The sequence below is a fragment of the Anolis carolinensis genome, chromosome 5 (assembly GCF_035594765.1).
Source record: "Anolis carolinensis isolate JA03-04 chromosome 5, rAnoCar3.1.pri, whole genome shotgun sequence".
NCBI lineage: Eukaryota > Metazoa > Chordata > Lepidosauria > Squamata > Dactyloidae > Anolis > Anolis carolinensis.
Window position 1 is genome coordinate 120,036,780 of NC_085845.1, and position 288,358 is coordinate 120,325,137.

The 288,358-nt window shown below is 40.0% G+C and overlaps 1 long non-coding RNA gene across 1 annotated transcript; it reads left to right on the forward strand.

Moving 5' to 3' along the window:
• Positions 1-7,626: 7,626 nt before the first annotated feature.
• Positions 7,627-109,660, forward strand: LOC134299418 (uncharacterized). The gene is made up of 2 exons (XR_010006627.1): positions 7,627-8,161; positions 105,607-109,660. It is a non-coding gene; the product is annotated as an uncharacterized LOC134299418 (long non-coding RNA).
• The last annotated feature ends 178,698 nt before the right edge of the window (positions 109,661-288,358 follow it).

The following is a 288,358-nucleotide window of genomic DNA, read 5'->3' on the forward strand; positions in this document are numbered from 1 at the left end:
TCAGATAAAATGAAATATGGGGTTTTTGTTTTGTTTTTGCATGTCAGAATAAAACTGTCATAGTTTCCTATCAAATAGCCATTGATAATCCCATGGAATGCCCTGTAGCTAAAATCTCACATTGCTCTCGCATCAGTTTGATGGCCTAGGATTGGATTTGAAGCTATTGGATTCAAAGATCTATCCATCTCTGTCCCACTCCCTACCCCTCCACTGCATTTGACCCCATAACTGCACTAGCTACCATGTTTCCCCGAAAACAAGACAGTGTCTTATATTAATTTTTGCTCCCAAAAATGTGCTAGGTCTTATTTTCAGGGGATGTCTTATTTTTCTATGAAGAATTCACATTTATTGTTAAACAAAAAATGAACATTTTTAATATACTGTACAGTAGTTGTCATCACAAACCAGCATAACCAGACAAACTGTGAATCCTATTAAGAATTTCTTGTTACTACCATTATTTCCATGTACAACTGATATGTACATTTACTGATTCTGCAAGCTCTGGTGTTTTGTTTGGCAGGCGCTGGGCATGCTTCCAAACAAAAACTTTGCTAGGTCTTACTTTCGGGGGAGGCCTTATATTTAGCAATTCAGCAAAACTTCTACTAGGTCTTATTTTTTGAGGATGTCTTATTTTTGGGGAAACAGGGTAGAAGCTGGTAGAACTAATCCTTTTGTTTGGTTTTAGTATGTGGGAATGAATGGCTGGTATTCCAAAAACATAAAGGTCTGTCATGTTTTAAAAGCAGTAAGATGGAGTACTTGCCCCTGCCCTAGCTGCTTATGCACTGGAAGTGGGTGTGTGTGTTTTCTCCATCTCAAATTAGGATTTTTCTGTCCACTGTTACATTGTCCTTCCTTCCTTCCTTCCTTCCTTCCTTCCTTCCTTCCTTCCTTCCTTCCTTCCATCCATCCATCCATCCATAAATGCACACATAATTGTTCTGTTATGGGTTTTAGCATCGTTGCTTGGATTTCAATTTGCATGAAAAGCCCAACATGAGTGGAAAGGAAAGTTTTTCCCTACTAAAATGCAAACAAAATATAAATTTTCTGAATATTTTGCCTCACTTTTTCATAACTCCAGAGATGGAGTGATTCCAGTTTGGATTAATTTATTTAGTGTAACCCCCTTGCATTTTAATACAATAAGTATATATGTGCATGTATGCATATATATACACCCTTGGCATATATTGGTTGCCTGACCCTGAAAAACAGCCTAAAATTAGAAATGGATGCAATAAAGTGAACATATTATTTCATTTCTTATTTGTTCTTATTTGAAAGCACTGTGACATTGATACAAATCTTGGGCTTCTCTACCTGAAAAAGCACATGGAGCTTTCGTTTATCATCTCAAGCTGCATTATTTTGATGGGTTTTCACTTCCAGGACTACCAGAGCTGATGGGGAGATAATGAAATACTGAAAGCATCAAACAACAGGGATGTCTGTAACTGGTAATGGGTATCTTTCCTCAGTTTATTAACTCCAGCTGTGCTGTTTGACAGTATTTTTTTAGATGTACCACAATGTTAGAATACTGAACAGAGAATAAAGAAGTCAAGAAGTTAGCTGCTCCACATATAACCTCTCCCACCAGACCTAATATATCACCACAAACTTCATATCTCGCCCACTTGAAATTGCAGAGTCCTTGTGTATTTTTGCCCTAAGCAGGCAGGATTGTAGCTTTTGTGTGGGACTGAATCTTTCCTCCAATTTCCCCCCAAAAAGTTTTGATTTCCGAGAGGGGCTTCCTTGCCTCACTCTCAAATACTTCTAAATTGGTTTTGGTGATGTTTTCAAACTTCTCATTGCTCAGAGGCAGTGTGTGCTGGGTGTATTTCTTTCTGTGTTATCCTTCTGTACTTCTCACCAGCCTACCTAGCTGACTGCACTTTCACTCTCAAGGATTTACCTCATAGTCTCTTTCTCAGGTTTTAATCAAAGTGCAGAAAGTCAGAAAAACTGTAGCCAGGTGGGAATATGATTTGCTAGTGAAAGACAGGTTAAACTCATAAACCCCTCAGCTACTTCACAACTATTGAGTACAAGGGGCCCATTGTATCTGCAGGTGCAGAAACGAAAAGACATATGTGATCACACCCCATAATGATGTAAACATGCACTCTTCAGAATGTCATTGTTCATGTCGGCAGCATTTAAAAATATATTATGTGATCATTTATGGAAATCACAGATCTAGAGCCACAGATCTGGAGGACCTACAGTGTTCAAAAAAAGTCCACACTATCCATGCAAATTTAAGGAAACTTCCTTCTCCTTTAATTCCCTTTCCTACGTCTTTACAGAGTTTGAGGGTGATAGAACACTGTGAATTAAATTGTCATCACTAATAACAGATGTGATTCCATATGAACACCATATTTCTTATGATGCATATCTGTAGAGTTGTCACGAAAAGGTAGATTTTGGTTTATATCTGATGGGCCTCCAAAGGGAAAGTATTCCATAGCCAAATTGCCAGTTTATTAGCTGAGACCATTCTTGAATTTCACCTAATGCACCTATTGGTAGGATGAAGAGGAGGCTTGTCTTGTAGATCCCATGGGTTTGTAAAAAAGAGTGTATGTGTAGAAGTCTCTCTCTATATATACAGTGTCTAGGTGTGTGTCTGTGTGTGTGTGTGTGTGTGTGTGTGTGTGTGTGTGTGTGTGTGTATATATATATATATATATATATATATATATATATATATGGACATCTATGGGGTCTCTGGTGGAGAAGTGTGTTAAAGTGCTGAGCTGCTGAACTTGTGGACCAAAAGGTCATGGGTTCAAATCCAGGGAGCGGAATGAGCGCCCGCTGTCAGCTCCGGCTTCTGCCAACCTTGCAGTTCGAAAACATGCAAATGTGAGTAGATCAATAGGTACCGCTCCAGCGGGAAGGTAACAGTGCTCCATGCAGTCATGCCAGCCACATGACCTTGGAGATGTCTATGGACAACGCCGGCTCTTCGGCTTAGAAATGGAGATGAGCACCAACCCCCAGAGTCGAATACGACTGGACTTAACGTCAGGAGAAACCTTTACCTTTTTATGGACATCTATAAATGCATACTCTTTCTTACATATGATTACAGAGACTTACAGAGAAAGAGAAAGAAATCCCTCCCATGCTGTCCTTGTGGACCACACTCTCATGTTTTTGTACTCTCATGTTTATCTTGTGCCATTACTGGCCATCATCATCATCATCATCATTTCATTTCCTATCTGCCTCTCCTCATGGCTCAATGCAAGTTATAACATTGCTAAAAAGACAAAAGCATCTAAGACATTCTATAATATTAAACAATATTAAAATACACAGAACCAAGATTAAACTGAAGACACAAATTTAAAATTCATGATTAAAATTGGCTGGGTAGGCCTGCCAGAAGAGATGGGTCTTCAAACGTGTTTTAAATTCTGACAGCTGATCTAGCTGTCGGAGCTCTTCCGGCAGGTCATTAGGATCTTGATGGCAAGCACCTGGATGTTTGTTTGGATTCAGTTTCAATTTGTTTTCATCATCCAGCCCATTACCTCCTTCAGGCATTCATTCAGAGGAGACACTTAGCTGAGGCTGTTTTTGAAGGCATGGGAAAATGTATTTGGGTGTCATCAGTATCCTGATAACAGCCTGCCCCATGCCTATGAATGATCTCTTCCTGTGCTTTCATGTGAATATTAAAAAGCATTGGGGATAGAATGGCATCTTGTGGGATGCCACACAACAGCTCCTTTTTTGAAGAGCTGCTATCCCCATGCACCACCATTTGGAACCTGCCTGAGAGGTACGAGTGGAATCACTGCAGCATAGTGCCTCCAATTCCCAACCTCCAGGCATTCTAGAAGGATACCATAGTCAATGGTATCAAAAGCCACTGAGAGGTCTAGAAGCACCAACAGATATCCTTTGACAGTGTTAAGATGGAGATCATCCACTAAGGCAACCATAGCAGTGTCAAATCTGTATCCTGCTCTGAAGCTTGTGTGAAATGGGTCAAGAAAGTGTGTATCATCCAAGACTGTTTGATGTTTTGCAATTATGGCTTATTAGGTAGACACTCATTTGGTTGGGGGGAGGCTTTGTAGCAAGCTTTATATTGACTTACATATGAAAAACCAAGACTCTAGAAACTTTGCAGGATTTTGGGGCATGCTTCTTTGGGGTCTAAAGGGCTCCATGCAGCTTTTGGGCTTCACTCTGCCCACTCCAAAATAGAGGGCACTTCTAGGAATGACTGGTGGCTTTCATGTCAATGGGTGAGCAATCCACCTCACATTTTAGTTTGAATTTTAAAAAAATATATCCAGGGTGCCGAATCTATTTTGACAATGGGGTTCATCATACTGAGTGACCCCTTTAAAATACAGAGTAACTTCTGGACTGGATTCATGGACAATATCACATTAGCATTTTAAAGCGGGGGCACTCACTTTACTATTGGTACTAAAATTAGCTATTTGCTACAAGAGGGCAGTGTAGATCCATTGTCCAGCATGCAAACATTGAAAGCATGCATACATTAAAAGCTGGGGAAAATGTGACTGAGTTTGAAGGCAGTAACAGAAGTTTTATTCATCTGGCCAGATGGATGCCACTCCAAAGAACTAGCATAACATATAATACAGTGCAAATCATTTTATCCCCTTTGGAAGCCATTCAGAAGACCTGCTCTCTCCCCTGATTTGCTCAGGAATGGTTGAGCTATGATCCAAGCTGTCATTGGCTGGGGACTTGTGATATCAGAGGTGGGTACAAAAATGAAGAGCTGCTGTTGTCCATTTGAAGCTGGAGTCATTTGGAAGATCCCCCCAGGAGAAAAAGTGCAAGACCTGGGAAATGGTCTAAAATAGTCCAAAATGGGATTATGGGGCTTACAATATGAGCCAGAGACAAAAGGCAAAGCTTATGCAAATACCTTGATTACATCTCTAAACAGGCATTGCTTCCCTGTGGGGATTTCCTCTCAGCTGAATATCAGGCTGAATTCTTGAATGTTCAACCCTTCAAAAATTTCCCAAAAAAACATTTTATATAGTTCGGGTTTCCTTTAGTGCTCAGTTCTTGTGCATCTATATGTGAGTCCTCTATCCTGGTTGTTCATTAATAAATACAAGATATGTGCAAGGGTTCTCCTCCAATGATAAATTGGAAATAATAGTTATTTCAATACAGTTGTGCATAGTGTTCTTAATAGGGAAGAGGGGAAAAGAGGGAGATTAGTCCGAAGAAACAGATAATGGAACCCCTGGGGTCTAAGTCTTAATTGCATATTAAGGAAAGGCATTTTTTCTATTTGCTCTGTCTGGCCTGAAGGGAAATTTCTGGCCAAACCAGTTTTTCAGTTTGTCTCTTAGGCTTTGGTAAATAATTAGATTAATCCTCCCAGGAATGTTTGGGGCTGGATTGGGGCTAGAGACCCAGCCAATTTCTGAAAATATATTATAGGTTTATAGTTATTATTGTTGTTAGTAGAGGAGGGAGGTCAATTTTTCCATAACACTATCACCCATTTTGCTCCTGTATAATTCTAGTTTAGGGTGAGGCCTTTGGAATTTTCATCCAGAGAGCTCCCCAATTTCCCTAAACTACATTTCACATAATTTTGCAGAAGGCCACACAATAGCAAAGCAGTGAATCCACTTGAGAATGCTAATATGATATTGTCCATTTATCTTGCTAACATGAAAGCTTTCAGCTATCTTCAGCTCCCTCTAGTATTGAGATCCAATGACTCACTATAACAAAAAAAAGTATTCAAGAATCAGGATATTTGCAGGGATACTAAGATGCTTTTTAATAAAACTATTGTCCTCCCAACATTGTTGTATGCCTCTGAAACAAGGACCATCTTCAAACATTACTCTTGACTTTTGGAAAGATTCCATCAGCATTGCCTCCAAAAAATCGTCCAAATCTCTTGGGAAAACAGGTGGGCAAACACCAGCATTTCAGAAGCAAAAACTATGAGCATCGTACCAGCATTCAAGTGATGATCTTCCACCATCAACTTTGCTATAGTGGCCACATTGTCTGAAATGGAATGTCGGTGGACAACAAAAGGAGTCTAAAGATGGGCTTAATGCTAACCTTAAAAATGTGGTATAAGCACCAAGAACTGGGATGCTTTGTCATTCAAATGTTGTATTTGAAGGTCAGCTGTTACCAATGGTGCTATGGATTTTGAAGAGACAAAAATAGAGGGGGAAGGGAAGAAACATGCCAAGAGGAAGACATGTCAAGTGTGACCACCTTCCATCTGGAAATCTATGTCCCTCAAAGTGAATCCAGAAAAGGTCTTCATATTCATTTATGGATGCACGGCTAAGACTCTACCTGTCCAGTTCTATGCCAGAAACAGCCTTAGACACAACTGTAAGTAAATAAAAAGAGCTTTATTTCAGCCAAAATAAAGATAATGCAATTTAGAAAACAAAGTAATATCTCGATGTTAATCTTCAAGCAAACTCAAAACAAAAGTCTTTGATGAACAGGCTTACAAATTGTCAAAAACAGGAGGTTTCAGAGATTCCATGCTATACAAGATACTGGGTTCAGGCTCTTTCTCAAAAGTAAGACAGTTGCAGCCAGCACTGGGATTTAGCCTTACTGCTAATTTATAGCCCTGAACTTTCCAGCACAGCTGACCCTAGGGTGAGGTCTGATTGCTCAGCACTTTCTCTGCTAGCCTAGCTGACCTTCTTCTGCTCTCTTTCTCCGTTCATTGCTCCAAAAACATAGGGATCTCTGCCATATCTGTTATCACTCCTCCCTCATCTTCTTTCTCACCAGTAAACCCTAAATCCCCAAGTGCTGCTGCCTCTTCAACCACCTGTCCTCCTTTCCCTTTAGAATCAGAAGAGCAATCCACAACACTACCTTTGGAAAATAATCATACTAAGTGACAAGTGATTGCCCACAGCATTTGAGAACTGGGGCTGTGGCGCAGACGAGAGAGCAATGAGTCACTGACCAGGAGGTCATAAGTTCGAGGCCCGCTCGGAGCTATGTTGTTCGTCTTTGTCCTGTGTTAAAAAGGCATTGAATGTTTGCCTAATATGTGTAATGTGATCTGCCCTGAGTCCCCTTCGGGGTGAGAAGGGCGGAATATAAATGATGTAAATAAATAAATAAACAAACTGGGTCTGGAAGCAACATGTCATAATTCTAGCACAAAAACTGAGAACGAATGATCCAGCATTCCCAGAAAATAATATTCAAGGATATTCTATATTGAAGGAGGCTGTCATCAAAATATTTTCTATTGTTCATTTTATCAGGATTTCTTTCTTCCTCTTGTAAATAGGAAAAAATAGCGACAGACTCTGCTTTAGCAAGTAAGAAATGGTATAGTGTTAAGGGTGTCATCTTTGAACAATACATTTTCCCCTTACCTGAATTGTAGATTTGATAATCTTTAAATCATTGTCTGACATTGCCTGTACTGTAAGTATGTGTGTGTAGGGATGTCCTCTATCATATGGCGAGAATATCTACTATTGTGTTGGCACAAAACACCCCAACAATAGACCAACCCTATCACCAGTGGGCAGGCATTGGAACTATGGAATCCCAGAGGGGCTGTGTGTGTGTGCCAGTGTGTGTAATGCAGTTTCCAAATTACAATTTTCCATTAGTCCCTGCAAGTCCATTGTAAATGTTCATAACATAAGGCCATCATGCAAAATTTCATTATACTATAGGTTAATTGCAAAGGCCAAGGCTAAATTAACTGAGCAGTAAGGACTAATTAAATATATGAAAGCTTTATTTGGGGTCCTGCAATATCGAATCTTTGGCCACCATTTCTTTTTTAAAAAGAAATCTCGTCACTCAAATGATTGCACTTTTCCTAATCGGTAATAAATCCCTGTCCTCTTCATGTTGCTATAGCAATATGCAGTGGAAGCGGGAAGATGATAATTTTCCTGAAGCAAGCTCTGTTACACAAAGGTCCTGGTAGAGTCAGTGTAATTGATGGGATGGCATCAGTTGGCGCTGTGGTACAAGTTTGCTTTTGTTCGTATCCCATTGGTTTTATGTTTCTGATTGCCACTGTCTGCTAATTCATGAGCTGACCTCTGTCATAGAAGAAGACAAAAACAGACTGAGATCCATAGGACCATCTGCTTAGGTATGTAAAGAAGCTTTCTGTTTGTTTCCTTCTAATATCAGTCTCTTGTGCCTATCCACACCAAAATTCTTCTCCTGCAAATGATATCTGAGATAGTACACGAGCCTGCCTCTGGAATGAAATATTACTTCTTATCGCTGTCTGCTTGTCCACAGGGGTTGGATTTCAACTATGATTCAGCAGCCTCAGCTGTTCACTGAGGATGTATCTACACCAGAATGAACACAACTTAACACCACTTTAACTTCCATGGCTTAATGCTGTGGAATCATGTGAGTTGTAGTTTTACATGCTCTTCATTCTACAATGTAGAGACAGCCTTTGTGGTGTTGTTTGCCTCCGTATTACAGGCAGAGTGCTGGGTCAATTCTCATTCAGATTCAGAAAAAGCTACTTGTATGTTCAAATTACTATATCTTTCCAGGGAAAAGTCTATGCCAGAGTTTTTTTTAGAGCTATCCCTTTTGTATATTGTATATTGAACCTGGGACCTTTCGGTATGCAAGTATATTAAGGTAAAGGTAAAGGTTTTCCCCTGACATTAAGTCCAGTCGTGACCGACACTGGGGGTTGGTGCTCATCTCCATTTCTAAGCCAAAGAGCCAGCGTTGTCCGTAGACACTTCCAAGGTCATGTGGCCGGCATGACTGCATGGAGCGCCGTTACCTTCCCACCGGAGCGGTACCTATTGATCTACTCACATTGGCATGTTTTCGAACTGCTAGGTTGGCAGGAGCTGGAGCTGACAGCGGGAGCTCATTCCACTCCCGGGATTTGAACCTGGGACCTTTTGGTCCACAAGTTCAGCAGCTCAGCGCTTTAACACACTGCACCACCACCAGTGTGTGTATATTATATTCAGCAAATCCCCAATGGCCATGCTGGCTGGGCAGTCCAGGAACTGTTGGCCCAAAAGCTCTGGGGTAGGCTATAGCAAATTGTTTTTTTTTTATCATTTAGTCATCTTTGGGTGTCCAAGATGAAGGGAATAAAGGGGAAAAGAAGGAAGGCATATCTTTGCACTGATACCTTTGTTGCTATATTGTACTAGAGATGTCTTACAGATGTTTCACATATATATTAAGAATAATGACAGTGTACTGAAAGCCTTCCACATAATGAAGGAATATGCTAAGATGTATTAACTCCTCTTGTCATTGTCGATTGTCACTATGTCCATGATGGCAGAGCTCTTCTTTGCTGTCTGTGTCTTCAGAATATCATAGAAAAGTTCTTTGTGAATGCCAATACACCTTTGTGGTACTCCTCCACGCAAGGTGGATCCCGACTGGGCCAGAATTCTTTCTCACTGGGAGGACCTCTATGCCCATAGATCAATATCCAGAGAAATTCCATTTCTCTCTTTTCTGAATGAAGAGACTATGGACCTCATCAGGCGGGCAGGGGGAAGAGAGGGAAAGCAGAGGGAACCATCCTCCTTCGTTCTCTACCATCTTTCCTTGTCTTCCGAGAGGGCTTCCCAACCCATGTGGTTTCCCATCCCCCATCCTTTCTCACTTCCTCTTCACTTTTTTCAATGAGGAGTTGCCCTACATCATGTGATGGTCTTCGTGCGACTCTGTTCCAGCAACATGCAGAAATGAGGAGAAGACACAGAGAAGACTGCATCTGATAAGGTCCTACGTGCTCTCTCTCTCTGATAATATAATAAAGGGACGACCATTATATTGCCCTTCAAATAGGGTTAGACAGACTCTCTTAGCAGCACTAGTTGACATAATACATTATAAAACATAAGCTGCTATCCTGCGATGTTCCTACAATGTGGGATAGTGGTTACTCCCCATGATGGTGACAGACGACATCACACTGCCACTGGCATTGCATGACTGCAATACTTCAACAGTACAAAGTCACACTTCTGGGGTGGTATTGTTCTTCTTCTTCTTAGGCGATCCCTCGTAGCTCGAGGAGGATTGTCTTCCATCTCTGGTGTCTTGGGGTGGGTTCTTAGGTGGCTGAAGAGACCTATTCTCGATTTGCATGTTCTCCCACATTAAGGACATCGGTTTCCAGGTGGAAGGCGGTCCCGGTCAGAGTTGGCTTGACGGGCCTTCCTCTTGGCACGTTTCTCCCTTAAGCCCTCCATTCGTGCCTCTTCGAACTCCACAGCACTGCTGGTCACAGCTGACCTCCAATTAGAGCACTCAAGGGCCAGGGCTTCCCAGTTCTCAGTGTCTATGCCACAGTTTTTAAGGTTGGCTTTAAGCCTATCTTTAAATCTCTTTTCCTGCCCACCAACATTACATTTCCTGTTCTTGAGTTCGGAGTAGTGTAGCTGCTTTAGGAGACAGTGATCGGACATTCGGACAACGTGGCCAGTCCAGCGGAGTTGATGGCGTAGGAGCATCGCTTCAATGCTGGTGGTCTTTGCGTCCTCAATCACGCTGACATTTGTCCGCCTGTCTTCCCAAGAGATTTGCAGGATTTTTCTGAGGCAACGCTGATGGAAATGCTCCAGGAGTTGAGTGTTACGTCTGTAGACCGTTCACGTTTCACAGGCATAGAGCAGGGTTGGGAGGACAATGGCTTTGTAAACAAGCACCTTGCTATCTCTACGGATGTTCCGATCATCAAACACTCTCTGCTTCATTCTGAAAAATGCTGCACTCACAGAGCTCAGGCGGTGTTGTATTTCAGTGTCAATGTTGACTTTTGTGGAGAGGTGGCTGCCAAGGTAGCGGAAATGGTCAATGTTTTCTAGTAGGTCTTCTTCTGAGTGCGCAGAGACTACGTTGTCATTGGCATACTGGAGTTCTACAACAGATGTTGTAGTGACCTTGGTTTTGGCTCTGTCTGCTGAGGTTAAATAGCTTGCCATCTGTCCGATAGATGATTTCCACACCGGTGGGAAGCTTCCCATCAACAAGGTGAAGTATCATAGTGATGAAGATGGAAAATAAGGTAGGGGCAATAACACATCCCTGCTTGACACCTGATTCCACCTTAAATGGGTCACTTTGGCAGCCATTGCTGTCCAAGACTGTTACCATCATGTCATCATGGAGGAGCCGCAGGATGTTCACAAATTTGTCAGGGCAGCCAATTTTTTGGAGTTGTATTGTAACAGCCCTCTCACTGAGCTGTTTCCTTTCTCTATAATTTTTTTCTTGTTATTTAAGGCTGTAGAGAGGGACAAAAATCCCCCCCCCCCCCCGTAGAGAAGAGCATGCTGCCAAAGAAACCACGGGGACATTGGAATTTGTCACACAGAGGTAAGTGTCAGGACTACCATCTGACAGCTTCATTATGGGAAAGTAGCAGACTGGCAATGAGTATCATATGACATCATGCAATAGGATTGAGCTTGTTCATCCCATCTGTGGTTAATGGTGGGGAATGTTGGCGGGTGCAACCTAACAACATCTGGAATGCATACATGAGGTATGAAGTTTAATGCTTATTTTTGAGGATGAAGTTCCTCTCTTATAATTCCCTGGGAATGCAAGACTTTGTTTACACAAAAACTCAACCTCAATGGAACAACAGAGAAAGCTGTCATATCATCATGATTAGATAAGATTACTCTTCAAGAGCATGCTAGTGATGCTGTGCAACTACTTTTAGTTCTCAATTGAGTTAAAATGGTTGTGGAGGAACTAGCTCCTTAGTCAGTCTGGATCACTGCTGCTTATGGGTGGAAGTTTGAACAGTTCTCCTGTTAAATTAGGACTGGGCAACATGTTACATTTTTTAAAGAATTCTTAGCAGAAACACACACACAACCTCTATCTTTGCAATGTCCCAGAGAGGGAAAGGAATCTCTTACAGATGCCATAAAAGGTAAAGGTTTCCCTTGACGTTAAGTCCAGTCATGTCTGACTCTGGGGGCTGGTGCTCATCTCCATTTCTAAGCCAAAGAGCCGGTGTTGTCCGTAGACACCTCCAAGGTCATGTGGCCGGCATGACTGCATGGAATGCCGTTACCTTCCCGCCGGAGCGGTACCTATTGATCTACTCACATTGGCATGTTTTCAAACTGCTGGGTTGGCAGAAGCTGGGGCTGACAGTGGGCATTCATTCCGCTCCTGGGATTTGAACCTGGGACCTTTCGGTCTGCAAGGTCAGCAGCTCAGTGCTTTAACACACTTCGCCACCGGGGCTCAGATGCCATACAAACTAAAAAAAACCTCACTCCACATTTTCCTGACAGCCCAATATCTGTGCTGCAATGCAACCTCTGTTCCTGAACATGTTTGCTTTCTTACCTACCAGGATGAAATATTCTTTCACATCTGGTGAGTGGGATAGTGAAAGACAGAACCACATAAATGTTTGTAAGAAATAAATGAAATAAGATTGAACCCAATAAAAAGATACTCACCGAATAAAAGGCTGCTTGTTCAGATGGTCTGGTCACGTACAATAAATGTGGTGTTTCAGTCAGAGGGCTTTAACATTAAAGAACCTCTGTGGATGTGCCTACAAAGCAGCTGACTTTGTAGTTCACATAGATTCACAGCAATCAATGAGAGTTTCAGCAAGAGTAATGGGTTTAACATTAAAGAACATATGTCTATGAAGCATGTGCTTTAGACTGCTTGGTCCGTTGAATATAGAGTGAGTATGCATAGAATCTAATTTTACATTTCTAGGTGCATTATAAACTGGGCGAACATAGCCTAAACTAAATGATTCTGAATTTCTCTACATTTCACACACAGAGCATACCCTTGCACACAAACAACAGTTTATCATTATTCTGGTAGTATTTTGTTGCATTCTTTCATTTAACAAAACACAGCCATTTCTTTCTTTCTCTCTGCTTAAGGTAAAGGTAAAGGTTTCCCCTGACATTAAGTGCACTCGTGTCCAACTCTGGGGGTTGCTGCTCATCTCCATTTCTAAGCCGAAGAGCCGGCATTGTCCGTAGACACCTCCAAGGTCATGTGGCCGGCATGACTGCATGGAACGCTGTTACCTTCCCACCGGAGTGGTACCTATTGATCTACTCACATTTGCATGTTTTCAAACTGCTAGGTTGGCAGAAGCTGGAGCTAGCAGCGGGCGCTCACTCTGCTCCCCGAATTTGAACCTGGGACCTTTTGGTCTGCAAGTTCAGCAGCTCAGTGCTTTAACACACTGAGCCACCGGAGGCTCTCTCTGCTTTTTTGCATCAATTCCCAAATATTTGGGAAGTCGCACTATTGGTTAACAATCCACACCTATGTTGTTGAAGGCTTTCATGGCTGGAATCACAAGGTTGCTGTGTGTTTTCCAGGCTGTATGGCCATGTTCCAGAAGTATTCTCTCGTGATGTTTCACCCACATCTATAGCAGGCATCCAAGTATTCTCTCGTGATGTTTCACCCACATCTATAGCAGGCATAAACAAGGAAAGTTTATATATCTGTGGAAGGTTCAGGGTGGGGGAAAGAACTCTTGCCTGTTGGAGGCCAGTGTGAATGTTGTAATTAATCACCTTGATTAGCATTAAATGGCCTTCCAAACTTCATGTTCTGGCCTGGGGAAATCCTTTGTTCAGAGTTGTTAGCTGCCCCTGATTGATTGATGTCTGGAATTCCTCTGTTTTCAGAGTGTTGTTCCTTATTTACTGTTCTGATTTTGGAGTTTTTAAATACTGGTAGCCAGATTTTGTTCATTTTCATGGTTTCCTCCTTTCTGTTGAAATTGTCCACATGGTTGTAGATTTTAATGGCTTCTCTGTGTAGTCTGACATGAGAATTGTTGGAGTGGTCCAGCATTTCTGTGTTCTCAAATAATATACTGTTTCCTGGTTGGTTCATCAAGTGCTCTGCTATGGCTGACTTCTTTAGTTGAGTTAGTCTGCAGTGGCTTTCATGTTCCTTCCTTCATGTTTGGGCAATGCTGTGTTTGGTGGTCCCTATGTAGACTTGTCCATAGCTGCATGGTATACAGTAGACTCCTGCAGAGGTGAGAGGATCCCTCTTGTCTTTCACTGAATGTAGTATTTAATGCTAATCAAGGTGATTAATTACAACATTCACACTGGCCTCCAACTGACACGAATTCTTTCTTGCACCCTGGACCTTCCACAGATATATAAACCTTCCTTGCTTAGTTTCTCCATATACCTCACAACCTCTGAGGATGCCTGCCATAGATGTGGGCAAAACGTCAGGAAAGAATACTTCTTGAACATAGAATCACAGAATAATAGACTAATAGAGTTGGAAGAGATCTCATGGGCCATCCAGTCCAACCCCCTGCTAAGAAGCAGGAAATCGCATTCAAAGCACCCCCGACAGATGGCCATCCAGCCTCTGCTTAAAAGCCTCCAAAGAAGGAGCCTCCACCACAGTCTGGGAGAGAGAGTTCCACTGCCGAACAGCTCTCACCATGAGGAAGTTCTTCCTGATGTTCAAGTAAAATCTCCTTTCCTGTAGTTTGAAGCCTTTGTTCCGTGTCCTAGTCTCCAGGGAAGCAGAAAATAAGCTTGCTCCCACCTCCCTATGACTTCCCCTCACATATTTATACATGGCTATCATGTCGCCTCTCAGCCTTCTCTTCTGCAGGCTAAACATGCCTAGTTCTTTAAGCCGCTCCTCATAGGGCTTGTTCTCCGGACCCTCGATCATTTTAGTTGCCCTCCTCTGGACACATTCCAGTTTGTGAACATCTCCCTTCAATTGCAGTGCCCAGAATTGGACACAGTATTCCAGGTGTGGTCTGACCAAGGCAGAATAGAGGAATAGCATGACTTCCCTCGCCATACAGCCAGGAAAACGCACAACAGCCCAATCATACCTTATCCAATGACTTATAGAGTTTGTTTTTGTATCTCAAAGCAAGAGATTTTACAGCTAAAGGGGGAAAAGAATTAAAAAGGGCAGCCTGCATTTAACCTGAATGCATTTAATCTGCATTTTGTCTGATGCTAAGAGTAAAAGTAGCAAAATTGCAATTGGTTTGTCTCTGTTTTTCTAACTTGATATCTAATTTGTCTCTCTTTAGAGCCAATATATTTTCTACTAGGTTACCAAATTTGGCTTAGACCTTCAAGTTATTGATTATTTATAGAGAAGCATCTAAAAGTGTGTAAATGCCAAAATTAATTATCCTTGAGGATCTCAAGACAAAGTTGATTTGAATTTTTTTTCCCTGGAATATATCACATCTCACTTACAGTCCTATGATGATTTCTATCAACTTTGTCCAATAGATGGAGCCCCAGAATTTAGGAGAAAGGGGGAAGAAAATCAGTTGCAAAGATTATAGAAGTCTGGATGATTGGAAAGTCTGTCGCAGCTGAAATGAATATTTTATAATAGACCAGAGTAAGTCATGCTTGTGCTTGTGTCATTTTGAAAAGCTGGGTGGTTTGTGAGTTTTTCCCTATTCTTTTTTTTTTGAAGACTAGTGGATTCAAAGTGTAACATACTTTTAAAAACACAAACTCTTTTTCATATTGGGTTGCTGTGAGTTTTCCAGGCTGTATGGCTATGTTCTAGAAGCATCCTCTCCTGACATTTCACCCACATCTATGGCAGGCATCCTGAGAGGTAGTGAGGTATATTGGACTAAGCAAGGGCGGTCCATGGTGGGAGAAATAACTTGTCTGTTGGAGGCAAGTATGAATGTTGTCATTAATCATCTTGATTAGCATCAAGGTGTCAAACTGCACATTAAGAGAAATCTCATGGAGCAGCAGCACCCAGAGGACTAGGATCCCACGGAAAGGCAGTTACTACGAACTCTAAGGGTTTTGTTTCCCATGGCTTCTTTGCCACAGACGTGAACTACTAAAGGCTTAATGTATAAACATCACCCCTGTCACTGCTGTGGATGTTGTCAGGTTTGTTTGGGGATAACTGAAGAATGGTAACTTGCAAACAGGTAATGGTTCTGAAAGCAAAACTGAATCATCCAGTGAATCTGAACTTTATAATGGGATTACAAAAACATGTTTTTAGTTTGAAAAGAAATGGTTGTACTCAGCTTTGCTTCACATTGGGTCAGGTCTATATGGCTTGCCTGCCACTAGCCAGGACAGAAAAACTGAGGAAGATAGGCAGGCCTAGAAAGAAGTTCAGGAGAAAATTTGAAAGTAAGAGGAAAAACAAAAACTTCTAATAACGGAAATCCAGTAAAAAAAAAATTAAATTAGTGATTATAGGATGGAATCTTTTTGATATTAGAGGTCAGGACTAATTTGTTGTCGAAGGCTTTCATGGCCAGGATCACAGGGTGGCCATGTTCCAGAAGTATTCTCTCCTGACATTTCGCCCACATCTATGGTAGGCATCCTCAGAGGTTGTGAGGTATGGATAAACTAGGCAAGGAAAGGAAAAAAAATATATATCTGTGGAGAGTCCAGGGTGTGGCAAGAGTCCTTTGTCACTGGGAAACAGCATTAATGTTTCAGTTAATCACCCTAATTAGCATTGGAAAGGTTTTTGTCTCTTGCCTGGGGAGCATCCTTTGTTCAGTCATTAGCCGTCCTTGGGTCTCCTCTGCCCTCAGAGTGTTGGTTCCCAGCTACTGTTTCTCCTCTGCCGGATATTTTGGTTAGTGGGTTGGGATTTTTTAGGACTTTGGGACTCTCTGTTTTACCTCCTGGTCTGTGTTTGTTTTTGAATACTGTTTTGCTGCTGTTAAGCATTTTTGATTCGTTTGAGCTCTATCTTTATTAAACTGTTGTTACTTTGTACTTGGGACTGACTTCGTGGTATCTGTACCTTGACACCATGTTCTTAGGAGAAATGGCATAATAAGTGTGTTGTGACTCAGCCTTTGCCTTTGTGTGATTCTGATGAGGATTCTGGGTTATATGTGCATAATGATGGGATTCAACAGATTCAGGATGAATTTGAAGATGACTCTGATGCTGGGAATTATAGGGTCCAGGTGCAGAGTGTTCTTGCTGTCGGAAATGAAGAGCAGGGAGTTGTTCCCATGAGAAGAAGAAATGATGTTGTTTCTGATGATGGATTTCAGGTGCAAGAAGCAGAAAGGGAGAGTAGCTCTTTGCCTCCGCTTGATAACACTAATGAGCTCAGTGGGCTTGACTCTCTCGATTGAGTTTCGAAACTGGAATTTAGAGGGTTGTGTAGAAGTCTTCTCATAGAGAAATTAAAGGAGGTACAAACATCTGACCTAGCCATTATAATTATAATTACTACTACTACTACTACTACTACTACTACTATTTAATTATTCCTATCCCACTTTTCTCCCAATCGGGACTCAAAGCGGCAAACAAACATGTAACAAAAAACATTACAGAACATAAAGTAAGCATAATTATCACATCACAAACCTATCTAATTAAAATTATAAAATTTGTTTGACATAATACAGAGATAATATGACACATTCAATAAAGTTAAAATATTTCATTGGTAATGTGATAAACCTTTGGGGCTCCATGTACCTTGAGAACTACCTCTTCTATATTATTGGGAAACAGTTTCTCTGGGTTCCTCCTTTAGATATACCACCATCACATCTTATTACCTTAAGTATTTTCTTTATAGGGTCAAGTTGGGGACACATTGCCTACATTTTACATGTATTTTTAATGCCTATATTTCTGTGTCAGTTTGAAATGTGCCAGCATGTACTGTTCCATTTTTGAGCCACATTAGTCCAACCTGGTTTTATACAGAGATGGTACAAATTATCTTGAATCAGCCCAATTGAATATGCTATTTGGGATTTAACTAAATTGGTTTACTCTAATTATCTTTTCTTTCCCATTTTTGATGGGAACTCATCTTTGTAAATAATTGACATAGATATTGGTTTCAATAACATGTTGTTTCTTCAAATGCAATAGTGTAATGGAACAGATTCATGCTGTTTCTTGATGAGATCAATTTCCCTCCTTCTTTTCTTCCCTCCATTTTTCTTTTGTGGGTGGTTCCAGATAGAACTTTAACCTGGGAGCAAACACATTTCTTAAATGCAATTGTGTGTGGGTTGAAGTCTGGACAGCTCCTCCCAACACCCGCACTTTCCTGCCCTAAAGTCCGGGACACCCCCTCCCCCCAAAAAAGGCTTAAAAAAGAAAGGAACTTACCTAGATGCCATTCCATCTTCTCTGGAGCTCTCCTGGCATGTAGAAATGATGTACCAGAAGAAAAGGAGGGATCAGGATCGATTTTCTTCCCCCCCCCCCCTTTTCCTGGTGCACCATTTCTATGTGCCAGGAGAGCTCCGGAGAAGGGGGAATTGTGGCCGGATAAGTTATTTTATTTTTTAATGCTTTTTTCGGGTTTGGAAAGGTGTTAGAGCCCTCCCAGATATTCCAGGCTTATGGAACCCAGAAAATGTAAGAGGACTGTATGGATGGCCCCTTCAGAAGTCCCAGGGACTTCTGAGGGGGCAGTCCAAACACTGCCCACAGCTGGAAAGGTGTGGGTCTTTCAGGAAGACCTGGGTCTTTCCAGCTGACAAATTATTTCAGAACAAAGCAGGGTTTTCCTGCTTTGTCCTGAAAGCATTCATTTTTATGTGGTGTGCTGGCACGGTAGTGCCAGGAGATTTAAGCTTTTTCTTGCACTACTAGTTTGTAAGGTAGCTTCTCTCAGATTGCAATTATAGGGCTAACAACTTGGCAATCATCTTCAGGAATCTTTAGACCCGCCCCTTTTCCCAGGGTTTTGGAGGAAAAGAGGGGATTTTTGCCCAGTCTCACTGTTGGAAGCCAAATAGCAGGACGTGTGGGATTTTCTTTCCCACCTGCACAAAAGCTTCACTTCTCACAGCTTTGCTGGGAGAATAAAAGAATAGTTCCACAGCACAGTTCCTAAAACCTTTGTGGAGCAAATCAAAGGGACACCTTCCAGTTTGACAGAATCCACAGCAACCTTGCCTGGTAAGGGACCACTCGGGCTATCCATAACACAGCTTGGAGCCGGAAGTAGGGGCCTCATGCCAGCAAGGTAGAGAATGATTGCCCAGGGAGGGGACGGAAGATTTCCCAAAGGAAAAAAGGAAATAGTTTACCAACAGTTGCCTGCCCTTGATAGCAGATTGAGAAAGCTACCGGTTTTCCAAAGTTTTAAAGCATCTGTTTGAAGATTTAAGCCCAAATAAAGAACTTTGTTGAACTTATTTTGAGCCTCATTAGAACTTTGTGTTGAGAAATCTAAGGGACCCTTCAGCTGAGGCACCCTGGTGTCCCGTTGGGTTTACAGAAGGCTCATCCTGTAAACAGTCATTCCTACAGGCCCAGCGTGCGACAGCACATGTGGGCATCATTTGAATGCCCCACATGAAAATGTAGGAGGGAGCTCAGTGATGCCAACCTATGACACGTGTGTCAGCACTGACACGCCTAGCCATTTTTGTTGACACGCTGCTGCATGCAGATTGATTGGATGACTATGTCTTTTGTGGCCAAATGTGGTGTGACTTGGTCCAGTGGTTTTGTTGTTTACTCCATGGGAGTTATGAGATATATATATATATATATATATATATATATATATATATATATAATCATTCTATTATTGTAGTATATTATCATTTTATTAGTATTATATTATTATATTATTCGTTATTCATGACTATATTGAAACTAGAATAGAGAGAAATAAGCATGGAAACTGCAAGAGGTACCATAGATTGTTGTACATGGAACTAATGGTAGTAAATAGTTTTTGATTTATTAAATACAGTTATATATTACAATTATATATTTTTGTTATTTAAATTATATACATTGCGAAATTATGTGTTTTTTTCTCGAAGTGACACACCACCCAAGTCATGCTAGGTTTTTTGGTGAATTTTGACACACCAAGCACAAAAGTTTGCCCATCATTGCTTTAGGTGCTGTCTGGATGTGGCCTGTGTCTCAACCTATCTGAGCCCCCAAGACAATGAGCAAAAATGTTACAAACACTACATAAACAATTAAAACGTTTTAAACAGATTAAAATGCCCTTTTGAAATACTTAAAAGCACACCAAAATATTTAAAAGTAGCTGAAGGAGCCACCCTTAGTTTTAAAAACCAAATAAGAAATGAAAGAGCACATTCTTGGCTTTATACTCAAAATCCGTAAGAGTCAGAGTTTGCTTGACTTCTCTTGAGTGTGAGGTTACTAATTAAGAGAAAGCCTCTGCACAGTCTCATAGGGTTTGGGGGCATACAACAAGGCCTCTGTTGAACCATCTTTGATTTCAAGGAGGCTCATGTGTTCTTTCAAATAGTAATTGGGAAGAAGGTTCAGTTCCTTGAGTTACAGTATCCTTCAAGTTAGAAATATTCTTTACTTTACAAATAGAGCAGTTGAACTGTATTTCACCTCCAATCACTTCTTCCTCTTGACATCTCATCAACCCCTGTTTTGATCTGTTTAGCATCTGTATTGTAAGAAAAGCACTTTTCTTTCTAATGTGGAGATTTCCTGATCTGATCAGAGGCACGTTCGTTCTCTGTGTTTATGCCAACACTATCAATACCTTTCTTTTGTTATTGATATGAGTATACATAAAGGTTAGTTTTGTTTTGCAGACTAAATTATAACATTCTATCATGGCTCAAAAAGGAAGAAACCTTTCAATGAACTGTTCTATCAAAATGTTGGTCATTGCTATTTTGCATTCATTCAGGTCTGTGTTAATGGCTTACTTTATTCAAATTGGTTCGTTTTCCTTCGGAAAGTAATGATTAAAAAAAAATCTTAGGACTCTCTCTCTGAAGAGTTTTTATCCAAAAGTGTGCATAAGAATGAATTGTCCTCATCACTCAGGATACAAAAACACTGTCTTTTCTTTCTCCTGTGTCAATATACACAGAAGTCCCATAGAGTCTTAGAGTTGGAAGAAATTCAGTGTCTGCATCCTGTGTTAAACTAGTGCCCCTTTCTTAGGCAGATAACATTGAATTCGTCAAGGAGTCTCTGTACTCTTCCATCTGAAAAAAAAAACATTCAGATGTTGTATAGATAAAACATGCCAATTACAGTCCAGTGAAAGAGTTTTACTTTTGTTGGAGGTAGAAAACTCAAAAAGTTAAATCCCAGGGTTTTATCACACGAGGCTAGAAAATAGCAATTACAGCAAGAGAATACTGTCTTTGGCTGGTACTTTTCCTGTCTCTCCTATTGCAGCTTTGCATTTCAATCATTTGTGGAACATGATGTTTTTACTGACAGAAAAACTGATCAATGATTTCCAATGTTTTCGCTGTTTCAGTATTGCCTCTGGTGCATTACTTAGACTCTTCCACTGCAGTTCTGATATTCCAGCAGTCACATAGTGTGACTGGGCATAATTCTCTGCCTACTTCCATAACTATTCCAAATGGTGAGGTAGTTTTTCTTTTTTGTTTCTTTTCTTTTGAGTATTTGAATTGTTTTGCTAATATTGTGCAATCTTTACGGAAGTTAATACCAGGCAAAATTCTGGAAAAGATCATCAAGGAAGTGGTCTGCAAACACTTAGAAACAAATGCAATCATCGCTAATAGTCAACATGGATTTATCAAAAACAAGACATGCCAGACTAATGTGATCTCTTTTTTCTACAGAGTTTCAAGCTGGATAGATGGGTCCCCCTGGGGGAGAAGAGCGGTTTATAAATTAAATAAAAATAAATAAATAAATAAATAGATGCAGGGAACGCAGTGGATGTAGCATATCTTCAACAAGGTCCCATAACCACCTGGCAAACAAACTAGTAAAATATGGGCTAGGCAAAACTACGGTTAGGTGGATCTGTAATTGGCTAAGTGAACGAACCCAAAGGGTGCTCACCAATGCGACTTCTTCATCTTGGAAAGAAGTCACAAGTGGAGTGCCACAGGGCTCCGTCCTGGGCCCGGTTCTGTTCAATATCTTTCATAATGATTTAGATGAAGTATTAGAAGGCATGATCATAAAGTTTGCAGATGACATCAAATTGGGAGGAATAGCCAATACTCCAGAAGACAAAAACAATCTTAACAGATTAGAGAGATGGGCCAAAAGTAACAAAATGAAGTTCAACAGGGACAAATGCAAGATACTCCACTTAGGCAGAAAAAATGAAATGCAAAGATACAGAATGGAGGATGCCTGGCTTGATAGCAGTACAAGTAAAAAGATCTTTGAGTTCTCGGGACAACAAGTTAAACATGAGTCAACAATGTCATGTGGCAGTTTAAAAAGCCAATGAGATTTTGGCTTCATAAATAGGTGTATAGCATCCAGATCCAGGGAAGTCATATTACACCTCTATTCCACCTTGGTCAGACCACACCTGGAATACTGTGTCCAATTCTGGGCACCTCAATTGAAGGGAGATGTTGACAAGCTAGAATGTGTCCAGAGAAGGGCAACTAAAATGATTACGGGTCTGGAGAACAAGCCCTATGAGAAACAACTTTAAGAGCTGGGCATGTTTAGAGAGAAGGCTGAGAGGAGACATGATATCCATATATAAATATGTGAGGGGAAGTCATAGGGAGGAGGGAGCAAGGTTGTTTTCTGTTGCCCTGGAGACTAGGATGTGGAACAATGTCTTCAAACTACAGGAAAGCAGATTCCACCTGGACAATAGGAAGAACTTCCTAATGGTGAGAGCTGTTCAGCAGTGGAACTCTCTGCCCCGGGGTATGGTGGAGGCTCCTTCTTTGGAGGCTTTTAAACAGAGGCTGAATGGCCATCTATCAGGGGTGCTTTGAATGAGATTTTCCTGCTTCTTGGCAGGGGGTTGGAACTGATGACCCATGAGGTCTCTTCCAACTCTATGATTCTATGAAGTAGATTAAAATATTATGCTGTGTGAAGTAGGGTAGGAAATACATGGGTAGTAAGGTGGGGTTAGTAAGGTGTGGAAGAGTGATTGTTGGATCATTCATTGCCAAAACAGTATCATAATGTGATTGCAGAGAAGTTTATTTCATGATTCTTTTCATATTGGTATGTTTCAGCAACAGGATTGCTATGAGAAAAAAAAGGTGTGATAGAGACACCAGTCATTTGGATCCTACTTGCTTTAAAATTCCCCCAGGTATCTTCAAATCCAGGAAGTATATTCAGAGGTAGCCTTATTGGCCATGCAGCAAAATACAACAAAAGCCAAAATCCACAAAGCATTATACTTTGTCTGTCTTGTACAGCTAACACCAGAAAAAGAATACAAGAACAGTTCAATCAAGTTTCAGATTCTCTAACCCAATCTTCAGTGGACTGTTCCCATGGCAAGAAACATGTATTATAAATAGTTAATTCTAAATTACCTTAAACAAAGGTAGCGGCTATGTTGTGTTCAGGTTTTCTGTACTGAAATACATTGATTGTGTGCATGCATACATACATAAATACAGTATCACAAAACCTAAAACAAATCAAATCCAGAAAAAGAGTGTTATCAGGTTCTAGTTTTTAAAAGAATCATATTTTGAACTGTTTTAATGGTGCAAGACACCTATATGTTTCTAAAGTCTTATGTCCTTGTTGGCCAGAAAAAAGTGGCCTAGGTAAAGAGAATTATCCCAAACTGGGCAATAGACAGCATTAAGATATTGGAAGACATGGAGGTTTGTGGGGGTGGCACAACTTGCTTGGCTAAGCTAGCCTGAACTATTCAGATATGGTTGCAAACATTGTAGGTTTACTGATATTATAGGGTGAGGATGACCATTGGGTGACATGAAAGAGCTGGCACAAGTACAGTTCTATCCAACCAGCAATTCTTAATATGTTCATTGATGGTTTTGTTGAAGAACAGAATTGTTTTTCTGAGCTGAGCCTGGTAAAAGATGTGTTTCCACTGTTACTATTGAATAACTTCAGTAGATTGCATACCACCTGCACAACAAACCACTGTATGCTCTGGACATATATCCTGCCTTGAGTGTTAGTGTGATACTTAAATTGGAATGAACCCTGAGGTTGGACTTTTTCTCTCTATTTTATGTTAAACGGAACAATCCTCTTTTAGATGATGAACATCTTTAGCTCCTACTTAATAGATACTGTGAGAGAACTGCTTTTGTTGAGACTGAGGTGATGGTCAGAGGACGATTCTTCTCTCATTTGAATGTGTGGAGTAAAACTAAATTGGAAGGCTTTGACTTTATTCTGACAATTGATTGGCGCTTTTGAGACTAATTGAAATGACTGTCATTGCAGCATATATTTTTCCTTTATCAAGGGAATGAGCCTGTAACATGCCAAGGAAAATGCTTTTGTTATACAAAGCAATTTTTAAAGTGCTTTTAATTAGCATCATTTTCTAGGTTGCATCTGAGTGTTTAAACAGAGACAGCATTTTCCCCTTAGAGTTCTTGAGAACCTTCCGTGATCAGGAAAGAAATGAATACCCCCTTTTTAAAAAAGACACATTTGCCTGAAGATTCAGGAAGATTCAGGAATTGCTCTACATAATTTTAGATCTCATGGAATATATGTGGAATATATGGAATATAAAAGGAGCCCCGGTGGAGCATTAAAGCACTGAGCTGGAGCGTTAAAGCATTGAGCTGGAGACCGAAAGGTCCCAGGTTCAAACCCCGGGAGCGGCGTGAGCGGCTGCTGTTAGCTCCAGCTCCTGCCAACCTAGAAGTTCGAAAACATGCCAATGTGAGTAGATCAATAGGTAACGCTCCGGCGGGAAGGTAATGGCGCTCCATGCAGTCATACCGGCCACATGACCTTGGAAGTGTCTACGGACAACGCCGGCTCTTCGGCTTAGAAATGGAGATGAGCACCAACCCCCCAGAGTCAGACATGACTGGACGTAACGTCAGAGGAAACCTTTCCCTTTTTTATATGGAATATATGTGTGAAAACTAGATCACTAGATCTACTTTTCAAATAGCCAGGGAGAGAGAGGACAAATTTCAAGGTATCCAAAATACCAAAGTTTTTTCTCTCTCTCTCTCTCTCTCTCTCTCTCTCTCTCTCTCTCTCTCTCTCTCTCTCTTTTTTTTTTTTTTACAATAAATGCATACCTTAACATATGGAAGCCATGCATAACAAAGGGCCCATCTACACTGCCAGATGGTGCAGAGTAGAGGGCACATTAGTCTGGAGTGTCCAAACATGCATCAGCTAATGTGATTAAACCTGGAATAAACCTGTTAATTCAGGTGCATTCCAGGTTAGATAAAAAACACCAGCAAAGGTCTGGATCTGCTTGAGTAGGTGGGATAGCAATGTCTCCCTTCTTTCTCCAGACCACCCCCCCCCTCCCCAAAATATGGAAAAGCCTCCTTCCCTTCTCTGGAGGCTCTGTTCCTCTCAGCTCTGCATCAGCAACATGCAGTGGGAGCTTTACAGAAAGGGAGGAGGCATCGTGCTTCAAACATCCCATTGCATTTTGCTGATGCAGATCCAGGAGCGATAGAGCCCCAAGAGAAGGGAAAGAAGCATTTCCTTAAGTCTTTTTTGGGGGGAAGAGGAGAAATGGCGCACTGGGAGGGAAGGGTGGCACTGGTCATGCCATGAGTGCATAGGCACCAATGGGTGTATTCCCCCCCCCCCAAAAAAAAAACCAATGATGTGGGATTTTGTATTCACATGTGGCTAAAAGATGTGGCACAAATTGGCATTGTTAATGTTAGTTCTTGTCACATTTTGGCCAGTGTAGAAGGGCCCTGAGCTGTAGTAAAATGATGAACTGGGATCCTATTAGTGCTCATCTTAGAGGTTGTTGCACCCCAGGGCAGCGTGAGCACTGAAAACCAGACAGAGACCAATAAACATAATGTCTTTATTAAAACAATTATAAATCCAGGAATGAATAGATGGAAAGGTTGAGCAGATAATAGTCCTTTATGAAAACGTATGAATTAGTCCAAAGAATTGAAGGGAAATGTCCAATATTATTGTCCAAATTCCGGAAACCGAAACACGCTCAAAACTGTTGGAAAGTTCTTGAGCGGGAAAAAACAAGGAAGCAAGACTGAATAACAAGGTCCAAAGTCACTAGGAAATCTTTGATATCAAGGCAGGAACGTGATGAAGCTGAGGCAAAACTTGGTTCAGGAACAAGGCAAGGAAGTAGACTTAAGCTGGGTCTACTCGGGAGTCGAGGCTCGGCTTGGCTGCCAGGATCTGGAAACTTGGCTTGGAAGAAACGGGAGCTAGAGTCGGTGACCCTTTCTCAGCAAATAGCAACATTGACACCGCGAAGTGTCCACGGTGCAAAGTACTTTTATGGAACTTAGATTTCATCACAAACAAGGAAAGCCAAACTCCCTAAAGGTTCTCAAGGGAAAACCTTCTATCCATTATCCCCTCGAGATGCCAAGTGGTTACTCCTGCGAAGTTCTTGTTTCTCAGATCACTGGTGATGCAGAAACTCCCTTCTGTTGAAGGACACATTCTCTGGGGAACTAAGAACATCTGGTTCCGCCATGAAATATTTTCACTTTCTCTCCCAATTAAGGAATCATCCAAGCATTCAACAGCCGGCAGCTGTAATTGGAAAGAGCTCTGTGGACTATGTAAAAAGTCAGAATAAACTTCATCCAGGTCATAGTTCATTTCTGGATCAGGTTCAGAAGCCAAAGGTGGCTGGGGTATGACAGAGGTCACTTTCGAGGACCTTTTCTAAGGTCACTTATATCCGTGGGCCCATTGCTGCCTTCCATAAGCTGCTTCTACACAACCATTTAATCTGAGTCAGGATGTGGATTAAAGAGAACTGGTTCACTGAGGAATGCCCACACAGACACCCATGAACCAGTTGCAAACTGAGATAGTGGCCACAAAGATCTGCTGATTGCAAATTCATCTGATCCAAGGAATCCCTCTCCCCAACACACACAACTTGTCTGACACAAAGTCCTGACAAGAAGCAGCATGTCCAATGAGAATCAGCATTGAACAAAAGCAGGACAAAGCAAGAAAGAGAATGCAACTGATCCTATGGGAACACTATGGGAACATTTTAATGGTTTCAACCTATATTTGAAGTCTCTGTGGATTTTGTATTGGAAGAGAAGCAGATAAATAAATACAGTAGAGTCTCACTTATCCAACACTCGCTTATCCAATGTTCTGGATTATCCGACGCATTTTTGTAATCAATGTTTTCAATATATCATGATATCATGCTAAATTCATAAATACAGTAATTACTACATAGCATTACTGTGTATTGAACTACTTTTTCTGTCAAATTTGTTGTATAACATGATCTTTTGGTGCTTAATTTGTAAAATCATAACTTAATTTAATGTTATGCCGGCCCATTTATGTTGGATAAGCGAGACTCTACTGTAACTGAATGTGAATTTGAGCTCCCATATTGTATGGTGATAAATCTTATACTGAAAGAAGAAAAGTTTGATCCGTATCACAACATGGGGCTTGAACTACACATATCTCTCTGAAATAAACACTGTTATACTGAAAAGAAGGAAGAACTTCAGTTTTATTAGTTTTTCTAAGCACTCAAGTAAATTATAGCAGCTGTCAGCATTTACAGAAATGGATGTGATGAGCACTCAGTTAGCCATGTAGCTTTTCACATTTCCATTTGTCTTTAAAACGGGGTGCTGCTATTTCATGTTTTCCACATTTCTTTTGGAAGAGGATTTATGCATATCACCTAGAGGAAAAGCAGAATATATGCTAGTGCTAGGACTAGAGGTTGTATGACTTGGTGTATTTCAATTGGTATCATCCATGTTTTCACTATGTTGGTACGGTTGATGAGAGTTGAAGTCCAGAACACTTGGCCATTTGTTTTCCATCCAGGAACAGTATCAAAAGGAAGGACCAATCTTGAATAAATCCCTGGCCTGACTTACTGGGCAGAGTAGTTGTGGTGGCGGGCACTCCCTCTACCTTCCATCTTTGCCTAGGTTTCTTCTTTTCAGGAGGCTTTGGGATCCCCACACCTCATGGCGAGCACAGGGGTTGCCCGCCAATCAGAGCAGGCCACATGGCATGCTCCAATTGGCCAGAAGGGGCTGGCCGAAGGGAAGTAGGTATTTATTACCTGGAGTGGCTGCTCTGTCCTCAGTTGCCTTCTATGTATTAAAATGAAGGTCCATCTTGAATAACTTTACCAGCTGCAACTGTATTATATCATATCCTCTTCTTTGAGGTGTACTGATTTACGCCTAGACACACACAATCACAGGCCAGAAAGCTTAGAGAAGTGTTGTTGAAGGCTTTCATGGCCGGGATCTTGGAAAGAAGTCACAAGTGGAGTGCCGCAGGGTTCCGTCCTGGGCCCGGTTCTGTTCAACATCTTTATTAATGACTTAGACGAAGGGTTAGAAGGCACGATCATCACGTTTGCAGACAGGGACAAATGCAAAGATACAGAATGGGGGACACCTGGCTAGACAGCAGTACATGTGAAAAAGATCTTGGAGTCCTTGTGGACAACAAGTTAAACATGAGCCAGCAATGTGATGCGGCTGCTAAGAAAGCCAACGGAATTCTGGCCTGCATAAATAGGGGTATAGCATCTAGATCCAGGGAAGTCCTGCTCCCCCTCTATTCTGCCTTGGTCAGACCACACCTGGAATACTGCGTCCAATTCTGGGCACCACAGTTGAAGGGAGATGTTGACAAGCTGGAAAGCGTCCAGAGGAGGGCAGCTAAAATGATAAAAGGTCTGGAAAACAAGCCCTATGAGGAGAGGCTTAAAGAACTGGGCATGTTTAGCCTGCAGAAGAGAAGGCTGAGAGGAGACATGATAGCCATGTACAAATATGTGAGGGGAAGTCATAGGGAGGAGGGAGCAAGCTTGTTTTCTGCTGCCCTGCAGACTAGGACACGGAACAATGGCTTCAAACTACAGGAAAGGAGATTCCACCTGAACATCAGGAAGAACTTCCTCACTGTGAGAGCTGTTCGGCAGTGGAACTCTCTGCCCCAGACTGTGGTGGAGGCTCCTTCTTTGGAGGCTTTTAAACAGAGGCTGGATGGCCATCTGTCAGGGGTGCTTTGAATGCGATTTCCTGCTTCTTAGCAGGGGGTTGGACTGGATGGCCCGTGAGGTCTCTTCCAACTCTACTATTCTATTATTCTATGATTCTATGGTCACAGGGTTGTTGTATGTATTCTGGGCTGTATGGCCATGTTCCAGAAGTATTCTCTCCTGACGTTTCGCCCACATCTATGGCAGGCATCCTCAGAGGTTGTGAGGCATGGAGAAACCTCACAACCTCCATGCCTCACAACCTCTGAGGATGCCTGCCATAGATGTGGGTGAAACGTCAAGAGAGAATACTTCTGGAACATGGCCATACAGCCCAGAATACATACAACAACCCCGCTTAGAGAAGTGTTCCTAGTGAGTTTCTATATGGAATTACCTGGAGTCTGACCTGTGATGATTAATATATGGATTGAGCCCTACCAAACTTTACTCTTCTCTATGTGCCTTAGTATAATGTTTAGTTTCATTTTTATCAACCTTGAAAGAAAATATGGATCTAAATACTTGTTTAAAGATTATTCTTAAAAATGCAGATGAATGCAGAAACAGGCCAAGTGTAAAACCTACAGTAGAGATATGGATTGGAAGTAGATTTCCATCATTAATGTGCTAAGGATGTTGAGTTAATGCACTAAACTAGGTCTCCGTGAAAAACTATCTGATACATTTTCTTTCTCTCTTCCCCAAGAAATTTCTTTTTATCACAAAATGTGTGATCCTGTGCTTCTTCACCAGGGCAAATCTTCTATAGCAGTCACTGAGAGGTTTTTTTTTTCAGAACATAGTCTAAATTATCACTTCAGGACCAGGGCCAATTTAATTAAGCATATGCTCAAGAGAAAGCAGGAGACCTTTCAGAATCTGTTACTTGAAGATACTGTGAGAGGTAATCAGTCTTAACAGCTCTGCTGAATTTATCATGGAAAAGGAGAGTAGCATCTTTGAAGAACTACATCATTTTTTTTCCCTCTGCAAGCACTGCAGAGTAAGCCATGGGGGGCAAGTATAGGGAATGGTAAAGGGATATCCCGTAAATGATCCTTAACACATATAGAAATTGATTATACTGCTATAGTTACTGTGCATTTGCTTTCTGTGAGGAAAATGAGCAATAAGAAATTATCAATGGTCACTAATTTTATCAATGCATATTAGAGGGTGCTAATGGAGCCTCCGGTGGCTCAGTGTGTTGAAGCGCTGAGCTGCTGAACTTGCAGACCAAAAGGTCCCAGGTTCAAACCCGGGGAGTGGAGTGAGCACCCGCTGTTAGCTCCAGCTCCTGCCAACCTAGCAGTTCAAAAACATGCAAATGTGAGTAAATCAATGGGTACCGCTCTGGCAGGAAGGTAACGGCACTCCATGCAGTCATGCCGGCCACATGACCTTGGAGGTGTCTACGGACAACGCCGGCTCTTCGGCTTAGAAATGGAGATGAGCACCAACCCCCAGAGTCGGACACAACTGGACTTAACGTCAGGGGAAACCTTTACCTTAATGAAGGTTGTAGCCCCATACAGCTATTCTGGAAATGCAAGTTGTGTATCCCTTACCTGAAATGACTAAAGTGTTTTGGATTTTGGATTTTTCAATACATGTGTTTGCATAAATGTACATAATAAAATGTCTTAGAGATAGGACCCAAGTCTAAACAAAAGATTCATTAATGTGTCACATACAAATACTTTATATGCATAGCCTGATGATAATACTATTTAATATTTTTTAATATTTTGAAGCCATGTTTGTTTGCACTTCACCATCAGAAAGTAGGGTGTCAATATCTCAGCTTTGCATGTAGATAGTTCTGGATTTTGGAATATTTTGGATTTTGGAATTCTGGATAAGGAATGTTTAACCTGCTCTTCACTATATGAGTGGGCAGACACCTTGGGGGATTTCACCGAATTTCTCCATAGTAAGGAAAACTTCTCCAACAGTTCTATTAGGGCAGGCACAGACTTTCTAATTTGGGGTCGCATGGAGGAACGGAGCAGGGTGGTATGCCGGAAGGGATTAGGTTCTCCCCAAGCTCCCTCCCTGCCATTTCCTCCCCTTCCTCTTCTCTTTTGGAGACAGGAAGTGAAGGAAAGACAGGAAATGTTTGGATCCCAAAAAGATTGGTCTTGGTCAAGATGAGGTGGATGGGAGAGAAAAAGTGTATCCATTAGACCCCGTATTGCCTACTCTGGAAGAGACCTCTAAGGGCCACCCAGTCCAACCCCCTGTAATACAGGAAGGCACAATTAAAGCACTCCTAATATATAGCCTCTGCTGAAAACCCTCCATCACACTCCAAGGCAGCTATGCCACTCTCAAACAGCTTTTACTCTCAGGAAGTTCTTCCTAATCTTTTCAGTAAAATCTCTTTCCCTGCCATTTGAAACCATTGCTCCCTTGTGCCCTAGTCTCTAGAGCACCAGAGTGCTCCACCCCCTTAATGGGACACCCTTTTAAATCTTGAAACATGGTTCTCATGTTCCCTTTCTACAGTCTCTTCTTCCAGCTAAACATCCCTCAGGAGAAAAGGAGGAAGGAATAAGAGAAAGAAGGAATGGAGGAAGAGAAGGATGAAAGGGTGGAAGGGAAGGAAGGAGAAAGAAGGAGGTAAGGAAGGAAGGGAAGGAGGAAGGGAAGAGAGAAGGAATGATCGGATGGCGAGAGAGAGGAGGGCCTGAGAACAGAGCCCAAGGGGCCGCATCTAGCCACCGGCCTGGGTTTGCCCATACCTGCACTAGGGTATCATTTGACTTTGTATTGGCAGTAGAAAAGCTCCTCCCCCTTTTATGTTATCTTTAGACCTGTAGTTCTCAACCTGGGTGTCCCCAGTTGGCCTACAACTCCCAGAAATCCCAGCCAGTTTACCAGCTGCTAGAATTTCTGGGAGTTGAAGGCCAAAACATCTGGGGACCCACAGGTTGAGAACCACTGCTTTAGATGAATCAACAGAATCTGGAAGAATCCAGAACACAAAGGCATCTGGGAGTGGGACAAACTGACTTGTAAGTAGAGAGCCAGGCACACTGGTTTGTTTTCATCATGAAGGGATGGAGAATGCTATAATTTTTGTCTTTTTAACTCTTTCTCATTGTCTATGTATTTATGTAGGTGTGAATTTATTTATTTATTAAATCCATTCAAGGAATGAAGCACTTTGCTCTCCATTCTTCCTTTAACAATACACTCTGCTCTTTAATCCATCCAGCTATCTTCCCTCTGTATCCATGGAGGTTAATCTGCAGCCCATGGGCCTAATAAAGACTGTTAACCCCTCCACAGTGGCTCCTCCATGGATAATTATTTTTACTAGTATCCCTGGGACTCCTTATAATAATAATAATAATAATAATAATAATAATAATAATAATAATAATAATAACTTTATTTTTATACCCCGCCTCTATCTCCCCAAAGGGGACTCAGGGTGGCTTACATTGAGCCAAGCCCGAATAAAAACAATAGCAATATAAAACACAACAATAGACAAAAGACATGCACAATTATACAAATTTAAACATTAGCCAATAAAAAACAAATGACAAGAACTAATAAAAACATGGATTAAAACGGAGAGGTTGTAAAAGTAGACTGGGTAAGGTTCACCATATAAATATTTTAAACACAAGGTGACTGATAAAGTGCTGCAAATTCTTGGAAGTGCAAATTGGGATGGGAATAGACCCTGTGTCTATATCAAGTTGACAAAGGTAAAAAAAGTGCAAACCGGTACAAGTACTCCTTCTCACTTCCTTCTCCTTTTTTGGTGAGCATCAAAATTTGTACACACATTCTTTTATGTTTTTAGTTTGCCTAAATGTTTTTTTTACAAAACAATAAATCATGATGAAATAATAAAATTAATGTGATTGCCTTGAAGACAATGCCATAAATATGTATACATAGACATATCTTTCTTTAAAGCATAGGAAAAGTGGGGGGGGGGGGGGAGAGACTCATTAAGCAAATGCAAACATGGGGAAAAACTGACACTTCTATTACTGTATATGCATGTATTTGACTAAGTTTCTGTAGAATCACTTGTGTATGTGTGTGTTAAGGGAAAAACACTTGGTCAATTACAACTCATAGTTGAGTAATTGGAGCAATCAAGGAGAACAAGCTTGAACCACTCCCTGAATGGGGTATAACTTGGGGAAATGTTTGTAATGTTTTTGGGACTTGCTGAATACTTGCTGAGAGCCTACTATGAAGAAATCTCCAAAGAAGATGCATGAGTTTAATGCAAGGAACCTTATGTGAGTTTTGTTATTTCAAAGAGACTGAGTTATTTTGAAACTAGAGGTTTTGTGTTTTTTTACTCTGCTACTTAAGAGTAAATTTTGATTTTTCCATTTTCCTGGCTTGTTTCTTTTGCTCATTGTGGATGCACAAAAGGGCTGGATAAGTCTGGACAGGACTGCACGCAGTTTGTTTTTCACAAACCCGTAACAACTTCTGATTAGTATATTAGTAAGGGCCTCACCTATTCAAGAGCACGGGGTCAGTTCCTTGGTGTTTGATCACTTAGTCCTCATTTCTTAGCCTTGGGATTACTGCATATTTCCTAAAAACAGATGGGGATTCTCTCCCCCCGCCCTTCTCTTTCTGTCAGCATGGACTCAAGGTAGCTCCCTTTTTCTTTGTGAACAAAATTACTGAATAATTACAAACGTATTGCTCGAATTTATTACAGTCCTTCTATGATATACATTTAAAATATGTCTCCCTCTCTCCTTCAGTAATTAATTAGCATTCCCAATAATTAATGCTTTTGCCATGGCACATATGTTAAATTTCACTTTTACATCATCAATCAAAGATAGTTCTAACAATAAAACCTGCATCTGTTAAGTCAATGATAATCCACATTGTCCTTCTATGACTTTTTCATGTATTCTTTAATGAGATTTTCCCCGTAGAACTGTACACAAATGCTTTCCCCCAACCTGACATTCTCTTTTCTCAAATACAAAAAACTCTGGTAATGTAATTTTAATGAAAATATCCCTGAGGATTTTATGCATGACCCTTCAGAATAATTCTCTGATCTTGAAAAACAAAAATACAAATAGGTATTTAAAAATGTTGTTTTCTCAAAAGATACATTTTATCTAAGGGACTCTTGTACCTTTATGTTCCCATTTCAAAGACTACATGAAGCATGAATATTCCGCCAAAAGCTTCTTTGGAAAGAGCACTCCTGGGATCAATACAAGTTTGAGCATGTGTTAAGACTCCAGTACATCATCCAGAGAAGGAGTTCCCCAGCAAAAATATGGCTGATTTGCACTGATTTCTTACAACATCAAGAGACAAATTGTATGTGTGAATGGGTCATTGTCATAAGTTTAATTAGTACAACAGACACACCTGTATTACCATATTGGAAGCTGTGCTTTTTCAATTAAGCTTGTTTACACCTTTGGATGACTTCACTGAATGTGTAGTAGTCTTGATATGAGAAAACAGTCAATATGTATGTGTACTAAAATTAGCTTATTTCAGCTTGGTATCACTTTTATGTGTGTTCACAATAAGCTGGAGAAATTCTGTATCATCTTCCTAGGATGTCTGGCCTCTACTGGACTTGGAGTTACTGTATACTCTTTATACTCAGAAGATATGTGTTGGGTGATTATTTCCGAACCTCTCAAACTTTGAGTATCTGGATTTTTCTATGCACCTTAATATTTACAGTAAGTCAGTGGGGAGATTTCCTTCAGAGGTTGGGAATACTCCGTTCTGTGTAGTTATGAACAAATCTGTGGAAGTCCTAAACTTGGGTACTTTGAGGGTTTATGGGTGAACACAATAGAAGCTCAATCCAAACAAAAGAGGGGTACTAACTATCAACCATTAGACAACCTGGTATTGTAGTAAAAACAAAACCTACTCTGGGTCAGCTAACACTAAAAGAAAAACAAAGTACACCACTCTGAAAGACTTTTGGCTCTAACATTCAGGGAGGTCAGAAGGCAATAGTGCCAGGATATGTGTGCTAGCAGAAAGGACTGGCAAAATTATCTGCGTTGGGATTTTTTCCTATTCCCCCCTACTACTTCTATATTACCTGGCTCCGAAAACCCACAGAATCAGGCACTGAGGAAGCTGTTTGATATGTATGTATACAGAGCTTCCAATTGTGGTTGCTTTGTGCTTGGTCTGGAAAGTGTGGATAAGATCAATCTGCTCTATTAAAAAACTTGACAGGATTTTTCTCTCTTCCCATACAATAAAATGTATCAATGCTAACACTATTTATCTCTAGTTTGGCGGCCCTGGTCCAGTTATGGCATGATGATGTCAAATATAACTATTGTCTATATATGTGTATTAAGGCCTTTTTCAAAAATTGGTATGATTCAAACCTGAAGTCCTTTTTGCAAACAGTAGATTAAAACAAGGGATGGAATTAGTGTCATCTAATCATCCTTCAATCTGCTGCCAGAGCATCTAGAGTGTGAAAAGCTAATCAACACCTCACAAAAGCTTCTTGCATGAATAATCTTTGCTATATTATTTGCTCTAACCATTACACACTCCAGTGGTCTTTCTCTAAGTAGAAACAGGCAGTGTATCCTTCTTACTAATTATATTTATTGCTCTTTCCAAAGACAATAGCAGCCATGAATTGCAGGTGGCCTTATGTGCAATAAGGGAATGTGATTACTTGGAGAGAACTCCCTGGGATGAAAATAAGTGGCATCCACTGGAACTGAAATTCTGCTAATCAAAATCCCCCATTCCCCCCAAAAAAGGTTAAGATGGGGAGGGGAGAGAAAAGAGGAAAAATAATTCATTTCATACTGGACTTCTTTCCTACATCCAGTCAGTTCTAAATTCTATCTCTGATCACACAAAATGATGGGTGAACAGTTTCATATATTCAACAGATGGTGATGTCCGTATTTATGCTAGCATGTTTTTAATTGCTATGATTTTAAATAATCACTATTTGCGATACTAATGTATCACTACGTCCATCATTTGGGTTTTTAATGCAACTGTGAATTCAAGAACACTTACACTAATAGATTCAAGTAGACACTAGAGAAGGCTTAACTGTCTCTTGTTTTCTAATCTCATTGGTCAAGCAGAGTTTCCCATTCTATTCCCACCCCACCATGATCAGACTTATCTACAAAGTGAGCGAACGTATGGTTCAGAAATTATTTTAGATGTTTACTTTCTACCACCAATGACCCATCTCTAATTATCATCAATTACATATTAAAAGATTGAGTGGAGTTAGATATTTCATCTGGCAGGATTGCGAAAGGAGAAACTGATTTAAAAAAAAACTTGATGAAAATGATAATGCCTCTTGCCATAAGAAACACATGGGTAAAAGGGAGAAACCTCTCATACCATTAATACTGGACAGGGCGATCCTCCAGATGCTTTAGCTATAAACCATTCTAATTTCAATTAAAAGGATATGGAGTTCTAGCTGAAAATAAATTAGGGATGCATAATATCTGTACCTTGTGGCTACAACACTGATATAATAGAGAAATGGAGTTTCCAAATATCCCATTTAATTAACTTGGAAATTAGGTATGCTCTTCTGAAATTCTGGAAAGGGCATAGGTAATATTTCTCAATTAAATTGAGAGCTTGGAAAAATTAATCCCACTTTGGGAACCTTTTTCCTGCCTTTAAAGCAGGAATTGGAATCATTTAGCCTTCAATTGGACTATAAGTTGCATTGGACTATAAATTCAACATCTGGAGGGTCATGTGATTCCTAACCACTTCATAGCAATGAGTTTTACCATTTATTTCTAAAAGAAAAGTATGGTACCTGTCAAATCTGTGGGTAATGGGAGAATGTGGAAACCCTTTCCTCTCATCCCCCCATAGAACCTCATCAGACACAATCCTCTCCCCATTTCTACACACTTCTAATCCATGGAGCCCATCACATAAAATTTCTTGACTTTTTGTCCACGAAATGTGATTGAAGTGTTGTGAAATGCAGGAGAAGAGGAGACTGGAAGAAATTGTCTTTTGAGCCCTTGAAGCACTCAAAAATGAGAGAAAGCATTCAAAAACATGTGGGATGGGATCTGTCAGAATCACCAGTGTCATTTTTTTTTTGTGGTGTGGAGCAATGGCCATTCCTATGGGTCTGTTCGGTGGGCACTTGGACCCAGGGAAGCGCGAAACGTGCCACTTCCCTGGGTCCAAGCACCCGCCAAAGGGAGAGGAAACCTCTCTGTTCGGCGGTCGCTTGGACCCAGGGAAACACGCTTCGAGGTTCTCTCAAGGCCCAAACACCCACCAAAGGGAGGAAATTTTTCCCTTCAGCGGGCACCTGGGCCTGGTAATCCGAGTGATCCGGGTTGACCGAGCTGAGATCCGCCCATTTAACTCGGACTACAGAGGTTCTACTGTATCTTGCTGTCTGCACCACTGTGAAACAGTGTAGAAGTCTGAACTTCTGGCTACTTTGGTACTGCAATACCTGTTGGTGGGATATGCACACTTATAAATTCTATATCTGTTAAACACCTCATTTTCTACTCGATATTTTATTTATTTATTTTATTTTATTTTCTACATTTATATCCCACCCTTCTCACCCCGAAGGGGACTCAGGGCGGCTTACAAGTTATATCTACATACAATATATTATATTATTAGCATAGTACACTATAAGCATTATATATTACTATATTCTACTATACCACTATATTGAAATAATAATACTCCATATCGTTTCTACTTGCATTACCCACTTTTTTCTTGTTTGTTTACACAGTGAAATATGTTCCACACCCCCTTTTAAAGAAGCACACATTACTGAGATGGTGTGTTTTCTTTGTACACGTTCCCTACCATGAGCATAAAAATACATATTTGTCATGTGTTTTAGTATACATGTTGAAAAATGAGCATCCTTCTATTCTGATTTTTCCAATGCATATATTTTAGGCAGCATTCAATATACTTCCAGTAGAGTTTAAATATATGTAAGCATTGTCTGGTGGGATATAACATTTGCACACCAAATTGTGCACATCCTTGAGTTTACCTTTTGGATGACAGTATCTACCAACTTAAAAATAGTGCTGTATGTCTGCTCATAGGATAGCTGGTTGTACTTGGGATTGCATCAATACCATCTCTGCTTGTACATCTGTTTTGACATTAGCATGAAATTCCAGATATATTGGAAATATCCACAGGCATTCAGTTATGAGCAGATGCCAGAACCAGGTCTGTGTCCAGTTAAGACAGTGAGGAGAAACCGAACTCCAAATAAAAATTCCACCTGTGTCAATCCTTAGCCTGAAAAATGCAGTTATAGTATTTGGAAAACACCAATTTATGCAATTCTTGCTGAGCTGGCTGATTAATTCTCTGTAATTTCCCACCCTCCCACTCAGCCACCAGCCCTGACAGTTGCAGGAAAAGTTACCTTGAACTGGATGAACACCAGGCACTGAGGTGTAACACAGAGACTGCTTATCATTGGATAATCATGTCACACAACACAGCTTAATGCTTTTCATCCTTCTGGAGTGTGTTATATTGTGATTAGCAAATAACCTTCTTAGAAGTGCCTTCTTGCTTCCCCCCTCCAAAGTCTCTCCCCTCTTGACTCTAAATAAAGCATAAACCTCTGTATTTCAAATAAGATGAATTAGCAGTTTGCAATTGTGTACTTCACCGGAATTAATCTAAGCCTGGACAGGAATCTAGCAGTCAATCAGAAAGCTTCCTTAAATATGAAGCAGTTTTATAATGCAACTTAAATCACCTCAAGTCCAGGTGCCTTGTGCAACTTAAATGAAAAGCTATGAAGAAATTTAATCGTAACTTTATTAAGTATTTATAGCAGGGGCTGATGGGAAGGGACGGGAAAAGAGCAACAACATGGCCCACAGAGAAAAATCGAATAAGCTCACAGCTCATACTCTCTGTCATCAGTGATCAAATAATCAAGACTAGCAAAAGCACAAGCCACGATGACACATGGAGAAAATCAAATGATAAGATACAGAGCCATTTTTGGAGACAGGTTTAGATAACAGAATATGGTTTGTGCAATTATTAGAATAAGGTGAGGTTGGAGATCAGGCAGAGAGGCGGAACAGAGCCAAAAGCTTTAACAGGGAGACGGACAAGGGAAGGTAAACTGGAGGAAGCGATTAAGCACAGCAGAGCTGAGACTGCTTGGGAAAAAGTTGATAAAATTAGATGCTGTCAAAGCACCTTTCCTGGGCAGATGTATAAAAAGGAGGGCAAGGAAGATTAAACATTTATCAGGTACAGATTACAGCAGTTATTTCTTATGTCACTGGGTTATTTCTTATACCAGTGACATATGCTGAAAGGTGTATGGAGAAGCACTGCAATGAAGTGACGATGTTCACATTTGTGGAAAGGGTAAAAGGTTACAGGGAAAAGCAAGTTCTTGTCACTAATGTCAGGATTATGCTTGCAATTTACATACGCAAATGTTAGTTGAAGTCAACGGCAGAGGACTTCATTGTATAAAGCTGTTCTCCTTTTGCATAGCCACTAACCCTGGGGAATTTACTCAGATAGTGGCAAACTAATCAAACCATAATCAAGGTGTTTATCCCCCTTGTTTCAGTGCAAGGTCTTACCCCAATTGGCCCAGAAGGATGCTGTTGTGCTGGACATCTACTGTTGTGATTTGAGTATCTGCTCAGAATGTGCCTGGGGAAATCTCAGGATACCCATCAGTAGGCTACGTGTTAGATCTGGCATTATTTCCATGCCAAGTCTTAGGATTCCAAATCCCACAATGCTTCATTATACCATTTTGCAACCAAGGTCTAGCATAACCCAGCCACCTGCTCTTGCAACAGCATGATCTTCTGCAAACCCCCAGGTTATATCTGGTTGCCTTTGGTGATGGGTTAGTATGAATTTTCCCATATTATTGAAGTTTGGGTTTTTCATCTGCCCTGGAGTTGATCCTCACTGTTTGCGGGCTACATTTTCTATTACTTCTCTGATTCATATTTGGAGTTATTGTTCTTTCCACTCTTTATTTGTGATCATTGCTAGATCCACAGTGGTGGATATGGAAGGAAAGAGATGACATCAGGCATGAGCTGATTTGTTTGGGGTGGGGTGGGGTGGGGTGGGGAGCAGCCTCCCTGAAATGGCTTGAGAACACGGCACAGAACGGTTTACATGAAAAGCCCTCCATGCCTAGCTTTCAGCTCAACTTCTGCATTTTCCAGTCTTGAAAATATCAGGCTGCATGTCCCTTAAAACTGATTTAATATAAGCATTGTCTGACCACAAAGATATTAGTTATGGTTGAATATGATTGATGATTAAAGCATTTGTCTTAAGGTTGGCCATATTCAAGCCATAATTACAGTGTTCAGCTCCTTGTCTTGGCACAAAAGAGAAATATTACCCCAGCCCCACCCCCACCCCCCAAAAAGGAAAAGGAAAATCAGTGTTTAATATCTTAGCATCAAAACACAGGCTGTTGAACTGGTATTTTAGAAGAGCATCTTGGTTTCTTACTCTCTCCACCATTGCGGAACTTATGAACTTCTGGCTCCTGGTATTGCAATACCTGGAGTAAGGATATGAACACCCATCAATTCTATATGAGACTGCCAGGAAAAACATGATAAATTGAATGCTGTCAAAGCACCTTTCTTAGGCAGATGTATAAAAAAAGGGGCAAGGAAGATTGAACATTTATCAGGTACAGATTACAGCAGTTATTTCTTATGTCATTGGGTTATTTCTTATAACAGTGGCATATGCTGAAAGCTGAGTAGAGAACTACAGCAATGACGTGATGATGTTTACATTTGTATGAAGGTAAAGGGTTAAAGTTGAGAACAAGTCAAAATGTTGCTTGTAATTTATGGATGCAATTGTTTTTTGAAGTAAATGACAGAGGACTTTATTGCACGAAGCTGTACTCTTGCAGTTTGCACGCAACCATTTATCTGGGGAAGTTACTTGGATAGTCAGCCTTCTTTCACAATGTCTAGTTCCACAACTGCAATATTTTCATGCTGTGTGGGGCCCCATCTACACTGCTATATAATCCAGTTTCTGGGGCCAGATTATTTGCTTTGAATTGGCAGTCACAATGCTAACCCCTCAATTTGGAAAATAGCTTAGAAAGAAGAAGTAGGATTGATCTACTCTGCCATACAATAACTGAATCAAATAAGCATTACTGCAATTAAAGTCACAAGCAAACATCAGAGACTTCTATTGAGAAGTGCAAAAGGCTAGGATATACCTATGGGATGCCCCCTATATATTAATTCTGTTTATCTGATGAGAAATCACTTTAGTCCCCAAATTTCCATTAGTCTAGTAATTTAAAACTGTACTTGAAGCACACAAAGAAAAGGGGGCAGGAAAAGAGAATGTAAATCTAGAAAATATAGAAGTTCTAGGTGTAAATGACTTTCAGCATCTCAGTTTCTGCAATGTTAAAATTTTGAAAAGTGAAGGAAAATTTTACTGGGGGGTGGAATTATATTTAAAGTAGCAATGCTCTCATTCCCTCTATAAAGGCATCCCTCTTCGGAGGTACCTTACCCTGCTGCAAACTGACAGAGCTCTCTGTGTTGGGATACAATCCTGAACTAAGTTTGGCACCAAATTTCATAACAGCAACATGGAGAAAAACAGCAGTGTTTTCACTGGCAGTATGGCACATGATGGGTTCTTGGAACCCAATGTATCTTCCCTTCATCCAGGGATGTTGCCCACATTGTCCTACAAAAAAATGAGCAGTAGCAGTATAAGAGGGTGATGACTTAAATTGTCTCCTACCATTTGAATGGGACTTAGGCATGACATTCATCAGACTATGACCTTGGTTATTTGACTGAGTGCCACCCAACCTGTTAGACAATGAAACAGTGTTAGTCACCAAGCCATGCTGGTTCCCTGAGACATTTCATAGAAGAACAAAACAATTGTAGCCAATGGGCATAAATGTTGTAGCCCAGCCTGCCTGCACCTGACTGTCAGGTGAGCCTGAGGTTGGGCCTGTTCAGCCTGTGATTGTCCCTGGGAACAGGGAACACAATGGTTTCAAGCTGGCAGCTTGAACCGCATACCTTGAGAGAGTCAAGGTCGAACATTCCTTTGCCAGATGGGCATTCTAGTTGTGATAAGGCGAATGAGCTTGACAGAAGAAAAAAAAGATATGTCAGCAAAGACAAGAAAAGGAGGTTTCTAGATGCAGCAAAAGGTTGTTATTGAGAAAGAATAATGAACAAACTTCCCACAGAAAGAGGCCTTGAGTTTAGCCTTAAGAAGGGCTGCTTCTGTGAGAGATTTTCAAAGGTGGTAACTTTGCTCATCGAGAGAGAGAGAGAGTTCCCTGTTTCATGCTTCAAGAATCCTGTTTCATGTTCCTGTGGACTTCCATGTCAAGTTATGTAGCCTTGTGTCCTGAGTTTTGTTCCAGTCTCTGTTCTTGCTCTTGGGGATTTTTGGATTATCCAGTTATTGTTCCTGTAAGTTGCAGTTTGGATTTCCTGCACCAGTTAAGATCCTGTCTTGTGTTCCAGCATTGATCCTGTTCCTTGGACTAATCTTGGTGTTTGATTCTCACATTCCAGTTTGATCCTGTGCCTTGGGCTCATTTTGATACCTTGTTTCGAATAATTTTGATATCTTGATTGGACTCTGTTCTTTTGTGTGACTTTCATGGACTCTTGCTTCAAGATTTCCAAGAATTTTGTACCTTGTGGACTTAAGCCTTATTTGATTGACTTTGAACTCTGATTTGCTATTGCTTGCATATAATCTTCAATAAACAGCTTGCTTTGCTTATATTCTGGGACTCCAGTGTGCTTTGAGGTGCCTCTGCAGCCTAGGGGTGCAACAATAAATATGGTATTTATTCTCTCTGTATTTATACAGTCTCTGGTATATTGGGGAAATTACTAGTCCTACATTTCAAATGGTTTAAGAAATACTGGTTGACAGGGAGAAATTTTGGTAGTATGGTTTCCTGAACTAAAAGTTGTAGACATGTCTGCTTATTTCCTTGAAACTACTGGTTTGTTGCTATAGAAGATAGTGAAAAATAAAACATGAAATATGGCATAGTCTCCCAAACATGAGTTTATTGCAAGTTCTTCAGTATATGAAAAAAGACATGAGCTTTGGTAATGTGAAAATCTATTTAAATGAAATTGATAAATCAACCACATCATTATTGATCTGATTGTGCAGCTGTGAAAAACAAATGTTGCTTCTTTTCTGCTTACCGAATAACTTTACAATGAATCTGACTCTTTGGATTTGAAAGCAACCAAGCGATTCTGATCCAGGGTTACAAATGACTTCTGTGTAGCTTGATAACAGGGATGCTGGGACAAAAGTGAAAGGATCCCCCTTTACAGTCAGTCAACCAGTCTTTTACCATGCCTTTTTGGGGACATGAGAAATTGGAGGATATAGATGTATCAGTAACCATGAGGTTTACACAGCTTACTTGCCCAAGCATATCTCCCTCTATGATCCACCTTGGAGGTTAAGATTGTCAGGGAGGCCCTGCTCTCGATCCCACCACCCTCACAAGCGCGATTGGTGGGGATGAAAGGGCCTTCTTAGTGGTGGCTCCCAGTTGTGAAACTCCCTCCCTTATGAAATCAGGTTGGCCTCCTCCCTCCTGTCCTTTAGGGGAAAAAAACTTAAAACATGGATCTGGGACCAAGCATTCAAGCAGCGGGCACAGTGATAATAGTAAGAATGATTTATGTGACTGACAATGGACAGACTTTGGATTATGACTTTGAACTTGTGTAATTTTAAATGGATGTTTTTATAATTGATGTTTTATCTATTTGTTTTAACTGTAATTGTTATTATAATTGTTGTGTTTAGCATCTAATGGTTGCTGGTTGTGAGACCACCCTGAGTCTGCCTCTCCCCCAGGGGGGTGCGAAGGATGGGATATAAATGTATGAAATACAATAAATAGTAAATGTTAGTCATTATCTGTATACAATATAATAACAAGCTATTATGCTCCAGAGACCAGGCCCAAATCAATGCATTCAAATTACACAAAAGGAGATTCTGACTAGACATTGGGAGGAACTTCTCCTGAAGTTAAGCATTGTTCAACAATGGGATAAACAATTTCAGAAAGTGATGGACTCTCCTTTATTGGAAGTTTTTCAAAAGAAAATAGATGGTCATTATTTGATGGTATTTAGTTGTACTTCTTGAAGTACACAGAATCTTCTTAAACTTGTGTACTGGTAGTGGCAAATCTGGTCCAAATAATTCTGAAATCTGATCTATAGGACAAGAGGGTATTCCCAATTCCATAGATAATGCTCAACTGGCAAGTGAAGCTTACTTCTACACTGATGATGGAGTAGCATCTTGCCTTGCACCTGAAGTCCAGCAGTCCCATTTAGTAAGTATGAAAGAAGCTATCTGGTAGATAATACATTTGTCTCTGAAAATCTCATTGCCATTTCCTTGCTATTTGATATTCACTAACTGCATCAACTATTTATTTCTGATGAATGTTACTGTCAGCCCATTTAGGTAATTCCAGGCTGAATTCATACTGCAGAATCATAGCAGTTTGATACTGAATTAACTGCTATGACTGAATGCTATGGAATTCTGGAATTTGAAGCTTTGTGAGAAATTTATCATTCTCTGCCACAACAAACTACACATTCAATATTTCCACAGAATGTAGCCTGGGAAGTTAGCATGGTGTCAAACAGCAGTATGAATGGTCTCTCAGATAGCCAAGCTCATCTTTTTGTTTGGTAAAAACAAAATCCAGATTCTGTGACATTCTCCTATCTTTACTTCTTGCAGAATGATAATAAACATGTGCCAAGAGGCTGTTTGACTTCAGTTTGCAAGTAGGAACTTTCATGATTTATTTTAGTTTAGCTTGAGACACCCTGGACACAGTTATACCAGCTCCGTGAGAACAAGTCCCTAGCAGCTATAGATTTTTGCCCTACCCTTCCTACCCCTTAAAGATAAATGAACTACTAAACAGTGATGCAGATAAGAAAGGTTTAAGAAACAACTTGTTTATGTCAGAATCACATCTCCCTTATTTTTTTCCCCCAGCACACCTCCCCATATCCTTCACTATTAACAAGCAGACCAATTCATCACTGTCAGTGTCAGTGTCTCATTTGGGGCAGATGAAGGTCACCAGAAAAACACAAGCCACTTCTCTCCCCTTAGAAACCATTTCTAGTTTAGGAAAGAAAATGGGAGAAAGGCATCCCAGAACTGTCGGGAAGAAACTCTTACAGGGCAGAGCAATCAAGCCTTAAGTGTCCTCTCACCCTTGATGACAATATTGCTAACATGACAGGGTAATTATTTTAAATAATGTGATTTGATTTATATCATATCCATCAGATACCGTAAGTGCCAGTTTTGACACCAGGCAGTTTGCATACATTACTTAGGGTAAAGACCTTTACATTTTTAATATAAATTATGAAACTAGAAAGCAGTTTCCATAAAACTGTTCTTTGCTGAATAGCAACAAAGCAGAAAATGAAACCCAAGCTGGCTAACAGTTCTGAAGGTTGCAGCTCTAAATTGTAATCTTTTTCGAGCTCTAAACTGAACATGCAATTTAGTACTATTGAATTTCAGTTTTATGAAATTGCCATTTCTATTTACAGTGTTCCCTCATTTATTGCTGGGGTTAGGTTCCAGGACCACCCGCAATAAGTGAAAATCCGCAAAGTAGTGACACTATATTTATTTTAATATTTATACCTTATTTTAGTAGTTATACACTATTTTAAGTCTTTATCAACCAATCGTGTGTTGATAAATCACCTCCTTCTTCCCCCGTTGCCGCTTGGGCTTCTTTCCTCTCCCTTTGGCTTCTCATCCCTCTCTTCCTTAGGCTGTAAATTGTATTTTTTATGATTTATAATACTCTTTTAGTGTCTATTGAAAAACCGCGAAATAGCGAATCCACGAAAAGTTAACCACGAAGTAGTGAGGGAACACTGTATAGCATGCTTATTATTTAACCCAAAATCCCAAGGTGGCATGCCAATTAAAACAGCTTAAGATAGTTACGCAATGATAGAATATCAATATTGAAATATAATTAAACTAACAATAGTCTCCAGTGGCACAGCGGTTAAATCGCTGAGCTGTTGAACTTGCTGACTGAAAGGTTGGCAGTTCGAATCCGGGGAGCGGTGTAGGGTCTGCTACTAGCCTCAACTTCTGCCAACCTAGCAGTTTGAAAGCATGCAAATGTGAATAGATCAATAGGTACCACTCTGGCAGGAAGGTAACAGTGCTCCATGAAGTCATGCCAGCCACATGACCTTGGAGGTGTATATGGACAATGCCAGCACTTCGACTTAGAAATGGAGATGAGCACCAACCCCCAGAGTCAGACATGACTAGACTTAATGTCAGATGAAAACGTTACCTTTACTTAATAATAATTACCTCTATAACCACTGACAACGAGACCGAGCAAATAATCAAATACTCTCCAAAACCCAAATACTCCTTGAGATATATACAGATACCATTTTTTCTTGGAAGCTAAGCCTTGTTAATACATGGATGAGAAATCACAAATGGGTACCAGATGTTGAGGGCTATATTTCAGAGGTGGAAACCTGGAAAACCACATCTGAGTATTCCTTACCTGAGATAATCCTATGAAAATAATTAAATCAACAGACAACTTGATGGCATATACACAAATATAGTGGTATATCATCACCATATATAATTCTTCCTGACATTTCTATTTATTTATTTATTTGCAGCATTTATATTCCGCCCTTCTCAACCCGAAGGGGACTCAGGGCGGATCACATTACACATATAGGCAAACATTCAATGCCTTTTAACATTTCTAGATACGTAGCTTTTTAAAAAATGTCCCCTATCCATGAATGCTACTTCCAAAGAGCCTTAGCTGGTGTCACCATTTCCATCTTTTAACTATCAGACAATCACTATTTCATTCGCTCAGGTTTTAAAGTATTCAAAACTTTAAATTTTATATCCACTTATGAAGGATTAAGTCCCATGGACCTTCTGAGTAGACACATGGAGGGCTATGCTGTACAGATGCTACAGAGGTAATTGGTCTTTTTTATATGCTAGGGATTTTTTTTACTTTTTTAAAATATGATTTATTAAACCTAGTTATCAATCTATCAGTCAGTCAGTCAAATAAATGTCCTTTCTGAAGGTATCTGTAAATTATTTTATTCCCATTTTAGTATTACGATCCTTTTTAAAAGATTCTGTTGGGGACATCACATTTAAATTAGATCAGAAATGAGCCCACAGATGTCAACTACTTATGAAAATAATTCCATACACAATGGAAAACCTATTACCATTTTTTTTAAAATAAAATAAAACAACAGCACTCAGTGGCATTGATTTCTTTTTTCTTCTATTAGCCTCCCTCCCCTGATAATTTCATTTAAACTCAAGTTCCGTTCATAGAACCTTCTCAAGCTAAGCCAATTTTTTAAACACGGTCCAAGTATGAAAAGCATTTGAAAGTATAACAGATTGTGGAGAAGTGTTCCAACGTATTGGCAATAATGACAAACAGTAAATCCAAGCAGGCAGATTGATATGCCAAAATAAAATCCTGACAGCAACACATTTAGTTTCCAAGTGCACCAGTGTGCAAGTCTTGACCATCTCTAATGATCTCAGCATGGAAAAAGTAATCCATCAGCCTCTTAAAAGAAACGTAGGATTCATTTCAAGTCAAAATGGGTTTCCCATAGGGAGGGCAATGGATACATTCAGCATTTCTATGCAGGTTTATGTCTCAGAATTTTTAAGGTGTCAGTAAAAGGAAGAGGTGTGTGGCAACATTGATTCTGCATGTGCCAGTCAGAACTAAACCAGAGGATTGCATTGTACTGGTTAAATACTAGGATGTTGGCTTGCCTTCTCCTGTTTAACAGAGCAGAATTGTTTGCCTGTTGCGCTTATACTTCAGACTTTTTCAGCTCCAGCAACTGGGGTACTAACAGTCCAGTAAACATCCTGAAACTGCTTTAGGAAAATAGCTCTCAGCACTGGCATATTGAAAACAGATACCTTTGCCAGATCAGAAGGAGAGAAAGATGCAAATTCCACGTCTTCCTGTGCACAAATGTTCCAGGCCTTAAGTTTTGCCCTTCCACATATAGAACAATGTCCAAATGTTTTGGTAACGTATTCAAGTATGGGCATGTAACAAACAAATCTTTTCCATTCCTTTTAAAAATGTATACTTAAGAAGAGCTGAAGAGAAAGAGAGGACCTCGCTACATGATGGATTGCAATGTGGAGAGGAAGTAAATTGTAATGCTGAATTTAAAACGTCAAATGATGATATCACATTAGATATCACATAAAGAACAGGTTCCTCTTTCCTAATTGCCTGGTTTGCTCCTGCAGTTTGGGAAATGTAGTTTAGGGTAGAGCTTCTGGAATTCTTAGCCAAAGAGGTCCTAAGGTAAAGGTTTCCCCTGATATTAAGTCCAGTCGTGTCTGACTCTGGGGGTTGGTGCTCATCTCCATGTCTAAGCCGAAGAGCCGGCATTGTCTGTAGACACCTCCAAGGTCATGTGGCTGGCATGACTGCATGGAACGCCGTTACCTTCCCGCCAGAGCAGTACCTATTGATCTATTCACATGTGCATGTTTTCGAACTGCTAGGTTGGCAGAAGCTGGAGCTAACAGTGGGTGCTCACTCCGCTCCCCGGATTTGAACCTGGGACCTTTTGGTCTGCAAGTTCAGCAGCTCAGCGCTTTAACACACTGAGCCACCGGAAGCTCCATAGCCACTGGAGGCTCCATAAAGAGGTCCTAGGCTTGCCTAAACTACATTTCCTGAATTCTTCCCAGTGGTGCAGTGGGTTAAACCACTGAGCTGCTGAACTTGTTAACCGAAAGGTTGGCAGTTTGAATCCGAGGAGTGGGGTGAGCTCCTGCTATTAGCCTGAGCTTCTGCCAAGCTAGCAGTTTGAAAACATGCAAATGTGAGTAGATCAATAGGTACCATTCTGGTGGGAAGGTAACAGCTCTCCATGCAGTCATGCTGACCACATAATCTTGGAGGTATCTTCGGACAGCTCTGGCTCTTCGGCTTAGAAATGGAGATGAACACCAACCCCCAGAGTCGGACTCGACAAGACATAATATCAGGGGAAAACCTTTACCTTTATCTTACTATAACAGACTGTCATTTCCATATATGCATGAAGATAAATTATCTGAAAAGGATAACCTCCTTGGCAGGCAGAGGTTCTCCAAATGCTATTGGTCCTGGGCTGCTTGGGGATCCTCCATCATTCATTAAAAAGTTATACCTCTTTGGACCATCACCCTCAATTTGAGGACAATGGTGGCAGGGTGTACTTCTCTTTTCACATGTTAACTTAAAATAGATAGCATGACTTTAACAGACCTTAAAGGAGGTTATATCTCGAAAGTTCATATAAAGTCATGAAACCTGCCCACTTTCACTAACATTATATAACACATTTTTTTGATTTGTTGATTTATTTCTCTTAACTGAGAATGTTCACAGTCTTTGATTAACAGAACTATAGCCATTTAAGATTTCAATTTTTTATGGCTGTTGTACATATACACTATTTGGAATGCTTTAAATGAACTCCTTTTTGGAGGAAAAACAGAAGAAAACTGTGGTCCACAGATTTCAAGACAACAGCAAAAGACTGCTGCTCAGTGTTTCTCTGCAAAGCTCTGTTGATCCTTATACTGTTTGTGATATATTTGATCCCATGGCTGTGTAATCCTTGCTATTACTTTTAAAATTAAAGTGACAGTTGCCTGCTTACCATGTCACAGAAGACTTTATATCTGTGTTTGGATGTAGGTTGTATTTGATCAAATCTGATGCCATAAGCCTGGGGTGTCTTAAGCAAGGGTAAAAAGAAAGAGCTGCTCTTGTTTTAGCAAGGTAACTTACCAAGAAGTGCTTTCTTCTACAAATGGAAGCCACACTTTATCTTCCAATAAATGAACCATATTATTTTAGATTTTGTTCTCTTTTAATGAGGGGCACTTGTGTGCATAATTTTTAAATGAATCTGGAAAGGGGGTACATTTGCATTGCATAACTTTACTACGTATGACCCCTTGTTGTAGTTTCAGATGATAATTACTTTGAATGGCTATGTCAAATTTAAGACTGTTTTGACTAACCTACCTACGGTATATATTTGTATATAAGTCAACTTCATGTGTAAATTGAGGGCAGGTTTGGGGGCCAAAATTAAGGAATTTGATATGATTCGTGGATCAGTTGGGGGTAATTCCATGGAGAAGAAAAGTGCCACTCCTGCCTCAAGGGATCAATCCTCACTAATATCTCCACCATGGCACACTTTTGGCTTTTATCATTGTCTATGCCGGGAGGAAAGGCAGCTCTTCAATGCTACCCCTAAAAAGAGTGCTGAGAGAGCAGAAAGTGTTCCTTTTTAGGTTCTCTTGGAATAGGCTATGATCCTGTCTATTGCCACTGTATTCAGAGAAGTAGTTGGTTCCTTTTTTATTGCTAAGAGTCAAGGTATAGTACTTACATTGACTTGCAGATAAGTCAACCCAAGTTTTTTTTGGGAGGAGGGATCATAATAATAATAACTTTATTTTTATATCCTGTCTCCATCTCCCCGAAGGGACTCGAGGCGGCTTACATGGGGACAAGGCTAATCCATCAAAGATTAAAACCAAACATAGATTAAAACATATTTCAATAAAATCAACAACAATGGTATTTCCAGACTTAAACATGAGTATATAAAAGTACTACCCTGTTTCCCTGAAAATAAGACATCCTCAGAAAATAAGACCTAGTAGAGGTTTTGCTGAATTGCTAAATATAAGGCCTCCCCTGAAAGTAAGACCTAGTAAAGTTTTTGTTTGGAAGCATCCAGGATCGGTAAATGTACATACCATAGATTGTTGTACATGGAAATAAAGGTAGTAACAAGAAATAATAATAATATGATAATAACTTTATTCTTGTATCCCACCTCCATCTCCCAGAAGGGACTCAGGGCAGCTTGCACAGGGACAAGCCCAACAACAACATAAATTTACATACGAATGGAAATTTAAAACAGTAATTTAAAAACAGTATAGCAATAAAATATAATATAGAAATTCTTGAAAGGATTCACAGTTTGGTTATGCTGGTTTGTGATGACAACTACTGTACAGTAGATAATCAATTTTCATTTTTTTAAAATTCAACCATAAATGTGAATTCTTATTTGTGGAAAAACAAGACATCCCCTGAAAATAAGACCTAGCACATCTTAGGGAGCAAAAATTAATATAAAACACTGTCTTATTTTTGGGGGAACAGGGTATCTATTATTGAGTTGGTTTTGAGAGTAAGTTTGAAATATTTTTATTAATGTATCTTTAATCTGGCCCTGTAATGCTTGTTCCCCCATTCCATATCAAACCAAAGTAAACTAGTAGGTGAATATTTTAATTTCCTAGGTATTCAGAACATAGAACACTGCAACGTCTCAAATGATATGTCACAAAATCACTCAGTCGGTACACATGACATGATAGCAGTGGTGTTCTTGGATTTATAGTCCAAAAATAGTATTTGCAAGTTCTGTAGGTTTTGATGACCTATCACCTGCTTTTTTTTTCTTATGGAAAACAACTGGAAGTTTACTAAGCCCATAATGGGTATACTAGAAACCCATACTACCTTCATAATTGCTAGATAGTTGAAGCCTGTTTCAGTGTCTTCATTTTTGGTGAAGTCCATAAAAGAAAGAGAGAAGTATTGTAGATATCAGTTACATAAACTTAGCTCAGTCTAGCCCACCATTGGATGTTTTAAAAAGCTGTGATCACACCTCCCGCACCTCTGACCTAAATCTTGATCTGTCCCACTCCTAGAACAGTAGCAATAAAATAAAATAATATCTAGGAAATGTTACCATCCCTGTTCTGGTCCTTTTGGTCACATCTAGCTGTAACAAAGGCTCCATCTACACTGCCATATAATACAATTTGAAACTGCATTACATGGTCAGTGTATACCCATGGAATGCAGTTAAACTGCATTTTATGAGTCTTCACTGACCATATAATCTAGTTTCAATGTAGATGGGGCCAAAGAATGTATGTATAAGACCGCTTTTCCCAACAAACATGTTCAAAGTACAACTGGTAAGAATATTCCCATTGTAATGGTCAAAAATGAGTTTCTAAACCACCAGGACTCTGATGGAAAGAAAAATAGGTAGAGTAGTTTGGACCCTTTCCAGCTCATGAGTTTGTTTTCTCCTAAAATGCATGGCATTTTTGTGCAGGAAAAAACCTATTGTCTACTCATAAATAAGGGTATTATCTACACAGAAAATAATCTTACTCTGCAGCGAATAGGTTTCTTGAATAAAAGCAGCAGATAACACTGCTACATGGCTACTGTTGTTTTCTATGGAGGGAACTTGTCTTTGCACAGAAGTGTTGGTTGCTAGACAAAAAAAACACATGTAATTTTGTGGCACAAAGTAAGTCCCAGACTGATGACTTTTTTCCAACATGAAAAAAATGGTAAAATTATTCATTCTATTTGAAAAAAACAAAACTTACAAAAATTTGCATTCATACTTCAAGAAGAAACCACCACAAAATACTCTGGGCAGATCTGAATATGTAAAATCTATAACAAGGAACTTTTACTGGGCTGCAATATTTTCAACTGCTGTGCTAAAGTTCTGAGACAAAGTTTTAAGCTTGGGTCAAAGAGGTGAGAAAATGCTTAAGTCTGCTCTTATTCATCCTGAATGTGTTTCCTAGTCCTAAAGAGAGCAAGAAATATTCATGGACTATACAAAAGGGCAAAGGTTTGAAATGTAACCTTTTACCTGCAACCCTTCAAGTTTGGGTTTTAATAAGGACTCTGTGCGGTATTCTGCCTGCCAAGGGCATGGTATTTTGGAACATGCAGAATGGGCTGAGAGTAATGCTTTTATTAAAACTAACCTTTAAAAGACATGTCCTTGCTGTGAGGCCAGTACTGTTAATTTTATTTATTACTCTTCATATCTATATCTATTCACCATATGGTAGGGAATGTTAAGAACTTTGGCTTATTTTTCTGATAAACCCAACATCTTCAGCAGTAACTTATGAGGCTGGTATACCATGCTCAGTGTACCTTTTTATTTCCATGCTATAGTTGAGTGAGAATTCTGTTCAGTTCATTTTTTATAAGAAATTACCAGACCAGACATTTCTTCATCAATGGGTTGGAAAAACCCTGCGGTTAGACAAAGAAGCAATGTGTTGGAAAGGAAGGCTTTATCCAACTTTACCTAATAATCCTTATCCTGATATGAGAGAAGAGTTGCACTGCAGTGAGCAATATATACCGTATATACTTGAGTATAAGCCGACCCGAATATAAGCCGAGGCACCTAATTTTACCACAAAAAAACTGAGAAAACATTGACTCCAGTATAAGCCGAGAGTGGTAAATTTCAGAAATAAAATACCAATAAAATTACATTAATTGAGGCATCAGTAGGTTAAATGTTTTTGAATATTTACATAAAGCTCAAATTGAAGATAAGACTGTCCAATTCTGATCAAATCATTATTCTCATATTCTTCAATGTAAACGTGCTTATGTATCCTTTTAATAATAATAGAGTAAAATAATACATGTAATAATAATAATAATAATAATAATAATAATAATAATAATAATAATAATAATAAAATACAGGAAAATAATACATGTAATAATAAAGTAAAACAATAAATGTAATAATAATAAGATCAGAGTGAAATAATAAATGTATCAATAATAATAAACATAGAGTAAAATAAATGTAATAGTAGCAACAATAATAGAGAAAAATAATAAATGTAATAATACCAATAATAATAGAGAAAAATAATAAATGTACCATATATTCTTGAGTATAAGCTGACCCAAATATAAGCCAACCAGGACCCTCACCCGAGTATAAGCAGAGGGGGGCTTTTTCAATCTTAAAAAAAGGGCTGAAAAACTAGACTTATACTTGAGTATTAGGCTTGCTCAAATAATTCGTTTTCCCCGTTAACCGTTATTAATTCGTTATTTTCGTTTGTTTTGAAGCAATTTTGAAGCATTGGTTGTCACACATCTGGATATCGCGGTTTCGAATCGCGAGAGGCCGTTTTTCGTTATGTCGTCGTTTTTTTCGTTAGGAAAAAAAAGCTTTTGCAAAGCACCCAAACTCCCACCATTCAGGCCCTTCCCTTTTGCCCCTCAGCAAAAGGGGCGTCACGGGCTCAGCCAATGGGAGGGGGCGAGGGGGAAGGAGGCCGAGGAGGAGGAGGAAGACGGAGAGGGGAAATGGCCGCCGCCGCCGCCTCGCCTCAGCAGCTGATAATAATTTATTATTATTACCTCCCAAGGGTGATCTCCCAATAGCCTACCGAGGAAGGACTGGGCCAGGTTTCTGTCTTCGGGAGGGAGGCTCTCGCGTGTCAGCGCCCAGGAAGGCGAGGCCCGCACGTCGGAAAGGAGGCGCGTCCACGTGTCTTTCCTTTCTTCTTCCAGGAGGGAAGGAGGGGGAGAGGGAGGTCCCCCCTTGGTTGCCCTCTTTCCCTCCCGAAGTGGCTCTTGAAAATGGGGCGCTTTTCCCCTTCCCCTCCCGCCCTTCCCGCGACCTTCCCCAAGGTCTTCCCCGAAGAGCCCACCGACCTTTCCTTTCCTTCGGGCGGCGTCCTCTCCTCCTCCTCCTCGGAAGCCTTGCGGGGAGGATGGGGCTGGGAGGGAGGGAGGGAGGGTCGCTTAGGAGGCGGAAGGCGAAGGCGGGCGAGGGGCGCGGGCAGCGCTGCTCATGCCTCCCTCACTGCCTGCCTCTGCTTATCCCTCTGCCGCCCCCTCCTCCGCTTCCTCCGCCTCCTCCTCGCAAGGCGCATCCAGGCGGGCGGAGGCGGCGGATCGAGACCCCTTCCCCTCTGCTTCGTCCTCCTCCGGCGGCTGTCCTCCCTTCGCTCGCTCGCCCTTCCCTGCCTGCCAGGCCTGATACTCAGAGGTTTTGACGTCTGTGCGAAGCTAGGCAAGTGGGGTTTATATATCTGTGGAAGGTCCAGGGTGGGAGAAAGAACTCTTGTCTGTGGGAGGCAAGTGTGAATGTTGCAATTGGTCACCTTGATTAGCATTGAATAGCCTTGCAGCTTCAAAGCCTGGCTGCTTCCTACCTGGGGGAATCCTTTGTTGGGAGGTATTAGCTGGCCCTGATTGTTTCCTGTCTGGAATTCCCATTTTCTGGGTGTTTCTGGGAAGGTAATGGCACTCCATGTAGTCATGCCGGCCACATGACCTTGGAGGTGTCTATGGACAACACTGGCTCTTGGGCTTAGAAATGGAGATGAGCACCAACCCCCAGAGTCAGACATGACTGAACTTAACGTCAAGGGATACCTTTACCTTTACCTATACACACACACACATTATGCAGGGACTATATATTATATATATACACAGACAGTATATATCACACACACACCAATTTAACAAAGTTTCAGCCACAAAAACAAAGTTTCTGAAGTAGAACAATGACTTTCACAGTAAAGACAACCCAATTTAACAGGAAATAAGACTTTCAAACCAGGAACAGATTTCTGCAATTATTAAAAAATGGTTTATTATAAAAGCTATGAAAATTCGCCAAAAATCAGAGGATAAGGGAAACGTTCCAAATTTTGGTGAGCTATCAGTTTTAAATGTGTTCTACCACTGTACCAAGTTGGAAGAAGATCACTCAAAAAATGAGGGTGGGAGAGTCCTGTAAATTCCTCTCCCTCTGTGCTGTTTTTGGGAATTGCGCATGCGCGTCCGCCATTAACGAATTAATTTAGAAAATAACGAATTTTCGTTAATTTCGAAAATTTTTGGGGGCCAAATTCGTAAATAGCAACAAAAACGAAAAACTGCCCCCTCTAGTTTTGAAACGAGTTTAGAATCAAATTTTTCATGGATCGATCAAGCCTATTGAGTATATATACAGTATATCCCTTCCTTCCCTGCAAACATTGTTTCTTTTAAAAAGACTTATTTTCATCTAGGAAGTTTTTGGAAATATCTGTTATTGTATTGAAGAAAATAGTTAAAGACCTATGAGGGAAGTGCCATTAACATTCACTAAAAGAGTATCAAATTCCAAACCATGTACTTTTTAATGTTAAATTTTTGTTCCACCGTTTGCTTCATAATTAGCTCAAATATTAATTTAAAATATCAATAATAATGTCTAAGATTCACCAAAAAAGCCATTTGCCAACATTAATCAATATCATATATGGGGTTGAGGTAGATGCTACACCACTTATGTGATAAATGAGCCAATTCATTTAATGGCAGATTCAATGGTTCTATCCTCCAGACACCAGTGGACACTAGACATTTCCATCAGACACCATTAATTATGAAGTCTAGAATATTGCAGTCCAAGAACATATGGATGTCACAAGCTGGAATGGTTAAAGAGATTGAAGTGGACAAAAACGTCTAAGAAAACTGCATTATTTATTTATTTATTTATTTGTATCCCACTTTTCTCCCATGGGTGGGACTCAAAGTGACATTATGAGAAATTATCTGAAATCTGCTTTCCCATAGGAGTATTTGGTAATTCCATTGCCAGTTTCTCAACACATGGAGAATCAATGACACAACAGTAGAGCCACTTTTTAATATTATGTTATATGATGAAGGAAACATTGCACTATTGCCTCTAGCTTCTCTTTATTGATCCACCTCTAGAAGATCTATTGAAATGTGCACACACACATGCACACACATATTTTTTCCTGATGTTAAGTCCAGTCGTGTCCGACTCTGGGGGTTGGTGCTCATCTCCATTTCTAAGCCCAAGAGCCGGCGTTGTCCGTAGACAGCTCCAAGGTCATGTGGCTGGCATGATTGCATGGAGCGCCGTTACCTTCCCGCTGGAGCGGTACCTATTGATCTACTCACATTGCCATGTTTTCGAAATGCTAGGTTGGCAGAAGCTGGGGCTAACAACGGGCGCTCATTCCGCTCCCAGGATTTGAACCTGGCACCGTTTGGTCCACAAGTTCAGCAGCTCAGGTCTTTAATGCACTGTGCCACCAGGGGCCCCCATGTGTGTGTGTGTGTGTGTGTGTGTGTATTCTTCTTTTTTTATTACCTTATTTCTTTTCTTTTTTCATGTTAAGTACTTCAGTTGAGAATTAGAGTATCTATACTAAAATTTATCTGTTGTACAACTGAGAGGGGATCCGATATCTCTTTTTCCTTGGAGGATTGAAGGTGCATCTACACTGTAGAATTAATGTGATTTGACACCATTTTAACTGTCACAGCTCAATGCCATGGAATTTTGGGAGTTGTAGTTTTAAAATACCTGTAGCCTTTTCTGCCAAATAATAAGGGTGGCTCCCATGATTCCGTCACAGTGAGTTATGCAATTAAAGTGGTGTCAAACTGCATTCATTTTACAGTCTAAAGGTAAAAGGTTTCCCCTGACGCTAAGTCCAGTCATGTCTGACTCTGGGGGTTGGTGCTCATCTCCATTTCTAAGCTGAAGAACCGGCGTTGTCCGTAGACACCTCCAAGGTCATGTGGCCGGCATGACTGCATGGACCGCCGTTACCTTCCCGCTGGAGCGATACCTATGGATCTACTCACATTGGCATACTTTTGAACTGCTAGGTTGGCAGAAGCTGGAGCAACAGCGGGCGCTCACTCCACTCCCGGGATTTGAATCTGGGACCTTTCAGTCTGCAAGTTCAGCAGCTCAGTGCTTTAACACACTTCGCCATGGGGGCTCCTAATTTTACAGTGTAGGTGCATCCAAAGTTAAAACGAAATTGCAACAGAAAGGAAGAAATCATGGAAATGAACAAAATATGGCTACCATTATTTAAAAAAAACCTCTAAAATCAGGACAGGATTCCCCCAGGCAGGAAGAAGCTAGACTGTGAAGCTGCAAGGCCATTCAATTCTAATCAGGATGGCCAATAGCACCATTTACACTTGCCTCAAGCAGTTATTTCTCCTACTCTGGATCTTCCACAGATATATAAATACCACTTTGCATAGTTTTCCAACAGACCTCACCACCTCTGAGGATGCCTGCCATAGATGTGGATGAAACGTCAGGAGAGAATGCTTCTGGAACATGGCCATACAGTCTGGAAAACTCACAGCAATCCAGTATTTTTTTTACTGAGTTATGTTTTTAATCCATGTCTGATCAGGCTTGTCCCCATGTAAGCCACTCCAAGTCCCTTCGGGGAGATTGAGGCGGAATACAAAAATAAAATTATTATTATATTATTATGATTCTGGCAATGAAAGCCTTCGAAAACACATCAAAATGAATGATGCAGAATGTCAAGTCCATCATTATCCATTCATTGTCTACTGACAGTTTGCAGTGGAAGCCTTGTGCTACCTTCCAGCAAACTATTGTCTTTTTATGTGCTCTAATGTGCAAAATGGACCGTTCAGTTGAGTATGGAACACCCAATTTCCAACACCCAGTAGCAATGAGATCAGTCAATCACTAATACCCAGCAGGAAACGTTAAGCCATTGTCCATAAAATATCAATGTATTATACATAGTAAGATGCCTTAAAAGGAGATTCCATAAGAAAAAGCTAACACAGACGTTTTATGTCCATTTTATAACAATAGAAAAGTAATATAGAAGAGAGCCTCTCTTCATGATTATGGGGAAATGGTTTATCATGGAGAAGAGGATCCCAGAGACCTCCTGAGATGAGAAAGAGAGAACAAAACATGCTTATGGATCATTGCTTTTAGTACAGAGTACATATTTTATAAAGATTGTGAAAAATTGCTTGAATAGAACTTTTCCTTATCTGTCATTGGAAATATTTTGAAAAAACTCAAGAGATAATTATAAACGTAACATGTGTGCTCAGTATGCATGCATTCATAAGAATGTTGGCACTGAGACCTACACACGTAGAGTTAACATATAAAGAAACCTGAATTGCATAATCTTTGTGTTACTCCGGCCTAAATCCAATTGTTAGTCCCAATTCAAGTAGAATAATTGACCCAACAAAGCCACCACTATGTTGGTTTACTAACTTTTCATTGATTTAGTGGCTGTAATGTAGATGGGATTAACTGCTAAATTTAAGCCATAGTATATTATGTATGTATTATCTGTATATTCCAATTCATATAAAATGTATTTGTAAATAATTGTGCTGGCAATACAGAAAAAGTACTGACAATTGCATTATATACTTCAAAAGATAGGATCTGAAGAATGGCAGAGTCAAATCTGCAAACCGAAAGAATTCTAGACTACTTTTTGATCAATACCTCTCAAGGCCACATGAGTAAAATGCTGATGAAAGTGGGGCGAGAATGAAAGCAAGTCATTTACAATTCCAATTTATTAGGGCTAATTCAGTAACAGAGTAAAGTTAATTTTCCACCGGTAGTGTTTACTATCATTTTCTATTTCTCACTTCTCTCTTTTCTCCAAGGGAAGAGAGCTGTTAAGCTGCAATGTTGTAATGTGCTCTGGAATCCCAAATTCAAGATAAATCTTTTTAGCACATTATACGGAATATCTAATTCTTATGGTACCCTATGCAATGCTTTCTTTTTATTATCTGCATAATCCATTATTGGTAAGGAGACGCTAGCATTAATATACTCTTAAAGCTTTGCCTGATCTATATAGGCAGTGAACCTTGCATATCATGAAATGCCGTACATTACGAAAGGAGATTATTTTCCCCTCTATTATATATATTTTTTCCAGGACTGTAAATGAAGGCTATGCATTTTTTTTCTTTTCCAAAAAGAATGGCTGCTATTACGTTGTACCACCCAGAGCCAATGGGAAAAATTACACAGCAGAAATTATATATGCTGTTTTTTTAAGGCTCTCCTTCATGCCCTGGCAAAAGCCAGCTTGAAGGGATAAGAAAACATTTTCAAACTGGGCTGCTGTGGCTGTCAACAATGCTTCAATTTCATGCATAGGTGTGCATGAAATAGATTTTTAAAATCATAGAAGAAGCAAGGAATTCTTCATTAGGAAGAGAGAAGGCAACGGATGTGTTGGCCCATTGGCAGGAAAGAATGCCGTTGTTATTTCCTGCTAATGGCATGCAGTTCTTCTGATCACCCCAGGAATGGCACCTTGGAGAATTTTTTTCATACAGAAACATTCAACCATTTAATTCCCCATCTGCAGTCTGAGTGATCACAGCCCAGCTTTAGACTGAACCAATTCATCTGCTGTTTGTTCAAATGTACCCAAAAGGCAGATTCCTAAACAATGTACAATAACCTTGTAACTTGCATTCAACACTTTTTGAATTCTTATTTTTCCCCTTACCATCCAATATCCATTTTTAATGGATTCTGGTTTCTTGAATAACAGAAGCTTCCTAACTTACAAGCATTTAAGAATGCTAGTGGCTCCTGGCTCTTATGTCTGTAGGATCATGTACTCCTCTGAACTTTAAAGGTGCATTTCACCTGTTTGAAGAATAAAAGTGCAAAAGCTGGGTTGTAGTTAAACATCAAGAAAACAAAGATTATGGCAACCAAATTGATTGTTAACTGGTGAATAGAGGGAGAAAATGTGGAGGCAGTGACAGACTTCATATTTGTAGGTGCGAAAATTACTGCAGACACAGAATGCAGCCAGGAAATGAGAAGACTTTTTGGGACGAGAGCAATGACCTATCTCAATAAAATAGTGAAGAGTAGAGGCATCACACTGGCAACAAAGAAGGTTCACATAGTTAAAGCAAAGGTATTCCCCATAGTAACCTATGGATGCAAGAACTGGACCATAAGGAAGGCTGAGTGAAGGAAAATAGACGCTTTTGAACTGTGGTGTTGGAGGAAAATTCTGAGAGTGCCTTGGACTGCAAGACGATCCAACCAGTCCATATTCCAGGAAATAATGCCTGACTGCTCACTGGAGGGAAGGATATTAGAGGCAAAGATGAAGTACTTTGGCCACATAATGAGAAGACATGAAAGCTTGGAGAAGAGAATGATGCCAGGGAAAATGGAAGGAAAAAGACAGAGGGGCCAACTGTGATCGAGGTGATCCCCCCCCCCCCAGGACTTTGTAAAAGATAGTTCAAAAATCAAGACTTTATGTTCTATATTCCATATATTTATAGTTGAAGGTGATTGAGACTTTTTACTGGAGTTTACTGTGGATTATCCCTGCACTCTGAGGCAAGAGATAACAACTTCATGAATTGTAAAATCATGCTGCTAAAACTCCACTTTTATGAATTTGCATATTGGGTTCCACAGATGTTATGAACTTCGTTCTTATCAAATATTTTCAATTGTTTATATCATTCATGATTCCCCCTTATGCAATGTAACTCACTTTTATGGATTCTCCCTTATTTCCATGAAATCTATCTATCTGCCTATATGTATTTGTACTCTTTGGGATCCCCGGAAAATATGTATTTTTCCCAGCAGGGTTTATATTCCAACTTTATTTTATTTTTCATTTTATTTCATATAATTGCCAAGTCATGAAATCAAATAGGAAATATTTTGAACTCAACCTGAACCCCAGAACCTGTCCCATTTTCTATGACCCAGGCTTCCCTTCCCAAAAACAAAAGGATAATCTGCCACCGCTTAACCCAATCAAATTCAGATTGCATGGACAATATAGGGCTTGAGTCGCCGAATTCGGAGTATTGACCTAAAGGTGATTCGCCCCCAAGGCAAACATTGTCATATCTTCTCCAAAAGAAAATCCAGGACACCTCAGGAAGGCGCCCTGCAGAGCCTGTCAATTATGGCCCATCACCACCCCAAGGCATATCTGAAATCTGTATACGTGACAGGAACCCTTGATTGCTGTCATTAATCCCTTTAGAAATCGGCCGGGCAGGAATTAATCCGATCTTTCCTGCTCAGTCACTTCATTGTTTCAATAACTCCCGCCTTCTCCTCCCTGATTGGCTCGAGTGGGGACAAAAAGCAGCTCCCTATTGGGCCAACAGAGCAAGGCGGGAAACGAAAGCCCGCCTCGTTCAACCTTCTAGCCTACCAGCGATCAGATGGGCGGGGGAGTGGGGCGGGAAATTCAAAGGGCTGTCAGACTGAAATTTTGTATAAATATGGCTTTATTTTGATTATATGGTACCCTAGTAGACTGAATGATCACTACTAGAGTCCTTTTCAGCTGAATCGCTCAATAAAGACTCCTTGGCGGATTTTCCTTCAACTTTGGCGGACCTTCTTCATTTCAGCTTCAGGTTGTATTGCGGCTCATATTTTCCTATTGGCTCCGCCAAGGTCCGTTCTCTCAGGACCGGATCGGGACTCTCCTTAAGGGCCCGATCCCCTAAAGCGCGGTCGACAACACAACCAAGGGCAAGATGGATGGATGGGATCCCTGAAGTGACTGGCTTGACCTTGAAGGAGCTGGGGGTGGTAACGGCTGACAGGAAGCTCTGGTGTGGGCTGGTCCATGAGGTCATGAAGAGGCAGAAGTGACCGAACGAATAAACAACAACAATCTACATAGCATCTTTAAAGTATAAACTTAAGGGCTTTATCACATGAGGCAGGCAAACCAGTATTTGTAGTGTCTCAGAGACCCTCGAGTCATGACCCTGTCGCCATTATGGATCAGACCGAAGAAGATATGGGGTTGGTGCCGATTCCGCAAGATTATGCCCCCTTCCAGATGTCCCCTGTTGACAGTTTTAGCCCACAGTTAATTACAAAGGCCCTTGAGCCAGAGCCCGGTTCTCCAGAGAGCGCTCTTTTTGACCGAAGATTGTTTTGGGAAACATCTCACTCAGAGAAGCAGAATCAGAGAAAAAGTGCTAGATTAGCGGAGAGAGCAAGCGCTAATTAAGCCAGTTCCCTTGAGAGTTTTCCGGGAGGGTTGCATCTGGCAAGTTGTTGACTTTAGTCCACTTTCCCTTGGGAAAGAGTGTTCAGACACCTGGCTTGAGGGGAGATTGTAGTCCCATAAAAGTTCTGGGCGCAGACTGACCTTTGCGGTGTGAACGTGTCAGTTGAGGTATTCACATCGACTCTAGTTTCTGCAGCGCGCTACTCTCGAGTAGACTGGGCATTGCATCTCGTCTCCCTGCCAAGGCTGGACAGCGATTCAGCTCTACCACGACTAACTTTGCCTTGCCTTGTATCCTAGCCTCGGAATTGAAACCTGGAACTCTTTGACAGACCTTGCTATAATCCCCACTCAAACAGCCTAGAAGTTTGAGTGTGTTTCGGTTATCGGATTTAAAACTTTGAACTCTAATACTGGACATCTACTTTCACATTACTGGACTATATTTGACCTTTTCTGAAAGGACTATTGCTGGACTATATACTCTGCTTATTTTTGTTAGTCTCCTTTATTTCTTTAATAAAGATATTAGATTGTTTATTGGCCTCCGTGTCTGGTTCCCAGTGCTCACGCTGCCCTGAGGTGTCACAGTATTGCAGCTGGTGATAGTCCCTATCATATTTTTTTTTTTCATGTTAGGAGTGACTTAAGAAACTGCAAGTCACATCTGGTGTTGCCCAGGGGAATGCCTGGATGTTTTGATGTTTTATCATCCTTGTGGGAGGCTTCTTTCATGTCCCTGCATGGAGCTGGAGCTGAGAGAGGGAGCTCATCTCCACGTTCCCCGGGTTGGATTCGAACTGGCAACCTTCAGGTCAGCAACTCAACCTTCAAGTCATCAGTGCTGCCGGCACAAGGGTTTAGCCTACTACGCTATCGGGGGCTCTCCCTAACATATGACACCATTTACCACATGACACCGCTTCTGATTAGCCCCCACCTGTGATTATTCTATCCTTAGATATGTATGGATTTTATCCATTAATAGCTCCCCCATTCCACTATGTTCCCACTGTCTACAATATTGTGTGGAGTCCTTTCTGCTTCTATGCCGGCATACTAGCTGTCATATGATACTAATGAGAAGGATTCTCTTCCCCTTCCCCTCTCTCCCTACTCCTTGCTGTTGCCAATATAGTCGTTTTGCTTCTATCTGAGATATATCTTTTTCAGTCTTTTAAATGTTAAAATTGTGCAACTACATGAACAGCTAAGATTTAAAAAATTACCACAAGGTACAGTGTGTAGAGAATTCTGCAGGAAGGTGTGTTATGAGTTTGTGCAGAAGGGATTGTGAATTGGCAAACCAGTGCAGTAGTAGTAAAGAAGGAAGGTGAAATATTGAAGGTGCTCAACTTGGTACATTGTCTACACTAACGGCACAATGAGTTGGGGTGATCAAGTCCTAAAATTTAGAGCAGATTCACTTTTCCATGATCACAGAAGTGACTAGAAAGCGGTCCTAGAGAAAACTGCACTGCTTCAATCCATTTCCCCTTCTCTTTTTTCTAAGGCAACTTTCCTGGAACTGAGAGGCTAGAACCATTTGAGACCACAGAATGTCCTGCCTGCCATGAAAATTTAGTGGCTGCTGATGGTTTTGCTGCCATTGTCACCTAATTTCAGTAGCAACCGCTGCACTTTCTATAGTAACAGGAGATAACATTCCTTGTAGATAAAACTATAACAAGAAGAAAGCATTGTTCTGGAAACAAGCAGTGTATGTTCTGGGGACAAGGTTAGATTGGTGGAATTTGGCTGGGTTTGTTTGTTTGTTTGCTTTTCAGAAGTAGCACTGCCAATTTTCACAAGTAACACTAGCACTATTTTATCTGGGAGTGCAATAATGCCATGATATTGTTTGGAGAAAATGAGTGCTAAAGAAGTTACAAAAATGGTATTTTTAAAATAAATAAATAAATAAATGCATGGATGGCCTGCTGCTCGATCTTGAAAGCACGAGGTAATTTTCAACCAAGGAAAATACCTTCTTATTTCCAAACATTGTTTCTGTTTTTTGAAACATGGGCCAGAGTTTTGACAAATGGCTTTGGAAAGTACAATTCCCAGAATCCACCAGTCAGCAGAGCCATGTTGATTGGAGAAGATTGTGGGAATAAGAGTTCCAAAAGAATAACATTTTCCAAGGTTTGCAAAGAACAACCTGGGATGCAATCCTAGATTTCACATGGCATTTTGTTTTTCTCTGACCAGGAGGGGAGGAATAGGGCTTATGTTTTGGTAAATACCTTTCCCTTTGGGTTGTTGTATGTCTTTCGGGCTGTGTGGCCATGTTCCAGAAGTATTCTCTCCTGACGTTTCACCCACATCTATGGCATCCTCAGAGGTTGTGAGGCATGGATAAACCAGGCAAGGAAAGGAATATATATCTATGGGGAGTCCAGGGTGTGACAAGAGTCCTTTGTCAGTTGGAAGCCAGCATTAATGTTTCAGTTAATCACCCTAATCAGCATTGGAAAGGTTTGTCTCTTGCCTGGGGGGCATCCTTTGTTCAGTCATTAGCCGTCCTTGGGGCTCCTCTGCCCTCAGAGTGTTGCTTCCCATCTACTGTTCTGATTTTAGAGTTTTTTAATACTGGTAGCCAGATTTTGTTCATTTTCATGGTTTTCTCCTTTCTGTTGAAGTTGTCCACATCAGGAGAGAATACTTCTGGAACATGGCCACACAGCCTGAAAGACATACAACAAACCTGTGATCCCAGCCATGAAAGCCTTCGACAACACACCTTTCCCTTTTATAATGTATCTGTGGAACAATATCAGCAGGCATAGTCCATGATGAATCAAGGCATTTCAGAACAACTGATCTATTTTGCAGTTTAAAAAACCCAACTCCATTCCCTAAGTGTTTGGAGCTCCCTGGAGCTAATGCACTACTAATAGACTGTTCATTTTTCCAGCAATCATGCTAGCATCACAGTATCCTTCCTGATACAGCGTAGGTGATTTAATGATAATGAAACCAATGACAGGTGCGTTGTTCAAGAAATTTCATTTCAAAAAAAGGCATTAACATCTTTTTGAAATGGTTCTCCCTTTTCTCCCCTCCTTTTCTCTCTCTCACACACATACAACTCATACTCTTTCCCTCAAGAGTGCTGTGCATGACACCTACTTACTGTCAGGAGAGTAAACATGGAAAATTGTAGCAAGAAAAGAATGTTTACAAGACTATTGTAATGGGGAAGGGTAGTTCAAAACCAGACTTCAGAACTGAAAGTCTCAAAACCTTTATGGTAATGCTACCACTATTAATTAGTGAATTTAAGAATATTTGGCACAGGGCCTTTTTTGGCTGTAATTGCACACCTACCTATAACTCCTTGTTTGTTACAATGGCTTTTAATAGTTATTTAACATCACATCTCCCCATAAAGTTATAGCACTGTATTTCCTCCCTGAACATGCATTTACTGCCCCTAATAAAATCTAATAAAATTGGAATGAAAAAGTCCATACACATTTCTCTCCATCTAATTATTCCCAGCATTTTATAAGCCAGTCACAGAAATAAAACAGACTAATCTAGGCATTTATAATGCAGATGATATTTAGGTAAGAGCTCTGAAAATAGGAATTAACCCCATCTTTGTCTATTAAAAAGCTCATTATTGCATGGGTCAGAAATGAACAGAAATGACAGACTGTTTGGTTCAGTTTTGAATATTTTGAACTTTTAAAAGTCTTGTATTTTAGGCTTGATTTCCAAACATTCATATCTGGGAGTACATTAGTAGTACTGAATGTCTCAGGAGATAGTGAATGCTCTCCATCTTTGGAGGTCTTTAAACAGGTAGACATCTTTAAGAAGTAACTAGCTGTGCCCAGCCACGCGTTGCTGTGGCAAAGTATGGGAACTAAAGTATTGAGGAACACAACTGAGGGGGTTGCTGGGACACGAAGTGAGTGAGGCCTAAAGGGGGCGGGGCCTACCCTTCTGACTGGCAGCCAGGGGGAGAATGGCTCTTCCTTGCCCTCTATAATTTGGACTTTATTTTTCTACTTTTTTGGATTGACAGACATAGATTGAATGACTATATCTTTTGTGGCCAAATTTGGTGTGATTTGGTTCAGTCGTTTTGTTGTTTACCCCATGGGAAAAATGCACATTATATTTTTATATATATAGACTAGCTGTGCCCGGCCACGTGTTGCTGTGGCGAAGTATGGTGGTATGGGAAATAAAGTATTGAGGAATTGGTGGTAGTTAAGGTCAAGGGTAAAGGTTTTCCCCAGACATTAAGTCCAGTCGTGTCTTACTCTGGAGGTTGGTGCTCATCTCCATTTCTAAGCCGAAGAGCCGGTGTTGTCCGTAGACTCCTCCAACGTCATGTGGGATGACTACATGGAGCGGCGTTACCTTCCCGCCGGAGCAGTACCTATTGATGCACTCACATTTGCATGTTTTTGAACTTCTGGGTTGGCAGAAGCTGGGGCTAACAGTGGGGGCTCTCTCCGCTCCCCCAATTCAAACCTATGGCCTTTTGGTCCAGAAGTTCAGCAGCTCAGCGCTTTAACACGCTGCGCCATCAGGGGATATTATTTCCTAAAGGTTGTGAATATACAATATTTCTGATTGGTTTTTTTTTGTTTGTTGGAGGCAAGTATGAATGCTGCAATTAGGAAAAATGATTAGGATGTAATGGCCTTGCAGCTTTAAAGCCTGGCTGTTTCCTCCCTGAGTGAATTTTTTGTTGGGAGGTGTTAGCTGGCCCTGATTGTTTCCTGTCTGGAATTCCCTTGTTTTCAGAGTGATGTTGTTTGCGATATTTTATGTGCTTCTACTGTCTGTGGCCCTGAGAAAACAGGATTTGCCAGACTTTGATGATGGGAATACTTTGTTGGGAGGTGTTAGCTGCCCCCGATTGTTTCCTGTGTGGAATTCCCCTGTTTATTTACTGTCCTGGTTTTAGAGATTATATTGTTCTGCATTATTCTATCCCAGTAATTATTTCATATTAAAGAAGAATCTCACTTATCCAACATTCGCTTATACAATGTTCTGGATTATCCAACGCAGTCTGCCTTTTCATAATCAATGTTTTTGTAGTCAGTGTTTTAAATTCATTGTGATATTTTAGTGGTAAATTTGTAAATACAGTACAGTAGAGTCTCACTTATCCAACATAAACGGGCCGGCAGAACGTTGGATAAGCGAATATGTTGGATAATGAGGAATTAAGGATAACCCTATTAAACATCAAATTAAGTTATGATTTTACAAATTAAGCACCAAAACATCATGTTAGACAACAAATTTGTCAGAAAAAGTAGTTCAGTACACAGTAATGCTATATAGTAATTACTGTATTTATGAATTTAGCACCAAAATATCACGATATATTGAAAGCATTGACTACAAAAATGCGTTGGATAATCCAGAACATTGGATAAGCGAGTGTTGGATAAGTGTAAATACTACATAGCATTACTGCGCATGGAACTATTTTTTCTGTCAAATTTGTTGTATAACATGATGTTTTGGTGCTTAATTTGTATAACGATTACCTAATTTGATGTTTAATTGGCTTTTCCTGGATCCCTTCTTATCATCCAACATATTCACTTATCCTGCCGGCCTGTTTACGTTGGATAAGTGAGACTCTACTGTATATTGATAATCTTAAATTATCTGCTTAGAACTGGATTATATGAGGCCCCTTCTTCACAGCTGTATAATATGCCCACTGAAGTGGATTATATGGCAGTGTGGAGTCAAGATAATCCAGTGCAAAGCAGATAATATAAGATTATAAATGGGTTATATAGCTGTGTGGAAGGGCCTTGAGTCTACACTGCCATATAATCCAGTGCAAATTAGATAATCTGTGGAAGAAGTGTAAGTGAGGCCTAAATCTGCCTGTCCCCTAACTGAAACCTGGCTGTCCCTTGGTTGCTAGGCAACCAAGTGGGCAGAGATTAGCCCTCTAAACTGGCAGCAATTGGATAAAAAAAATTATTGCTCTCCCTCTAATTAGGACTTTATTTTTCTTTTCTTTTTGTTGTATCAACCTTGAGGCGTGGATGATGGGTTGTGTTGTCAAATTTTGAGGTTGGGGGGCCTGTACTTTTGTTGTTTTGTGAATTGCCATGATGCCATCACTCTTTTATATATATAGATGTAGTTGTGTATTCCTGCATGGCAGGGGTTGACTATATTGCCCCTTTCAAACAAAAGCTTCTAAAATTCTGTGATTCAATCAAAGTCATGTAAATTATCTTTGAGGATATATACAGAGGATCATGCCATTACCTCTGTACTCTGAGTCTAACCCTCATGTATGTTTAACATGCAGGTTAAACAGATAGTTCTAACTAAAATCTGTTAATGAACAGAAATGCAGCCTTTTCAGTGTGTTCCATTATTCAAAAATCATCTTTAGCATCTCTTTTCCTGATCCCAACTTGCACATCTGGCATTTATCTTTGTGGGAGAATTTTGAGTGTAACTATGCTTGCATGGGAAATTAAAACAACAATCCTCTGGTTATTGGAATCCTTGGAATTCCTTTTCTTGGGAATTGAACATTTTAACCAGTGGACCATTCTTTTGCTTTCCATATTTCTTAACAGATTTTAGTTAGAACCAGGATATATTCTATCTTTGTAGCTTGAAGCATCTATATTGGTATGCCATCTGTTCCTAGTAATGTATTTCTCCCAAGTTTTCAGAGTGTGGCTTCCGCTTCACTTTCTAAAATTGTACATTCTTCTTTGACTGGATCTGTTATCTTTCCATCACTTTTATCCAGTTCTTTGGTGTATTGTTTTTATCATCTTTTCATTTCATTTTGGTCGTGTAATGTGTTCCTTTCAGGTCATAGAGCATCCCCACTTTTGACCTAAATTTCCCTGTGGTTTTTCAGATCTTTTGAAAGAAGTTCTCTTCTTCCTTTTTGGTCATTTTCTATTTCTCTGCATTGATTATTATAGTCACTCTTCTTGTCCCTGCTGAACAACTGCATTCAGGGTTCTGACTCTATTACTGTTATCTTTTTGATTTGCTTCTCATTTGTCCTTAAAATAAATAATAATAAAATAAACTTAATTCTTATACCCCGCCCCATCTCCCCGAAGGGACTCGGAGCGGCTTACACAGGGACAAACCCGAACAACAACATAACAGCATTTCATGTATAAAATTTAACAGCAGATTAAACATTCCAGCAATAAACAGAACAACATACAAGACAGTTACTTAAAAGCCTGAGCATCAATTATTGCACACAGCAAAAAATGACAAGTGCAGTGCTCAAGAGTCCATGGATAAAATCAAAATTAATAAAGGAGAAATACAGGGACAGGTTCCATAAAGTGCTATAACATATGGGATAAGGAACAGTGATAAGGTGCCAGACAATTTTGTAAACATAACCAATAACAGTATGAAGACAAATCTGAAGGGCCTATTCATTCAAACGAGCACCGGAACATCCACATTTTCAGTTCCCGGCGAAAGATGGGCAAAGAGGGAGCCAACCTGATCTCCCTAGGGAGAGAGTTCCTTAACTCCTGGAAGAGTTTCACCTGTCATCCATTGAGGGCTTTGTTTTCTTTTTTGCTACAGATAGTGTCTTTTTGCATTCCTCCCTGATAGTATCTCTAGTTTCAGTCTTATTGATTTAATAGCTCATATCTTTTAATTCTATAATTATTCAAATTTTTGCATGATGGTTGATTTAGTGGTACTCTTTAGCTTTACTTGAATTTTTGATATTAACAGTTCATGGTCTGTGTCACAATCTGCTCCTAGTCTTATTTTTGCAGAAGGAATGGGGCTTTTCTTTCCCTACATTTAGTCATTTCAATATTGACCACCAGGTAATGTCTACATATCCAATTATGAATTTGGTTACTTGTTATATATATTTATGATGAACTAATTGTTGACTTTGAAAAATTCAATTTATTTTTTTTTCTGCTTCATTTCTTAATCCTAGGCCAAATTTTCCTAAAATCTATTGGTTCTTTTTTATTTCTGACTTTTGCATTCTAACCAGCTATGTGCCGTCCGCCGGACAATAAAAAACTATAAAACTGAAACGTGCTGTCCTTTATCCGGGCGAACTGCAAATCCCTATAAGCTGTCCTATAGATATTGAACGACTGAGTCTGGATAACTTCAAAAAGGATGTTTATTCATACAAGGTTGTAAACCTGGCACAGATCTTAAAGTTGCAGAAAATGAAACAAATTTCTATAGGTTTTAGGTACAGAATTATCCCTGGTTCCAGAAAGCAAAGGTGATTATAAAACCACTATACCCTAATCACGCTGCCTATATTAGAAGGAGAAACTCTTTCCTTCCCTATCTTTACAGCAAAGATTAGTTCTAGAAGCGACAGAATAACCCTGCTCCTCCAACTAGATTTCCTATTCCAGATCAATATAATTCAATACTTATCTAATTTGGATAGGCTTAGATTGGCCTGGTTTTGAGGATGATTTGTCCCAGTTAGCCTTGCACAGCTCCAGCACGTTGTAAGACTATAGCCAGAATGAAGCTCCAAAATGGAGACTAGACCCTGGTAAAAAGGGCGGTCCTAAGATGTTGCATTCTTTGACCAATCACTGCAAAGAAAACTGCAGCCAGCTCTTGCAGATTCCAAGCCATTTTTCCTAGGCTTTGCAGCCAGAGGCTGAAACAAAATGCAAAGGAGGGAAAACAAACAAACGACCAATAGGTAAGGCAAACCATCGTCCTGGGGGACGGAACACTCCCCGCTAAATTCCCAGGATGTGGGAATTTACCAATCAAAAACATACAAACACCTTTGTATACACAACAATACAACAGTATAAAACTTTAAACATCTCCAATAAGCAACACGAGGTCACTAATTGGTCTGTCCAGGACAGACATTTTGTCCTTACTATGAGTCTTTACTTGAACTTTTCTAACCTTACCGTCAGGGCAAGGAAAGGTCTTTAGTGTAATGCCCATAGGCCAGGCATAGCGGGGCAAGTCTTTGTCCTTTAGCAACACAAGGTTTCCCACCTTGAAATTGTCCTCTGGGGTTTGCCAGAGTCTTCTGGTTGAAAGCTGGCTTAAGTATTCGGCCTTCCACCTCTTCCAGAAGTGGTTGGCTAAGGTCTGCACATGCAAAATTGGTGCCACAGTCCGATCGAATTGACTTAATTGGCCCTCTGAGGGCTATGAACCTTTTCAATGCATTTAAAAATGATGAAGTGTCCATTCCCTCTACATCCTCAATATAGACAGTTCGTTTTGACAAACAAGTAAACAAAACCGCCCATCTTTTATTATTTACAACACCACCCCTGGTTTTTCTGGTAACAATTTCCCAAGGACCAAACACATTAATTCCCACGTGGGAAAAGGGTGGGTCTGTCAAAGTCCTATCCTGAGGTAGTTCTGCTATTAACCGATTTTGACAGTTTCGCCTAAGGCACCTGCATTTAACACATTTGAAAATACAACTGTTGACCAACCCTTTGGCATTAACTACCCACAGACCTTCGTTTCTAAGGGCTGCCTCAGTTAGAGTTCTACCCTGATGATGGATTCTTTTCTTTAGGGACCAGAGTCTTTTCCCTGCCATGTGTCTATTGTTTGGCGAAGTGGGCTTATCTGACTTAAAGGGCAAAGGAGCTACCCAATTTCCCTCTGTACTTCGTGAGACTTGAGCATTCATACTGTCCAAGAACCTTTGCTCATCTTTCAAGAGCGCTATGGCTTCGTCTCTCTCAGAGACTTTGAAGGTGGAGGAATACTCTGGAGTTATTCCTTGGCAGTAGACTGAGATGTGACTTAGGCAACTGCGCACAAGTGTAGGACGTCCACCTTTAAGCACCTGTGCTTGATTGGAGTCCAACGACGATGGTGGGTGCATCTTGTTTATGCACACTGGGCCTATGACTGTCCAGCCTAATGGCAATTGTTGTGCGATAGGTGCACCTGGAGGTCCTTTAACTTGGTCGTTCACACAGAACAAGCTCGGGCAGTCCGAGCCAAGCAAAAGGGCAATGTCCACATCTGGCCGAAAGGCTGGTATAGCATTCTTTAACCGTCGCAAATGTGGATGAGCCTCCACAACTTCTCTAGTGACAATCTGCCTTTTGTTCCGGGGAATAGAGGAACACTCAATCAGGTCTGGCAACTTGAACTGTCTCTTCTGGTCGCAAGAGGAGACAACGAAGCCAGATGCTATGCGACCCTGCAACTTCTTTTTTCCTGCACACGTAGTCATAGTGTAGTCGACCATCTTGGTTTTAAGGTCAAACATGCGGAAGAACTCTGGAGTAGCCAGGGAGGCGTCGCTCTGTGAATCCAGGGCCACATAGAGTCTCTTTCTAAGCCAAGGGCTCTTGGCTGGATATACATCCGCTAGGCAGATAGGATGACAAACTCTGTACTGGTGCGAGTCAGAACACAGCTCTGTACAGGCGACTGCTGAAACTTCCACCTGCATCTCTGGTGCGGCTGGCTTGTCGGTGTCTTCGACTGCTGACTTTTCTTTTGGTGAAGCGTTCTCTTTGGGGTGGGAGATGATATTGGAGTTGTGCATTGCGGTGCAATGCTTGAGGCTGTTGCATTTCTCACACTTGATGTTTTCTTTGCAGTTGGATGCAAAGTGTGGAGTTGCTCCACAGCATCTAAAGCAGATTCCCTGCTTTTGAACTAGCTGTTGCCTTTCTTTGTATGTCTTTCTACTAAACTCCCTGCAGTTGGCCAAGCTGTGAGGCTTTTGGTGAATAGGGCAAAGCAACTCTTTTACCTCCGACCTGGGTTCGTCAGTCTTGAGTTGAGTTTCGACTGCCTTTACGCTGACAGGTCTATTGGCCTCTCTAGATGGTTTCTTGTCCACTTTAGGTGCCTTCTCTGGCTGGGTCCCTTGGTATAAGGTGGGGAGGCCCGTCTGCGGATCATTCCTTTCTCTGGCCGCCCTGGTGATGAACTGGACCAAATGAGAAAATGGAGGGTATGCCTGGGAGTGGGCCTCCTTGTAGTTGAAGACCTCCTGTCCCCAGCGTTCTTGCAAAGTGAAGGGCAGCTTGGTCAAGATCTGCCTCTGGGACAGGTGCTGATCGAGGCACTTCAAACCGGGCAGTTCTGGATTCTCCTTGGCCGACTCTAATTCCGTAAGGAGATCGCTGAGGTCCCACAAGAGTTTGAAGTCTTTGAGTTTCAAAGCTGGGAACCTTTGGAGCTTGTCCATAAGAGATGCTTCAATCTCTGTGCTGGCCCCATACCTCTGCTGCAACCTGGCCCAGGCCTTTTCCAGGGCTTTGTCGGGATCGGCTACGTGGGCTGCGTAGATCTTCTTAACTTGTGAGGATGAGGCTGGGCCCAACCATGCAGCCAGAAGAGTCAGTTCTTCCTCAGGCAATAACTTTAAGTCTCTGATTGCTCTCTGGAAGGTGGCCTTCCAGAGAAGAAATTCCTCAGGCTTGTCCGAAAACTTTTCGACACCCTTGTCCTTAAGATCTCTTCTGGGGCTTCTGATGATGGAGACAAGCTGGGACTCTGGCGTCGAAGGGAACAATTGAGGAGTTTGCTGTTGTGGAGTGGACTCCCACCGTGCACCTTGCGTCAACCTTTGGCCTCTTGGAGGGATGACATCGACCACTGACGAATCGGTGGCTCCCTGTGCAGCTGTCTGTAAGGGCCAACTAGCACTTGGCCTTGAGGCCCTGATTGACTGACCTAGGGATTTAGCAGGAGGCACAGGTAGCTCGGGCAAGGGTGAGCTCCCCGCTATGACGCTCTGCTCTGCAGGAAACTCAAAAGTGACTTTGGGGCCCTGCTCTGGGTAAGGAGAGAAGTCTTCCTGTTCCTCATCCGAAAACTGGCTGTTTAAGCTATTAAGATGCACAAGCACCTTGGAAGAAGGGTCCTGCTTCGGCAACTGACTTACATTTTCTTCTGTGAGTGGCTCAATTAGGGCCTTGGCCAAAGTCTCAGCCCTTACCTTTTTGGCAGTAGCGTCCATCCTTATTCTAAGCATTTCTATTTCACCTTGCCTTTGGGCCTGTTCCATTTGCATTTCGCTTTGTCTACGGGCCTGTTCTATTTGCATTCGTTGCTCTTCTTCTTTAAAGGGAAGGGTGAGATCAGCTGCCTTAGCATCAGCTTCCGCCCCTGCTACCTTGCTCTTTAGCTCCAGACGTGCAGCCTCCCTAATGTGCAAGGCAGCTAGGGAAGAGATGGCACTCCCAGCAGCAGAAGACTTGCTAGAGTGGCTATGTTTAGATGATGCACACTCCCTTAGCTTAGATACCTGGCTAGAGCGGTTGGACTTAAGACTAAGTGCCACAGCAGGTGATTTTAAAAGATTGGTCTCATGGCTGCATAAGGAAGACTGATTTCCTTTTGGCTCAGACCTTAGATTAACAGGTGGAGAACTAAATTCCAAGGCATCTAGAATTGCCCTCACCTTATTTTCTTTCTCATTAGTGTCAGCTAAGACACTCACTATTTCTAACTCTGAATCCTTGGCGTTAATGCGCTCGAGGACCTGGACTATCTTAGACACCAAACCCCTCCAGAGACCGAAGGTCTCTTCAAGGTCGGTCTGTAATATGGATGGCACCCTTGTAATACCCAAGCTCTCAATTCTGTCCATCAATGTTACAATTCGCTCCCATGCCGAACCTAACCTCACATGGAGGAGCTCCTTTTCACCTATTAGATGGGCTAGCATCTTGGCTGAAGGGTGCTTTATCCTTTGGGGCCTTTCATTCCTACTTTCAGCCTCAGAAGGAGGTATACCATCTGTATCATCTTGAAATTGCATAGACATTATGTATTCTTAATAGCAAGTAAATTTACAACAAAAGCAAATACAACATACCAGCAAGTAAATTTACAATAAAAGCAAATGCAATATATAATACAATGCACAACACTTAACCATAGCAATATATATCACTAAGTAACTATACTTTACAAAGATTGTGACCTTTGGCGCCAGACTTTGGTAGGCAAGCTGCAAAATGTCAACTGACAGCAACTTGCCACTTGATACCTCCCTTGCCCGAGTGACGTAAACTGCCAAAATGGCGACTTCGCCAAATTTTCAAGCACCTCGTGCTCTGCGGTTCGAGGCCTGCCGCCGAAGGAGCACCGAGGCTGGCTTTGGAAAGGAGGAGAGAAAAGACGCCTCCTCCCCGCTGTGAAGGGAGGTCACCACCGCAGGACGATGAAGCAGGTCACCACCGCAGGACGATGAGGCAGGTCACCACCGCAGGACGATGAGGCAGGTCACCACCGCAGGACGATGAGGCAGGTCACCACCGCCAGGCGATGAGGCAGGTCACCACCGCAGGACGATGAGGCAGGTCACCACCGCAGGACGATGAGGCAGGTCGAAGCCGGCCGAGTGCTCCGGCCGAACTCGCAGCAGCGTTGCCAGGCCTGTCCAGGTTCTAGCCTGGTTCTGGTGGGCTTCACGCCTCAGAGCCAGCCAAAGAACTGTCGCTGGTGCTCCGCGGCTCGAGGTCTACCGCCGAGGGAGCCCTGGACGTTGCTGGGAACTGCACAGCCTGTGCAAACCCAGAAAGCCACTGGGCCACGTGCGCACACGCGAGCCAAATAGCAAGGAAATAGAGCCCCACTATTTGACTCCTTCAGGTCTGAGAGCGGGCTCCACTGCCTCAGACGCTGGTAGAGTCTTTAGGTATGCAGACTGAGCTCAGGCGGAAAAGCCGCGGCCTAAACTAAACTTCCTAAACTATAAAAAACTATAAGCCGTGCAAGCTAGCTCAAGCGGAAAAACCGCTGATCTACCTCAAAACTGTGCCGTCCGCCGGACAATAAAAAACTATAAAACTGAAACGTGCTGTCCTTTATCCGGGCGAACTGCAAATCCCTATAAGCTGTCCTATAGATATTGAACGACTGAGTCTGGATAACTTCAAAAAAGGATGTTTATTCATACAAGGTTGTAAACCTGGCACAGATCTTAAAGTTGCAGAAAATGAAACAAATTTCTATAGGTTTTAGGTACAGAATTATCCCTGGTTCCAGAAAGCAAAGGTGATTATAAAACCACTATACCCTAATCACGCTGCCTATATTAGAAGGAGAAACTCTTTCCTTCCCTATCTTTACAGCAAAGATTAGTTCTAGAAGCGACAGAATAACCCTGCTCCTCCAACTAGATTTCCTATTCCAGATCAATATAATTCAATACTTATCTAATTTGGATAGGCTTAGATTGGCCTGGTTTTGAGGATGATTTGTCCCAGTTAGCCTTGCACAGCTCCAGCACGTTGTAAGACTATAGCCAGAATGAAGCTCCAAAATGGAGACTAGACCCTGGTAAAAAGGGCGGTCCTAAGATGTTGCATTCTTTGACCAATCACTGCAAAGAAAACTGCAGCCAGCTCTTGCAGATTCCAAGCCATTTTTCCTAGGCTTTGCAGCCAGAGGCTGAAACAAAATGCAAAGGAGGGAAAACAAACAAACGACCAATAGGTAAGGCAAACCATCGTCCTGGGGGACGGAACAAGCTATGATGAATAAAAAGCCCTGTTTTGATATGTGATCAGCTTTTTCCAGAAAAGCATAGAATCTTCTGATTTCCTCATATTCTGCCTCTGTAGTTAGAACAAAAACTCAGATTTTTGAGTTTACCCTGACAATCCAGCCTTGTTGTTATTTTGCTTTGCTTTCCTGGACTCCACCTGTGGAACTGCAGAGGAAAATCCAGCATTCCTGTCTCTTTGCAGATTTAGGCCTACCAGCAACTGTGTCTGTTACTTAGCAGATTCTGCCAGTGCATTTCACCTTCCCCAGCTGTGGAGCTGGCACATATAGCTAGAGTCCACAAGGACTTGAGAGAGTTGGCACCTTCTGTGAGAAGAGAAAACCCAGAATTCAGGCATACTAGCTATTCTCATTCTGCTACTGCTGCTATTCTAGTTCTCATTCTACTACTGCTTCTATTCTATTGTCTGGGCCTTATCTCTCTGGTTTGGTTATCAGTTGTTGAGTTTATGCTTTTATACTTTTTATGATTATATATGTTTTTTATATATTAATTCATTGTAATTGAATGTATCTTATGTTGTTGTATTTTATTGTTACATTGGAGCCCCCAGATGGCGTAGTGGACTAAGTGACTTGAAGGTTGGGTTGCTGACCTGAAGTTGCCAGGTTCGAATCCCACCTGGGGAGAGTGCGGATGAGCTCCCTCTATCAGCTCCAGCTCCATGCGGGGACATGAGAGAAGCCTCCCACAAGGATGGTAAAACATCAAAACATCCGGGCATCCCCTGGGCAACGTCCTTGCAGACGGCCAATTCTCTCACTCCAGAAGCAACTTCGGTTGCTCCTGACACACACACACACAAAAAAAAATTGTTACATTACTGGGCTTGGTCCCCATGTAAGACGGCCTGAGTCCTTTCGGGGAGATGGAGTAGGGTATATGAATAAAGTTGTTATTATTATTTGGAGGAGAATTCATTTTCATTCTATTTTAATTGTGTGTATTGTTATGTGTAACCCTTAGATCCATCATTTTGCTTCAGGTTTGATGCACTTGCATGAAGTCATTAATTAGTTATATGCAACAACAACATCTGACTCATGTAGCTTGTGTTTGCTGTTGGTCTAAGATGAGAAAACAAAAAGGCAACAAGGATTCAGCAGGATGCTGCACCATTTGTGGCTGGTGGGCTGTTTGGTTTGGTGGGTCAAACATTGTGCAAAGCTGAATTATCCCCTGCAATTTTATCATGTAATGCCAGTCACATTTCTAGTAGGGATGAGTGCTAAATTCCCTGAAACAAACTGTTAATAACACTGTGGAAAGAAAGTTACAAAAACAACTTGCAGGCAGCCATATGTTTTCCTTGTTTCTGCACAGCTCTTCAGCCAAAGGCGTTAGAAGATCACAGCAGGTTGCCAAACTAGAAGTTTACACATTGCACACATCTGGGAAACTGGCAGAATAAAAGTCTTCAGTGCCGAGGAAGGCTTTCTGCTGAAGAGTGGATAATTTAATGATTCAAATCGCAGTCTGGACAATGCTAAGCAGCTCTCAGCGCCTCTAATTAAAGATAATGCTGCCCTCAATCACAAGGTGAACTTATGGAAGATCAATTTTAAAAAGGGGGAAAAAGAGGAAGCCACTTGCAGTGTGCAAGAGTTGGATGCAGGGTGTTTTCTGTTGCTAGGATATAGAGTCGATAAGGGCAGTGACTTGATACTGGGTTTGATCTTTTTTTTTTTTCAAAATGAAAAGGAGCTTTTTACATTTACTTTCTTTCTGCACATTAAACTGCAATTAATCATTGGCAGGTCTGAAGGTGCTCCTCCACATATTTCTTTCTGAAGTGGAAGGCTGACCTCCAATATTTACATACATTATTTACCAATGTAATATGTGGTAACATCATAAAAGAAAAGAAACAAGATGATGAAATATAGATCAGGACAGAGTGGTTATGGTTACATCATAGAGCAATTCACTGCCCAAGAGAAAAAATCACAGGGTGGCAAATATTGAGAAGTTGACACTCTTGAGAAAATAGACTGAGTGTAAACTATTTGTACTGAAGTCATGGTGGGAGCAGATAGAAAGAATCGGAAACATTTGCATAGGAGCCCTCTTTCTTTCTTTCTTTCTTTCTTTCTTTCTTTCTTTCTTTCTTTCTTTCTTTCTTTCTTTCTTTCCATCCTCCCTCCCTCCCTTTTAACTACCATGTATTTTTTTACTAGTGCATCATTCTTAGAAATGCACATTGCAGAAGACAGGAGAAGGGGGAATGCACAAAACTGACATTTTTCATAAGGTGTTATATGTTTCATTAATTTATATTTCTTCTTTGCTGCCACTAATTAATATTCAGGTTTCTTTAGCTGCCACCATTTTATTACACCTCAGCCACCTCCTCTGTCAGGATTTTAAACTGACAGGTCACCTTTTTGTTGGGATGTTCAGGAAGACACACAAACTCTTTAGATAAAGTAAAACAAGAAAATGATGTTTATTTATATTGGAATGGTAAAAATGCATAGTGGTTTCAATGAAAGATTTCATTACAAAGAATGGTTTTATAACTTGAATTCTGTGGAGATATGTTCCTTCATTCAGGAGTACGGTTCAGGTCTATGAAAACCTTTTTTAAAACCTTTTCTCCTGTTGCTTGACACCAGCACTCTAAACTATAGAGTGTCAATATAGTTCTTAGCTTTTCTTCCCTAAAGGCTCTTAACTATATTCCTCAAAGAGGTATCTCTCTAATAACAGTTCCCAAAACTATATTTTCAAACTCCAAACACCATTCAACTAACTCCCTAACTGAAAAATCAATTCTGTGGCTGCATAACTTCGACTGTCACTTTGGCTCCACCCATATCCAGTTGCTAAGCAACTCCCTTGATTTGCATCTGCCAATCTTCTTCTTCTTAGGCGATCCCTCGTAGTTCGAGGATGATGGTCTTCCACTTCGGAAGACGCCTGTGCGTGATTTTTTTTTTTAATGTGTGGAGGTTGGTGCATGGCCGGTCAACACACAGTCTTCACAGAGTGAGGTCCCAGCAGTGGTGTGATTAACACAACAAGAATGGCTTCTCAGTCTGTTGCAGCCTTCTTCTGCCTTCACAGCCGTTGTAACATGTACCATGTTATCTTCCGCCTGTTCCGCTGTTGAGGTCTTTGGGTCTTCGGATTGTACTTGGTCTGGATCCTCCCCTGTGGATCCTCCCAGGAGTGCAAAACTCCAGTGGTTGTGCCCACAGGTTCATTGGAACACGCAAGCCCCCTCACTACGACAAGGTGACAATCCATCGAGGAGGGGTCTGCCAATCGGACTGCACTTCCAGTAATGGCTGCCTGATTGCTCCTCCCCCTTGCTCTGCTTAGTTTTTTCAAGCAAGGCCTGAAGTTATCTGTACACCAACCTTGTAAGGTAGGCTAATCCGTTTCACACACCAACTGAAATGCAACAAAGAAATGTCTGATTCATTTTTCTCCCTGGGGCATCTGCATTGTAAGATTAATGCAGTTTGACACCTTTAACTGCCATGGCTCAATGCTATGTAGCCATGGGATTTGTAATTAGAAAATATATTTAACCCTCTCTGCCAAAGAGGACTGGTGCCTCACCAAATTAAAATTCCCATGATTCCACAGAATTGATGCATGGCAGTTTTAGGCCCCATCAACTGCCATATAAAATTCAGATTATCTGCTCTGAACTGGATTATATAGCAGTATATATTCATATAATCCAGTTCACAGTAGATAATATGGATTATTTGCTTTGAAAATTGGGATTGCATGGCGGTGTAGATCCAGCCTGCGTCTGTGTCCAAGCCTCTTACTAAAGACAAAACTTATAGGTTTCCAAATAAAGTGAGGCTGGATCTACACTACCATATAATCCAATTTCTGAATCCAGATTCTCTGTTTTGAATTGATTTACCAAAGCAAAGAATCTGGATTCAGAAACTAGATTTTATGGTAGTGTAGATGGGGCATGAGAAGCAACTAAGTATCTGGCAACTATAGTAATATTGTATTTTCAATCTAAATATTTATTATATATTCACAAAGCTTTTCATACCACTGAAAAGACTTAAGAAAAAATGCCTAGTTAGAAATTCACAGAATACAATGGTTCTCACTTCTTTTCTTTTTTAGCTTAATTCAATGGCTTCTATTTAATTTTAAGGACTTATAACTGTTGTCCCAACTGAGAATTTTAAAAACAGCTGCCATTGTGCCAAAATCTGGAAAGGCATAAGGCATATTTCAGTTTATCAGGAAAGCTGTACATGTAGTCTTTTTAAGTACACCGACCAACAGTCCTTCCGGAACTAATCATTTATAATGTTTCTTTGCTGTATTTGAAATTAAACAAATTGGCAAATTAGAATTGGACTGAGATGTACCCATGAGATTCACACTACAGCTCCCTAGCTCCCTGTTCTTCAACTGTATGTCCTATGAGTGGCTTAACTTCATTCTTTTGGGCAGATGTGTTTATCTGGCTTTTTTCAGACAAGTGCCTGGAAAAGAGAATTTTGTTTGCCATGGTCACAGCTAACACTATTCTCAAGAAAGCCTCTTTCTGCTGAAATTCTGCTTCAAAAATCAAGTTGTCTGCAAAGTCTTCCACTTGATGTCTTAATCCTCATGTTACAGTTGAAATATGCAGATAAAGTGCAATTCACCACTACATCAGCAATCCCTTTCTATCTCCCTCCTTTCCCACTATCCAGATTTAGACTTCTCTGGGCTGGGACCTGCCTTTATTTATGTTCCTAATGTGTTGCTTCTACTTGCAAGATGAAATTGAAATATATTGTAATTGGAGAATTCTTTTGAAAGACCCTCATGAGCAGGTTTCTTGTTATGAAGGTCATTTCTTAGAAGTCATAAACTTATTTTTGGCTGTCTTTGAGATGCAGTTGCCTACATGGCTATTGCATTGAAAGCATTATCCTTGGATTATCGTTATCATTGGATTAGCAAGTTATATATCAATGAGATATCATTATCATTGGGTTATTGAGCAGAAATATAAATCTTCATAAATTTCCTTTTCAAGGAAAGGATGAATAATTTTACCATGTTTTGCCTCGCTGCAAGAAACTAATAAAAAACAGCACGGTTTTCAAATACTTTTTTTGTACAGAAAAATTGCTTTTCCTGTACAGAGAAGTTTGCACAGGAAATAACATTGCATAGAAAAGGCCATTTTCTGGGCAAACCCTTTCCCTACAGACCAATGCATGGTTGTTTTTTTTTTTTGGGGGGGGTACATATTAAGTTCTGGATTTTAATCATTCTCACCCATCTAGTATTCTCACACTTTCTCGATACTCCAGAAATCAATTTTTCAATAATTTAGGATACCTAACATATCTGTGGTAAGATATCAAAACTCTAAAAGGTTGAGTTTGTCATTATGTTCAGGCTCCTTACTTCTTGAGCACTACAATTGGCCCTCTACATTAATAGATTTAGTATTTATGGATTTGCTTATTTGCAGGTTTGTCACCCTGCTAAAGCTGCCCTATGCATAGGCTTTGTGAGGCAGTTGACAAGCCATTTGCTCTTTATCTCCTCTGATGATGATGACGATGACGGTGACGATGATGAAAATGGTGATGATAATGATAGCACTAATACTAACAACCTGAGGGGGAAAAATGTAGTGCCTTGGTTTTTAAGCCTATTCCTAGGGTTCTTTGGAACACTGATTCCAAAAATGGTATTGGATGGACCATATGAGCTCTAGCTTTTCAGATATGGTTAACATCATTTTCTATGGGCGAATAGATGGCAAGTGGTAGTAGATAATACAAATAAAGGATTCCCTGAAATGCACAGGCAAGAGGCCTCTATAGCTAGAAATGTAATCCAATATATGAACTATAAAACGACAATTAAACCAAAATATAATCCATGTGTTACCAACACACATACATTCATAGAAAGTAAAACTCTATATTCAGAGTTTGTGAGTCCAATGCCCAACAGAGTTCATGTTCCACATGGAGGACTGTATAAGTCACTAATTGTGAGTCCAAATTTAAACGTCCAAGTAAGTGAATCCTTTTATGAAATCCAATGTTTTAAACAAGTCCAAGGTTAGTTACCATCCACGACCAGTTTCGACTGTGTAGTCTTCCTCAGGTGGTGGTTATGCAGGTATGGAGAACCTAAAGTAGTCAATTCTGTTCTTCAAGTATTTAATTTCAAAGTGTCATTATCAATGACGGAGTGGACCTACAGGGAATATATACGAGTGGCTAGAACCACTTGTACAGGATAGAAATTACAAATTACAAAGTATAGTAAAAGCATTGAAAACAGGAGCATGTATACTCACATAAACTCTCCTACATAAACTCTCCTACAGAGGTGCTCTGCTACTGGTTTGATTCCTTAGGCAAGCACAAGAGAAACACGTAGAACTCACTGTATTATAGGGAGAATTTTAAAGGGGCCCAGTATGGATATAGGTGTGGCTATGTATCAGCCATTTGAAAGAAGTTTTACATAAAAAGAACCTATTTGAACTTCACCAAAGGTATACACCAAGCTCACAGAAAACATTGAAATGAAATAGAATCATTGAGACCCTTAGGGTGAACTGTTTTAAGAGTGAATATCTAGAAGGCTTCCCGTTGTTGTAGTCTGGTGCATAAATCTGTGTTTGAGGAAGAAGTAACTACCTCTAGGACTAGAACCCTGAATGATTCAGGACTATGGTAGTAGATGCCATATTTTCTGTACCTAAAAAACTAAAGCTTATAGGAGAATACTGGTGCCATTTTTGGAATCAGCATGTGATTCCAAATGTTAGCCTAGAAACTAGGCTCATTTTGGGCACCAAAATGTGTGTAATAATAGCAATACAGAACTTTACTACACAAAAAAAATAATTATGCGGAAGCATTGGTTTTTGTGTGAATTCAATAAGGGGTTTTTTTGGACAAAATGTGGGAAGTTATACAAAATGGGGAATGAGGGTTGAACAAAATGCTATAAAAAGCCCTTCAAGCACTGATCTTTTCATTTTCACTCAGGGATGAAAAATCATAAGAAGTTGACAGCTGTTTCAATGGTTATCCGCTCAATAATATTTTTTTCAAAAATGATAAAATACTAATGTCTTCGTATACCTTTTTGGGCTACTAATGGGATGCAGTTCCAAAGTCTCAAAGATACAATCCATAAGAGATTTTCCCTGTGCAAGCCTTTCTACGTTTTCTGTGCTGCTTCTATTTGTTTGCTTGTCATCTAGTTGTCATCTGCATTTCACCCGTCAATGTGAAATTGGTCTTGACTAGGGATGTAAATTCTGATCTTTATCCTCTTCTGTAAATGGGACAACTTTAAAAAAATGTCTTCTCAAACACCTTGAGGGGACAACTTTAATATTTTCTTTGCTCTCAGAGAAAATGTATGTGAGAGTGTTTTATGTGCATATCTGTAAAATGGACAGTACTGGGAAATGCATGACGGTTGCCTTGCAGTAAAAGAAGTAGCATTGCCTGGATTTCCACTGTGCTTTCTTTGTGTTTTTAAATAATATATTTTGCTTGAAGTGGCACAACTGCAATGGGTAAAAGAGTGACATTTGGCCTCTCAGTCTTGCACTGGAGATGAGATTTCTTGATGGAGCTGGGGAATGAGAGAATCCTTGAATTGCTCTTTTAATGTGCCAAAAAAGACCAATCTCAAGTAGACTCTCTTTGAAATTTCTTTGTGTCTGTAGGCTTGATAAACAAAAAACAAGGATAAAAAGCCCTCACTGCTCAATCATATTCTGAAACATGACTCCTAGTAGTGTTTGAATGCTCCCTCTTTTTCAAAAATAATCTTCTCTTCAATCCTATTACCCGCCCACATTTCTAGAAATGGTGGCAGGAAGACATCACTGGAAACCTCTCTGGGACATATCAATTCCTCCTCTCATTCCTTTCTGGCACAATAATAGCTGCAATACTAGCATATTAGGAATCCAGAAAAAGTAGTTTTCTAATACATTTGCACCCACAAGATAAAGGGTAGATATAATGGAAACTACATGTTCCAGTTCTCCATGCAATAGTGAAGCATCTACACAATCTGCTAGTCACTTTTCTAAGCACATGGTCAGTTTTCTTGGAGGGGTGTATTACATTTATGGGGATCTCTAGCCTTGAGATACAGACATTGCAGCATTCCTGGTCCTAGACAAAGAAAGATAAATAGAAAACTACAATTATATTATGATGTTGGCATATACTTTTATTATGAGTTTGGTGACTATGGTGGTATCATATTAAGCATTCCAGTCCAGACTAAAAGAAGTTCAGCAATGATAAAGAAAAGTCCTACACTGTGAAGAAAATGAATAAGTCTTAGGTCTGGGTTTAGTACTAAGTTTCATGAACTATGGGACTTAGAGGGGAGGACAGAGGTTCCTGCTTGGAAGAAACATCAAAATAATTTTAAGGGAAGCAAGAGAGCTCCAATAAAAAGGTGGCTAAAGTTCCTCACAGGGTTGTATATATAAGTACTGGCAGTTCTTACAGAGAGCCCTTCCAGACAATGTCAAAATGCAGGACAAATAAGTGGGGCAAAAAAATCTCAGTATCTTAAAGACAGTTCAGACACAGAGCTGACAATCTTGGTAAATGCTCCCCCTGGTTGCAGTGGATTTTAGAAATCTGAAAGAAGGACAAGGGACATCTGCTGGAAGTTAACTTTTAATTTTTTATTGACTCTCTGAGATGTGCTGGACCTCATAAGTGATAAATAAATGTGCACACAAGCAGATTTCTTGTAATTATCTCTCCTCACCTTCCTGCTGCCTTTACTTTTTTTCCCTCTTGAACCCCATTTCCCTTTGGGGTCATTTCCCTGCCATGCTGGTGCTCACTGTGTAAATTCAAGTTGTGTTTAATTTCATAAACATGAAAACAAAGGAATGATTGCAGAGAGTTCACATGGGAATTGCTTTCCATTTGTGCTTCCATTTAGCCACCTGTGTGTCCATGGCTCCATTTGTTTACAGTCCTCATCAACTATTTTGGGCTTTTAAAATGTGCGCATGCACTGGAGCAGTCCACAACAGCATATAGCTATGAAGTCACATGTGATTTTTTTTGTCTGCAGGGATACACAGTGATGAGAATATGGGCATTTTTGGCCAAAAACAGATTTTAAGTGTGTCAAGACCCAGACTGCAGAGCACCAATAACCATTCGCAGAGACCAGAATCTATCTAATATCTTTATTAAAGGAATATAAAAAGTCAATAAAAACAAGTGAAGAATAAAGTTCAGAAGTAGACCTTTCAGGAAAGGTCAATTATAGTCCAGGAAGTTAATGTCCAATATGAGATATTAGAGTCCAAAGTTATAATCCAATAACCGAAACACACACTTTGCCGAGCAAAGTGTGGGGAAATGACAGGGTCCTTTAGTCTAATGGAGCTTGACAACAAGGCTGGAGAGCAAAATAGATTCTTGGCAAACAAGGCTTGATTCAAGGCAACAAGAAGCAAGAAACGAGAACAGGGTCCGTGGCGAGGTCCGTGGCAAGGTCCGGGGAAACAAGGCAGGGTTGGAACAAGAACAGGAGTAGCGTAGTCCACACACGATCTCACTCCCGAAGCTGACGAATTGACTCCGCAAGGATTCCCTTGCGGTTAAACACCTATATAGGATCTTGTTTTCCCGCCAAGGAACACTTTCCCTGGGGAACAAGAAGTGAAATCCATACTGTGTCCAGATGCATGACTCCTTAAGATTTCCCAAGGGAAACAGGCTTAATCAGCTAATTGTCTGGCAGCAATTCTGGCGCTTCTGCGATTCGCCTCCCTAGCGCCTCTATCTCGATTATAATTATCCCGGCGAGAAAACGGGGGAGATTTCTGCTCAAGGCTTGTTTGGCTGACTTCTTGTGGGCAAACATCTTGCAGGTGCAAGGGCTCCAATTCTGGCTGAAACGGTGGGAAACCCAAGTTGTCCTCTTCATCTGCCACAATAGTACTAGGAACGGGACTACATGGCCCATGAGTCATCACAAAGTGCAACTTTTAAGCATGTGTTTTTCAGCCGATAATATGATCTAGTGTGCATTTTGGCAAACATAATTTAGCTATGCCCCCTTTATCCTGGTTTCTTCCTCATTTTAGGGCTTGTACAGAAAGGCCCAGAAACAGTGTGCCTTGGCCACAAATAGCATCATATTGTCATTAGGTAAAGGTAAAGGTTTTCCCCTGACGATAAGTCCAGTTGTGACCGACTCTGGGGGTTGGTGCTCATCTCCATTTCTAAGCCGAAGAGCCGGCATTGTCCGTAGACACCTCCAAGGTCATGTGGCCAGCATGACTGCATGGAGTGCCGTTACCTTCCTGCCAGAGTGGTACCTATTGATCTACTCACATTTGCATGTTTTCAAACTGCTAGGTTGGCAGGAGCTGGGGCTAACAGCGGGCGCTCATTCCACTCCTGGGATTTGAACCTGGCACCTTTTGGTCCGCAAGTTCATCAGCTCAGCGCTTTAACACACTTTACCATCAGGGGCCCCTTGTCATTAAGCTGAACATTATAAAGTTGATTTGGAAAATTGTAAGCATGCTGAGCAAAAGAGAATAGTGTGATGTTAAAAGGCAGATTGGAGGAGTTGATATGCTCTCAAACCCATTTGTTTATCTGTGAGATTTTTTGTAGACCATTGTCTGTGGGTTTTGAAGTGATTTTAAAAACCCTTGGTACAAAACAATTTTTAAAAATCACAAAAAGCAATGAATGTTTTCCTAGTCTTTGCTTCCACTTTAACATATTACAAACCTTTCAAAGTTTTGTATTTCTGCAATAAGCAGTAATTATTTGATAAAACATGTGCTAATGTCATCTGGGAACTGAGTTGCATATTCCATTAACAATGCTGAAGCTTGCTAATTGTGCATAGTTTAAATTTAGTATTAAGTGACTGAAACACAACACAGAGTGTTAGCATGTTAATGATTTCTGTTGCAGGAAGTATTGGCTGTTAATAAGAAGTGAAAAGTCATGGAGTCTGTCCCAGAGACATTTGTGTTCCACAATCTGTCACTTTTGCAAATAATTTCTGTGCAACAAAGAAGCCTGGCAACTGATTGTGACATGTGTTCCAATCCCAACTGTACCGGTGTCAAAAGTGATCGCCTTGGCGAGATCTGTCAAGAAGATTCAAAGCTGGTGGATAGTCCTTCCTGACCTGGATTGTTTTAGTTCAGTAATGAGCCTCTTTCTTAGTACTTTTAGCCAAATAGTTTATTGGAAGAAATGCACACATGGGTACATATACACCTTTGGTGTAAATGTACCCATGTGTATGCTCAGGTGTATATTTGGACTGGAAGCCATTGGCTATTATAGCCAATGGTGAGGAGCTACAGTTCAATAGTAGTGGGAAGTCTCTCCCAGTTTGACTTTTCCATGCCCTCTGAGATTAGGACTGAACAGAGCTCCACGTCTCTCTTTCATCACTGCTATTAGTAATGAGGAACACTGATCTATACAAAGAAGTCTGGCAACTGATTGTGACATGTGTTCCAATCCCAACTGTTCCACTTAGCAGAAGGATATGTCTTCCAACAACCTTTCTGCTGCTGATGCCACTTTTTCTGAACACCCACTCATAATAGAATCTATAAAATGAAGTAATTAGTAGAATCCGGAAGAGGAAGAGGTGGGTGCCAGGGAAAGGCTTTAACCTTACTTAACACATTTCTAGCTTTTCTGATGTCATGATCTTTCAGTTACTTTAATGTCTACCCTGTTTCTAGCTATTCTGATGCTATCTATTAGAAAGGAAAGGTAATCTCTTCCCTGATCCTCAACCGATAATTGAGTGGTATGAGGAATTGAGCAATCCAAATACCACTTGTGTTTCATGGGCTGTGGATTGTCCTTATTTCTTATCAACCTTTTATTTATTTATTTACAGTATTTATATTCTGCCCTTCTCACCCCGAAGGGGACTCAGGGCAGATCACATTATGTACATATAGGGCAAACATTCAATGCCCATAAACACATCGAGACAGAGACAACAGACAGACAGACGCAGAGGCAATTTAACCTTCTCCTGAGGGGATGTTCTGGCCACAGGGGGGAACAGCTGCTTCATCATCCACTGTGACTGCACTTCCTCACTTCCTCATTCCAGCACTGTAAATTAGTTAAACTTGCCTCCCCACTTTTTATAAGTGGTACCTTATTTCCTACTTGATAGATGCAACTATCTTTCGGGTTGCTAGGTCAGCAACGAGCAGGGGCTATATTTTATTTTTAATTGACGGGTGCTCACCCCGCCACAGGCTGGCCTCGAACTCATGACCTCATGGTCAGAGTGATTTATTGCAGCAGCTGTTTACCAGCCTGCGCCATAGCCCGGCCTTTTGCAGTCATGTGGACTATACAGACTATTTGCTTCATGGGAATACTCCATGACTTTTCTATGTAGTGTTCGTGTCCTTCAGGAGATAGCTTCTGGAGTTGACACTACAAGTATTATTTTTATGTCTCCCTATTCCTGCTTGACTCTGCTTTCTTTTTAGGCTAGCCTTGTTCATTACTTCTTGTAGGACTCTATTGAAAGACATAAACTGTTGGCCCGTTTTGAGCAGCTGGATACGATGGTCAAACACAGAAGGTTTAATCAAGTTCCATACAACGAACAATTTTGTATTTGTGGAGCATCAGAGGTGGAGGATATCGCACATGTTTTGTTCAGCTGTGAATCGTATAAGAAAGAGAGACACCAATGCCTCGGGCCATACATTATTCACAAAACACACTGGGACCCACATATTAAAATTTCATTTTTGTTGGCCGGCCAGAATCCTAAAATAACACACAAAACAGCCCTTTTCCTATTCAAAGCCACACAACTGAGAATTGCATATCTCGAATCAATTGGGGTAAACTGTGCAGGTGATGCAGATATTTGACCTGAACGGGGTCTTGTTAACAGCTTGTTTATTTTAACTTCTTTTTTTACCGCGGGTTGTATGTTGTATGTTGTATGTATGTCTATGTGTTAAATGTTTTGATACGGCCGATGGGCTAATCAATAAAACGTGATTTGATTTGATTTGACATAAACTGTTGCTTGAAATTCTGATTTCCAGGATATTACTTACAGCATGAATTCTTTGCTTCGAGTAAGTGGTTGGCTTGCTTCTACATTGGTCAGCCTATGCAAAAGCAGCTACATTCATTGCAGTTTCATACATATAAATTCAGGATCCTAGTTCTCTTTCTTTTTCACACATTATAGACATTATTCCCATCAATACTCTTTGTCCATTGTTCATTGATATCCAGCTGCTTCTGCTGTTTATGTTATTGGTAAGGCAGTTTGGAGCCTTAGAGTCATGCATTTGGTGAGCTTCATCATTTAGAAGAAGTGGTGAAAATGTCTAGGGACGCAAAAACTGTGTGTGCTCAGCAGAACTTTGGACCAAGTGGATTGGCCTGGCTCCAGAAGTATACAATCAAGAATGAACCACAAAATAATTTGGAAGATATAAGAGAAATCTTTTTAGCTGGAAACATTAAATATAAAAAGTATTTAAGGAATACGGAAATCTGATTTCAGAAATATTACTGTGGCAAATACATTTGCAGTCAGAACAAAGGAAGATTTGACTTTTTGGAAGCTAGTCAACAATGATCTTGCTATTTCAGCTCTTAGGTCTTTTCACTTAGATTTTTCAGTCACAGCTTGGGAAAATCATTTTTTCTCAGAATTCAATATGGTTCTTAGCTCAGTCAAAAATGTCCATTGATACCAATTTCTCTTCAATAGATCCTTGGCATCCGATCTCAAAATGTGTGATTAAGAAATATTTCTGATATAAGACAAAGTTAGAATTCCTGTAGGAATTTCAAAGTATAATTCCTAATTTTGGGGAACTAATTAATTTCACAAGCTGGTACATTAACATGGTTATTCTTGTAATGATTCATAATAAAAAGCTTTAATAATTATCAACATAACAATTATGAGATTGTTAAATTAATATGACTTCTAAAGTATATGGGAAGTTCTTGGACAGCATGTTGATGAAATGAATAACACTTTTTTTGGAGCAAGCAGGTCGGTTTCTCACCAATGAATAACAATACTGCCTAAGAATTTGACTGATAAATATTCCCATCTTAAATATCTTGTTGAACTGAAAACTTCATTTGATTCAATAATTCAATAAATTGATTATGAATTCTGTGCATCAATACAAAAAAAAAAAAAAACCAAGCAAACCAACAACTCACTGTTGAATGTACTGCAGTAATGCCAACCTGAACTGCTGTAATTGCTTGAACTACTCCAGTTGGCTTATCTATAAACATTAGGAAAATGTTGTGTGTCTTCAAGTAATTTGCTGACCTATGGGGATACTAAAGCAAAGAGATCACAAGGTTTTCTTGGCAAAAGTTGCTCAGAGAAAGTTTGTCTTTTTCTCCTTCTGAAGGTAAGAGAGGCAGATTCAGTAACTCAGTGGGCTACCATGGTCAAGTGGGATTCAACCATGGTCCCTAGAGGCTCAACAAGGCTCAAACCATTATGCAAAGCTGGCTGTATTATGTACATATGATACCATTATTCCACCAGTATTGTCAACTCTATTAGTAGTAACTTTTTTGTGATTTCAGATCCAGGTAGTCTTACATCCAGGTTAGATAATGATCTCTGATCCAGGTTCAATAATGATATTTAACCCTGACCAAGGGATATCAGGCACTACTGGTATACTCACGTGATAAGAGTTAAAAATATATATTGATATATTTTCCTTGTCTCTATGTCTCTACCAAATGTTTCCATGGTTCTTTGGGGTGCTCAAGTGACTTAAGATGTTTGTTGTAAGCATTGTCAAACTATTTTAAATAGACCATCTACTATAAACTGCTTAATATCATTTAGATGGTTCTGGAGAAAGATCTATGAAACTAGCAGTGATTTGATGTTTATCACATTTGGATTCTCCTCTCTATATGTTTAGTGGCACATATGCTTCTACTTTTGCATTTGTTGTAGCAGTGTTGAGTGTTAAAAAATAGTCAAGCAATCATATTTATGAATATGAACAATGATGGAGTAGGGTTTTTTAACAGATTCATGTTGTACTTACCCGTGATTTCTGTTTTTGGGACATCAATACATTGATAAAGGAAGCACATAGTGTTGATTTTGAACCTGGGAGCTATATGGCTAACTGGGTCTAGTCAGTCTTGCAAAACACAAAGCAGTACACATTCCAGAAAGGTAAATGTTGCTTCTATATCTCACTAGGCAATGTAATATAGAAATTGTGGGAAATGGCTCTGTACATTCCTGGGAGTTATGTGAGAACAACTGTGAAGATGGCAGAAACTACAACATCTCAGCCTATATGTAAAGTAAGAACTGAGTGACACACTGACGTTTTACCAGTGTTAGCTATAGCAAACATACTAAGTTTGAAAGAGATGAGTGTTCCTAAACACTTGGGGACGCATTTAGGAGAGCCATGACTGACAGCCACCTGCTGATTCCATCTGCTTCTGAGACATCACTGTCTTGTAGAAACAAGAGCTTGATGTCTGCCTAAGATTGAAGTGTGTCTAGGAAGGAGCCAGTAAAATCACAGTCCTAAAGAACTATGTCAATAGCAATTAAAGGGGCAAAATGCATCTTATACAACTTCGCAGTATTGGACAGTATTATTATAATTTTGGGCAATCAAATATGTGTATTTCCTCCTCCTTGTGCTCATTAAAAGGGTAATGTCTAAACACCAATATGGCATCCTATCAAGAGTGGATTAAGAGTGGAAATGTAGTGGATTAAATTTGGAATTATACATTTGGTTGGCATCTTAAATGGGCAAGAAGTTCAGAGACTTCATGGAAGTATTTAAAGTTAAAATCTATCAATTATAGAGGGAAATAGATAAAACATATTCCATCACATTTGACTTTTCTTTATTTTCCTAAGCAAAGGAATACCATACTGTCGCAGCAAGGTCAAGAGGAAAATGTTCAGAAAAGGTTAAAATCAATTGGTTCTGTATTATATAGGCAATCCCCAAGTTACAAAAAAGACAGATTCTATAAGTTTGTTCTTAAGTAGTCTTGTGCTTTTGGTGTAAACCTTGCTCCGTTTTGTGTCCAGGCTTTTATTGGGACCCTGATCCATTTTTGAGAGCCTCCCAAAATCAGGGAGGGTTTTTTCAGAGCGGGGCCCTGAAATTTGGACCATTATGGGGGCAGGGGGCTTTCTACCCACTGGCTCCCCTTCTTGGCCTTCTTACCTGGCACCTGCTTCTCCTCGGGAGCTGCTCTCCTCCAGGCCGCTTTCCGGAGCTTGCTCAGCAGCCAGGATCGGCTAGGTTTGCAATCGGCCAGGGTTTGCAAGCAACCAGGATTGGCTGGCAGGAAGGGAAGGGAAGCCTCAATGTTTTGATCTCTTTTCAGATCCCTTTGCTAAAGAAGCGAGAGCTGAGTTTTTCCTTGCTTCCTTTTGCATTCCTTGTTCAGACTGGCTGAGTTTCAGCGTTGCAATAACGCGGGTCGCAGAGGCGGGAAAGTGTTGAGGGTATGAACTTTCCAAAGTCATTCCTCACTGTGATGAGTGCCTAAATCTGAATGAGGACTATGCTGAAATGTACTATTTCAGTGTGGCTTTCAACTGCATATGGTAAGTGGTTTATCCTATCCTTTTAATTCCAAAACGTAATGCACTTTCTGGATAGCCCTCGTATATATCCCAGAATTCTTCTCAGCATCAGAAAGTTCTAATTAGAATAGGGAAGAGATTATTTCCTCCTAGCAGCAGCCAGAGTTGCAATACATTGTTGAATCTGCAAGGAGGAGAACTGACTGATACTTGAAGTAAATCAGAACTGGGCTGGGAAGAAATCCCTAAACTGAAATTCTATTGGTTAACTAGCTTGGGGTCCCGGTGGTGCCCAGGTGATTTGAAAAGGGCATTTCCATCCTCCCCGAAACCACACCAGGATGAAAAGTGGGTTGTGGGGGTTATGTGTGCCAAGGAAGATCCAGGTCCATAGTTTTTGGGGTTCAGAGTGCTCTTTGAGTGCAGGTGAACTATAAATGCCAGTACCTACAACTCCCAAATATCAAGGTCAATTACCCACAAACCCCACCAGTATTCAAATTTTGGTATATCGGATATACGTGTCAAGTTTTGTCCAGATCTATCTTCACTTGGGTTCAGGTTCACAGTGCTCTCTGGATGTAGATGAACTACAACTTCTATAACTCAAGGTCAAGTCCTGTCCAAATTTTGTAGTATGTTCAGTTGGTCATAGGATTTCTGGGTGCCAAATGTAGTCCAGGTCCATTATTGGTGGGGGTCATAGTGCTGTGTCTTGATGCAGGGTGAACTACAATTTCCATCATGTTGAGTCAGTCCTCCAAACCCCTCCAGTAAGTTCAGTTGCTGATCAATTCCTGTTTGCTGTGTGCCATAGAGAAGAGTAGGAAAGTGTTAAGGGAGAGGCAGTGGACAGGGTCATGCAAATTCCACACCTATGGAGAGAGAAAGGAACACTGGGAGATGTCTTTGGTGGAGGAAAAACAGAAAATCTAGGATGAATTTATCCCCATATGAAAGCCTTCACTTGGGTGGTGGGCAGTATGGTGTTTGTGGAGGACATTGGCAGGGCTCTTGCACATGTTCATGGTGCTTGCTATAGCCTGCAATGTCATTGGAGGAAGGGCCACTGGTGGATCCTTGTAGGTGAGAGCTGTAGCTGTTTGTGGAGGTGGGAGCTTGTCTGTGTAAGTTGACATCCCTGCCACATAAACACATACACATTTTTATTTTTATTATGTGCAATAGATAGATGTGAGAGAAATTCAATGAGATAGCTGTTGTGGCTTTGAAAATGCATTTTTGTCAAAACTTTAAAAAATTCCCAAAAATCAGTAGATGTATGAATATTTCCTAAACTTGCGTGGAATGGTCCCCTGTTATCTTGTGTCATTGTATAAAAAATTCAGGGAGATAGCTCTTGTAGATTTTTTTAATGTTGTTTGTAAATACTTTGAAAATTCCCCAAAAACCTGTAGATGAGTGATATGTTCTGAAACTTGATGGGCTAACAGTACCAAATGTGTTTTTTAAATATAGCAAGTGTCATGTCAATAGCTCTAACAATGAAGAACAAAGGTGCCCTAGGATTTCCCCCATTGGCACAACTAATTACTTAACAAAAAGTAATGAAAAAGTAGTTAACTCATTTTAGTTATGATACAGACCCCGTTCAATTCTGGAAACATTTTAAAAATGACCCCCTGCCCCCAATTTCATAATGAGCATTGAAACATTTTTTTCATTGATCGCACAGTCCTAGAATGCAAGCCTGAAGTGCCCAAGTCACACTGATGAGATATCCATTGTATTTATGTAAATCACAACTCCCTAACATTGACAGACCTCTTCCCATTGGTAAATTCACTTACATGCGCTCGGAAACTTCCTGGCTCTCGCTGATGGGATTGGAGCCATCAATTGATATGCACCAGTGGACTTGCTGCAGGTGAGACCAGCCTTTGCTTCATAAAGTAATTTCAACCACCCTTCGGTTTTCTGGTCAATCTCTTTGAATTTACCTGGACTGGAGATTAAGTCAATCAAGCATTTGATGTCAACACATTTCTGGTCTCACACTTTTCATGAACTTTGAGGACTTGGACTTTGAATTTATCAACCACAGCTGTTCCTTTTTGCTGCCATGAGGGGAACTCCTCCAGCTAGTGATATGAGGAGGAATCCCCAGCCAACAGGATTGTGGCTAAATGATGTTTCATGAAAATGTGTGCTGATTTGGATTAATCTCTGAAAAGCATGTGTTATAAAAGAACACTTAGAACCCAATTATGGACAAAAATGTGCATGTTCACATCACTGTATATTCCTGCAGTCAAGGAAAACACGTGATTTTGTTTGTATACCCTAGTGTGGACTGCTCCAGCATATGTGCACATTTTTTTAAATCCTGAAACATCTGATCCGGACTGTAAATAAATGGAGCCATGGACACACAGGTAGCTAAATGGAAGCACAAATGGAACACAATTACAATGAGAGCTCTTTGCAAGAATTCCTTTATTCCCATAGTTATGAAATTAAACAGAGCTTGAATTTACAGCAGGGTGAGGAGAGATAGAAATCTCCTCATGTATACATTTAGATATTTGCATGAGCACATATGAGGTGCAGTGCGTCTTAGAGCATCAATTAAAAAAAGAAAAATAAACTTCCGCCAGATGTCCCCTGTCCATCTTGCAGATTTCTAAAATCCACTACAAATGAACATGTAAGGATGGTGGGGGATCATTTACTGGGACTGACAGGTCTGTGATTGGACCTGATGTCAGGTCCTGAGATTTTTTGCCTCACTTATTTGATCCCGGTGGCGAAGTGCGTTAAAGCACTGAAAGGTCCCAGGTTCAAACCCCGGGAGCAGCGGGAGTGGCCGCTGTTAGCTCCAGCTCCTGCCAACCTAGCAGTTCGAAAACATGCCAGTGTGAGTAGATCAATAGGTACCGCTCTGGCGGGAAGGTAGCGGCACTCCATGCAGTCATGCCGGCCACATGACCTTGGAGGTGTCTATGGACAACGCCGGCTCTTCGGCTTAGAAATGGAGATGAGTACCAACCCCCAGAGTCAGACATGACTGGACTTAACGTCAGGGGAAACCTTTACCTTTTACCTTATTTGATCCACATTTTGACCTTGTCTAGAAGTGCTCTGAGACAAGGAACTTTCTGGAGGAACATAGAGCCTGGGCAGGATTATATGGGAAAATATAGTCTTTTAAGATAGCTTGGAGCAAAGCTTAACACATAAACTAAGGCCATAACCAGATCTTCTAACCGTTTCAAGAAAAAGACCACCAGCCAGTAGTTCTGTTTTAACAAGGGAAGTAGCATGCTACCTCTTTCAATTGGAAGTACTTTTTCCATTCAATAATTACAGCCTTCATGTGAAATCCTCTTGCATTTTCAAAGGGTGCAAAAAGAGAACGAGAGATTTATAAAAAGAGAGGTAAAAAGCATATTCATATACAACAATAATATTCTTGAGCATTCAGGGGGGAAATAGCAACTCTGTTTTTCTTTCCTTTCCTATGGGCAAGTCTGTTATACATCTAAATAAGTACAGACCAATTTACTTGTCACCCATCTTAGAAATGAATGATTGTATAAAAAGATTTTGAAGTACATTGATAGCATATTTTTAATGAGCCGTGTAGTTAAAATTCAAATATTGTATTGAAGTAACAAGGCCAGCAGGACAATCTTTCAAATTCTTCCATGTGCCCCCATGATATTTCTATCTTAGTCCCTTTTTTAGTACAAGGACAAAACAGCCACTTGAAGAACTATAACTTTGCCTACCAGTGTAGTAGTCCCTGAAATGTATTTTAAAAGATGGAAAGTCTCCTAAAAGAATATTGCAGACAGAATGTGATACATCCATCCAGTAACATTTCATTAACTAGACAGATTCATACTCAAGAACTTTTAGCAGCAGAGCAATAAGCTTAGTGTGTGTGTGTTTAGCATGGACGCAAAATGATGTATTTTTCTTGACATCACACAAACTGCTCCTGGCAGCCATGTCATATCTCTGCTGTTGTCTGCTGAATTTAAAAGAGCAATGTGCCCTAGCTCTCAATTCTTGCCCCGAAATAGAGTTAGTGATTAACAAAATTACTTCTGAGTAGAAGTTTACAGCTAAATGTCATCGATCCTCTTCATGCTCCTCTAACCCTGCAGTGTTTTATGGGGCACTTCTTTGTCCCTCCTCCTCCATATCCCTTTTATGCCAGTGAAGCTTTGACTCAGTTTATGATAGTAAAACTCCTAATACTTAACAGCAAGTGAAGTGTCTTACTAGCATGCTTTACACTTGGAAGTAAACTTGTGTGGTAATATCAGTGACAACCACTATTAGCACTCAATTACTTTGTTCTGGACATTTTTGTCTTCTGTTCCCAGTGAAGACATGTCCAGTACATTGTTTGGTAAAATGAACGATGCAGTTTTAATAATAATTGATTTTTAAAAGACATTCACACCCCTGTTTTGCAACATTTTGAAGTATTTAGAGATTGAATCATGAACCAATGACAGGGGACTCTACCTAAGCATCTGAAATACCTTTACTGTAGGAAATGTTTGACAATTGAACAAATTGCCTCATAGGGGCTTTCCTTTTTTGTGTTTTTTAAACAAAGGTTAGAAAGGCATCTTTCAGGACTTCATGCAAGGAGGCTGGACTAGATATTCCTTGTAGTGCCTTCCTAGGTTAGGTAAAGGTTTCCCCTGATGTTAAGTCCAGTTGTGTCCAACTCTGGGAGTTGGTGCTCATCTCCATTTCTAAGCCGAAGAGCCAGCATTGTCCGTAGACACCTCCAAGGTCATGTGGCCGGCATAACTGCATGGAATGGTGTTATCTTCCCGCCGTAGCGGTACCTATTGATCTACTCACATTTGCATGTTTTCGAACTGCTAGGTTGGCAGAAGCTGGAGCTAACAGAGGGTGCTCACTCCGCTCCCTGGATTTGAACCTGAGACCTTTTGGTCTACAAGTTCAGCAGCTTAGTGCTTTAACACACTGAGCCACTGGAGGCTCCTTCCAAGGTTAAGATCCTATTATAATATCACTGTTGCCTCACTAACTTAATTGTTAGTTAAGTTAATCATAATTATAATCTTTTCTAAGGAGTGGGATGCAGCTTCAATTAGTTTTCCTCTACTGTCCTGCTGGGGGTGGGAAGAAATTTGCCACCCCCATTGACAGTGACCATTACTGAAAATAGTTCCAGCTGGAACTATTTCAGTGGGCAGGGCTGCATAGGAGAGTAGTTAAAGCTTAATGTAACTTTTTATGTTTTATGTTGTAGGCACTATGTAGTGCCATTTGTAAGCCACCTTGAGTCCCCCCAGGGGTTGAGAAAGGCAGGATATAAATATGGTAAAAATAAATAAAGCCAGTTAAATTCCCTGTTTTAGAATGTGATCCAGCATGCAGGTGCATACAATGTGCTTTGTATTTTTCATGTGATGTGGTTTACATTTAAGGCTCTCTGCAGTGCATTAAGAAACTTATTTTGGACTTTTCTTCAACTATGCTTGATGTACTTTATTCCCCTTAAAACGTACTGGAGTATGCTCTGACAGCATGCATTATCTAGCTGCTGCAGTTTGAAGCTAATTTTAATATATAATATACAGCTGGTGTGGATGACCCCAAGTCTAAAGTGCCATGTTTCAAATTCAGAATCCAAAAATTGAAGAGTCACTTGAAGCTAAGTGAGAAGACTACCATAATTTACCAGGAAATAAGAGTAGGTGTCTTAGAATGTGAAAGTATTGTTTTGGTTGTCATTCTGGTTGCAATGCTAAAAAAGTTAACATTCCAAATTACAGTAGAGTCTCACTTATCCAACATAAAGGGGCTGGCAGAACATTGGATAAGTGAAAATGTTGAACAATAAGGAGGGATAAAGGAAAAGCTTATTAAATGTCAAATTATCTTATGATTTTACAAATTAAGCACCAAAATATCATGTTATACAACAAATCGACAGAAAGCAGTTCAATACGTGGTAATGTTATGTAGTAATTATTGTATTTATGAATTTAGCACCAAAACATCGCAATGTATTAAAAATATTGACTACAAAAACACTGACTACTAAAAAATTGACTACAAATAAAGATGGAGTTGCATAAAATGAATGTGCAGTAACAACATTGTCGGAAGTTAAATCCATAAAAGGTTCAGTCCTTGCTGCCTAGAGAAACAGTTGTGGATCCAGGCAAGAAGAAGACTGTGTTGGATAATCCAGAACATTGGATAAGTGAAGGTTGGATAAGTGAGACTGTACTGTACATGGGGGGGGGTGTAGTAATTTTCTAGGAAATTGTGGTAGGCAACTCAAAAAGTAAGAGTATGTTTTAGTTGTTTTCCAAGTTTTAATGGCCAACTAAAATGAAAATTTCAGAGGACTTGGTGCCATAGTTTACCTGAAAATTATTCTGTTTAAGAAAGAGTGGGAACAAAAATTATATAGAGATGGGATTGCTGCTATAGTGGCAAAGAAAGTGGAAGACAGATGAGTGCAGCTAAGATGTTGAAAATGTCTTCTGGGGTATTAGGTAAAAGTAAAGGTTTTCCCCTGACATTAAGTCTAGTCGTGTCTGACTCTGGGAGTTGTTGCTCATCTCCATTTCTAAGCTGAAGAGCCGGCGTTGTCAGTAAATGCCTCCAAGGTCATGAGGCTGGAAAGACTGTTTGCTGTGTATTGCATCTGGGGTATTACTTTAAGTTAAAAAAATTGAACAGAAAAATAGGAGGTCAATTCCATCTAGTGCTAAATGAAAAATGTGGTGTGTTTGAACAACAGACACCACTGAATCCTGCAACCTCAACATAACAATATGATATGATAAATAAATCTACCACCTCACCAGTATACACAATTCATGGCTTGAAAATACCTCTCCTCCCCACAAGGAAATCCCAATAGAAACTGACTTTGTATTAGGGACTCACTTTTACTACTCCACTGTGTAAAATGGGACTTAAACATTAATTGATTTTGGCATTTGGTGGGTCCTGGAACTAAACCGCAGTTTTGCACACTGGGAAATAGGAAGTACACACAGTTTTTTACTGGTCTTGTTTGGGATCCATTCCATGCATATTTCTTCATCTGCTGCAGTTTCAGAAGTGGACATTATGGCCTCTGGATTAGAAAACAACTATTTGCGGTTTATGTCTTGCTCCCCACAGCCTTAGCATGTGTTTATTACTGTTCAAAAATTTCAGCATTAAGCTTAGACCTGAACTTAATCTCCCACATTGCAGCCAATAAATGTTACCATGTTACCAACAAACTCTACTGTTTAAACGTAAATGCCAACACAATCTGACTGGTAATCTCATTTAACTTCATAAAAAGCTTTCTGACAATGTTTGGGACTCAATGCTGATTCATTTTATTTGTTTTGGCTGCTTCGTTAATGAAACATCTACCTGCTCAAACCTTTCCTGTTAGGAAGAGATACTCACAGCCATGAGAAAAGTCATTTAGACTCATAAGCTTTTGAGCATCTGCCTCATTTTGCTGGGGGAACAACAGCACGCAAGCATGCGTGTGTGTTTACAAAATTCTTTTTTCTGAAAAGGTCACTGATATTTATATGCTGTGAGAAGCCATGAAGCAGCGTTCAAGTGTTCTAAGCTTCAGTATTCTATGAATGATGCTTGAATGTTCCTCCCTCTCAAGACAAATATGTTGACAGTGAACCCTCAGGCCACCTGATAGGCACTGTGGCTTTTAACCACATGGTGCATTCACAACTGAATGGTAAATGTGACACAGAAGGGTAAAATAAAGGCATGCTCTTCCATATCTTGATATAAATGACACCTGGAGCATTGTAGGACAAGCATCTTTTACAGCTCTGGAGACTTTTGCAATATTTATACTTGTTTAACGCCATTGTGGTCTCTCTTACCTGCTCTCCGCCTGCCCTTTTCTTCTTGAGTAGAAAATGGAAAGAACGAAAAACCTGCATTTTGTGCCCAGCACTTGTTTCTCCCTTTTCTTTTTTTTGTCTCTGTCACATTTGTAGTCATGTTGCACACTCCTGATATCTGTGACATTTTTTGACATTATCGGAGCTTTGTACTCAGAAAGTACAGGAAGCTGCTGCTAGGATTACACAAGTTCTATTTTCAAAGGCTGCTGTTGCATGGCAAGTCAAACTAACACTGAGAATACGAGCTGCACTCAAATTTGGATACATTTTATCAATTGCCCTCCTAATCTAGGGCTAGCAGTGAGCTCAAACTGTGGGACCACTTTGACAAAGCATTTTGAATGCCAGAAAAAAGAGGTCACACAGGGATTCCTCTATACAAACAAGGACAACAATGTTTGCTTCTTTTAAAGGAGGCCATTTGCATTACAATTTCCCATCTGGAAAGTGCTTTGTCATGGAGCATATTAAAACAAACTTGAAAGGTGCTTAGCACAAAGATTCCAAAACCTATTTGTCTGGAATTTGTCAGGCCTAATCCCCTTTGCAAGGGTTATCACATTTCCAAATTTCATTTACTCTTGTCAACAAAATGTAGAGACGGATCTGTATTTCAACCCCTATTCAGGTTGGAACATTACTTCCAACTTTTGGCTCTTATCATTTACCTAGGCATTTTACCCTTAGACTCCCTTTCTCGTGCCTAATAGTAATTACTATATTGGACAAATTGATGCTTTCATCAGAGGGGTCCATGTAGTAATAACATTACCAAATCCTCCATATCATTTTAATGAAAGCATTCAACCGAGTTTTTTAAAAAACCTACCAAAGATTATAGAAAAAGAAACAAACAAAAATACACATCAAGCTTTATGCTGATTCCATACATAATGCACAGTAATATTGTAATTTCAAACAATGTAACAATTTCTTCTGAACTTTTCACATTTTTAGCTCCTTCAAATCCCATTCAGATCTTATTCATCCCTTTCTTCTTCCCTGGTCCTAACTCTATTTCCAAATGGCCGTATTTAATTTTCTTCCTGACCATATCTAAGCTTTTTACATGCCACTGGTTTTATAATTGAACTCTCCATGAGGGCCTCAACACCAAACTCCATGAACTGTGAATTGGTTTGGTTCCAGCCAATAGGTAACCAGCTTCTTTTCAAGTAATTTTAAGTGTGGCGGATGCAAAACAACTGCTTGTCTAGAATTTGGGAGGGGGATTGCAATGTATATAAATACTATGCCCATATGTGGTGGTGGTGGGAGTTTGTTGCTATTTTTGTTACCCAAGACAATGGGGAACACTAAAATTTGGATTGAAGAGGTTGGATCTACACTGCCCTGTATCACAGGATCTGATCCGAGATTATCTGCCTTGAACTGCATTATATAAGACTACACTGCCAGGTAATCTTGGCTAAGCAGATTATTTGAGATCAAATCCTGGGATATAGGACAATGTAGATCCAATCTGAATTTTGTTTTGGATTCAGGACTGAACTGATTGAGTTCAAGTCCAACTGAACCAAACTAGAAAAAGGGTTAAATACAGATTGCTAAAATGGGCCCCACACTAAATCAGATTCCTCTACACAGCTGTGCTTGATACCCTACATTTAATATCACAATTATCTGACATTCCAAAAATTCAGCACAGCCATAATTTGATCGCCAAAAATTTCATAGCAGCATTCAGCAACAACTGTCATCTGGTCAGTGCCTATCAATATTTAAAGACCTTTCACGCTCAGGAGGATCCTTTGTGTTGCATTACTAGAAAAGAAAGTAGAGATAGGTGAATACCAGTTTGCTTGCTGTAAAAAGCAACATGGTCTATTGTTAATACTCAACAATTTGTTAATGAAACCAGAAAGAAGCAAGAGAAAAACAAATATTGTAACCAATGAACAAACATGTGTACAGGATAGTCTAGGTACTCAGGGGTGGGTGGAGACCTGCTCATACACAAGGTAGCTAACAAGCCACTTTTATAGTTTAAGTGATGCTAAGAAGAATAACTTTCTACAAAAAATCAAATTATTTGATTCTTATAATAGTTATAAACATGCCCAAATGTATCACTCAAAAAAACACATTCTGTGGTTGATAAATAGACTTCTTCATCTGCAGTTGATGTGGAGATAAGCAAGATGGGTGGGTTCTCTCTGGTAGTCTCTGGGCTCGGGCTGTGGCGCAGGCTGGAGAGCAGCTGCAATGAATCACTGCAATGAATCACTCTGACCAGGAGGTCATGAGTTCGAGGCCCGCTCAGAGCCTATGTTTGTCTGTCTTTGTTCTAAAGGCATTGAATGTTTGCCTATATGTGTAATGTGATCCGCCCTGAGTCCCCTTTGGGGTGAGAAGGGCGGAATATAAATGCTGTAAATAAATAATAGTCCACTACTGCTTTTTGGTTCCAAATAAGGGGACTAGTAGGGGGACCTAGTATATTGGGCAGAAATTGAATTCTAATCCAAGCCATTCTGATCGAGACTCTTATAGTTTGGGATTGGTTCCTAATGGGATACATACAGAGCCATTTTGCCAAACTAACACCCAAAATAAAGAGATGACACAACATATGTGGGTTAAACTATGGGCAACTTTTATTAATGTTACCTAATTAAACTTTGTGGCTTTGTTACTTGCAGCTGTTTCTAAGGTGTGGCGTGAACTTGGTGTGGATAAAGCCGAGGTAGTGGCCCTTTCGGTCTACCCCTCGGCTACTTTGATCAAAATACTTGCAATAACCCCTAGGTGAACACTAAGGAAATGTGAAGGAGAATTCTGCCCCAAGGATTTGTTGAGGCCAGATTCTCCTGTTCCTAGGCCATTTCCGTCTACCCTCACTTTGGTTATTTAAACCACAGGTGAGGGTTTCCATTCCTGGCCTACATACAAAAATGGGTGTTTTGGGTGTACACCAAAATCAAATCCCTTGCTGTTTTCTGGTATTCCTATTTAAAAAACATACCATCACAATTTGTCCTCTTAAAACAGTATAGGGTAGGCAAAAAACCTAGCTATAGGGGGATAATTCCTGACTGGCCCCAGAGGTGACCAATTTAATTATACTCTTAAGGGATTGGAGGGTGGGTCAGCAGCCAGCTTCTGAATGAATGAGAGGTGCGGAATGTTAAAGCTGTAACTCCGTCCCTGGAAGGTAGCCCAGGCTGGGGCTACTTTCCTTCAATCTCTTCCTTGGGGGAGGAGGCAAAGCACTTCCCAGCACCCAGCTGCGCAGGGGAGGGAAATTAATTGTGTTTAGACATCTTTTTAAAAGAAGAAGAGATTTCTTCCTCCGAGTGATGAAGGCTGTATCATTGGAGGAGGATCAAACTCACTTGGGAAAAAGAGAGATTACATTAATATGTCTACAAAGACTTTTCAACAATTCTAGCCCCCAGTTATGTTTTCAAACTGGCAAGGAAGGGAGGAAGAAAAAAGTGCAGTGTTACTTCTCCTTCACTTCTGTACTATGCAGATGAGACTGAGAAGACCTTCAGTGTTTCAGGGCTCAGTAGAGCTACTACACAGTTTTTACTCACTTTTCAGATTTCTAATTTTGATTTCTTTCTTTTATTGTTATAGATCATCAAGATGCAACATACTTCTGGTATAATCTTGTGGATTGAGCAGAGAATATGAAAGTTTTCATCATTTTGTACCTCTGTTCTCATTTTAAGTCTACAAGTATGTTGATTGAAAATTCACCGTTTACAATTTACAAGGCAATTTCACTAACTGTCAATCCTGTTGATTAGTGCTGACATTTTTCCAATGCCTTCAGTGGATGCATGACAGCCAAGAATGCAATAGGTGCATCTTTTCTTCAGTATGGAGATACAAGGATTTTAATGGTTTATTATATAGCTTTTAGACATCACATCTGTCTAAGGGAACTAAGATTGCTCTGTAAGTTAGTTTCTAGAGTAAATATGATCATATTGGTGACAGCAAAGGACATTGGCTCCTGATCAGGGATTCACTGGATTTCAAGTGTCCATACTTTTTGTCGCACCTCAGGTTAGCTTCACCTTGCTGGTTACACCAAACTGCACACAGGCTGAAGTCTTTTTAGTTTATTAGAAGATAGAAAATTCTTTAAAAGCAAAAGTAAAGCAAAAGTAAAGTTCCAAAAGATCATTACAAAATAAAGCCTTAGAGAATAATACAGGAAATCACAGGGAATAAACAAGGTCCCATTAGAGCATGACAAAGTCCCAAGAACATGAACACAAAAGCTGCAAGATAATCCAGGAAAGCGAGAGCTTGCTTCTTGGTTGAACAAAAGTTGCTTTGACAAAGGTTTGTCTCCAAACACATTGCTTTAATACCCTTTGCAAAGCGTGAAAGCATTTCTTTGGCCTCTGACCTCCTTCATGTTTGCTATTCTCACACTCCTTCGAACCCTGAATTCCAAACGGCCAGCTCAATCTAAAGATTCCATTTCATCAAGGTCAGACTGTTCATTAGTGTCAGCTTGCTTGCTATCAGACTGAGAACTGTCCTCCTTTTCTGAGTCAATTTGCACCTGGCTAATTTCAGTATCAGCAACATCATTCCTTACTGTGGGAAAATGAATTTGCACTCTTTGTTCCTCATCTTCTGCAACAGGGTCATTTTGAACGTGATTTTGAACCTGAATCCCATAATCCCCATCAGAGTCCATCTGAGGTTCCAGCTGAGTCACAACACTTTTCACATCAAGGGTTGTTGGCCCAATTTTGTATATCTTTCATACAGGAGTGTATATAATACAATAATGGTATCTGGATGCATTTATCACTCAGCTGGTTGAATTTCTTGGGAATGATGTATTTATCAAAACTCATCAGTGCATGTACTAATTTCATGGGCCCACTAGCTGCCTAGGTCGGTAAACAGGACTTCCAGACTAACTCAAGTTAGCCTAGAGTCTGTGGTTCAGATTTCCAAGTCCTTCTATCTTTGGAAGAAGATTGGAACAACCTTCCAAAATGGACCCAGGTTATTGTTTCCAGTGCCCAAAGAAGAGCTAGTAATGAGGCAAGGAAAATATAATGATATAATCCAATGTGCTCCTATGAAGAATGCAAAAATAAATAAATGATACAAATATGTTACTGTATTAAGCTAAATCACCCTATTAAGTGATTTTTATTCCCAGCCTAGTCAAGTAGAGGCTAATATTGCTTAACCTATCATGATTTACAGCAAATATGGTATTGCAATTGGTGACACACATGGACTGGGGTCAAACCTGAGATGTCTATATGAGCTTCAGAAATAGACCAGGTATGGAGCATTCCTCACTGGTAACTTTCCAATACTGTTGAATCCCTTTTGGTCACCATCTCTGGCATGCTTTATAGCTGAGGCATTTTGAACCACAAGCTGAACTGGAAATTAAAGGTAATTTGTCTTTTCCTGCCTGTGTATTGCTTGGGGTTGCATCTACAGAGCATTTACCATATGTATGCTCAGATTTTGCAGCATAAACTTTTTAAAGCATGACTTTAATTGTTAACAGACTTTTACACATATGCAGTAGGACCTCTAGCGTTGTGAGACTTAGGATCACAAGACTCCCAGAAAAGTGGAAATGCTGTGAATTTAAAAAATAATTACCCGAGAGAATACTTCTCTAGGAATTTCTATGTCCCCCAGCAAAACTTGATGGTGAAATATGACCACAAAACCACATTAGAGAAATTAGAGAGTCATAGAGAGGATGTATTAATCAAATTCACAAATAAATCTGCAAAAGTTAAACCTACAAATGTGGAGAGTCGACTGTAAGAATATTTCTAGTTAAGATATCTCACTGCTTGTTGAGATTTTTAAAAACTTCAGAAATATCAATGTCAATGATGTAAACAGCCTAGACTGTTGTAAAAACCTAATATACTAGCAAAGGTGTCATGATTAACACCGTCTGTCCACCCAAACATAAAGTCTGGGATTTTTAAAAGAAGCAAGCAAGGTATGTTATCAGCCAACATAAAAATCAAAAGCAATATTCTTAATGCTTTAGATTTTTTTCTAAGGGAAAACAATCCGTAAGCACAATATTTTCAGGTTCATTAATTTAATCCATTTTAAAATTACGTTGATGTTTCCATGCCAACAAATGGTTTCCAAATGCTTGATATCTTGACAAAAGCAGAGTTACCGAAATTAATTACCTGAAAGATTTTTTCACTTTCATATTTTACTAATTAAGGTGCAAAGTGCCATGCTTATACATAAGGTTGGAAGCATCAGACAGGATTGCAGTATATATGTTACAGAAGAAAAATCTGTAATGTATGTAGTTCAAATATCAATCAACTAAAAGAAAACAAACTCTTCAGTTCAACTTGAATTCACTCAAGCTCCAAAAACGGGCAAATTGCAAGTTTCAAGGGACTGTGTTAATATCCAGAGTTCCAGCTTCACCAAAATCTTGTCAGTGTAAGTGTAATAAACATAAGTCCAAAATGGCTTTGTTACTTGGAACATATACAAGGATTCTATGCCACTCAAACTACCATATACTTGATGTTACCATTCCAACCAATATCATCGACATGACTCTACAAATCAACAAACAAGCAAACATATAAGAGGAGATATCAATTTACATGAAATTTCCATATTCTATTGTAGATGTATAGAAATATAGGTCCGAGTTGGGAGACTCTGGGTGCCTCTGCACTAAAGAATAAATGCAGCACCATGTCAACTGCCATCTGTGGATAAAAATGTAAAGGCCCCTGCTATCTTGTGCTTCTCTACTTTTAAGCCAGTTTTGTAAGTCACCATCTGTAAACTCGGATGCATGTTGAAATTTAATGCCAAGCAGCACATTACAAGTGCACATACTTTACCTTAAGTTTTTATTATTGTAATGTGCTGTGGTGACTGCATTTGAAAAATGATCAGAACCTCTAGATGGTGCAAATGCATCATCTATTTTTTATTTTTTTAAGGATTTTATTTTAATTGCCTCTCAGCCAACCAGGGCTTATGGGGCAATGTACAGCAAATTATGATAGGTACAATTATTGGATATGCTCTTTAAAAACAGGGTCAAACTACTTTTCAAAGCACACACAACTTAAAAAAGCCAAACTGGTTTTAAAGACTTAAAATTGTATGAAACAGCAAAACCCAATAGGGATGGAGCCAGTCAGATTGTTCTTGGGAGGGATCTAAAAATCCCAAATCATGGAATTTTTTAAACTATATTCTTGTTTCAAAATTTTCTGTTCATTGTTGAATTTAGCACCTCAAAACCAGCAGGGTATCGATCCTAATGTCTTCACACCCTGAACATCTATTGAAATCTGCTAAAAATGTGATCTTTTAACTTGACTGAAATCTTGTTCATATCCACAAAATCAGCCTTACCATTATGGATACTAAGGCCTCAAACAGCAAATTTTGGGTGTCACGAAAGGGAAACAAAATGTTAGTATTTTAATTCATTTTTTGTATTTTTACCGCCAGGGATGCGGAACGTTATGTGTGACATTTCTGCCTTATGTTCTAGGACAACTCAGATGGCTTAAGACATGATGCTCTTTGATTTGTATGAGTGGGGCCCAGTGGCCTGCCTTTCCTCAGGCAGAAAATGTTTTGAGTCAGCTTTATTCAGAATTAAAAGATGCCTTCAACTACACTTGTGGCTTTCTGTCGTCACCCATTGTCGTGCTACACAGAGAAACGACTGCTTCCATTAGAGAAATGATTGTGCCTGTGCTTAAAATCTAATATTTCAAATCCGATTAAGATAGAGTATGACACAAACTGAACTTCTGTTGCCAATGATTTTTTTTAAGAAGACTGAGATAATTACTCCAGATGGATGGAATTCAATTGCTGAGCGCCAGATGCACAGCTTCTCTGCAGGAGTATCCTTCTGTGCCTTTCTCTGAGTTTCACAGTATTCTCCCCATCCCACCAATTTCCAAAAACTAAGAAATACCTAATCTCTTCAGAAACAAAGAAACAAGCAAAATGTTGATATCCAGATTTATCAAATGAAGTCAAGCTATAAAATTATATGCAAAGCCCCCAATGATAAGATACCTAATCCGGACTTTAAAAAGGGAGGGGGAGCTTCCTAAGCATCGTGCTAATCTGCCAGGGTAATTAATTATCATTATGGAATATAAATGCATGTTTTCTGAAAACAGAGTTTTAATTATTAGGGCTGCAGTAAATTATTAAATAAATCTATTATTGAGGTTCAAATGTGGGCATAGATACCATTAGGTGAGTCCCCACAATTTCTCTTTTTTTGGGGGGGGGGGGGAGGAGGTGATTTATTTCATTAATTTTGACAAACAGTGTAAACCACAACCCAAATGAAGATGTAAAATATAAAACAAGAAGAAACAAAATATGTAGTATGTTCCAAAAGAAATGAAAATGATTTAATTTTTTTAGTGAACTTACAGGCAATTACAGATGCTCCCTTGAAAATAGACTCGTGATCAAATACTGTGATTCCAGCATTGCTGCCACTCTTCACAGTAGTGGAGGAAGTCTTTACTTGATATGTTGTTCAAAGCCCTCATCGTAGCTGCCTGGAAATTCTCAACCATTCCAGAGTGATGTCCTTTGAGATGGTTTTTGACCTTGGGGAAAGAAATTACACACAAAGTCAAGTCAGGGATGTACAATGGGTGGGGAAGCATTTAGACCAGCCTTCACTCAAGCCACATTGTTCTCAGCTCTTGAAGCTGAAGCACGCTGCTCTTGACTCCTCTGCATGTTCACCCATGACAAGACTAAAAAACTACTACACTCTTTGCTAATGTACTGACTGCTACAACAGTATGGACTCAATTGAGGAAAATCAAACTGTATGCTTGGGTCCCCCCTCCACCTGCCTCAGTCCCCACTTTCCTTTCCTGGCCCTTCTGCATTGTTCACAAAAAACCATTCTCATTACAAACCACATATTGTCAGACCTCTGTCAGCTGGGCACCAAGAACCATACACGGAGGCCAGTCTCTATCTAATATCTTTATTAAGGAAATATAGAAAAGCAATAAAAACAAGTGAAGAATATAGTTCAGAAGCAGGCCTTTCAAATGAGGTTAAATATAGTCCAAAAATGTATTGTCCAATAAATGATATTAGAGTTCAAAGTTTTAATCCACTTGACCGAAACACACACTTTTGCCAAGCAATAGTGTGGGGAAATGTCAGAGTCTTAGAAGTCCAATGAAGCTTGACAACAAGGCTGGAAATAAACTTGGTTCTTGACTAGGTCCGTGACTAGAAACAAGGTAACCCGTGGATCCTGGAACAAGGTCCGAAGGCAAGGCGATGCATAAACTTGAATACGTGATCCGGGAGGCAAGGAACTGGGGTTACGAAGTCCACACATGATCTTATTCCTGAAGCTGATCTGTTGACTCCGCAAAGAATCTCCCGCGCCAAACACCTATATTGGGTCTCGTTTTCCCGCCAACAATCTCTTTCCCTAGAGAACGAGAAGCGAAACCCAACTCTGTCCAGATGCATGACTCCTTAGAATTTCCCAAGGGAAGCAGGCCTAATCAGCCTGTTGTTTGGCAGCGATCCGTAAACTCCTCCGATTTTCTTCTCTGACTCCTCTGTCTCTAGAGTAAGATTCCTTCCTGGAAACGGAGGGGAGTAATGCCCAAGGCCTGTTTTACTGAATTCTTGAGGGCAAACATCAACATCCGGCAGGTGAAGGGACTCCGGCTCTTGTTGAACTGGCGAAAACCCCATGTTTTCATCTTCATCTGCCACGATAGTACTAGGAACAGGACTACAAGGCCCATGAGGCATCACACATATACATATATGAAAATAAACACACATTTAGAACAAATGACCTATCTACACTGATCACTTCTCCTGAAGGGTGGGTAGATCAGTTCTGTGGTGGCTAAATGATGCATGGAGCTCATTCGGGTTAATGTGGGCCAAGGCAATCTTAACTCAGTCTTGAACTATGTCAACTAAAGTCCTAGGTTGCTTTGAATGAGAATCCAAAGCAAACTGCAACTTTAAGCCCATGTAAACAGGCCAATTCTGAAATGGAACCATACACAACTGTTTACATGGCTGTTATGACACCAAGAACATCAGTCAAAGTAAGAGAGGCCATCTAGTGGTGCTGAAATGGGCCTGGCACTGCTGGATGGTCAAGTTCAAGTTTACTTTATTACGGTCAATGACCAGCTCATAAGAAGAGGGACACAGTCCCACACAAACACATGAGGTATAAGGGTCAAAAGTTTAATACTTTAAAACTCTAAAATGTAAAAACTTTAAAACTCTGAAACTTTAAAACCTTTTTTAAAAAAATGCATTGCCAGGACATCAAGACAATTAAGCCAACAATCTAAGACAAAGCCATATACAGGATTATATCAAAACCCAATTAGTGAAATTAAAAGAATGGGAGTCTGAAGAGAGAGAGTTGGGGTGCTCATGTGGCACAGGGAAGGGAAGTCCAGTCAACATCCATACTATAATTAAAAGACTATAATCCCAATTTCCTGCTAGTATGAAATCTTGACTTGTACTAGCTTATGCTATTAGTCATCGACTGCTGTATTTTAATAGCTGTGGGGCAGAATTTCATGACATTATAAGTTATAATCAAGTTTGTATCTGAAAGCAGCAGGGAGATGTGAAATTATAGAGAGTGTCCTGGGTGTTTGTATAGCCATGGCGTACTGAGGCGGGATCGAATATCTCTATAGAACAGGCACTGAAGAAGCACATGTTCCATTGTCTCTATGTGTCCTGAGTCACAAGGACACAGTCTCTCAGCTTATGGGGTCTTCCAGTAATGACCTTCTAATATGGCAGATGGGAGGGCCTGGCTACGTGCCCTCTGATGGCTGGATGGTCAATACTCCTTCCTGTCTTTACAGTAGCTGGATGTGGTGGCAGATTAACCATCCCAGAGCATTTATCACTCTGAAATTGGCCCCAGGATAAATGATCAGTGTATATCCACCTTAGGTCTGAATTAAACTAAGGTTACAATAAACTCGAGTTAAAACAAACTACCACATCATTAATCTAAAATGAATAGTAACTCTCGAGACACTTACACAAACAGGCCTTTTTCCACCTACGACAAGCGAGGCAACTGGCACCCTATCTATCTGATGAGGCGCTGGCAACAGTCATCCATGCCACGGTCACGTCTAGGCTGGACTATTGCAACGCCCTGTATGTTGGCCTTCCGATGTCGATGACCCGAAAGCTCCGTATTGTTCAGAATGCGGCAGCCAGGCTACTCACAAGAACACCGATGAAATGCCACATAACACCAGTGCTGCAGCATCTGCATTGGCTTCCAACCGATTACCGTGGTCTATATAAGATGTTAGTTCTGACCTTTAAAACTCTTTACGGCCAGGGCCCATCGTACCTTAGGGACCGTCTCTCCTTCTCCCATCATCGGAGGTCGCAACAACCATCCCAACGAGACTTACTTTATGTACCGGGTCCTAGAGAAGTGCACTTGGAAAGGACCAGACGCAGAGCTTTTTCTATTTCTGCCCCTGCCTTATGGAATGCCTTGCCACCCTATATGAGAGCCATGCGTGAGTTAGGGCCTTTTACCCTAGCACTCAAGACCTGGCTCTTTACTAGAGCTTTTAATCTATGTTAATTTTATTAATATTTTTATGTATGTATCCTTTACAATTTTATCTTGTAAATCGCCTAGAGCATTGTGGATGGAGGGCGATTAATAAGTAATTAAATGATGATGATGATGATGATGATGATGATAACACATTATTAAACAAAATAAAAAATACAATTATAACAATAAATAACACTTACATGACCAGATCAAGGGGACGGGAACCATAATCCCAATATATTAAAATGTATCATTTTAGGCTAGAGAAATCTTGTGCAATATATTCAGGCCCAGAAATCGGCGGTATTCCAATGTAATTACTCAAAAACCTGCCGACACCACCAGGTCTTCAGTTCCTTACGGAAATTGGATAATGTAGGGGATTGCCTGATCTCTTTTGGCAATGCATTTCAGTGCCGGGGGGCCACTGCCGAGAAGGCTCGTTCCCTCGTCCCCACCAGCCGCACTTGAGATGGTGGTGGGAGCGCGAGAAGAGCCTCCCCGGAAGATCTCAAGGTCTGCACTGGCTCATAGCAGGAGATGCGATCACGGAGATAGGTAGGGCCCGAGCCGTATAGGGCTTTATAGGTCAAAACCTGCACCTTGAATTGGGCCCGGCAGTTTAGCGGCAGCCAGTGGAGCTGCTTTAATAGGGGCATTGTGTGCTCCCTATAGCCGGCTCCAGTTAGAAATGATCTTATGTAATGATCTTATTACACAAGAAGTCCATTGATAGTTTCCAATCGTTCTTCGGTTGTTTGAGCTACCCCAATCTTGATTTGAAATGGATTTTCCTAAAACAGGACGTCATCTCATATTTGGTTTTGATTCAAATAAGATTGTTTGGAGCTCAATTTCTAGTAGAACTATAACACTGTAATTCTGTATTATGACAAGATCTTATTGTGATTTCACTGCATAATAATGGCATTTGAGCCAATGCTTGTACACATTACTATTTAGACTATAACTTACAAAATTCACTCAGCGAGCAAGGTCATTCATGGAGGCTGTAGGAGCTATATTATTTCTTTTTAAAAATTGTCAGTTCTAATCAAAACACAATAGAGGTTCACTATAAGCTGTCATGAATCTTCTTGGTGAAATTTACCTGGTGATATTTTGTTTATTTGACCTAAGAATCTTGCTGTTGCTTAAGCAGAATCTTGGTGCGTTGCAGATAATTTTTTTTAGTCCAGAAAGTTTCTGGCCAACAGAAATACCTTGGAAATAAGTTATACAGCAGACTATTAGGAAGTTCATAGGTGAGTTAATTCAGCACTCGGTCTGATATTCAAAGAGGTTTGGGCTCTGCTTATATTTTCTTTTATTGAAAAGTTGTAATTTTGCATTTCAAACTACCCATTTCAGAACATTACCAACATCACTTCTTGTTGCTCATTCTGTACCCTCTAATAGGTAGGATTCAAAGTACTGTCAATGCCCTTCAAAGATCTAACTGCATAAACCCAGCATATTTTATAACAAGACTATGATCTGAGAGGCAATGAGATGGAGGCACCATCCTTTAAAAATAATCCATACGAAACAAGTGCAAATACATTCATTCTCAATATTGACTGACTTTGTATTTTGAAACACTCTCCTCCTGCATATTGGATTGATGCAAGACAGTTGCTCTTTGACCAGGGATCCCGTGATTTCATGCCACAGTAGTCAACTCATCACATCTTTGTAGGCTGAAAGATGTCTCTTTCTCACACCTTTTCTGCTTCTGCCAACCCAACCACCATATTATCCTCCCAAATTGTAATATATGGTCCTCAGATCTGGGGGTCAGTTTGCAGATCTTGAGCAATTAGTTTTATTTCTTATAAACTTGCAATCTGGATCACTGATTAGGCAAGCAAGTGAGAAAAATCCCAATAATACAAATTATTTCAATATTCTATTAGTAAAGGTAAAGGTTTTCCCCTGACGTTAAGTCCAGTCATGACTGACTCTGGGGGTTGGTGCTCATCTCCATTTCTAAGTCGAAGAGCCGACGTTGTCCGTAGACACCTCCAAGGTCATGTGACTGGCATGACTGCATGGAGCGCCGTTACCTTCCCGCTGGAGAGGTACCTATTGATCTACTCACATTTGCATGTTTTTGAACTGCTAGGTTGGCAGGAGCTGGGGCTAACAACGGGTGCTCATTCCGCTCCCGGGGTTTGAACCTGGGACCTTTTGGTCTGCAAGTTCAGCAGCTTAGTGCTTTAACACACTGCGCCACCACCAGGGGACCCCAATATTCTATTACTTTACTTTACTGCTATTTTAGTTATTTATTAAGTGGCCAAAATAAATGAATAATAGGCCACACTAACAGTAAAGAGAAACATTACTTTCTGGCAAACCACCATACAGCCTACAGATCTGAAAAAGAAGTTTCAGTCATTCACATCAGAGAATCAGGGATGGGAGGAAGGAATATAACAGGATTTTTAATACATGTGATTCCGGCCATGAAAGCCTTTGACAACACAGGATTTTAAATATTTTTTTAAAAATTTCAGCATGTGCTTTTGTGGACATAAATTTGCATCTTCAGATGCAATAAAGAAGTATGTTTAAATCCGTGAAAGCTCATGATAAAATAAAAATTACTTAATCTTACAGGTGCTGCTATATTGCTTCTCCCTTTCCCCACCTTTCTATGCAGCATGATCATAACATGGCTATTTCTTTGCAAATCACATTACCAAATGGGACAGCTTTTGGGATGCTAATTCCATGGATTCAATTTTTTTTTGAAGATTTTGTCAAGGTTGACAAATGTTGTCATATTTAGATTACAAATACCCAGCAGGAAATGGTAAGCCCCTGTCCATACAACCTCCATAGGTAGGTAAAGGTAAAGATTTTCCTCTGACATTAAGTCTAGTTGTGTCTGACTTTGGGGGTTAGCGTTTATCTCAATTTCTAAGCCAAAGAGCTGACGTTGTCCATAGATACCTCTAAGATGATGTGGCCAACATGACTGCATGAAGCATCGTTAGTTTCCCGCCGGAGCGGTACCTATTGATCTACTCACATTTGCATGTTTTCAAACTGCTAGGTTAGCAGAAGCTGTGGCTAACAGTGGGAGCTCACCCCACTCCCCGGATTCAAGCCTCCGACCTTTCAGTTGGTAAGTTCAGTAGCTCAGTGGTTTAACCTGCTGTGCCACTGGGGGCTCCAAAACCTCCATACATTATGCATAATTATGTGCCTTCATAAGAGTGATTTCATAAGAAAAAGATAACACATAGGAGGTCCTGCATTTTATAATAATAAAATAATAGAATCACAGAGCTGGAAGAGATCACAAGGGCTATCCAGTCCAACGACACACAATCAAAACACAATAGGGATGATGATGATGATGATGATGATGATGATGATGATGATGATGATGATGGAAACATGGCTGAATTTGCTGCTCTCAGACTTGTCATGGAATTGTGATATTTAACACATCATTTCACCCTCAGAATTAACTGGAAGGTAAGGCAAATGCCAATAGATATCTTTTTATTTTACTCTGAGGATCAAACCAGGTAAACTATTATTATGGATTGGTGCAAAGTTAGGAGTTACACATCTCTTCTATCTTACTGTTAGGAAGGCACAGATTTTGAAAAGGCTTTCATGGTCTTCCCGTCACTGGAGTGTTGTGTGAACTTCACCTCCTTAAAGGTGAACTGAATGGGAATATCTGTGTAACAAAGGTTTCAAGTTTTCAATTGTTGTTTCAATTGGAGACAATTTATATAAAAATAGCTCCGGTTTTGGGGGTTTTTTAGGCCCTGTGGAGGTTTGTGATGTGATATTTTGTGGTTTCAACCTCGAGGCGTGGATGATGGATTGTGTTGTGAAATTTCGAGGTTGGGGGTGTTTAGTTTTGTTGTTTTGCTCGGTGCCAGGATTCCATCACTCTTATATATATATATATATATATATATATATATATATATATATACACACATATATATATATATATAGATAGATAGATAGATATTCTACAGGCACTATATAACCCCAGCTCTCCTAGCCAAAATAGATAATTCACAATCAGGATTCTGTTGGAGGTGTGAAATAAAGAAAGGGGTCTTCTTCCATGTGTAGTGGTCTTGTGAATTGGTGTAGTCTTATTGGGAAAAAATTATTAAGGAAACAAATAAAAGAATTCACAACAAAGTTTTTTTAAAAAAGGACATGTCTATTAGAGTTATTCAGAAAATATCTAGAGCAGCCAGAAAGATAAATTTGCTAGTACAGCTTTGAGGCTGCATGTATAACAATTGCCAAAGATCAGAAAGGTGAAAAAAATGCTAAGCATTTAAAAATTGGAGAGAGAAACTGGGGAATTGCACACAGATGGCCAAGATTTCTAGTAATTTGAAACATGAAAGCCATGAAATTTTTTGGAAGAAACTGCAAGCTGGCTATAGCATATCTGATGGGTGAATTTAAGAAATAAAAACAAAAGGAATCTATTGACCTAGAATTATGGAGGTGTAAATAATATGAGCATAAACTCTAGGAGGATTAATGTTGGAAGTCAAGGTGGTGGGGGTGAGATGAGGGCTAACTGCAACATGTGTGCTGGGTTGTCTATGTATGTGTACATTACAGTTTGTATATGCGTATTGTAGGTGTATTATAACATTATATTTCAAACTACAAAAATCAAGTTTGTCACTAATGGAATAAATTGTATTGAAATAGTTAATCAATTAAATTTGACTAAATATTATATAATCTAAATATCAGAGGAAAACATTCTTCTAAAATAGTTTGAGCCTTTACCCTATTATTTAGGATCACCTTTTAAATCAATCTGGAGGTTTTGTTTATTAATCCAATACACAGTAACAGAGGCATAAACAATAAGAACCCACAGGAATTTCCCCCCAGTTACCATAAATGACTGTTATATTACCATTTTGTCTTTTCTAGTTTCTCAGTAAGGTGGATAAAATTAACTATGTCATTGTGAAACACTGTGTATAATCACAGGTAGTAAGAACTAAACATTCATATATAATACAGTATAACTATATCCATAGTTATAAAGAGGTTCTCAATGAAATCTCTAACATGCTCTTCAACAAGCCTGTGGGAAGAGTTATATCCTCAAACTATAGGAGTTGGCATTTTGAAATTTAATAAAGTGGCAAAGAGTATGAGTTATAATACAGGATGTCATTAGTTCAGATCTCTTCTCTCCCTGTTCTTATCTTGCATTCAACTGGTGGCCAATTATTTTTTGGCTTTAACAGCCATCTGTGATATGAGGATAAGCATAAACAATTAACACCAGCCTACCTTTAAAAGATTCTTGTGAAGAATTATGGAGATAATATATGCAAATAATTTGAACATTTACAGTGTAGCTCTCCTTATGTCTATTTAGAAGCAAATCTTGTAGAATCCAACAAGATTTACTTCAGGTGAGTGTAGGATTGGAGTCCTAGAAAGAAAAGAAGGTAAAGATTGACTTTCTCTAGTTCTGAGAATTGTGAGTCTATTCTGAGAAAACAATCAACAGGTCCTCTAAGTACTATAAACAGTCTTAAAAGGAAGTCTTAACTTTCTTTGAAGAAAATATACCATCCTTAAAGATGGTTATTTCTAGAGTGTCGCTGAAAGTAATCATTCTCTCATGTTGAAATATTCTTGAAGTTCACAATCTCTACAATTTTCTTTCTGAGGCATATAATACACACAATTGGTCCTAACACAAAACTAGTTCATCCAGTTACTACCCAACAAACCGTAACATCAATGGCAAGTAGACTGATGAAGTGCATGTGTGAATGAACCTGTGCAGTGTAAATTGACTACAAACAGGATTTCTCAAAGGAGACTATTTTATTGATTTCAGGGGGACTTTCTTCCTACCAATTATGCTTGGGACTATAACCTTAGATTCATTGTTCTTGTTAAGTGTTTTTTACAACATGCTAAAGAACCATTAAAAGACACTAATAATCTGACGTTAATTAATGTTAAACTAACCTAGGGCTATGGGAAATGCCAATTACAATTGGTTACATCAAGCTGACTCCCAGATGTGTGCCATCTAGAAACAAAATAATAAAAAATGGCCATAATTAGAAGAAAACAGGCACTGAATAAATCAAATTCCATCTCATCTACTCAAGTAGAAAGGGAAACAAACATTAGCAGCTGTTGTCCTTTTTCTGGCTCACCATGACTAGATTTGTTAAAGGTCTCATATATAAGGGCAAAATAAGCATCTCTGTAAGGATTAAATTTTTCAAACTCTGGTACATAAGTGAGAATGTAGTTTATTCAATGCTATGCAAATATTAATGCATATTTTTTTAGAGAACAGTTTATTGTATTTTTCAACTAAATGCTTAACTGGGTCAGACCAAGACATTTTGTTACCTGCGGCAAAGGGCAAAATACCAATCCAATTCATGTAAAGAAGCATCTGGGCCAGCAGTTGAATTTTAGTTCTACACTGGGATGTAGGTCAGACAAATTGTCCTTCAACAGAAGGGAATTTGCAAGGGTTAGTGGAATGTTTGGATGGCTACTTCTGCTGACCCATACATCTGCCATGTTAAGTAGTTATTTTATTTTGTCAGATGTAAGGGCCAGAATTGGGATACATTTATAATGACCACTTAATGTGTAAGGGTTTTGGATCAGCCCTGTGGTGGCCAAATGGCACACAATAAGGTGGACCATGGGCAAGGACACCTTATCGTGGTCTTGCCCAATGTAAGCCAAAGTCAAGGGCTAGTCCAAGTTCTTGACCATAATTCAGGATATCCTCCAACTTTGGGCTGATATCTGAGACAAAACTGGCCACAACTGTCTTTATTGCTATCCGATCTTCTTTGTCATCCCTCAAGCTTGACCAGCCCAGGGACATAAGATGGCATCCCCTGACATTCTCTGAATCACAACAGCTTCTGATAGCAAAATGGGTCCTTCTTGTTGGTCATTGTCTGCAGGTGACATCATTTGGGGCAATGGCTCAATCAAGGAAGGAAGAGGGAGAAGAGGAGGCAATTTCTCCTCTCTCATCACCTAATTGTCCTGGCTAATGCCACGGCAGATGGCAAGTGACTGGCAGGACCCATGTTGTGGCAGGGAACAGTAAGAGTGGCTGTTTAGCAGCACAGAACCATGTTTCGTGCCACTGGGCATTTGGGTCTGCCTCTCACTTCTGCAGCACTGGTGGTGGGGTAGCTGTGGGAATTATCCTGGCCCCGATCTGGCATATGCCATGCCAAATTGGCCTTGAGATACAGGTCAGTGTAGATTCACTCCTGTTTCCTAATTAGAAGTGGATGCTGAAATAGAACGTGATCTCTTGTGCAAGAAAGAAATTTGATGGCTCCCACTGTGTACACCAATCATGAGCTGCTTGAGTTAAAAAAAACAGATTAAAAACATGTATAGATCTCTGAAATAAAATTGGAAAGAAGATGAACAATGTCTGGGATTTTTCTAGTGTTTTAAATCAGTCTGGATGCATCCTTCTTTATAATGTTTAATGTGAGTATTGTGAGAATTTTTTCAGTCATGTTTCCCTCCTCTTGCTTCCCCTACCCCTTTCTATCATTCATATCTTCCCCACGCACTCATCCTAGCTACATAGGTAGACCTTTGATTCCCTCCTTCCCTTCTCTGTCTCTTCTACTTTTTCTCCTTTGTGCCCTTCTCAAAAACCTTGAAATATGACTGATATATGTACAATTCTCAGAATTTAAAAGCTATCAGCCTCGCTAAGTTTAATGCAGTCAACTTCTGTTTAGGATTGTAACATTCTTACAATTACTATTATTACTATTATTGTGGTACCACCTAAAATATTTGGTGATTACTAGCAGCAGTAATTGGAATATGATCATTGTTTGAGACTGAGGAAGGATTCCACAATATTATTGGAAAAGAGAGAAAGCAAACACTGCCAATGAGAGGGGCACTGGTTAATGGGAGAAATCTATTAGAGGCAACGGTTGACCAACTATCTTTCTGAATCCAAAGGTTTCTTTCATAGAAGCGTGAATCCCAGATGTTGTTAAGGTGTTCAAAGCAGAAGTGGTGCTTTATTTATTTATTTATTTATTATTTCAATAATTTATACCCCGCCCTTCTCACCCGAGGGGACTCAGGGCGGCTTACAAGTGGCAATTGATGCCGTTATACCATTATACAATGAACTAAAATGTTAAAACAGCTAAAACAGTCATAAAATACAATATACAAAGTTTAAAGCAATGCAAAGTGCTTATGCCATTCATCCACCAGACCTTATACAAGAGCCGTAATTCAGATCGCGTCGAAGCCAACACATGCTTATTCTTCACATGCTTTGAGGACTTTTTCCTCCAAGATAAAATTAGAAACTGGAAAATTAAATATCTCCATATTTTCTAGATTTGGTGGGTTTTAGTTGAATCACCTGTTCTGAGCATCTGTCGTTGATGCCTAATGCGACGTATTTAATGATATTACCAGGGATGAACTGCTGTGACATTTTTTTTTTCCGTGTCAGGAGCAACTGGAGTTGCTTCTGGAGTGAGAGAATTGGCCGTCTGCAAGGACGTTGCCAGGGGACGCCCGGATGTTTTTGATGTTTTACCATCCTTGTGGGAGGCTTCTCTCATGTCCCCGCATGGAGCTGGAGCTGATAGAGGGAGCTCATCCGCACTCTCCCCGGGTGGGATTCGAACCTGGCAGCTTTCAGGTCGACAACCCAACCTTCAAGTCACGAGGCTTTTATCCCCTTGGCCACCAGAGACATGAACTTGGGCATACACGGTTTCAGAATCTTGGTCTTGACATTTCAAGACTTATAATACTTCTAACCTGGCAACAAACCAAACGAATGTAGAGAAAAGGATGTGACTGATTCCATTCCTCATGCCAGATTTCAGAGGAAAATGTGAGAACACTGTGGCTCTGGAATGAGAAATTTATATTAATAATTTGACAGTATTTGGGTTCTACTACCACCACTGCTATTTAGCATTGCTAGCAGCTTTAGCTATGCTACTTTCCCCCCAGGAATTTATGAAAGCCAAGTAGGAAACAGCAGGAACACTTCTTTACAGAGTAAAATGATCAGGGTTTTGCTCTGCTATTATTATTATTCCTGAAAATTACGATTCACCTAAACATAAAATGAGCCCATCCCCTCAAATTCCTTTTCCCTCCCTTTATCCTGGAGATAGCTGTCTGAAATTCAACAGTGGCAATTTCATTTTCTGGCAGTCACACTATCTGTGGTACACCATTCTGCAGCATGGAAAAGAAATGCTATTCATTGCTCTCTGTGGGTTTGAGAAATACTTTATTTATGTGATAAAACTGATACTTCTGCCTTTGCCAAGGCACCACGTGGGAAGGCAGCAACTGAAAGCCAAAAATGTTATCTTCCCAATAAAGAATTTATCCAGCTTCAGAATAGCATTTACTTGCTGGAGGAGAGATGTGCAGTTGGTAAACAGTGTTCCCTAGCACTGCATTCTGAAGCATGCTCTTCTCCCCAGCTCCACTATCCAGTTCAATGTTTCATATAGTCTTGCTTGTTGCTGAAGGGTTCTTGTACCTCTCTTCAAAGTCAGAGCCAATAATGGAGAAAAAAATTAGGTGGGAGCAAGTTGTATATCTTTAGTGATCTGCCAGGGCATGAATTTGGGTCTAGCTCAAAGAATATGTGGCTCTCCAGATTCTTTAAGACCTATTAAACATAACAGCCCTATTAAGCATAACACAGATGGGCAAAGTTGAGCTCATAAGCTTCCTGCACTCTCAATCTCTTCCAGTTTGATATGTCAATTCCTGGATTCTGTCTTTTGTTCGTTTAAGTGAAAAATTGTGTGTAAATCACCAAAGTGCTACAAAATATACACAAATGCAGGGATTTGGATTCATTTGCTTCCCATAATTTCCATCCATCAGTTGTAAAAAAATGAAAAGAGTGGGGTGTTAAAGTGGTAAAATTAAAATCAGAAATGATAAAAGAACAAAGTTTAAAAGTTAGAGATATGGTGTACCAATAAAGGAGGCTCATGGGAGGGTTTCATATTGTCTGATACTATTGTGGTTCTCAACCTGTGCCCCCCCAGGTGTTTTGGCCTACATCTTCAGAAATCCCAGCCAGTGTGCCAGCTGTTAGGATTTCTGGGAGATGAAGGCCAAAACATCTGGGGACCTACAGGTTGGGAACCACTGGCCTAAAGTATCATTATACAAGGAACTGAATTGCTTTAATGTGTTTGAGTGAGTGATATTTCTGAATACTTTATTGTGAAAAATATAGCTCACAAGCTGTCAGAGAAAAAATGGAGCAGGCATAGGCTTAAGCAAAGCAAAGAATAGGCTATAAGAACTGCATGTGGGAGGAACTTTATTGCAGATAACGTTTGCTAAAATGAAGAGGAAAGTTAATATAGGGATAACAGGAAAGCTGAATTCCAAATATGGAATCTTTAAGTCTAAAAACTGTGTAAACAGTACACATCTGGTTGCCTGTCACACTTTTGCTGATCTGGACTACTTTGAGTTGGTTGGATGCAGCTCATTGATATGAATGAACCTATGTATACCCGATCAGTTTGGGTAGATATATGGATGATCTCAAATCTTTCAGGAACAATACATGCACCATAGATTTAGTAAGAACCTTTTATCAGGTGATCTGGCAATGCTTCAAGCATTCACAAATCCCTTCTGCGATCACACTCAACACACAGCAAGAGTAGTAGCACCATACACATTGTATTTACTTGAAAGAGACACACCTACACACCAGAAATGGAGCTCAGGGGTATGGATGCAAATTATTATTTTGTCCTTACAAGCAGGGGTGGATAATTACTATAATTTTTTCCTGCTGAAGAAAGAAGAAAAAAATACTTCTCATTATCTCATCCATGTTTGAATGGCTTGAAGTATTTTTCCATGAAAAAAATATTTCATTCACAAGAAACTCATTTTCTGTAAGGAAATCTTGAAGAGGATTTGTGTCAAAACCACAGTCATAATCATATTTGTAGAACACATGATCGAATTTCCAGAAAAACTGCTCACAAACCTCATTTTTCCATTATTCTTCTACTGCCAGTCCCTTCACCCAGTTTTTGACATGGAAATGAATAATTACAAATAATTACAAATATAGTCTAGATTTTTACTCACAAGATGGGTTACGATGCTGAAACTGAAAGGGTATTGTTTAGCTCCTTGCCCTTAGTTGTTCTTCACTGGAAAGTTTGGATTGGTGTTTATAGGGAATACAGATACTCTTTATTGTGCCTTCTATGATGTTTTAAAGTTTACGTTTTCATACTTAACATCTATTATTACAATCACTTCATTATTTCATATTGCAGATCATGGCAGCTGATAGTCTAAACATGGCTGTAGAAATTATGTTATGATCAGTGTCATTCTGTGATTTTGCATACAAAGTAAGAATGGTTTAAATCCATTGAGTCTAAATATATCACACCTTTTGAATCAATACTTGCTATTTCCTTCTGGCAAACAAACTAGTCAAATGTGGGCTAGGCAAAACAACAGGTGGATCTGTAATTGGTTAAGTGAACTTACCCAAAGGGTGCTCACCAATGCGCCTTCTTCATCCTGGAAGTATGCTATATAAATTCTAGGGGCCCCTGGTGGCACAGTGTGTTAAAGCGCTGAGCTGCTGAACTTGCAGACCAAAAGGTCCCAGATTCAAATCCCAGGAGCGGAATGAGCACCTGCTGTTAGCTACAGCTCCTGCCAACCTAGCAGTTCAAAAACATGCAAATGTGAGTAGATCAATAGGTACCGCTCCAGTGGGAAGGTAATGGAGCTCCATGCAGTCATGCTGGCCACATGACCTGGAGATGTCTATGGACAATGCCGGCTCTTCGGCTTAGAAATGGAGATGAGCACCAACCCCCAGTCGGTCACGACTGGACTTAACGTCAGGGGAAACCTTTACCTTTTTAATATAAATTCTGGCTTTGCATTTTAAAGTATTTCCAAGAGCCACCCTGTAAGCTTTGCTACTATGTGCATGCTTGAATTAAGTTTTACATTTTCATGCACTAGATCTTGGGAAGTGAATAAATTATTCTTTTACCATTGACATTTCTTTCATTATTGCTACACACTGGCATTCTCCTATCTGAAACACTTATCTGCAACCCCTAGGTTTTTTTGCAATGGAGATTCATGTAATTGCTGAGATTCTATGTTTAATATTGTCCTATCTATATATCATGTTCCGGTTTCAAAGCACAGGCAGAAATTCAGGAAGTATCTGGTGGCTAAACTAAACCAAAATGTGTTTCTACTTCTACACATATTCTTGGCCACAGGTTAATCCTGGAGTATAAAATTGTTCATATATTATCTGGTGCATTATATTTACACAAGAATTTATAATATCCTAATTTCCTTTACCCTAGAATTTGACAAAATAAGAACCAATATTGAACAAGTACCATTTTCATTGCATTCCTCAGTGTTCTTAAATACCAAATCACCCATCAAAAGACCATATACAAGAGCTTGGTGGCAGCTACATATTGTTGCTGCTGCTGCTGCTGCTGTTGCGGTCCCAATTCAAGGTGCAGACCATCATTTATAAAGCCCTAAACGGTTTGGGAACCGCTTACCTTCGTGACCATATCTCCTACCATAAACCTGCCCGATCTCGCCGATCATCAGGGGAGGCCCTCCTGTCGCCATTGCCTATATCTCAGGCCCGCCTTGTGGGAACAAGGGAGAGGGCCTTTTCTGCTATGGCCCCCCGCTTATGGAACTCACTGCCCATTGAAATCAGGCAAGCCCCTACCCTTTTAGCCTTCAGGAAAGATTTAAAAACATGGCTCTTCCGGTGTGCTTTCGGAGAGTAAATGTTCCTTTACTACTCCCCCCAACATTTATCCTCTAGACTGTTCTGACGTCCCTATCTGACGTCCCTGTCCCCCGAGGTTTTTATTCGAATCCCTTTCTCACCCAGAGTTTTAATTTAGTGTTCACGCGGCCCGCCCTTGTTATACTGCTGTTTTGATCTTATGTTGTACTGTTTATTTTATTTATTGTATTATTTAATTGTATTATGATATGGTTATATTGTATTGTCCTGGGCATGGCCCCATGTAAGCCGCCCCGAGTCCCCGTCGGGGAGATAGTGGCAGGGTATAAATAAAGTTTTATTATTATTATTGTTGTTGTTGTTGTTGTTGTTGTTGTTATTATTATTATTATTATTATTATTATTATTATTATTATTATTACACCCAGCTAATGTGTGGAAATTTAAAAAGAAATTATCCACTACTTTGATAACAACAAGAGAGCTGGCAGACCTGATAAAATTATTTAGAATACAATGAAGAAAGAAAGAGCAAGCTTGTTTTCTGCTGACCTGGAGACTCAGAGCAATTGCTTCAAATTATAGAGAAGGAGTTTTCACTTGAACAGAACTTCCTGACTGGAAGAGCTGTTCAACAGTGGAACTCTTTGCCTTGGAGTGTGGTGGAAGCTCCTTTTAGAGTCTTTTAGAGGCTTAGAGACCTTTAGAGGTCATCTGTACTTTGTGCTTTTCCTACATGAGAGGGGGTTCAACTCTATGTTTCCATGATCTTATTATTCTAATTAAAGCTGTGACCAGAGGTGTTTGTTTATCAGTTTTATCAGCTTTCAAAAATAAACCAACAAGAAATATATTATTAATTAAATCAGTACATTAGGAAAAAATACTAAATAAGAGAGAAACAAAATGTCTATAAAGAACCGATTGACAAAAGAGTTGAATTTAAAAAATAGAACTTCACAACATTTCAGTATCACTGCTAAATTCACTCCAAAAATACTAAGAATTTGGCAATAAAAATTTCAAACATCATTAACCCATACATTCAAACCAAAATAAATAAATGAAAAGTGTGATACACATTATTACAATAAAAATTCAGATCAAATTAGGGGAACGAAAGGAAACTGGCAAATAGTTTTAACAGTACTATGAAAAGTAATTCCCCATTTATACATCGAAAAACACTTAGATAAATTGTATTGCTACAGAAATGTTTTAAGATCTCCAGCCATTCTAGATGAATTGCCAAATATGATTAAAACCAAAGCACCAGGTATTGATGGGTAAACAAATGTGTTTGATAAAAAGTCTATAGATGCTTGAGCCCCTAAGCTCTTAACATTTTTAAAGAATATTACTTCTGGGGAAGCAATTAACTGCTGAGTTTGCATGTCTAATATTGAACTAGCTATATGTCATGTTTTTTATTCCAACACACAGGCAGAAATCAACAGCTGAATCATTATTATTCAGTGATAGGGAACTGTGTAATAGCTTATACCATTAGTATACAATTTGAAGAATATTGTTAGAATTAATGTTGTCTACATTTTCATATAGACCAACCTGACCTACACCTGACACAAGGCTATGAGGAGGCACATTTATCCAAATGTTATGATGCTGTTCTCAATAAACCTTTTTGTTGGTTAGTTTAGGAAAAATGCACATTTATACATACTTTAATAAATACTGAAGTTGATAAATGTCCAATAGATGTAAGCTTGGGTCCTGCTTTCTCTGTACTGCATATGTTTTAATTTCTGTAGTTTGGGAACGTAGACAGGGCTAGATGAGTGGATAAATCGCTTCCCAATTCTAGAGGTTCCTAGATGACATCTTTTTGAATATCTACTCTAAAATTCCCACCCATACACTTAGGCCCCATCTACACTGACTATTTAGTGCAGTTTGTAGCTACCTTCAAACTGTACTGTAGTTGACAGACAACAAACTCCAAAGCATGTGATAGAAAGCCCTTATTGATCATCACTGCTCCATGATTTGTGTAATTGCCATCTGGGTTTCAAACTGGTTCCTGGATTTCCTATATAATCCTATATGTTTTAATTATGTGTAGGCATCGAATTGTTGGCAATTGTGTATGCCGCCCTGATTTCTTTCGGGTGAGAAGGGCAGGATATAAATGTTGGAAATAATAAAATAATAATAATCATCATATTCACAGTGAAACCACTTTCTTCAATAAAATTTTTAAAATGGCTGACCAGTACAAACAGAATAGTTTTTCTGGTTTCTTTGGTGCATAATCTTCCAGAAATATTACTTTCCATGCAGATAAAGCTGTTTTCTGTTTAGAAAATGCTGTTATCTATGCAAATAAAATATGCATAAATTTTATGCAGAACAATTCCTCAGTTACGATTCTTTTCTGTGCTGAGAACAACATTTTCTGTGTAAAAAGGAAAATTTCTGCAGTGAAATAGTATTGCCCATGCAGAAAGTGAAGTTTTTTCTACACAGAGAATGCTGGGGGTTTTTTTGTATGTGTGTAAATCAAAGATCTATAAATTTTGTGCAGCCTCCAATTACATTTTTTCAGTGCAAAAAGCACAATTAAACACAGGAATTAATATTTCTATGTTGAAATATTTTTCATTCAAAAATGCAATTTTCTGTGCAAAACAACTGCATGTGAATTTTCCAAAGTGCTAAAATACTCGTCATTTGAGGAATTTTCTCATCAGGGTTGTTGACACTCGAAACCCAAGTTTTTGACCATCTTTCAAGATATTTTCAGGTGTTCTTTCCATCCCTGCATACTACATTGTCAAAAAGTCATTCATTGCAAGATTCATCTTTAGAAAATGGAGACCAAACTGGTAAAGAATACGGTTGATCAGATTTTAGCCAGGAACAAAAGATGTAAGGCCTCTGCCACTTATTGCAAGGTCCTATTTTGAAATGCCATTTCTTTGCTTATGTTTGACTAATAAAAAATATTGTTGTTAGCTAGAGTGTGAAGAATATACACATTTTCTTATTCTCAGTGAAAGGGGGTATTTTGACACATTAGCAACTTTTTGTGAATTTTAAATTACTTTTCTTCTGCAAAAAATTTGCATCAAAAACATTTTTTTCAAAATGCAACAATTTTGTATTAAAGTGTACAAAATGCAATATTTTTACATAACTTAAGTTATTGTGAAATAAGTAAAATCATGAAATCTTATACAGTGGAATTTTTTGTGCTTATGTAAAATAGTAAAATAAGTGCATATATATATGCCTATTGCTAGCTATGTCTTTTAATGAATCACGTACCTTGACTTTGAATGACAAGTTATTATTCAGGTTATGGAGCTACAGTAACTTGATCTCCAGCCAATACATTATGACCATAGTAGGTGATGAAGCAGTACCAAATATCTCAAGGATATAAATAGTGTATTTTGTTTAATATATCTAGCTGCTATTCAGTAAGGTTCTGACATTAAAAAGTTATTAAATGTAATTGTTTTCAAAAGGAATTGTGTTGTCTCAAGATGTGATTTTCTTTTGGACAGTAATTTAAAATGCAATAATAATCATAAGGAAAATAGGTATGACCTATACAAGTTTTTAAAAAAGTCTTACAATGACATTATGTATTTTTATCCTAGATATAAGAATTAAACTTTGCTCTTTTCAAATTCTACTGATTTCACCTGTGAGTTCTAATATGTAAATCTTTAAATGCTTTATTTAGACTTGTTTGGTGTTTGTAATTTTTCATGTCCAAAACAGTTTCTGAATTTTGAAGTTACAAAATGTTTGGACAAATAGCTCCAGGTGCAAGTGGTGACTGATACACTAGGGGGGCAGGAATAATAATAATAATAATAATAATAATAATAATAATAATAATAATAATAATAATAATTTACTTATATCCTGCCCTATCCCCCATAGGGTGGTTTACAGCAAATCGGCAAGCATTCAATGTCGTAAGGTGCTGGATGAAGAACAAAATAACCAAGGCTACCCGTTCCACAAAACAATCGACATCCACATAAAATAATAAAAATATCTTGGATTTTAGAGAAAACATTAAATGAGATGCTGAGCCCTTTTTCAAAAATAAGCTCAAAACCTTCAATAAGCTCAGATAAAATTTAGAAGGGTTTCACCAGCCTTTTGACACAAACGTCACCAATCCTCACTGCCTGGTTCTTAAGAAGCCATAACTCATTTCCTATGAGATATGGGGAAAATTGCAGTTCTCTCTGCAGTTCTCTCTGTATACATCCTGAACATTTATCATGGTATGTCACCATCCATGCCATACTAAAAACACAGGAAGAAAAGAATGGCAATGGTATCCTGTTTGAACAATGGATCAATCCAAATTGAACCTGATCCTTCTGTCTGCAATGTCCCAAAAAAGTAGGATACTCTGTAGTTTCAGGCAGACTTCAGAATATTCTTCAATTATTCTTAATGCTAGGCTAAACCAGATTAATCAGGTTTGCGGTCAATATCTACGGGAAGGCCAGAAACATAATAGGATTAGTCAGGATCACAGTGAGTATGGGTTGCCCATGTAGATGAGCCCTTTCTCTCAAACACATGAACAAACCTCTGTTGAAACAGCCTTTTCAAAAGTCTCTATTTTCCCAATTGAGTCCTTTTAAAAATATATAATTGTAGCAGAATGAATGAAGAAAGGAATCCTGAGCTGTCATTGCTGCACACATCACAAAATCATGGCTTACCACTCAAATATTAGAGATTAAGCAAAATGGATTCAAAATCTGAAAAGAAAATAAACAACATTTCTGATAAATAGAAGGGAGTCTAGAGCTTATTTCTTAGCCAGAAAAACGGAAAAAAGTGTGAGACTGTGTATGCGTGAGAGAGCATTTAAAATGTTTATTCACTACTCTACTTACAAAATACACTATAAAGCAATGGCCTCAGGCACATTCAAACTTAAAAACACATCCAATCAGCCATGCTGATTGCTAGCATTTGAGATGTCACAATCTGCAATTGGTGGCACCTAAGTCATATCAAAATTCATTACTTTCATAATGTAGAGAAAATTAGATATTTAAAATATTAATAACCTTCATATTTATGCTGTCAGATGATATTAGTAGTTACAAAGGACTGCCTGGCATACTTAAACAAGTGTCTCTAGTGAGGACCCCAGAAGCAGGAGAAGAGGGAGTACTTGTTCTTGACTGAAAAGAAATGTTTTTCAAGTAAATATAAACCCGTCAAGTAAATGTGCAGATGTTTTGTGATTAATTGAATTGGGCTTCTGCATATCATTACACATCTTCTAATAAAAAACCCTAAAACTACCATATCTCAACTGAGCTTGAAAGCTAATCAGGTCAGTCCTGATTAGTACCTGGCTTGGAGACTTTGAATCAATACCAGGGGCAGGGCTTCTTAAACCTTTTCTTGTCATGAGCACTTTCCACCTGAAATTTTTTTACATGACCTCAGGGAATATAGGTGTATAAAAGCAAACATTTTTTTCATTTAAAAAAATCAGTATTTGCAAGACTTGCTAAATACCTTGCCCAATTTACCAGGCAGGGAGGTTATGGCACCGGGCACTCCCTGCCACCTGCCATAATTGGGGAAGCTTCTTACACCCAACAGGTTTTGCTGATTTGGCGTGTGCAGACACTGAGGCCAATAAAAGCAAACTGTTTGGTTTGCTGTGATGGACTGTCTGGGGCGGACCAGAGTGAAGACCTCTTCCCTCTGGTCCACCTGCCAGCTTCTTAAGCTGGCATGCTGTGTCTGCTGGCCTGTTGCCTTTGAGCTCTCCCATTCTGTCCACTCTCAGATTTTGCTTTTTTTCTTTGTGGTATGTTACTTTGTCACAACTTACTGGAGATGTCAGAGTCCAGCAGGGGGTGTGCCAGAGAGGCATTGAACAGGAACCTGCTCTACACCCTCCCCCCATTGCTCTTTGACAGTGCTGGCTTTGTCTGAGATTTCCTGGTCATCAGAGGCTCTTCTCACTATGTCATTGGCCAGCAGACAGGCTGTCCAACCCAGTGACCCAGGACCTATGTATGACTGCCAACCCTCTTTACTAGCTGTAACCAATAAACCAACCAAGAGTGAGATGGATGGATGGTATCCTTAAAGTGACTGGCTTGACCTTGAAGGAACTGGGGGCAGTGATGGCCAACAGGGAGCTCTGGTGTGGACCATGAGGTCACGCAATAGTTGGAAACGACTATGCGACTGAGAGAGCGAGAGAGAGAGAGAGAGAGAGAGAGAGAGAGAACCAATAAACAGGTGTGGCCTTTGTTTAACCTCTATCTCTGTGTGGCTGGTTTTTGGCTAGGGGTGGCTGGGTTGTCACCCTTGTGCATGCAAACAGGCTGATTTTTTTTATGAAGCATTTTCTGCGGAGTCCACTGTACATACTGCATATTGTTGCTAACAGATTTGTGTAAATGTCTAAAACAACAACTTGTTAGCATTCAGAAACTTTTTACTGTTGCCAAATTTTTAGGGAGCCCAACATTGAGCTAAAGAGACCCCAATTGGGATTAAAGTTTAAGGAGCAGTGCTCTTGGGTACATTTTTTTAAAAAAAGAACTGTCACAGCCACCTCTGATTATTCCTTGATTAAGAAAACCCTATGAAATTCATGGGTCACTGTAAGTCAACAAGCAATTGGAAGACACACACACAAGTGTATCACAAAAAGTAATTTATGCTAGCATCACTACTGATATCTAGTTATGCAGAGAATGTTACATGAATGTATAGCTTTAATTGCATCATCGTTCTCTGAATTAGATTAATCAAAGAGTGAGTCATTTCTAGTCATCTAACATAAAGGAGCCTCGGTGGTGAAGTGTGTTAAAGCACTGAGCTGCTGAACTTGCAGACCAAAAGGTCCCAGGTTCAAACCCCGGGAGCGGCATGAGCGGCCGCTGTTAGCTCCAGCTTCTGCCAACCTAGCAGTTCAAAAACATGCCAATGTGAGTAGATAAATAGGTACCATTCCAGCGGGAAGGTAATGACGCTCCATGCAGTCATGCCGGCCACATGACCTGGAGATGACTATGGACAACGCTGGCTCTTCGGCTTAGAAATGGAGATGAGCACCAACCCCCAGAGTCAGACATGACTGGACTTAACGTCAGGGGAAACCTTTACCTTTACCTTAACATCAGTATATATTTCTCCACTGAGAAAAGATTGTATCTTTGAAGCAATAAGGGAACGGACAAGTTTGTTTTCCAAAATGACAGACTTCAAGTTGAAACAATGTAAAAAATTGAATGCATTGAAATCCCTCAACATGCATCTGATTTCCTGCCCCATCCTCCATTTCTGCCAATTTATGGTGATTTATATTTCTAATTTGTAGTATTTCTGACACTAGCTCCTTACACTGAATCTGTCAGTTATCACATAACAGTCAAGCTGTTGACTTTTATGTCAGTGAACTGGTGAATCTGTTTTATGGAAAGAATTACAAGAGCTATCCAAAGTACCCAAGTGATTTGAAGCATCTATTACAAGACCTTGGATATCTCACTTAAAGTGGTGAACTAAAACGTATAGGAGAAAAACTGTAGTGTGCTCACATGAGAACCGTCATCCACCTCTGAAATTCTCTCTCCCTACACAGGCAAATGCCCAAACTAACCACCCACATTTGTTAGATTAGGGGAAGCAAAGCCAGGGGAATGAAACATGAGTTTAAATGCCAGATAAAATTCAGCAAAGGAAGGATAATAGTGCACCTAGATTTTGCTTTTGCCATTGACTCAAAAATCTCTAGCTTGCTTTGGTCACTTACTTTGGTTACTTTGGAAGCAATATTTTTCACAAATTATGAGCAGTTATCCTGCCTCTGAGGTTAATAGGATTTTAGGAGCTGAGTTCATGTAATAAAAGTTAATCTGTCTCTGCCCGGAACTGTAAATCAGTTTACTCTTCTCCTCTGAATACAAATAATCTAAATGATACTTCTTTATGGTTTCAATTTGGAATGCCTTCTGCTTTAATCAGCAGTCACATTAAGGCACATAGGGGCATTGTGTGTGTGTGTGTGTGTGTGTGTATGTACGTATGTATGTATGTATGTATGTATGTGTGAGTGACTGAGTGTGATGCCATTTTTAAGCCCCACTGGATCAGTGGAACAGAGTATGAACCTGGAGAAAGTTTTTTATCTCTTCTCCCAATTGAAGTTTCTTTCCCCTTTAAGTTATCTCCCATTGACATCAATCACAGGACATGATCTACATTAGCTCCAGGAATGATATAATTTTGGTACTTTTTTGACCTTGCCATAGTAGTAAACTAAAATTTGTGCTGTTCTTATTCTCTTTCAATTTCCAGATCAGGAGAGATCCAGAGCAGTCTACATCCCTTCAGCCATTCTTTTTGGGAGATTAGATTGTTAGATTCCCAATTAGCACCTGCTGCAAGTTGGCAAAAATCATGTTGCAAGTTGGCAGATCTACATGGCCTCCTTTATTTACATAATTGGGTGGCCTTTTAAAAAAGCAGCCAAAGCTCCACAAATCATGACAGCTAACTTGTTTGGTTTCTAATCTTCACTTTCATGTGTGTTGACCACTGAGCACACATCACATCACTGCTGTATCAATCTGCATTTCATAATGTCCTCTCAAAAACATCAAAATATACATCAAAAATATACATCAAAACTTCAAATCAATTTACATCAGAATTTATAAAGATCCATTATTGCAAGCATCCTTGCATCTTAGTCTCTGGTTCAGTGCTAAAAAATGTGTTGCTATTTTGTGGCTTCCACTGTTGACAATGGAGTTAATCACACGAGGCAGGTAAAAAATAAGTGAATCATTATACAAGACTGCCCCATTTCCAACTTATTACATGATGTCATTATTCCTTAGTTGTGCTTCTTTTTACTGATTATACATAAGCCTTTGGATTTCTATAGTCCGTTGACCAAAAAGATTAAGGGATCAACAAATTTAATTTTGTTTATCAATGCAATCAAGTAAGTCAGTGCCAGACTTTATATTTCTAGGCGCGAAGATCACTGCAGATGCAGACTGCAGCCAGGAAATCAGAAGATGTTTACTTCTTGGGAGGAGAGCAATGGCCAACCTTGACAAAATAGTGAAGAGCAGAGACATCACATTGGCAATGAAGGTCTGCATAGTCAAAGCAATGGTATTCCCCATAGTAACCTATGTAAAGATCCAACTAGTCCATCCTCCAGAAAATAATGCCCGACTGCTCACTGGAAGGAAGGATATTAGAGGCAAAGCTGAAGTATTTTGGCCACATCATGAGAAGACAGGAAAGCTTGGAAAAGATCATGATGCTGGGGAAAATGGAAGGAAAAAGGAAGAGCGGCCGACCAAGGGCAAGATGGATGGACGGTATCCTTGAAGTGACTGGCTTGACCTTGAGGGAACTGGGGTGGTGACGGCCGACAGGGAGCTCTGGCGTAGACTGTCCATGAGGTCACGAAGAGTTGGAGACGACTAAACGACTGAGCAGCAGCAGCAAGTCCACTCAATTCTGTCCAATCCCTTTCAAGCATCAAGGGAAGGTCTTGATGCAATACAGCATTTATGTTACCATAATATATTACACCAAAGCCCTCTGAATTGAATTACAGATGTTACATACAGGCATAAATCCCTTTGATTTATTTTGATATAATTTAATAAACCACACCTCACCTACTTTGAGGACTACTAGAAGAATCTTATGATCTTGTTAGCAGATAATGTGGATTATCTGAATTGATCATCTGGATCATATGGCAGTGTAGATCCAGCCTTATTGGCTGAGGTACTGGACCAAAGTAGGCTCCTGATTTTGGAATAGCTACTCTTTTAGGGTCCTTCCACACAGCCATATAACCCACAATCCCACAATATCTGCTTTGAACTGGGTTATCCGAGTCCACACTGCTATATCATCCAGTTCAAAGCAGATAATGTAAGATTTTATTCAGATATGTAGAAGGAGCCTTAATTTCATCCCAATTTTGTGTGTGTGGCCTTGTCACAGAAGAATATTGTTACAGTAGAGTCTCACTTAGCCAAGCCTCGCTTATCCAAGCTTCTGGATTATCCAAGCCATTTTTGTAGTCAATGTTTTCAATATATCGTGATATTTTGGTGCTAAATTTGTAAATACAGTAATTACAACATAACATTACTGCGTATTGAACTACTTTTTCTGTCCAATTTGTTGTATAACATGTTTTAGTGCTTAATTTGTAAAATCATAACCTAATTTGATGTTTAATAGGCTTTTCCTTAATCCCTCCTTATTATCCAAGATATTCGCTTATCCAAGCTTCTGCCAGCCCGTTTAGCTTGGATAAGTGAGACTTTACTGTACTTCCAACCTTCCTTCTTGGAGTGTAGCAGTAATTCTTTGGTGTCCATGTTTCCCTCATTTTGTACTTACTATGATATATGATTCTGTTTTACTTCTGGCTGGCTTTGTTTATCTGAATACTATTTGAATTCTGGACATTGTGACTGGGCTGAATTAAATCCTCAACAGTTCTTACACTCCATTATCTGGTGTTTGATCATTTACTGACTAGAACATATGAAAGATGGAAAGGAACACAAAAGCACTTCTTCAATAAAATCTGGCACAGGTTGGTGAATTAAATAAACCCACCATAACTGTGGTCAATCTACAGGCATAGCCTAACTACCAATGACCAACCCGACTGCAGCTGCCTCATCATAATGCCCTGTATTAGTGGGCTTTGGTATGATGCTATCTTTAAATGCTTTATTGCACTTTCCTGGGAGTTTGTCAAGATCAGAAAATGTACCTCTTTTAGGGATTTAATAACTATTTTAACTTCATTAGCAATTATTGGACTATTAAATAATTCACTGTGTATTTACTGAAGTTGTTTAGGGGTAAAAAGTTTTTCAAAATTACCATGGGGTCAAGATATTAAATGCACTGAGGTACAATTTATGGAATTCATTACTAATTTCCTATGGATGTGTAATTAATTTGCCCCCACCATTCTTAATCATTGCATTGCAGTGCTTGCGCTCTTCATTTTATTTTCCTAAGCTTGTGATATAATTTTTGAGTTTTTACATTTGTATTCATAATATTTTTTCCTCATATAAGTTAGCATAGTATGGATCTTGTCCAAGTCCAATGCCTTTAGCACAGCTCTTTTATGTGTCAGGGTAGTTAAATATTTCTGGCTCCCAGTCTGCTTATATTTTTTGGCTAAGATTATTAATTTCACTTATTTTTTCCCTACCCCATCTTTTCATGTTATTTATAAAGTTACAGCTTCCTTAATAAAACTCTGAGTGTAGCTTTGAATGGGTACCAAATAAATGAATTACTAATAGACCAACTTTCCGTTTTTGTAGAAAAAAAAGCATGCCTCTTTTTTAACTCTCTGAAAGATGTACTGCTTGCCAAGCAACATAGTATTTAGCTTCTACTTCCCAACACAGATATATAATGACCAATTTAGGTGGATAAAAGCAGATTTTGAATTAGGACAGATTCTAGTCAACATTCTATTGCTCTGTCAATTATATTTTGAGAAACTAATTAATGTTCAATGCAAAAATATGTCTATGTCTATTCCCATTACCAAACTCCCTTCCTTAAAATTGTTCTCTTCGACAAAATGGAAACGGTTTTATTAGAAGAGTAATAAGTGCTGAATATTATTTTCTTTTCTTCATATATTACTTTACTCTCTTCATAGGACAGGACAATAATGTATAATTTTTAATTGTTTATTTATGTTTTGCTTGATTTTTATAGTGTTTTTATGTTGATGATTGTTTGATTTGGTACTGTGTTTTAACATGTTGGAAGCCACTTTGGGTCTCCATTCTGGGAGAAAAGCGGCATATAAATAAAGATTTATTATTATTTGATACACAAAATTAGTACACAGCAAACAAGATCACTATGCTGACTGTTGTATGGGATCACACTTCCCAAGTGTCTAGGACAGTGTGATGTGTCAGTGAATAATGTGTGCAGATCCAAGTAGGGTGGCCTTTTGCAGCTGACAGATGGTAATTTTGTCAGCGCCGATAGTGTTTAAGTGCAGGCCAAGGTCTTTAGGCACTTCATGCTGTGTGATTATTATTATTATTTTATTGTATGACACAGCAAACAAGATAGAAATGCTGGATTTCATATCACAAAATCACAAGTCGAACACTTCCCAAGTGTTTAGGACTGTGTGATGTATTTTCGGATGATGCGTGCAGATCCCAGTAGGGTGGCCTTTTGCAGTTGACAGTTCATAATTTTGTCAATGTCTATTGTTTCCAAATGCCGGCTGAGATCATTTGGCACGGCACCCAGTGTGCCCATCACCACCGGGACCACCTGCACTGGTTTCTGCCAGAGTCTTTGAAGTTGAATCTTGAGGTCCTGATAGCGGCTGAGTTTTTCCTGTTGTTTTTCGTCAATGTGACTGTCACCTGGGATGGCGACATCAATGATCCAAACCTTTTTCTTTTCCACAACTGTGATGTCTGGTGTGTTGTGTTCCAGAACTTTGTCAGTCTGGATTCAGAAGTCCCACAGTATCTTTACATGACCATTTTCCACAATTATTATTATTATTATTATTATTATTATTATTATTATTATTATTATATGCCTCACTATCTGCTATCTGTAAGAACTTTTACTACAGTAAAAGGGGCAAGCATTCAAGGCAGCATTGTAGCCTCTCAGCTTCTAAACAGTCCTGCTGTACAAAAGTGATCACTTTATTTCCACTTTGTTCTGCAAGTGAATTCCTTATAGAAAATAAATATTTGGCTGGAACATCTTTATTAATTTCAAAATACTTTTTTGTTTCCTTACTCTACTAAGCAGAGCTCTGCAAAATTATTGTTAGTCCCATAAGTCGTTAATAATTCAAATGGCTATTAAAATGTGCAAAAAAGGAGGGGAAGAAAAATTTAAGAATTGACACACTCACAAATACTTTTCATTAAAATTCTGTAACATTCAGAAGCCGCCCAGAATCAGTTTGTCAGTATAAGCATTAAGCAGCTTTGGTAAAGCCAAAGAGGTCATTGCTAGACCGAAGCTTCTTGCCATTCACCATAAGGAAGGGCAGCCAGCTGGGCTGGGCAGGGCAGGGAAATGTAGTTTGGGAATATGAGGCTCCCTGTGGCAGAGAAATCAAAAGGCCCTGCCCTAAACTATGTTTCCCAGAATGCAGTGCTCAGCATCAGAAAGCCCAATGAGTGTTGCAGGGGCCAGCCATTAGAGTCAGTCTAATAATAGTAAATAAAATTATTGAATCTGCAAAGAGGACTAAAGTAAGTAGGTAATAGTACAAATCTGTGCTAAGTTGAATTTCTATGGTTAATTGTGTGTCATATTGACACACTGTTAGACAAACAATCAATGTGTGAATATTTCTGAAACTTGTCGGGATTGGTTCCCTGGTTATCTTGTGCATTGTATATAAAATTCAAATAGATAGCTCTTGTAGTTCTTGGCTTTTTAAATTATTTGTAAAAATTTTTTAAAAATTCCCCAAAAATAGTGGATGTGTGTAACATTCTGAAACTCAGTGGGCTAACAGTGGAAAATGTGTGGTACAATTATAGTAAGTTTCATCATGGTAGCTCTAAAAATGAGGGAGAAATGAGCCACTGAAGTTTCCCCACTTGCTCAATTACTTAACAATAATTCATTACTTTGCTATAGTTACTTTTTATCATTTCAGAAACACCCTCAAAAATGATTCACCACCCTCCCCAATTTCGTAATGAGTACTGAAACATTTTTTATTGATCACACAACCCTAGTACTAAACCCATCCACATTGAAAGATACCATTCTCATTTTACCCATTATAACATTAAATGGTGTTCCCTTAATTTTAACCTGTTTTTCTCTTAGTCTAAAAAACTCTTTGTCTAGGTGTTGCAGTACACCAATAAATGAACACCAGTAAAAAGTATATATACTCAGAATACATCATAGTTAATGTTGGGTTGCGCAAATGTTAATGTCTACTTCTAATTACTTGGCACACTTTTGAATTTAAATGTTATAGTGATAAAAAGAGGAGCAAGGTGATAATGACTGCAAATATCAATCTAAATGTTCTTTCGGGTGTTACAAGTTCCTTTCACCCTATTTTCCACATTCTCTAGGAGTTGTGAACATTCAGCTATAGAAGTGGTATGAAATTTCAGTTCAATTGAGACCTTCTGTGAGACTTGTGTTGTAGGAATATCCACATTTATATGGCATCACCTTATCAATAGAATTCTTATCTAGGATCTCTCAATGGCTCTATAACTTTCATCAGAGTCATGGGATTATATTTTAGCTCATCTTACTTGTTATTAGAATAATTGAGCCAGATTTGTTCCTTCCTTACTAAGAAACATTTAATCATCAAGTTGTTTATCATTAAGGAAGTTCGTTGGCTTATTTGCTTGGTCTGAATCTGGCAGACTTGTAAAAAAATGAAGATTTTTTATTTTATTTTCTAGAGGTGCATGTTTCAAAGTCATGTGTGATTTCTATAGGAAATGTTGAGGTGTTAGGTCCACAGAGAGAGAGAGGGAGAGAGAGAGGGAGAGAGGAAAGGAGAGAGGCCCTGTTAAAATAGCATGCTTTTTGTTGAAGATCCCTGAAGGAAGAACAGAACCCCCCACCCAAACCCCACTCCTGAATAACAGAGAGGAGCCATTCTGCAAATTTCAGCTCTGCAATTGTGCTTGACTATTTAACAATTGACATAAAGATATTCTAACAACCTTAAATGCACTATTTTAATTAGATTTTTTGAAAACATTTTTGAAAAGTGTGGTTGTTGCATTCAATCCTGTTGAAGCACAGAAAGGAGAAAAGGTCACTCTTTCATCACTTCCTGTAGTGTGCAAACAAGTTCTCCTCATGAATTTTTCACTTTCTAATCACTGTAGAGAGGTAATTACAACTAAGCTTTTACTGTCATAAATTTTTGCACTCAAATATCATTTTTAATCAAAGTGTTTTCCTGAGTCATCAAAACTGAGCTAAATGCATTTTTTAATCAAGCATTTCTTTGAACACTTCTCAACCTAAGATTTTGGGCAATGAACCACTAGCTAAAGTCAATATATATAATTGTCCTTTAGTCCATCATGTAATATTTTTTAATAAAATAAAATAAAATGCAGCATAACTGTAAGAAAATTAAATGCATGACAAGTGTGGTATTTTAGAGGGATGTGGTCAGTTACTAAAAACGTTATTTCTAATCAATTATGTTAGTAATGAAAGTATAATAAAGCCACATTATTATGATAACTTAATGAGACATTATTTCTATATTTTTGAGGTATAGCTGTAACATTTATAATTGTGGAAGTGTGGTTTAATTAAATTTTAGAAGACACATATTGTATAGTTCAATAGCTGAGTTGTATAGTGTGTTATGTGCTGCCTTTGCTCTGCTGTGGGAACTGAGGTGATCATGAAGTAGACGGAAGAGAGAGTGGTTTTATATTACATGCTGGTGACCGGAGGCATTCATGTTTTAGAGTAATGGAAAGTCAGTATCTAGTGACTGCTGGTTTTTAAAAACTGTATGTTTTTTAAAAGGGTAGTTTTGAGCAAAAATTAATGAATTTGATTCTGCTGATCAATTGTGATATCATGCTGGTTGTAATGGTTTGAATGTGGAACTTCAATTCTAAAGACTAAGGTCTAATTCTCCACTCAGCTATGGAAACCCACTGAGAGAACTTGGTTTAGTCTGTCAACCCCAGAAACTCCATGATAGGTTCACTTTAGAATTGCCATAAGGCAGATGCAGACTGCAGCCAGGAAATCAGAAGACGTCTACTTCTTGGCAGGAGAGCAATAGCCAACCTTGACAAAATAGTGAAAAGCAGAGACATCACACTGGCAACAAAGGTCCGCATAGTCAAAGCAATGGTATTCCCCATAGTAATCTATGCGAGATGCGAGAGCTGGACCATAAGGAAGGCTGAGCGAAGGAAGATAGACGCTTTTGGACTTTGGTACTGGAGGAAAATCCTGAGAGTGCCTTGGACCGCAAGAAGATCCAACCAGTCCATCCTCCAGGAAATAATGCCTACTGCTCACTGGAGGGAAGGATATTAGAGGCAAAGTTGAAGTATTTTGGCCACATCATGAGAAGACAGGAAAGCTTGGAGAAGATCATGATGCTGGGGAAAATGGAAGGAAAAAGGAAGAGAGGCTGACCAAGGGCAAGATGGATGGACGGTATCCTTGAAGTGACTGGCTCGACCTTGAAGGAACTGGGGGCGGCAACAGCCAACAGGGAGCTCTGGCGTGGACTGGCCCATGAGGTCACAAAGAGTCGAAAATGACTGAATGAGTGAGACGACGATGAAGTCATACCACTTGAAGACACACAGCAACAGGTTAGACTCGGGACATCATAGTCTGTATTATTATTTGAAATTATAGCACTTTTTATGTGACCACAAGTAATCCTGAACACTTAACAGGAAATTAGCTGTCTGGATTGATAAAGGTTGATGTGGCTCATAAGCGGGGTACTACAGGATGACCTGACCAGCCTCCCTTCACCATCAGGTGACACTGTGTTGAAGAGTTGTGACAGGGCTGTGCAGAAGTAACTGCTTCCGCTCCTCACAGCACCACTAACTACTGGGAGGGGGCTTATCACATTATCCAGCAGCACCCCACACAGGAGCAGGACACACCTCCATCATGTACAATGGCAGAATGGTTTTTAAGGTGACTTTCAGTGGTTGGGTGGGGAGATAAAATGTAACCACAACATCATGACTACATGTCATATGTAGGGTCTGGGTCAATGTTTTTTGTACCATCTTTCTTTTCTTTTGCAAAAAATAATCTTCCTGAATGCAAATTATCTCACAGTAATTAAGATTTTCATTAGAAAAAAAAAGTATCTCAATGTGTTGAGGTGCCCCATTTTGGTGTGGATGAAAAATATGCAGAAATTCCTTACATTCCTGTTGCTTTTCAACTTGTTTCATATACAAGTTTAATTTGATCGGACAACTAATCTTTCTACCAAGATCATAATCAATTTTTTTTTAACATATCCACATTTATTATTATCAGGATACAAAGTAAATGTGTGAGAATTTCTCTCTAATTGAAGCATTGCATTAATTGTCTGCACTGAGCTGGTTATTGTTTCAATACATAATATCACTGCTGGACAAAATCTCTGCTGATGGCGATTGCCAGGGTGGCTCCTTTGCTTCTCTAGGCTTTGAACATGGCCATGTCTTTCCACATTTCTTGATGACCTTTCCATGACATTCTGTGCCACTAACTGCAAGCAGCAAGAGCAAGCCCAGCATCAGCCTCCTGTCCAAGCTGTCATCCTTACTTTCTTCATGACTGAGTACTCGGCTTGGCTGCATTTCAAAGCAATGAGAGAGGGAGAGAGAAGCACATTCAGCTGAAAATCAAATCACGCAGTGGGTCTCCAAGAGGCAGCCCACTCATTTTCTTGCAAAGAAAGCACATATCTGATGCTAACAAATGACCTTTGAAATGAATGAGGCTCTTGAGAAAATGTTTGTCATTTGCTCTGGGTTTTGAGTGGCCTTGGTGGTTTGGGTTGAAGGTATGACCCTTTTGGTTGGTGTACACAATTTGTTCTCCTAGGCCAGTATTTCTCAAACTCTGCTTCTCCAGATGTTTTGGATTTGAGCTCCCAGAATTCCTAACAGCTGGTAAGCTAGCTTGGATTTCTGGGAGCTGATGTCCAAAAAACCTGGAGGATCAAAGTTTGAAAAACACTGTCCTAGACCCAAGTAGTCTCAGATGCTTTACTGATAATGCTCTCCAGCAGTAACAAAAAGCATACTAGTGATTACTTTTGAAGTAAAACATTGAAATTTAATGAAAATTGGTATACTAGACTGGAATCCTATTGATGCACTCTTTTTCCTCCTACCATCACTGCCTATATGGGTATAGTCATAATGATGAGGTGCTGTAACAGGACTTAATTATTGGAATAAACTAATTCTAGATGAAACATGAATGTATAGGAATACTTTTTTGCCTTTTAGGTGACTGTGGCATATTTCATTGCCGTGATATATTATATAATGCATGTAAATATCATTTATTCATGATAAGGTAAAGGTCAAGGTTTTCCCCTGACATTAAGTCTAATCATATCTGACTCTGAGGGTTGGTGCTCATCTCCATTTCTAAGCCAAAGAGTCACTGTTGTCCATAGATACCTCCAAGGCCATGTGGCCAGCATGACTGCATGGAGCACTGTTACCTTCCCACCAGAGCGGTACCTATTGATTTACTCACATTTGCATGTTTTCGAACTGCTAGGTTGGCAGAAGCTGGGGCTAACATCAGGAGCTCACCCCACTCCACAGATTCGAATCACCGACCTTTTGGTCAACAAATTCAGCAGCTCAGCAGTTTAACCCACTGCACCATCGGGGGTTCCTTATTCATGATAGATGCAAATAAATACATACATCAGTGATTGACCTGTGTGATGCCTATAGTCTGGGCTATTGCTATAAGATGTAGAAGGGAGTTTTGCCATTCCTCTCAAATGGGATGTTTACCCCAATGAATTTTTCTTCAGTTTCCAAATGTATAGCACTGCAATAAAAGAAGTTTTCTTGGCAAAGTTGTCAAGGGAATCCAAACACAACAAATACAAGAGTTTTGTTGTTGATGATTTTGTGTCCTGTTTTGTGTAGATTTCTAAATTTGGGGACTGAAGAAAACTGCTATTTGTGAGAGTAGACATCTTATTTGAGGGCACTGCCCTTGTTTTGTTGCACCCTTGGCTATAGCACATACGACATTGACAAACGACCCAGTGCCAACTCAGGTAACTGGGCATACTGGCATGAGCAGAATTACAAAGTAAAGATTCTTCAGGCATACTTTAGATTAAATGGGGCAAATTTAAATGTTAGAACAGTCTCCACCTACCTGGTGTTTTCTAGATATTTTCAACTGCAACTCCCTTCATCATAGGGCTTATTGTCTGGGGTATTTGAGAATTACAGCAAAAGAGCTTAAAGTTTCTGACAGCTGCTTTCCATGCTTGCATGCTCAGCTGCTCTCATTTGGGCTTAAAAGATCTCAAAAGTAGCCTAGTTGTCCACATAGTTTTCTAATATCCCATTTATTTCAAGATCTCATCATAAATACTAAGCTGAAAACGGGGGAGCAGGAAGAAGCTCTCAGTAGAAAAAGGATCTGAAAAGGTGATTATTTACAGAAAGTGTTTTTCCAAAATCAGTTCGAATTTTAAGCTAATATCTTCATCCTACAGAAGTCACTGCTTTCAATTGGTAGGATATATGTGGGTGACATTTAGCAGAATGCTAATACAAAGAGAAGCAAATGATCTCCACATATCTTTTCTCTATTATTGTGTTATCACACTGTGTTTTTCCTGTAGGAAATTATATAACCACATTAATAGTTATTTCCCTACGATCCACACATCAGGCATACAATTACAACTGTCAAAAAGTCAAGAGAGACATGATAATTCGCAAGCCTAGTGACTCTGAAAAGGTAAAGGGGATCATGAGCTGCTTTGTGGTCATTACTACTGTATTTCAAGGTAAGATTAAAGCATTGGCCATTTCCTTGGGGCACACAACCAACATGAATTTGTGCTGAATTTGTAATGTAATTTGCCAGTTAATGAAGAAAAATGTTCAAATACTGTACATAATTTAATACATCAAAGCATAAAGCATCTGCTCAATGTGGTTAGAATTGGCTTTTGTCTTTGGAGTATGCATTGCTTACTATTTGGAGGTAAAAGAACATGGAGATAAATTGGGATTCACCTAAGACAATGAACAGGTGTTGGGGTTTATTACAGCCTTTATCAATTGCAGATAAGTTCGAGGGGATTGTCTGACTTTTAAAAAAATGAAATAATAGAATCCCTCATTTGCCATTTTTTTAGTTCCTTATATGGTGTCTTTGGTGCATAACTTTTACATTATTCTATAAATAAACCAGGTCCATAAATTCTTCTTAAATAAGGTGCTTCTAAGTAAAGATTTGCCCTAGGGAAAAGATGTACCGTATATACTCAAGTATAAGCTGACCCGAATATAAGCCGGGACACCTAATTTTGCCACAAAAATACTGGGAAAACATTGACTCCAGTATAAGCCGAAGGTGGTAAATTTCAGAAATAAAAATAGATACTAATAAAATTACATTAATTGAAGTATCCGTAGGTTAAATGTTTTTGAATATTTACATCAAGCTCAAATTTAAGATAAGACTGTCCAACTCTGATCAAATCATTCTTCTCATCTTCTTCAATGTAAATTTGCTTATGTATCCTTTTAATAATAATGGAGTAAAATAATACATGTAATAATAATAATAATAATAATAATAATAATAATAATAATAATAATAATAACTACAGGAAAATAATACAAGTAATAATAAATAGAGTAAAATAATAAATGTAATAAATAGCATAAAATAATAAATGTAATAATAATAAATACAGGAAAATAATAAATGTAATAATACCAATAAAAATAGAGAAAAATAGTAAATGTACCATATATTCTTGAGTATAAGTCGACTCGAATATAAGCCAATCAGGACCCTCACCCGAGTATAAACCGAGGGGGGCTTTTTAAGTCTTAAAAAAGGGGCTGAAAAACTAGGCTTATATTCGAGTCGACATAGATTCAGGCATGACAACAGAGTGTTCCCGTGAAAATGAGGGACTCATTAATTGCACTGACTAATAATTTTAGGGAGGGAAAGAATGTTTAAACATATTCAAAATTATTAAGAAAAATTGTTTTCTTAAGAAGCCTAGAAGGGCAAGAATCTTTAGCAGTTAAGGATATTTTCTGTATTAAAATGCATATTGTGTATGTTTAACTCTAAATTAGTGTTTTCTACACCAAACAGCATTTTCTGAATTGATAGGTAAACTTTCTGCACAGAAAGTTGCAACTACTCAGCCACCCTGAGTCCCCTCGGGGAAAAGAGTGGGGTAGAAATATCGGAAATAAATAAATAAATAAATAAATAAATAATGGATGTTATGCACAGAAATAATATTTCTACAATAAAAGGGCTGTTTTCTGTACAGCATGCTCAATGTCTTTTATTCTAGCAGGCATTTATAACTAAAGATTTTTAATGAAGGAGATTTTTAGAGGGTGCTGTTGTATTGTCTCCAGCTTCATTTTGTCCTTGTAAAATGTTTAATATTTTTAATAATTCAATTTTGTCTCACGGTTGACTTTTTATATGTTTTAATTAGATTGTAATCATTTTTAATTCAAATGTTGTCCTGAGTCCCAATACTGGGAAAAGGTAAGGCATAAATAAAGTAAATAACAGTAGTAAGGAGACGGATGAGAGGGTGAATGAGAAGAAGATGATTACAACCACCACTTTGAACTATTCCTAGGAAACCAGTGATTAACTAGTAAAGCTCTCAGTACAAAGGTGCTATGTGTGTTTCTTTTTTATAGTAATAAAAGTATCTTTAAGTAACTGCTACTTCAAGTATCTCAGGGTCTGTTTTGCTGATAGCTCCTGCTGAAATTGTGTTCTAGTAACCTTCACTTTTTGATTGGAATGGTGCTTCAGACAGGGCTTTGAAGGGCTATGGGGACTTGATTTTTTTTGTGGGCCAGAAATATCTACAATAATGACTTCTGCCTACTCCTTTAGCTAGCTACTAGAGTGGGACATAGTAAGAGAAAACAGACAAACGCAGCCCAGCAATGTAAAGCATTGCATGAATATGGGAGAAATGTGAAGTGTATTCAATGCCTGTGAAGTGTATTCAACAAAACTGTTTCTACATTTTTTCAATACTTTTCTTTTTAAAGAGTGTTAAGACAAGAAGGAACACTTACTTGTTTATAGGGCTCTAAGTCACACCTACTGAAAAATAGGACTGGAAGTTGCATCTCTCCCTACAATATGCCTCTAGTGCATTTCAATTAAGTCCTTAAGACTCATAATCTGATTAGCTGTCCTAAAGTTATTACAACTAATTTCTGCTTTGGTAAAGGAATGTGTAATAATAATCTTGTTCATGAGCCAAACACAGCTTGCCAAGGATATTCCTGAAGCAGTTGGAATCATTCTGGAATTTTTCAAAGAGATTTTGGGTTTGGGCAGAAATTGGATTTCCAGACTGTTGGTAAATTCCCTTGAAATAAATAATAGACCACTGAGGTCTGCTTATGATTTTCTTTTTGTATGCAAATATCTCAAACTGTTCTGGAGGATTTTTCTATGAGCCCAGTTACTCAATTACTTAATGAAAAAAGTAATGAAAAATTCGTTACTTCATTGTAGTTTTAGGTCTCTAATTTCAGAAACATCCTCAAAAATAATTCACCCCCCACCCAATTTTGTAATGTGTATTGAAACATTTTTTTCATTGATTGCACAGGCCTAGAGAATACTGTGAAGATTCAGAATGGGGGACGATGCCTGGCTAAACAGCAGTACGTGTGAAAAAGATCTTGGAGTCCTCGGAGACAACAAGTTAAACATGAGCCTACAATGTGATGTGGCGGTGAAAAAAGCCAATGGGATTCTGCCCTGCATAAATAGGGGTATAGTGTCTAGATCCAGGGAAGTCGTGCTCCCCCTCTATTCTGCCTTGGTCAGACCACACCTGGAATACTGTGTCCAATTCTGGGCACCACAGTTGAAGGGAGATGTTGACAAGCTGGAAAGCATCCAGAGGAGGGCAACTGAAATGATCAAGGGTCTGGAAAACAAACCCTATGAGGAGCAGCTTAAAGAGCTGGGTATGTTTAGCCTGCAGAAGAGAAGGCTGAGAGGAGACATGATAGTCATATACAAATATGTGAGGGGAAGTCATAGGGAGGAGGGAGCAAGCTTGTTTGCTGTTGTCCTGCAGACTAGGATGCGGAACAATGGCTTCAAACTACAAGAAAGGAGATTCCACCTGAACATCAGGAAGAACCTCATCACTGTGAGAGCTGTTCGGCACTGGAACTCTCTCCCCCGGACTGTGGTGGAGGCTCCTTCCTTGGAGGCTTTTAAGCAGAGGCTGGATGGCCATCTGTCGGGGGTGCTTTGAATGAGATTTTCCTGCTTCTTGAAGGGGGTTGGACTGGATGGCCCGTGAGGTCTCTTCCAACTCTACGATTCTATAATTCTATGAAAGATGAAGTAACTAAATCTTTGCATTCCTAGACTACACTGAAGTTTGATTGCTGGGGGGGGGGGGGGAGGACCTCCTGCCTTTTTCCCAGTTTTGGTCTCAAATTGGCTTACAAATGTTAAAAAACTTATTGGTCTTTATCAATCACAATTCAACATATTGCCCCAGTTTATTAAAAGAAAATCATGTATGTCGCACAAACAGCCAGGCTATGAAAGAAATACAGACATTACACATGTGCTTTCCTACCAGATATTAAGGTAATCTTTCTAGCTTAGACATCTAAAATAGCCTTCTAAAGCAGTGCTTCTATAACTTCATCTCCTACATTTCTTAACAGCTAGTAAGCGGGCTGGGATTTCTGGGACCTGAGGTCCAAAACACCTGGAGAAGTAGAGTTTGAGAAACACTGTTCTAAAGATTCCTTTCATATAAACAAACCCATCCTCATTCTATGCTGTCAGAAAACTCTTCACCTTTATGTAGAAAAAGGTCCTCTAAAAGTCAGGTAATTGTTGAAGGAAATATTCACTTATCCTTGAAGCTGATCATTCTTTTCACCTACCTTCTTTTTCTTAACCAATTGGCATTTGAGATTGACGTACTTATCTTAAGATAAAAGAAAGAAATAGGGTGTAACATTTGAAGTGCTAACTGGTTTTGCACAGGAAATTCCCTAAAACTATTTAGAGATGGAAAGAATATTTGGAAATATTTTTAAAAGATGGAAAAACATGGGTTTTTGAGTATTGATAAACCCCAATAAGATGAACCTTGGATGAATGAGAATCTTTGCAATTTGAGTGTTATTCTATACAAAATTATAATGTGGTTGTTTGAGACAGAAAACATTTTTGCATATGTCCTACATTACATATTCCATGCATAAATATTTTCTGTGAAGAAAGTTATCTTTTTGTTCAGAAAATTATGTTGTCGATGCAAAAAACTTTTGTGTAGAATAATATGTCAATAGGCTTTGAAACTGCCTGGTTTTCAAATACAGTAGAGTCTCACTTATCCAAGCTAAACGGGCCAGCAGAAGCTTGGATAAGCGAATATCTTGGATAATAAGGAGAGATTAAGGAAAAGCCTATTAAACATCAAATTAAGTTATGATTTTACAAATTAAGCACCAAAACATCATGTTATACAACAAATTTGACAGAAAAAGTAGTTCAATACGCAGTAACGTTATGTTGTAATTACTGTATTTACAACTTTAGCACCAAAATATCACGATATATTGAAAACATTGACTACAAAAATGACTTGGATAATCCAGAGTCTTGGATAAGCGAGGCAGGGATAAGTGAGACTCTACTGTACTATTTTGCAGCAGGAAGAAAATTGCCAGAAGAGCTTCTTGCTTCCTTTGAGAAGATAATTACTAACTAATTACACCCCTGAAATTCCTAAAGAGTACACAGTCTTAAAGAGATGTACATTAGTCCAAGTAAACCTTTCTTAGCAACCTTTTTATTTAGGCAGACTTTTAAAGATGAAGGTTTTTAAAATCAAATCAGGGGGTGCTTTCATTGGGGATTTTAATATTGTTTATATTTAATCCAGTTTTAATGTTGGCATATTTTTATATTTAAAATTGTAAGCTGATACTTTTATATTAAACTGTTTTGAGTCTCCTGCAGAAGAGATAAAACGGGATATAAATAAATAAATGAATAATCTGTTTTACATCAAGTGGAATTCAATTGATTGAGTGAGGTCAAGTTTGAGTTGTGAATGCCAGAGGTGATGGCAGGATGAAAAATAAATATTAATATGCAGGAGGATGCCCAATAGGAAGCAAGCAAAGATAAGCAAAAGAAGATGGGGCCAGAAGTAAAAGAAAATAGAGTGATATGATCTGATAGAATCCATGTATCATTTCTCATTTGAAGAGCTCCTTAGAGAAGTGATGTGATAATGAATTCTTTCTTGTTCTTGATCCCTTGGTAATTATGTTCTGAATGGTAACAATGTGAACAAGTAAAGCCAGCCATTAATAATAGCCTGGGTTTCCCAAGTGGCTAGACAGGAATGCCTGATTGATTCCACATTATGGAGCCAAAAGCTATCAGATGTTGTAAGTTATGTTAGTTCCATATCAAATTAGAAAGCAAGCAACAAATTGGCTGTTTGACTTATTACAAATCTCTAGAGCAGGGGTCCTCAAACATTTAAAGCAGAGGGCCGGTCCACAATCCTTCAGACTGTGGAGGGGCCGAATTATCATTTGAAAAGAAAAAACCGAACAAATTCCTATGCACACTGCATATGTCTTATTTGTAGTGCAAAAACAACAACAACAACGAAAGAAAAATACAATATTTAAAAATAGAAACAGTGTTAACCAACTCAAACCGATCAGGATTTCAATGGGAAGTGTGGACCTGTTTCTGGCCAACAAGATAGTCAAGTGAATTAGGATTATTGTTGTTGTGTGCCTTCAAGTCATTTCAGATTTTGGGCGAGCCTAAGTCAAAAATGTATTTATTATTATTATTATTTATTTACTACATTTATATACTGTCCTTCTCACCCTGAAGGGGACTCAGAGCGGCTTACAATTTATATGTATATACAATATATTATAGTTTAGCATAGAACAACATTACCATTATATATTACTATATTGAATTATACCACTATACTGTAATATTATTAGTAATATTACATGTAATATATAATATACTAGCTGTGCCCGGCCACGCGTTGCTGTGGCAAAGTGGTGGTGGTATTAGTTAAAAATTGTTGTGTAATTTTTATTTGACGTTATTTGTATTTTTTTTTATTAATTTTATTATAAGTTATATTTTTATTTATTATATTTTATTATTTTCTTGTATTATTTTTAGTTATTTTCTGTTATTATAGTATTTTATTGTATTAATTTTTTAGTGTTTTTTATTATTTTTTATTGGGTTGCTAGGAGACCAAGTTGGAGGAGCTTAGCCTTCCAACTGGCAGCAACTGGATAAAAGCAATTATTCCTCTCTCTCTAATTTGGACTTTATTTTTCTTTTCTTTTTGTTGTATCAACCTAGAGGCATGGATGATGGGTTGTGTTGTCAAATTTCGAGGTTGGGGGGCCTGTAGTTTTGTTGTTTTGTGGGTCGCCATGATGCTATCACTCTTTTATATATATAGATAATTAATATTATATGGTATTATTAGTATTACATTATAATATTACTATCAATATTATATGTATATATAATATTATATTATTAAAACTGATATAAAAATATATTATAAAACTGAGGGCAGGGGCCAGGTAAATGACCTTGGAGGGCCGCATCCGGCCCCCGGGCCTTAGTTTGGGGACCCCTGCTCTAGAGCCTGCTGACCAGGTCTCTAATTGTGACTTCATTGAAAGCAGCTAAACTTCCATTAATTTCACTAATGGGGATGACTGCATCCAATCTATGTAATTTTTGTTTTGCTTGTCCATCAGATATAGCTGAGCTGAAACCATGCTATTCAGAGGTCATATTCATTTGAAATGATCAAAAAAACTTAATAATTCCCATTATTATTAATTATTATTATTATTATTATTATTATTATTATTATTAATTTTATTTCTTACCCAAGTATCCTTGTGGCTCGAAGTGGGTTACAGCATTGCTAAAAACACACAATCATCTGAAAACATTCTACAAAATACATATTAAAATACACAGAACAAAGATTAAACATAAGGCACACATTTAAAATTTACGATTAAAACGGGTTGGATAGCCTGCCAGAAGAGGTAGGTTTTTAGATGGTTTTAAAATTCAGACAGCTCATTTAGCTGTTGGATCTCTTCACTTGGAGAAGCGAGTCTGTCTTAATTGCAGGCCTTGTTTTCTCAACTCCAATCTCTTTGGCCTCAATAAACATTTGTCTCCCACATTTCCCTTAATCTGCACTTCTGGCAGGATCCTATATCACTTTCACAGTTCTCTTGGGAACTACTAGGAGATTCCAAAACATTTCCCTCTGAGTCACTACCAGTTTCCTCTGGGCCCTCTGAATCTCTCCTAGCATCCTCTTCCTTCTCAGAATCTGACCAGGCTACAACATTATGTTTGAATCTAACTTGTGATCTTCTAAATTTTACCATCTTAGTACTCCCAACAGGTAATTCATTATTTCCTAAATGGTTCTTATATTTAATTGCATCAGGAATTTTAGTGTAGAAACCCATATTATTCCCGAAGTCCTTAATCTATACAAATATTTGCAGCAGCTTCACTGGCTACCATTCTGTTTCCGGGCACAATTCAAAGTGATGGTTATGACCTTTAAAGCCCTAGGTGGTTCAAGTCTGGGCTATTTGGCCGACTGCATCCCCTTGTACCTGCCTGAGCCCAGAGATCATCACAAGAGGCCCTTTTCTAGGTCCCATTTCCATTTTAAGCATGGTTGATGAGAACAGGAGAGCAGGCCTTCTCAGTGACTGTCCCTCGACTGTGGAACTCCCTGCCCAGGGAAGTCAGAATGGCCCTCTCCCTGCTGTCCTTCTTGTGGCAGGCTAAAACCTTTTTATTCAGGCAGACTTTTAAAGATGAAGGTGTTTAAGATCTAGTTACGGGGTGCTGTGGTTTTGAATTTGAGTACGTTTACTTCTTGGGAGGAGAGCAATGGCCATCCTTGACAAAATAGTGAAGAGCAGAGACATCACACTGGCAACGAAGGTCTGCATAGTCAAAGCAATGGTATTCCCCATAGTAACCTATGGATGCGAGAGCTGGACCATAAGGAAGGCTGAGCAAAGGAAGATAGACGCTTTTGAACTCTGGTGCTGGAGGAAAATCCTGAGAGTGCGTTGGACTGCAAGAAGATCCAACCAGTCCATCCTCCAGGAAATAATGCCCGGCTGTTCACTGGAGAGAAGGATATTAGAGGCAAAGATGAAATATTTTGGCCACATCATGAGGAGACAGGAAAGCTTGGAAAAGATCATGATGCTGGGAAAATGGAAGGAAAAAGGAAGAGAGGCCGACCAAGGGCAAGATGGATGGACGGTATCCTTGAAGTGACTGGCTTGACCTTGAAGGAATTGGGAGCAGTGACGGCTGACAGGGAGCTCTGGCGTGGACTGGTCCATGAGGTCACGAAGAGTCAGAGACGACTAAACGACTGAGCAGCAGTAACATTTTAATAGATTTTAACTGAATTTTTAATGCTGTTTGTGTTTAATTCTATTTTAATTTTTTATATTTTATATTCAGTACTAATGCTTTTATGTCAAGCTGCTTTGAATCCACTTCAAGGAGATAAAGCAGGGTATAAAGAAATCATCATCATCATCAGCATCATCATCATCATCATCTTCTTCTTCTTCTTCCAAAAGAAGCCAGCATGATAAAGTAGCTTGAGTATTGGGCTACTACCTTGGAGAATAGGTTTGAATCCCTTTTTGTCCATGGAAACACACATGAATTACCTTAGGCAAGTCACACTCTCTCAACCTCAGATGAAGGCAAAGGCCAGATCCTTCTGAGCTTCCCAGCACTTGACTGATTGCAAAACAAGGCAATGCAGTGAATCTAGCATTCTCATGGGAACACTGTGCCTTCCTTGCCAGACAGCGGTGTTTGTTTACCTTCTGGCCGTGCTGTGTCTCCAGTGTCTCTCTTGAACGGCTCCAGCATTAGCCCTGTCTTGTGTCTATATAAGTGCTCCACATGTTGGTTCTTATTAACAACTCTGCAGTGTTTATATCAGACATGGGCAAACTTCGGCTCTCTAAGTGTTTTGGAATTCAACTTCCACATTTCTTAACAGCTGGTAGGTTATTAAGAATTGTGGGAGTTGATGTCCAAAACACCTGGACGGTCGAAATTTTCCCAATCCCTGTTTTATATTCTGATTAGCATCAGCAGATTTAATGGCTTGATCGGGAATCTCTGATGAGTTTTATCATGCTGGCCCCTTTTAGGGCCTTTCTACACTGCTGTATAAAATTCACATTAGCTGCTTTGAGCTGGATTGTATGGCAGTGTAGACTCAGATAATCCAATTCAAAGCAGATAATCTGGATTATCTGCCTATATATTCTGAATTATATGGCAGTGTAGAAGGCCCCACTGTTTCTCCCTGAATTTGTGTTGGAGATTGCACTGGAAGAGAACATTTTTACACACTCCAACTTTGAGGGGGCTTCAAGACAGATTTTTGTGCTGGCGTGGAAAGGCCCTATAACAATCAGTGAATTGTTGGAGGGAATATTCACTTCTCATTGAACCTTATCTTTTTATATTTTTTTTCACCTTCCTTCTTTTTCTAAACCCATTGGGATTTGAGATTGACATACTTCTCTCAAGATGAAAGAAAGAAACTTAATTTGGTTAGATTTGATACTGAAGCTTTTGAAATTTGACTTTAAAATAGACAAACTTTTTCAGCTACTTCAGAAATGCGGTTTTGAAAGTTTTTATTTCATTTATATCTTTCCTCATATTGTGTGAAATCCTCTTTCCTAATTCTTCCAGCTTTGTGGCTGAACTTTATGATGAGAAACTATAACTGAATACAAGTAGATTTGTAATTTTACATTTTTATTTAAGTTACTTTTTTATTTTCAAGGCTTAAGCTAAGTCTTGCAAAATTGATGCCAAATAACTGGCATATTTGAGATCTTGTTGATAAAATGGTTGTTTTGGCAATTGCTTCTGCTTATTTCTAGAAATCATTTCTTTTTTTTTTGTCACACAAGATTAGTACACAGCAAGCAAGATCACTATGCTGGCTTTTGTATTGGATCACACGTCTGACACTTCCCAAGTGTATAGAACTATGTGATGTATTGGTGAATAATGAGTGCAGATCCAAATAGGGTGGCCTTTTGCAGCTGACAGATGGTAATTTTGTCAGCACTGATATTTTTTAAGTGCAGGCCAAGATCTTTAGGCACTGCATCCAGTGCCAATCACCACTGAGACCACCTTGACTGGCATGTGCCAGAGTCTTTGCAGTTCACTCTTTAAATCCTCATATTGTGCAAGCTTTTCCAGTTGCTTCTCATCCGTTCTGCTATCACCTGGGATTGCAGCATCGACGATCTATACTTTGTTTTTTTCCATGATAATGAAGTCAGGAGTATTGTGCTCCAAAATTCTGTTATTAATAATAAAGGAGATATTATTTATTATTAGTATAATAAATAGATGTTTGAATGTCCTGTGGATACATTTATTTGTATATGTGCTGTGAAAGCATGGTAGAGACAAATGCCATAACTCTCTGACACAGTCAATGTGCATTGGGAACAAATAAGAAAGATATTGGCTGCTGAGTGGGAGAAGTAGCAACACTGAAGATGTCACTGACTGAGAAACACTGAACACTTCTCACCCTTACAGTCACACAAGAACAGGTTAGTCTGGACAGAGGGCTGAGGGATAAATGGGAAATGAAAGCAAAAACCTCTATCTAGAGATGGAAAGATTATTTTAAAAACATTCCAAATGTTTTAACAATCCTTTTTAGTGTCAAGAAAACCTGTAAAAAACCTGGCTTAGTGTGAATCTTCACAGTTTGGGATTCATTTCACACAAAATTCTTAATTTTTCACTAAATTAACTAAGCAGTAAAGCAATATTATTTTATGTGCACAAAATACCATTTTATGCAACAAAAAAGGGAATTTGGCACTGAACTACAGCAGTGCCAGCAGGAAAATACTTTTTTCGTGCAGAAATATGATTTCCTAAAGCTATTTTTTTTCTTATACTGAAAATGCTGTTTTCTCACAATTTTGTGTAGAATAACTTTTGAATTGCAAATACTCCACAGTTTTGTAAGACTTTTGACAGGAAGAAAATTACTAAAATTCCTCATTGCCTTTTTTGAGAACAAAATTAATTAAGAAGTATATGCCGACGTTCTAAAGATGGCAGATTTTGAGGACAATCTGAAGTGTCTGCAAACAAAAAGATTGCTGTGCTGGAGAAAACAGCTATGATAATTGGACCTTGAATATTAAAATTGTGTAGTGTTCATGACCCAGCTGCACAAAAAGGATGAATTGGTCTTGTAAGCATGATTTTGAATTTATGCCAACCTATATATTGTTATAAATTGTCCTCAATTTTGTAACCCATCGAATCATTTTCACATTGCTGAATGACCTTAATTGTGCAAATGCCCTCTAAAAAGTAGACTCATAATTTATGTTAATGAAAATAAGAGAAATAAGAGTTTGCTTTCAACCACTACCAATGCAATAGATTTAATAATTACAAAACACAGAGTAGTGCCTTGATTACTGAAAACATCTTACTTAAAATAACCCTCAAACAGGAATGTTTAAATCAAAGGCATGTTTGAAATGAAGATTAAACAATAATGAGTCAAACAACGAATTATAAAAAAGCTGAGTGACATTGTGCTATAAATGAATATAGAAAGAACTGTTTTGCTTATTGTAGGGTGATTCCATGTCAGGTTTGATCCAATTCATGTACAGAGCAATCTAAGATTAATCCTTTCTCTTTCCCTTCCCCAGTATGTTTTTGACAAGTTTCATCTGCCCCAGGCCACTTGGAAAGTCATGAGGGATCAAGATGAGATGTGATGTAGGCTTTCCACTTTAACTATACCATTTTGTTTCTTCTGTATTTACCCCTCACTTCTTCTGTCAGTTTTCATTTCTTTTCCACCTGCATTTTTAACCAGTTTTCCTTTCCCCTGCCATACATGAGGAATCTTTTTTTTGTAAATGTTAATCTGCAAAAACTAACTGTTTATTGATGTATCATACGCAAGATTCAATGAGCACAGTTTTTTCAAGTTGATAGGAGTATGTTCCACCTACCTACCATGGCTGAGTATATAGTAATTCAAACCCAGGCTTTCAAGAATTAACCACTGAAAGCTGTCTTCCTGCAGGGTGGGAATATATTAGTTTCACACTTTTTCAAAAGGCTTTTCATGTTCATATTCTTTCTATACCCAAATATATATGTTCTCTTTCTCTCTTTCTCCCTCCCCCCCTTGAAAAAGAAAACCCTTTGTTTCTCTCTGACAAATATCTGGATGTGCATATCTTCCACAGTTTTGGGAGTCAGAGCTATTACTAAATATTGTGCTAGAAGTTCAAAAGAAACTCATACAATGAAAACTTGAAGAAAATGACAATAAATCCTGAAAATAAATTCAATATACATTTTTATATAATTATTTCTACTATGACTTTCAAAATTACAATAAAAAACTGATTTTTTTTAAAAAAGAAAAAAACAGAAAACAGAAGTAAGAAAGAAAAAGAAGTATAGCAGCCATAAAATATTAAATTAAACATATCAAAATGTCACAAAGTATACAATTTTGTGCTGGAATAAAATATATTACACATAAGAGGCAAAAAAAACAACAACCTAGCTCCTATTAATAACGAATTAAAGATCCAGATGGTAGTGGAATCAATTTAAAAGTCTCCATCACTTAAATTATCGTCAACTATTGTCAAAAGCCTGCTTCCATATCCATGTTTATCAGATTCTCCAAGTTTGTTAGGATGAGATCAAGAGTAGCCGATCCCCCTGTTGCCTCTTCTACCTTCTGGACCATAAAATTGTCTGCAAGGCAAGCAAGGAATTTGTTGGACTTTGTACTCTTGGCTGAGTTTGTTTTCCAGCAAATATCAGGATAGTTGAAATCACTCATGACTACTATATGACCTGTTTGGTCAACTGTTGTCAGAACCCTGGCAGCAGAGCACCAATAACCATACGCAGAGGCCAATCTCTATCTAATATCTTTATTAAAGAAATATATACAAGCAATAAAAACAAGTGAAGAATATAGTTCAGAAGCAGACCTTTCAAAAGAGGTCAAATATAGTCCAAAAATGTATTGTCCAATAAATGATATTAGAGTTCAAAGTTTTAATCCACTTGACCGAAACACACACTTTGCCAAGCAATAGTGTGGGGAAATAGCAGAGTCCTAGAGTTCAATGAAGCTTGACAACAAGGCTGGAATTAAACTTGATTCTTGGCTAGATTCGTAACTGGAAACAAAGGCAAAACATGAGCGTGGAGCAGGGTCCGTGGTAAAACTGCAAGGCTAGGCAAGGCTCGAAAACTTGATCCGAGAAGCAAGGAACTGGGGTACGAAGTCCACACACGATCTCTCTCCTGAAGCTGATCAATTGACTCCGCAAAGAATTCCTCGCGCCAACCACCTATATTGGGTCTCGTATTCCCGCCAACAGAACTCTTTCCCTAGAGAACGAGAAGCGAAACCCAACTCTGTCCAGATGTGTGACTCCTTAGAATTTCCCAAGGGAAGCAAGCCTAATCAGCTTGATTTCTGGCAGCAATGCGTAAACTCCTCCGTTGAGCTTCTCTGATTCCCCTTTCTCTGGAATAAGATTCTTTTCTGGGAAATGGGGGGGAGTTCTGCCCAAGGCCTGTTTGGCTGAATTCTTGAGGGCAAACATCAACATCCTGCAGGTGAAGAGACTCCGGCTCTTGCTGAACCGGCGAAAACCCCATGTTTTCCTCTTCGTCTGCCACAATCGTACTAGGAACAGGACTACAAGGCCCATGAGTCATCACAACTGTTAACAAAAGGCTTCATCGAATTGTAAAGATGCAACTAACCAACAATCAATCTATTATCCCAATTTTTTTCCTTCTTTTGTCCCCCACTTTCCTAGTAATTAAAAAAAAAGAACAAAGAAAGATTACATGACCATGACAGCAAGATTGGAAGAACTCGATACTAGCTGCTAGGCAGGAATTGTAGAAATTTACTGATTCAGTTGAAACTGACAAACAATCTGGTTTGATTAGAGAAAAATATTTGGTTATACCTCTTAAGAATGTTAAACTCCTCATGGACTTTGAAAAGAAAAAAGAAAAGTATGAGAGAGAATGACATGTAATCTTTTGGCTTTGATCGTTAGCAAGATCTAGTTATAGAAAGAAGTGTTTGATTTAGTTTTAGAGGGAAAGGTATCAATACAGAAGATAACTTTAACTGCCAAAAAGAAAGTTAGATGCTACTTTTCAAGATAGATATTTTAAATGTAATTGTAAACAATCTAACTGCCAGGTGTGAAACTGTTGCAAAGCTGTGAAGCATTTAGATTTAGTTTCTATGGAAATACACAAAGAATCATGGAAGTCATTTACTTAAGAGCACAATGCTGATGTCATAATAGGCCTGTATGAAGAAGTGAAATATCTAAAAGCAATTCACATCACTACCCTTGGAGAAGCTACTTTGCACCATTTAACCTCTGAAATAAGGTTCCTGAACTTAACATATCAAGCATATTTTCAAACGTTTGTGTAATTCTGCACATATTTTACACTTTTTCATTGAGAGTAACTGAAACAGAGCATTCTAGATCCTCTTAAAAATTGTACCTCAGATTATCGAAATGTTAAACGTATCTTGTATTTTTAGAAGCTTTGGTCATTGATTCAAAATGTTCACATAAATTAAACTCTGAGCATATTATTAAAATACTTGTTATAGGAAAAACAGCATGAGCTGTTACATGTGGACCCGGGATTATATACAGTGCTCCCTTGCTACTTTGCAGTTCATTTTTCGCTCCCTCGCTGTTTCGCGGGGTTTTTTTTTTGGTCCAAGGCAACTCAGAATGTTATTATACATCCCCAGTTATTAATCTGGCTGCCGCCCATTGTACTAGTTGGAGCTTCCGGGCCATCTTCAGAGGCAACCCCACATAGAGAGCGTTGCAGTAGTCCAGATGGGATGTAACCAGAGCATGGCCAAGTCAGACCTCCCAAGGAATGGGCGCAGCTGGCGCACAAGTCTGAGTTGTGCGAAGGTTCCCCTGGCCACCACTGAGACCTGGGGCTCCAGGATCAGCAATGAGTCCAGGAGAACCCCCAGACTGCGAACCTGAGTCTTCAGGGGGAGTGCGACCACGTCCAACACAGGCTGTAACCCTATTCCCTGTTCAGTCCTACGACTGACCAGGAGGACCTCTGTCTTGTCTGGATTCAATTTCAATTTGCTAGCCCTCATCCAGTCCGACACAGCGGCCAGACACCAGTTCAGGACCTGAACAGCCTCCTTAGTGACAGGTGGGAAGGAGTGACAGAGCTGGACATCATCTGCGTACAGATGACACCGCACACTGAAACTCCGGATAATCTCTCTTCATGTAGATGTTAAACAACAGGGGGGACAGTACTGAACCCTGCATGACCCCACAAGTCAATGGTTGTGGGGTCGAGCAGGTGTCCCCCAAGGACACCATCTGGGAACACCCCTCCAGGAAGGACCGGAGCCACTGCAAAACAGTACCTCTGAGCCCCATCCCGTCGAGGTGTCCCAGAAGGATACCGTGGTCAACAGTATCGAAGGCCGCTGAGAGGTCCAGCAGAACCAGTAGGGATACACTCCCCCTGTCCAGTTCCCAGCGTAGATCATCGACTAAGGCAACCAAGGCTGTGCCATTTGTGATGAAATGGCTGGATTTTCATTCACATGCCTAAATCCATTATCTTTGTATTTATTGTTTTATATTTTAACTGCCAGGTGATGACCCCCCCCCCCCCCACCAATTTTCACTATTTTTATGAAATTTATTTTCTGCTTTTATGTAATCTTTTTAATTGCCATTGCCCCATTTTTACCTTGTTGGTTGTATTATGCTGTGCATTATTATTAGAAGTAGTGTTTGTGTGTTTCCCACTAATTGTTGCATTGGCAATGTTGAAGAGCTATGCTACTCTGCCTTGAGTTTAAATAGGGATATGGACCAGTTACAACAATGGTTTACAAAAAGTGTTGAGCCACTAACTGTTTCAGTCTAATGGGGTTCCTCCAAATCCATGTACACTTATGAATAGTGAGATAAATGAGTGTTGTTGTTTATTCATTCAGTCACTTCCGACTATTCATGACCTCATGGATCAGCCCACGCCAGAACTCCCTGTCGGTTGTCACCATCCCCAGCTCCTTCAAGGTCAAGCCAGTCACTTCAAAATGAGTCTTGCCTGCAACTAATAATGTCTTGGTTTCAATAATCCATAATGCATAATCTATGGTGCATCCTTTCCAATTTTTTTAAAAGTGGTCATCTCAAAAGGGTGTTTTTGTCATTTAAAATAACAACTAAAATGCATGTGTACCTCTGAGCAGAATAATTCCTCCCAAACATCTTACGACAGATACATGTGAATGTCTTCTGCTGTAGGGAGAAAACTGAAAAAATTACTGTAAGCAAGGATGAAGCAAGCTTTTGCCTCTCTGGTATAAAAGCACAGAGCCTTCCTAATCACAAGAGTATAATTGTTGGCAAGCAAATATTCTTATTACATTCACTTGCACCCAGAATTCTTATGTCTATCTTTCAGAATATAATCTAATAGTATTGATTTCTATAGAATAAACTGCTGTTGTGATATTATAATAATAAGACTGTATTTGTAACCTGCCCTATTTCCCCAAAGTCACTGCAACTTTGGGCCTCAGAAAAAAGTTCCCAGTCTTACAATAGGATATAGGTTAAAAATAGAATGGTATGAGGTATAAGAAGCATTAGTTGTCATCTACAAGAAAGCACCTCACTTTTCAAAAAGAGCGCCCATTTCCTTTCCCCTGCTCCTGGCTCCAAGGATGTTTATAAGCAAGATCTGGGTCATTTACCTCTAAATATAAACTGCATGTTTTTGAGCACAGCAAATTGAAAATTCCACCACCAGCGAAAAATAATGTGTTGTTCAATCCTTTTAATGGCCAAAAGGGTGATTTTATAAAATCTTTAGCTTCCTGGGTTCACTGGCTTTAAAAGCCTCTTTTAAATAATATATCATACAAACTTTGTTGCCTTGCTGATATACTTTTGAGCATGTGATAATCTAGCAAAAATGGGTCAGGAAGAGATAGGAAGGTTTGCTTATTAGTCCATTTTTATTTTTTAATCACAATGCCCTGCCCGACTTACTGTGCAGTGGAGGGCACTTCTTCGGACTGCCATCTTCTACAGGGCCTCTTCTCCCCAGGGGGCCTGCATAGTGTGCATACACCATGCACCGCCCTGTTCAGCCAATCAGGGGCAGGCCTTTCTGTAGAGTATTTAAGGCGGTGCTCTGCACCAGCCATCTCAGTTGCCTTGGTTGCCTCTGTGCATGCAATTGCTTCTGTGGCTGAATTAGAAAAAAGGCTTAATGCATCAAAGGGATAGTGGAGTTCTTTCTTAAAACCTGGCAAAAATTACACAAGCTAGGACTGTTCTGAAAGAAGAGCTAGATGCTCAGCATCCATCTCTTGTCTGAAAACTGTTGGAGAAATGATAATCTCAACTATATGATACTGAATCGATTGAATTTATACACATACTAGCCTGCCCAGTTTTTGAGATTTTCCAAGAAGGGCTTTCTCTTACAATGCTTGTACATTGTTGATTGAGTTCAGTTTGATCTCACTTTAACTTACTGGGATTTATAGCTTGGTGAGACACCAAGATTATTTTGTCAGAGAAGGCCTAAGAGGAAGCTAAAGTTACAATTCATATGATTCCGTAACATTGAGCCATAGTAGTTAAAGTGCAACCTTAGGCATGCAGATGATACCACTCTGATCGCTGAAAGTGAGGAAGAGCTGAAGAGCCTTATCACCAAGGTGAAAGAAGAAAGTGCAAAAGCCGGGCTGCAGTTAAACATCAAGAAAACCAAGATCATGGCAACCAGACTGATTGACAACTGGCAAATAGAGGGAGAAAACATGGTGGCAGTGACAGACTTTATATTTCTAGGCGCGAAGATCACTGCAGATGCAGACTGCAGCCAGGAAATCAGAAGACGTTTACTTCTTGGGAGGAGAACAATGGCCATCCTTGACAAAATAGTGAAGAGCAGAGACATCACACTGGCAACGAAGGTCCGCATAGTCAAAGCAATGGTATTCCCCATAGTAACCTATGGATGCGAGAGCTGGACCATAAGGAAGGCTGAGCGAAGGAAGATAGACGCTTTTGAACTCTGGTGCTGGAGGAAAATCCTGAGAGTGCCTTGGACTGCAAGAAGATCCAACCAGTCCATCCTCCAGGAAATAATGCCCGGCTGTTCACTGGAGAGAAGGATATTAGAGGTAAAGATGAAGTATTTTGGCCACATCATGAGGAGACAGGAAAGCTTCACTTCAAGGAAGAGAGGCCGACCAAGGGTGAGATGGATGGACGGTATCCTTGAAGTGACTGGCTCGTCCTTGAAGGAACTTGGGGTGGCAACGGCCAACAGGGAGCTCTGGCATGGACTGGTTCATGAGGTCACGAACAGTAGAAAACGACTGAACGAGTGAGACGACGACGAGTTAAAGCGCTGTCAAACTGCATTCCGACTACAATATAGAGCAGTGGTTCTCAACCTGTGGGTCCCCAGATGTTTTCAGCTTCAACTCACAGAAATCCTAACAGCTGATAAACTGGCTGGGATTTCTGGGAGTTGTAGGCCCAAACACCTGGGGACCCACAAGTTGAGAACCACTGATAATAGAGGCAACCTTACTTGAATCAAATTTGCATTCAGTGAGTTCATAGGAGGTGAACGTTTTGGTGGTTGCTCCTAGGTCATGGAACTCCTTCACAGGGGAAGATTCAGTGCCTTTTTCTTTCCACTGATAAGCAAAGGTTTATTGTTTTGTACAAACTTTTGGTTACGAACTGTTTGCTGAGAAAAGGTGTTTAACAAGAGCTACTTTCATTCGCATTGACATAATTGAAATGCTTATAAGTGTTTTCAATAGGATAGTTTATTTTATTGTTTTTAAATAAATTATAGCCATTTTCTAAATTATTTTTTCATTTTCATCTTTGTTGTGAGTTGCCTGCAATCACATAAGATGAAAGGGGTGCAAAATAAATACAGTCAGCCCTTTACAGCTGATGATAGTGTCATGCTGGAGGACCAAGAGATTCATAAAGATGTGCTCTCTCATGTTTTTTTTTTTTTGTTTACACTTTTATGAAAGTTCTACACCCCTGACCTCAGCCAATGTGGAGGGTTGGGTGTAGTTTACTCTTGTTAGGGCTAGCAATTCTATTTAGACCTCCTATTGCTGATCCAAGCTTTCGCACAAAAACAGAAAAGGAATTTCTTTCCTTTTTGAGGGGTTACAAGTTATGAATGTGTAGCAGTATATATGCATAATAATGAAACCATACCACAGAACAGAATCTTCATGTGATCACACTGGGATTTGGGGGGGGGGGGATTCAGATTTCATCAACACTTGTTAATAGTTCTATCTGTTACATGGGTGCTGGAGTCAGCAAAATGCTAACTAACAAGCAAAGCAAACGGATTCATGTTTTGCAATTAATTGTTAAAATTCATCCAGGATAAAGGCAGGATGACTGAAATGTGAATCACAGGTAAGTATTTGAGCAACAATATAATACAGGCTATCTGGTCATTTTTACTCAAGCAACTAAATTCCAAAACGATATAGTTGATTACTAGCACAAACTAGCAAGAGTGGTGTAACAATGATAATTGTTAAAAATTTAAAGAAAATGTAGCCTATAGGATGGAGCTGATTGGATCAATATATTTTGCTTCACAATGAAAAGTATTTTATATAACTGAATGTTTAGATATGAATATGCATGCTGAAATTTATTGCCACTGAATGTAATGTAAGCCAACTGCATCTCATTGGCCTTAATGAGAACAACAGACACTCATTTATACTGAGGTGGTATTTTCTTTCCTTTTCAGTCTTCCACTTTATTTTCCAAGTTTTGTTTCCTCTGATAATTTTCCTGAGAACAGCAGCCCATTATCAGGTAGAAAACATCTGCATTGAAACTAGAATTCTGTGACTTCTGCCTTTCTTGTGAGACCAAGAAGAATGAATTTATTCTCATATGTCTAGCCCTCCTGTATTACATTATAAAATAAATAAAATCTCAGTAATCAGGATGTGATAGTGCTTGGCAGAAGCTTCAAATTCTATTAAGCCATTACAACTATGAAGGTGGTTTCATTGTTTTGTCTCCATCTATAAAAAGAGAGCTGTATGTTTCTCTATATCCCCCTGCTTTTCACTAACCAGCCAAGCTGAGGAGAGAGGCTGTATTAGCTAAATGCTGGGTCAGTAAAGTAAGGGATGAACAACCTTTATAGTACTGTTGCCTGTTTCAGGATCTGTTAAAAATTAACGCTAGAGGAACCCAATTCCATATTTAGCCTAGCAATTACATTCAAGGTTGAAAAATCTTACAGTGGTTGACAATTTTTTGACAGGGTGTCTAAATGTATCAAGATGTCCTTCCCATCTAGGACAAGAACATTTGCAAATATTGTTTACGTTCTTCGCATGAACAAACTTTTATTCAGTGGGAAGATTGTGTAAAAAGACTGTACACAAATTATAAAGATGTCTCAAAGTCTCAAAACCTGGTATACCAAAAGGATGAGATAAACATCAAGTTTGGATCTGGAGAAGTACAATAATGTTTAAGCTCAATATATTTTTGTGTTCCAAGAAGTTAAAAGGGGAATGGTTGAGTCAGCCAAAACACATGTGCCCAATAAGTTGCACGAGGATTCGTTATGGCAAATTTTTTCAAATGTCCTGCATAAATTTTATTTTTCTTCTATCCTTCACCGGCTGCCCTTATAAATTAAATTGGGTCCCCACTGTGTTAAGGTCCTCTGGGTGTCAAGATAGCAAGATGGTTTATATGCTCAGCATTTTATGAATGCTTTATAATTGTCAGAGAGTTCAGGCGCTATTTCAGTGACTAGCATCCAACTGTTTTACAACAGTGGTCTGAAATTGTTGATCTATATTTTCCAGAACCTGTTCCTCTTAAAATTGCCTTGACATTTGAAATATCACATTTTTAATGGTGAACATTCCATTGGCAATTATACTTTGGCCCACTCAGCTCTGTTCAGTAATAAACCTTTTACAGAGAAGAGATTTTATACGCTGCTAAGTATAAATAATGATCAATACTGAGAAGTGAACCAGACCTAACAGAAATAAACAGTAAAATAGGCACAGTATGGGTTAGATTGGTGGATGTAACATTTGTTTTGGAATGAGCATATCGTATTGGTAATAGGCTGACATATAGTACAGCATTAAGACTACCTGGGAATAAAACCAATTAAAATCACTGGGGCTTACTTCAAGAATGTGTATGTAGGATTTCAATGTAACTTATTATGGACATTGCGCACACAATGTATATTTAATATGTGGCATTTACTTTCATGTTACGATGGCTATAAATTTAGGTCTCTTTAAAAACAGATAAGTTCCAGGTGCACGAATTCATTAGGATTTATTAACTATGATACAGTATCTAAATGGAAACTCCTTAATCCAAGGCTATATTGCAGCAATGGGAAATATTGAGAACACAAACTGCATGTACCCCAGTTTTTGCACATCTTTGGTTACTGTATATATTTGAGTATAAGCTGACCCAAATATAAGCCGAGACACCTAATTTTACCATAAAAAACTGGGAAAACTTATTGACTCGAGTATAAGCCGAGGGTGGGAAATGCAGCAGCTACTGGTACATTTCAAAATACAAATAGATACAAATAAAATTACATTAATTGAGGCACCAGCAAGTTAAGTATTTTTGAATATTTACTATATTTCAAAGAAAAACAGTAAACTAGCTTTGTAAGTGGAAAAGTAGAGTCAACAAACAATATGGTATTAACAGTAACTTAACAACAACAACAACAACAACAACAACAACAACAACAACAACACTTCATTTGTACCCCACCCTATCTCCCCATGGGGACTCAGGCCAGCTTCCAATATAGTAACAGGCAACATTCAATGCCTATATAAATAATGCAGAGCTAGATTTAGATCTATAATTATATATACTAATTTCACATATGCATTTTCCCCTCAAATGTTTGCAGATCCTCTCTATATATGTGCATTTCCCTCCTGCATCTATCTAGAAATCTTTCTCTGTGTGTGTGTGTGTGCATATGCATTTCCCCTGTAGTATTTCCAAGCCCTATATATCTATATTCATATACAGGGTGTTTGAAAAAGAACTCCCTAGTTTTAATGTATTTATACTTAAAACTAGGGTGTTCTTTTTCAAACACCCTGTATATCTAGCTAGACATCTCTCTATATATAGATAATTATATCTGCATAGGATTTGCAAAGACTTGCAAACAAGTGAGGCAAAAATTCATATATAAAAATAATGTATACAGATAGCTACAGATATACAAGTATATGGAAATCTCTAGATATCTATATGTATATAGGACTTGAAAAGACTTGCAAACATATGAGGGGAAATTCATATATAAAATTAATACATATAGAGAGATACAAATATTTAGGTACATACATAGGGGAAGTGCCTACATATCTGTAGCAGAGATTAACAAATATTTCAAGGGAAAATGCTTTTATAAGATTAATAGGTATATATATTCTTCCTCCTGACTTGCAAGGGCTTATTTTCCTTTTCAAAACATTTCCTTGGTTAAGAGTGAGGGAGGCTTTGGAAAAACAAACACACTGATAAGGGAGGAGAGAAATATATCATATATTGCAAGCAATGGCCTCCAGGCTCCGCTGATAAAAAGGGCTGAAAAACCCGGCTTATCTTTGAGTATATACAGTAATTATGTGATGGCAAATGACAGTGGTATAAAGGTAGCAATAACTGTTATATTTTGGTTATAAAACAAGGCACATTTTCCTTCCCCTCACTAAAGTGAATTGGAAGCTTGTAGATGACATCATTTGTAGGAAGGAGGAAGAGTCTGGAAGTTCTTGGGTTTGGCATGACTGCTGAAGCATGGCCCTTAGCAGATGCCAAACAATGCTGTCCTTAATGCCTCTCTGTCTTACTACGCAGCTTCCTGGGAATATCCAGGTATTTCAGAAAACAACATTTTCTGAACAGAAAATAATAGTTTCTTTGTGCAGCTATTATTCCATACAGAGAAAATGCTATGCCTGGTATAGAACTTACTGTTTTCAAGCAAACACTGGGCAGGAACCAGAAATTATTTTATAATGGATCAGAGTAATTGAACTGGGACTAACATATTTGTACAGGACTACAGGGAAAATGAACTGCTGCCTGGTACATAAGTGACAAAATCAATTCTGGTTGGGTTTGGGTCAAGTCTGACATTTGATGCAGAAATAAATTTTCTTAATCCTCAAGTTAGATGCCAATAGCTGTTTGTGCTAAACTGGATCTTGGCCATTAAGCTGAAATCATAAAGTGTCTTTCATGGCATTTTCAATATATATATATATTTTGTCTCTATAGGGAAAAGAGGGACATGCCATTTTGAAATGTCAGATTTTAAACCTGAGGGGGAATATTTAGTTTGTGGTGGTGGTGGTGATGATGATGATGATGATGATGATGATGATGATGATGATGATGATGATTATTATTATTATTATTATTATTATTATTATTATTTTACTGACACAAAAACATAGCAAATGAGATATATATGCTGGATTTCATATCACAAATCACAAGTCAAACACTTCCTAAGCATTTAGGACTGTGTGATGTATTTTCAAATAATGCATGCAGATCCAAGTAAGGTGGCCTTTTGCAGTTGACAGACTGTGATTTTGTCAATGTTTATTGTTTTCAAATGCCGGCTGAGATCTTTTGGCATGGCAGACAGCATGCTGATTACCACTGGGACCACCTGTACTGGTTTATGCCAGAGCCTTTGCAGTTCAATTTTGAGGTCCTGAAAGCAGGTGACTTTTTCCTGTTGTTTTTCATCAATTCGGCTGTCACCTGGTATTATTATTATTATTATTATTGACACAACGACGTTGTATGACACAGCAAACAAGATAGATATGCTGGATTTTGTTTCACAAAATCACAAGTCGAACACTTCCCAAGTGTCTAGGACTGTGTGATGTATTTTCGGATGATGCGTGCAGATCCCAGTAAGGTGGCCTTTTGCAGTTGGCAGATCGTAATTTTGTCAATGTCTATTGTTTCCAAATGCCAGCTGAGATCTTTTGGCACGGCACCCAGTGTGCCCATCACCACTGGGACCACCTGCACTGGTTTCTGCCAGAGTCTTTGAAGTTCAATCTTGAGGTCCTGATAGCGGCTGAGTTTTTCCTGTTGTTTTTCTTCAATGCGACTGTCACCTGGGATGGCAACATCAATGATCCAAACCTTGTTCTTTTCCACAACTGTGATGTCTGGTGTGTTGTGTTCCAGAACTTTGTCAGTCTGGATTCGGAAGTCCCACAGTATCTTATTATTATTATTATTATTATTATTATTATTATTATTATTATTATTGCCTTCGCCTTTTTTTCTTCCAGAGACATGCACATAAGTAATCTTCAAATAACTATTTGTTACTATTTTGGATGTCTTCAGTATTTAAGTCTTAGTTTGAAGAACCATCTGGATGAAAATATATAGCTTGCATCTTGGACATTAAGCTCAGACTATAAATATACTTAATAGGTTTTTCAGAAATTTCCTTTATCCCCTGAAGAAGAAGAGGGGAGTGGGAAGAAGCCTGTCACTCTAAGCTATCAGATTCTTTTTAATATTGCAGTTGAAGCAGCCTTTTGTGAGTTTCTGGTATTTATATCTTTCTGTGTGTTCAGATGGAATTTTTCAAAGAATGAGAACTGCACAGGGACCATATTTAACTAGTCTTGTTTTCTCATTGCAGCTAGACTGATGAAGGGAAGATATTTTTATACTTTTTTTGTGGTGTCTTGAACAATTTGGATTTGATAGTGCTTTCAAATTGCTTCTTTCTCCCTCCCAGGCTCAACTCTTGTGTTTCTGTGAATGATAGACAGATAGTAGTTAGCAATGCTGTATCAATGAAGTAAGATGAACAGAATAATAGCTATGATAGAGATAAATGCTTGTACTAGTTTTGGTCCATTTCACTCTATGAGCTTTTATAAATCTGCCATGACCCTATTTCTTCAAAACTCTTACTTTTAAAAAATATCTTCCAAAAAAGATATCTAAATGCATGCATGTTGTTAACTACTATCAAGTTGAATTTGACTTGTAGAAGACCTGTGAAAGCTTGCAGCCCTCTAGTATTTTGGATCCCAGTTTCTAGAATTCCCGACCATGGGAATCAAAGCCATATATTCCTTGATGGAGTCAATTAAATTGGAATACTATAATTCTTGGTAAGGAAAAATTTAGTAGGGAAAAGGGAAGTCTAAGAATTATGGTATTTTCTATAGAGTCATGTCTTTTCATGTGTCTGAAGTATCATCTTGGCTTCTAAGAACAATTCAGACTTGCCACCTCATCAGACATTGCTTGGTAAGCATCTATGATAATCTACTGCCAGCCTAGTGACGGATAGGCATGTTGCCCATTCCACAACATGACTGGACTTCTAGTGAAGGCCCTGCCCACAATTGGAGTGGAACTGTCATACAATGCTTCCCTACCAACATGGGAGCTTGCCAGTGTTGTGCTGACTCCAGTGAAGCCAGCACAGATCCTCGTTGCTTGGGCAACACTTCCTACATGAGGAAGTGGCACACAAGGTGACAGTTTTGCCCCACTGCCACTCTGTTTCTTCGGTGAAGTCAGTCAAAGCCAGGCAAAGCAGGACACTTTGCCTGACCCTTGTGATAAGGTCTAGGACCCATTGGTTTGTCTTTTTAGTAGTCCAAGGTATCTGTAGATACCTTGTTTGATTTTATTGCTATCAGTTTTTTTTTGCATATTTTTGTTAGTTAAATGATGCATTGATAGACAAAAATGCATTGGATATAATCCCATTGTGTAAAACTGTGGAAAATACAGTTCTAAAGGACATGTGTCCACACACCTGCAGAATGATTAAGTGGGTAGTGATGTGTAACTTAAGGAACATGGGTTGTCATGACAGGTCATGATAACATGACATTCAAGACAAGGGTTGAACCATTCATTTTTGATCTTGGCTGATAATGAGCAAAAAGTGGGTATAAAAGGCAGGAAACACATGTTCTTTCTCTTGCCATATGAAATGTCTTGCTGTACATCTATTGTCAATACCTGTTGCTCATGAATCCGTTTGTCTACATCGTGAGTATATTGCTATATATGCCATTGAGTGATAGGGGATCAGGGGATACTGCTCTGTGTGTATATATTTGTACATAGAGCATCATGTCAAGATTAAAAGCCTTCTGTGAGTTTGGATGAATACTGAATCAGAGGGTTTTTCTGAACAGTGAGCAGCATATGGTCAAATGGTGCAGTTACACTCTGCTGATAACTGATAAGCAGTTTGCAATGCATGGGTTTATTTTGGCTTGCCTCTGAGCAGTCAGTCCAGTGTGTAGCATATTTAGGGAAAATCAGATGCCTAAATAAATCACATGCCTATCCTGCCACAACAGTTTTGCCACCAATCCTGCACCTCCAACTCAGCAGTAAACAGAGAGTAAACAGGGATAAACAATAATCTGGGATCAGGTCCTAGGATATAGGGCCTTTCTGCAATGGCCCTATGAGTTCTGCTCTTCAAAAGCTCTGCTCAGGTCTTGCAAACTTGGATTTTGTTTTTTTGTTTTTATTAAATGAACCCATCTGTAACAAGATCTCACTCCTTTCCTATTACTTTCCATGTTTCCTCACACTACCATCTTTTCTAATTATCTCATCTCATGATAGGCCCAAAGTACAATAGCCTCAGTTTAGTCCATTTGGCTTCTTGTGAGAGTTTAGAGCCCATTTATTTGCCTTTTTGATGGTCCATAGTATCTGCAGCTTTCCTGATCATCCAGCTTTCACTACCCTATATAGAAGCTGAAAACACTATAACATGGATGATTCTGATATTGGTATTGAAAGATGCTTTTCTTGAGCATCCTTTCTAGTTCCTTCATAGCTGCTCTTCCAAATCTTAGTCTTCTGAAGATTTGACTACAGTCTCCATTTTCATTTATGTTTGAACTAAGAATTTAGGAAATTCCCAGTATTTAAGAAGTTTGTCATCTAGTTCTAAGTGTTGAATTAAATTTGCAGATGTTCAAATCCCTATCTTGCCACCAATTTGAGGGGTGACCTTGGTCCTGTGTAACTATTTTTAAAATATAATTTTATCATAACAAGATATTCAACAATAATATGATATCACATTTTCCTCTTCATTTAAGACAAGCTCATACTTTTCCTGTTCCACTCCAATTTATAATAATTTTCTCTGAAATGTTTCACAACAGCATTTTTCAAATTATTTTATTGTATATTAATATAAAGGTATTTATCTAGTTGTTAATTCAAAATGTCACATGATTATTCAGTGATTTAAATTGCTTGACTCATATAACTAACAAATGATTTATTGTAATGTCAAACAAGTATTTTTCTTCTTCTTTTGCTAGTCTTAAATTAAAGGATAACTTTTCTGATAGGGCTATAAGCCATATCTTATTTAACATATTCTTTATTGACAAATTATCTATTTTTGATTATTTCTAGCCTCCCTGCACACAATATAAATGATGTAAGGTCTTTATTTGAAATCCTTATTTTATTGTCAAATAAAGAGATCATATATTAATTTTGTCCTCTAAACTAAACTGTTTCCAATCTTGTTTTTTTCACACCTTTTCCACCATTGTTTTGATGTTTCATTGCTAACCTCATGCAATTTAAGAACACAATAATATCATCTATGCATAATCTCCAATGTATTTTTTTCTTTCAATTTTGCTAACATTGATTTATAGGCAGTTGTTTTTCCAAATTAAAATCTATTGTTTTGCTTCTATTTTGATCCCCAGATCTGTCATCCATACTAATCCCAGCCAATATAATGTACCAAAATTTAGCTTTTTAAATGGCTTGATATTATTTTTAAATTTGTCATTTGGTTTGTTTCAAATTGTCACTGTAAATTGATTCAAATAGTATTAGAGGGATCTTTTTCCTAGTTATACTTGTCTGAAATATTTTTATTTGCATCAATTGCCACCAAGATGGATTTATAAATAACAAGTAATATTTTGTAAGATAACCTACTTCATTGACATATTGTGAAGGTAAAATAAATAAAACCATGAATTTTTGTGATGAACAATGGAATTTAAATATAGCAAACAATTAGGCTAAACAATGCATTGCATTGATTAATATTAGCTTCTTGTTTTGTGACTTGAGATCCCTTGCATTTCCATCTGTATAAAGTTTCTCAAGTCAGTTGCTTTCCTTTCACATGATTTTCAATGCTAGTTAGTACAGCACCTCTCTGCTAACCTTCATTTTTTTCTTGTTTCTTCTTCATCTGCATGTCTTCTATTCCCTGTTGTATCATTTACCTCTCATACTCCTACCATGCTAGATTGTCCTCAGGCTAATACAAATAGCATTATGTATGTAACATACTAACAGCAAATCTAAAATAGCATTTTCAACACTGCAATCTGTATCATCACAGCTCTCCTCTGAGAATTCTCAGATATGGCAGCATGGGGGAGGGTAGAGAGAACGGTTACTGAATAATTTGCTGAGACATCAGCACTCTTTGACAGAGAAGGTTAAAGACACTGTGAAAGTACAATTCCCATGATTCAATAACACTGAGCCATGCCAATTCATTCTACAGTGTAGATGCACCCATAGTAATAATACTCTACCAGGGCTGTGCAAATATTTTACATAATATCTCCTTTAAAAAAAGTTGCAACAATATGTATGTTGGTTCTTTTGATACAGTAATAAAAAAATGGCACAAAGTCTGAGACATAAAAATACAACAATAGTGTTGAATTTCAGTAATTAGAACAAGCTTTGCGGAATGAAAATCCTAACTTGATTCATCTTCACATGTTTTTTCCCCATATCAGGAGCGACTTGAGAAACTGCAAGTCTCTTATGGTGTGAGAGAATTGGCCATCTGCAAGGACATCGCCCAGGGGACACCCGGATGTTTTGATGTCTTACCATTCTTGTGGGAGGCTTCTCTCATGTCCCTGCATGGAGCTGGAGCTGATAAAGGGAGGCCATCCATGATCTCCTCGGATTGGATACGAACCAGCAACCTTCAGGTCAACAACCAAACCTTCAAATTATCAGTCCTACTGACACAAGGGTTTAACCCACTGTGCCACCGGGGGCTCCTATCTTCACATGTTAAATGAAAATATAAAGAACAAATTCTGGTAACTGCAAAATAGCTAATTTTCTCTTGTTGGTATTGGTGAGATTTTACACACATTTCAGACTATGTTTTGTGAATTTTTGTTGCTACATAAAATTTAAAACTGCAACAAATATTTTCTGGGTTTGTAGTCCATGAATTAAATACAGTAATCTTGAATTGTTTGTTTGTTATTTTAAAATAACTATTGGGTTAACCCTTTTTATGCATTCATTTTTCTATTTTTTTCCTTTGTCCTTGCTGTGTGTAAGTCAGAACACATGAGAGTGCACATGTTCTGGCTTAGCTATACAGATACAAAAAGTGCTACTTCGGTGCTGAAACACCTTGCACAAATTGTGGGAAACATGACACTCTCCAAAAACAGTGCTTTGTGTCTTATCCCTAATCTGGAAGTAAAACTCTCAAAAGGTTGGAAAACCTAGGACAGATTTGTCTTGATCAAAATTCTACTATATGTCCTTCTCATCTCTCAGTATTTTTAACTTGAAAAATTATAGAAGTATGGTTGTAATGATTTGTCTGTTTTCTAAGGAGCCTGTTAGAAGATATTTGATCTACCAACTTTAACAAATGTTATCTAAATACATTATAGAGGAAGGACACAATAGCCCCATTTCTTAGATATGTATTTCCTTCACTATTCTCATTTGAAGAATGATAGGCTGAAGAGAAGAGCCTCCTCTAAGCACGAAGCCCCTTTATACGATTCAGAGCTGGAAATTAGTGTCCTATGGAAATTACACAAATGTTGATTTATTGAGTTTCCGTTGATTCTATGGTCTACTTTATATGATGAATAGTTAGCTCTAGACCAGGTCTGCACAATTTGGCCATAGTAAGGAGGCAATATTAAAATAGGTTGAATTTCTTCAGACCACTTCTCCTCCTGCTCCCTCTGCATCTGATTGGCTGCAGCTTCTCATGTGACCATCAGTTTATCCTATCCTTCTCTTCTCCCCTTCCCACTTTTCATGGAATAAGGAGGCATAGCTTTAGTCTTCACCCACCACTCTCCTCTACTGTGAGGATTATACAATGTGTCTTGAAGGAGGCAGAGTGCATACAGGGAACCAGAGAGAGTGGCAGCTTCTTCAGACTGCTCAAATTCTTTTGTGTGGCTGCATGCCTCTCAAGGCAGCAGGAGATGATGAGATCCCAGCTGAGTTGTTTAAAATCTTGGAAGATGATGCTGTCAAGGTAATGCATGCCATATGCCAGCAAATATGGAAAATACAAGAATGGCCATCAGATTGGAAAAAATCAATGTATATCCCCATACCCCAAAAGGGAAATTCTAAAGAATGCTGAAAGTTCCATACAGTGGCACTTATTTCCCATGCCAGTAAGGTAATGTTCAAGATCCTGCAGGGCAGACTCCAGCAATACATGGAGCAAGAGTTGCCAGATGTACAAGCTGGGTTTAGAAAAGGCAGAGGAATGAGAGACCAAATTGCCAATATCTGCTGGATAATGGAGGAAGCCAGGGAGTATAAAAAAAATCTATTTCTGCTTTATTGACTATTCCAAAGCCTTCGGCTGCCTGGATCATAAAAAACTGTGGCATGTTCTTGGTGGTATGGGGATACCAAGTCACCTTGTCTGTCTCCTGAGAAATCTATATAAAGACCAAGTAGCCACAGTAAGAACAGACCACAGAACAACAAACTGGTTCAAGATTGGGGAAGGAGTATGGCAGGGCTATATACTTTCACCCTACCTATTCAACTTGTACGAAGAACACATCATGCGATGTGCAGGGCTTGACGATTCCAAGGCCGGAGTTAAAATTGCTGGAATAAACATTAACAACCTTACGTATGCAGATGATACCACTCTGATGGCTGAAAGTGAGGAGGAGCTGAGGAGCCTTATCACCAAGGTGAAAGAAGAAAGTGCAAAAGCCGGGCTGCAGTTAAACATCAAGAAAACCAAGATTATGGCAACCAGACTGATTGATAACTAGCAAATAGAGGGAGAAAGCGTGGAGGCAGTGACAGACTTTATATTTCTAGGCATGAAGATCACTGCAGATGCAGACTACAGCCAGGAAATCAGAAGATGTTTATTTCTTGGCAGGAGAGCAATAACCAACCTCGACAAAATAGTGAAAAGCAGAGACATCACACTGGCAATGAAGGTCCGTATAGTCAAAGCAATGGTATTCCCCATAGTAATCTATGGATGCGAGAGCTGGACCATAAGGAAGGCTGAGCAAAGGAAGATAGATGCCTTCAAACTTTGGTGCTAGAGGAAAATCCTGAGAGTGCCTTGGACCGCAAGAAGATCCAACCAGTCCATCCTCCAGGAAATAATGCCCGGCTGCTCACTGGAGGGAAGGATATTGGAGGCAAAGATGAAGTATTATGGCCACATAATGAGAAGACAGGAAAGCTTGGAAAAGATCATGATGCTGGGGAAAATGGAAGGAAAAAGGAAGAGAGGCCGACCAAGGGCAAGATGGATGGACGGTATCCTTGAAGTGACTGGGTTGACCTTGAAGGAACTGGGGGCAGCGACGGCCGACAGGGAGTTCTGGCGTGGACTGGTCCATGAGGTCACGAAGAGTCGAAAATGACTAAACGAATGAAGAAGAAGAAGAAGAAGAAGAAGAAGAAGAAGAAGACGAAGAAGAAGAGGAAGAAGAAGAGGAGGAGGAGGAAGAAGAATGTGTCTCATAGGTCATACGTTGTGCAGGTCAACTCTAAACCCATGTACTTAATTTTGTGGAAAGCATAGTTGGGTCTCTCCTCTTCAGACTGTTCCTCTCTACCTGAGGAGTGACAGAAGAGAGGCTTGGGCTTGTGCACTAAAGTATTTGTTTAGATTACTCTCATGATCTTTGAATAAGGCTAGTACTCACCTCAGTTTTGTGAAAACCTGTCAATGTCTTCCACTCAAGCTGTTGACAGAAACACAGGGGGAGGCTGAATTTTCTCAGTTGGCAACCTTACACTAGAGGATGACATTTTTTCCCACATCCATATTTCAGACAACATATTATTGCTCTGTATCTGCCAGCTCACTGGCTCTACACACTGATTTGTTGCAGACAATTCATTAGTCCTTTACTAGCTAGGCATATCAAAGACACAAGCTCTTTTTCTTTTTCTTTTTAAGTGACAAGTTTATCTGCATTATAATACTGCTCTGTCAGTTGGATATAAAAAGGGGAAGCACAACAATTGCTCTTAAAATATACTGCTTTCTGTAGTTTGATCCTGCATACAAATATGAGTAGGGTTTTTTTTAAAAAAACTTTCTTGATAATATTCCATACTTCTTAACTTCCTTACTTAAGGGAAATCTGAAATAGTGTCAGTTATCCTTCCCTATTTCTCTGAAGCACTATTCTTGCTTGCTTTTCTTCTTTTTTCTTTTTTTTTAAGAAAAGCAACACGGTGGATTTTTCATAGTTATATTCAGAAAAATTTCTGCTTTCCACTTGCTTACTGCATCCAACTCTGAATGCTTGGAAATCATTAGAAACGGTGGAAAGAGTTTTTTTTTTGAGAAAAATAAAACCTAAAAGTGGAAGAGGCACATTCAGAGTGACAAGTAACAGGCTTTTACAACTAAAGTGTTACTTTCTTTTACTTTCTGCTTTCTAAAAATGTCTCGTGACATATTTGTGCCAATAGCACACTCTGTGTTTTCTAATGTAATGGAAATAGTACTGTTATGGAACAGTTCACCTTGCTCCCACTTACAAGTTTGGGCAAGCCGTTGAGGAGTGATTGTTCATAGATAAAATGCCTTTCATGGCTGGTTTAAAGGGATATGCCATTAAAATGTAAATTATATATTTATTTTGTGATTAATTTTTAAAGTTGTATTAGTTTTAAATTTGGTGAGCTCCTTTGAGTCATGGACTAGCAATAAGGTAGGATACAACACTGTATTGATCCAAATCAGAACCATTTGGTTCACCTTTCGTGAATGAGGATAAAGAACGAGTCCTCAGTATAGCATTCCTAACAATATTTCACTCTATCTCTTGCCAACCATCCCCCCCCCCCAGAATTCTGCAGATATCATTCCACAAAATGTTGGCTAGTTGTAGTGGTTGCCAGTGAACATCATAACACTAGAGCTAATTCATTCTGGCTTGAGGCCTGGCTATGGGACTGGGACAGCTTTGATCCCATGGTGAATGACCAGAGTAGGAAACTGGACTTATTAGTTTTGCTGGATTTTTCAGGGTGGTTCTACACAGTCACTTGAAATGAGTTAGGAAGTGAATTAAAAGCAACCAGTTCTCCTGCAGAGCACCTACACAATCACTCCAGGAACTGGCTCCAAGCTGGAACAGTGGCCACAGTATCTACTAATGAACATAGGAACTGAACCCAGGAGTGCCCCCCTCTTACTTTGTCAGCTAGGATGTGCTGATGTGCATTATAACGTTCATTCAGGATCAGTACTAGATCATGCAGGGCACAGGAAAGGGAAGAAGAGAGGCATAAAGTGGGCATTATCAAGGGAATTATGTGGTTTCTTCTCAAAGTAGGGGGTGGGTGGGGAGATTTTTTTTTTTTTACTATCTGGCAGTGGCCACCTGTGTTTCTGGTTTTTCAAGATGCATCAACATTAGTCCTATCCTGATGTGTGCTCCATATTTTTCTGTCCCAGATTCCAGCCCTCTGTGGGATATATTCTGATTGGTTGTAGCAAATTTTCTGACTTGTTCCAAACATTGTGATGAGTTTTAAAACATGCTATTGTAGGCTTAATGCATGTTGCGGCACACATTAGGGGTATACATTTTGTAGACACCTTGGCTTTAAGCTGCTTTCAAGCTTCATAATAATGCCTATGTAGAAGCACTCTTAAGTGCATTCAATATCATTAACCACATCATTAACCCTTTGGGCTGGCTGCTCAGGATGGAACTTAAAGGTACTGATTTTCAGTGACCTCATTCATTCCTCGAGGGGTGAACTAAGAAGGCGGTGCTGATGGCTTCTTATTTTGAACCATGGTGAGTCCATCAGTGATATGTCTTGTCCCTAATGATGTTTAACATGCTAGGGAAGGTTGTCAGAGACACCAATAGTATGCAGGAAACACTCAACTCTTTTTTTATTGTTTCCATCTAATTCCAAGACAGTTGTCTCACACTCAACCAGTGCTATTACCAGTAATTGGCCAAAAAAAAAAAGACACCCCTGAAGCTTAATCTAGAGAAGGCAGGTGAAATTCTGATCATTTGGAAATAAAATCAGAAAATAGGGATTCAACTTCTGTTGGATGCAGTTAACCTCCCCCCTCCCCCCCCGGGATATCTCATAGTTTGGATGTACTTTTGAGCTCAGCTTTTTGCCTAGGTGTCGGAGGTGACCAGAAATGTGCTTGTGCAATTAAAACTAGTTCACCGGATGGACTAGATCTGGCATGATAAAATATTCCTTGATTACAGCCTAGTTCAGTGATGGCCAACCTATGACACACGTGTCAGCACTGACATGCCTAGCCATTTTTGCTGACACGCTGCCGCATGCAGATTGATTGGATGACTAATGTCTTTTGTGGCCAAATTTGGTGCGATTTGGTCCAGTGGTTTTGTTGTTTACTCCATGGGAATTATGCACATTACATATATATATCATTATATTATTATTGTAATATATTGTCATATTATTACTATTATATTATTATTATATTATTCATTATTGACTATATTGAAACTACAATAGAGAGAAACCAGCATGGAAACTGCAAGAGGTACCATAGATTGTTGTACATGGAAATAATGGTAGTAAATCGTTTTTGATTTATTAAATACAGTTATATATTACAATTATATATTTTTGTTATTTAAACTATACATATTGTGAAATTATGGGTTTTTTTCTCAAAGTGACACACCACCCAAGTCATGCTAGGTTTTTGGTGAATTTTGACACACCAAGTGCAAAAGCTTGCCCATCACTGGCCTAGTTAGATTACTGTCACGCACTCTATGAGGAAACTATTCAGAAATTTCAGCAGGTTCAAAATGCTGGGGCTAGACTGCTGAGGCTGTTTATAAGGAACATGCAGTTCCTGCACTGAAATAGCTTCATTGCCTGTCTGTCTGTTTCCAGGCATAATTCAAAAAGCTGGGTTTGTTCTATAAAGCCTTTATGGCTTATGTCTGATAAAGCCTGTATGGCTTATGTTCATACTGTCTGAAAGCCTATATCTCCCCATACAAGCCTGCCTAAGTCTTACAAATTTTAGAGCAGTGCTTTTTCTCTATCTAACCACCTTCCCAGACTTGACTAGAGAGGACATGGCAAAGAGCCTTCCCTATCTTTTGGTTCGAGTCTTGGCTGACAAGGGCAGAGTAATGTACTGCTTTATTGGGTGTGTGTTATGATATACTTTTTACTGTTTTCAAAGTAATGTTTTAATTGACTGCATGACGTTAATACATTTTTAGCTTTTGTTACTGCATATTGTTTAGATATTCTGTTTTAATGTACATTGTAAGCCATTTTGAGTACCATTTGGGAGAAAAGTGATATTTAAAGTAAATAAATAATTCCTTCTGAATGATTCAATTTGTGGAATATTTTGGAAAAATAAATTAGCCATCAGGTTATTGTTGTTGAAATCAATTTGAATGTTCCTGATATAGTTGGGAGAAATTATAAGCAGTAAATGAAAGCTTCATCACCATCTACTTATACAGCACCATCACTGTACATGGAACTTTACAAGTAAAGAAAAAACAAAATACTTATTTCCCCTTAGGCTTACAATATAAGGAAGGCATATTGGGCAAAATGATTTTATGAAATTATTGAATGAATCAATGAAAGTTTGTCTGTCTGCTTAATAGTAAAAAGGAATGGAAGAACCAAATGAAACAAGGCAAAATGAAGTTGTTTTTATCATGGTTTCTGATGACTAAAATATGTTTCCCGAATGTGCCCAGAGGTTGCACATAACTCACATACTATGGGGAAAAATAAGAGCATAACCTCAGTTTTCATTTGATTCTAAGTGCCAAGTAATTGTGGCCATCAGTGATGCACAATTTGGCTTCAGGAAAAATATACTGCATTACTAACAACCATTGTCTTGCCAAATATTTAGTCAATCATTCTCTTTTGGAAGAATATTGAATTTTTCAGAATGTAGCCTGTCTCTTGTTATAAAAAATAATCTGATACTGTGAACATAGTAGAAATGCCTTTTATATAGATGTGACTTCACCGGGTGGCTTTCAAGATCAGAGTTTAGATTAAAAAAGATAAAAGTGAAGTTAACAGAATCAAAATTGGGTCAAGATACAATGCACTGGTGCTGCGATGTAGCCCTCGTATTGATTCAGACATGGTTTGCATCCCATTTGCATTTTTAAATGAATTTTTTTGATGCCTGAAAATATTTTTTTTTTACAAATTTGGGTAAATGCTTTTCAAAAATGAACTGAAACAAAAATCTCAACCATCTCTACTGATGATATCTCACTAAATTATACCTAGTGAAGTTTATGAATCAGCTTTTGACAAGAGAAGTAGAATGCAGGTAACATAGAACATACAATTCAGGTCTTCCAGAGTAGTTTCCCTTTCTCTACAAAAAATCCAAATAATAATAATAATAATAATAATAATAATAATAATAATAATATCTGCACGCATCATCCGAAAATACATCACACAGTCCTAGACACTTGGGAAGTGTTCAACTTGTGATTTTGTGATACAAAATCCAGCATATCTATCTTGTTTGCTGTGACATAATCAAATAATAATAACTTTATTTTTATACCCCTCCTCCATCTCCCCGAAGGGACTCGGGTCAGCTTACAAGGGTCGAGCCCAGATAAAAACAGTAACAGTGTAAAACACATCAAATGAACAAAAACATGTGCAATTATAAAATCTAACATTAACATATACAGGTAAAATAGCAGACTTAATAAACATGATTAAAACACAGAAAAGTTATATAAAAAAGGACTGAATAAAGTGCACCGTATGAGTATTCAAACATGAGGTAGCTGATAAACTGCTGCACATGTTTTTTTTCCCTGAATCTTAAAGTTTCCACAAAGGCTCACTTTTTAATGCTTTGAACCAGTATTTTGCACCCAGGATAAGTTTTTCCCCCTGTTTTCAATCAGTATTGCTTCTGCGAATGTATCCTGCTGAGTAATACTTTGAATACTACATTGTAAGTTTCTTATTTATTTTTATATATATATATATATATATATATATATATATATATATATATATATATATATATAATTTTAACGTGTACATAAAAAAGAAAGGAAGAGCATTATTAAATTATTTAATTGCATGGCACTTAGACTACCTTTGGATAGCTAAGACTATTGGTAAATGTATTATATTTTTGCAAATGTTTTCCACTCTTTCTCTAAAAATTTGATGATGGAAAATATTTATTTATTTATTTGCAGTATTTATATTCCGCCCTTCTCACTCCGAAGGGGACTCAGGGTGGATTACAATGAACATATATGGCAAACATTCAATGCCAACAGACAAACAACATACAGACACACACAGAGGCATTTAACCTTCCATTTATTGATACTGTGCAAACCTATGGCCTAGATGATCAGAGCAATATCAACCTCCACCAGAGGCTAGTTTAGGATGAGGTATAACAATTTCCCTGGTGGTGATGAGGAACTCCATTGATGTGACAACTTCCCCACTATCTGAGTGAACATTGCTCGATTTCCATGAGTGATTATCTGCTTTAGGTGGTGTTATATTTTGTTTAAGGACTACAGTAGAGAATTTCCTGTGCGCTACAGTTCAACCCTGGAAAGTAGTTTTCCCTGCTGCAATCTCCCCATCTACCCACAAAAAACTATCATAGATTTGAAACTGTGGCTGTAGTCTTTCTCTCAACACTGGAATGTTGGCTGAGGGAGAATTACAAACCCAATAACACCTACTGAGTGGAAAATATTCACTAAACCACATTATTGTTCTGTATTTACCATAAGTAAACACTTTTTGTAGGGTAGTGACCTTTAAAATTCTTAATTTTTCCTCTGATTAGTCAGGTAGCGTTAGCAGCTCAGGAGAGCTTTTTAGTCTCATATACTTCCTTTTCAACCTTCTTCCCAGCCAGATCAAAACCCATCATTATTATTCTTTGTATAGTTCCTGGTGAAATATATTAGCTGGGATTAAAGAAGATGTTATAAATTGAAACAGCGGTTGTAACAGTTAGTAAAATATGAAAGAAGCAGTGTCTTTTTTTACCGGAGCTGACATGCTAGACTGAACTAGCAAGAAAGTCTGTCTGTTATAGAGACAGATGGGGGAGCTCTGAGACTCTTAGTGGAATATTGCCGTGAAGCTCTCCCACGCATCCTGACAATAGCTACATTCTCAAAAGCAAGAGTTTACATGCCTGAAATAAATTGTTTTGATTAGAACCTTTAGGAGAGAAAGTCATAAGGTACAGTTTTATTGACTACTTGCCAAACAACAGAGCCCTCTGTTCCGTGAGCTTGTTTTGCTCTTGTAAGTCAAGCAGGCACCCAGCTTCCAATTTTTCTAAGGTTATGGACTTAATACCGCAGTACATTATCATTTGCTCTGAATTATTACACCTGATGTATATTTGGACACAAAGCACACTTTGGATTATAAGCATAGTATATCTTCAGAAAAAGTTACAGGTTCCATTACATTCTCTATAATTTATGTGTTCAGAGAGATGGAAGCTGGAGGCTTTCTTGAAAATAAATTAAAGATGCATAAGAAGGGGCTCTCATGGCAAAGGAAGATTACAAAAGTCTCTAGTTACTGGTGGAAAAGTCTCTCTTCATTTATGTAAGCAAGATTAGGTGTGTTATTTGCTTTACTTTTATGATAGGATGTAGCTGAAGGTGCATTTTTCCATTCATTTATATAAACCAGTTCACTGACTAATTGATTAACTGATTGATTAACCATCTATGTGCATGCACTTTAATGGGGAAATTAAACACTCCAGCTGATATCTGCTCTGAGAAGCTATTCAAAACACTGTTCGAATAGGGTTGTTGTATGTCTTTCGGGCTGTGTGGCCATGTTCCAGAAGTATTCTCTCCTGACGTTTCGCCCACATCTATGGCAGGCATCATCAGAGGTTGTGAGGCAAGGAAGGTAAATATATATCTGTGGAGAGTCCAGGGTGTGACAAGAGTCCTTTGTTAGTTGGAAGCCAGCGTTAATGTTGCAGTTAATCACCCTAATTAGCATTGGAAAGATTTGTTTCTTGCCTAGGGGGCATCCTTTGTTCAGAGTCATTAGCCGTTCCTGGGACTCCTCTGCCCTCAGAGTGTTGCTTCCCATCTACTGTTCTGATTTTTGAGTTTTTTTTAATACTGGTAGCCAGATTTTGTTCATTTTCATGGTTTCCTCCTTTCTGTTGAAGTTGTCCACATGCTTGTGGATTTCAATGGTTTCTCTGTGTAGTCTGACATGATAGTTGTTGGAGTGGTCAAACATTTCTGTGTTCTCAAATAATATTCTGTGTCCAGGTTGATTCATCAAGTGCTCTGCTATGGCTGATTTCTCTGGTTGAGTGAGTCTGCAGTGCCTTTCATGTTCTTTGACTCGTGTTTTGGCGCTACGTTTGGTGGTCCCTATGTAGACTTGTCTACAGCTGCATGGTATCCAGTAGACTCCTGCAGAGTCTGACCGTAGCATTTGTTGGATTTTCTTTGTGGGTCTGTAGATAGTTTGTAGGTTGTGCTTCTTCATCAGTTTGACTATGCAGTCAGTGGTTCCCTTGATGCATGGTAAGAACACCTTTCCTCTGGGTGGATCTTTGTCTTGACTCTCATGGCTTTTTCTTGGCCTTGCAGCTCTTCTGATGTCTATGGTGGAGTATCCATTGGCCTGTAGAGCCCAGTTTAGGTGGTTTAGTTCACCTTGGAGGAGGCGAGGTTAGCAGATTCTTTGTGCACAGTCTATCAGGGCTTTGATTGTGCTTCTTTTTTGACTTGGTTGATGGTTGGAGTTTTTATTAAAAACTCAAAAATCAGAACAGTAGATGGGAGGCAACACTCTGAGGGCAGAGGAGCCCCAGGGATGGCTAATGACTCTGGACAAAGGATGCTCCCCAGGCAAGAGACAAATCTTTCCAATGCTAATTAGGGTGATTAACTGCAACATTAACGCTGGCTTCCAACTGACAAAGGACTCTTGTCACACCCTGGACTCTCCACAGATATATATTTACCTTCCTTGCCTAGTCTCTCCATGCCTCACAACCTCTGAGGATGCCTGCCATAGATGTGGGTGAAACGTCAGGAGAGAATACTTCTGGAACATGGCCACACAGCCCGAAAGACATACAACACCCCTGTGATCCCGACTATGAAAGCCTTCGACAACACACTGTTCGAATAATTTGCTAGTTCTGGGGCTAACTCCAACTTTGCTGGATCTGGAGCCTTCTGCAAGCATACCAGTGGCCATTCTTACTGCTTGGCATTTTACTTTAACTGGAATTCAGTAGTGCAGTGACAATGGAATATTTAAAAAAAAAAGGAAAGGAAAAACACAGTTCAACATAAAACAAGGTTCACGGATAGCACACACATTGTTTTAAGGCAAAATAAGGAACTTTCAGGGAAGTAAAAGAGAGGGCACTGGCTTACTGGAAATGCTAGTTAAACATACATAGGTCCTAGAGTCAGCGGACATCATATTATCTCTTGCCAAATCCCTGTCTTCTTTTCATAAACCCATGTGATTTCCCTGGGCTTTGGAGAAGAGAGGCTTATCAAAAAATTTGGGGGAGGGGTTACTATATGATCTGAAAGAATAAGCCTTCATTCAGGTGGGAAATAGGCCCTCTCCAATTCCTTAGACACTGGAGTTTGGGTGTCCTTCCTGCCCATGTAACATCTTTGCATTACCATGGCACATTGACATTGAACAGATTTTATGATAGCTTTGGCTTTATTATCTCCCATTGATATTCAAACACATCATTTTGGATTAATGAGGGAATACTACCCTTCCCCTCTGATTCTATTGTGGTGGTCCTCTAAAAGACCTTGGACCTGCATGTATGCAGGGTCAAGTCTAACTCAGAAGTCAAGGGTCAGCTTCACTCCCAGGTGATAGGGACCACACCGGGGTTCTGCCCAAATGTTTTCCAATCTGTTGTTCCCAAAAATTTAATGAGGGGGAGCTGTTAGAAAATGGCATAAAATTCAGGAAGGACACACACACCTAATTATTCTATGACATTAAGGAAGGATATTTTAAATACTGACCATGCCCTCTATATGTTTTAGTGACTTGCATACAAGATCTACAAGACAAATTATGTTCCTTCTCTTTTCTTTTTGAAAAATAAAAGAAAGTGGGTTCATACTGAACATAGTTCACATCATTTGATGGGGAAAATGCTGTTGTAAAGGGCTACATACAAGCAGTTACATATTTCATAAATTATGCACTGTCGCTTGCTCATGTACGTCACTTCAAATTTGAATCCCTTATGTAAAAAAATGTTTACGAGTATTTTTCCCCAGTGTAGAAAATATTTCAGTCAATGTGTAGTGACTAGAAATACTTTAGCCACTCTACAGCAGGATACCATAAATTGTTTATATAAAAATGCTTGAATTACTTTCTCTTTTTATTTTCCACTCTCAAGGAACTTGTAGGTTTCACTTAAGGACAGAGAAAGTTCAGAGAACAGCTGGATTTCATTTTCTAAACAATTGGATATCACATAATAATTATCTTGTCTAAATATGCAAGAAACCAGACATATGCTTATGGAAAATAAGAGAGTCCTTTTATGATGCCCATCCAAGCCCCAGAACTTAGAGGGGCCAACCTAGATATCCCCCTTCAAACCAAATTGGGGGTGTCAAGGTGAACACCAACATGTTCTCCCCCCAGTTCCTGCCAGTGGAAACCTATATATAACACCATCTGAACAAACTCATTGCTCACACTTACACAAGAATGGGTAGGTGCTGCCTGAATCAAATGAGGCAGGGAGAGGCTGACACCCAAGGTGGCTTCCTCAAGCCCCTCCCTGCTGCAGACTTTCAGCGACACCAGTCTCAAGACTGGTCTCCATCAACCGGGGGCGTGGTGGGGTTCAAAGGCTTCGTTCTGGCCTTTCTGGCTGGAGGTGAGCATTACTTTAGTTGAATTACTACCTATATAAGTTAATTAGACCTGGAAGGAATAACAGGGAGGACCAATGAGATGTGAGTCTGTTTGAGGACAGGTGTCTAAAGAAGACAACCTCTTCATCCTTCTCTTGGCCAAAGTATTTGTTCCCAAAGGGCAATCCAATAGTTGGGTCATTACACTCACTGGAAGATAAATTCAGGATACTCCAGGTCACAGGACCTTGTAAGTGAGAGCAAAATCCCCAGCTCAGCATCAAGAGTAGACTTGATGCTGATTCCCAGGTTCCAGAACTCTAAAAGGATGTTAAGGTGTATAGTAAAGTCTTAAATTTTCCACCTCAAGTCAATAGTCCAAGTGCCTCAGATGTAGTATGGGGTAGGTAAAAAAAATGAAAAGAGGATTCCTACCACAAATGACCAGAAAATTCATACTGCACTGAGGGCAGGAGAGTGGGCCATGCTGCATTAATCCAAAGAAGTACATGAGAGGGCTGTAGTACATGTTAGTAGAATAGTAAAGAAGTACATGGCCGATGACTCCACCTTATTACATGATGTGTCCTGGTGTCTTACACCATACACAAAGCTCTCTGACAATGGAGTAACTGAATTGAAAGAGTACTTTTCCCTGCAGTTTCCTTTGCCATGTCTGTATAGGTGTGCTTTTAAATAACGATTTACCTAGCTTCTTTTTTCATGTTTTCAGTGGAAAATATTTTATTTTTTAAAATAAAAAAGAGATGCACAAAAAACCAAACCTGATTGTTTTCATAATTTAATCCTTATAACTGTCTGTGAATCACTCAATCATATTAGGGCTGAATTACAGTTGGCAAGTTTTTTTTTCCTGAGATGCTTTTAATCTTTAACACTAGTATGAAAGAGAGGAATGAAATTGTTCTCGCCATGCTGAAAATAGATCTATCAATTGAATTTGGCCATTGAAGGGCATACTGTTTATATATATATATAAAAACCTAATTTATCAATCTTCACACATTTTCTTCATATTTTGGATGTAAAGAGGTTGAAGATTAAGAAAACTGAATATGGAAGAAAACAAAACTGGTAAATTTTACTATTTCTGCTTTCCACCATTGGGATAAAAGGATGAAGTTGCAATATGTAAATCTTACCTATATGTTTAAAGGGCACTGATGAAGTATATGTATGTATGAAATCCATGAAATGTAAGATATATTTATAATGCAAGAAATATATTAGGAATGTTATTTCAACAGCATAACCATTAGGAAGAGGAAACCCAGTATAATGAGAAAAAAACCTGCCATCAAACTGTCAGCTCCAGTTTTGAAACACTTGCTGTGTATGTGTATAATCTGATGATGAATAATACATTTGCGTCTGGGCAGCTGGTTAAGTAGTGAGCTTCCTGTATAACAATGGAGAGCTTGCATTTTTTCCTTCCTTCTTCACGAATGAATCATATCACTGTCCTTTTCAGCAAAAAACACATGGAAGGGAAAGCATTTCTAAAGCTCTTTATTTGCTGTCATCAGTGAAGTAGTAGCCATTTCTCTGGTCTTACAGAATACTAAATGATTTGTGAGGCTGAGCCAGAGCAAACAAGAAATTTAGTGTTCCGTTTATGACTATAGAAGTGATGATCAGAGAGGTTCTGAAGTCATAAGAAGGGGTGAGATGATAAAGAATTTATGGTTTGATAAAACCAGTCAGAACATCTCTATTCCTATTGTCCCTAACCAGATGCTCAGTTCCTTCTTAGGACCCATCTACACTCACTGGTTAATGCAATTTCAAACCAGTTTGAGGCCAAGACCACAGAGCACTTTTGGGGGAGTTTGTTGTTGTCTGGCTGCCACAATTTGAAACCAGCTTCATTCTGCATTAAATGATCAATGCAGATGTGGACTTAAAGGAAGATGAGAAACCAATAACCTATGTCTTAAATGAATTGTATTATTAAGGACAACAGGTAGGTATACCAGTTAGCTCATCAAAATTCTGATTTTCCAAAAATAACCTTATTGTTATAGATTTTATTTTTTATATAAGTGTCCCATCTCTCTTTCACATAGCTTAGTTATAGTTCCAACAGGTCAAATGCAATGGGCTCATATATTCTGTACAAGTACCTTCTTTGGTTTCCTCTGAAGTCTAGATATAGAAATGAGAAGAAAGGTAGGCCTTATCTTGTGGATCTTGATTTTAATTGTGGCTCTTGGTTTTAATAATGGTTCTAATTGTTGAAATGTTTTTAGCAGTTGTTTTAAGTGCCAACAAAGAAGAAAAATAAGACAAGTGCAAGGAAGCCAGAATGGATGTCCAAAGAACTTCTAACTGAGCTAAAGCTCAAAAGTGACATGCACAAGAAGTGGAAAAGGGGAGAAATCACCAAAGAAGAATTCAAACGTATAGCCAACACCTGTAGGGAAAAGGTTCGCAAGGCTAAAGCGCAAAATGAGCTCAGGCTTGCCAGGGACATAAAAAACAACAAAAAAGGCTTTTTTGTTTACGTTGGTAGAAAAAGGAAGAAAAAGGAGGCAATAGGGCCTCTGCAAGGAGAAGATGGGGTGATGGCGACAGGGGACAGGGAAAAGGCAGAACTGCTCAATGCCTTCTTTGCCTCGGTCTTCTCACAAAAAGAAAGCCATCTTCAACCTCAGCAACATGGAATGGACGAAGGATTGGGGGAAATCCAACCCCAAATAGGGAAACAAGCTGTCCAGGAACACCTGGCCTCTCTAAACGAATTCAAGTCCCCAGGGCCAGATCAGCTACATCCAAGAGTATTGAAGGAATTAGCAGAAGTTATTTCAGAACCACTAGCAATTATCTTCGAGAGTTCTTGGAGAACGGGAGAAGTCCCAGCAGATTGGAGGAGGGCGAATGTGGTCCCTATCTTCAAGAAGGGAAAAAAGAACGACCCAAACAATTACCGTCCGGTCAGCCTCACATCGATACCAGGCAAGATTCTGGAAAAGATCATCAAGGAAGTGGTCTGCAAACACTTAGAAACAAATGCGGTCATTGCTAATAGTCAACACGGATTTACCAAAAACAAGTCATGCCAGACTAATCTGATGTCTTTTTTCGATAGAGTTACGAGTTGGGTCGATACAGGGAATGCTGTGGATGTAGCCTACCTGGATTTCAGTAAGGCCTTCGACAAAGTCCCCCACGACCTTTTGGCAAATAAACTAGTAAAATGTGGGCTAGACAAAACTACAGTTAGGTGGATCTGTAATTGGCTAAGCGAACGAACCCAAAGGGTGCTCACCAATGCGTCATCTTCATCATGGAAAGAAGTGACAAGTGGAGTGCCGCAGGGCTCCGTCCTGGGCCCGGTTCTGTTCAACATCTTTATTAACGACTTAGACGAAGGATTAGAAGGCACGATCATCAAGTTTGCAGACGACACAAAACTGGGAGGGATAGCCAACACTCCAGAAGACAGGAGCAGAATTCAAAACGATCTTGACAGACTAGAGAGATGGGCCGAAACTAACAAAATGAAGTTCAACAGGGACAAATGCAAGATACTTCACTTCGGCAGAAAAAATGGAAATCAAAGATACAGAATGGGGGACGCCTGGCTTGACAGCAGTGTGTGCGAAAAAGACCTTGGAGTCCTCGTGGACAACAAGTTAAACATGAGCCAACAATGTGATGCAGCAGCTAAAAAAGCCAATGGGATTCTGGCCTGCATCAATAGGGGAATAGTGTCTAGATCCAGGGAAGTCATGCTCCCCCTCTATTCTGCCTTGGTCAGACCACACCTGGAATACTGCGTCCAATTCTGGGCACCACAGTTGAAGGGAGATGTTGACAAGCTGGAAAGCGTCCAGAGGAGGGCGACTAAAATGATTAAGGGTCTGGAGAACAAGCCCTATGAGGAGCGGCTTAAAGAGCTTGGCATGTTTAGCCTGCAGAAGAGAAGGCTGAGAGGAGACATGATAGCCATGTACAAATACGTGAAGGGAAGTCATAGGAAGGAGGGAGCAAACTTGTTTTCTGCTGCCCTGCAGACTAGGACACGGAACAATGGCTTCAAACTACAGGAAAGGAGATTCCACCTGAACATCAGGAAGAACTTCCTCACTGTGAGGGCTGTTCGACAGTGGAACTCTCTCCCCCGGGCTCTGGTGGAGGCTCCTTCCTTGGAGGCTTTTAAACAGAGGCTGGATGGCCATCTATCGGGGGTGCTTTGAATGCGATTTCCTGCTTCTTGGCAGGGGGTTGGACTGGATGGCCCATGAGGTCTCTTCCAACTCTACTATTCTATGATTCTATGATTCTATATGTTTATTTTCTGGATATATGTTGTATGGCATCAAATTGTGCCTTATGTGCACTGCTCTGAGTCCCCTTCAGGGTGAGAAGGGTGGTATATAAATGTGGCAAATAAATAAATAAACAAATCTTGTGTGTATGGCAGACAGACCTATGACTCTCTTATGTGCATGGCCTGACTGGAAGTTATGCAAGTAACAATTCATGTAAGTAGGGTTTTATTCACAAGGATCTATTAATGATGACCAAGAAAACATCAACAATTGTTTATGTTGCACCACTAGTCTGCACCACTAGTTAAAACCACATTGGAGCCCTAGGCAATAAGCAATACAAGCTGTTTATTGAAGATAATATGTAAGCATTAGCAAATCAATGTTTCAAACTCATTAAAACAAGGTTATAGTCCACAAGGCACTTAGAAATCTTGAAGCAAGGGTCCATAGAAATCAAAACACAAGAATAAACTTCAAACAATGTAATCAAAATTAGTCCAAGGAGCAGGGTCATGAACTGGAACAAGAGATTCAAAATGCAAGGCTTTCAGGAACATGACATGATGATCCACTGGAACAAGGCATGAAAGTCCATGAAACAAGAGTCCATGAAGCAGGATCAAACCTCTCGATGAGCAAAGTTACCACCTCTGAATTCATTCTCGGAAGCGACTCCTCTTAAAGCTAGATTCAAGGCCCCTTTTAGTGGGAAGTTTCATCCAAACCCTTTCTCATTAGTAACTGTTTGCTCCTTCTCAAAAACTCACTCTCTTTTCTCTGTTGACTTATTACTTTCTTTCTGTCAACCTCATTACTCTTATCAAGACTGGAATGCTCATCTGCCAAGGGATAACTCAACCTTGACTCTCCCAAGGAATGCGGTTCAAACTGCCTGCTTGAAACCATTGTATGCCTGCTCCCAGAATCTTCAGGAACAGCAGCCTCATCTAACTCTAGCTGTACACAATCATTTACCTCTGAGTTCATGGGAATCCCAGGCCCCAACCCAGATTCATCTGACAGGTCAGGTGCAGGTGCAATCACAGGCTGAACAGACCCAACCCCAGACTCACCTGACAGCTCAGATGCAGGCTGGAATACAACAGTTTGCGTGTGTTGCTCCATATGCAACTCACATATCACATGTTAGTGCTTTTACCATTCTTTACATAGATAACACCAAAGTGGATGCAGAGACTAAATTGCTATCCCATGTGATCTGTTAGGGACCGCAACCTCTGAATAAAATGATTATCTTCCCTTTCTTATAGTCTGGGACCCAAGACAACTCACAATATATTAAATCAAAATTCAGTTAAAACAATAGATATTGAAATGCTACGCAATTAACAGTCATTTGGTTTTTAATTTAAAAAAAAGGTTTTTAAAGACAGTTTAAATATAATAATGTCAAATGTGTGTCCTAACCCAATTAAGATGCTTGTAGTGGCTGGATAATAATCAAGGATTGGCCATACTCCTCTCTCAAATACATATTCAAATTTTAGTAATAATTGGAGGGGAAAAATAACTGACACACAGATTCTGGAGATGCAAGTATGTAAGAAGTATATAGTATATGTGGATCAGTGTGTGAATAAAGATTCTCACCTTCTTTCTTAGTTCAACACACAAATAATATTAATTCATGTGCTATAGAATGATAATGGTGGAGAATAATTGAGCAGGTATCACAGCCAATATTTACAATTTCATCTAAAAAGTTACTCTTACCAGCTAATTCTAATGTTATCCTTTATTGGTTTTTAGGTCTGAAACCCTTTATTAACTGAAACCCTTTTATTAACAAAGAACTTAAGCTTTCTAACAATAGTTTTAAATTACAGTGGTTAGCACTCATGCCATTTCAGCAAGTAAATGAAACACCAATTGAATGAATGTTCCATTTGCAAATGGAAAGAATCAATCCAGCCACTTCAGAAAGATGGAACAATGCTGACAATTACAAACCAGTAAGTTGTTGCAGATCCAAAATCAGATAGTGTTTTGTGGTGGTTTAAGCATTGCTATGACTTGGTGGGAAAAATGAAAGGAGTGGGTCACTACAATTAATCATTTTATGACCAGTCATGGAATTTACAGGTGATTTTTAAATGATTTTATAAGTGATAGAAAACTCCCCAGATCATCCTCAAGGGTAGACTCCTTCCCCATAACTTTGTTCACATCAACAAGTGGCAACTTTGGGCCCGATGCACCACACAATAAACTTACTAGGGCCACAGAAAAGGACCGATTATCTTACGAAGTAGCACCAAGGAACTAACAGAGAAACAATAAAATTGATAAAGAATAATAATCAGAACAGAAGAGGGCGCCTGTATGTCTTAAAAACAAACACCTCATGTGTTGCATGTACGGACAGTCCTATAGCAAAAGCCATCAAGGCAGCCCCAATCTTAGAATCATAGAATCATAGAATAGTAGAGTTGGAAGAGACCACATGGGCCATCTAGTCCAACCCCCTGCTAAGAAGCAGGAAATCGCATTCAAAGCACCCCCGACAGATGGCCATCCAGCCTCTGCTTAAAAGCCTCCAAGGAAGGAGCCTCCACCACGGCCCCGGGGAGAGAGTTCCACTGTCGAACAGCTCTCACAGTGAGGAAGTTCTTCCTGATGTTCAGGTGGAATCTCCTTTCCTGTAGTTTGAAGCAATTGTTCCGTGTCCTAGTCTGCAGGGCAGCAGAAAACAAGCTTGCTCCCTCTTCCCTATGACTTCCCTTCACATATTTGTACATGGCTATCATGTCTCCTCTCAGCCTTCTCTTCTGCAGGTTAAACATGCCCAGCTCTTTAAGCCGCTCCTCATAGGGCTTGTTCTCCAGACCCTTAATCATTTTAGTCGCCCTCCTCTGGACGCTTTCCAGCTTGTCAACATCTCCCTTCAACTGTGGTGCCCAAAATTGGACACAGTATTCCAGGTGTGATCTGACCAAGGAAGAATAGAGGGGGAGCATAACTTCCCTGGATCTAGACGCTATTCCCCTATTGATGCAGGCCAGAATCCCATTGTCTTTTTTAGCAGCCGCATCACATTGTTGGCTCATGTTTAACTTGTTGTCCACGAGGACTCCAAGGTCTTTTTCGCACACACTGCTGTCAAGCCAGGCGTCCCCCATTCTGTATCTTTGATTTCCATTTTTTCTGCCGAAGTGAAGTATCTTGCATTTGTCCCTGTTGAACTTCATTTTGTTAGTTTTGGCCCATCTCTCTAGTCTGTCAAGATCGTTTTGAATTCTACTCCTGTCTTCTGGAGTGTTAGCTATCCCTCCCAGTTTTGTGTCGTCTGCAAACTTGATGATCGTGCCTTCTAACCCTTCGTCTAAGTCGTTAATAAAGATGTTGAACAGAACCGGGCCCAGGACGGAGCCCTGCGGCACTCCACTTGTCACTTCTTTCCATGATGAAGACGACACATTGGTGAGCACCCTTTGGGTTCGTTCGCTTAGCCAATTACAGATCCACCTAACCGTAGTTTTGTCTAGCCCACATTTTACTAGTTTGTTTGCCAGAAGGTCGTGGGGGACTTTGTCGAAGGCCTTACTGAAATCCAGGTAGGCTACATCCACAGCATTCCCTGTATCGACCCAACTCGTAACTCTATCGAAAAAAGAGATCAGATTAGTCTAGCATGACTTGTTTTTGGTAAATCCGTGTTGACTATTAGCAATGACCGCATTTGTTTCTAAGTGTTCGCAGACCACTTCCTTAATGATCTTTTCCAGAATTTTGCCTGGTATTGATGTGAGGCTGACCGGACGGTAATTGTTTGGGTCGTTCTTTTTTCCCTTCTTGAAGATAGGGACCACATTAGCCCTCCTCCAATCTGCTGGGACTTCTCCCGTTCTCCAAGAACTCTCGAAGATAATTGCCAGTGGTTCTGAAATAACTTCCGCTAGTTCCTTCAGTACTCTTGGGTGTAGCTGATCTGGCCCTGGGGACTTGAATTCGTTTAGAGAGGCCAAGTGTTCCTGGACAACTTGTTTCCCTATTTGGGGTTGGATTTCCCCCAATCCTTCGTCCATTCCGTGTTGCTGAGGTTGAAGATGGCTTTCTTTTTGTGAGAAGACCGAGGCAAAGAAGGCATTGAGCAGTTCTGCCTTTTCCCTGTCCCCTGTCGCCATCACCCCATCTTCTCCTTGCAGAGGCCCTATTGCCTCCTTTTTCTTCCTTTTTCTACCAACGTAAACAAAAAAGCCTTTTTTGTTGTTTTTTATGTCCCTGGCAAGCCTGAGCTCATTTTGTGCTTTAGCCTTGCGAACCTTTTCCCTACAGGTGTTGGCTATACGTTTGAATTCTTCTTTGGTGATTTCTCCCCTTTTCCACTTCTTGTGCATGTCACTTTTGAGCTTTAGCTCAGTTAGAAGTTCTTTCGACATCCATTCTGGCTTCTTTGCACTTGTCTTATTTTTCTTCTTTGTTGGCACTGTTTGCATTTGCGCCTTGAGTATTTCACTTTTGAAAAACTCCCATCCATCCTTAACTCCCTTGTTTTTTAATATCGGCGTCCATGGAATGCCGCTCAGTAATTCCTTCATTTTTTGGAAGTCAGCTCTCTTAAAGTCCAGAATGCGTGTTTGACTTGTCTTAGTTTCAGCATTCCTTTGTATTGCAAACTGCAGGAGCACATGGTCACTTGCCCCTAAGGATCCAACCACTTCAACTGTATTGATCAGGTCTTCCACATTTGTTAAGATTAGATCAAGAGTTGCTGATCCCCTTGTTGCCTCTTCTACCTTCTGGACCATAAAATTATCTGCAAGGCAAGTGAGGAATTTGTTGGACTTTGTACTCTTGGCTGAGTTTGTTTTCCAGCAGATATCGGGATAATTGAAATCGCCCATGACTACTATATCTCTTCTTTGTGCCTGTTTGGTCAGCTGTTGACAGAAGGCTTCATCAAGTCCTTCATCCTGACTCAGAGGTCTGTAGTAGACACCCACGACAAGATCTTTTTGAGTCCCGGTTCCCTTGATTCTTATCCAGATGCTTTCAAGCTGGTTTCCCGGATTACAGTCTTGCATTTCTTCTGCAACGTAACTGTTTTTGACATATAAAGCTACTCCCCCTCCTCTCCCCTTTGTTCTATTTCTGTGAAAGAGGTTATAGCCCTCAATGGTTAAATTCCAGTGATGGGAGTCATCCCACCAGGTATCAGTGATGCCTATGACATCGTATGTGTGGTGCTGTGCTAGGAGTTGGAGTTCGTCTTGCTTATTTCCCATGCTCTGAGCATTAGTGTAAAGACATGTAAGCCCCTGTGACCTCCCCTCGAACTGTTTATTTGGGATTATTGTGCTCTCTGTACTTGGTCCTTGCTGTGTTTGTGCAGCCCTCCGTTTAGCCTTTCGGCGGTTCCCTGTGGTCGTGGGTAATATAGTGTTCGCCGGGCTGTTGTTCCCCTCCCCCAGTGGATCTAGTTTAAAGTGCGCCTGATGAGGTTTGTGAGTCTGTGTGCAAAAAGATGTTTTCCTACTTGTGTGAGATGCACCCCATCGCTTGCCAGTAGTCCATCCTCTTGGAAGAGTAGACCATGGTCAAGGAAGCCAAAATGCTCCTCTTGACACCATTTTCTGAGCCAGTTATTGACCTGTACTATTTTTCCGGCCCTTGTAGAGCCGTGTCCTACAACAGGGAGGAGGGATGAAAAGATCACATGTACATTATACAGTTTTAGCTTTGTTCCCAGAGCTCAAAAATCATTTGTGATCTTTTGAAAAGTATGCCTAGCGGTGTCATTGGTACCTACATGAATCAACATAAGGTGGGGAGGGTGATGGGGCTTTAGGAGCCTGCTGAGCCTCTGAGTGATATGGTGTATTTTTGCCCCCGGGAGGCAGCATGTTTCTCGAGCCATCCCATCCGGTCTGGAAATGATGGCTTCCGTTCCTCTAAGGAGGGAGTCACCTACTACCAAGACCTGTTTCTTGGAGGAATGGGTGCCAAACCTAACTCCTTGCAGGCTCAAGGCTTTTGTGGTGATGTTCCAAAACTGATAACTAATGAGGTGGATAAAGATCAGCATGACAACAACCTTGGTCTAAATCACCTGATGAATTAGAGCACTGACCATTGAATCGTAGAGTTGGAAAAGACTTCATGGGCCATCCAGTCCAACCCCCTGCCAAGAAGGAAAATCTCATTCAAAGCACCCCCGACAGATGGCAATTCAGCCTCTGGTGAAAAGTCTCCAAAGAAGGAGCCTCCACCACCTCTGGGGCAGAGAGTTCCACTGCTGGACAGTTCTGACAGTTAGGAAGTTCTTCCTAATGTTTAGGAGAAATCTCCTTTCCTGTAGTTTGAAGCCATTGTTCCGCGTCCTAGTGTCCAGGGCAGCATAAAAAAAGCTTGCTCCCTCCTTCCTATGACTTCCTTTCATATATTTATATATGGCTATCATGTCTCCTCTCAACCTTCTCTTCTACAGGCTAAACATGATCAGCTCTTTAAGCCACTCCTCATAAGGCTTGTTCTCCAGACCTTTGATCATTTTACGTGCCCCCCTCTGGACACATTCCAGCTTGTCAACATCTCCCTCAAATTGCGGTGCCAAATGTGACTTCTCCTCCCCCCATCCCCTTCTAATTCATCTTGGAAAACCCAATTTTTAAAATCATTTGATGCTAACGACCTCATCAGATGGCTGTCCCTGATCTGGGCAATAGTGGGGGGATTTGCCATGGTGCACAGCACACCGCATCACCCACATTGCCCCTATATCATTCCACAGGGTGGAAGTGTTGCCACCCGGCTTTCCTTGATGTTTCGTATTCAACACACTGCCTCTTACAACTCTTCAACTTCAATGTCATGTGATGGGATCCAGTGGGCTCTGTGCCTCAAGTGAGCTTGAAGTGTCATAGGATGTTGAGGTCATTAAGAGTGTTAAATTGCCAAGAGCCAGAACTCTTCCTGAGACATCCTTTTTGGTTAATATGACTAATTCACTAAGCCACAAAGCTCCAAAGAAAGAAGTGAGCACCGCAGCAGAAACCTGGACCATCTCATAGCCACAGGTATAAGTAACAGGCCACTCATCCGTCCTTAGATAGGATAAGGATTTCTTTCCATCTGTAACTCTGCTATTTTTCTGGCACTGTCCTTTCAAAGCCTTCTATAACGAAAAATCTCCAGTGGTATCCTGAGCATATGCTGCAAATAATAATGTTTAGTCCTGATGGACTGCAAAGCCAATCTCCTACTCTTAAAAAAAGCATAATCCTGCAATTGAAATGGGGCAAGAGACCATTCACCCACCTAAACTGCTCATATTCCCTATCAACCTTCCCAAGCTAATAAAGGGCAATGTGCCTCTATTATGCAGGGATTTTATACATGTCCTTGGTGCTAGGACAATTGACAACCTGGACAACTACACCCTTCCGAATCTCCACAGGCTCACAACTGAACAGATATCTGCTTCTGGAACTAGTAGTTTGAAGTACTCCATCTGTTGACTATCATATTGTCCATACCAGCTGTGTGGATAGTTATTAACAAAATATTAAAATGAAAATATTGCAAAGCAAATGTCCTAATTATATTCATAACTTTGGGACTCAAAGAAGACATGGAATGCATACCTTGAAGTCATGTTAGCAGACCAGAAATGGACTTAGAACTTAGTCAACCTTTCCACCCAAATCTGAACAGCCATTATAATAGAAAACATTCAAAAATGCAAATTGTTGACAAGTCTCCTTCAATCCATTCTTCAGACCACGTCTGGGTACACCTGTGCTCATAAAAATAAACCCCAAACCTTGTAGACCCTGCTGGATATGAGTTCACCTTCATCCTTAAGGCACAATTTGTTGCTTCAAAACCACACCTCATTGAAGGAAACAAGGAACACTTGTTAAACCTTCTACTAATTAACCTATTAATTCTATGAAGAGGATTATGTAAACTAGTAATAATATGAAATGCTACAACAAGACTTTGCCAGGAGCTACAACTCAACAAGGAAAAGTAAGTGGTTGATGAGTTGTTGGAACTCTTGAACAGTGAACTTTCAAAGGTCCTGAAATATAGACAACCTGTTTAAATCAACCAGTTCCTCCTCTGGGAGCCTACAGTCCTGTTCAATAGTATTTATCTCAATGCCTAAGAAAATCAAATAAGTACTATGGGCCTCCATCTTCTCATGTTCCAATTGCACACCCAGTTCCTTAGTTAAAGTATAAAATTCCTGCCTAATAGAGGCACATTTCCCTGCATTAAAATGGCCGAGAAACAAGCAAACAAATCAAATCTATTTAGATAACGTATCACTTGTCTCAGGTTTGACCTAATCTTAAGGGAATACACAAGAAAACTACTAAAGTTTTCAAAGTTGAAAATGACACTGAAGTTCCCAAAGGAAGAACATGATCCACATAAAATAAACTTTAAGATGCAAAATCCAGCAACTGAAAATTCCAGGGTGAACACAAACAGATTAAATTTTGTATTCTGCCAACTCTAGCCCAATATTATTCCTGTGGTCAGTTACAGTGGAATTACCCACTCCCCTCTTATCGACAGCTGACCCTTAAAATTTCCTGAAGGTTTTCCTTTTGGACAGTTCTGAAAGGAATGTAATTGATTACAGATGAAGCACTTGTGTCAGAATTCACAGGAGCAGCATGTACAAGCATCCTGCACTCTAATTTCCCAGCATAGCATACACTAGAAGCCTCCTAGGCCTTAACAGAAATTCCCACCTGAAACTTCTGCATTATATGACAGCTGTGAGACCTCTCACCACATTTGGAACTGGTCATGCAAAAGACATAAGCTTAATCTACAATTGTGAATGCATTGATAACATTTCAAGGAGGCTTTCATGGATAATAATAAATTTATTGATAATAAATAAACATTGATAAACGGGTTGATTTTCCTTTTTATGAAGTACAGCTGAAGCAATTTCTAGAAACTCTTATTGTAAACACTGCACGTTGTTCCTAACAGATTTGTGTAAATGTCTAGGTAGCATTTAGAAGCTTTTTATCATTGCCCCAACATTGATTTAAGGGGCCCCCATTTGGAGTTGAGACCTGCAGTTCAATAAGCAGTGCTCTCAATCAGTAGTTGCCAACCTTTGGTCCTCCAGGTATTTTGGACTTCAACTCCCAGATATCCCAGTAATTGTATCAGCTGTTAGGAATTGTAGGAGTTGAAATCCAAAATACCCGGAAGACCAAAGGTTGGGAACCACTGCTCTAGATGCAATAGGTAGGGATGAAGAGAATTTTCAAAAATATTTTTAATGGTAAAACAATGTTACTTGAGTGTCTTTACAAGGAGAAATCAGGACCAATAAAAATTTGCAGTTTGAGAGTTATTCTGCACACAAATCAACAACTTTTATTTTTGTAACAATGGAAAATGGTGTTTCCTGAATTATAAATACTATTTTTGTGCAGAATGGCACAAGTTCAGCACAAAAATAAGCCCCAGATTACAACATGTTTCCTCAGGTAACAAAAAAAATCTGTTCAAAAATTAATAACAGCAGAAAATTCTGATTCTGTCGAGAATTCCCATCTTTATACAGAATTCTGTATAAAATGAGTCTTGAAACTGTCAAAGGCTGTTTCATCTGGTGATGAAATTGAGCTGTGAACAATGTCTCAACAAGTGGGCTGAAATGCTGGAATGTCCTTGAGGGTTTATCAACCTATGGAATTGAGAAATACTTGTTCAGAAAGGAAAAATAAAAAGATGCAAACTCCAAGACTCAAAGGATCTCACCTACTCTACTAAAACAGGAGAAGGGGAGAGAGGAGTGGAAGACATCACACATCCCAGTGACATTGTCATGCAAACAGAAAAAGCCAACAAAACCAAGATTCAAAGATCAAAAATATCTGAAAGAAGCTTCCAGGAATTGATTTCTTCCACAAGAAGAACATTCAGTGAAGAAAATCTTGACCAAATTAAAAACCATAACAGATAGAATGAAAATTTTTAAAAGCATGATTTACAAGAGAATTATACAGGTTGAAGATTGTTTACAGAAAGGGTAACAAAAGATGAAAAAGATATGGAATACATGGCAGACACAATGAATAAAATTTTGAAGCAGCAAGAACAGCAAAAACAGAAATATAAAGATAGTTGAAGAAGCATAAACAGATGCAAAAAAAATTCAACTCAACTCCAAAAATTAGAGCACGTGCAAAGAGAAAACTCTTTCAGAATAAGAGGAATATCGGAATCTATAAAGGAATTTGATATAGCAATAATAGAAATTGTGGCTGGAATCCTTAGTAGACCAGAGCAAGTGGTCGAGGCTCAAAATGAAAGGACCTTTAGGATCCAATACCAACATTCAATAAGGAATAAACCTCCATGTGATGTGATTGCGGCAGGCCACTCCATATGAAGAAGAATAATTGGATGATTGTCTACTATTTCAAGAATCCTGAGGATACTTTCTTTAAATATAAATGGACTAAACTACAAATGTTTCCATTTTTCACTGCCTTTTTTGTGTTCACATCCAGAGAAGCTATAGAAATATAAACCTGAGAAGCTAAACTACCTTCTTTATCTAGTGATATGGTGCTGTGTATATTTACCATTAATTGTAGATATTTCAATTCCCTTCAACCCAATATACAGTCCCAAACTATCTTGTTTAAATGAAGCACCAAAAAGGTTTTATTCAACAGCTGAAAATCCATTGTATGGGATTGGACTGAGTTTGGTTTAACAGTTTGAACTACAAGATAATCTGTGTTAATTTATAGAAATAATAAATGGCCATATCATTTGTAAAATCTAGCAACAGATTTCAGTCAGATTTACCATGGTATTTTCATAAATAAATTTACTTACTAAGAATGTAATTAATTTTGATATTCATGTCAAATCACATGTCATTCTAACTTGAAATGTCAAAGAATTAAGTCTGATTATAAGTAATTATTTGTATGCCTACATCCAGCACCATTGATTTTAAATGTCCTTTGTGATATTGGAAATATTTCAGAAGTAATCTCGAGCAGTCACAAAATGTGATAAATTATGTTAACTGCTCTCTCTATACATTGAATCATAGAATAATAAAGTTGGAAGAGACCACATGGGCCATTTAGTCTAATCCCCTGGCATGGAGGAAAAGCACAAAGAAATGGCCTGACAAATGGCCATCCAACCTCTGTTTAAATGCTCCCACCTCACTCCGAGGCAGAGAGTCCCATTACTGAACAGCGCTTACAGTCAGGAAATTCTTCCTAAGGTTCACATGAAATCTCTTTTCCTGTAATTTGAACCAATTGCTCTAAGTCCTAGTTTCCAGGGCAGCAGAAAACAAGCTTGTTCCCTCTTCCTTATGACATATTTTCACATATTTATACATGGCTATCATGTCTCAACCTTCTCTTCTGAAGACTAAACATACCTAGTTCTTTAAGATGCTCCTCATAGGGCATGGTCTCCAGACCTTTGATAATTTTAGTTGCCCTCTTCTGGAGACTTTCCAGCTTGTCAATATCTCTTTTAACCTATGGTGTCCAAAACTGGACAGCATTCCTTTCTAAGTGATTGCAGACTGCCTCCTTAATGATCTGCTCCAGAAACTTTCCTGGTTGATGTCAGGCTGACTGGAGGGTAATTGTTTGGATCCTTCTTTTCCCCTTTTTTGAAATAGGAAGAACATTTACCCTCCTCCAGTCTGCTGGGACTTCTCCTGTTTTCCAAGAATACTCAAAGACTATTGCCAGTGGTTCTGAAATGACTTCTGCTAGTTCCTTCAATACTCTTGGATGTAGTTCATCTAACCCTGGAGACTTGAATTCATTTAGAGTGGCTAGGTATTCCTGGACTACTTCTTTAACTATTTTGGGTTACATTTTCTCTATTACTTCATTCATTCCATATTGCTCAGGTTCAACACTGATTTCCTTTTGGGAAAAAACTGAGGCAAAGAAGGCACAAAGCAGCTCTGCCTTTTCCCTATCCCTTGTTAGCATTTCACCACCTTCTCCATACAGACGCCCTTCCATTTCCTTCCTTTTTCTAATGACATAACCCTTTTTTATTGTTTTTAATCTCTCTGGCAAGCCTGAGCTTGCCTTAGCTTTACAAACCCTTTCCCTATGTATGTTGGTTGTTTGAATTCCTCTTGGGTGATTTCCCCCCTTTTCCATTTCTTGTGCATGTCTCTTTTGAATCATAGCTCAGTTAAATGTTCTTTGGGCATCTACTCCAGTTGTCTTACACTTATTTTTTCTACTTGCTGGCAGTTTGCAATTGTGCCTTCAGTAACTCACTTTTAAGAAACTCCCATCCATCATTAACTCCCATCTCTTTTAGTATGCCTGTCCATGAAATCATGGCCAGTATTTCCTTCAATATCCTGACATAGCGCTCCTAAAGCCTAGAATGTGCGTTTGACTTCTCTTAGTTTCACCCTTCCTTTGTATCACAAACTCTAGGAGCACATGATCACTCCCACCTAAGTATCCCACCACTTCAACTCCATGACCAGATCCGCAGTGTTAGTTAGGATTAGATTCAGAATAGCTGATCCCCTTGTTGCCTCTTCGACCTTCTGGACAATAAAATTGTCTGCAAGGAAAGTGAGGAATTTATTAGACTTTTTACTATTAGCAAAGTTTGTTTTCCAACAAATATCAGAGTAGTTGAAATCCCCCATTTCCACGATATCTTTTCTTTCTGCATGTTTAGTCATCTGCTCAAGGAAGGCTTCATTCAACTCTTCATTCTGGCTTGAAGGTCTATAGTAGACTCCTTATGACTACATCTTTTCCAGTCCTTGTTCCTTAATTCTTATCTGCATGAACACAACCTGGTTTTCAGGATTGAAGTATTGCATTTCCTCACAGGTGTAACTATTTTTGACATATAATGCTACTTCCCCCCCCCCTTCCTTTTTGGTCTATTTGTCTGAAATAGGGAATACCTCTCAATTGCTACATGTGACCATGTTACAGGATAGGACTAGTTAGTGTGTATTGTATAGATCAGAATGGACACTTGCAGTTGTTAATATACTGCAACTCCCATGGCTCTTCACCATGAGTCACGTTCTACATACAACATCTTCCACGTTCTTGTTGCCATGTAGCAATTGTAGAAGACAACAGATGGATTTAATTTTGCTAGTGTGTAGAAATACCTAACTACCAAGACTTCATAATGAGGCTAGGGCCAGGCACAAATCCAACACTTTTCAAAGGTCAACTGGTGCCTCTGTTAAGTTTGGAAACAATACAGATGTTTTAGGTAGGAGACCATCTGGACATTTCAGCAATACGCTTAAAGTTAACTAGAGAAAAGTTGTTCTTTTTTAAAGGGAAGAGAGTTTTGTTGCCTGTTTAGGGAGCAGATAAGATATTGCCAGCAGTTTGGCTTGATGAATGATAGTTGTTATTTAAATGATTGCAGGTCTTCTTAAATCCAAACTGAAAGTTGCTCTTCATAATTTTTCTTTTATAGGGATGTTCAAGACTTTGACATGAATTTGATGAGTTCCTCTTAATGCTATCTATATTGGCTTCTCATCTTATTTTCATAATGAGGTGGAAAATTCACTTTTCTTCCCACATTGAAATCTAGAGCATATAGTTTCTAATCTGGGCATTCGTTTATACAATTAAGCTATCTAAGATATTTTTTTCATCCCTTATTCAGACATGATTCTGTATATTTTCTACCATTATATATATGTTAGATATACACATTTGCAAATAGGTACATTATTTTCTGCATATTTTATTTCATATTAAGATCCTCACTCACTCACAAATGCGTGAATGAGTATGGTGCAAATTTTCTCTTAACAAGCCTCAGTATGTGCAAAAAAAAACCTACTTTAGGAGAAGCTTCTACATCCATTGAAGTGTCCTTCTATGCCGACTCTTTTCATGCTGTAGATTTACATGATGTAGCTATACAGATATGGTTATGGCTATAGATCTAGATAGAGATTTAAGACAATTTATTATTGTGAGCCATTGTGACTCCTTTTCAAAATAGAAAAGTTACACGTTTTTAAAAAATATTTATATCAAATATTGTTTAACTAAAAAAACTATGTGCTTTGAACATCTAAGGTTTGGTAATCCCTAAAATAAACAATATCAGGTTCTCTAATGTTAGTTTGAATGTTTTTTTATATTCTATTTATTTTATGTAAATTTTATTGAAATTTTAAAGTTCCACATTGATGTACTGAGCCTTTCTTTGCAAAGCTTTTTAGAGAGTTACACGCTATACATTTTCTTTGTTTTTTGTATCTGAAGGTAGAAATTTGTGGGTGTCAGACTTACTGTGTTAGCATTTACGTAGCTTTGAAGTAGGTGTGCCATTAAGATGAATAAAGGCAGTTTGCACAGTTCTGCTGGCATTGTTATTCTTGTCCATCTGGGAGCAAAGCAAACAATGCAAGAATGCGCTGATTTATAGAAAGAAAGCTTCCTTTGAAACTTTCTTTTATTTAATGAAGCTTGCAAATCTGTCCCGTAGAACCAAAAGGAGTCTACTTACTCTCTTGATATGGAGTGAATGTATGCGATAACTCACATTAGCTTTTGACATATTGTAACATCAGAGGGAGAACGCAAACTTACATCACGCCAAGATAGGATGGCTTCCAGGAAGTTTACTATTTATTAAGTTGCTGAATGAGACCTAGGGAAGAAAAGCTGGCAATATGGTACTTCACCATCCATTTTAAATTAAGTTATGGTAGCAACTGCTTTACTTTCTAGATATATTCATGCTTGATGTGTTAGTGAGAAGGGAGAAAATAGATAAATGTGAGACCTGGATCACTGGGCACCAATTGTTCCTGGGAGGATCACAACAGGCTTAAAGAGATAGCTGAAGGGGGTGGAGATGGCTAGTCCTGTCTGGATCTCCAACGCACTCTTGTCTCTCTGTATTTCATCAATTTGTCACAATTCAGTGTTGAGCAGTTGGCATGAGTCCTGGACCCAGAAATAGGGGTCAATACACATAGGTACTGACAACCTGAAGGGTTGCCACTGGGGAATCTCTAGTGGGTGTTAGGCATTTTTTCCTGTAGTTCTTGCTGTGTAGTTCTTGTACAAATAAATCTGGTTCTTAGTAAATCAATGGAGTTTGCTTGACCTGAACAGCAGACATTCAGACAGCAGAAGTATCTTTCTCTAAACAGAAGTCTCTATCTTTCCTGTAGTTCAGTGATACAAAACAGTCTGTGCAATAACATGACCTCTCCTTTCATTCTACTCACAACAAATTCTTTGACCTATCTCCAACAAAACGGCAACAACACACCAGTCTACATCAATGTTGACCTATTGGGGAAATGTTACCTTTTCTTTCCCCATTTTATACAAATACTGACCAACCAACTTATACATTACTGCATACCTGCTTGCTGAGATTACTAAATGGTTGCATCAGAATATGAACTGATGGTTTCATCAGTCACTGAGATTTGTCTAATCATCCTGACTTCATAATTAGTCATGAATATACTAAACTTATATACAAATCTGAACAGTGGGGTCCGTGTTTGTGGGTGAGGCAGGCACATTGCAGCAGAAATCTTGCTATCCTGAGACAGATATCCTGAGGCAGCTCAACAGCTGTCTCAGGGAGTGAGGTATCACATCAATAGCAATCATGCTGAATGGAAAGGAGATCCATGTCCCAGCGGGTGTGCCAAATCAACCAAATAAAGTTGTGGCCTTATTTCATCCCACATATTGTGTGGTCAGGTCACTATTGTGCTTGGATGGCTGACATCCAGAGCTGGCCCTAGGTATTTTTCAAGTGTAGGTGAACAGAATTTTGCCCCCCTCCCAAACCAATCACTGAAAAATAAAAGCGTTGGATAAGCGAAAATGTTGGATAATAAGGAGGGATTAAGGAAAAGCCTATTAAACATCAAATTACATTAAGATTTTACAAATTAAGCACCAAAACATCATGTTTAACAACAAATCAACAGAAAAAGCAGTCTCAACTGCGCCCCTGTATGTTTTGCACCTGAAGTGACCACTTAATTCACCTCATTGTTGGACCAGCTCTGCTGACATCCATACTTGCACAGAAATTGTGTTTTTGCTAAGTGGCCATACATACCAGAGACTCCCATCCAATAAACATTTTTCTGGGTCTGAGACCCACTGAATTAAATCTCAAGAATTTATTTATTTACATACTAAAGAATGACTAAGATCATACCTCTGATGTGCAGAACATAACAGTATCTGCACAGACCCACTTGGCTACAAAAAGATTTGTGGACTGTGGACAAAAGGGATTACGTAGATGGCATGGAACTCAAGGTTTCCTAATCTAAGCAAAAGTGCATACTTAAATTAGAATCCTGATTGCAGCATACACTGGTGTCATCCTGCTTGCTACCAGTTTTGCCCACTTCTGGTGTGACCATTTAGGGGCTGAAGGAGGGAACTTGTGTGTGTGTGTGTGTGTGTGTGTGTGTCAGGGGCAACTTGAGTCGCTTCTGGAGTGAGGGAATTGGCCGGATGCAAGGACGTTGCCCAGGGGACGCCCGGATGTTTTGATGTTTTTACCATCCTTGTGGGAGGCTTTTCTCATGTCCCCGCATGGAGTTGGAGCTGATACAGGGAGCTCATCCACACTCTCCCCGGGTGGGATTCGAACCTGGCAGCTTTCAGGTCAGCAACCCAACCTTCAAGTCACAAGGCTTTAGTCCACTACGCCATCGGGGGCTATGTAGGAGGGAGTTGAACAGCATGTAAATATAGTTCTTCAGCTGAGAGAAGATCAACCAACAACCTCCTGGATCTCTAGCATACTTGCCTTCTTTACCCCCTCTGCATTGCAGAATGTCAGCTAGATAATGCCCAAACAAATCACAGTCTTCCTTTGTGACTAATTAATTAGCAATTAGGATAAACTTGACCCCTGTGAAACTCTCTTGTCACGGGAAGAAGGAAAGTCACACAAGGAGGTACTGCATTCTTCTTGGCAAAATGAACTGAAGAATACCCAAAACTACACAACTGGATGCCACCAATAGGATTCCAGTCAAGATATCCAGTTTTTTTTCTGGGCTAGAAACCCCTTTTCATCCTATTACCATATTTTTGAAAACCTGGCTGTGGAAGCAAGCATTTGAAAATGGCTAGAAACTGTATTATCTATAGGATGGAGGACCAAATGGAAATCTTACATTGGATCCGACTAAGACAGTCGTGGGCTATTTTAATGTCTTAATGGTGTAAGTATTGTTTTTATATTATTATTTAACTCACAGTTTATGTTTTATGCTCTTAACATAATTGTTGTTTTATTGTTTGTTTATTTTTAATTTAAATTGTTATTGTTTGATTTAATGTTTCTATTAGCTTATTGTTATTGTTATATGTTGTGGGCAACCGCGAGTCCCCTCGGGGAGAGGAACAGGATAGAAATAAAGTATTATTATTATTATTATTATTATTATTATTATTATTATTATTATTTCTCTCAAGGTTCAGAATATCTCCCTTCCTTCCACTCAGTATTTCTACTCTCATTCCTGTATCAGCCTATATCAGTTTCATTTGGTTTAGAATTTAAAAGTCATCCTTGAAGTGCTCTTCTTTGGGATCTCACACAGCATTTCCATACCATTTTAACTCCCGTGGCTGATGAGCCACTAAAGCTGTATGAAACTTTGTAGGAAAAATGGCATTAATGTGCTGGAACGATGTGGTATAAAGAGACCTGTGGTTCAGTATTGAGAAATTTAAGGGGGAAGAGTGGCTAAATGGAATCTACTCTTGTTAATGTGCTTTTAACTGTTGGCTGGCATGTTTCTCTGTCTTCTTCTGAATAAATACATATTTTACTTTCAGCTTCTAGATATGAGAATCTTCACTTATTAAATTCTTGTATATACCACATTCGTCTGCCAAATTTCAGTTCTTTTCTTCCTGCTAGGTGAGATTGCAAGAAATATGCATATCAGTTGTTTTATTTGTAGTTTGGGACTTCTTTGTTTGGGTTTGGGGATCCCTTATTTTTGTGCCAGAACTGATGTTCTTTTCATAAAACAATACATTTTATGCAAAATACATATAGATTTTGTTATAAGGGGTTTTTGGGGGCTGGGGGGCTTGTCAAGATTTCTTTTCAGTGGATGATGGTTTTTTTGACTGAGTGCCTCAATATCTCAATACTCATTTTCTCACCAATAAGTGGTTATTTTCAATTGTTCATTCTCTCCATAGCTTGGTGGTTTGTGATCCAAATTTTACTCCTTTTTGATGAAGTCTCCATGTTGTAGTTCCCTTATTGATGGTTAGGTTATAGACTTGAATATTGTTATTCTGTTGTTCAGCAAAATATTTTTTAATTTACAGGTCTCAGTCTTTGCCATTATTAAATATGCTGACACTTTTTGGTAGTGGTTAGTCATTTTATTTTTAAGGCTTTTCTTTGGGAGTGAGAAAAGGTATGTGTTAATATATGATCTCGCTTCCCCTTGCATTCCTGGGTAGCCTGGAGCAAGCTTATAGCATATAATGTCAATTGTGCCCATTGCCCACTGCTCCCCTTTGGGATTGCAATCTGTCACACAAATTTGCATAGAAACAAATGGAATATGGAAAATAGCTCATTCCTGCAAATGTTAAAATGGTCTAAGTGAAATATTGACTGCAGTGCAGTTTCATGTTTATTTTATAACAAGTCCATCAAGTTTGACACAACTAGGGAGAGGAAGGAATGAAATGTTACCATATATCCCTTGACCTGATAGTGTTATATTTTTAGAACTGAGGTCAGTTTTGGAATCACCATTAAGTATAAATATCTTGTTTGGTTGGGGTTCTTCTGTTTAGAAGCTAAACTGAGTCACCCCCCAAATAATTGCTTTTTAAGTACTTGGGAGATTATCCTGAAACACATATATATTTAAATGAAAGGAAAATGAATTTTTTAAACTCAGGTAGCTGAACAAAGATTGGTGAGCTTCCAGAACTGAAAAGAGGCAGATACAATTACAGTGCCATTGTGTGTAAATGCAACAGTTGTGCCAATTTCCTTTCCTAAGGAGCTTCCAGGGGCCATAGATTGTTAAAAATGCCAAAGAGGTCTAGAAGGTCATTTTTAGTTCTGAAAAATAATGTAATATTTTACTGTTAAATAATTCAGGGCTCTCTGCAATTCATTTGAAAGGTGAATTGCCTCTAATGTTTTATTTCTTTGATTCCACAATAGACAATTTTGAACCCTTTCACTATGCACAAATCTAGCACAATGGATCCCCATTAACTAATTCTGGAATTTCTAGTTAGGTGAGTATTCTGGCCATGTATTTTAAATACCTCCTAACTACAAACCCAAGTTTTCATAAGATGAAACCATGGTATTTATGATGGCTTTACAATTGTGAAAGGGCCCTTTGTCCAGAAAAAAAGAAGCACAGAAAAGTTTTTATTTTCCCAGTGATCATGTTTACTAGTGGATTCTGAATCCTATAGTCACGCAAAAAGTAACTTATCCTAACTCTATTCAGAATGCCTTAGTCTTGAAGAATAGCATTGCCCTGTCCTGTCCAAGACCATTACTATTACCAGGCTACTACTGCTATTATACAGACACTGTTGAAAATAAATTAACCAATATACCTTGGATCCCATCTGGAAGAAAAGCAGGGTATACATACATACATACATACATACATACCCTGTTTCCCCTAAAACAAGACATCCCCAGAAAATAAGACCTAGTAGAGGTTTTGCTGAATTGCTAAATATAAGGCCTCCCCAAAAAGTAAGACCTAGCAAAGTTTTTGGTTGGAAGCATGCTGGCTGAACAGAACACCAGAACATGCAGGATCGGTAAATGTATGCACCCTAGAGTATGGTACATGGAAATAATGGTAGTAACAAGAAATTCCTGATAGGATTCACAGTTTGTCTGGTTATGCTGGTTTGTGATGACATCCACTGTACAGTATATAATAAATGTTCATTTTTTTGGTTCAACGATAAATATAAATTCTTCTTCATAGAAAAATAAGACATTCCCTGAAAATAAGAGCATCTTTGAGGTCAAAAATTAATATAAGACACTGTCTTATTTTCGGGGAAACACGGTACACATTGTTCTTGAATTTATGACTATAAAAATAAAAACTTTTTATATAATATTTTATTCTTTTGTCCTGCACAATTGGGGTAAAATATCACACAAAATCCCTCTTATTTCTCCCTGTGATTACACGGTTTATTATTCTTATGTGATCTAAACTGAAATTTGCTACCACATATGCAATTACCTAAATGTCAAGATCAACTTCAATGAGGTTGTTTCCCAAACTGATCATGTAATTTGTTGTTTTCACCCAATTGCTTCTTAAAAGCAAACATGGAAATTTACTTGCTTTGCCATCTGAATTATTTACATCCTATAAATAATATGCATGTGTACAAACAATTAAGAACTGTAAATAGAATAGAAAGAACCCATAGAGGCTTGTGAACATAATCCTTTGTATATGCATTTTAAAGCTTAAATTGTGTTAAGAGACCACTGAAAACTGAAGGATTATTACTGCCATTTAATCCAAAAGGGTATTAGTTTTGCAAAACAGACATTTATATAATATTTATAAATATTTTAAAATTAAAACTGAATTATTGAAAAAATGAAATTCAGTATGAGGCATGCCTTAAGTATTCAAAGTACATGGTAACATGCAAACTACTGCTTAGCTATGTAGGCAAAATTAAAAAAACCCATTCGCATAAAAAGGCCTCAATTTCATGTATTTAGGACTCACATTTCAACATAAATTATGAGAAGTGGTACAAAGAATTCTCAGTCACCATAGGAAGGAGGAAGGAAAGTAGTGAAAGAAAGCACCTCTACATTTCACTATGTTCAACCTTTTTAGTAAGGCTGTGCAAAAAACTGTATCAGCCTCGTATGTCGGATTTATTTTGTTATATTCGTGCCTCGAGCCATTAAGAAAAATTTAAGAATTGAAACTCTCACTCAGTACTTTTGTGTAAGTTGCGTAAGCCTCACAACTCTCTTTGTGATACAGTTTTAATTTCGAGAGTAAGCCAAACTTGATAGGCCTCTCAGCCTATCAAGACTTGGGGGGTGGGGGAGCTGAGGCAGAGCCATGGCCATTCCCCTTTAAATTAAAGAGCAAACACAAGGCTTCCTCCGAGCTGGGAGAGCAGAGAGAGAGAGAGAGAGAAAGAGAGAACAGGGCTAGGCTAAGGCTAAAGCTAGTCACACATGCACACACACAGCAGGCTAGGCTACATTGAGAGTGGCTAGGAGGACTGAGTGACTGACTACTATTAGGAGGAATCCAGACTGCTGGGGCATCCAGTCTAACCCCCTACTGCCTTTGTGCAGCAAAAACACCATTAAAGCACCCATGACAGATGGTCACCCAGCTTCAATAATAATAATAGCGTACCTGGATTTCAGTAAGGCCTTCGACAAAGTCCCCCACGACCTTCTGGCAAACAAACAAGTAAAATATGGGCTAGACAAAACTACGGTTAGGTGGATCTGTAATTGGCTAAGCGAACAAACCCAAAGGATGCTCACCAATGCATCTTCTTCATCTTGGAAAGAAGTCACAAGTGGAGTGCCGCAAGGCTTCGTCCTGGGCCCGGTTTTGTTCAACATATTTATTAATGACTTAGACGAAGGGTTAGAAGGCACAATCATCAAGTTTGCAGATGACACCAAATTGGGACGGATAGCTAACACTCTAGAAGACAGGAGCAGAATTTAAAATGATCTTGACAGACTAGAGAGATGGGTCGAAACTAAGAAAATGAAGTTCAACAGGGACAAATGCAAGAGACTCCACATCGGCAGAAAAAATGGAATGCAAAGATACAAAATGGGGGACACCTGACTCGACAGCAGTTGTGTGATAAAGACCTTGGAGTCCTCGTGGACAACAAGTTAAACATGAGCCTACAATGTGATTAGGCAGCAAAAAAAGCCAACGGGATTCTGGCCTGCATAAATAGGGGTATAGCATCTAGATCCAGAGAAGTCATGCTGCCCCTCTATTCTACCTTGGTCAGACCACACCTGGAGTACTGTGTCAAATTCTGGGCACCGCAATTGAAGGGAGATGTTGACAAGCTGGAAAGCGTCCAGAGGAGGGTGACTAAAATGATTAAGGGTCTGGAGAACAAGCCCTATGAGGAGAGACTTAAAGAACTGGGCATGTTTAGCCTGCAGAAGAGAAGGCTGAGAGGAGACATGATAGCCATGTACAAATATGTGAAGGGAAGTCATAAGGAGGAGGGACCAAGCTTGTTTTCTGCTGCCCTGCAGTCTAGGACACGGAACAACAGCTTCAAACTACAGAAAAGGAGATTCCACCTGAATATCAGGAAGAACTTCCTGACTGTGAGAGCTGTTCGGCAGTGGAACTCTCTCTCCTGGACTGTGGTGGAGGCTCCTTCTCTAGAGGCTTTTAAGCAGAGGCTGGATGGCCATCTGTTGGGGGTGCTTTGAACGTGATTCCCTGCTACTTGGCAGGGGGTTGGACTGGATGGCCCATGAGGTCTCTTCCAACTCTACTATTCTATTATTCTATGAATAATCCCATTTAAATATGGTGAAACAAACTCTAAAGAAGTCTATACTGGTTCGGTCGTCGCCCAGGATAAAACAGAGTATGGATTGTCGATGTTGCAATCCCAGGTGACAGCAGGATTGAGGAGAAACAACTGGAAAAGCTGACACGATGTGAGGATTTAAAAATGGCATTACAAAGACTCTGGCACAAGCCAGTCAAGGTAGTCCCAGTGATGATCGGCACACTGGGTGCAATGCCTAAAGACCTTGGCCTGCACTTAAACACTATTTCACCTATACATCACACAGTCCTAGACACTTGAGAAATGTCTGATGTGTGATCCAGTACAATAGCCAGCAGTGGACTCATCTTGTTATGTTTCAAATACAGTAGAGTCTCACTTATCCAAGCTAAACGGGCCGGCAGAACCTTGGATAAGCGAATATCTTGGATAATAAGGAGGGATCAAATTAGGTTATGATTTTACAAATTAAGCACCAAAACATCATGCAATGTGACCCAGTGTATGCAGCACAGTTAGTTAAACTAATAGATTAGAGAAAGATGGAAAGCTGTCCCAATCTGGTGATAAAGTTGGAACATTATAAAGTTTATATGTACTAAGAAAATTGATAGTATGCTTAATAAAGACAGTGTCTTGCTATTCTCTTTATACACCCGAGAGTAAATTACGCAATTCTACAACTGGATGCTTTTGAGATAAAGAGATCAGGTTGGGGTAAGATCACTGTCAGTGATAGATGGAACCACTTGCAGATGGCAAAACTACCAGAAAGTATAGACATCAGCAGGTTTGAATGATTATTGAAATGAGACTGACACTGGTAAATTACTTCCTGATGCTGCCAGCTCTTTCTCTGCAGAGAGTATTTCTCCATGTTTTTAAGCCTCTTCACCTATTTTTATTAGAACATAGCTGATAACATATATTATTCATCACATTGTTGCTGGTATTTGACTCCTCGGGGAAAAAAATGCCAAAAAGAAAAGAAAAGTGTGAGTATTGTTGCAGGGTTTAAAGTTAAATTGATTCTTTGATCTACCTAGGAGATATGTATTAAAATAATTTAAAAATATATTTTCATCTAGAATACCTGAATGCTATCATGTTTTGTTGTAAAAAAAAGTGCAAAACACTCATTTTTTGACAGATATGTACAGATGTTTGTACACATAAACATCCCAATGGTTTTTTTGATATTATAATAACTCATTGTAATATGATTAGTTTCCTAGTAATATTAGCTTTCTGCCTCTATCTATCAATCTATCTATCTATATAAAACATACCCCTTGTCAAGAGTCAGACGCCAGTTACAAAACAGAGTTTATTCTGAAGATAAGCCAAAAAATAACACAGGAAATATCCTTGAAACACTTCACTTATCAGTGTTTCGAGAGTAGATTGGACAATAGTAACTCAAAAACGAGCCACGCTAATTTCCCATGCTGGCATTCAATAAAAAACTAAATAACACTTCAATTGAGCTTTGGAAAACAAATAGAGTTAATTGCTGGAAAATAAACAAACTAGAAAAGCAGTAAAACTGCTTCCACGGTGCAGCTAAGCCGAGAGCCTCAAAGGGATGATGAATAGCCGTCGTCAGAAGAATCCAAGGTCAGGTCAGGAGGCAGCAGAAATTCCGAAAGACAAACCAGTAGTCAGAAGCCGGGAGAAGTAGTCAGTCAGAGGGCGAAGACAGAAGCCAGGTCAAATACCAATCCAGAGTCCGAAGAGGGTGCAGTCATCCAAACCAGGTCCACGAAAAGGCACAAAGATGGTATCAGCAGATCCGAATCACAGTCCAAGTCCAGTCTTCACGAAAGCACAGAGATCCCAATGGCACCTCAGCAACACCTTGCCACACGCAAAGTGCAGTGGCCAAACATTCCCATTTTATTCCCCTTCCTCCTGGGTGACCAAACACTCACACCCAAACACCAGGTGTCCCAAATCTACTCAGAGTCTGGACTCCACACAGCTAGAGCTCGTGGATCTGGAGTACCTAGCAATTCATCGGAGTCCCAATCATCCTGCCCACACTTAGCCCCATGAACACTTAAAGAACCATCCTCCCTTCTCCAAGCATCCCAATTGGGATCAGCTCCTGCAGAAACCCCAGGTTCAGAAGTATCCATAGACCCCAAATCCCCAGACATCTCCGGTGGCTGTGCCCATTCAGTGCCCACTTCCCCAGCCACCACCTGTTCCTCAGCATCCATCTCCCCATCTGAATCTTCCTCAGAAGATCCCCCATATAGCTCTCTAAGTCGCTTCCTGCGCAACTCCTCCAGTGAACCCTCATCACGAGGGTTTTTTCTTCCTCTTCGAATTCCATCACCATCAACCATAATCCCCGAAGGCGCAGTCACAACACCCCTACATTAGCTTTTTTTCTAATCCAAAGTATTTGTCCTCACGCAAAAACATCCATTGCATTTATGTTGTTCTCCATCTGGAAAGAAAAGATCTTATTATTATTTGCTGAAAGAAGAGATATGGGGGTATTTCATCTCGTTTACTATTTTACACATCTGCAAAAGCTATTCATAAACCTGTTGCTTGCTTGAGGCACTTATCCTCAAGTGGAATATGAAATTCTTGCTTAGGAAGGAGAAAATTATTTGTGACATCCTTCATTTGTACATCTTGACAATACTGAAGGCCAGTCCATGGCTGAGCACTAGATCTGAGTGCTCAGTGAGCCCAGGGTGCATAACAGTAAAGAAGTCATCTGATCTGTCTCTCATGCAGTCAGTTCGGTTTTTGGCACACAGGATGATGTGCATAGAATAGTAGTCATCATTTCATTACACACTGAAAATCATGTTTGAATGAAGGTCTGTAAAATGTGACAACTTCACTATGCATCTGTTTCCTACAGAACTCTGTGTTATGTGGATTTGCACAATATTGGCTGCAGAACATATAGTTTGCCTGCCAAGGTTCAATCCCTAGCATCTCCATAAAATGATGGGGGTGGGGGAATCTATCTGAAATCTTAAATATCAGCTGACAGTCAATATAGACAATGATGCATTAGAAGGATTAATAGCTTAACTCTGTGAAAGACAGCTTCTTTTGTTCTTGAGGCAGATATCAAATAAGTACATCTTCTGAAAACGATGACTTCTTTTTATAAATCATTAGAGACAAGATTACTTCTGAATATACAAAATGATGTTCAATCACAGTAATTCTAGCCATGTAGGTATTATGCCTTACATCTGAATTTATGAGATGACATAAGATCTCAGTCTTTGCATATAAAAAAATAACACTGATGATTTTGACTTTATATAGACACACACACACATATATATATATACTAGCTTGGAGACCCGGTGGTGTCTCAGGTTATTAGGTAAAGGTAAAGGTTTCCCCTGACATTAAGTCCAGTTATGTCTGACTCTGGGGGTTGGTGCTCATCTCCATTTCTAAGCCAAAGAGCCAGCATTGTCCATAGACACCTCCAAGGTCATGTAGCCGGCATGACTGCATGGAGTGCCGTTACCTTCCCACCGGAGCGGTACCTATTCATCTACTCACATTGGCATGTTTTTGAACTGCTAGGTTGGCAGAAGCTGGAGCTAACAGCGGGCGCTCACTCTGCTCCTGGGATTTGAACCGGCGACCTTTCGGTCTGCAAGTTCAGCAGCTCAGTGCTTTAACACACTTCGCCACCAGGGTTCCCCGGTTTATTAGAAGAAGGCATTTTTTGTTTTGGAATTTTAGGTAATATTACTGAAGTTTGGTCCAGATACATCGTTGGCTGGGTTCAGGGCTCTCTGGATAAGGGTGAACTACAACTCCCAGATCCGAGGTCAGTCACCCCCAAACCTCTGCAGTATGTTCAGTTGGATATGGGCTTCTCTGTGCTAAGCTTGGTCCCAGTCCATTGTCAGTGGGGGGGGGGGGCACAGTTTCTCTGGATGTAGATGAACTATTAGTCCCAAAATCAAGGTCCATTCCCGCTAACTTCTGCAGTGTGTTCAGTTGGTCATGGGGCTTCTCTGTGCCAACTTTGATCCCAGTCTATTGTTGGTGGAGGTCACAGTATCTGCATGTCCCATCATCCATGGCAAGTTTGGTCCAGATCCATCATTGGTTGGGTTAACAGTGTTTTCTGGATGTAGATCAAGTACAACTCTTGTAAATCATGGTGAATTCTCCCCAAACCTCTTGTTCAGTTGCTGATCAATTCCTCTGTTAACTGTGTGCTATAGGAAAGGGCAGGAAAGGGTAAAGAAGAGGCAATGGGCAGGGTCATGTAAATTAAGGAACCCTGGGATGTCCATTCTGGAGAAAAAACAGAACATCTAGGATGAAATGATCCCCGCATGAAACCCCTCACTTGGGTGGAGGGCAGAATGGTGTTTATGGAGGACACTGGCAGGGCTTGGGCTCCATATTCATAGTGCTCACTATAACCTGCATGTCAGTGGAGGGAGGGCCATTGGTGTCTCCTGCTCAGTGGGAACTATAGCTCCACATACAAATTTTTCATGTTTTAATGTGATATATATTAAAAGGCATTCGTGTTGACAAAGCATTTAACTTTAAATGTATATTAAGTAATGATTGATTCGCTGGATGATGAATTAGCTTTCTGTCACTACAGAGCTTGGCCTCAAAAGTTATGTATTATTTCATAAGTCCTTGACTCCTTTAATGTTTCCCATTTGTTATTAGAATTATATATTTCAAGGGCCAAGATTAACAATTTTAGGCTTACTTAGTGAAGTCTACTCCAGGAAAGGATATAATACCTTTATGGCCTTCATGTGGGAAATTGAACTATCTATCCATCTATCTGTCTCTCTCTGGTACTAATAAAACAATTTGCCACCCAGTGTGAGTACTGAGAACTAAAGATGTGAAAACATCTCAGTTTCATTGCATTTCTTCCAATCTCACCTGATTGTTCTTCCTCTCCTTGTTTTATTTTTAATTTTTAAACTTAATGGGTCTTCCTTCCATATGAAAACGTATGCGTACTTTGGTATGTGGCTTCGTTCATGTTTTCTATGAATTTTTTCTTACATTTTCCCCATTGACTAAGCTGTACTTCTCTCAATTTTTGTGAAAAAGATTTTGAGTTGTAAGCATTTATTTATGTGCAGCTTGAAATGCAAGTAAAAACAGTGAATCCCACATGTTTCAGTTTTTCCCAGTGGTTTGAAATCAATAGCTGTATGCACACTTTTCCTAATATTTTCATGATCACAGATTGGATATTTTTTAATGCTTGCCACTATGAATTTATTTTCCATCCTCTAGAATTGGGTTTGAAAGACATAAAGCACAAGTTTGAAACAAGATAGTATGTATAGATAGGAGTATACTGGAGTATAGCAACTGAAGCATTTAGATGAACCCATGTATTGATACACTAAAAAAACAAATGGATTGAATGGGTCTACTCTAGTTGGGATTAATAAGCAGGATTTTTTTATTGTAAAAAAGTCATTTTTGGAGTGGTTTATTTTTAATGTCCATATACTGGCTGTAGTGGGTCCATATACAGATTGCAGGGGAGGTCCCTCCAGGCCGCGATCGCGGCCTGGAGAGACCTCTGCTGCAGTCTGGCCAGCTGGCCTGGGCCAGGGCACGCCAGGCGGGAGGCAGAGCACTATCTGGGCAGAGCCCCACCTCCTGCCCTGGCCCCACCTCTCATGCTGCATGAGAGGCGGGGTCAGGGTGAGCCGAGCGGGAGGCGGAGCCAGGGTTGGCCCCGCCTTCCACGCTGCTCACCCTCGCCCGTCTGGCTTTTTCCAGCTGGCCAGATTGCAGGGGAGGTCCCTCCAGGCCGCGATCGCCACGGTCTGGAGAGACTCCCGCTGCTTCCTGGCCGGAGCCCCGCCCCACGCACCCTGGCCCCGCCTCCCATGCCTCCCACACTGTGGGAGAGGTGGGGGCAGGGCGAGCAGCGCAGGAGGTGGGGCCAGGGCGTGGGAGGCGAGGCCAGGTCTGGCCATGCCCCGCCTCGCGCGGAGTATGGCCACACCTCCCACAGCGCAGGGGGGGCGCAATTTTCCCCCCACTTAATATTTAAAATTTTGTTGGGCCGGCCCTGTCCACACTAGGCATGTGTACTCAGCAGCAGAGAGCAAAGAGCAAGGGCAGGTGTCTTCACTGTATCTGGTTGTGATCCCCAGGTTGTGCCAGTCATGATATTGACTTTTGAATGATATTGTTTCTAGCGCCCACTTTTTGCTTGATATTCAAGCAGTGCTTCCTCTAGGGCAGAGCATGGTCTAGGGTGACTTCCAAGTATTTTGGTGTGCTGAAATTCTCCAATGGGATTCCTTCCCAGGTAATCCTCAGAGCTTGAGATGCTTGTCTGTTCTTAAGATGAAAAGCACATGTCTGTGTTTTAGATGCATTAGGAATCAGCTGCTTTCCCCTTTAATAGGCAGTAAGAGCACCTAAAGCTTCAGAGAGCTTCTGTTTGACCATTTCAAAGCTCTCTACTTGGGAGGTGGCACAATTGTCAGCATAGATGAAATATTCGGTCCCTTCTGGTAGTGGCTGATCATTTGTGTAAATGTTAAACATTGATGGAGCAAGCACGCTCCCCTGAGGGAGGCAATTCTTCTGTTTTTACCATCTGCTTCTCTGGCCCAGGAATTCAATAAAAAAGGCGAGATAGCATACTACCCAAAATGTTTTACCTATTCTGCACCTGATTCAAACAATTCAAAGAGAAGTAAAAGAGAAGTAATTTTCCTGTAGCATACAACAAATGAATGCTGCTCCAATTTTCTCTGGCCAAATTCTTTTCTACATTTTAAAGTTATCCAAGGTACATAACATTTTTGAGTAAACCCAGTACAGCATCTTCTGGGAGGGGAATATAGCAACACTTTATTTCCTTTTCTTATTTTGTTTTTGCTTTTTTTTCCTTACTGCTCTGCCTGAATCTTAACTCTAAAAATGTATAAAATATATAATTAAAATAAAAACTGAAACCATTTACTCTTTGATGCACTTCAAACAGCTACGTATGTGACCTTAGCATGTCTTCCTGTTAATCGTTTATGTTCTCTTTTATATTTTCAGACATCACATCCATGTGCCTTTTGGCATTGGTCAAATTCTACCTGTGCTCAAGATTCTGGAAAATGGAATCTGTAAAGAAAAGCCAACATTTAAACTAACAACATTGCTGATATATACTGCTTACTGACAGTTCTCCAGGTTTCATTAAATTGTCTCCTGTCAGCTGAATCAATGCTAGACAGACAGCATCAAATGTTTGCTTTTGGCCATGGTGCTTGAAAACACTTCATACACCAGCTATAGAATCAAAACTACAGTTGCACATGAAATGAAAAGGTAGTGACAAAACAAAACCAGTAAAGACAAGAAGGGAAACTTTTAGTATTTTTGTGTCAACCTTAGAACAAGGAAAGTTGGTGAACTTAGGGAGACAGTTTTCAGTAGTTCATGGCCTCAGAGGAATGTTTTGAGGTGCAAGAGTCAAACTATGAGGAATATCTAGAAGTTATCTAGAGCATCAAAGCACCATGTCATCAGTAATACCGTATAGAAGAAGACCCATAATATGACATCTTTGCACTCACAGTGTCACTCGCTACCCTTTGCAACTGCCAATCAATAAAATGGAATGGCAGGGGGTAAGGAAGATAAACTTTGTGTGTAACTTTGTGATTTGTTCTTGCTACTTTTCCTTTTGGCTGGGACAAATGCTGTTGGTATTAAATCTGTGTAGCATCTTATTTGACCAAAGAATTATAAGGGTATCTCTAGAACCCATATGAGGGTGTATTACTCTGAGTTCTTATATGATGTCAATGTCTAATGCAGAGCCACAACTCCAGTTAGCAACAACATTGACAAATCTCAGTAATGGTCTTTTCATGTCCCACTAGCATGGAGTTATGAGGTTTTCTTGTATCAAATGCCAGTACTTAGTGCAATGGAAGTTCACATGGTACTTGCTAAATTGGAGATCGAAACCTGCTAGACCTACATTTGGTATACTCTAAGAGAAGATACATTCACTTTGCATTATTATGTGGATTGGTTTTATTTTGAATTTGCAAATATGAAAGATCCACAATATTATTTTTCAATTCAAATGATTTTGTTTAGATCTTTAATTGTATTCAGTTGGAGAGCTGTATCCAGTACTGGACTCTGCTTGTGCAAGAGAGGATTCCAGTATCAATAGTATAGTACATCCTTTCTCTTGCACTTCTCTGACAATGTGAAAACTTTTTAGATATCAGATATCAGAAAAAGCAGTTGATTTTTTTCTGTTGATTTGTTGTAAAACATGATGTTTTAGTGCTTAATTTGTAAAATCCTAATGTAATTTGATGTTTAATAGGCTTTTCCTTAATCTCTCCTTATTATCAAACATTTTCGCTTATCCAACACTTTTATTATTCAGTGATTGGTTTGGGGGGGGGGGGAGGTGCCAAAATTCTGTTCACCTACACTTGAAAAATACCTAGGGCCGGCTCTGCTTGCCAGAGTCTGAAAACATTTCAGAGACATGATGGCTGGGCAGGGTATGAGATACTGGATTCCTAGTCATTATGGAGGAAGTCAAGCCTCATATTAAAGTACAAACAAGAATTTTCCTTAAAACTTCTCCTGTTGACAATGAAATGGTCTCATTGTTGCATTCAGAAGAGCAATTAGTGCTTAACTGTCTTGTTTACTTCTACTGAATGAGAGGTCCTGCCAAACTGGCTTAGGTTGGTATACCCCTATTATCCCATTGTAAAATATTGTGCAGTTTCCAGAGGTTGAACAATCCTGTTTGTATTTGAAAGAGCAAATATCTCTACTTTATTAGCTTGGTTCCGTGTGTGCAGTTCCATTGTTTTCACCTCTCCAGATCATCTCATTGCCATTATCAGTGCCCTGGAGGTGTCATGCAGGGGTTACAATCATACCTGTTCTTTGCACACAAGGCTTTGTACTTGGGCCTTTTTATAACTCTCAATAACTAACATTAAAGTCATGTTTTACTCCATCCAGTGGTGTCTCCTTCACCCCAAAGGACAACACCAAAGTTAGAAATAGGTTAAATATAGACAAAGGGGCAAAGCAAAGGAGGTAGAATTTCCAAATGCTCCACAGAGAGGGGCAGAATGTCCAGACAGGTTCAGAGAAAGTGAGAAATAGTCTTCAGAGGATCTTCTTTAATGTTCTCCTTCATCAAGAACAGTGGTTCTCAACCTGTGGGTCCCCAGATGTTTTGGCCTTCAACTCCCAGAAATCTTAACAGCTGATTCACTGGCTGGGATTTCTGGGATTTGTAGGCCAAAATACCTGGGGACCCACAAGCTGAGAACCACTGATCAAGAACCTGTTTTCCTGCCTACTCACAGTGCTGCTATTGCATCTTCAGGCACCCAATATACCTGGAGTCCTCTTCACACCACAGGGTGAAATAATCTCTTCTTAAATTAGCTGCCTGATTCAATTGGTCAGGAATAGAATTTGTAGTACCTGTGCCATCTTTCTCCACTTTTCCCTTTGAGAAATAGGATTTCAACTGCTATCTTTTCTGACTTTTTCAACCGCTATCATTTTCATATTAGAGCAATAATTGTTTTTGCTTCAAAATCATTTTGTCTGTGACCTGATTTTTTCTATCCTGTAGCTACTCTAGTAATTGTCTGTTTTTAGTCTGTAAGTTCCTACAAAGTGGTAGTGCCTGGATGAGCTTTTCCCCCAAACTCAGTCCACTCTATTTATCACGTCAAAATGGACAGTATCAGAACATGTTTTTTTCTGTTCCTGTTGATCAAGTCTACACAGCTGAACACATGTTCAACTGCATGTGTGTAGGCTTTACTCTCTCCATGACTTGGGAAATATCTTTTTCCAGGGTTTTGAAATATAAGTTGCTTAAAAATAGACCCTGTTAGGAGTTGCTGAAATATATACCCCATGTAGAGAGTCTTCTATTTGTGCAAAGATCTGCCATCACGATCCTACTGCTCATCTCTATATGTGTGGTATTCAACCACCTTGGATATGACTTAAAGAAAAAAACCAAATTTACAAGTAGGTTTATTGCCTCCAGTAAATGATCTGAATATAGTCTCTGGCAGTTCTTTTACTTATCCATGTGGTTATCTTTTTGTTTTTGCTTTTTAAGTTTAAAACCCAGGCAAGAAAAAAGAACAGCACAGATAACAGCATGACATGATCAGCAAAGAAAGAAGGAAACTCAATAATGAGATTTCTTAGTATGGCATAGATACGTCTATGGGACAAGAGTAAAACTAGAAATAATAAAACTTGCAAACTAGCAGATGTGTCTTAAAGTAAACAGGAAAAATCCCATCCCTTCTCCTGCTCATTTGAACAAGGCACTAAGTCCTGTTATAAACAATATCTCTGTCACTTTAGTTAGCTGAATAAAAGCCTTGTGGGATGTTCTTCCTTTTTGCTTCTTTTGATGTTACTTTTCACATACAGAAGACAGTGCAAAGCAATCAAGTACTCATGCTGGTTTGCTGGAGAAGTGCCTGCAGTGAGACAACTAATACTGGGATGTGTTTGTGAGCACTAATTCCATTTTGTAGTCTCCAGCACCTTCAGTTGGACTACATCCCTTTCAACAGAGCCAAAGCTGAGATGATGACAACCCCACATGAGTCATTCTTTGTTGCTATTGCCCTCACACAAAAGGCAGCCTGCCTACCTGACATCTTGAACATGGCACAATCTGCTAGCATTCTAGATTTTATTGTATTGTTGAGTGAAAACTGGTATATATTCTTATTCTTTTTCTTTTTAAAAGTCCATCCTCCTTCCCAAACACATGCTTTCACACACTTTTCTTTTATTCTCTCATATACATTTTAATGCAGAGTATATTGTGTACACTAGTAAAGAACATAGCAGTTTCTGCATTTACCATATGGATATATGTGTAAAACCAACAACAACTGAAATACCTCCTGTAGAACTGTAAGGGCAAAGCAATTTGTTAGAGTATTTTATGGATTGTAGCCAATCAGACACATAAAGTGTTACTTAGAATTTCAGGCACCAGGTAGTACACATCATTGAGGGTGAGATGGCATGGAGGGAAATTGAATATAGAAAATACTGTTGGCAACAACTCCATTCCTAATCCTGACCATTTATCACAGTATTGTGAACCATTCAAACATTCTAGGAGGAGGTAAATCAATAACACTATGTAACAAAACTTTTTAAAAATCTGTTCCTGGTTTGAAAATGTTATCTTCTGTTTAACTGTATGGCACTAATTTTTAAAGTAGTTGTTATACTTCAGAAACTTTGTTTCTTTTGCTGCCACAAACTATGTTGAATTGGTTGAAACTCTATGAGATATGCATTGAAAAACTATAGCAAAATATGCTGCTGGATGTCCCACAAAAACAAAGTGTTTGCAGTTTAATATACTTTTTTCAATGTTTTTTTTTTTTATAATAGAACCAATTATTTAATGACATTTATAACCCAGGAACAAAAATCATGTTACATAGTGTAATCAAAAGATGTGTGATAAGAAACCGTTCTTCTAACTCAACCCTCTCTTGATAGACCACAACTTCCTAATGAATTGTGACACACAGTCTTTTGTTTTAATTTTTCTCAAAGTCTCCTTGATCCATGATGGTTACCTAAAGGTTGGTAACAGAAAGTACATTGCTCTATTGATTTCTAGTATTGTTATTTCTGGTTTGAGTATTGTACTAGGACATTTGGAGGCCAGGGTTTATGACAGAGTTTAAATCCCTGCTAAGTGATGGAATCCTATTTGGTGACTTTGGCAAGTCACACTCCCTCAGGGTCCTTCCAGACAGCATCAAAATGTGGGTGTAAATTGTGAGGCAAAAAATCCTGGGACCTGACAGCAGGTTGACACACAGACCTGTCAGTCCCGAGAAATCTTCCCCCACCATCCTGTGAAGTGGTTTTTACAAGTCAGCAAGATTGGGGGGGGGGGGGATGGAGACATCTGGCAGAAGTTTTTAAAACTCATATGCGCTCATACCAAAATCCTAATGTACACACAAGCAAATTTCTTATTCCCTCTCCACCCAATTATAAATTCAAGCTCGGTTTAATATTATAAACATTAAAACAAAAGAAAGGTCCCAGAGAGTTCTCATTGTTTTCCAAATGGGCTTAATTGAGCCACCTGTGTGTCCATGGATCAATTTTTGACAGCCTGATCAAACTTTTAAAACATGCACATGCACTGGAGCAATCTAAACCAGGGGATCAGAAGAAAGTCAGATGTTTTTTCATGACTGCAGGGATATGCAGTCATGTGTGTTGGGAATCACCCTAGACTACTCAAGTCTAAATGTAGTTAGATAGATGATAGAGTTAGATTGAGGGAATCTTTTCCCTGTTTCCAAAGCATGCCTAGACAGGCTCTACTGTGTTTCACTCTATTCTGTTTACGTCACATCTCTTACTTTGAAGTTAGTAGAAATGTGAATCTTTAGGGACACTAACTTCTCATTGGTCAGAATGTCTTTTATGACCCCAATAAACTGGACGATGAGGTTGGAAGCATTTTGTTTCAGTCCCTTCTCCCTTTGTTTTTCAAGCTAACAACACGTCTCGCCATCCCTCCTGGCAAGATTATTATTATTATTTCAATAATAATTGAAATATTATTATCTCACCCGAGGGTGACTATTTAGATGTTTGTTACTTTTCCTTTCTTATTTTCTCCTTAGAAACCAGTCTAGAGTAGACTAGACAGCTCCCAAGCCTTTCTATCCACAGGAGTTCTTTTTACCTGAATAAATGTTTTTTGAACTCTGCAGTCCATTGCAATCCTAAATAGACAAAGGCTTCTCTTTGCTCGCCCCGTGTAAGTAACTGTTGCATTTGAAAGCTTTTGCTTTTGCTACTCTGCTGCATTTTGGTGGACTCTCCCCCAGAGAGGGTTAACTTGATTCTAACCACTCAGAGATTACCACAACAATGTGAAGGTGCACATTTTTGGCTGCAATCAGGTTTTACTGTGTTAAAAGGTGCACCTTTTAAGCACGTGGTTTTCAGCTGTTAACCTGGTTCTGCACAGATTTTCCCTAAATGTCATTTAGCCACCCGCCTTTAATCTTGGTTTCTTCTGGGTTTTAGGTCATGTGTAGAAGGGCCCTCAGAGTCTGAACAAATCTTGCCAAGAAAACATCCATAAGCTAGAAATGATTTGTAGGCACACAGCATCAACAACTGCTACTTCTGGTTTCAGATCTGTGTTGATTTATTGCTTTCGGTAGATTACTTCTTTGTTCTATGAAAACAGCATTACTTGGAATGAAAACTAGTGTTTTTTTCTTTATGTTATTTGCCAGTTTTTACCAAAGGTTGACCAAGCAATGTTTGAAGCTCTACCCATTTCTGCTTCCATTGGATTTTGTGCTATCTCACCAGACTTTCTGAGATTCCAAGCATGAACAACACCAGGGGATATTTTTAATGATCCAGATCAACTAATTACTTCATGCTTTATATGGAAAAAACTTGGGAACATGCATTTTCATTTTTAAAAATAAGTTCCAGTTTCACTAATTGCTTCATATTTTGGATGAAAAGAAGTGGAGAACTTTTTTAAGACTTACTTAATGAAACTATTCCCTGGTTTGTGCAACAAATCCACAGCACTCCCAAAAAAAAATTCCTTTCGCTAGTCTCCGTTTCTGAGCTATGAAGCCGAGGTGGGTAAGACATAAAATGTGTTGCTACTGTTGTTATTTCACAACCCCATAATGCTATGCTGATGTAACATTATATCATGCTGACTTTGAGCAGACTTCACATAGGCAACTATTTCTCTACTATGTACATCAAAAATTGCTGCAAAGTGATCTTTCATCTGGTACAGCACAATTCTTATGCTGAATATAGCTATATAGAAAACGTATTCAGTGTTAATGTGAAATATGTGGTTTTCAGTTCACTTTTGAAGAATTTACCAACATTTCCAGATTGCATCTTCAGGATGAATAATAGACTCATGGAATTGGAAGAGACCACAAAGGCAATCCAGTCCAGTCCTGCACCATGTTGCAAAATCCAATAAAGGAAATGCAAAGAAAATAAAATGAAGAGAAAGAGATGTTTTAAAAGCCTGAATGCAGGAGAAAGCTTATATTGGTTGTGTGTGTTTTCTGGGCTGTATGGCCATGTTCCAGAACATTCTCTCTTGACATTTCATCCACATCTATGACAGGCATTCTCAGAGGTTGTGAGGCCTGTTGGAAATTAGGCAAGTGATGTTTATATATCTGTGGAAGGTCCAGGGTGGGAGAAAGAACTCTTGTCTGTTGGAGACGAGTGTGAATGTTGTAATTAATCACCTTTATTAGCATTAATGGCCTTGCCATCTTCAAGGCTTGGCTTCTTCCTGCCTGGGGGAATCCTTTGTCCATTTGGCCCTGATTGATTCGACAATACAAAGCATATATGAACACATTTCCTTTTGTTTATTCATTCCAAGATTTTGGGTATCCAATGCTGTGAAAACCTTACCAAATGAAGAAATAACAGAGGGCTTTGAATTGGGAGTTCATAAATTAGGTTCAGCCGCAAATCTGACCCAAGTAATTGGGGCCCTGTAATGTAAAAAATAGTGTCTTCTTCCCTACTAATTTTTTGAGAGAGGAAGCCCAATAAAATATTGTGTGATTTCAGCTCCATTAAATCATGGGTTTGAAAACCTGGAGTGCCCCAGCTATTTCCAGAAGGCAAAATCAGTACACAGATGGGCTAAACCAAAGATCTTTAATCCTCAGTGGCCAAATAGGATATCATTATTGTTAATGCTCAGAGTACCGACAAATCCCAAAAGTAACACTGTAAACAATTGAAAATTGCAGTGCTGACATCCCATTGTTATTGTAGGGTACTGACTAGGATCTGCAGCTTCAATGGAGGAAGCATGAGTCTGCTTGGTTTCCCATTGGCCCTGGAACGTGCTAGCTAGGATTTGCAGCCTCATTGGAGGAGGCATGCGTCAGCTTCTGCCTCTGAGCTAATGAGAGGAGGCAGAAAATGTAATAAATTGTCATTGCTCAAGCCCACAGCTAATGCATAAAACCAACACAGAACAATCCAGAGCAAACCCACACAATGCCAGCCCCCGTTGCCACTTAAAAACCCGGGCTAACACTTACGTCCCAAAGCAGTCTTCCAAACACGTCTTCTGAAACAGAGATCCCGAAAAGCGCCCAACAAAACACCTTGCCGATTGCAAAGTTACATTAGCAACAAACTTACTTTTATCTACAAGTCCTCCTCTGAACTTGAGCCAGCCAACGCCCCATCCACAGCTGATTGCTGCAAATTCTCATCAGAGCTGGAGTCGCCCAACGCCCCACCTCCAGCTGCAGCCCTTCTACGATCTCTCCAGCCAGACCACCTTCTATCCAAACCCATAACTCCCCAGGACCTATCTGTATCTTCTCTGTGCCATCCCTCAAATGTACCACTGCTTGTGAGTTCCTCAAGAATCTCCCGGATCTCCTGAACCCTAGTCCAATCCATCTCCTCACTCCAGAGTCTGACATCCCATCCTCCTGACTCCCAGCCACACAATCCCCTTCAAAACCCTCAAAGGTATCATGATCAGTGGGTTCCATAAGTATTTCCCGGATTCTCTTCCTTTGTTGCTCCTCATCAGAGTCTTGCTCATGAGTCGTCTTCCTGCCTCTTCTAATACAACTAGTATTATCTCTACTTGAAGACTCCATCACAACATGACTTGAAGGCACATACATACACACACACCTTTTTCACTTCACTTAGAACCTGAGTAGACGGTAACAACTTAAGAACCTAGGAAGCCGATGTGCAATGGAGCTGCTCATCTGCCATGTACAAGCAAATCATTCTGTCTCTCCCTCTGTGCTCTGTTTTCCCAGCCGGCACAATTAGTATAATTATCTCTGTTCACACCTCACTTGACAGCATAGACACTTCCAGTTTAATGGGCCAAGACACAGATGAACTCAGAAAATAGTTCAAGTCATTCTTCTCTGTTTCAAACTGTTCTGTATATTTTACTCACGACTACCTGCTTTCAGGAGAAAAAGACTGCTAGCACTTTCCTCATATTGTGCATAGCAATAGGGTGTGAAAGAGGGAAAAGGCTCAGGTTTAATTTCCCCCCTTTTAATGCCCCCCTCACTTTCCCTTCCAAAGATGCCCAAAATATTAACATACCTGATCATTTCTGTACACTTTTAGCTTTGATAAATATCTCCTACCTAAAGCAGCTTGAGCTGACTTCAAAAATTAACATTGCAAAGGTGGGGGGGGGGGGGACAAAATATGATAGGATTGCTCTTATCATTCTGTTGAATATTAGAAAATATTAAGGGGCTCCATATAAGAAAAGCAGTGCTGGTCTTATGAGGTTCAGTGAACCTATATGTGGTCTCTGGATTTCTGGAGTACAATCGGACATCCACATTAGAGGTTTAACTTTTTCTGGATGTATTTATAGACTTGGTTAATATGTTATTTCTAGGAATCTCTAGGCTATTTGGTGTAAATCTATTACCAGCCTCTTCCAGACATTCAGCATAGAGTTGTACTAGACAACCTGGAGATTTCTAGTGAGATATTCTCTCAGGTAAAATAAAGTGGTTTTTTTTTTACTTGCATTTTATTTTCTCACTTTTATGGGGGTCCTGTGCTCCTAACCCCTGCAAAAGTGGGGGGGGGGGGGCTTACTGTAAATCCATCCTTGCATTCAACCTTTTCTGTCAGCTGACATGTACCCAGTCTTGCCTAATACCTCTAAATACCTCTAAATGGACCTATAATACTCCCCCTTTTTAACCTCAAGAATCATAATGGTAACATCTCACAGAACTCTATCTCATTTTCCAGTGCCTTTTTTAACCTTGTGGATCTTAGCAGAAATGTCACCACCCTCTTTGACTTTCCCACCCTATCATCTTATCTCAAGAATCTTAACAACCATTTTTTGTGTGTGTCTAGAAAGTCCCAATATTTGTGATTTCATTTTCATTGGCCATAGGAACATTGACAAAGAGCTCTTGAATTTTGAAGCACAAGCTGCCAATGAATTATTTTGCTGCTAGGGAGTTTTCTCTTTGACTGTTTTGAAATTGGCCCCTACAGATGGGAATAAGCCTTTTGACAAACAAATGACAATTTCCTGATGTGGCATTTTATGGTCACTTTTATTTTCTTCTAGCAAGCCTAGTTTGAATTTCCACTTGAAGCAGGGCACTACACATTGGAGAACAGTCAAAAAACATTGCCAAATATAAAGGCTGAAGGTGCTGCTACTAAATGCCAGGTCCATCAATGGTAAAACATCTATCATCCAAGATTTAATCCTGGAAGAATTCGGATCTGGCTTGCATCACCGAGACCTGGTTGGACAAGCTGGGTGGGGTAAATCTCACCTAGTTGTGTCCTCCAGGTTTCAGGTTGCACCAGCAGGCCAGGCCCAGGGGGCGGAGAGGTGGGATCATGGTGGTCTTTTGCAGTCATTCTCCCTGGTCAGATGCTCCATTCTGTAATCCTCTGGTTTTGAGTTTGTCCACCTGAACATGGGAATCTGGGACAGTTTGGGGATTCTGCTGGTATACCATCCACCCCGCAACACAGTAGTCTCTCTGCCTGAACTAGCAGAGGTGGTCTCTAGCCTGATGTTTGTCTCCCAGCGACTGGTTGTGCTGGGAGACTTCAGCATCCATGCAGAGGCCACCTTAACAGGTGCAGCACAGGACATCATGGTTGCCATGATGCCCATGGGACTGTCCCAAGTTGTATCTGGACCCACACATCAGACGTGTCACACACTTGACCTAGTTTTTGTTGCGGATGGCGGAGTGGTTGGAGTGGAAGAGCAAAATAGTCTTCCATTGTCATGGTTCGACCACCATCTTGTCAGTTTGAGACTAACAATGACCTCTAACCTCTGCAGGGGTGGTGGACAGATTAAGATGGTTCACCCCAGGAGGCCTATGGATCCGTATGGTTTCCTGAGGTATCTTGGGGATCTTCCTGTCATGGAGGCTGATGATCCTGTCGATTCCCTGGTTGATCACTATAATAGTGAGATGGCCAGGGCCATAGGCATGATTGCTTCTGAACGTCCCCTCTCGACTCGCAGACTCACTCCGGCTCCCTGGTTCTCAGAGGAGCTGGCAGTGATGAAGCGATCGAGGAGACTAGAGTGCCTCTGGAGGAAAACTCCTGGCGTCGCTGACTGAGCATGGGCTGGAGCCACTATTAGGGCCTACTCCATGGCTTTACAGGCAGCCAGGAAAGCCTTCTCGACTGCCTGCATAGCGTCTGCAATTAATAGATTTGCAGAGTTGATTCAGGTGGTTGGGGAGCTCTTCCACCCTCCTCAGGGGGAGGAGACCTCTGACAATCTGGCAACTTGGTGCAGCGATTTTGCGCACCATTTTGCAGATAAAGTCACTCAGATACGCTCCGAGTTGGATGCCAGTGAGTGCAATGCCAGGCGAGGTAACTGAGGCATCTGTCTGTCCAATCTTGCTGGATTCATTTCAGCCTGTGCAACCTGATGACATGGACAAGGTCCTTGGAGCGGTGAAAGCAACTGCTTGTGCTCTAGACCCTTGCCCTTCCTGGTTAATCAAACTTACCGATGGAGGATTGGTACATAAGATTGTAAGATTGGTCCTTGCTGCAACAAGGGGTATTTGATCCTTGCTGCAACAAGGGATATTTCCATCTAGCCTTAAACAGCCAATAGGGACACCCATACTAAAAAAAGGTATCCCATTATTCCTCAATTTTTAACAACTATAGACCAATTTCTAACCTCCCTTTTTTGGGCAAGGTTCTGGAGCATGGGGTTGCCTCTCAGCTCCAGGGATTCTTGGAAGACACACATTTTCTAGACCAATCACAGTCTGGATTTAGGTTTGGGCACGGTACCAAGATGGTTTTGTTGCCTTGGTGGATGACCTCTGCAGAGAGATAGATAGGGAGAGTGTGTCCCTACTGGTTCTCTTGGACATCTCAGTGACTTTCGATACCATTGACCATGGTATCCTTCTGGGACGGTTTTTCAGGATGGGTCTCAGTGGCACTGCTCTACAGTGGCTCCGGTCCTTCTTGGAGGGCTGTTCCCAGTCAGTGACGCTAGGGGACACCTGCTCAGACCCCTGGCCATTGACCTGTGGGGTCCCGCAAGGTTCTATTTTATGCTTTTTAACATCTGCATGAAACTTCTGGGTGAGGTCATCTGGATTTTTGCAGTTCGGTGCCATCTCTACGCACATGACACTCAACTTTACTACTCATTTCCACCTAAATCCAAGGAAGCCCCTCAGATTCTGGACCAGGGCTTGGCCTGGATGAGGGCAAACAGGCTGAAGCTCAATCCTGACAAGACAGAGATCCTCCAGGTCAGTTATTACGTCAGATCGGGGTATAGGGTGGCAACCTATGTTTGACAGGATCACACTCCCAGGTCTGCAGTCTGGTGGTCCTCCTGGATTCAGCACTGACACTTGACGCTCTGGTGTCGCGGTGGCCAGAAGGGCATTTGAACAATTAAAACTTATGCGCCAGCTGTGACCATACCTCATGAAGTCTGACTTGGCCACAGTGGTCCACGCCCTAGTTACCTGCAGATTGGACTATTGCAATGCACTCTATGTGGGGTTGCCCTTGAAGGTCGCCCGGAAACTACAGTTGGTCCAACGATCGGTGACCAGACTGTTAACGGGAGCAAATTACAGAGAGTGGTCAACCCCCATGTTTAAGGAGCTCCACTGGCTGCAAATTATTTTCTGGTCCCAATTCAAGGTTTAGGTTCTTACCTATAAAGACCCGTCTACCTTTTTGACTGTGTTTCCCCCTATGAACCTGCACGCTCTCTTCAACCATCTGGGGAGGCCCTTCTCTCTCTTCCATCTCCATCACAAGCTCAGCTTTTCAGGATGAGGGAGAGGGCCTTCTCTGTAGTGGCCCCCCAGATCTGGAATTCCTTTCCCAGGGAGATCAGGCAAGGACCCATCTTATCATCTTTTAAAAACTTGGCTCTTCCAGTGCGCTTTTGAATAATCTAGTCCCCATTATCAAATTTTTATTTAAATGATTTCACTATTTCACACTTTATTCTAATCTCCCCTGGAAATAACTTGAAGTCCTATCTCCTGAGAATGTTTGAGCACTTTGTCCTTCTATGCTCCATATGGCACTATAATATGCATTGCTGCACTTTTGGCCTAGACCGCCTTCCCATTTTACTCCTCTTCTCCTAAATGGTAGTCCTTCTATGTCATCATTTCATGTTTTAAAATTGATTTTTACATTGATTGTATTGTTATTGCATTGTATCATCTGGTCTAATGTGTTTTATTCTATTATTGATGCTGTTTTTATTTGTATTTTACTGTGCTTTTACTGTATTTGGGCTTGGCCCTGTGTTAGCCACCCCGAATCCCTACAGGGAGATGGAGACGGGATAGAAAATATAATAATAATAATAATAATAATAATAATAATAATAATAATAATAATTAAACAGAAAGTTCCTTTCTGGCCTTTGACTTGTAAATAGGTTCAGGCTATCAGTGAACTGGACCTGTCCATAATAGTTTCAAGAACTGCAGAAACTATTGGGAAAAGAAACACAAAAGTTTGATCTGACCATTTTCTGGTTGGCTGAGAAATATGTTTTGAATTTAATTCATCTTAATCCTATATTGGTATACTAATTCACATCTAGAACAGATTTGAAAATTCCTATGTGCACTTAATATATGTAAACATTAGTGTGTCAGAAATATGTGGCCAAATAGGAGGAACCATATAAAAACAAGTATAAGTCAACCTCATGTATAAATCAAGGGCAGGTTTTGGGGTCAAAATTACATTTCTTGATATGACCCATGGATAAGCCAAGGGGCATTCCACAGAGAGAGAAAAGCACCAATGCCACCTCAGAAGAACATCTTCCCTTGGCTACGAGTGCAATTTCCCCAGCCAGGCATTTAAAAAGGCCAGAAGTAGCCCCATGGCAGAGACAGGATGAGTGCTTCTTTTCGATTCTCCCAGGATGGATTAATCCTTCATCTTTCATCACTATATTCAGAGAAGGGGAGATTACATTTACCCATGCATAAGTTGACCAATTTTTTTTGGGTTGATTTTTGACTAAAAATTTAGACTGTTATGTGCATATGTAAGGTACATATTAGCTTTGGCATTATTATGATATAAAAGGTAAAGCTTTCCCCTGACATTAAGTCCAGTCATGTCTGCCTCTGGGGGTTGGTGCTCATCTCCATTTCTAAGCCGAAGAGCCGGCGTTGTCCGTAGACACCTCCAAGGTCATGTGGCCAGCATGATTGCATGGAGCGCCGTTACCTTTCCACCGGAGCAGTACCTATTGATCTACTCACATTGGCATGTTTTCAACTGTTAGGTGGGCAGAAGCTGGAGCTAAAAGCAGGTGCTTACTCCGCTCCCGGGATTTGAACCTGGGACCTTTTGGTCTGCAAGTTCAGCAGCTCAGTGCTTTAACATACTTCGCCACCGGGGCTCCGTATTATTATGGCATATAACAGCAAAATCTGATTTCCATGGGAATATTTTTTTAAAGCAGAGGCATGAAAGTGAGGTAGAAAAGCCTATGTTTTTAAAAATGTATTTTTTAATAAACAAGTCTTCTTTTTTAAGAAAAAGACTTTATATACCCTAAACCATATTAAATTCATTTTGACCTTTAATAGATAGTGGCAATGAAGATTCTTGCATTCTACATCTCTTCTGCTGACAGGGAAAAACCTAGAGAAATGCAAAAGGCGCTGCTCAGATTTGTTTTAGATTTGACATTATGTGCTACATAACTCAAGGGTATAAATTTTGATTACCAGGCAAATATGAAAGAATTTAAAAGAAAAAAGGAACTGCCACTTATTCAAAAGTTATTTCAATTTAATTGGGTTTTGGAATAGTTTCAGATGCATAACATATTCTGAGAGCCCAGGTTGCCTGCTTACTCAAATCTAACTTTAGCTTCTTCATAGCGTCATCACTTGCAATGAATGTTAAATGAATGCATTTGATTTCCAACTCAGCCATGGAAACCCACTCAGCGAGTCACACACACTCTCAGCCCCAGAAAAAACCATGATAGGTTTGTCTTAAGATTACTAAAAGATTACACTATAAGATTTCCATCTTCATCGCTGTGATACTTCATCTTCTTGATAGGAAGCTTCCCACCAGAGTGGAAATCATCTATCGGAGAGATGGCCAGCTATTTAACCTCAGCAGATTGAAAGCCAAAACCAAGGTCACAACGACATCTGTTACAGAACTCCAATATGCTGATTGTAATGTAGTCTGTGCACATTCAGAAGATCTACAAGCCACTCTAAACACATATGCAGAAGCATACGAGATGTTTAAGGTGCTTGTTTTTAAAGCTATTGTTCTCCCAACCCTGCTATATGTCTGCGAAACATGGATTGTTGACAAACATCACACTCAACTCCTGGAAAGATTCCATCAGCCTACCTTAAAAACTGTGGCATAGACACCAAGAATTGGAAAGCCCTGGTCCTTGATCATTAGTAAAGGTAAAGGTTTTGGTCAGCACAGTTTTCCCCTAACATTAAGTCTAGTTGTGTCCAACTCTGGATTTGGTGCTCATCTCCATTTCTAAGTGAAAGAGCCAGTGTTGTCCGTAGACACCTCCAAGGTCATGTAGCCAGCATGACTGCATGGAGCACCATTCATTAATGATCATTAATGCCCCTAAAATCTATCTTCAATGCAAGGAAACTGAATGGGAAATAGGATTTCAATGGTGCTGGAGAATGGGATGCTCAAGGATGGTGTGCCTATCTCATTTCACTAATAACCCATAGCACAATGAGAAGAAATCAGTGGAGTCTCTACTTCTGCTCATTACACAGAGGAACGGGAAAAGGGTCAAGGCTGGACAGCTCTTTCTTCAGTACCTTTCTTGCCATTGCTGCAGAAGTCCTTTGCTCAGCACAGTTGCCTAGTTTCAAGATTGATTTTGGATGTTGAGATAAAGATATAGAGCTTAGCTAAGATATAGCTATGTGTCCCTTGCTGGACCTTGGCTATATGTACTTATTGCTCAGTATGCCTAATTGAAACACTATTTTACCATATGCAGTTGAAAGCCACACCCAAATACCACTTCTCAACATAGTCACCATTCAAATCTAGGCACTTATCATAGTGATGAATGAGCATGGCAACTCCTTCCCCACAAACCTCTGCCGCTTGCATCCTCAACCAGCTGGTCACCCCTTCCCGCAGCTGTGATCCAGGATGAGCATGGGGGAAAGTTGAGCGTGGGGATTTTGTTGTTTCCTGGGGACGCCCAGCCCTACATGGTGGGTCGCACACGTGAAGTTCTGGAGTCTTCTGGGTGGGAGTTGTTTCCTCATCTGCTGTGCAAAATCTCCGCACTCAACTTTCCCCCACGCTCATCCTGGATCACAGCTGCAGGAAGGGGTGACAGGCTGGTTGAGGACGCAAGCGGCAGAGTTTTGTGGGGAAGGAGCTGTCAAGCTCATTCATCGCTATGATAAGTGCCTAGATTTGAATGGTGACAATGTTGAGAAGTGGTATTTGGGTGTGGCTTTCAACTGCATATGGTAAATGTTTTCTCCTATACTTTGTTCATTTTTAATTCCAAAATGTAATCTATTTTCTGGATAACCCTCCTAGTTTCCCTTCAACATGCTTCAGAGATTCTGTTTAGCCAGAAAGCTATAGCTATTTCTCAAACTTGGATTTATTTCAACATCATCCTACAGAAACATAACCCCTCCCTCTTTATTCAATGTATGGAAATCATATGACCCTCTTGATGTGGTGCTGCAATAGTCAGCATTCTTGCTAGTGTCGGCTAGGGCTGCTAGTCCAGCATCATTTGGATGTCTGCAAAATCTCCACCCTGGCTCATCTAAAATAACTAAATCTTTTGATTCCAACTTGACTTACTTGAATGGTCTATGTAAATGAGGTGGTAGACAGACTTAGCTTCAAGGAAGCTAACTGCAGGGTAGCAGATTGTGAAAGTGGGCTGTAAGAGAACAGAATGTTTTAGAAGGTGGTTTTGCTTAGATAAGTCAGTCAGTGTGGATTTCATGCAGTTGGAATGTGGATTTCATACAGACAGGGTCTGAAGTTGTAACTGAGAGATTTAAGCTGATAGAGGCACAGCTTTGGATGTGACAAAGAAGAGAAAACTACCAGTAATTTCAATGGTGCTTAAAGAACAGAATTTTAGAGTTTAATATGCTTTCCCATGTGTTTAATAAACCCTTTTTATTTTCAATCTGTTGCTGTCTGACGATCAAGCCTGATCTGAAGTCATGCATGCCAAAAACTAAAGTGCCCATACAACAACACTACCACAAGTCCACACTGAAAGAACCATCTTGATATCCAGCAACCCAATCCAGCAAGGGAATAACTGTGAGGAACATGGATAGGGTGAATGTCAGGATGCCAAGGGGTTGAAGGTTTGAGACCAAGCTGGGTAAAAGATCCATCATTGTGCTGGATTCATGATAGCAGGTTGATTCTACTTTTTTTTTTCATGTCAGGAGCAACCTGAGTCGCTTCTGGTGTGAGAGAATTGGCCGTCTGCAAGGACGTTGCCCAGGGGACGCCCAGATGTTTTGATGTTTTTACCATCCTTGTGGGAGGCTTCTCTCATGTCCTCGCATGGAGCTGGAGCTGATAGAGGGAGCTCATCCGCGCTCTCCCAGGTGGGATTCGAACCTGGCAGCCTTCAGGTCAGCAACCCAACCTTCAAGTTACAAGGCTTTAACCCACTACTCCACCGGGGGCTCTACTTGAAGTTCTCAGATAAACATTGCCTTGGAAAGAATCTTCAGTCTGGAAGTATATTGTAGCAATTCTAGCATATATACAGTAGAGTCTCACTTATCCAACATTCTGGATTATCCAACACATTTTTGTAGTCAACGTTTTCAATGCATTGTGATATTTTGGTGCTAAATTCATAAATACAGTAATAACTACATAGCATTAATGTGTAATGAACTACTTTTTCTGTCAAATTTGTTGTATATCATGATGTTTTGGTGCTTAATTTGTAAAATCATAACCTATTTTGATGTTTAATAGGCTTTTTCTTAATCTCTCCTTATTATCCAATATATTCACTTTTCCAGCGTTCTGCTGGCCTGTTTATGTGGGATAAGTGAGACTCTTACTGTATTATATAGTAATATATATTATATTTAAAAGGCACTATCCATGAACTTGACCCTCACTTAAACACTGTGGTTTTAGTGGCTACTAAAACCACAGAGCTGCTCTCCACCAGAACATATTTTCTCATTTTGCTTTAAAACAGCCCAGCCCAGCTCAAAACTGCCTTAGTACATGATTACCTCACACACACACAATTCTGAGATGCAGCTCCAACTCATTTTGAAATTAGACTGGAAGTGACATAACATCCCTGCTGGTCATACTGGGAGTGCTGTTGTGACCTGAGGGGGCAAGGTCATGGACCAACAGCCCCATCCCCTTAGCACTAGCCCATCACTGCTTAGACACATTCACATAAATAAACTCCCTATAGTTACTACCTTGAAAAAGAAAAAGAAAATACTAACAATACAAAACTATTTTGATAGGAGTTGAAATAAGAAAAAAAAATAACATCTAGATTGGCAACTATGAAACCTGTTCTCTTCTTCAACAGACCACTTGGCCTTTTTTGGGAGAGGATATTTTGCTTTGAACTGTATTCTCTGTATCATAGAAATGTTTCTGTGCAAGTACAGACATTGACTAGGGTAACAGATTTGCATAGGAGGGATGGGGTGCTGTATTTCTTTTCTGCCATTTCATTCATCCGTCTGCTCTTTTATAATGCAAAAAGAGGGGGGGGGGGGTAATGATTGCTTCTAAGCTAACATTTAAATATAAGGTTATTCTAGAAGTACATGCCATGTTCTGCTAAAAGGTAGCATTTTTCTACTTGTTTAGCAAACAGCACGGATGATAGCATGATGTGTTAACCTTATTTCATTACATAAATGTCTTTCCAATGTGCATTTATTGTAGCTTATGGAGTCAGAGAGCTATACACTCAAAATAATACATGCAAAAATGATTGCAGCTCCTTAAAACATTTGACATTTGTAGCATACACAAGTGTGGAAGAATGATTGCTTTAATTTTAAATCCATTTTATTCACTATGCAACTATGATTTTTAAAAGAATTATAACTTCTCTATAAACTAATCAGGTTACATTAGAGTTTAGTAACTTTCCTATTTGCATATGCATATATATAAAATGAAAAGTAGTTATTTGTGTCAGAAAGTGCCATTAGACAAAGCATAGCAGAACTGAATGGCAGGATGAGGAGAAGCAGTTGATGATTTCATAGAAGATGAAATATCATTAGAGTGGGGAAGTTTCTCAGCATCACTTTGTGACAACTTTATTGGTATGCTGGCAATCATAGCTACAAAGAGACTCCATGGTGTGAGAGATTATAACTGTAAGTATCATTTCCTAAATACAAAAAGGGGAATGGTTGCAATGTCATGCTCTTCTTATTAGCTTACAGGGAGATTTCATGGGCAAAATCAATAAGATAAACTGGCAAAACAAAGGCTTTCCTTATAGTTCAGGTGTTCCTTACAGTTTGTGATCTTGTAGCCCCATTTTAATATAGTATACTTTTAATATACGAAACTTACCAATTTATGCCAAAACTAATTTATATATTTTACTTTCCTAAAGTAGCAAAGTGACTTGTAACTTGTACACTAATGCATTTCTCATGTTTTCTGAAAATTCTCATTTCTACCAGGAAAAAAATATTCTCAGTTCTATGTGGTTGGGAACTCAGGTTCTGATTCATGGCAAACTATCGAGATATTTCATTAACTTGTCAAAGTTCAAAGTGATACCAGTGGAAGATAATACACCATAGAGAGTATTTGTTGATTGCTCTTTTGACAGACTGCAATGTTATTCCTTACTAGGAATACCAGTTTCCAAGCATAGTTTTCATGTGACTGTTAGCATTGAAAAAAAATGATCTAGAGATACTGTTGAATCTGAATAGCTAAATAATATTACTCTTTGGGAGTTACTCAAGATAAATATTATAACTTGGATAATAAATATTTTATAAGGGATTTGTCTGTATATAACCTACAAATATATTCATATGTTAAATGCTGAAGATTTTGTTTGGTTCTTCACAGAGATTTCTTTGTGGAGACTGGAATAAATGTGGGTTTAACTTATAAGGGCATAGTTGGCATTAGGGCCATACAAAACTTCATGTGTACCTCATTTGTCATATCTATTTCTTATGATTTTACATACCTGGATCCATTTATGAGACTTACATAACTCTTCCGAAACTCATAGGTCAGTGTTTTGAATCTTAAGTTTTTTGTGTGGGCACTCCTCGCATTTCTTAATATCGAGAGTATGTACAAATCTTATGAAATAGATATGAGAACCCAGGCACAAACTAAATTTTGCACAGCTCTATTTATTTTTATCCCACCTGTTGCATGCTCCTCTTACAGCATCATAACATTGTGAAAATGATTGGCAGGTGCTGCAGAGCTGTGGAAGAAGTATAGAAAGGTGCACTGGAGCAGCAAAACAAACACATGTTTGGTGAGGGAAGAAATAAGTGGAAACTTAACAAAGTAGGAAAAAGAACAGGAAGTCGGGGACTGGGACAATAAAGGACGGGAAAAGGTTTTAAAAGTATCAAAATCCCTTTCCAGGTAGATGAATCTCACTGTAGCAAATTTTTGAAAAGACTTGGTATTTCTAAGAAAAATAAAATTAATTGGTCAGAGGAAATCCCAGTTCATATTGCTTATTGTTGTAGTTTAATATTTGAAAGGAATAAACAGTGTGTGCTTTAAAGAGAACAAGTTGACACAAACTAATTTTCTTTTTACTTGTTTAACTTCTGTCAAAAACAAAATATTGCAATCCATTTTGAAACAAGGATGGGAAGAAAATAAAAATAACATTTTGAGAAAACAACGATAACAACAAAAAACTGGAGAATGTCTATATTCATAATGGACTGGATCAAACTATTGATGAAATGTATAAATAGCTTCTTTTCATATAAATACAAGACAAAATAATGGGCTATACACAATAATACTGACATCTAAGAATGAATCCGTTTTGCTTGAATACTGTGTGTGTGTGTGTGTGTGTGTGTGTATATATATATACACACACACACAGAGTAAATGCAAACATTTTCACTCCATCATATTCCAATTTTGTTCTTATGCTTCTATCAGTTGAAAGAAAAGCAGCTAAGGGTGTGTTGTGCTTTTATGGGACTCTGGGGAGCAGGTCATCATAAAATGACACACTAAAACCACTTTTGCTTTGTTCAGGCATGACACACAGCTTTAGAATATTTCGAGGCCAGGCTGTGGCGCAGGCTGGTGAGCAGCCTGCTGCAATAAATCACTATGAGGCCAGCCCGTGGCAGGGTGAGCACCCGTCAATTAAAAAATAAAATAAAAATAGCCCCTGCTTGTTGCTGACCTAGCAACCCGAATGATAGTTGCATCTATCAAGTAGGAAATAAGGTACCACTTATAAAAAGTGGGGAGGCAAATGTAACTAATTTACAACATGGGAATGAGGAAGTGCGGTCAGAGTGGATAATGAAGCAGCTGCTCCCCCCTGTGGCCAGAATCGAACATCCCCTCAGGAGAAGGTTAACTTGCCTCTGTGTCTGTCTCTGTCTCGGTTCTATGTGTATATGGGCATTGAATGTTTGTCCTATATGTATATAATGTGATCTGCCCTGAGTCCCCTTCGGGGTGAGAAGATCGGAATAGAAATACCGTAAATAAATAAATAAATAAATTGAGGATAAGGTCCACATTACTGATAGTGGAATATCAGTTTCAAGAGTTCAGAGTTGACACTAAAAATGATATAATGCAGAAGCAGTATATATTGAGAAAGTGGACATACTGAAGGATCAAATTTAAGGAAAGAAGTAGTGTATGGTCATTAATGGAGAATTTGTCCAACTCAGATTTTTTCTCAAATTCAGGATGCCACCAGCACTACCAAAGTTGGAGCTGAGATGTGATTGTAAAGGATCTCACCATTATCTGGATAGATGAACATTTTCTGAGTAAGCTTTTGTCTGAAAATGATCTGTTGTTGGGCAGAAAACACAAAGACATAGGAAGCTGTCCTATGGTGAGTTATATCATTGGCCCATCGAGCTCAAAACTGTAAATGTTGGCGGCCACTGTTTTCTGTTTGTTTGTTTTAAAATGAACATTCTTTCCTAACTCTACATGAAAATTTTCCAGCATTTTCCATTCTGTAGGCCTGAAGCTGTTTAATTACCAAAATCAAACAAACTCTTGTGGTAAACTACTCTCTGGGAACTGAATCAACTTTGACTCTTCTACATTGATACCTATTTTGGAACTGATCTGGCACGTTGAATGCCAGATAGAACCAGACAAATGTCCCTACAGGAACTTCCCAGTCACTGTGGAAATGGGGGTGTTCTCATTGCCCATCTGAGTGGCCACCCAAATTGTGCCCTCCTCATCCTTGTGTCATGGTGATTTCAAGCCAAAAAATGTGATCTGACATCAACCAGATTGATGAGATGCAGAAAGATGGGAGAAGAAGAGAGAAAGCATCCCCTCCCCCCACTTCCCACTTCCCAGAGCTGTATGTCATCCAGGAAAACATCAGAGCAAACAACGGGAAACAGGAGGTTCTATGTCATGGCTGGAAACCACCATGACACAGGGCATGGGGGGAGAGAGCCTGCCATCATATGTCCCTGGGCCACCCAAACCTAGGGAATGCAGGATGTCAAGTGGGGACAGTTCTAGTCAACTCTGTCTGGGAACTAGTCTAACTATCCCGACTGGCCTTAAGTCAGGGGAAAGTCTAAATTTTGTGGCAGCAGTTGGACTTTTCCCCAACTTTGGGATAATACATTTGGTTGTCATGGCATTGATTGGTGTAAATGGGGCCCCAAAGCAAAGATTTCAATGTAAACTCCTTAGATAAGGTCCTTATCTAAAAACATATTTTCAGGCTCTTGCTACTAGGCATCTTTTAAACTTCTAGAATGGCTCCAGATCAATAAAATTTGATTTGTTCACATCTCTTTGGGTGTTAGTTTGAGTTCATGGCCAGATAAATGTTTTCCTTCACTGAGACCTTCTTACTTAAATATGTCTAATTTTTTTTATCGTTGATAGACTGTTGATGCTATTTGTCTCTTGACCACTGATGGTTAGCCAATCATAAGTTCATGAAAGGGGGGGGAGGGAGGTCAGGTTTCTATTTATAAAACAACCTGGAGGGAAATTATCACCAGACACACGGTCACACTGTGTATATTGATTCCTCCATGTGGTTATGAGGTTTGCTCTCTTGCTTGTTAAAAAGGCAATCATCCTTTAGTTGGGTTATGAACCCAATGTGTGCTCTGCTATTTCCGAGCCTCAACCAGAATCCCCACAGAATAGAGACAATCTTATTGATGATTGATTACATTGATGAACCTTTAAAGACCGTAATAAGGTGACCAAGATAATGTAGTTGAAGCCGTATAAGCAGTTATGGGCATGAGAGGCTTGAACAAAATAATAAATATTGTTAATTTAGATGTTTTCTCATTTTTACAGAAATAATTATGATACAGTGTTATATTGAAGCTAGATTTGAAATGGCTAGAGATTTTGCAGCATTGATGCAGGGAAGAGAGCTGTACAGAAAAAGCTGCCAGATGCATCGGGGTTTAAAGGTAAGTCACCTCAATCTTTTCTCCCATTCTAAATGCTGCCATCTCTGTAATGCCAGTTCATAACATTTAACTTTGATTTATTGATTTGGAGCTCAGTATACTAGGAATCAAAGTTTTTGGCTAGAAGATGCTCTTCGCTTTTTGATCCCTACTGGTGTTTTACTGCTATTCTCTATCATTTTGAATTAAGTGATGCTCTCTTTGCTTCTAGCTCTTGTCAGTCTATTTAGTGTATAAAAAGCTGCATGTTTCTTCCCTAAGGTGCATCAAAGAACGATCAAATCTTATAATGCCATATGCTATACATAATTTATAGCCCAGGCTTAAGATGAACATAGAAGAAGAGATGGCGATCTAGCAAAATGGATGCATGTAATAAAGGTCAAAGCCATCCATTTAGGGGATGGCAAAAATAATGGCCTTTAATCTTGATGATTAAATGTGACTCAAAATTAGAAATGTTTACATTCTGAGAAATACATCAAAAACATAAATACAAGTAATTCTTGACGAATTTGATCTTCTGTTTTCAAAGTATATTTCAGTGGACATGGAGAGATCTCAGGAGCTGATCAAGAGAAGTTACTTCTATTAGGAAACATGCAAGTATGGTTCATTGATGGTATCACTTACTTCAATATCTTTTATTTTTGAAAACGTATACTGATAATTTGAAGTCAGTCATCAACTAAATATGTAAAACTCTTAATGCAAATAAAGACAATTAAAATATGTTCTCTCAAACCAAGTCAGTATTTATGATATCAAAGGGAGCGAAATGTTCAGGGGAAATTTGAATATATTGTTTATTCATTTAGAATTTGACTTATATATTGTTTTTCCATGTTACCATAGTCACTGTTATTAGCTGCCCAGACTGCATGTTGCTGAAACGTATATGTATGTGTGTAGGGAGTATCAATACCATTCTCATCTGAGAGACAATGTACAAGAATGTTATTTTCATGAGCATTAATATACATATAAGACTAATATTTATATTTATCTTAAGTAAAAGTAGGAAGACAATCATAGACAGATGCTATCAATGCAAGCTTCTGAAAACAGAAATAATATTAAAACATGTAAAATGTGTTTTTCAACTATTGGGAAATCCTAATCAGGATTCTCTTCATCATACGTAAGAAACCTTGCAGTCTGGAAATTAATCTAGGCACAATAGTAACTTCAGTACACCAGCTAATATGTTTTTATTTTATTTTAGAAATATTATTTCTGTACTGAAAATGCTGCTACTAAAATGTGGGTTCCATGCCCCCACTCCAAAGAAATCACACAAATGTTGTGCAGAATGCCCCCATTACAACATTTTCTTCTTCAGATACAGCATTTTCTGCACATAAATATTATTTTCATCACAAAAAGTACTATTTCCTGGGGGAGGGGGGGGCTGTTTCCTGCAAACAGCAGAATAGTTCCCAAACTGTGAACTGTGCAGCATTTGAGGACTTTCTTGCAGTAGGGAGAAACTTGTTAAAATCATTCATTGTTTCCTTTGAGAACATAACTACTGAAGATTGCCTGTCTAATTCTGACAGTGTCATTTACATATAAGCATTGATGAGAGTGATTTTCCCAACTGCTATGACAGTGAGGTTTCTCTTTGAAGCAAGAGCCAAAATAGAAAGGTGCTGCCACCATTACTGCTAGTGATCATAGAACACCCTTCCCCTTTAGTTACTAGAAATATATTTAAAAATGCATACATCACCATGAAAAAAATATTTTTCAAATCTTCCTAATCTCTTTGCTGACCATTCAGTTATAAATCAAACTATGCATCTTGTTGAATACTAAGTCATTTCTATACATAGGAAGATAAAGATTGGACAATGAAGGAGAGACTTTTAAAAAAATAGTTGTGCATTATTTCGAAGCAAGTAAAATATGTTGCCTTGAAGTTTGGTGAAGTCCTTGTCTCTGGGGGTTTTTTTTAAACAGAAGCTGGATGGACATCTGTTGGGGTATTTTGATTGTGTGTTCCTGCTTGGCAGGGACTTGGAATGGATAGTTCTTGTGGTCTCTTCCAATTCTATGATTCCATGATTCTAAGTCCCTCAGGGATCAAATGCCCCCTTGCTCAAAATGTGTAAGGCTACTGCCAGCATGGTGCTCCTGACCTCATTTCTTGTGAATGTTCTCGCAAACTTCAAGGATGCCACCATCATCACCCTTTTCAAGAAAGGGGATAGAACAGACTGTGGGAACTATCGCGGTATCTCCCTTCTAACCTCTGCTGGGAAAATTCTCGCAAGAATCCTTGCAAACCACCTTCTACCTGTCTCAGAAGTCACCCTCCCAGAATCCCAGAATGGCTTCTGCCCCTCCAGAGGAACAGTGGACATGATCTTCACTGCTCGACAGCTCCAAGAAAAATGCAGGGAACAAAATCAACCTCTGTACATGGCATTCATTGAACTTGCAAAGGCATTTGACACAGTGAATCGCAGTGCTCTCTGGACCATCCTCTAAAAAATCGGGTGCCCTGACAAATTCGTGAAAATCCTGCGGCTCCTCCATGATGACATGATGGCTCCCAAAGTGACCAATTTAAGGTGGAATCAGGTGTCAATCAAGGATGTGTTATAGCTCCTACCTTATTTTCCATCTTCATTGCTATGATACTTCACCTTGTTGATGGGAAGCTTCCCACCAGTGTGGAAATCATCTATCAGACAGATGGCAAGCTATTTAACCTCAGCAGACTGAAAGCCAAAACCAAGGTCACCACAACATCTATTATAGAATTCCAATATGCCGATGACAATGTAGTCTGTGCGTATTCAGAAGAAGACCTACAAGCCACTTTAAACACCTTCGCAGAAGCATACGAGAAGCTCAGCCTCTCATTGAACATCGAGAAAACCAAAGTGCTCTTCCAACAGGCACCAGCTACTCCCTCTGCAATGCCAGGAATACAACTTAATGGTGTAACATTAGAAAACATTGACCATTTCCGCTACCTTGGCAGCCACCTCTCCACAAAAGTCAACATTGACACTGAAATACAACACCGCCTGAGCTCTATGAGTGCAGCATTTTTCCGAATGAAGCAGAGAGTGTTTGATGATTGGGACATCCATAGAGATACCAAGGTGCTTGTTTATAAAGCCATTGTCCTCCCAACCCTGCTATATGCCTGCAAGATGTGGACAGTCTACAGATGTCACACTCAACTCCTAGAGCGTTTCCATCAGCATTGCCTCAGAAAAATCCTGCAAATCTCTTGGGAAGACAGGTGGATAAATGTCAGTGTGCTTGAGGAAGCAAAGACCACCAGCACTGAAGCGATGCTCCTACACCATCAACTCCGCTGGACTGGAGACGTTGTCCGAATGCCCGATCACTGTCTCCCAAAACAGTTACTCTACTCTGAACTCAAGAATGGGAAACGTAATGTTGGTGGGTAGGGAAAGAGATTTAAAGATGGGCTTAAAGCCAACCTTAAAAACTGTGGCATAGACACTGAGAACTGGGAAACCCTGGCCCTTGAGCGCTCTAATTGGAGGTCAGCTGTGACCAGCAGGGCTGTGGAGTTCAAACAGGCACGAATGGAGGGCTTAAGGGAGAAACGTGCCAAGAGGAAGGCCCATCAAGCCAACCCTGACCAGGACCACCTTCCACCTGGAAATTGATGTCCTCACTGCGGGAGAACATGCAGATCAAGAATAGGTCTCTTCAGCCATCTAAGAACCCACCTTCAAGACCCCACGACTGGAAGACCATCATCCTCGAACTACAAGGGATCGCCTATGTAAGTACCCACCCACCACATGTAAGGGAGTGAACTGCTAGAGGGCATTCTTTGGAAGCTTTTGTGGGAAAGATTGACAGGCTTGACAAGCAAAATTCAGCCCAAAGATTCCCTGTAACCTAAATAAAGGATAGTTTTTTTCTGTTCACATTTTTGTAAATAGTAGTAATACAAAAAGATGAAGAGGAGGTGAAGAGCACAGTTTCAATCTGATTGCTCAGATTTATACTGCAAATCTATGTATGTGTTCTTTTCAATGAATTATTGAAGCTTGCTTTTGAGTAGGCATGCATAGTATTGCTCTGGTTACATTAGGTAACTGACATTTAATAAGCTTTTGGGGATTCATTTGCATATGACATACAAAAGAGTGTATGTCCAATTCTTAACCTTTCCCTAGTTTTCTGTATGAGTTCCACAATTAGTTACTGATTTGCATAAAATCTAGATTATGCTTGCCAGATTTGTGGAACAGGAATGTGCTGATCCTAGCTCCTCTGTACTAACACAATCTAAATAAATAAAATTACAATTGTGCATAAAGAATTCTACATATCATTTTTATAAGAGGGCCCATATTTCTCTACTAACATGTTTGTTGTGCAAACTGGAAATGTATACTCTCCAAGGGAACATAAAAGTAGGGTTAGAAAAGAGAAATATCCTGCTAATGTAGCAACTGCATTGTTAGTTATTCAACAAAAGCACTGAATTTGAAGAGAGCAAAACCAGCAAATATATCACACAAATCTAAATGCCAGCTTACCGCTGTGCATGAACATTGTAACTACCTGTCCTTGAGCAAGGCAATTCAAACAACAATATAGAAAAGAGGGACTTTAACATATTTGGCTTCACATAAGCCAGAAGGATATGACATATGAAAGCAATACCTTGCTTAGTGTGGGAATCAATGTTATTATTACTATAACAAAATATTTTCTCTTGCTTTCACGTTCTGCTTTTCCATAATTGCACTGATGTCATTTTGCATTTGCTTGCTTTGTAAAAATGGTCACGAGTAACACAGCCAATATATTATCTCTTATTTTACCAATAAAGCCATCTTTATAGACGTACAAAGACAAAGATTTCTTTGCTTTATACTGCAATGTCATTTTTCTGGAGTTGCACCACACACACACTTTATATCAAATGTCAAGGAAGTAGTTTTGATATTCTTATAATTGTTTTCTATCCGAGTACAGTATTCCCCCACTACTTCATGGTTCGCTTATCACAGACTCACTATTTTGCGGGGAAACTGGGGTATATTTCTTCTAGACAAGAATGAAACTTTTTATCATTGTCTTCTTAAGTGTGCATTTTCTTTACAAAAAGCAATTTTGCAACAAAGAACATACCTCTCTTTTTTGTGGCAAAAATGTTATCTTCTGCGCAGAAAATAGTTTTTCTGTTCAAACCAGGTTTTCTCTATAGAAATATTATTGCCTGTGAAAAAAAGTACATTTTTGTGACATGCATTTTTAAAACACAGAGTAAATCCTGCACTACAAAGGTTTCTACTACCATGGATTTTCTTCACCAGAGTTTACTGATTCTCAAGAAAAATGTTTTTCAATCATTTTAATACTATCCAACGAAGAAATGACCTATGTATCTTGTGTAGCATCAGCTTATTTGGGAAATTATTCATATTTAGTGTCTACCATTTAATTCTCAGAGAGTCTTGGGTGTTGTCTGGGTCTGGGAAATTCAGAGACAAGTATGGACAATGTTCTCTGGGGCACAATGTTCCAACATATTATAAAATGGGAAAACCAATTTTGCTATTGTGCCTATCACAGGAAATGACAAAAAGTAAAAGAAAAGGAAATGTAATGAGAAAGAAGATGGATATCAACATAGATTTTACTTCAAATGGAAAATGAGTAAACAAACTTTATAATACTGCAAATAAATATAATTGTTAAGCTTGCATTTTTATTATTTTACTGCCAATTGGTTAGATCCTCTATTTCTATCAGATCTTTAAGATGTTTACACACCTACCTTTCATTATCTGTCTGTTATCACTTTATAGACTACAAAACACTAACCAAGAAGGTCTTTTGAGGATATGAAGCATGCAATTCTAATTTATTGTGGGAGAAAGGTAGGATGTTTAAGCCTTGTCTTTCATGACTCTAATCTGTATACAGTTGGTGGACTAAGGGCAAGGAAAACATTTAGCTGGAATTCTTAAATTTGATGCAATAATAAGCTGCAGACAGTGTACATGGTGTGTTTAGGATCTTCGTTTATTTTATTTTGCTAGACAAACATGATTTTTCTTTGACTAAAGTCCAGTAATCCCTCTCCATGGATGTTATTCTTCCTGTCACTCCATTGTTCATAGTCAAAATCATTGTTCATAGTCAAAATCATAGTCATTTCAGGGAATCCTGGAGACAAGAATGTCTAAGTACCTTTGTAGTGGCACTCTGAACTCATTGGGAGATATGAGATAAGGTTTAGAAATAGTTAGTAGTATCACTGAAAGATCCAGCTGTTTTCTATGCCTGTGATTGCGAAGAAATGACCTGGATTAAGCTGCTGTAGATAACTTTTTAATTTTGCCTAATGACTCTGAAAGCTTGACCCTGAAATTGTGTGATTTCGGGTGGATCCACAGGTACTAGAAGAAGGAAAAAACTAATGTAGTCAGTACAGTTCATTGGCATGGTATTTTTCTTCAATGTGCCAGGTTATAAAAGGAAATAAAGGGGGTGGATAAAACATTTTTCAGCTTTAAGGTTTCAAAATAGAAAGTTGAATCAAGACTGAGGAGTAATTCAATCTTTCATACTCTTATTCCTACAGTATAAGAGAAAAAGGAAAGTAAAATCCTCAAGATTAACAGTGAGGGGGAATTAATAATTTTATTCTAATGTGGATGGTTAAAAACTCCGTGACTTGCAATTTTTCACACTGAAGGAAGGGGAAAGAAAAAAGGCAAGATATCGTCTATATCCTCATTCTTGAGGGCTAGTTTTTAACAACCTGTTGTTGTTTGTGTATGTGATTAGGTTCAAATTAGAGTTCTAGCTACATATAAAGGTGGTAAAGTCTCATTCTGATCATACACTATCTTGTAAATAATATTAAAATAACATTTTAATCCATTTTTTTACATTCTACAATGCGTTAGTCAAACACTGCTATAGACTGAACAAGCTTTACTTGCTAGCAATGGGCTTTTTAAAACTATGCTAGAGAAAAGCAAATCCCTGCCAAAAATATCCATGCTCTCATGACACTTATTATGTAAAATATTATATCAGGTAAATATCAATGTAGGTCTTTTTATACCCTTAAGGATTCATTTCACAAAGAAAATGTGCAGCCCCTTTTCAAGTTTCATCAGAGCTTCTTTAAATATTTAAAATTGGAATAGTCTTTCTTCCTCCTTACTCTGGCCGATGAAAGGGTAACTTGCCTTTAGTTTTTGGAAAACATGAAAGGGGCCAGATCACTAGTATCAGAAGCATCCCTCCTTCTTGGGAAAAAAATGCTCTTTCAAGACTTCAAATAAAGAAAACATTTTTTCTTTAGTCTGCTGTTCTTACACAAGATGTTGAACTCCTTTAATCCCATTATATTTAGCACAGAGGGAGTATGGGAGTTACTTTCAAACAATAGGGAAGCTTTTAAAATATGTTATATAAGTGTGCTGTTCTCTGTTTACTACAGTGCTGATATTTTGCAGCACATATGCATGGAACAGACTGAAGTTTTTCCTTTTAAACCTCTTGAAGAAGGAAATAATCAGAAGATGTTGTATTATATCACCTTGGCACTGCCAAACCAATATTAAATCACAGATCTAGACAATACCAAGGATGAATCCAACACTTTCCAGTTCTTCCATGGGATAAAAGCACAGACATCAGGCACAACACATTATTTTTTCTACATTTTTAAATGGCCATCATATCATATTCAAGTTTCATGAGAAGTGGAAGAAGAATGAGGGTGATAATGATGACACCAACAGGAAAAAAAATCATAGGTAACATTTATTGCCTCTTGTGACAGAACCTCTTTCCAGTTTGGCCCTGAAGATCCAAACTTAGACTTCGGTTTCTTAACTTGCCCACTTTTCTTTCATGATTCCTCACTGAATCAGGTCCTTGGACCTCAATGGGATCTCTATGTGGATCAGTAGGTATGTTACTAGCTGTGTTGTGTGTTCCCTATGGCGTGGCCAGACCCTTTGTCAAAAGTTAGAAAGAGTTGCTCCCAAATTTTTATTTAGTTGGCTAACTGCCCTGTCTGTGTAACAGTTTCCCCCTATTTCCATGGCATTATCTCTCTGCAATCCTTTCTCTACTTCAGGTCAACTCTTCCTATTTGCCTTCTGTCAGAAAGAAGAGTCAATATTGTGTCCTTTCTCCTTCATCAACCCCTCTTTGCAACATTCTCTGGGGGGACACGGAAAGAGCCTCCTCGAAGATTGAGTAAATCCAGTTGGGCGTCCCCTGGGCAACCACCAGTCACCTCTCCGCAAGTCAACATCGATGCCGAAATACAATACCACTTGAGCTTTGCGAGTGCAGCATTTATCCGAATGAAGCAGAGAGTGTTTGATGACCGGGACATCCGTAGAGATACCAAAGTGCTTGTTTATAAAGCCATTGTCCTCCCAACCCTGCTCTACACCTGCGAAACGTGAATGGTCTACAGACATCACACTCAACTCCTGGAGAATTTCCATCTGCGTTGCCTCAGAAAAATCCTGCAAATCTCTTGGGAAGCCAGGTGGACAAATGTCAGTGTTCTGGAAGAAGCAAAGACAACCAGCATTAAAGCGATGCTCCTACGCCATCAACTCCACTGGACTGGCCATGTTGTCTGAATGCCCGATCACCATCTCCCAAAGCAGTTACTCTACTCCCAACTCAAGAATGGAAAACAGAATGTTGGTGGGCAGGAAAAGAGATTTAAAGATGGGTTCAAAGCCAACCTTAAAATCTGTGGCATAAACACTGAGAACTGGGAAGCCCTGACCCTTGAGCGCTCTAATTGGAGGTCAGCTGTGACCAGCAGTGCTGTGGAGTTCGAAGAGGCACGAATGGAGGGCTTAAGGGAGAAACATGCCAAGAGGAAGGAGCGTCAAGCCAACCCTGTCCAGGACCGCCTTCCTTCTGGAAACCAATGTCCTCACTGCGGGAGAACATGCGGGTCAAGAATAGGTCTCTTCAGCCACCTACAGACACACCCCCAAGACACCAGAAATGGAAGACAATCATCCTCGAGCTACGAGGGATCACCTAAGTAAGTAAGTAAGGGCAACGTTTCTTGTAAATGGCTAATCTTTCCAACCCAAAATCATTGCATTGCTTTTAAACATTTTTTAACATTTTAAATGTGTTTTATCTCCCCACAAATGGATAAACACCAAAGGTCTTTATCAAGACCATTGCTAATAATTATTAGGCTTGATCGATCCATGAAAAATTTGATTCTAAACTCGTTTCAAAACTAGAGGGGGCAGTTTTTCGTTTTTGTTGCTAATAACGAATTTGGCCCCCAAAATTTTTCGAAATTAACGAAAATTCGTTATTTTCGAAATTAATTCGTTAATGGCGGACGCGCATGCGCGGTGGCCCAAAAACAGCCCGAAGGGGGGGGGACTTAGGGGGCTCTCCCGCCCTCATTTTTTGAGTGATCTTCTTCAAACTTGGTACAGTGGTAGAACACATTTAACACTGATAGCTCACCAAAATGTGGAACGTTTCCCTTATCCTCTGATTTTTGGCAAATTTTCATAGCTTTTATAATAAACCATTTTTTAATAATTGCAGAAATCTGTTCCTGGTTTGAAAGTCTTATTTCCTGTTAAATTGGGTTGTCTTTACTGTGAAAGTCATTGCTCTACTTTAGAAACTTTGTTTTTGTGGCTGAAACTTTGTTAAATTGGTGTAGTCCCTGCATATGTGTGTGTGTAAAGGTATCCCTTGACGTTAAGTTCAGTCATGTCTGACTCTGGGGGTTGTGCTCACCTCCATTTCTAAGCCCAAGAGCCAGTGTTGTCCATAGACACCTCCAAGGTCATGTGGTCGGCATGACTACATGGAGTGCCATTACCTTCCCGCCACAGCGGTACCTATTCATCTACTCACATTGGCATGTTTTCAAGCTGCTAGGTTGGCAGAAGCTGGAGCTAACAGCGGGCGCTCACTCTGCTCCCGGGATTTGAACCTGGGACCTTTCAGTCTGCAAGTTCAGCAGCTCAATGGTCTTTGCCTTGGCTGCCTTCCAGATCAGGCTTATAACCAGCCTATTATGGGCCACAAATTAAAGAAAATTCAATCCCATTTAAGCACAACATGAACAGTTTTGATGCCAAAACCATAAACTCTGTTTATTAAACTCTACGATCCAAACTTTAGAACAACTTGCAAACAATTGAAGGTTAGACCACAGTAATAATAACCAATTCTATTCCTTTCCAAAATTTAAACATAAAATAGTATCTTTCTTTCCAATAGCATATAAACTTTTCCTTTCTTTACAAAACAAAATTCTAGACAGTAGCCATTTAGAAGATATTTCTATATTTTCCCTGCAAAGGATAGGGCTGCATCCCTCTGGAGACACACATGATAACCCGGACATGATATAAGGCACTTATATACGTTAAATAAACATGATGTCATTGCATATATAAAAGAAGCATGATATTAGGCAATTATAGTTGCAAATAATATAATTAAACATGTAAAAATTATACATCCATACATAAAAGAAACATGTAAAGTAACTGCATATATAAAACACAATATAAAATATGATATAAGGCAATTACAGATGTCAAAGGAACGTGATATTACATATGTAAAAAACATGATTATATGTATAAAAAAGCATGATACAAGGTGTCAGGATCTAGGCTGCTGGGCACCAATAACCATACACTGAGGCCAGATTCTATCTAATATCTTTATTAAAGGAATATATAAAGTCAATAAAAACAAGTGTAGAATAAAGTTCAGAAGCAGACCTATCAAATGAGGCCAAATATAGTCCAGCAGATTATTGTCCAATATGAAATATTAGAGTCCAAAGATTATAATCCAATAACCGCAACACACGCTTTGCCAAGCAAAGCGTTGGGAAAACAGAAAAAGTCTTGAATCCAATGAAGCTTGACACAAGGCTGAAAGTAACTTGGAACGTGGCTGGAGCTGTGGCTAAAGGCAAAGCAACTTGAAGCATGGAACAAGATCTGTGGTAAATCCGTGAGACGAGGACAAGGCTTGGAACTAGATTCAGGAGGCAAGGAACAGGATTCGAAGTCCACACACACATGACCTCTCTCCAGGAGCTGACGAATTGACTCCGCAAGGAATCCTTCGCGCAATTTCCCTATATTGGGTCTCGTTTCCCCAAACAACAATCACTTTCCCTAGAGAACAGGGAGCGAAGGAAACCAGCTTGCAGGTGCAAGACTCCCCGTATTTTCTCAGGGGAAATACTTCTAATCAGTGGCATATTTGGCAGCAAGGCGAGCACTACTTCTAAATTTTTCTCTCGATCCTCTATCAGTCGTGTAAGCCTGTTTTCTCCCATAAGGGGGAGAGTTCCCACCAAGGTCAGGTTTAATTGGTTCTTGGACTAGAACTTCAGGCAGCTGCCAAGGCTCTGACTCCGACCGGAAATCTGGGGAAAACTCCATATTTTCCTCCTCATCTGCCACAATACTGTCAGGAATAGGACTGCAGGGCCCATGAGTCATCACACTAGGCAACTGACACATCTAAAAGAAACACAATATAATTAACCTAGGTACAACAAATGTGAAAGAAGGCAACAATATACATAAAAAAACATTTCTGGACTCACAAATGTAGTCTAAGAGAATTGGGCTTCCATTCTCCAAACCTGAAACAAAGTGGGAGGAAATGTAAAGAGTGTTAATGATGCTCGAAATCAAATGTTGTTCTTTTACAAAGTCAAACTAAAACTAAGAATAAATGCTTCGGTCTTCTCCTGATCTTCTTATCTCCTCACCTTGCGTCCAGCCGAGTTACGTCCGCACTTGCGATACAGCGACCTCTTCCCTTGGCTCAGTGGGCAGTATTTTAAAGTATGGGCCTTTTCGCCCGTGGCACCGCAGAGCGGACAGGTGTATTTGCGCAAGATGGGGCACTCCACGGTGCCGTCCATCCCCTTCAGCCGGTGGGACGAATAGACCTGCTTGGATTCCCCGTTGTGTTTGCAGAAATTGCAAATCTCCTTGTTTTGGGAAGCCTGGCCATTGGCACTACCTTTGGAGCTCTTGCTGCTGGAACTGCTTCCATTAACCCATTGTGATGCTGTTTCAAAGTTGTCCTCGTTGAGGACTAGCTGCATGTCGTACTCCATTGTGTCCCAACTCTGAGATGGAAATGGGACCTTCTTGCGTTCCGCGATGATCTCCGTAAACACTTTCGCAAGGCTCAGATAGCCCTTCCATCTGTCAAACTCCCTGAACATGGAAGGGGCATAATGTGGCACGTGCATGGCTGATCTGGAGAGCATGGTGCCAATTCTACCCTGGTGTGGACACACACTGAATGCCACATATTGGAGGCAGAGTCTTTGTTTTATATATAAGGGGAGGGGTTCCAAACCTTTCACATTGGACCCTCCCATCTATTTTTACCCTCCTTTGCCCTAGATTTAACCCCCACATGTCTAGACAATCACAGCTTTTCAAGGAAGAGTTTGGTTTTTCCAATTTTTTAACTTCGGAGGTAATGCCACAGTTTCTCCCTTGAGGCAGTGGTTCTCGACTTGTGGGTCCCCAGATGTTTTGGCCTTCAACTCCCAGAAATCCTAACAGCTGGTAAAATGGCTGGGATTTCTGGGACTTGTAGGTAAAAACACCTGGAGATCCACAGGTTGAGAAACACTGCCTTAAGGGAACGTTAGCAGTTGTGGTTCTGTTTGTCCATCCAAGAATGAGTTGAATTTCTGCCTTGGATGAAATAGCAACATTGCACATCCAACGTTTGCCAAAGTCCTGAAGGACGGATCCAGTAATGATGAAGCCTGCAAGAGTGTTATATTGCTTTTGCATGGCAGAATAGCATTGGACTGGATGGTCTCTTCTACCTTTATGATTCTATGATGTTTGGCGCCATGACTCTATGATTCTATCATTTTAGGATTCTAGGACTTTTGGGATGATTCTGTTACTTGGTTCTTTGAGTCTATGACTTTAGGGACCATGTTTCTATTATTCAATGACTTATGTGACCATATTTCTATGACTTTTGTGACCATTCATGGGCCATCTGGCTAGTATTCCGGGACGGTAAATGATATATCGGTTACAGCATCAGATATTTCTGGATACAGTAGAGTCTCGCTTATCCAACATTAACGGGCCAGCAGAACGTTGGATAAGCAAATATGTTGGATGATAAGGAGACATTAAGGAAAAGCCTTTTGAACAGCAAATTAGGTTATTTTACAAATTAAGCCCCAAAAAATCTTGTTTAACAGCAAATTAGACAGAAAAGGTAGTTCAATACGCAGTAATATTACGTAGTAATTACGAATTTAGCAACAAAATATCACAATATATTGAAAACATTGACTACAAAAATAAGTTGGATAATCCAGAACATTGGATAAGCGAGTGTTGGATAAGTGAGACTCTACTGTATATTGTTTTTGCATGGCAGAATGGCGTTGGACTGGATGGTCTCTTCTAGCTTTATGATTATATGATGTTTGGTGCCATGTTTCTATGATTCTATCATTTTGTTGTCGAGCAATTTAGAACAGTATAGGATACCGCTAACTGTTTCTTTGAGTGGTGTTCTGTGGAAACACAACCCGCCCATCCTCCCCCGCTGATTTCATGAAAATAAAAGAAAAGAAAGAATAAGCCACATCCGGCAAGGCCCACACACTGAAATACTAGGCCGGCCATCGTTGGCCGGCAAGCTTCCCTGACTGGAAGAAATAGAGGCCACCGCCCCAAAGAAGGGTTCTGTGCAAGATTGCACCAAGGGGTAAAGAACGACAGCCGCGAGAGAAGACAGAGGCGGTGCATCGTGGGAAACACGTCGACCACGTAGGCCGACAAGGCCCACACGTTGAAATACTAGGCGTGCCACCGTTGGCCGGCACGCTTCCCTGTGAGGAAGAAAGAGGGGCCGCCGCCCCAAAGGAGGCTTCTGTGCAAAATCGCATAAAGGGGTAAAGAACGACAGCCGGCGAGAGAAGAGAGAGGCGGTGCATCGTGGGAAACCCGACCACGTAGGCCGAGAGGCAGCAAAAAGAAAAGAAAAGAAAAGAAAAGAAAGAAAAAAGCCACAGGCAACAAGGCCCATACATTAAGCCGGGCCGGCCACTGTTTGCCGGCACGCATCCCTGAGAGAGAGAGAGAGAAAAAAAACCAGAGGACACCGCCCCAAAGGAGGCTTCTGTGCAAAATAGCATAAAGGGCTAAAGAACGACAGCCGGCGAGAGAAGAGAGAGGCGGTACATCGGGGAAACTCGGCCACGTAGGCCGAGAGGCAGCAAAGACCAAAGAAAAGACAGAAAAAGCCACCGCCAAAAAGGCCCACACTATAAAATACTAGGCCGGCCACCGTTGGCCGGCACGATTCCCAGACAGGAAGAAAGAGGGGACGCCGCCCCAAAGGAGGTTTCGGTGCAAACTCGCATAAAGGGGTAAAGAACGACAGCCGAGAGAGAAGAGAGAGGCGGTGCATCGGGGGAAACTCGGCCACGTAGGCCGAGAGGCAGCAAAGACCAAAGAAAAGACAGAAAAAGCCACCGCCAAAAAGGCCCACACTTTAAAATACTAGGCCGGCCACCGTTGGCAGGCACCCTTCCCAGAGAAAGAGAGAGAAGAACAAAAAAAAGGAAATGTGGGCCCAAGCCCCTCAGACCCGGGGAGCCGGCCACCGTTGGCCGGCCCCACGCCCACACGCCGCAACCCACGGGGAAGGGCAGGCTTTCTTCACGTCTGCTTGCAAAATGTGGGCCCAAGCCCCTCAGACCCGGGGGGCCGGCCACCGTTGGCCGGCCCCACGCCCACACGCCGCAACCCACGGGGAAGGGCAGGCTTTCTTCACGTCTGCTTGCAAAATGTGGGCCCAAGCCCCTCAGACCCGGGGGGCCGGCCACCGTTGGCCGGCCCCACGCCCACACTGCTGAACCCAGAGGGGGAAGGGCATGCTTTCTTCACGTCTGCTTTCAAAATGTGGGCCCAAGCCCATCAGACCCGGGGGGCCGGCCACCGTTGGCCGGCCCCACGCCCACACCGCTGAACCCAGAGGGGGAAGGGCATGCTTTCTTCACGTCTGCTTTCAAAATGTGGGCCCAAGCCCCTCAGACCCGGGGGGCCGGCCACCGTTGGCCGGCCCCACGCCCACACCGCTGAACCCAGAGGGGGAAGGGCATGCTTTCTTCACGTCTGCTTTCAAAATGTGGGCCCAAGCCCATCAGACCCGGGGGGCCGGCCACCGTTGGCCGGCCCCACGCCCACACCGCTGAACCCAGAGGGGGAAGGGCATGCTTTCTTCACGTCTGCTTTCAAAATGTGGGCCCAAGCCCATCAGACCCGGGGGGCCGGCCACCGTTGGCCGGCCCCACGCCCACACACCACAACCCATGACACAAAGATACACTCCATAACAGCAAACCGTCTAGCCTCTGGAAAAATCTAGCCATTTCTGTAGTCAATGATTCCATTATATTGTGATATTTTGCAGCTAAATTCATAAAGTAAGCAATAGCAACATATCATTTCAGCATATAGAACGACTTCTTATGTCTCCTTGGTTGTATAACATGCATTTATGGTGCTTTATTTGGAAAATAATAACCTGATATGATGTGTTATATGCTTTTCTTCAACAAGTCCAATCCAAGAAATTTGCTTATTTCAGCACTGGTAGGCCCGTTCGGCTTTGATCAGTGAGACTCTTCTGTGTTCATGTTGGGTCAATAAGACATAAGATATAACTGAAGTCACAGTCAGCATACAGCATTACCAGCTTAAAAAACAGTGGTGTAAAAACACGGCTCTAGTCCGAGGACTGAAGAGGAGGTAGTTTGACAGTTAAAAAACTATACAGTGCGAAATACTATTGGCCTGTCAAGCTATTCTTAAATAGGCTACAAACGACCACACAGACCTATAATGCTTTTTGGAGGAGGAAGGTTTTAAGGCTCTGATGTTAGGCACATGTTTCCATGCAGTTCCACTGCAGGTAAGACTAGTGTGTTCTTCAGGGGTTATTAAAGTTCTCCTGCAGATGACCTGGATAGAGGGAAATGACTTCAGTTGGTATACATACAGTTTAAGTAAACTTGAGGAAGTACAATTATGAAAGATATAGTGTGTAATGTAGTAGAAAGTAATTCAAAGTAGAAACAAAGCAGAAATGTTGATTCCAAAGGAAACATGAAGGCATTATTAAGTAATTGTTTTTAATAGCAAAAGAGATTCTGAGTGGATTGATTCTCTACTTCTTACTCTGCGTAAGATTATCATCACATGCTCTCGACTACACCCGCACAAGGCAATGGTACAGTAAAAGAAGACAATTTTGAGAAGTGGTAAAGGCCAAGGTGTCCCACTTCTTTCAGTGATTCCGCGTGCGCGGCCAGAGGGCGAGGGGAACCAAAGGCGGCCGTTCTGCCGCCACATCGTTGAGTACACTTCCTTTTAAGGTGAATGGGACACTGTCCCACAGTCTGTGATCACTCCACCCTCGTTATTACCAACAGACCAGCAAGAAACAGTTTCCACGAGACGGAACTTGCGCCCACTCCTTGAAAGCAGCCGCAAAGGCACACGCCCTGACGGGCAATCGGCAACGTCCGTGTGCGCGGACAGTGGGCAAGGGGAACCAAAGGCGGCCGTTCCGCAGCAACAGCGTCAATCACAACCTCTCAGGGTGATGGGAGACTGTACCACTGTCTTTGATCGTTCCACCCTCTTCTATCGTTTTACCCAAAGGCCAGCAAAAGGCAGTTCCCACTCTGGGTAACCTGCGCCCACACATTGCAAGCAGCCGCAAAGGAACACGCCCTGAAGGGGGAAGGGCATATACCTCTAGAGTCTGGCGTCACGTAGTCCGAGAGGCAGCAAAAAGAAAAGAAAAGTAAGGGAAAAAAACAAAGGGCAGCAAAGACCCCACCCTGAGCCAGCCGGCCACAGTTGGCCGGCATGCATCCCGGAGAATTCGGCACGGCCCTCCCACAAAGTTTTTTGTTTTTGCGACTTAAGCCTCTACCCACAGCAACACTCCACCACCCCAGGGGAAGGCCGTGTACCTCTTCTATCGTCCTGCCAACAAGCCAGCAAAAGGCAGTTCCCACTCTGGGTAACCTGCGCCCACACATTGCAAGCAGCCGCAAAGGAACACGCCCTGAAGGGGGAAGGGCATATACCTCTAGAGTCTGGCGTCACGTAGTCCGAGAGGCAGCAAAAAGAAAAGAAAAGTAAGGGAAAAAAACAAAGGGCAGCAAAGACCCCACCCTGAGCCAGCCGGCCACAGTTGGCCGGCATGCATCCCGGAGAATTCGGCACGGCCCTCCCACAAAGTTTTTTGTTTTTGCGACTTAAGCCTCTACCCACAGCAACACTCCACCACCCCAGGGGAAGGCCGTGTACCTCTTCTATCGTCCTGCCAACAAGCCAGCAAAAGGCAGTTCCCACTCTGGGTAACCTGCGCCCACACATTGCAAGCAGCCGCAAAGGAACACGCCCTGAAGGGGGAAGGGCATATACCTCTAGAGTCTGGCGTCACGTAGTCCGAGAGGCAGCAAAAAGAAAAGAAAAGTAAGGGAAAAAAACAAAGGGCAGCAAAGACCCCACCCTGAGCCAGCCGGCCACAGTTGGCCGGCATGCATCCCGGAGAATTCGGCACGGCCCTCCCACAAAGTTTTTTGTTTTTGCGACTTAAGCCTCTACCCACAGCAACACTCCACCACCCCAGGGGAAGGCCGTGTACCTCTTCTATCGTCCTGCCAACAAGCCAGCAAAAGGCAGTTCCCACTCTGGGTAACCTGCGCCCACACATTGCAAGCAGCCGCAAAGGAACACGCCCTGAAGGGGGAAGGGCATATACCTCTAGAGTCTGGCGTCACGTAGTCCGAGAGGCAGCAAAAAGAAAAGAAAAGTAAGGGAAAAAAACAAAGGGCAGCAAAGACCCCACCCTGAGCCAGCCGGCCACAGTTGGCCGGCATGCATCCCGGAGAATTCGGCACGGCCCTCCAACAAAGTTTTTTGTTTTTGCGACTTAAGCCTCAACCCACAGCAACACCCCACCACCCAAGGGGAAGGCCGTGTACCTCTTCTATCGTTTTCCCAACAAGCCAGCAAAAGGCAGTTCCCACTCTGGGTAACCTGCGCCCACACATTGCAAGCAGCCGCAAAGGAACACGCCCTGAAGGGGGAAGGGCATATACCTCTAGAGTCTGGCGTCACGTAGTCCGAGAGGCAGCAAAAAGAAAAGAAAAGTAAGGGAAAAAAACAAAGGGCAGCAAAGACCCCACCCTGAGCCAGCCGGCCACAGTTGGCCGGCATGCATCCCGGAGAATTCGGCACGGCCCTCCCACAAAGTTTTTTGTTTTTGCGACTTAAGCCTCTACCCACAGCAACACTCCACCACCCCAGGGGAAGGCCGTGTACCTCTTCTATCGTCCTGCCAACAAGCCAGCAAAAGGCAGTTCCCACTCTGGGTAACCTGCGCCCACACATTGCAAGCAGCCGCAAAGGAACACGCCCTGAAGGGGGAAGGGCATATACCTCTAGAGTCTGGCGTCACGTAGTCCGAGAGGCAGCAAAAAGAAAAGAAAAGTAAGGGAAAAAAACAAAGGGCAGCAAAGACCCCACCCTGAGCCAGCCGGCCACAGTTGGCCGGCATGCATCCCGGAGAATTCGGCACGGCCCTCCCACAAAGTTTTTTGTTTTTGCGACTTAAGCCTCTACCCACAGCAACACTCCACCACCCCAGGGGAAGGCCGTGTACCTCTTCTATCGTCCTGCCAACAAGCCAGCAAAAGGCAGTTCCCACTCTGGGTAACCTGCGCCCACACATTGCAAGCAGCCGCAAAGGAACACGCCCTGAAGGGGGAAGGGCATATACCTCTAGAGTCTGGCGTCACGTAGTCCGAGAGGCAGCAAAAAGAAAAGAAAAGTAAGGGAAAAAAACAAAGGGCAGCAAAGACCCCACCCTGAGCCAGCCGGCCACAGTTGGCCGGCATGCATCCCGGAGAATTCGGCACGGCCCTCCAACAAAGTTTTTTGTTTTTGCGACTTAAGCCTCAACCCACAGCAACACCCCACCACCCAAGGGGAAGGCCGTGTACCTCTTCTATCGTTTTCCCAACAAGCCAGCAAAAGGCAGTTCCCACTCGGCGTAACCTGCGCCCAAACATCTAAAGCAGCCGCAAGGCACACGTCCTGAAGGGGGAACGGCACCCTCTGCGTGCCAGGTCAAAGGGGGAGGGGACCCAAAAGCGGCCGTTTAACGACCACAGCGTAGACCACGGCATATAAAGGAGAAGGGACACTAGACAACCATTTGGAGAAATGCTGGCAAAGGCGGAGGAGTACCACTGTCTTTGATGATTCCCCCCTCCGAGTTATAAAGGCACCCTCCGCGTAAGCAGGCAGAGGGCTAGGGGACCCAAAGGCGGCCGTCCCATGACCACTGCGGCAACCACACCCGCTCTAGACAATGGGACACTGAAAGATGACAATTTAGAGAAGTTATGTCCCAAGTCGAGGTGTAGTAATTCCAGTGGATAAAGACATCCTCAAAGGTTCAGATGGACAGATAGTATACCTCTGTAAAGTGAGAGTCTGGCGTATTCCTACACCTGAAATGATTATCTGAAGTATCCACATCAAATATAACAGTGCTCTTTCTGTACAGGAGCTGCGAGGATCTGTAGAAGACCAAACAGTCATGGCTCGTGATGGTAATATTTCCCCCCCCCCCCCAAATAAAAAGGGAATTGAATGAAATCCGAACAGAACACAAAGAGGAAGCATTATCTACCTTGGCTTTTATGGTCTAATTTTCCACAGAATATCCTTCAACCTCTACAGAGCCAGTATTACATGAGAGAAAACGTTTTGTAACTTCCGAATACAGAGATGGGCCAAAAGTATATTAAGTTCAACAGGGACAAATGAAAGATAGTACTTCTCTCCGCGATGGTTGTTCGGGAGTGGAACTGTCTCCCCCGGACTGTGTTGGAGGCCCCTTCTTTTGAAGCTTTTAAGCATAGGCTCGATGGCCATCTGTCGGGGATGCTTTGAATGATACTTCCTGCGTCTTTCTTGGGGGAGAACTCGATGGCCCATGAGTTCTATTCCAACTCTACTTTTCTATGATTCCATGATTACATGATTCGTGAAACGGCCCCTTGAGATGGATGAACCCAAAAACGTCAGTGGGGCAACGTTGAGTGATGAAAAAGAGGAGAAAGGAAGGGAAAAGAGAGAGGAAAGCATTGTAGGATAGAGGAGAGAGTTGTTGGACAGAGTCCAAAGGGGCCACCCCCCCGCCCGGACGCCCAAAAAATTGGCCAAAGTTACTCTGAAGCAGAGTTGGTTAAAGGAGGAGAACTGTTGCTCTAGGAGCAGTCGGTCTCAAAATCCAAATCTGGGAAATTCAACACAGGAAGGTTGGCCTTCAGGAAAACAAGTTTCTCAACTGTTTGAGGGTCCAGCAAGCTGCGGTGGGGCGTGACTACATCTCCCGCTATGCTGAAGACCCTTTCGCTCTGGACGCTGGTGGGAGGACAGCTGAGGAACTGGCGGGCTACGTGCGACAGATCCGGCCACATGTGTTCGCGTGAAGCCCAATAGGACAATGGATCACAAGAAATTATCTCAGGAGGCTCCTCAAAGTACCTGTTGACCGAGCATTCGGCCGAGTCTACCTTTTGAGCAGAAGCCAGCAAAGAGGATTCTTCAGAGCAGGCAAGTATGGCCACCGTCTCTGCAAAGAAAACGTTTCCTGTTCGCGGCTGGAGATCCGTATCCCTACGGCAACCCCCTACCGGCTCCGCGGGACTTTCCGTCTCGCCACTAGCGCTAGTGCTTGGGGTGACAGGCAGTTCTGGAAGAGGGGCCGCTGTGCCCGTTTCCTCCACCCTGGCAGCAAAGACCTCCCTCACAAGGTCAACAAGTTGGGCCTTCCACATGGTAAAGTCTTTTGGGCAGACGTTGTACTTTAGCCGTGGATCACACAAGGCCGCCAGCATATGGACCTTGCTGGAAAGAAGTGGCTCTAGCCGTTTCCGTACAGCAAAGGACAACCTCCTCACCACCTCCTGGACCGGCGGTGTCAGCGGTCCAGCCAGGGAGTCCATTGTTCGACCGGCCCCAAGCCTTTCTAGGTGCCTCCTTAGCCTCAAGACCATGGGCACTGCCTGGCTCAGAAGAGCTTTTGATTCCGAAAGTGTCTCAGTGGCATGTTTGAATGGCTTTAGTACGTCTACTAGCTGGGAGATGGTGTCCCACTCTTGCTTAGTTGGAACAAGCTTGCTAACAGGCGCAACCAAAGTGAGGGAGATGCCGTGTACCGCCTTCTGCTGCTCGACCATGCGTTCGAGCATTTTTAAGGTTGAATTCCACCGAGTCGAGACGTCCTGGAGCAGCTTGTGCTGCGGGAGGCCTTCAAGGCTCTGCCTGTCTCTCAGCTGCCGGGCTGCCTTGATGCTCCGGTGGAAGTAGCCCGCGATCTTTCTACAGCGCTCGATCAGCAGGGAGATGTTTGTGTTGCTGCCCGACTGCTCTTCCTGGCTCTTTAAACCTTCCTTGACGGTATTGTGAAGCAAGTGGGCCATGCAGGACACATTCTGAAACCCGGCACTTTCAACCGCTTTGATCATATTTTTCCCTGCGTCCGTCACCATAAAGCCCCTCCTCATTTCTTCCGGCCTACACTGCATCCATTCCCCCATCATGTTTTCCAGATAGTTGCAGATGGTCTCTGCCTTGTGATCACGATCAACTACCTCCAATGCGAGGAGTGCCCAACGATGGGATGTATCCATAGTGCCTTCCTTCTCCCACCAATGTGCCGTGAGAGAGAGGTAGGAGTGGCCTCCTCCCAAGCTTGACCAAATATCAGAGGTAAAATGGATGTGTCCTCCCATGGCGGTACGCAACATCTGGATAATGCGTTCCTTACAGCCCTCGTACAAGCCGGGGATTACTTTTCTGGAAAAGGTGTGACGGGAGGGGATTTTGTAGCGGGGGCACAGTCGTTTCATAAGGCGTACAAAGCCTTCTTGTTCTACCAGGCGGAAGGGATGGTGATCTAGGGCAATCATCTCTCCCACAGTTTGGGTTATCTGCTGGGGTGTGAGCAATGTTTCCCCCGTTTTCTTTCTGTGTAATGGAATGGCCCAATCCTCCAAGGTGGACTGTGTCCGCCTTCCACTATCTTCACCTGGTGAACTTTGCGTGCTAAGGCTGCCACTGGAAGGGCTTGCAGTTCCCCCTCCCAGCGAAATGGAGGGATGGTGTCGCTTCATGTGAGAGCTCAACCCCGAGGTCGCAAGATGTCTCGTGTCTCTGCCTCTGCTGATATTTGCCCCACAGTGTCTACAAACTGCCAAAGTAGAACTCTGAGAGTGGACATGGAAATGGTCCCAAATAAATGACCTTGGCCTCCCCACAGCCACTGTGGCGACGCCCTCAGAGATGGGAGTCGTGGGCACCCTTTCAGCAGCATGAGAAAGTCTACGTTTTGATGGTAGTACCTCCTCTACCTCCTCCTCACTGTCAGTAGCTGGGGGAGGGGTGGGGTTATCTATATCCTCACTATCCACCACCTGTAGTTCCAGGACGGCAACACCTGTATGTTCCAATGATCGTCCAGTTGTCTCAGCTCCATGCGACAGCCGGCTCCGGGTGGATGCCTGTGAACTGTCTGCATTAGAACAGCCTGGTTCTTCATCAAGTCCACCCACTCCCATAGTTCGGCGTTCCAGACGTATGGGACCCACCTTAACTTTTTTGGCCCCCCACAGTGTCCTGGCCGTGGCTTGACCACTACTAGGACTTGCTCCCCCAGACCCGCGTACAGCTGAGCGCTTCATGTCAAGGGGAGTGTTTTCAGGTAACAGAAGGGATGATGGTAAGGTGTTGTGTTACTGGTGGGAAATATTTGTTGAATCTTGATTGGCAACATGTTATATTCTGGCCAATTTACTGTTGCAAAAGCGTAGTCTATAACATTTAGTTAGTTTTATTTATTTACAAGGGGATACCTGTACTTTCCAGTTCTACAGGAAAGTATGGGATATGCAACTCTTTCCCAAAGTTGGCTTGGGAAAATCAGGAAGCGTCCCTGGCAGACACACACCCACGCAGCCCTGGAGGTGTTTGAGACTGGGAAAGGCAAGGCACAAAGGCAAGCTTTTATTTTCCCCGAAGGAGTTGTATTTTGAACAGGATGGGATATGCAACTCTTTCCCAAAGCGTCCCTGGCAGACACACACACAAGGCAAGGCACAAAGGGAACCTTTTCTTTCCCCAAAAGGAGTTGTATTTTGAACAGGATGGGATATGCAACTCTTTCCCAAAGCGTCCCTGGCAGACACACACACACACGTAGCCCAGGGGAAGGCAAGGCACAAAGGCAAGCTTTTATTTTCCCCGAAGGAGTTGTATTTTGAACAGGATGGGATATGCAACTCTTTCCCAAAGCGTTCCTGGCAGACACACACACAAGGCAAGGCACAAAGGCAAGCTTTTATTTTCCCGAAAGGAGTTGTATTTTGAACAGGATGGGATATGCAACTCTTTCCCAAAGCATTCCTGGCAGACACACACACAAGGCAAGGCACAAAGGGAACCTTTTCTTTCCCCAAAAGGAGTTGTATTTTGAACAGGATGGGATATGCAACTCTTTCCCAAAGCGTCCCTGGCAGACACACACACACACGTAGCCCAGGGGAAGGCAAGGCACAAAGGCAAGCTTTTATTTTCCCCGAAGGAGTTGTATTTTGAACAGGATGGGATATGCAACTCTTTCCCAAAGCGTCCCTGGCAGACACACACACACCCGTAGCCCAGGGGAAGGCAAGGCACAAAGGCAAGCTTTTATTTTCCCCGAAGGAGTTGTATTTTGAACAGGATGGGATATGCAACTCTTTCCCAAAGCGTCCCTGGCAGACACACACACAAGGCAAGGCACAAAGGGAACCTTTTCTTTCCCCAAAAGGAGTTGTATTTTGAACAGGATGGGATATGCAACTCTTTCCCAAAGCGTTCCTGGCAGACACACACACAAGGCAAGGCACAAAGGGAACCTTTTCTTTCCCCAAAAGGAGTTGTATTTTGAACAGGATGGGATATGCAACTCTTTCCCAAAGCGTTCCTGGCAGACACACACACAAGGCAAGGCACAAAGGCAAGCTTTTATTTTCCCGAAAGGAGTTGTATTTTGAACAGGATGGGATATGCAACTCTTTCCCAAAGCGTTCCTGGCAGACACACACACAAGGCAAGGCACAAAGGGAACCTTTTCTTTCCCCAAAAGGAGTTGTATTTTGAACAGGATGGGATATGCAACTCTTTCCCAAAGCGTCCCTGGCAGACACACACACACACGTAGCCCAGGGGAAGGCAAGGCACAAAGGCAAGCTTTTATTTTCCCCGAAGGAGTTGTATTTTGAACAGGATGGGATATGCAACTCTTTCCCAAAGCGTTCCTGGCAGACACACACACAAGGCAAGGCACAAAGGGAACCTTTTCTTTCCCCAAAAGGAGTTGTATTTTGAACAGGATGGGATATGCAACTCTTTCCCAAAGCGTTCCTGGCAGACACACACACAAGGCAAGGCACAAAGGCAAGCTTTTATTTTCCCGAAAGGAGTTGTATTTTGAACAGGATGGGATATGCAACTCTTTCCCAAAGCGTCCCTGGCAGACACACACACACCCGTAGCCCAGGGGAAGGCAAGGCACAAAGGCAAGCTTTTATTTTCCCGAAAGGAGTTGTATTTTGAACAGGATGGGATATGCAACTCTTTCCCAAAGCGTTCCTGGCAGACACACACACAAGGCAAGGCACAAAGGGAACCTTTTCTTTCCCCAAAAGGAGTTGTATTTTGAACAGGATGGGATATGCAACTCTTTCCCAAAGCGTTCCTGGCAGACACACACACAAGGCAAGGCACAAAGGGAACCTTTTCTTTCCCCAAAAGGAGTTGTATTTTGAACAGGATGGGATATGCAACTCTTTCCCAAAGCGTTCCTGGCAGACACACACACAAGGCAAGGCACAAAGGGAACCTTTTCTTTCCCCAAAAGGAGTTGTATTTTGAACAGGATGGGATATGCAACTCTTTCCCAAAGCGTTCCTGGCAGACACACACACAAGGCAAGGCACAAAGGGAACCTTTTCTTTCCCCAAAAGGAGTTGTATTTTGAACAGGATGGGATATGCAACTCTTTCCCAAAGCGTTCCTGGCAGACACACACACACCCGTAGCCCAGGGGAAGGCAAGGCACAAAGGCAAGCTTTTATTTTCCCGAAAGGAGTTGTATTTTGAACAGGATGGGATATGCAACTCTTTCCCAAAGCGTCCCTGGCAGACACACACACACCCGTAGCCCAGGGGAAGGCAAGGCACAAAGGCAAGCTTTTATTTTCCCCGAAGGAGTTGTATTTTGAACAGGAAAAACACCCACAGGACAGCCCTTTGCAAGTTTGCAACAACAAAAGAAATAGAAAGACCTAAGACCCACACCACCAAACTCAGCCACAGACCACCCCACCTTTTCTCCTGTCCTGGTCTTCACACAGCCATGCTGTGACGCAGCAATGTTTCCTGCCTGCCTGCACCAATCTACCCTTCCACCCTCTCCAAAAGTCCCAGTGCGACTGAGCCACGAGGCGTGTGCACGCTGTTTTCATTAAGCACGTCCTACCAGCCCCTCCCCCTGGTTAAACGTGCTCTCTGATTGGCTACAAGGTGCAAACAACACACTAGATTGCCCCAGTGGACTTAAAAAAGTTTGGATGATTTGACAAAGCATTTTTTAAAAACGAAAAAAAAGGCGCCATTACGGAAAACGGCCAATCGCGGTTCGAAACCACGATATCCAGGCGTGTGGACAGCCAAGATTCAATATTGCTTCAAAAAATCCGAAAATAACGAATCAATAACGGTAAACGGGGAAAACGAATTATTTGAGCAAGCCTAATAATTATGTCTATTAATATAGAAGGTTTGTCACTTGCTAAGGAAGAGCTATTAGCCAAAATGTTTGAGGACATCTTGTGTGGCATTTTATGTATACAGGAAACACAGAGAGACATCACAATGAGAAGACCAATGGCAGTGGAATGACCTCACAGACAATATGGTAGTACCATTTTTGTACTATCCGGTATAGGAATATCTGCAACCTCTCTCACAGAAGTGAACAACATTGAAATCCTATCTGTGGAACAGGATAGTTGCAGTGTATCTTCACTATAAACCACCTGGGGCTGATTTCTATTTTACGCCCCCAACCAATTGTCACAATCATGAAGCCCATTTTATTGTGGGAGATTTCAATAGCCATGGCTGTGTCTGGAGCTATGACGAAGATGATAGAAATGGCAAAGCAGTTCTAACGTGGGCCGACAATAGTAGAATGAGTCTCCTTTGTGACAGTAAATTGCCACCATCATTTAATAGTGGCCGATGGAAGTGTGGTTATAACCCTGATCTGATTTTTGTAAATGAAAGCATAATCCACCAATGCATTAAAAGTGTATTAAACCCGATACCTAATACTCAACACAGAGCAATATGCTGCGTAGCATATGCAGCTGTAACACCAAAAAGTGTCCCATTCCGCAGAAGATATAACTTAAATAAAGCTAACTGGACAAAGTTTATAGAGACCTTGGAAGCAGCTATTTCTGATATAGAACCTTCTATAGAAGGCTACGATCTGTTTGTAGAAGCTGTGAAAAGATCCTCGATGCTCTCAATCCCTAGAGGCTTTTGCACAAGCTACTTACCAGGCCTAAATGAAGAATCGCTAAATCAGCTACAGGAATATCTCAGTGTATTTCAAGAGAATCCATACAGCGATGAGACTATAGCAGCAGGCCAAAAACTATCTACAGCCATAGCTAATGTTAAGAAAGACCGCTGGATAGAGCTGCTTGAGAACCTTGACTTGTCCAATAGTAGCTGAAAAGCCTGGCAATTGCTGAGATGCCTGGATAGTGACCCTCGGGTCAACTATGGACACGCAAACCTAACACCAGACCAGATAGCCCACCAGCTAATTCAGAATGGGAAAACCAACTGCAGCTGAATAAAGATGAAAATCAACAGGGTGCCAGAACTTGAAACCCACCAGTTGTCTTCTCCTCTAAACCTGAAAGAACTCAGAGAAGCCATCAAGCGATGTAAGACTGGTAAAGCACCTGTCCTAGATGACTTAATGATTGAGCAAATCAAACACTTGGGGCCCAAAGCTGAAAACTGGCTTTTGAAATTCTACAATCAATGCTTGGCACACAAACAGATTCCCAGAGTATGGAGGAAAACTAAGATCATTGCCATTTTAAAACCTGGTAAAGATGCCTCCAATGCCAGGAACTACCGACCAATCTCTCTCTTATGTTATCGATATAAAGCATATGAGAGGATGCTATTAAATAAATTAGGACCTGTCATCGAACCTAAGCTTATTGCACAAAAAGCAGGTATCAGATCAGGGAAAAACTGTACAGGTCAAATTCTCATCTGACTGAGCATATTGATGAAGGCTATGAGAAAGGCTGCATTATGGAAACAGTTTTTGTGGACCTTATGGCAGCCTATGACACGGTGCAACATAGAAAAATGCTGCATAAAGTCTACCATATTACATGGGACTTTGACTTTACAAAAACTGTCCAGACCCTCCTGGAAAACCGCAGCTTCTATGTGGAGTTTCAGGGCAGGAAAAGTAGATGGAGGAAGCAAAAGATTGCTTTACCGCAAGGAAACGTTCTTGCACCGACCTTCTTTAACATCTTCATGAACGATCAGCCACAGCCACTACTCACAAAGAGCTTTATATATGCTGATGGCCTTGGCCTAACAACACAAACAAAAGCTTTTGAAACAGTTGAAAAACAGCTCACTAATGCCTTGAAAGATCTCTCCAGCTACTACAAAGATAACCACCTGAAGGCTAACCCTGCCAAGACACAAGTGTGTGCTTTCCACCGACATAACTGTGAAGCCAACAGGAAACTGAAAGTTACTTGGGAAGGCCAAGAGCTTGAACACTGTTTCCATTCTAAATATTTTGATGTCACCTTAGACCGAACACCAACATATAGGAAACACTGCATGAACACCAAGCACAAAGTAGCTGCACGCAATAACATCCTGCGGAAATTTACTGGCAATGCATGGGGTGGAGACCCAAAATTAATAAGAACATCAGCCCTGGCCTTGTCTTTCTCAACTGCTGAGTACATCTGTCCTGTCTGGCACAAGTCTATCCATGCAAAGCAGGTGACTATAACACTGAACAAAACATGTAGAATAATTACAGGATGCCTTAAACCTACACCTGTTGATAAACTCTATAAGCTAGCTGGCATTGCCCCCCTGACGTGCGATGGGAAGTTGCTGGTAACGGTGAGAGAAATAAGGTCGAATATTGTGAAAGCCATTCACTGCATGACTATCAGTGTAGGAGAGTTCACTAGAGTTTGCTAACAGATAATCCCAATGGCCCACTTATGAAAGTTTATGGTAAAAGCCTGGTCAAGTTCAACATTTGTTTATTTGACTATGTACCATCTAGTTGTAAAATATACAAACATTGGGATGAAAATGATAATTTAAAGTATTTGAAAACATATTTTTCTAATTGTTAAACAGTACTGATTAGGAAAATCTTGGCCTGATGAGAATTTCCATAATTCAGGTCTTGTCTGAAAAAATCATATGCAGTTGTTTTGTACATAAAATAGCTTTTTCTGTACAGGAAACCATGTTTTCAATGCAAAACATTATATTTCTGACCAGAGGATAAATTTCCATTCAGAAAAATGTTACTGCATAGAAAAAACTGGGAATTTGTTCAACACGTGGTTGATTTGTATAGAAAAGATACATTTCTACCCAGAAAACAACAGGATGGCAGCGTAGACAGTAGTTTCGTGAGGCACCAGGACTCTGGCAACAAAAGCCAAAGACCCCATAAAGCTACACTTCCATTGATTCCATAGCATTGAGCCATAGCAATTAAAGTAGTGACAAATTGCCTTAATTCTACTCTTAATCTTCCCATTATTCTGAAAAGTTATTGAATATACATTCATAGTGTGTGCTGGTGTGTGTATGCTTGTGAGTTAAAAGGAGAACTACACTTTGACTATATACACTTTGACCTGCTTCATGTCTGAACTTTCTCTTCAATTCAGAATTTTATTTATATATAATATATTTTATACTTGATACGTGAACTGTACTCTCATACTCTGTCCTTGGGGATGTCTTCTTGTATGACCATACTACAGCTAATCCATCACGTAATGCCAATATACTTTTTTCTCTCACAGTATTCCTCCATGCTATTGGAACACATGAGACTGAATACATGAAATAATGTTGGCATAGCACTAATAATAATAATAATAATAATAATAATAATAATAATAATAATAATAACTTTATTCTTATACCCCGCCTCATCTCCCCAAAGGGAGCGGCTAACATGGGGCCATGCCCGGACACAACAATATAAAAGCAAAAGCAAAACAATAAACAAATCAATCAACAATAAAACATCAACATCGATAAAAACAGTCATAAAAAGTCAACATACAAAATAAAATGTTAAAATCATGAGTTGAGTTCAAGGATCCTGGGCACAGCTGCTGCTCAGTCATTTAGTCATCTCCGACTCTTCGTGACCTCATGGACCAGTCTGTCATAGCACTGTCTAAGTTAATTCTTCCTTTTCTTCAGTAGGTTATTGCTAGGAGTGTAAGTATGTTTGTTTTATTCCTCTGGTCAATGTTTAAATATTATTGTTATTGTTTATTGATGTATTGTACATTGTTATTGTTTTGTATCTGATATTTCCTCTGGGGGAGATGGTGATGGTGGTGGGATATAAATAAACTTCTTCCTCTTCTTCTTCTTCTTCTTCTTCTTCTTCTTGTTATTATTATTATTATTATTATTATTATTATTATTATTATTATTATTAAATGATGACATCTTAAAAAGTTAGTTGGTTTTCTTTTCTCCCTTTACCTTAACCCCCACCAACATGGAACAGCTTGTGGATATTTGGCTATACTTTTCTATTAAGCCTTTTGGAGTTTTTTTACAAGATACTTTCACAAAATATTTTAAAACTCCAAGAATCCTGGTACTGTGAGTCTGAAAATAGGCCTGTATAAAGTCACACATGGTGTCCTTGTATTTTTAACAAACCAATTTTAGTCATTGAAATGTCTTTAAAAATATATTGATATTGCTTCTCTTCAATAAACTATAATACTAAAGGATTGATCTAGCCCATCTGTAAAGATGTGTTTCCTCTGTTTATAGAAAACTGGTGACTACTATAATGATGTCTCCATGAGTGTCAAAGATGGACATTTTATGTGACAGCAGCCTTTATTATTATTTTCCCCAATTCTAAGACATTCTCTTAAAAGGACTTTGGAGGAAAACAAAATGGTAACATCTCTTCTTTTCTTAAAGGATTTCACCTACACACACACACAAAAACGTGTGTGTGTGTGTAGTCAATGTCAATATGGTTCAGTCCTAGTTGTTGCCATATAAGTAGATAAATCAAATATTATTATATGCTGTTTTGTTATAGGGCAGTATAGAAATGTAATAACTAAAATAAATTATTAAATATGTACTCTTCTAGTCTGGGGAACTGACTCTGCATGATGGAAGCTGTAGTTCATCCTGCATCAAGACAGAGCACTGTGACCTCCCCACTGACAATGGATCAGGATCAAACTTGGCACACAAAATTCCCATGACCAACTGAACCTAATAGAGGGGTTTGAGGGGACTGATACGCCATAGTGGGAATTGTAGTTTACCTTGCAGCCAGTGAGCATACTGAATCCCACCAATACATCTGGAGTAAACTTTCCACACATGTCCAATATGACCAACTTTAAGTACTGGTGGCATTTAAGCGGGTTAACCTGGCATGATATGAGTTGTAGTTTGCCCACAACCTCATGCATAATCATAAATTTTTTTAAAAAATGTGACTTTTTCAAATAACCCGGGCACCATCAGGTATCCAAGCTAGTCTGTAAATAAAGCAAATGTTATAAATATACTATAAGTCTTCACATCACTTTCACATTCAAAGAAGTTGGTTTTATAACTTTCTGGTAACATAAAATAGGTCTTTACTTTGGGACAGAACAACTGCATCAATAATAAAATGTTTGAAACCACACACACACACACACACACACACACACACAGAACATTCAATGTTGTATTTTGTTGCCACTGCAGCAATGTATCTATGGATATCCTTCATTCAAGAGTACAGTGTTCCCTCACTACTTTGCGATTCACTTTTCGCAGATTCGCTGTTTTGTGGTTTTTCAATAAACTCAAAAAGAATATCATAAATCATAAAAAATTACAATTTACAGCCTAAGGAAGTGAGGAAGGAGACGCTGAAGGGAGAGAAAAGGAGCCTAAGTGGCAACGGGAGGAGAAGGAGGCGATTTATCAACACACGATAGGTTGATAAAGACTTAAAATAGTGTATAACTACTAAAATAATGTATAAATATTAAAATAAATATAGTGTCCCTACTTCGCAGATTTTCACTTATTGCGGGTAGTCCTGGAATGTAACCCCCATGACACGTGAGGAAACGCTGTATAGGAACATTATAGCTCTATAGCCTGCAATTTATGGACGTTATACAGATAAGGGAAAAGATCCTGGACATAAAGATTTAAGGCTATCCAAAAGTGTATGGTATATTTATGCATATCCGGCTAACAGAGTCAAATTAAAAGTGAATACATAAATCAATTGTAGTTTCCATTTCAAGAAGCAGTTCTTCTCTTAATTACCTTTGAAGTATCCAGAGATTTCAGAGACAATAATATTTCAGCCTTTAAGCTGCTTAATAAACACATTAGAAAAAAAAGAACTAAAGCTCTGTTTTGCAATACATTTATGAGACTGCAATAATAAATTCTTCACATGCACTTTAAATGGGCAAACTTTTCCATAAGAACAGCTCTGTTGTTCTCAAGATAGCTTCTTTCAGATATTCCAGTATATGAGAAGGAAACAAAATGATACAAACTAGTTAATTCTATCTAGATTTTACAGTTGATATAAAAGATGATTCCTATTAAAAAACATGGAGAGTCACAGCTTGTAAATTTAAGCTGTGATGCTCACTGCTGTTTAGTTAGCAGGAGAAGGGAGAAGTCATGCAGGCAAATGCAATGTAATTATCATTTTTAATTAACGAAGGACAACACTGTGCTACAAAGTCAAAGATAAAAAAGGTCATATGAGGTGTGAAATATTTTGTACCATATTTCTGGAGCCTCTATAAGGTCCACAAGTGAAATTCAGGGCCTTTTGCTAGAAAATTGTAAGGAATATTTTCAGGAGTTCTAGTAAAAAGGTTAGGGAAGGAGAAACTAGAAATATTTCCTGGCAATATGTATTACAGTCATGGAAGAAGACTAATCTAGATTTAATCCATAGGTAAGTAAAGGTAAAGGTTTTCCCCTGACGTTTAGTCCAGTCGTGACCGACTCTGAGGGTTGGTGCTCATCTCCATTTCTAAGCCGAAGAGCCGGCATTGTCCATAGACATCTCCAAGTCATGTGGCCAGCATGACTGCATGGAGCGCCATTACCTTCCTGCCAGAGCGGTACCTATTGATCTACTCACATTTCGAACTGCTAGGTTGGCAGGAAATCCATAGGTAACACAGTGTTAAATTTCCTCATTCACCATCACAGGATCCTAATCCAAATCAGAAATCCAAGGTGGTGATTTGCAGAAAAATTCACACACCAGGCAACTGAGGGTTTTTAAACATCATAAACATGGAAATTAAATGCTAGGAAACATATTGTTCATTATTATGAAGGTGTTTTTTTCATATTCTTCTATTGAAGTGTATTTACTGTTTAGATATTCTGAGACCCATCTATGAAATTGAAAATTCTGGACTGTTACTTCTCTAAAGTGCATTTTTTTTGTCTGATAGACCAGTTATCAGCACAGATAGGATTCACTCTGTTTTTGAGAAAGACATTGTCTTCTTATTGAGAGAGAGCCTACTTCAGATTGTCAGAGACATCTCATATCACATTAGAGTTTAAAGGGTAGGAAAAGAGTATGCATCCCATCTGAAATCCTGTGGTTGCCCCCTGCAGAATTCTGCATTTTTTAGATTAGTGAGACCCAGAATGTCTCTGGCAGAGCATTTTAAACTAAACTACAAACCCCAGAATTCTACAGGAGGCAGCCACAGGATTTCAGATGGGATCCATAATCTTTAAGTTCTACTACACTTTAAGATATACTACACTTAAAGCTCTAGTGCAGTAGTTCTCAATCTGTGGGTCCCCTGATGTTATGGCCTTCAACTCCCAGAAATCCTAACAGCTGGTAAACTGGCTGGAATTTCTGGGAGTTGTAGGCCAAAACACCCGGAGACCCACAGGTTGAGAATCACTGCTCTAGTGTGATAAGGATGGGATCAGCTCCTCCTGATGGGAAAGAGCTTGTACCATGTTGATCCATTTTGCCAGACCACCAACAGCAACTCTGGACATGGTTGTCTGGTCAGTCTCATCACATGTCCCGAGATTTTCAGGCCAAAATCTGGTGGGACCTGGTAATGGCATCAGGTATTATACATTCAGCATTGAGTACATTTGCTCACGGCCTGTCATTCAAACACACACATTCACAGAACATGTTTTATTTGGTTGGAAATGAAGAGAGAAATCCTAGCTAAAGGGTTTGTTTCAAGATCAAGATGAAGTGAGGAGATTATTCCTTCACATCTACTTAGGAGGAATTGATAAAGAACATTTAATTTAGCCTTCTGTCTTCTAGCTGGAAATGTCCCCAGATCCAGCATTAGAAGGTCATTGTGTGGAATAGGAGAACTCATCTCCGTGAAAACATGAACGTTCCTGGAAAATACAATTCTACACATTAATGAAGGACAGATTGTTCTTGGAGCATGGGGAAATTTGAGAAGTTATCTGAGATAGAGATAAAAGTCAGCTCCTGAACAAAAGTTAAATATTTTGTGGAACTATCATTGCATGTGGATTGATTTCTTTTTTTCTTTCCCTCTCTCGCGTATTTTATCAAAAAGCTCTTCTAATCTGAAATCCAATGATTTTCTCCCAAACTATTGAATATAATGAATGTGTCTTGTATATGAACAATATCCCTATACTGCCCATTTTGGGGGGGGGGGCATGGGAGAGTCTTTCTAGCATGTAATCAAGGATGATTTGAACAAAGATATGCACAGTCCCATAGCATACCGGGAGCATACATAGGAGCCCCAGTGGCGAAGTGTGTTAAAGCACTGAGCTGCAGACTGAAAGGTCCCAGGTTCAAGCCCTGGGAGCGGCATGAGCGGCCACTGTTAGCTCCAGCTGCTGCCAACCTAGCAATTCGAAAACATGCCAATGTGAGTAGATCAATAGGTACCGCTCTGACGGGAAGGTAACGACGCTCCATGCAGTCATGCTGGCCACATGACCTTGGAGGTGTCTACAGACAGTGCCAGCTCTTCGGCTTAGAAATGGAGATGAGCACCACACCCCAGAGTCAGACATGACTGGACTTAACGTCAGGGGAAAACCTTTACCTTTATAGCATATCAAGAAAGGTGGCCATAGATTACAAATAAATACACAACCTTCCATGCAACAATATTGTTAGGGTATTAAATTCCAGTTTCAGAAATATTAATTAACCTATATTTTTTCCTGTTTTTTTTCCCTGTGGTCAGGTCAGGAAGACAATTCTCTTCCTGATGTAAAAGTAGCAGGTACTGCAATTCTAGGTACATATTCTTATAAAAGAAGTGCAGTGAACATGTAGAGGCAAACATGCACAAGGCAAAATAATGAGTCAACATCATACATTGATTCGAAACATAGGAGCTATGAATCTGCTCTAGATTTAAGAATGAATTTAGAAGAACTATCCAACCTTAGCCTTCTCACATTTATGGGTTTATTCAACTTACGTTTTATTCATTATTTATTTACATTATTTCTGTACCACTTCTTAGGCTACAAAATAAATTAGATCAATGGAAAGTTTTTTAATAAAATGCATTAAAATGCTTTTGAAAAAAAATCCTATAAGCAGCCGAAAAAACCAGTCCTAGAATCTAGTTTTGAAATAGCAATTTCAAATATTGTAAGTCATGTGGGATATGGTTGTTTGGCTGCCCATTCAAAGCTTAAAAGGCAAGAGGCCAGCTAACTTTTTTGGGTAAGGGGTTCCACAGTTCATGTACAGCTACAGAGAAAGCCTTGTAACAAGGACTCACCAAATTAACTTCACAAGGTGTTAGGACACACAACAGGACCTTTCAAATTTCTGGCAGGCTCACATGGAAGGAGATGGTTTTTTAGATAATTTTGTCCCAAGTTGTTTAAGGCTTTTTATGTCTTGCTGAGCACCCTAAATTCCATTCACAAGCAAAATAGAAGCCAATGTGGATGTCTCTTAAATGTACATTTGAACATCCTGGTTGTTGCATTTTGCACTAGCTGCAGCTTCCAAACAAAATTTCAGCACATTTGGCTGAATCTTGAACTGGATCAGGCTGAGCAATACTTATTTTTATTAGATCCACACAGAATCAGAAGGCTTCGGTCCAAGTCTGAAGTGGATTGGCACCACTTTGGACTGATTTTATTGTTTGTGCATTAAAAAAAGGCAGATAAACACAGTCAGCATGTCTCCAACTTGCACATATATAAAGAAAAACATTATAAAATTCTCAAATACGACTTACTATTTTTATTTTAATACTTATTTTTATGAAAAATAATTTCCAAACTTAGGTTGTTGTTGCTGTTGTTGTTACTGTTATTGTTTGGCTAGAAAGCACTCCATCACTATCTTTGTTTCTATAAGACTTGCCTCTGTGTATGTGTGTGTTCTATTTTTTACTGCTAAAGCTTTACTTTCTCTAGATTTATTTTTTCTCATTTTTCACTTCGCCTCTGACCTCGAATGTTAAAATGTACGAAAGCAAAATAGGCAATTCAGCAGGAAATGGTTGAATCATAGCAAATGAGACATAATGAATCAAGAAATTCTGAATATGAAGTACACAAAGTTTGGCACACAGAAATGCTTCTTTCATTTCTAATCTATAAAGATTTTACAAAGCTAGATATATTTCACCAAGTCAGCTACTTGCAGAGTAAAAACAAAAAATGAGTATACACACCCATAGTATGCCAATATCTTAATGATCCACAGTGCACCAGCATTTTCTTCATTCCTATTCCCACAAATCTGAGGTTTATTGATGACATTTTGATTATCTGGATATATGAGAAAGAAACACTGATGAAGTTCAATCAGGAGTTCAGAGTGGATTGGTCACCTTTTTGGAACTGGGATCCATGGTCACCTGAGCTCCGTCAATTTTGAACTGGAAATATCAGGTTAGGCCTGAGTGTTTCTGCATAGAAAGCTTCCCTAGACATTTTCTAAACACTTGTTGACACAACATGATTATAGTACTTTGATTTTCCTTTAGCTGCTGTAACAACATCCTAATTTCACGAGGAACTAGAACTCTCTAGAAGATAATTGTAAATACTTTCCCTGGTTTAACTTCAGGATAATAAAGCTAGCACAATAATGTAATGTATAATCAGAATAAATGCATTTTTCTTCCCTAGAAACGTGATAATGTGGTGCATGTGTTGACCTGGCCCTAGCATACAGAGTTTCAAATGCCCATTTGGCTGAGAAAACAAAAGTAGATAAAAAGTGTACTGTATATGGAAATGTTTTTTTTTCCTTTACATGTTGGGAGAGGGAGTCATCCAGAGATGGAGTTATCCAATGAAGCTAAATGGCAGGAGAATAATTGTGTTTTATAAAAAATTGATGAAAATTACAAGGATGAATTTTAAAGGGGTTCACCTAATTCAGAGAGTAAACATACAATGCGTTTTCATTGTGATTATTACCTACTGCCTTTTGTTGCAATTGGGACCCAACGAACAAAACAAGTCATACTAAATAGGCTTCTAGTTTGTTCTAATAGAATTGAAAATATCTGTTCCCTCATTCTTCACTGTCTTGCTCTATCCTATTCTGCTGTGCTATTGTTGAAATTATGAAAAATAGTACAATTCACTCTACCCTGTCCTATGCTTCTTGGAATAAGCTGGAGACAACTGGCATATAAGTTTGCTTTTCATTGCTGAGCTGTTCAGTGTTAAAAAAAAAAAAAAAAGATCCTCCTGCCAGAAGCTACCTGACTCATCACTGTTATGTTTCTACTGACAAATTTTATCTCAGTATTTAGAAGTTATTACAGAATATCATAAAGTCTAGGACAGACTATCAGAAAAACTGTAAAAATGTTTAAAATGTCCAGAACCTTTATTTTTCAATACTGTTATGTAACATATTATTAAAACATGGGATGGTGTTCCCTGATTATTATTTTTTCTATCCATTTTCACTCTCCTGTGTGAGATGGTGGCATAATAATATTTCCAGGTAGCTTTAGGCTATAAAACTCTATCACTTGCTGAGCGAAATGCAGGAATTTGAGAGAGGCATCTTCCCATCAAAATTGATGACACCTTATTGTTGTCCAGAACTTTTTTAGAAGCAGGAACAAGAATTCAAAATATGCTTAGTGGATATTGTTTAAGGCTATTTTGGATGCTAGGAGAATTGATGAGTTGGATTAATAATAAATGAGCCTATGTTGCATCTCCTGGAGTTTGCAAACAACCTCATTTGACCACTGAGAAGATGTATGCTTTTTTGGCAATAATGAAAATACATAAATATTAATAACTTCCCTTTATTAAGAAAAACTGTCACTGTATGGTTGTTCACTATACATAGAGTTTAATGAAGACTATGGAAACAAGCAGGGGTTGCAGTTTTGGGAAGGTCACTATATCTTTGCAATTATTGTCCAAGATGGTCATTGCCTATGATAAAAACTATTAATTTTGTAGCTTTGAGCCAGTTAGTTAAACAAGAGTATTGATTGCTTATTGAACCATAAGGCAGATGAAATAGAGAGAGAGATAGAAAGTGAATAATTCTCTGTAAGGAACTTCTTGAAATTGTAAATTGTGGTGACTAGATATGTTCCCATAATTAAAAATCTTAACCTAACTACCTTGCAAAATATTACCCACAGTACATACACGTATAAGTGCAAATGTTAATTATTTGCTGATCACATCCTGAAAGCAAATATCTGTAAGGTATTGACTCCAGTAAGGTCAATAGGATTAACTCCCACATAATTCAGTTTAGACAAATAACACAGTCCAACAAAAATATATATCTTGGTGTCTTGATTTTTTTAGGCCTGTTCATGGGGTTATTTAGGCACTCATTCAGCTCTAATTTCTTAGATATCGCCATTGTGGTTTTCTATGGGCGAGCAGATGGCAACTGGTATATGGCATATGTGCTGTATCTCAAAAACTAGAGCTGATTGGAAAAAAAAAACTAGTGTCATTTTTGGAACCAGCAGGTCAGCTATTCCCAAAAGCAGGTTTAACATTTGGGACATCAAAATGTGTCTTTGCCAGAGTAATCTATTAATATTAGAGAGACTTTTAGTGTATAATCTCTACTGGCTAGCTGATTAATCATCAACAATGAATATATAATTTGGTCATGAACAGAGTCATCTCTGGTTGGTGTCATCGGCAACATTAATCTTGATCTTCTTCATTCCATCCATCTCCAACACTCTAGGAGTTGCATCATTCCATATGTCAGGCAAACATGTTTTTTTTATTATAGAGGATCACGTACACCAGGAAATTAGCCCAGAATGGGCCTTTGCTGTAGCAAAGGAGGAGCTGAAAGAATTGCATAAACAAGAGAGATCGCTACAAGCTTCAAGCTGTAGAAGGAAAGATTTAAAAGCCCTTTGTGTTTATCTTCATTTGAAAGACATAACTTCTGGCAGACTTTTCTCTCTCCAGTAGATGAAATTTACAAATGGACCCAGTTTGCCTGACTGAATAAAATGATTCTTTCTTGGTAGCCAGGCACTCTAAGAACCTCACTGATATTATTCCACTTCTCAGCATTGCCGGTGTGCTGCAGGCACGAAGCCCACTAGAGCATATGAAATTACAAAGGGGTGTTTCCAATTGTGCTCCATTGGGCTCCATGCTGGCAGCATGCCAGCAGCACTGAAAAGAGGAGCCTGAGGAAGTTGGGTATATACCCGATTCCTCATACAAGAAACTAGGAAGGAAGTGGGAGGAAGCTGGGGACAGCATGGAAGTGTCATGGGATGGATTTCACCACCACCAACGATAAGGGGACGAAGCATTACACTGCTCCATGTTTTTTTTCCACTGGCTTCTCGACCTCCATGTGATCAAGTCCATAGTCAAAGTATGAGCAATGATTCAGGAAAGTTTGACAATTTTGATAAATCCAGATCACGTAATTTGATCTGCTTTAGCTATTTTACTTCAGACAAACTAGCTTCTTCGGCTCTACTGGGTGGCTGTAATGGCAATGATCCAGTCATCACATTTTCCCATCCATAACAGAATCATGTGGCAGCTGATCATAGCTGCTCCTCCCATATTTGGCATCACAGTTGTATTCTGGCTTCAGTGTATTTTTTGGCTTGGGCTCTGGCTTGGCCTCTCTCTTTAATCTTTCTGATTTTCCTTTATTTTCTTGATTCTTTTTCTTCAGTGGGACTGACTGGGAGTTGGGAACATGTGGGACGGGTGGGTAGGGCACACATAAACATTTGGGGGCTTGGAGAGTCACCCTTTTAGTTTCTTTTTCTCCTCTCCTCCTCTCCTTTAGAAAATATTTATAATAGATAATAATTGTTACTAATAATAGTAATCCCAGCAAACAAAAAGAAAAGTCTCATTCTTAGAAAACTAGTACCACCTAGTTACCTCTCCTCTAGAGTAGAAAGTGGAAACAGCTTTAAGGAAGTATTAAACCCGAAGGGAAGGGCAAATACCACTCCAGGCAGGGCCTGCAGTGCAATCAAGAGAAAAGAGAAGGCTTTTAAAGGAAGCCAATAATAGGATAGCTCCAGCTTCCCACTTCCTTCCCTGGGAAGTGGGAAGCTGGAGCTATCCTATTATTGGCTTCCTTCCCTGGGAAGTGGGAGGTAAAGGTAAAGGTAATGGTTTTCCCTGACGTTAAGTCCAGTCGTGACCGACTCTGGGGGTTGATGCTCATCTCCATTTCTAAGCTGAAGAGCCAGCATTGTCCGTAGACACCTCCAAGGTCATGTGGCCAGCATGACTGCATGGAGCGCCGTTACCTTCCCGCCGGAGTGGTACCTATTGATCTACTCACATTTGCATGTTTTTGAACTGCTAGGTTGGCAGGAGCTGGGGCTAACAGCGGGCGTTCATTCCGCTCCCGGGATTTGAACCTGGGACCTTTTGGTCCGCAAGTTCAGCAGCTCAGCGCTTTAACACACTATGCCACCAGGGGCCCCTAGTAAGTGGGAAACCTCCTTAAAATGCCTTGAAAAGCTGCATGAAGGGAAAGAGCATATGCACCTGCAGTGCCTATACCCCTGTCTCCTCTAAAGTAGAAACTGCTTTAAGGAAGCATTAAATCCAGGTCTCCTCTACATATCAAAGGGAAAGGATTGCAGAAAAGGTTATATCTTAATTCTGATGTTTTTAAATCCACGTCTTAATGAAGGATATAAGGACAAACAATGCCATTGCCTAAAATTGTTGTGACTGCGCCTTCGGGGATTATGGTTGATGGTGATGGAATTCGAAGAGGAAGAAAAAACTCTCGTGATGAGGGTTCATTGGAGGAATTGCGCAGGAAGCGACTTAGAGAGCTATATGGGGGATCTTCTGAGGAAGATTCAGATGGGGAGATGGATGCTGAGGAACAGGTGGTGGCTGGGGAAGCGGGCACTGAATGGGCACAGCCACCGGAGATGTCTGGGGATTTGGGGCTTATGGATACTTCTGAACCTGGGGTTTCTGCAGGAGCTGATCCCAATTGGGATGCTTGGAGAAGGGAGGATGGTTCTTTAAGTGTTCATGGGGCTAAGTGTGGGCAGGATGATTGGGACTCCGACGAATTGCTAGGTACTCCAGATCCACGAGATCTAGCTGTGTGGAGTTCAGACTCTGAGTAGATTTGGGACACCTGGTGTTTGGGTGTGAGTGTTTGGTCACCCAGGAGGAAGGGAATAAAATGGGAATGTTTGGCCACTGCACTTTGCGTGTGGCAAGGTGTTGCTGAGGCGCCATTGGGATCTCTGTGTTTCCATGAAGACTGGACTTGGACTATGATTTGAATCTGCTGATATCATCTAGCTTGGCTCTCGCTGTGTCTTATCGTGGACCTGTTTTGGATGACTGCACCCTCTTCGGACTTTGGATTGAATTTGACCTGGCTTCTGTCTATGCCCTCTGACTGACGGCTACTCCCGGCTTCTGACTATTGGTTTGTCTTTCGGAATTTCTGCTGCCTCCTGACCTGACCTTGGATTCTTCTGACGACGGCTATTCATCATCCCTTTGAGGCTCTCGGCTTATCTGCACCGTGGAAGCAGCTTTATTGCTTTTCTAGTTGGTTTATTTTCCAGCAATTAACTCTATTTGTTTTCCAAAGCTGAATTGAAGCGTTATTTAGTTTTTTATTGAATGCC